This window comes from Gavia stellata, chromosome 20 (genome assembly GCF_030936135.1).
Source record: "Gavia stellata isolate bGavSte3 chromosome 20, bGavSte3.hap2, whole genome shotgun sequence".
NCBI lineage: Eukaryota > Metazoa > Chordata > Aves > Gaviiformes > Gaviidae > Gavia > Gavia stellata.
The window spans coordinates 3,289,295-3,577,652 of NC_082613.1; the positions used below are offsets into that span (position 1 = coordinate 3,289,295).

Genomic DNA, 288,358 nt, shown 5'->3' on the forward strand with positions numbered 1-288,358 from the left:
TCTTCTCCTTTCTTTCACTACACCCTCCTCTTTGGCAAATAGGACTCCCAAGTCCCTTCTGATCACTAATAACATGGGCTTTCATACCTTCTTGGAACAAGTGAAATTTCCTTGACATCTTAACTTTGCACAAATAGATTTTAATGAGGGAATATCACCTTGCCTTGAGCTAACTCTCTTCCTTTGCTCTTCCAAGGCTTTTGTACTCATTTCCCTACAACTTACAGAACATTAAAGTTCAGCAAAGTGTTTGAACACTGCATACTATTTCCCCAGGAACTTTGTTTATTCGCTTCAGACTGTCACAGGAGGGACACGCTTTCAAAGTTATGATGTAAATCAGGCAAAGGAAGAACATCTTCTGCAACCCTCCATCGTCCTGACACGGTCTTTCATGTCTGCTGGGGGGATTGCATACAAAAGCACTTCCCATTGGGTGACAACCAGGGTGATGCTACTAATATAAATAAGGCTCTGAAGTGGTGGTGCACTCACAAGGGCTGTGGAAAGCTTTAAGTATAACTTGAGTAACATGCACTTGCCAAAGGGATCGGGAGAGCACAATAGATGTGGAAGAGAATATCTAGCTACTTGCCAGAGGATGTATCAGTTCGTGTTCAAACTCGCCGTAGACTTAATGAAGACAACAGCCAGAGAGGACATCAGCTTCTAAGTCCTGAAATTATAAGAGGATATGAATCTGGGGTTAGGAAATATTGATCCTGTTGTCAAATTCCTCTCCACGCTCCACCCGGAGCACAAAGTTGAGACAACAGAGTGCGAAGCCAGACATTTCCCATGCTGTCATTTCGAGAAAGGTTCCCAGCACAGAGAGCCACCAAAGGATGGACTTTTCTCAGAACAGTTGTCCTCTGGGGTGGAGCAAAGTGTCACTGGAAACATGGCAGAGCACTGAGATCCTGGGCAGACTTCCACTGAACCCGTGAGTGGGATTCAGCTGTCCCCCTGCAAACTCTTCCCTTTGCTGATAAGTTGCTGTAATTAAACCATATGTAAAATTCTTTCACTCTGTCAGAAGCAGAGACCTTCTGCTGCCCATATGCCAGAAAGACAAATGAAGGGCAAAGCTCACATGAAGAAGGCAAACTTTTGCTTCTTGATTAAGGAACAATAAAGACACCTTCCATAAATGCGTCTGCTGGTGCTCCGGTGATGTTTTGATATACGTGTGAGAACCACAGTGAGACAGAAGGAATCCCCAAGAACAGTCAAGAATCAGTGGGTGACCACAGACTCTATGTTTGCAGTTCCCATGCTGCTGTAGGAATGGGGCGTTATCAGCATCAGGCCTTATCCCTGGCACAGGTTACTGCTGCTCAGGGCCCGTACTGCGCCAGGGCTTGCCCGCTCCCCAGGCTTACACCTGCGTGTAAGGGCACAGCAGCTGTGGGGAGCTGGAAACAGCCAGACTCTTCTCAGTGGTGCCCACGGAAAGGACAAGGGGCAATGGGCACCAACTGGAGCACGGGAAAGTCTGTTTAAATGTACGGAAAAAAATTTTACTGTGAGGGTGAAGTACGGGAACCAGTTGTTCAGGGGGTTTGTGGAGTCTCCATCCTTGGAGACATTCAAAACATGAGTGGATGTGGTCCTGAGGAGTAGGTGGCCCTGCTTGAGCAGAGGGGTTGGACTAGATGATCTCCAGAGGTCTCTGCCTCCTCAACCATTCTGTGAGTCTGTGAGATGAACTCGTGGTGCTATAGAGCATGAGGGAAGGAGCCTGAATTTTGAACACTTCGAACTGTCAAAACTGAAATTATTCCAATTTCTTAAAATACAACAGAAAGGCAGGTTCTCAGCTTATAGACAATTCATTTCTGCAAACTTGCCAGACAGGAGAGGCAAATGTTTTGCCGTTGTTGATCTAACTGCACTTCAACAAGTGCAACAACAAAAAACTAAATAAGCTCAAACATTTCATGGAAGCTACAGCAAATCATTAGTTGATGTGTTTTTTAAAATTGTAAATATATAAATAAGGGCAAGAATCTGGAGTTTAGTGCACTCGAAACAGAAAGCTGATTCAGCAGAACAAGGCGTAGTCATAAAAGATTTATTACGCTTTATCAGCAATATCCACAGTCTTTCTGTGATTAGAGTTGCATTGTGTGTAATTATCTTATAGAAATTCTGCTCTTTGATGTGCTTTATCCACCACACTGAAATACAGTTCAATTCTAGTGGGTTTTCATGGTTGACTGGAATTTACATTAATTCCTTTGGGCCTGCAGGGCCAGCCTGGTCTGTCACTAGCAAGCTCTTCATAAATATTCATATATTCTCATATATATATATATATATATAAAAATTCTGTAAAGTCCTAGACACTCTGGCCCCAAAAACCAGGGGAAAACAAAGAGTATGACTTCCTAGGAATGATCTCTGATTAGTAGTCCATAGTCCAGCCTTTCCTCCCTTTTAACATGAATTAGAGAGTGATTGAAATGTTTACAGTAATTTGCAAGCAGAGGTTACACTCTGCTTTTAATTTAAATGTCCAAGCAAATTGAGGAAATTATTTCATCTCAGTTCATTAAGCTTGATTTTTCTCAATCAGAAAAATGTTCTTTTTTTATTTTGCTTTTTAAAGTTCACTGATTTTTTCCTTACCCCCTGTGCCCATAAATGGTTGCTATCAGCCAGAAAAACTACAGGTGTTTGCAGGCCAACCTGTATAAGATGCAAATGCTTAAAACTACCTTGGTTGTGTACCTGATTGTGCTTTTGTGGATTTCAGCATGGGGGAAGTAATCACCTTCAATGGGAGCAGAATCAATTTTCTGTATAATCGCTTAATCCTTGGGAGATGCTCAGCACCATGCAGGAAGGAGAGAAGAATGGAGAGCAATGGGGGACAGAGGTTTACAGAGTTTGGGGGTTTTTATAAGCAAAGCTCATTTTGCTCGCATGTTTGATAACTAAATGGAGGCTACTCTGATTAAATATGTCCAAATAACTCTCAGAATTGTAGCTCTGTGCCATTCCAGGCAGCAGATACAGTTAATGTGAATGCAGAAGACATAATTATGCCTGCTTTGCACGAATCTCACCTGTCACCCATCTACAGGTGTTGTTCTGTGGATACAATTTGGTTTTCAATTCAGTATCTGATAATAGACGAGATGGAACTTAAACACTTTTTTTAATTCAGAGGTGGAAAAAAGCACGGAACTAATGAGCAGAACCCATCATTGCAAATTGAAAGGCCAGGCCAGCGGTGGGTCTGATCACTCCCCAGACCAAGAGAAGTCATGAGAAACCAGTGAGCGTGGTCCACAGAAACCAACCTGTGTCATCAAAGGCCAGACCTTGTTTCTGCAGGAGCCTCACACATTCCCTTCAGCAGGACGAGAGGTGGATCCCCACATACACCACGTGGCCAGGCTTCTCAACCTAGAGCGTGATTCTCCTCGTCCCGTGTAACTCAGCACCTTCAAGTGTTGCAGCTTGGGAGCTTATTCCACAGTCAAATCTCACCATCAGGAACATATGCCCAACCTTTTCCTCTGTAACTGCAGGGAACGCTTCAGTATCTACCCATTGATTTCCAAGGTGTACATCGAATTGGATTAGATGCCAGGTCAGTTCAAGGAGGGAGTAACATCCTCCACTACCAACCTGACCTGATCCGCACCTCTTTCCAGCCAGCCCTTCTGGGTTCGTTACGTTCTTCTTTTCAACTCTTCCTATGACGGGTTTCCTGAACAACACAAAATCATCAACACCCAGATAAGGAATTTGTGGTGGCGGTGGTGTCAAGTGGTGTCAAGATCTTGACTTGCTTGTGGGAGGGGGAATTATGAATCCCATTTCCTAACTCTGCATCCGCACTGCTTCTCCAGAAATGAGGGGTGATGGAAGGAAAAACCGGCCCAGGCTCTCCACTCCTCTGTGGTTTTTTTATCTGAATGCAAGTGGGTCTGAGGAGGCTTGACATAACTGTGCAGGCAGGTTTGGGAAGGACAGAGGCCAGCAAAAACCCGCGGTGTTGTGAGAAGAGAGGAAGAGACGAAATCAATACATTTGAGCAATAATTGAGACAAGTTAAGAGCTGTATGCTTATTAGCGCCTCACAGCAAAATAATCTGCCATTGAAAGCAGACAGGGAAGAATATCAGAATGACTGTAATGGAACACAGATTGGTTTAATAGTATCAGAAACTCTTTTGAAGGCAGCTGCGTAGCTTAGAGCAGGTGGGTGCAACTCAACAGGGAGGCCTATCTCTAGGTAGAGACTTTGTTAAAGAGAAAAAAGGGGGGGAGGGAGAAATTGAAATTCTGTTGTCAAGTAACATCACGCTTTAATTTCATGCCACATTATGACAATCTGGTCTGTAAGGCACTCCCAGTGTGTGGCTGCAGAGCTGCTCTATTACAGCTTCTGCTTGCAAAGCTGATAGGCCCGGGAGACCTGCAGCCCTCAGCTAATTGTAAACCCGATTAAATAGCAGTGTGAAGAAGTTTGATTAATTCAATCTATCTCCATGCATCAAGACCAGAACCAGACGTGGCATGAGCCCCAAATCTTTGGAGTATCAAGTTCTTTGTTCTTCGCATTTAAAATAAAAAAATTAAAATGAAGCATAGGAAAATAATGAAATTATAACATCATGACATGATGAAACATAAGTGACAATTCTGCTTTTCTTCCTAGAAAATCCCCAACCTTTCTGCCTTTAAAAAATAATGCATAAAAACCCATTTCAATTAGCATCTTTATGCGCTTACCCAGATAAATTACCATACTAATAAACTTCTGATAGACTTTCTGGGGCTGCTTAACCAAGGGCTTCTGATCCAGCTGAATTCATGGTCTCTTGGACAGGAGGGATTTGGACTTGATTAATTTTAGTTGTTTCAATCGCAATGAAGCTGTTGATTGCTCTCTCTCTTCTAAGTGCATATGAGACAGAGAAAGGGGATGTAAAGAGGGACTGTTGCTGTTAACTTGGCTGGCCTGACTGACCTTTTGGAAACCAGAGCACGCCATGCACTCTGCACTGAGCAGTGCGATTTTGTGCCATTCCCCAGCAATACATTCAATTCAGTTATTTTACACAACTGATAAATGCTTAAGATACTGCCTTCCACTTCCTGAAATGCTGTGAGACTGGCAAACAGTATATCCAGCTTACGAAGTCATGTGTTCGAAGAGCAATTTTGACCAAGAAAAGTGTGAATATTCTTAGGGGACATTTTTACTTTGCATGTTCCTATTTGGAGACAACTGCAGCTGCACATGCTTGAAGTCTTTGGGTCTTTTTCCCCACTAGGCAGGGTCTCTGTACTTCATACATTTCCAACACCAAAGGAACTGAGGGATCTTCCCATGCTCAATTTGCAGAGAAAGAGAGAGAACTAGTCAAGCCGCTCTTCGCAGTTTCTTTTAGTCTCTCACTACCTACAGAAACTAATACAGGAAATTATTCAAGACAGAGTGAGATACTCCTTTCTATGTCTCATGAAGTGATCTGCGTACATGTGTCTAACTCTCCCTTTCATCTGCACGTGAAGTGGCTTAGTTCCTACTGCATCACGCATTAATAGCATGACTTGTATTAACACCGGTAACACAGCTATACAAAGAGTAATATTAGATTATTTCTGTTATTCGTCAGTATCACGGTTGGACAGAATCCTCTTAAATCTACCTAAAGTGGCTTCCCATGGATGCTAGTGCTACCACCAAAAAATAATATATTATGCATACATGTATGGCTTCTCAGCTACCCACTGGCTGCTTTTTGTGTACGATTATAAAACACCTGCATGACCTTCCTAAATTGAATATGATTTGATGGCAGAAGCTGAGCAACTGCAGTACTCAGAAGTCTTAAATATTTCAGAAGCCTTCTCCCTCCTCTTCCTTTTCTCCCCCACTAACAACGTAGAGGACTTCGCAGGCCCCACCACACTCCTGGAATGCATTCTCTCAAAAAACCCACTGAACCTCAAATTATTATTCCATGGTGAGAAAAGCAGTGAACAGTAGAAAATGACAGTTTACCCAAATGGAGGTGAAAATGTACTTTCTCCTGTACTTAAGAGAAATAACAGCTTTCAGCAAGGATCTAAATCCTAGCAACAAGCACTACATAAATGCAAAAAGGTCATCTCTTTGTTAGAGAAAGGTTACTTTGGTGAACACATACTTTAAAAAAATAATCTACCTAAGGAAATTAAGCTTGGCAACATTTCTGTTGCACTTGCACATGCAGAGAACAGATCTGTGCACTCACTTTCAGTGCAAGAATGCGAAGGAAGGTTGATTATAATGAACAGTTTTCTTCTTTGAGAGGTACAAGGAAGAGGCTCAAAGATGTGTTTCAAACAAATGGCTATTTAAAAAGAGAATTTGGGCTCTGCTGAGCAAAGCACTAGTTGTCAGCTGTGAATTCACCTGGATGGCAATAGGGAGGGACTTTACCCACCTTGCTAGGAATGGCCAGAATGAGGAGTGCTCCTGCACTCCTGATGCAGTCAAGCAACCTGTTCCTTGTCCTTCTCCTCTAGCCAGACTAGTGTTTGCCTTGCCTTAAAAACACTTGGGGTAAAATTCTGGTTCCAGGAAAAACCACAGAAAAACCCCCTCTGCCTTCAACAGAGAGAGAGGACTCCAAAGTCTGGGAGACAGCAGGCTCCAAAGCTAAAAAATTCCTGTTTGAACAGACAAGCAGGCAAGGGGTATGGAGAGAAACAAAGGCACAGAGGGCTGATCTGCGTAAATCCTTATTAAGCAGGGAAGTACATAAGAATATGTTTAATTTTACTCCTAGTCAATAAAGTAAGAGGCTCTGCGAGCCAGGTTAGGTAAGCTGCTGTTCAGAAAGAATCATCCCAAGGAACAGGGAGGAGTAAGATGATGAAGCCAAATGTTGAGGGGAGAAAGGAGGGAATACATAGCAGGAAGTCTCTCAGAAGTACCCAGAAAGTCTTGGTCCTGCAAAGGAGATGAAGGAGAATACAATAAATTATGGGCTGCATGAAACAATGATTCCAAAACTTTTGAGCCCAATTCAGAAGGACGCTGGTAGGGAAACTGAAACACGGAAATATCCACAGGGTTTATTATCCTGGTCTACATCCATTTAATTCTTAAGTGATTCAGAACAACATCATCTTCCCTTGACCAAGCTCCACCTCCAAGATAACAACTGTTTAGAAATGATCACGTTTAAACAGACATATGCAACAATGGCCTAGGCTTCTTCTCTAGGTCTCTTCTCGCCTTTGGGTGAAACTCTGCCCCATCGAAATCAGTTGGAAACTCCTGTTGACTTTATTGGGAGCAAGGATTGTCTTCTGGGGAAATTGTAACAGTTACCTTCAGAGCCATTAAAAAATGGAGGATAGAAATCTCTGGTCAATAAGAAGCTAAGCCTAGAAAAATAAAAATGCAATTCTATGTCACCCTGGAAAGATCAACATCGTTTGTCATGTGATGTTTATTCAGCAGAACAACAACTGCATTTGTGCTTTTAAAGGGAAATGAAAGGAGAAAGTAGCAGGAGGGGGGAATGGGGGAGATCTGAGCACAGGAATGTACTGCCACTCCAGCCTGCTATCATTAAACCACATCAGAACTTCATAATCATGGTGTTTAATTAAACAACAGAGGCATGGGTTTATGCATTAATAATGAGGCCTAGCACTTTAGCATGTCAGGCTAAATACAGTTTTAAATTAATAATGTAGCACCACAGCATTAGTGAGAAAATGAAATCTTATTAACAACTTAATAAAGTCCCTTATTTGCTAAAGTTCCAGCTCTCGGGGAACAGTGTTACAGCAAAGCATTTGCGTCCCTTAAGGGGGCAGATGGGAGGAGGTGCTGCTTTCTCACACCCTCCGTAATTCCATTATATATAGCTTGCGTAGTCACTAAATATTGCCTAGCGTCTGCCAAATAATGCCGTATGTTGCTTGTAAACCTAGGTGTGACGTGCTGGATAATCTGCACACATGCTTTTTATACACCCAGAAAGAGCATTTACTCACTTTTTTCTGTTGGTGTACCATCTTACTAGGCAGCACTGGAGAACAAGTAGGGGACTCTAGCACTATCTACAATATCAGTGCTTTACAATCATTTGTGTATGATCCTCTCAGGCCCCAGGACTGCAAACACTGTTATTTTGAAGACAAGGTACTGAAGCACAGAAAGCAGCTGAGAGCATGAGGAATAACAGAAAGCAATTGATTACTGTGGCTTACAGGGTTACCACCCATCAGCTGATCCCTAATAACTGTCTATATAAGCATTCTTGGACCACTCTCCAATTTAGGGTGTTTTATTTTCAGAGCAGACTGAGAGTGCACATGATTAGGCACTCCAGCTCTCCTGATAGGCAGTCATTTGTTAAGCCACAGAAGCTCTAGCACTTTATAACCAGGGTTTCACAAGCCTTTAGCTTCCTGACTCCCATTGATTTCAAGGACCTAGGCCACCTCAGGCACACAGTGAATCAGTAAAAGACTAAAGACTGGAGCCCCATCCGCTCAGCCCTACAGCAGATTCTGAAGCCCAGGGCCGGGTTTCTATTTGTCCATGTGTCTGGCACAAATTTACCTACCATCTTCCCTTAAATCCAGAGGAACAATTCTTTTTCCCCTCCTCTACCAGCAGTCAGCACTTCTGCCATCCAAGTGAGGGGTCTCTCCCACAGGCTTGTCCATCTATCTTGAAAGTCCCACCTGGGTTTGCTTTGCTGAGGAAACAAAGAACAGGCTACAGGACCATAATGAAATGAGTAACGTGGGGACAAGATCCAAAGCCAACGAGCTGACTTCAAACAGCTGAGCATTAAAGCCATGAAGAACTGACAACAGCAAAGCCACAACCAGCCATGGCCACTAAATTCAAGAGAAGTCATAAAAAAGAAGATGAATAGAGACAGGAACAGACGAGATATGTCCAGCTATGAGTCTGTCAAAGAAGGGCCTCTTTGGGATGTAAACCACTGATCATACATCTTGTGCAGCTTGAAAGCTATTGGATTAGAATGGAAATCAGCCAGCAACACCGCTGACTCTTGTAGATGGGAGTGCAGAAAAGAAGTGGGCCAAATCCTGCCTTTGGTTATGTTCATGGGACCTAGACCTAGTCCCTCTTCCTTCCTCTGTTGTCTCCACTCAGTAACGTTGCTCCGAATTTCTTGGACAATGTACAGTGGCAACATAAGCAACCTTTTAGAGCGCTGGGAGAGAATGTGAATGATGGGTGGCGGACCCACATACGCTTCCGCAGCCTTTGGGTGAGACCCTAGCAAGTCCCATTCTCATGGTAACAACTCCCTTAAAGAAGAATGGTCCTCCATATTAAATGCCTCCAAACTTTCATTTGCGTTTTCCATGTGTATCCTGCTACAGAGAAAATACTGATTTGCAGAAGTTGGATGGGAGATTCTCATTGTATCCTTTTTTCTTCAATTACTGCCCAGCTCTCTGGAATGAGGCAGGAAGATGGGGTAGAATGATAACTGCAGTTCTCATAGGAGAGCTCAAAGCGGGGAGCAGATTTCCTTGCAAAGCCTGTGCACATTAGGAGCCCTGATCTACATGGAAAGGTGGCCTGTCCGCTCTCCTCCTGCTTCAGAGACCCAAGGATGTGGGTTTCACTTGGGAGCCAAAGAGTTCATGGGAAGTAGCAGCTTGTGCAATGTTTGTGCAAGTGAAAAGTCTAGGGCATAAAAATCATCTTGGTATGCCTTGTCTTCCTTCCCCTCGTGTTAAATAATAAATGGTAACCTAATGGAACTGAGTATGACTGCAGGGTGCCATGTGAGTGAAGCCAGAGCAGACCTGCGTCTTCCCCCTTACTTCATCATCAGTGAGTAAATGGGTCACTGGTGAATGGGATCTAAGTAAAACTCCATCCTTTTTATTCTATCTTTATACTGAACCTACTGCAATGGGATGTGGCTCAAACTCACATACCTCGGCTACAAAACACTAAATAGAAATATTACAAATTATCTCATCAAAACCCCTTATGTTTCTACTCTGAGCTCAAGAAAACTTGAGGAAACGAAGTTTTTCATTCTCGAAATCCTTCATTTGCTTTTTAATTGTGCAGTGGGATGTCTTGGGATCTGGTCTTTTTCTCCTCCTTTTTTTTAATTTTCTATTTATTAATATTTAATCTCTGCACGGTGCAGAAGAAAATCATTTCTGCAATAACATCAGAATGGGAGGGTTAGAAATCAATAGCCAAGCTCTCACAAGACACATTCAATCCCTTCTTAATCCATTTTCGACTGCTCCCCTGTCTTATTAGAACAGCCAAGTTTTCCCACACTCGTTAGGTTGGGATATTCACGTTGCAGGAGGGAACTGAAAGCACCCAGAGAAGCAGAAACCTCCCGAAAGGCAGGAAAGAGAACAGAGCATTTGTCTTTGGAGAGAACTCTAGACCTTATTCTGAACCCAAATCCCAACTCTAAAAACCTTCTGATAGAAAGCCTGGCCCCATTTCTGTGAACCGTGACACGTCCTGCATCCATTGTCAGCCCTGACCCACACTGGAACATCTTTCCATTTCAGTTTTTCTTCAAGGCCATCTGTCACATCCAGATCTCTCAAGCATCACCTTCTCTAATGCATGGGTCAGTTCTGCAGAGGGGGGAGAGCTGAACAGGCGTGCTCAATGGGAGAAGCCAGTGTCTTAGAAAGTCAGTTAGCAGAAGAATCCCCTGCACCTTCCTTAATGCCTCTAAGACTTGAGGATATGACAACAGGGACTCATTATTACACTTGAGCACAGAAACCAAAGCCCATGATCACCAGCATGCACCAAGCTGACCATGTACATACATTCCCACTGCACACCCCACTAGCCACACCATGACTACATGGTCATTCAGCTCTGAAGAGTCAGCCCATCCCTTCCTTCTGCATCCTACTGCTTCCATCAACACCTTCTTCTTGGCAAACGAAGCACCTACATGTTGGCGGCATGCAGCCCCCCGTGTCAGGAGAGGACCCTAGAAGGGCTATCTCCTTTGCTTTGGCTAGGAAAGGGATCCAGCTGGCCTGGCACCCAGCTGTGGAGAGTTACCAAGATGCACAGTGACTTTTTAAGAGTTGTGAAGAACAGAGGGAGGCAGGCCTTGAGCCTTTCTTCTAGGTTAGAAAGGGGCTGTGTTTAGCGTTTGTTTTTATTTCAGTGAAGGAAGGCAATATTTTTGCTTGTACTTTGAAGGGGCAGCTGGGGTCCTTGTCACTCTCTCTTCTCTTTAGTAGGTTTCATGTTCTGGGATATACCTCCACAGAACCACAGAACCACAGAATTGTTAAGGTTGGAAAAAAGAGTATTCGATCTCTCCCTGAAAATATATGATTTCTCCTCTCTGTGCAGGGCCCAACGGATATCTAAGCACATCCCTTCCCTTAGCAGAAGCAGCGATGACAACTGTTCAGCAAGTATGTAGACACCGTAGCCAGAGCTAAGGGCCCTCCGTGCATTGCTGGCTGCCTAGTGCAACTTTGTCCTAGTGCTAAAGGGCTGGTGGTCTCAGGGGACTGGGGAGGAAGACCAGGAGAAGGAGACTGGGACTTGGGAGAAGCAAGAACTGCATATCCAGTTTCAATGTCCAGTATCCCAGCTGCAAACTTAAACTGGAGCTAGATGGGAAAGAGAGGATGATGGTCCCTTGCGCTTGTAAGGGGTGGGGGCTGCTGTGGCCCTGCGCCCTGGCAGCCCATCCGAGGCTCCTTCGGTGTGGCCCTGTCCCTCCTCCCCACGCCGCCCCGCTCAGCCCCGCGGCACCCCGAGCCCCGCCGGAGGCACCGGGCTGCCCGAGCCCGGCCCATGCAAGAGGAGACTTTGCCAGCAGAGGGAACTGCAGCCCGGGTAATCTCTCCTCCCGCGCTGGAACAGGCACCGAGGCCCGTAGCTTGGCTGAGTCTCTCCTCTCCTGCCTGGCAGAGAGATGCTTCAGGCACCTCTGCCAGTGCTTTTGACCAACTTGCTGCTGGTTGGTTTGGTTGTTGAGGGCTGTCTGTCTACGGGAGCTGCTAAAGAAATCCATTCAAACAGGAAACCAGTTGAAAACGCTCTGCTTACTGTATTAAAAAAAATAATCCTGCAAATCCTTATACCTATCTTCTTGCTGCCACCTAGTGAAGGGGAAAAAGTATGACTACCTGAGTGACAAGCAGACTTGTCAAACAAACTCTGACTTTGAATAAACTGCTTCACAATAACCTTCAAAGTTGCACGAAGCTCTGCTCCTTCCCTGTTGGAAGTCTCTTTCAGAAAGTGCTCTGCTAGGTCCTTGAAGGGACAGCTACTGACAGCTACTGACTGACTTCATCATCACTCATGTCAGAACAGCAACACAATATTGACCATTTCGTTGTACTGAAACTCTTCGGTATGCTCTTATAAGCTGTAGGAACTGTGGTGGTCTTTGCAGGATCAGACAGTAAAGGAAGCTTTCACTGCCTTTTATATTATCGTGACTACATAATTAGTATAGCCACTATGGCAGGGAGGATCATAAGCATAGACTCTTTACACATCCACCTCATTTCTCAGGCAGGTTTTTGTAATCAGAATCAAACTCCTTGTTAGTACCTGAGTGAGCTTCAGGTAGGACTGAGAACAGAAGTTTTGTATCCAAAGTCCCGTACCTTAGCCATAAGACCTCCCTTCCCTGAAATAAAAATGGCATGTTCCTGCATCACTCAGGGATTTTTTGAGAGGAAAGCCTCAGCTGTGTGGTAGACAAGTGATAGACAAGAATTCAGCAGAAACACTAACACTTCAGCAGCTCCAGCTCTTCTTAAACTCCTGTCGTGCTTCCAGGTGACAGCCATGACCTCTAGCTAATCCAGACCTATGTATGTTTGGCCAGACGCCTGCCAGACTGAGCTCTGCCTGCTTTTCCCGGCCTCGAGTTTCTGTCCTCTACCTACCTACCATTTCCAAATAGCCAGAACCAGCACAGCATGGCCATAGCTTCTGCCTTTCCTACCTGGTGGGTCTTGCTGATTTCTGTTACACCCGAGGGAAGAAGTATTCACCCACTATTCCCAGCAGTTCCAGTTGAGCTTTCAGTAGAGTAAGTCCACCCGTCCTACCATCACTTCACTCAGCAGAAGATGATCCATTCACGCATTGTGGTGCTCGAACACCTCTTCGCTCTCCACTCTCCTTGTGTTTGTCTGAATAAAAGGACCAAAGACGGCCAGGCTCGCTGCAGCGGCAGCGGGGTCACAGCCCAGGAGCAGGGTGGTATTTACAGGGCGGGTATCCAAAACACAGGGTGTGGGATTACAACCCGGCGCCCACAGGCGCTCGCGGGTCTTGCTGTGCCTGTTAGCCGTTTGGCTTGCTTCTGAATTTTTAGCGCTTTGCCTACCCCTGCCTCCGTGCCGAGGCGCGGAGGAGGTGCCCGCGGAGGCCCGGGGCTCGGAGGGCGGCGGTCGCTAGGTGTCAGCACGGGACCGCCACACCGGCCACCGCTCCCGGCCCGCGGCGGGCGGGGCAGCGGGCGCTCGGGGCAGGCTGCCCGACCCCCCGTCCTGACAAAACCCACGAGACCAGAGCGTATTGGCCTCTCTTAAACCCCCTTCCTTCCGATCTTGTCAAGAGATCTTGTTTTCTTCTCCTTTCACTCTCCGCATCTGGCTGATAGAGACGGAGATGCGTTTCTCCTCTTTTCTGATGGAAAAAAATCCATCAGTGAATTGGCCCCTCGGTAAAAAAAGCTGTTATCCAGCAAAACAATTAAAGTTTTTAAATAAACGTGGCAATCTCTGCAACCCATTTTCTTACACATTTCGACAATAGGTCCACCCCAAACCCTGAGGTCTTTTACCTACATGTGATAGGTAACATGATTCTGAGTAAAGATTTGCGCTTCATAGCTTAGTCCCATCTCATTCCAGTCCTCTAGACGTTCAGACGGTAGGCACTGACATCGTAAGATGCATTGTTTGATTCAGGTGCACGGCTTTAAAACTAAAACTGAAATTGAAGAAAATACGTAATTACTTTGATCCTTTTCTCCTTCTCTTTGCCTCAAAACTGAAACAAATTGTGTTAAAGCTCTTCCTGTAGTAAAAAGCGCTACAACCTCCAAATTCACTTTTTTTTTTTTTTTCCTCCCCGGAAGGATGAGAGCAGTCTCCAAGCTGCAGCTGGGAGCTGTAGTCCTGAAACAGCCCCAGCAGCAAACGATGGTCGGTGCAGCCCTGGCAGCCTGTGCTGCTCGTGGTTTGGTCCCTGTAGGCACCTAAGCAGCCAGTGTTTCTTTTTGTAGGCAGTCCTGCCTTGACAAGCTAACAGAAACCCCTTGAATTTATGGAGGCAGACGTGGGGAATGCAGTAATCAAATCATTGACACTGCCTGTTATTTATAAAATGTTGAATTGAAAAAGTCCTAATAAAGGTATGGGTCCTGCCTTGAGGAACTTACAGTTACAATAACTATTATAATTGCAGTGATACTAGGCTGCTATTAATTATTAAATATTCATACCAAGTTTTGAATATGTAAAACACTAGAAGAAAAAAACCCACTTTAAAGCTGGCAAATACTCTACAGCATCAGATAAATTTATTTCCTAATGCATAGGTCCATTCTTCCCCAAAGCACTTGGAAGAGATTTTATTTTCTGCAATGTTCTTCCATATGAGTCACTCCCTTCTGCTATTTTTTTTTTCTTCCTTTTTTGTTGGTCTTGTGTGTGATGTTAAAACCCAAGTCAGATGTTTCTGTTTCTCAGTTTTCAGTGAGAAACCAGGTTGAATAATTTCAAAGATGCATAATCACAGCTGAAATTTGAGGGAGAAGTCCAAACCAAATTCTTCCATGTGCATTGGAATAGAATACCACCATTCACAATGGAATAAACTGCCCAGGGAGGTAGTGGAGTCACCCTCCCTGGGGGTATTCAAGGAGCGTGTGGACATGGCATTGTGGGACATGGCTTGATGGGCATGGTGTTGTGTGGTGTGGGTTTTTTTGGGTTAGTTTTTGTTGTTGTTGTTGTAATGGTTGGACTTGATGATCTTACAGGTCTTTTCCAACCTTAGTGATTCTGTGATTTTTTGGTAGCACATTAAATCGGATTTGATTGCACATTCATACAGGCTCCAAATGATTTCTCTCAGCTGTGCATTTTGGAGTCACATATAAAGCAAGCAAATCCTTCTGCTCTGCTCTCTTGTAGTTGATATACCTCCCAAGCTGCCCTTCAGTATTGAAATAACCCTTGAAGAACTCATCTATATTAAAGCACTAGACAGCCTGTGTAAAAAGTGTTTATTTCTAACTTTCAGCCCACAGCTTCCCTTGGCATTAGCCTTGTTAGATGCATATGACATACTTAGAAAGCCAGCAATACTTGAAACGTGTCTTTACAACCGGAATTCCTGAAATGTTATAACACTGCCAGTCCTTCCCTTTGCAAGATCTCAACACATTACAAAAAAAGTAAATAATTTCTAGCAGGGGATAATCCTGCTTTTAACAACCCCTGCACAGGTTTGCAGTTGGACTTGATGATCTCAAAGGTCCTTTCCAACCTAAATGATTCTATCATTCTATCTTTCTCATGGGAATGATTTATGCCAGTGATAATATCCTAGTACCTCCCTCCCTTTGTCTATTACCATTTGGAGCGTGGGACCGATTCCAGAGACGAGCAGAAGTTACGCTGTGCTCACGTGTATTTGAAAGTCACCATGAATATATACAGTGATCTGTCCCAGGGGTAGTTAAGTGGTCCAATTCTCATAAAACAATTAAGTGACTAAAAGCAGTAATCGGTCTTCATGGTCTGATAAGCCCGATAAGGGCAGCAAAAAAGGGACGTGACAATATTGCAACATGTTCAGACGCTTCAGGTGAGATAAGAGAAGATCAGTGAAAAGCATGATGGTCAAACCTTGAGCACACTCTGACAGCCAGGCTTGGACAGCAGCTAGTTTTATGTCCTCTGCTACTCCGAAACGTGGAAACACAACCTTCCAGACTTAAATTCACAGAGGAGGGGAACAGCCTCACTCCAGGCAGCAGCTCTCCAACCACGGGTGAAGGTGCATGTGTCACTGCAGATCTCGGCACTCTCGGCTCTGATGTGGAGAAGGAAGAGAGACAAGCTCGTCAGTTCACGTTAGCGCGCTGCATAAAGGGAGTTGATGGGCAGAGGACAAGCTAACTACGCTTTGTAGAGGGCCTGATAAAAACAGAACACATTCTGGAAAAAGCCTCATGTCACCTTAACACCCAAGCTGTTTTCTACAGCAAATAAGCTACCAGGTGCATCTGCATCAACCGGGTGCATCTGCCTGTAGGCAATATCCACCTGCTCGCATCTGTATGTCACTACACAGGATTCATCCCATCCTTTCTAAGCAGACACTTGAGGGGCCTGGACCAGGCACATGTCATGCTTGGAGAAAGACTGGTACGCCCTTATACTATCTTTATGCCAAAATTCAGTCCCATGAAGCAGTCTCAGAAGCCTAGAAAAAAAAAGACGAGACTGGGACCTCTTTCTGTTGCAATTAAAGATTAAGCCCTCTCTATCATCCCAATGCAGGAATATGGGACAAAGCATCCTGATTATCCTTCTCTGTGCGGCTCTCACCTTTGCCAGTGGCTGCCTTGGATTTTCCTCGAGCTTTCTCCATGGGCCAGACACTCCACCAGTCACGGCAAGGATTCCCCACAGTGATGATTTCTCACACCTTGCAGGCCATTATGTGGAATGGTTTGTTTCCTTTCTGAGCTTAGCACTCAGTTACTGGTCCCCACAGCTGGGAAGGACAGAGTCCCTTCAGAGCTGGACTGAGTCACCGAGGACCAGATTCCTTTTTCTGGCACACAGAAGGGCGGACCAAAGTGAGCCTCCGAAGAAAATTGAAGTAGACAGGGCCTCTGCCTTGGCAATCTCTCTGCACAACAGGTGCCTCCTCTGTCATCCCCACCTAAACCCAAACGAGCTGATCAGCAAGCCGTGCCCGCAGCTGTCAAGACCTTGCATGCCTTTGCCTCCCGTGGCAACACGTATCGTCTAGCGCTTCGTGGTCCCACGTCTGGCGCGGGGGTGAGCGTTCACTTCCCAGGTTTTCCCTGGGAACGACACTAGAAAACTCTCCAGGAAATATTTTGGTTCCCTAATCAATTCTTTGTTTGCTCTGGGGCTACCGAGGGCTAAGGTGAGAGGCAGCCTGGAGCATCAGCTCAACCATCGCCTTTTCACGTTAATCTTGGAAAGGGAAACTCTCAGCTTTCGCAAGCTCCTCCAGGCGAGTTGGCAGGCCTGGAGCTCGCTGCAGTCACCTTGCAAGAGCTGAACCCGCTCTCACGTTTCCGAAGAGTCCAGACACTGCAAGCCGGAGACTGACTGGGAACTCGGGACGCCCTCCCCGCCCTCCCCGTGTCCAGGGGCAGCTTCAACCAAGCAGCTTCGCTGCTGTGCTGCTCGTGCGGGCAGTCTCTCCTCGGCTGCCTCGTCCCAGCCGGCAGGTACAAGTTCTAGGAGCGCAGAAGGGATTCGTTCCCGTTCCCGCTCACTTTTCACAGCTGTTGTGTCCTGCGACTCCTGAGGCAGCGTCTCCTTTCGTCCCCCGGTGCCCATTGAGGGGTGTCCGTTGCCTCCGTCGGACCCCAGGACCCCTCCGCCGGGCGCATCTTGCCTCCCCGCAAAGGCGGGGGGCCGCGGGAGGCCGGTCCGGTCCGGTCCGGTCCGGTCCGGGAGGGGAGGGAAAGGCTCTCCCCGCGCCCCGCGCCGCTTCCCGCCCGCCGCCTCAGGCGCTGCCCGCCGCCCCGCGCCCCCCGCCCGCCGCGGCCCCTCTGATTGGGCGGCGGGGGAATCCCAGCGGGCCCCTCTCCGCGATATAAGGGGCGGCGGGGCCGCCGCCCGCCTCACTGCCCGCCCCCAGCCTGGGCGCAGCGCGGAGCGGAGCGGCGGGGCCGCCTCCTCCTCCTTCTCCTCCTCCTCCTCCTCCGCGCCGAGGCAGCGGCTCCCTCCCCGCCAAGGCGATGGCCGAGCTCAAGTCGCTGGGCGGCGAGGCGTACCTGGCGCTGGCCCCGGGTTACGGCCCGTCGGCTTTCGCCTACGGGGCCGTGCGCGGCGGCGCCGAGGGCCCGCGGGGGACCTACTCGGGGGGCGGCGGGGCGGACTTCCACCCCGGGGCGCTGGGCAAGTCGGCGGAGAGCAGCGGCGAGCAGAGCGGCGACGAGGAGGACGGCTTCGAGGCCGGGGTGAAGGGCGGCGCGGCCTTCGAGCGGGAGGGCAAGCTGAAGGGGGGAGCCCTGGGCAAGAAGCCCAAGGAGCAGCGCTCGCTGCGCCTCAGCATCAACGCGCGGGAGCGGCGGAGGATGCACGACCTGAACGACGCCCTGGACGGGCTGCGCTCCGTCATCCCCTACGCCCACAGCCCCTCGGTGCGGAAACTCTCCAAAATCGCCACCCTGCTCCTGGCCAAGAACTACATCCTCATGCAGGCGCAGGCCCTGGAGGAGATGCGGCGGCTGGTGGCCTACCTGAACCAGGGCCAGACGCTCAGCACCCCGCTGCCCGCCACCCTCAACCCCTTCGGACAGTCGCCCGTCTACCCCTTCGGCGGCGCGGCCTTGCCCGCCTGCCCCGAGAAATGCACTGCCTTCACAGGAGCCGCCTCCGCCCTCTGCAAACACTGTAACGACAAGCCTTGACTTCTGGCTTCCTCGGGATCCTTGTTTTTCTTTTCTTTTCTTTTTTTCTGTGCACTTTTCTTTCCGCTACCATCAGCCCTGGCTTCTTACCATCAGTTAAGTCTGGGTTTTCTTTTTGTTTGCTTCTCTTAAATACCCCCCTCCCCGCACCCCAGTTTGGAAATACTTGGCAGGTTACCTGGACCCCAAAACTACCCACTTCCAACTTCGCTTAGTCACCCCCCACATGCAACTTCATCTGTAGAGTCATTTCCTTCCCGGCCTGTTAGGGGACTGTGAGCATAATGTTGCTTTTCTGCTTGCTCTGATCTACAAAGTTTTTGAGCAGTTTTTAAACTAAGCTGTAGAAAAACAGAGAGGGAGAGAGATCTGGAAATGGAAACCTCAGTGAGTTTTCAACCTCTGTTAAAAATAGCTTAAAGGATGGGGGGGAGGAAAATCCAGCTGCAAAACTATGCAATGCTTCAGAATCACGGGGCAGGGGGGTGTCCTATGTAGCCAGCTGGGGTTGGACTGCACCCACAAATCCCAATGAAAATGTCATTCTGTCAGCTCATGGGAGGGGGGGGAGTTTGGTGCTTGTGATAAAACAATAGATGCTTCAAAATAAGATGCTTTTTTTTGCTTTTAAAAAAGGAAGAAATTAACCCGTTCTTGAAGTGAGAGGAACCTGTGATTGTATGCTAATGCTTGCTTTTTGCCTGTTTCTCAGCTTGGTTACATTTTCCAGATGATTTTCCAAAGTCGTTGCTCATCATGATAAACAAAGCAAAAGGTCACTTAACATATTTATATGTATTTATAATAAATAAAAGACATGAATAACCACTTTCTCTGTCCTACATGTCTCTAAAACCAGCTGGCAGTCAAAGCAAAACCCTCGCTGAAGTAAGGTAAAGTGGAGACGGACGCAGCAGTCCTTTGCGGAGGAGCAGCGTTGTGAAGTTAGGTGAATGATCGGAATACTTGGAAAAAGCTTGTGGACGTTCAGCTCCTTATCAGCAGGGATTTGTTTTCTCTCCAGTTGCTCATGAATCGTGAGCACACAAAAAAACATTGGTTATGCCTGACATTTAGAGTTAAGTAGGTAGAGACTTAGCTTGAGTATTTTGACACTCACTGGAGAACGCTGTGCCCCGAAAGTGGTGTTTAAAAGCAGGTATTCTAGCATCGAACTTAGCTCCGAGGACACTCATGTAAAACATGGCAGGGAAGGAAATCACTTAAAGACCCTGCTTATCCCTTTGGCTTGGTTTTCTGTTGTATCTACAGCTTGACCCTAGACCTGGGGGGGAGGTTTGGGCCATTTAGTATCATGACTAAACTAATAATCTGTTGCCAAGTATTGACTGTGTTAGTACAAGTTACAGAGCGAGTCCCTCGCTGGCTAAGTTTTTGATGTTGCTTGTGTTGGTTTACTTTGGTTTTCTGGTTTATGATGTTTAACGCTTTGGTGCCTTGTATGCTTCGCTAGTCATTATATAATAATAATAATAATAATTGAGGTGCATTCAGTGATTTCTGTTCAGATTGGAATACCCACCCAATGTCAGAGCAACCACATAAACTGGTACAGTCGCAGCCTGAGGGGCTAGAGCTGTCCATGGCCATTTGCGTTAGGAGTGGGCTGTAACTATTTAGGGTTATTAAACCAATTTCCATGCCTGTCGCTAGTGTTATGCTAATTTGAAAAGGACTGCCATCCCTCTAAAGCTGCTTCTCTGTGGCACTTAATTTTAATTAATACATTTCCAAAAGGCTTTTTGTGTTTGGAAAACAAAGTGTGTGATTAAGCCTCGTTCATAAAGACATACATTTAAAACTGGTTCCTGCTCATTTCCATTTTTATATCTCCATTTCTTCTTTTTTTACAGAATAGTTTTACAGAACAGTTTATCTGTTGTACCTTTTTCCATAAAAGAAAAATCTTGAAAATGCTCTTAAAAGGCATCTGATGAAGCAAAACCCAACCGAAACCACTACTGAAGCAAAAATGACTGGAAACTGCGAATCAGCAAAGGTCATTTAAAATTTTGCAGACTGAGTTGTTGCTAGATAATATTTTGAAAAAAAGGTCAGTTGGATGGAGAATCATGATTTTTAGGTAAATGTTTATTACTTCTGGTTAAAATTATAGAAGGTTGAGCAGTTGGGAATATTTAAATGGAGATTAGTTTAACTGTTCATTTTTCACCAAAACTAAAATAGTTGGAGAAAAAAGTGTTTAACACCTTAATACTAAATATGAGTTTTGTTTGGTTAAAGACTTACACTGATAAATAAGCAATTATAAATTTCAATTTTCTCAAGGAATTATGGCAAAAAGTGGCTCACTAATTTCAGAGCCTAAAAAAGTCTTTATAGTCTTACAGGCAAGCTATTTTTGGAACAATGGTTTGTAGTACCGTGATTGTTTAATTCTTTTCCTATAATTTACATGAGTAAAAAGCTTGCTCATATTACTGTATCTACCTAGAATCCTAAAAATCCACCTTCTGAGAGTCCTTGAAATGTTCAGAAGGCTCTGTGAGAGCCCTCTTTGAATTAAACAATCTCAGGAGGCTGAGTGTGGAATTTCAAATACAGAAGGTAAAACCTGCATTAAAGAAAATTTTGATAGACAAAATAGCAAGCTTGAGTATCTAAGTACTGTTAAAAGGCTAGGTATTAAAAACAGAAATGTTGAACTTATCAAAGCAATACTAGAGAAACTTGTAAATCATTATTTAAATCAACCTTAAAGTACAGGTTTTTTAATTCAAAAGTAAAAAGAAGTCCAATCATAACTTTTCCTGCAACAACCTAATATTAAACTAAAACAAAGTTGACTAACTTCTCAGTTAATCTGAAAGTTCAGTCCTGTGAGTTGCTTCTAGCCACCACGGGCTTGTAGGATTTTCTCTCCTCTCATATAGAGTTGAAACCCATACAGAGCCCTTTGCATTCCCCGTTGACAGGAGGGCGTCTATTTCCATGTGATTTTATGCTTTGTGCTGAGCTGCTGCTAAAACCGCTGCCAAGTGAATGCCTAATACTGCTGGAGAGATGATTTTGTTGGGAGGGGATAAACTAGCATCTGGTTATTGCATTTGTGTGTGTGAAGCATTGGTGCTAACCTTGCAAATGTGCATGGTTATCCTGGGGATGAGATCCTGTAGCTTGTAATTTGTTTTTCCCCCTTCTCTGGCATATGAAAAAAAAAAAAAAAACAACAACTTATTTTGTGTACCATGTAAGGTTTTAAGTGTCTGCTTCCAGTTGGTGTTTCAGAGAGTATGAAGGGAGGACTTCAAAATGCTGAAGATCTTTTTTCTGCTTGAATGTTCTTGTTATGATGCCCGCTTTTTTTCCGAGAAGTATTTATGGTGTATGCTCAGATGGAACTGAAATACAGATCATATGTTCTAATGTACTCGTTATCCTGGTATGTTCATACTTTGAAGAAACCATAATGCCAACTTCTAATTAAAGATAATATATTGTTTTCTAACCTCATTTAGTTTTTCTTTAAACTTCAAGAATGATCAGCATGAGGCGTCATTAGGAAGAGACACAAAGAGGAGATGCAGCTCCACTGTCTGTTGCTTTTTTAAGCTATGTCATTCTAGTCACTAACCAAAACTAATGTTTTGCTAACCAGTATAACCTTACTCATAGGGAGTTGGAAACTGCTGTCAATTTGCACTGCATCAATCAAGATATAACATTAGCAGTCTTGAGTTTGCAAGGTAAAATCTTGTTTAACCAAATACAGAGAAGCAACAGGTTTGAAGATGGAGGGCCTGGAAGGTGGCTATCTACTTCAGATAGCAGCAAAAAGTTAAATCAGGTGGAGTTCCTAGAAAGAAGCCATGAGAATCATGCAGTTTTCCTTGTTCCTTAATCTGTATAGCTGATTTTCTGACATATCTGAATATTGCTGCATTGCCGAGCTTGTTTCTGAGGCTTTAGAAAGTGATTGGTCATTGTTCTCAGCTTGCTTTTCGGGATTGTTCTTTACATATACATTTCTAAAATTTCCATTCTAAAATAGTAGTTGACATTTTAACAAGGGTGAAATGAACGTAGGGTCCAATCCTGCTGCTGTTTTACTGATTGGGGGCATTTCTGGTGATATTAGTGACAGCAAGATGGGGCCTGATGCTCCAGAGCACAGCGATAGTTTCCGAAACCAACATAATGCCGCCTTCTTTAAGAGGCTCCAGAGGACTAGAAAAATCTGTACGAGCTTTATCCCTTTACTGTATTAGCCTTGTAGCATAACTGTAAAGCATTGGGTACAGTGGATAAAGACCTTGCTTAAAAGCTTTCACAGTCCTTCAGACCCAACCTGCTTATTGCCAGCTCAGCAGCGAGAGAGTGGCCGTGTGTGTCCTGCAAGGCTGAGTTCTCCCGTACGGCAGGTTTCTAGTTGAGTTTTCCACAACTCTGATTATTTAGCTTATAATTTAGGAGAACAAAACCAAGCATTCCACATCATGCTTTTCCCTCCTGCTCCTATAGCATATGTTCAAACAAGCGTGTTTCCTGGACGCACTCCTGAAAATAAGAGGTCAGACATTGCGGCATTACTGAAATTTATTTTTACCTATGCGTGTTGCCTGCCATGTGAATTACCAGCGGAGAAATCATTGCTTTGATCTCAAATAGGTGAAAATACTTTTAAAGAATACTAGAATACACCAACCAATATTTTTAAGTTTCAAAACTGCTTTTACTCTGTTATCTGTCATTTGATAGAATTTTGATTAGTGTTGCGCAGTAGAAAAGTTGGGGGTTTTTGTTTTCACTAATCCTGATTAAGGCTAGAAAAGACTCTTGATTACAGTAATTTTAATAATGTAAATTTGTTTGTGATATGTCTTTAGTCTTTAATCCCCTTTGGCATTCCGTTCAAAGGGAGATGAAAAATTCAGGGATTTATAACATTTAAATCAGTCATTCCATGAATGCTTCTCAGGCAGTTGTTCTCCTACCTGAAATAAAAAATACCTGATGGGTATAAAACAAAATATTTTGCAATCAAATTAGAAACATGTTTGCATGGGTTTTGTAGAAAAAGAGCTTAATATCAAGCATTTTCTCTTTACAATAAAGCATATGTGCACAAGAGAAAATGGAAACAAATATCAAAACAAAGAAATATTTGAGAGATCTTTGCCATTCATTTAGATGTTTTGAAGTATGATTTTCACCATGAACTTTATATAATCTCTTCATAGTCAAAATTCGCATTGTCTTTTACCTGTTACCTCAAATTCTTATTTCTATTTGTATTTATAAATACACACAGTTTTAAAACAATCCAGTTAAATTTTTAAAATATTCTTAGCCGCATTTAACAGTAGTAATTCTGAGTTAATGTTTATTCCTGAAATGCTAAACAGTTTTGAACATAACTCTCAAAATTTCTTTAAGGCCAAATAGATTTATCATAAGTATTAGTGTTAAAATAGATTAATTTGTAAAAATATTTAGCCGCGCTGTTTCAGACAAAAAAAATGGGGTTTAATTTTTTTGCTACACTTAAGGTACTGAGATTTGGAGAACAAAGACTTGCAGAAGACAAGCCACAAGTACGTAATGTCTTACACAGCAGAGGAGGAGAGCATGCTGGTTTGCCAACTCCCTGCTCTAGTGAAACAGTTAAAATAATACATGTTTTATTATTTAACAGCTATTTTTCATTTAAGTCTTTAATTTCCTCAGTGATTCACGTTCATTAAAATCTGTTTCGTTAATGCCATTTTTATTTGCCTGATTTCTATGTCCCCACGCTAACACTGATGTTTTGTGTGTTTATGTGTATTGATAGGGAATTGTACTATGAATATAACTCAACCTCCCGCAGCTACCAATGGGAAAAAACTATCTGCTCTCTTGCCTTAAGTATTTCAAAGGGAAAAACATGGCTGAGCAAAAAAACATCACCCCAGTTTTTCCTCCAAGCCCACTTTTGTCTAAAGTAATGAGGCCATAGTCAGTTGGCTCCAAAAAGCGTTGTGATTTAGTGTGACGTACAGTGAATCGTTGCAGATCCATTTGGACTGCATTCGTTATTTTAATGAGACAGTGGCAAATCTGTTTTTTGGCCGCAAACCTTAAGATGCAAGCATAATGCGAAATGTTTGTTGATTGCCACAAGGCAACTGACATTACAGATTTTTATCGCCATCATTATGTGGCTTAAAACTCGCCACATCCCAGGATATTTAGCTCCTTCCTTTTTCTCCTGCAAATGACAGGGAAGTTGCAACGCTGACATTTAAAAGCAAAAAGCTCATCTACTTAATTTCGGCACTTATTAAAACCTTACGTTGCATCCTAGGGTCTGCATTTTTTTTTATTCACGCTTTCCCAGAGGAGTAGGAAAACCCCCACCGCAGCGCGGTCACCCAAAAAAGGTCACATTCAGTTGGGCGACAGCAGTACTAGGTCCCCACCAGCCTTTGCTTGATGTAGTATAAGAAATGACAATGAGGCAGGCATATCTTTGCACAAACAGTAATCACAGTAATGGTGTTCATCAGAATTTACTAGTGCTGAACTTTTCTATAGTCTGTAGTAGTGTTTCCTCTTCCATGATACCAGTAAGGAATTTATTGTGCTTGTATTTGCCTTCAAGTAAATGGCAGTCAATTGATTACTGAAGAAAAAACCTTTCAAAATTCAGTTACGCTGATAGAGCTGGTTGTATGCACGGCATGTTTATCTGTGTAAAATGCACATCCAAATGCATGATACATTGATGCATATTTATAATGTCTTCATGTATGTTGCACCCGTGCATGGATGAACGAATATTTCTATAATTTATTTACCCAATGAGTCTTTTTTCCATCAGTTGGTGGTGGCTTTACTGGAATGCTTTTATTGTGTTTTCATGAAAGGTTGTACAACATCATTTGACTGTAGCACAGAAAGCGTCATTGCATAAAAACCACTGGTCTCCTGAAAAATTGCGTTGACCTGTTCAACCTGACAAAGCCATGAATAAGATTTTTCATCATTTTATTTTACCCTTAGAAAAGAAAGTGATGTCTTGGGACAGGACAGGGTGTTAGTTTCCCATTCTGCCATCGGCAGCTTTGCAGGAAGAATGACGGAGAACCTGCGTATCTTTGCTTTTACGGGTTTCCAAAAGCATGCATCCTATTTTTATTGATTTGCTAAAAGTAAATGTCATGCATTGCGTTCTTCACAGAGATGTCATGAAGAAATCCGTATGCCACCGATTTGTGAATTATATTACCTTAAGTATTTTTTATCTCCTGGCAGCTTCAGTGTAAAGCAAACTACGCAGCTGACAGCCGCAGTGGGTGCGCTCAGTGTTTACAGCAGAACTGAGGCTGTAGGGGAAAAAGATGAAAATCTCTCGCAAAATGTTAAAATGGCTGCTGACTTGGAGGCCTCTGGCTTAGTTTTACCTCCTTTCCAATGTCCAAGAAAATACAATTTTACTTCTAACAAGTTTTCTCCCCTTGGCTTTTTCCCTCTCTTGCCTCAATCAGTTTCCTGGAAGATTTAAGGACAGAAAACGCTTTGGTTGCAGGAGCTCTATTACTCCTAACAGTCCTTTTTGCAATTGAATGTGGCACCGTATAGAATAATCTTGGTACTGGGAGATTGCACAACATAGGCAAACTTATTCCTGTATGACTTGACTCCTCTTTCAGGCACTTGCTTGTAGCGTTTCACAAATAACCTTTTTTTGGGGGGTAGGCAATGCAGCAAAGAGCACCTTTTCTGAAACATTTCTCTCCTTTGCAGATGTTTGGGGTCTATCTCACATTTCATTTCATCAAAAGCAAAGCCAAAATCCCTTGTCAGGCAAGAGATTTTTCCTTTCCTTTTTGAGCTCTTGTGTGCACTTGTTAGGACCAGATTGTTTGTTGAAGTTCTCATTCTTGCAGATTATCTCCCCTGTAAATGCTTCTGCCTTTGGTGGGATTCTGATCCAGCCTGCAAACAGAATAGTTTCTATATAAATGTGTGAAAAATTAATTCTCGACCACATTGAGTGTGCATGTCTGTAGATATTTACTTGTTTTGGGTTTTTTAGAGTTAAATCCAATTTGGAAGTAGCATCTGATCATTTTAGTGAAATTCTGTTGCTTTTGACTTCCTTCTCCAGTTGCCTTGCCCTGAGGCACAGAAAAGATCAAGGCCTTTGCCCATGGACGCACACTGACTTGAGTGAGTACCTCACCGTACTTGAATTCAGATGATCTTAGCTTGCTGCTTTCCTAAACAAGCCGCACGTGACGCTGCCTCCTCGGCAGCATCCGCGCTGACATTTGCGCTCTCTCTCCGCACGCTCGGGGTCCCTGGGAAGACTGAGCCTCTATTGTGGCAGTGGTGTCACCCAGGTCACCTCCTGGCTCCTTCTGGAGAAGGGACAGCCAATGGAAAAGGAGGTGTAGCTACATCTTGGCTATTTTTCAGCAATCTCCTGCTGCTACAATAGCCCGAGGCGACTTGAACCTACCCCAGGGACCAGCCAGTCCCCAGCTCCTTCCAGAGTGGAGAAGCATAAAGGTGGCTTCAAGCCACCTTTGTTCTCCAGTCCTCGTCTTGCGCTGAGCGCGGTCGAGTCACAGGGGAGAATCTGGGCCAGAGTTTATGAAACGCTTTGCTGTAGAAACATGCCCTCGCTGAAAAATGCAGCTTTCTGGTTCTCTGAGCTCCTGTCTCAACGCCCTTCGCTTCTTGCCTTGAAACGTTGGAGATGGCAAAGGCTCCAGCCAAGATCTGGCTCTGTCTGTGAAAGCACCCGTCTGTAACATGAAGTGTCATCGCAGGGCTGTCCTTTGCTGCTGTCCCTGCATCTCTGTTGCTGTTCGAGCTGGAGGCTCCTGCCTCAGAGAGGGTCCTGCACAAAGCTGGTAACACCAGGAAACAAGTAAGACTGATTCGCAGTGGGAGGAGGAGGTGCTATCACTGGCTCAACAACGCTTTGTTTTGCTTTCTACCAGGAGAACAGGCACTCTGGCAGGGATGTGTTCATTCATATAGTCACATCCCTGCTTCAGCCTAGCCTTTGGGTTTGAACCAGCCCCGGTTTGCTATCGCTCGTCCTGATGTGATTATACTTACACACCTGTAATTCCCCTCCCGGTTTGACACTCAACCTTTGGTTTTCATTCCATGGAGTTAATTGGTTTCTTACACTAATTTTTCACCAGTGTCACTTTCCTAACCTCAGGGAGCCTTCTCATTCTCAAATGATACAAGTGCCAGCCTCATAAAATTCACTTTTTTTGATCAGCATTATTTGGGCAGTCGACTTCTGGCACTTCATTTCTATTCTCTGGCCCTTCCCAAGGTTTCCTGTGTAACATCCAACATTGCTGATGACACACATACACGTTTCTGCTGGCTGAAACACATTTAATGGCTGGTTTTAGTTGTCTGAAATGAAAGAACTATTTTCACCTACCCAATGGCATTAAGACCCTGCTAGGAAACGACACGAGGAGTTCTCTGCTCAAAAGGAGACAACCCAGGTCACCAGATAAGGCACAGAAGATACTTTATTCAACCCAGATGAAAAGGTGTGTCTCTGCTCATTTGCTGAATGTGGCAGCTATGCTCCACGGGAGTGTAACTCCCATCAGGTCCTGCAGTAGTAGTAACGCTCATTTTTTGCACTTTAATATAATCTAAAAACTTCTAAGAGCTCCTCCAAAAGGCTGCAGATTAGGGTTTTGTTGGGATTTGGCCAGCAGAAAGTGGCTCAGCCTGGTAGTGATGTGAGGGGTATCTGCTCAGACAAAGATGCCCCGTAACCAGCCCACTCGTGGAAAAGGCTGATATTTTTTCGTCACAAATCTGATGCCTCTCTAATGACTTTCAGCCCGTTTGCTACACTGGCCTGTGATTCATTCACCACATTATCCTAGCTGCTGGCCTGAAATGCTTTATTTGAGTTAGACCAAAAGTTTGTTCTTGTCTCGATTTCCATTCCGATGTGGTTTTACCCCGAGTTCGGGGTTTCGCTTGGTCCAGCTGTTAAAATTTAAGATCAGCATACCCCAGATTTGAAGGCACAGGAGGGTGGAGTTTAACCCAAATATGAAAAAACCCACAGTGGTCATTAATTTTGAGATAAAAACATGAATAGCTTGGAATAGACTGGAGACCCTCTGTTCACATAAACTTGGGCATCACAATTCGGTGATCTTGATTTCTAGTAGCTGTCCAGATAGTCATGGATGGAGCAGACAGAGCATCTTCATTCATTCAGGAGTTAAGAAGTGGAAATTACATGTCTTTCCTCTTCATTTTCTCTGGGAAAATCTTTTAACTAATTTATGGAGTAGTTAATCTGGTTTCGCATATGTGCGAGTAAATGAGCATGTCATGTGTCTTTGCGTGCTGGAGAAAAAATTATTTCCTGATGGCAAGATAATGGAAACATATTGGGGGTGAGAGAAGGGTTTCATTAGAAAAGCACAGCTTCACTAATACGATTCTTGCATACGAATCATGACTCATCTGCTCCAGACCGAAAAAAAATCACTGGGAGTCAGATTATTGTACCTAACTCAGCATCTAAAAGTCAGACAACTAATTAAGCCTGGGCTGTCTCCATACTGAGGAATAATAGATAACAGTTTCCCAAGGGTAATTCATGTCACCGTAGAATAGGTGGACAAGGCGCCTTCTGGGGATGCTTATCTCTTGACATTGACTGCAGAAGCTACACAGGTAGCTTAGAACAGATGCCTGGTTTTCAGACGCATAAACACAGTGAGAGAAACCCCTGCCTTACAGCCTAGTGCTAGAATTAGGACCTAAAATGAGAGCTCAAGAGGTCGCGGGTTCCTAGCAGTTAGAATAATCTGGCTCCAATAAGCAGCAGCCCGTCAGCAGTCAGAATAACCCAAGGCAATGTGAAATTAAAAGCAGCTTTCATTAAAGCTGCCAAGGGAAAGCGTTTGTATCTGTGGGAAGCAAGAGTGGTCACTAAATAATATGGGATAATAACAATGAAAGAGATAAATGAATGGGGTAAATGGAGTAAATTATGTTAGCAAACCGCAGAATTAAGCCCTTAAAGTTGAAGGTTGCGGATAGTGTCTGCGATCAGGACATACAATGTTAATCCAGGTCAGAGCCTCTTCAGAGGCCCGTTGAAAAGACCTACTGAATAACGCAAACTGAATTTATCACATGGGATATCTGAGTGGATGAGGTCAAATTTGTACTTCTCTGTTGCCCAGGAGCTGTGAGCTGAACGCGGTGATGTTATTTGCTGCAAGAAGATGATGCACAGGTGCGCTGCAAAAATCAGCCAGCATGAACCTCGTGAAAAGTCCCAGTTCTGTAGTTATAAACTGGAAAAAAGCACTGCACACACGAGACAGCATTTTGCACCTGAGAACACAGCAAATAATAATGCATTCCTGAAATGCATGGTATGGCACTGCATTATATGCTTACATCTGATTAATGTAATGTGAGTGGCCTAATGCAGTATGTTCTTTGTCTTGATATGTTCTGGAGCTCCTGCGAACAAGTATTAAGGAAGCTGTGAAGCTGTCACGCTTCGTAAAGGCTACTCAAAGGTTGTAGATTTAGTAGCTACAATTCTAAAATGCAATTGTGTTTCTAAAGCATTTCTTTTCCCTGGGTGGAGCCTTCACAGACGCACAGAAGATTATTTAATTGACATCCATAACTCTTCCCTGGTTTAAGTAGGGTAGCAGAGAGGGCACCGATCCATAGTTGCACTGTGGTTTACTATCAAGGCTTGACAACAGTATTCCATATGTATCTGCTGGAAAATACTCTTAATTTCCCCTCAAACCCAGCAAGTCTGCCATCCAAGATATCTACAAATCCTGAAATTCGGTGATGGAGTGAGGGCGGAGAGAGTCATCGCGTTTAACCCCTGACTACCGCATTTTTCATCCTTACAAGGACGTTAGACGCAATAAAATGAATTCTGGTGGAAGCATGTGTCTCCCTGAAGTGGGCAAATGATAGGTTAAGAGAAAGCAAATGAAAGGTAAGATTAATAGTATTTATCATGGCAGATAGACTAGCAGTTTGCTAATTAAAGATGTTAGAACATAGAAGCAGCCAAGGATCAGTGGCTTTTAATGAGGATGTTGTAGGGTGATTTAGGTCTAATTTTCTGCTTAATAAGGCTGGTTTAAAAAGTAATTTTGTTGGGATGTGACTCTCCTAAACCTGTTCATTATCAGTGATGGGACTTCACTTCAACACTCCAGGAAATGTTGTGTTTAATTAATATTGTGTCGGCAAGTGGATATGCTGACAGATGAGAAAAAAATTGATGAAGAACTTTCAAGGACATTGACTTCATTACACAGCTTCATTATAGCCTGAATAACTGGCTAAATATGTCATTGGAAAGATAATGTGCCACTTCTAACTCTTCTCTGTGTGTTGTTCATGTAAGTAAGCAGAGTATATTTTCAAAATAGCCACTATTGGGAAAAAAACAACATCAAGGCATCAGTTCTACAACTTCTCGTTGCTTCATTCTCTTAATGAGATTTCTAAACTGATGGTGGACTATTTAAGGGAAAATACTGTAGATTATTTACATTAATTTATCAACCATTTTACTTGGACAGAATAAGACTTTAGTAAGTGCCGTTCTTCACCAGTGAGTGATTTTCCACAGCGCCCCTGAGACAAGGGTAGAAATTAATTGAAAAGATTTTTATTTCTCTGCACAAAATAACATCCTGAGGTATAGTGATGGATTGATCGGTGTCTCGATATATCTATCGATGGAGATATATTTACACCTGTTTGGCCAGTTTGTCAGCAGGACAATGAACGTTCGTCCGTTTAAAGCCCATGATCTTGTATACACACATACACTTAACTTTATGCATCTGGGCTTATTGAAGGAAAATTAAGCGTCCCAAAAGGTCCTAAATACTTTGCCTCTGCACGGAGGGGGATCAATTTTAGCAGTTCGAGTGAATCCCAAGAGGGTTGCGTATAGGCAGGGAAGACTGCCTTGCCCTGCCATGAGAGCTGAGGGAGACAGGTCCTTACTGGCGCTGGTTCTTGAGCCAGGAATGCTTTTAGTATCTGCCATGCAAAAAATTGGGTACCTGGGAGGGATCTCAACTAAATCTTTTCATCACAGCTCAGAAGAGCAGTCCTTATTACCCACCGAGGAACACTAGTTTGAGCCCTGAGTTAGTGGGTACTGTATTTGCATCCTGAACTGGCAGCCTCTGCTTCTGCAGCATCCTTTAACTCTTTGACGATTGTCCTTGCAAACTCGTCTCTCCCCTGGCTAAGGTTAAGCTAGGAGAAAATCACCCTATGGAACAGTTTGAAAAAGGGAGTCTACTAAGTTCAGTTAATTTCTGGACGAGGGGCCACTGTAGTAGCTCGCAGTTGTTTGCAGACCACCCACCACCACCTCACCAAACTTTCAACCAGAAAATACAGCAAAGATAATCTGTTTCAGACTAGGTGATGTGACGCAAGTGTGACCTTAGAGACTTTGGGTTGGGATCCTCTGATCTGTATTCTAAGACTTTTCGCAGCAAGAAAAAAAAGCTTCAAATCTGATCTTTTAAACAGGGGTTGAGAGAGAAAAAGAAAAGTACTGAGCACAGGGTCTGGAGCAGTGTTTACCCGGAGGATACAGAAAAGCATCCAAAAGGTGTCTTACAAGCTTTCTAGAGAAAAACAGGTCAAGCAGCAAACCGCTGACTTTTCTGGGTTTCAGTTGCCTCTTCTTTGAGAAATAAGACTGTTTAAAGAAGGAAAGGAAGAAAAACAAAGATCAACCTTGGAGGCTGAAAGTAAAAGAAGAAAAAAATGTTTTCAGTCTTAATCATTCGGGATATCAGCCAAGAGAAGAGGGCCAGACAGGGGAAGGAGAAGAGGCGCTGACTGGAGGCGACAGCTGGAGTTTATCTGATGCGTCAGTTCTCTTTAACACTTCCATTCTGTGGCTGCTGTCACCTTCACATGAGGACTTCTACGGAATGGGATTCACTAAAGCATTCTGCCTTATCAGCCCTGTTACACACCGGAGAGCTTTGTCCCCATAGCACTATTTGCATTTATGTTCGTATTTCCCATAGCTACAGGGAGAGCCAACACGAGAGCACGTCTGTGTCCGTGCAGCCACGGGCACGTGCGTAATTTGGCCCTCACCCAACACCTTTGAACTTTGCCCACACGCCAGCAATCATTAATAATGACTCATTATTTTGTTACCCTTGGTAATAAGGAAGGCAACGCTCAGCCCAACTGTTCAATGAAAGAGTAGCAGATAGCATCCTGTCATCACCGCAAAGCTGAATCCACTCCAGCACCTTATGTCTAGAGAAACTCAGTAAGATATCCTGGCTTTGGAAATGAGGAAGGGACTAATGAAAGCCGTCAATCTCCACCCAGGTTTGCTGTGTCGGTACATGTATAATGACCTCCCTAATGGGTAATTGCAGGATTAGAACCTCAGAGGTTAAATATCGCACAGGGACATCTGTCAGTGGAGCAAACCATCGCCTGGCAGAGGCACGATGCTCTTAGATGCTTACATGGATCAGCCCACAGGAGAGAAGGTACCTGGGAGATGTACCCCTGGCTAAGCCTAGCTCACATCCCGAGAAAGTGACTGTAACTGTCCACTTGCAGGCACAGCCGCCCGATTCTTGCACGTGAGCATGGGAAGATGGTGTGCAGAGCCCACGCGTGTTGGGTACATATCACCCTCGTCATGTGCGCCTTGGGAAAGCAGGGAACTTGTTCCATAGTGGCAGCAGGGAATAGCTGGGAGGTGGCATTTCAGGGTGCCATTAAACGTGCCACTAGATATGCCATCGTCTGTCAGTGATCTCTGATGGAATCATACGTACTGTGGAGGACAGCAAGGGCCAAACAGCTCCTAGGTGATAGCTCAGGTTGTATCCAACTTGCCTCCTACAGATACCTATCTTGAACACCACAGCTGCTTCTCTCTCCCGAGTCAGGACAGAGTCAGGGTTGTGCACCTTCAGTAGCAGAAATTTTCTCAATTGCTCATATTTCAGCACAAACCCTTAGGCATAGAGGAGCTCAGCCAGTCCCTTCCTTCATACTAATCCCCATAAAAATGCTATTGGCCAGTAAGGGATTAAACAGCCTGTAAATGAGGCTCAGGGAATATTTTGTGGCTTTAGTGGAAAATATGTTTCTTTTTAAGGGCTGCGGTAATCCTCCCAAGGAACCTTTCCACGGTGCTCTGGCGATTTTGGAGACCACCTCGTCTTATGACAGTAGCTTTGGGCCATCCCCTTCAAGAAGCATATGTTGAAGTGAAGTTATCAGAGCAGTGTCATCGCCTATGGGGTTCCCCATCCGCGTGCTCTGCCAGCAGCCACAGATGGAAATCTCTGTGTGCTCCAAGTGCTGGGGCATTATCATTTATGTCTACTTAACAAAAGGAGTCCACCCCATTATTAGCCACTTAATGCGCCTTGTCTCCTGTGATTTAGTTGGGTATGTGGCATCCTGGGTAAAATTCCACCCAGGTGGGAGTTGGTCCTTGGTTTTCCAATGGTTGCACAGCCAGAAATGTCACAAGGACTTCTTCTAAAATAACATCCTCTCTTACCTTGCTCCATGGAGGGATATGCCTTACCTATTTATCTGCATTTAATTGCATTGGTTACGTGTTAGTGCTGGTGCATGCCCTGATGTAAATTTTGTGCAGCCTATGGCTCCCTGTTCTCTGTGGATATCTTGTTTTTAATAGCTTTATCCATGCTACTTGTGTAAATAATGAAAGCCGGGGTCCGGTCATTGATCCGGGCTAGCCAGCCGGAAAGGGCTCCATCTGTGCTCCCTCTCTCCTGAGCCAATTGTCGGGGCAGAGTTACCACCTCGTCCCCGTTCCAGGACCTGGCACCCTGGCACTAATCTCAGAGCGAGAAGTTCAGCCTGTGTTTTCTGACCAGCCCTGTAGTTACAACATTTTGTCTGCGCTTTTATCACGCTGCCGGTACCTTCTGACCTAAGCCAAACCGATGTATAAACCATGCCCACGGGCAGTGGCACTCAGGGGCCGCTGTGGGTCTGCCACGCTGCTCCGCTGCTTTCTCCAGTTGCATGTGTATATACAGCAGATCCGTGATTTGCATGCACAGCAACATTTTTTCTGTGAATCCTCAGCCATAGACACTGGTAAACATATCAGACCTCAGGGTTACACAGCCCATGTTGAGTGCCAGCCTTTTCCCAGGTGTAACCTTCACCTGCAAAGTGTGCAGCTTTTTTCTACCTCCTCCTTAATTGCTGGTGAAAAATCTGGCTCCTTCCACTTGTGGTTGCCTGATGCCTGCTGCAGTCAAAGAGGAGCGCAGATTTGCTTGGAAACAAATGATTTACAGATGGGAACGCCATTCCTAGGCTAGAACAGCTAAGAAGTAGATGCAAAAGTTTTTCAGAGCCTGTTAAGCTCAACGTGGGCTGAGATCCCCTGGAAAATGTAGCTCTCTCCATGTGGGCACATATGTGGCTAAAGCTGTTTAAAATTTGGATAAATAAGTGTGATGGGGGGGTTGATCCAAACCTTGGCTCGGGGCTGCAGCGACACAAAGCGCCGACTGTCCGGGTGCCCCACTGCAGGCACCGCTCTCCAGCTCGGATGCGAGACGCTCATCTCAGGGACTGCTGGCTTCTGTCTGACAGGCAGGAGACTCAGGTTTTTATTCTGCCTTGGCTCTTCTTGTTCCTGAGCTTGCTGCTTAATTGTTCTCTGACAAAGGGGCTAATTAATTCATATGCGGGGCAATTAAAACACATCGGATGTGATCAGTTTTGCAGCACTGACAATGAGGTGGTACAGAAAGCAGCCCGGAACAGGGGAAAAGACACATTCCCATTTGTCTTCTGATCTTGCCCCAAACAGAGCTGAATCCCCAGGGTGTGTGACATGTTCAGACTGAGCTCAGGCAACTCAGAGGAGGCCACATTTTTGGAGATGAGCTGCTCAGTTCATCCTCACTCCTGCCCTGCGCTTAGCAGGGGGAGGCTTGGTTTAGTTCCTCAAATTGAGATCTTATCTGCGGGGCCAGAAAATGAGGAACCCCATCCTCTCTGCAGGGCACTTACTGGTTCTGCTAACAGCGTCTTGGCTCACCTCCTGCGCCCGGGTACGTTGGCTTCGTGGTGCCATCTCACAGGGAGGAGGTGACATGCCCAGGGCCAGCGGGGAGGTCAGTGGCAGAGCAGGACATCACCTCCTGACGGGCTGGATCACGTAGATATGATCTAAATAATAAAGCAGGTTTAAACTTGGAAGGAAAGAGTGGTAGCAACCCATGTATGTCAGCAGCACATGTATGTCAGCAGCACGCACACTTGCTCACAAGAAGAGCGTGTTGCTCGTTTGTGTGGTTTCTGGAGTATCTCAACTGAGCATTCACCTTCAGGGCTGGAACAGAGAGTCCCTCAGCACACGCTCTATAAAGACTTAGCTGGACTTTTCAAACCAAATGCTATTAGAAATTTGGCTATTTGTAGGCTGTTGTATAATCCAGTACAATGCACAATTATATAATTGTCAGCTATCCAAGAGTTTAGTATTTTGTAACATGTCAAAATCAGAAGTGTGCTCTTATTACCATCCCAAATGTACGAAGAGTTTAATAAATACTGGAAGATACATTTCTTGCCCCAGAGAACATACAGTCTGAAAAATTAATATTGATTCTAGACAAATCAATGTTTGCTTACCAAAATCATGTGCTGAATACTTTAGAGCACCCACACAGCTGCAGGGATATTGCAAGCTATATCTCCCTGCGATGCCATGAAACGCAGCGTGAGTCTGGATGCAAGGCTTCGCCTTACCGTGCAGCTTCAAAATTGTGGCAATAACGTTACTTAACAAGATCTCCCATCAGTAATAGTGAAGGTAAAAAAATCAGACTTTTTCTGCAGATCCCCAGTGGGTTTCTTTTAGGCAAGGACTGTGTACATTAATACAAATCATATTTTATGTTACTCACAGGACATAGAGATAATCAGAAAGCTATCTTCATAAACAGAGGGTTATTCATAATCCCTCACATGGCATTTCAATTATCGGTCTGATGACGATGTGACATTATGGATGAGGTTGTGATTAAATTTTCTTGTGTAATGACCCTAAGTAAATCTTTGCAATTTTCATTTTGCAGAGATTTAATATAGATTGGTGGCCTGTTGTTTGGCCCCTGTTTAATCCAAAATCGCTCATTAAATTGGGACCAGTAAACATCTGATGATTGCATTTCATGGGCTGAGCTATGAATTTAACATATTAAATCTACATTCCAGATGGATATAAGCATCTGTTCTCATTATGGTTATTGGTGTTAATCTGAAACCCTGACCTGTTTCTCCTAACATTACTCATATTAAATTCCATCCCAAATTCTAACAAATGTTGGCATGAGGGCAGAAGATAGCTAAAATACCTTCACGTGCATATAATCCGGTGAAAGATTAACAGCAGAAATTAGGGGGCAAATAATAGGAACTTCTTTCCTGTTCTCAGAAGGTGGCTTTCGTTGCTGCAGCACGTGAAACAACTGCTTTTGTTTTCTACCATTGGAAAAAAAACCCTGAAAACCCCCAGTAGCCAATTCTATTTGACCGTGTACTTGCTAATCACCAGCCTTGAGCCGTATCCTTTACAGAGTGGCACATCCCTAATTTGTAAATCTGATTTGTCACTAAATCTCTGCAGAGTTTGACCCAGCATCTTGCAGGCACTTGTCTGGCAGTAGCCAGGCTCCTCTGCTTCAGAGCCAGTCAGCTGAAAGTCAAATTAATCGGTGACTTCCAAAGACCATTAGGAAGAAGATATTCGTTACAGGACTGCTGAGAGCTTCTCCGCACTGAATGATTCATGTTTATTGCAGCCGGGGCATTTATTTATTAGATTGCTCAGTGTAATGGGAAATTTAAAATGACACACATTGTATTACAGGGAGGCTTAGCAAAATATTATCTCCCTGTTATTGTAAATCAAACAATTCTCAATGTCAGCTCGGATCACCTTTGCTCAGCAGAAGTTTTTCCAGAGGGTTTGTTTAGTTCCTTAGGTATTTTTCACTTTACTTTAAGCAAACACGCCCTCTTCCCAACCCGATGTGTGAGACCGGCTGCACGGCTCGGTGCCGCAGACTGTGTTGGGATGCTGACTGTAATCTTGGACTTACTTGGATCTTCACACCCAGGTCCTGCGTATAAAGGATCAGACAATTCAGCCCAGTGGGTAAAAAAGATGAGCCAAAAGGGTGAATATAGTTTTTGCGTTGAAAAAGGAGGAAGCCATTCAACATTTTAAAGGAGCAGAAGTAGATCTGTTCTACCCACCTTGCACCAAAAGGCACAAACCCCCTCCCGATGCTTCGTTAGCTGATGCCCCCGGGTTTTCCTGGCTTGTTGGTGGGGGAGCAGGAAGGATCCCGCCTCTGGGGTGGTGGGAAAGGAAAAAACAGCCAGGAAAATTGTAAATAGCAGAAAAGCCTGGCTGAATACTAGTAACGCTGGGCTGGAGCCAAAAATCTGAACTAAGCCCATCACTGGAGTTTGCCCTCCCGTAGCACCTTCCCCGGTCAAGGCTCTCTGCCTGCGGGCCCTAAGTGACTGATAGCAGGAGTAAGGGTTAGGGGAAAGGCTTTGCTGGCTTTTAAGCACCAAATATTCATCTACAACATATAAACACTGTCCCTGCAGGACAAAGTGTTGGAAAATGTGTAAAAGCTCTGGTTATTGGTTAAGCAGGGAGATGCAGCGTTTCCCGATGGCTGCTCCCTGCGCTGGGCGGTCGCTCATCTGTGAAATTTCCCTGTGATTTTAAGAGGTTGAAAAGTGCAGAAACACAAATACGTTATTTCTAATATGAACTGAAGTTTGTACGTGAAACAAGGGAAAAGGAGATTTAAATATGTGCTAGGTATTAGAGAGTGCATCACCTACACACAGAAAACTCTGGTGCAGCCTCCCGTACCCATTTTGTAATGGGAAAAAAACCCCATCTGATCTCTCAAATACCTTCTCAAGGACCGCAAAAAGAACGGGGGAAAAAGGACTGCAGCATTCAGCGGGTGAAAATGCCCACTAAGGTGTGTATTTACTGTCACTCGCGGTTGTAACAGAAGGAAAAAAAAAAACCCAGCCCTGTCATTAGTAATTAAGCCTGCATCATTCATGGCAAAGCCGTTGTGTATATGCAATGAGGCTAATTATCTCCAAAGTACTGTCTGATGTAAAAGAGTTTGGTTCACGCGAACATGCAGAGGGGCTCACACAGCTCGGCTGGCCGCACTTCAGTCGGAGCAGTTTGACTTCGGCTCCTCTCCATGACGGTGGGGTTCGGAGGCGGCGGGAGGGGTTGTTACAGCTCATCAGCATCTGCAGCTCCTGACAGCCGCGGCCGCGGGAAGGATGGAGCACGGCGCTGGGATGACAGCAGCGGGTGCACAAGTGCAGCTTGAGGGGGTGCTACCTGAACCCATCGACCCAAATTCATTTTTGCTCCAGAATATTTCTTTTTCATCCCCAGGTGTGGTTGCACCAGGTTTTTGCCTGGTTGCTGCCAGGATGGGTGCGGCAGCAGCGGTTTGGGTGTGTGGACATCACCAAGAGGGTCGCCAGCTCGCCGGCTTGGGGGAGTGGAAAGCAGCCGGGGAGAGGGGTCCTGGGGGAGCTTCCCTGGCAGAGGGATCACAGCAATCCTGCGTGCGCAGGCTGCCCGGGCTTAGCCGCGAAACGAGGTGATGTTTGTTTGGGCCATTATATCTAATAGTGCTTCCCGCTGGCTGCAGACCACGGCCACAGCACTGCGTGCGTGCGGGAGCAGACACAGAAGTGGTAGATATCCCACATCACCCAGAAACTTCCACAGCATAACTGTGGAACAAGTCTGGAGCTGGAGACAATCAGAATTAAAAATACCCTTCCCGAGAACAGATTCACGCCATTTTAAGTAGAGGAAGAAACTAGCCACGCCAGGCAGGGCAGTCCCTGAAATTCCCCCCAGCCTCCAAAATGAGGATTTTTAAGAGAGCGTAATGCTGAACGACGGCTCCGGGGAACTATCCTGTAGCTTCCAGCCCAATGGACCAAAGATTTTAATTGCTTGTTAACTACTATTGTCGCACACAAGTTAGCAAAGCTGAAACTGTCTGACATAAATCACACGTATCAGCCCAATAAATCTTCTCCCGAAATGACAGCTTTGCAGACAGCACTAAATTAGAGCGGCCGTTGCACAGACCTGTACTCACAACTGCCGCCTGCAAACCGGTGACAGATCTGTTGAGACCAAAACACTTGGCATTCTGCTAATGTCTGTCATTACCGTGATTGATACAGCCCCTCTATCACATTCTGCAGTTGTCTACATTTGCAAAGCTTTATTAAATTACCACGTCTCCCAACTGTTATCCGGCATCAGTACAAGGAAATGACCAGGAGCAGTCAGGGACAACTTGGGGTTTTTCAGCTCCAAAGACCTGGGGAGGAGGAGGGGGCTGAAAGCTGGGGGTTTGCTGACTTTTCTCTAACTAAAAAACTGAGTGCAGAACTATCTTTATGCTTACGGACAGGAGCTGACACCGTCCCCGCGTTCGGTAGTGGAGGGGTTGCTCCCGAGAAAAGAAGCAGGTTACACTAACAACTCCCTCTCTACCGCTCACGGCTTGGCGGGACCAAGGGACTGTCTGCTTCCTTCAATGGATTATAATTACACAGGCTGAAGGATTCATTTTGCGAGCCCTGGTGCTCTCGGGGCCGGGGTTATCTTAATGACTCTCCTGCAAGTGTTCCCCTTGACCTACCTTTAGTGCGAGCCCCGGTAACAGGTGCCATTACAATATATTCCGCCCCACTGAAGGTCCTGTCTTGGTGGAGACTTTAGGAGGAAGAATATACAGATATATTGTTTCTATAAATCCCCTGATATTATCTTTTATCGGTAGTAATAAATGTCCATATTAATTAACTTAATGGTTTTAACTGCAGTAATGACTTTGTATTAAACTAGTGCGCTTTCATGTCCCGTATAAAAGCTGCAATAATAAAATTCGGCTGCAGTATTTTTTTCAACTTCCATTGTGCTGAAACAAAGCAAACCCGTTGCTGGAATATTCCAGCTGCTGAGGCCAGCAGATGAATCGAGCTTGGTGTAAATCACTTCCATTTAAAAATGAAAATATATTCAAACTTGGAAAGTTTTGAGCAAGCCACAGGTAGAATAGAAGTAAAACGGGGCAACCACTGTCCTTTTTTTTCTCTATTTTGCTAATAAACGAGTGACTGTGGTACTCAGTCTTCTTTCGTCTGTTGCTGTGAATATTCTGGGTATTCCCATAAATATTTGAGGAAAATTCATGGGCTTTTGCAATCATTTTGGATACGTGTCAGTGCCAGAGGAGGAGTTGGCTGCCAGTAAGGGAGCAGGAAAGTCTGTGTGTGATGAGGGTAGCAAGCGAATATCAAACATCCATCTTCAAAATTTCATTTGCGTTCTCCAGGCTGAAATTCCTTTACATTCAATGTGAACTTCTGCAACTGGAAAGGTGGAAAATGGTGATTATCAGCAGCGAGGGCAGCGGTGGAGGAAAAAACCGCTTATCTCCATACATTGACATCTGTGAATAGTTGTTACTGGTTCTACCAAAGCTACGTCTGAGCCAATTTTAGTCATTGGTTTTGCTGTGGATTTAAAACAGCATGACTGTCTTCACCATCTGTGTGAACTGGCCCCATTTTATAACTGACCATTACAAACGTTCTTCCCAGCTTTAAGACACTGGGGCAGATGTGTTTGTTCAGGGCTCCTAAACCCTCCTGAGAAAGCCTGAGCCCCCCCCAGCATCCCAACGCCAGCTACACCATTCCTTTCAAGCAATCCTTACGTGCTTCTGAAATTGGAGATAAAGCCTCTAAATCAGAGTATCCTGACACATAGAAAGTGCTACTTTCCAGAGAGACTTTATCTCTTGCATTTGATTTGGGAGATAAAAAAGGGGGTGCACCAGAGGGAGAGTTCAACAAACGGAACCCACCATCCGTTCACAAGGATTTCCTTCACATCTGAATTGCACTGGAGAATGACTAAGGCTGTGTATAACCAGATTTAAATTTTGCACCGTAACAGCAATGGATCTTTGCAAATTAAAACTTTTCCCCGAAGCTTCTTCATGCTTTCTGACAAAAGCCCATTGCTGGCACAAGCTGGTTAAAACAAAAGCGGGAGCCGTGCTCACAGCCAGGTCACAGCGAAAGCTTTCTAGTCTGGTCAATAACCCCAAGTTTTTAAAAGTGCAAACTGATCTCTGAAGGCTTTTCCAAGAAGAAATCGCTAGATTGAATCAGCCCTTACAAGCAACAAAGTGAATTGAGAGGCAGCTGCCAGCCCTTTGCATGGCCACCAAAAATCAGATCCTGTTCCTCCTGCTCTACCCCCTGAGCTAAGCTGCTCCCCGTGTCATGTTCTTCTTCCTGTATTTTAAGCTCAGAAAGTCCTAATCGTTGTGTGCAGGGAGGGTACTTGCCAATAAGCTTGTGGTGCAGCAAGCAACAAGGCTTTCCCGGTCTCTTAAGATGGTTTTGAGCTTTTCCGAGCAGCTTCAAACAAACTCGCACTGGTTCCAGAGCATCTTCTCCCACCTCCTCTGAGAAAAAGGTCAGAAAACATTCAGGCTCTTGCTAACTCCTTTAGGTCTTGATACTTTTTGATCCCAAGAGCTGCAGCTGTGGTTGCAGTGGTTGGCAAACCCAAGCCGTGGTTGCACTCTGCAGGCTGGGGCAGCTGAGCTGGTGGACGTCACCCCAAAGCAGCTCCGAGTCGCGTTGGCCCGCGGCCGGCTGCGCTGGCGTGCCGGGAGGCTGGCTTGACAGCTCCCTGTGGGAGTGCTGGTTATCCGGCAAGCTTTATGTAAATATTTTTAAGTGGCACATCTGTCTGAATTACAGCCATGCCCTCCTGGATTGCTAATTGTAGGTTTTAATTCAGCTCCGACGACCAGTTTACATAAATTAGGGAGCTGGCAGTAAGCAAGCTTTGAGGAGATGGGATACGGATTTAGTGAGGGCTGATTTTTTCTCTCTGAAATGTTTCTTCTCCCAAACTAGTGCCTCATCCCGTAGCTTGAATCATTGTGGGGAAAAAACAGAGTAATTCAGCTCTGATTGTTGAAGACATGCAGCACCGTTTTGTCTTCACCCCAGTGCTGGTGTGCCCGGCTCACACCAGTAGTCTAATAGACTTTAACTGGCTATATAAAAAGAAAAGGATTTGGCGTTTAATTTCTGTGGCATATCCATTTGGCAAGAGTCAGAGCCAGCGTAACTTGGCATGGCTCTGCTGGCTTGCCGAGGTGAGGCTCTGGCTGACGTGAGCACGGTGCACGTGTTCCCCAGGCAATCAGTGCTGGATCAAGGATGCACCAACCAACAGGTTGTTAAATAATCGATAAAAAGTCTTCCAGCCCTTCTTCAGCTGCAGAGGCTACAGGAGTGGTGCACCCAAGCCAGCACTGGCAATCAAATAAAGCCCAGCCAAACTGGTCCAATATACAGCTGCATCCCCTCTGCAAAAGGGACCGGGACTATCCACAAAGGCTTTAAAATCACCATTTGTTTTCCTGGCTCTTGCTTGTGCTGGGAGCATCAACACTGCCTCATGCACATTTTTGATGTGGCAAACATTAAATTCAAAAATTTTTGCACCAATTTCCAGCAGTCATCAAGGCAGACCTTCTGAAATCCATTGGCTTACTCTGGGGAGGGACGGCTCTCTGCTGGGAAGCAGAAGTTTGCTCAACACAGGGGTTTGAGAGGGATGTGGAAACATCCCTCCCTGCAGCCCAGGTCTCAGATTCTTGGGAACCAGATTTCACCGGGGAAGCTCTACGACACTTGATTTGTATGTCGCCAGCCCCTGAGAGGTACCACACCGCTGGGATGGATGCAAGCTGTGGGTCGTAATAGTCCTTATTCTCCAGGGAAATATCTAAGCCCTTATAGTAAATCACAGCTGAGGTCTTATACCTGAGTGGGGAAATGGCCCTTTAATATAAATTAGTGCCCAAAATACAAGCAAAGCCTGGAACACTAGACTTTTTTTTCAGAACTGAGCCGTCTGATTGCGTGTCTTACTGCTGGCAACTGAGCGTGCAGAAAGCTTGTGAGCTGCAATTGCACGCTGAGTTCCCGTTTTGCATATTAGGTAGTTTAAACTTCGAGCAGAGATGAATCAAGCAGGTGAGCATTCGCTTTCTCCGAACTCTGGCCTTAGGACTGAAATGTCTTTGGCTGATATCCTTATCCACGTCATCCCCTGTCTTCTGCCTGAAATTAATATGGTCGTGAGCCGTTTCTCCTCTGTCACATCCTCCTGTTCTCCCAAGCAATCACGCACTTAGCACCGCAACCACCGACACAACTGATGCAGCTGGTTAACCATCAAGACACACAGGGTTTGTCCCAAAGCCTGTCAAGTGTCCCTTGCTTGGATAGAAGCTCTACTACAACTGGAGACAGGGAAGTCAGAGTTTCCTTTAGCAGCACATGCTTGCAAATAAAGTATTGCTGCCTCAAGCAGCAGTAAAAACGTATTGCCTGCTGGGAGGAAAAATCAATGCCTTTCCAATAAAGATGTGCATTCTGCAAATGAAACAGAGATGTTTTTTATTATTGTCTGCCTCTTGCTTTCTTGAGACTCCTTTCCTCAGATGTTTAACAACTTAAACATGAGACTTACAGAAATACGCCCAAATACATGCTAGTAGAGATTCCTCTTTCTCAGTCAGGATGGACATGCACTCACCTACCCATATACTGTGTAAGCCCATCATGCTGCACCTACGAAAAAATCCATCTGCCACCTGGCATCTCCCACCGTAAACACCGTAACATTGACTGCACCGTTAGAAACAGCTTTGCAAGGGAAATGGATAAACCCATGATTAATAATCATCTATTTTATGGGTGGCTCTTTAGAAAGGTCAGTGGTCAGGCAGGAACAGTTCAGGACTGGATTCAGATTAAAGGAAGGAAAGAATATGAGAAGGACAGGCTGGAAATCTACTGAGATAATCAACCTGTTCAGATGCACACATGCTTAAACTGTGATTGTCTAATTAACTAAAATAGTTGCTGCAAGCGTATTTTGTGCTGTGACTTTTTCTCGTCTCAATTAGACACTTCACTTCTTCTAGATGGTTGGAGAATAAGAGGAATATGGCACCTCCTCGGAAAATGTCAACCTGGAAAAGCAAAACTAAATAAAAATGTGGACTTTGGAGAGGTGGTTATTCACTTTGTCCTGTCTGAGACGAGACTGCCAGCTCCTCAAGGCACCAAGCGATGCCTGCTTGCTTGCTTTTTCCTTCTGTAAAATGCCTCCCTGACTGTTGGGCCTTCTATTACAGTGAGAACGTCCAGATCCCCATCCTTGCTGCCACTGTAGGTTTTCTCGCATCCCAGACTGAGCCTTAAAACAGGATATTGTCTTAAATCCAAGGAGCCAAACCCACTGCTGATGCAATGGATCTGAACAGGACTGCAGTGGGTTGAATTTTTGACCCTTTCTTCCCAACACATACGCTAAGAACGATGAATTTCATCCCCTTTAGTGACAATTCAGCTGCATCCAGGCTGGTCCAGAGCTCATTACAGCTGGCAGGAGTCTTTCCATTGCTTCAACAGACGCTGGAGCAGGCTTGCTGCCATGTGCCTTGCAAGCGGGTGCCACCGTCGCTGAAGCGCGATCGTGGTACATCGCTACATCCAGCAACCCAACTTTCCAGAACAAAAGCTTTAGCGTTGGGTTTTTTTTTCGCTCTGGCTGGCTGATACTTTTTATGGAATCACTCAAGGGCCAGGTTGTAGTTCTGTAATTGTACAGGGCTGTCATCCTCATAAATATTAAACACTGCTTCCAAGAGAAACTGCAGCTCCTTTTATTGCACAAAGCGATAGATATCCCAGCTGAAACCATTCTGCTTCCTTGCTGGTGCCTGCTGAAAAGTGACTGTGGTTCAAAATATTTATCGATGCTTTGTTGTATTGGGAGAATGCTCAGTGACAGATGGACACTCTCTTTAAAACCTCAACGTATGCAAATCTCCATACAAAAGAGCCCAGGATGTTTTTAATATCACACACTTGCCTCAGGACATGTTTTTAAATCCCCACTTACCAAGGGCCCTGGCTTTTTATCAGTCAAACGCCTTAAGCACTATGTCAATGTGGACATCTGGCCGCGTGTTTAAAAAATTTTTTATTTGCTAAAATATTTAGTGATGTGACAGGGGTTTTAACTGGGGACATCAGGTCTAATGGCATATGTTTCAACCCAACTGCTCAGAGAGGAAAAACTAACGAGGTAGCTGTTCCGGGCAGTTTACCATTTGGTGTGCAGTAAGCCAAAAAAAAGGGAAGGGAGAAGACCAAAACCAGGCATTATTCCTGGCTAGTGCAGGGCTGTAAAGTGTCGGGGTTAAATATGCTGAAATAGCTCATTGGGATTATTTTGAGTCCTCCCTGTCTCTTTGACATGCAAGAAAACGTCTCGTAAGGATGTGTGTGGGTTTTAAGAGCCTCCCCTTCATTTTCAGGCTCTTGAGGTTGGCCAAGGAGGCTGACTTGAGCTGTTCCCACGTGGGAGCCTGAGCAGCAGTGATAAGGGGTTTGGGACTGGTGGGGATGGGTGGGAGAAGATTACCAAGGAGTAAATGAATGAAAAATAACAGACAGAAAAGTGTCATGAGTCTTTCAGGTTTCTTTCAAACCTGTTACACTTAACACTGAGCTACTCAGCAGTGACAGTTCCCACCCAACACCACCCCGAGAGTGCGTCTCAGAACTTCCCGCAGGCTTTGGTGCTCCATCAACACTCAGACCATGAAAAAGAGTTATGATCCCAGTGATATCAAGCATCAACTTTTCTTTGGTCCAGTTATTCCTGGCAAGTACTCTTCAAGGACACTGTCAAGTTGGGAATTGAACAGCAGGTATTGAACAAAAACCAGCACCCAATGCTGCCAGGGTTGTTCTCTGGGACTCTTCAGGGGCAATGGGTGCTAACGCAATGCCCCAGCCTGGTGCCAGAAGCCCTTTTGCTTCCAGAACAGCCATCTTTCACCTTTAAAAATTGGATATGCAAAAGTGATTTCCAGCCTACTATGCAGGGATGTGCCATGGAACTGTTTTGTAAAAGCAGGAGCGTCAGCTAATTGTTGCTCACCTTCTAGAGCTGTTCTATTCTCAATTAACACCCCTATTATTAGAAAGTCACCGCATGTGAATTGAAACATTAGGCATGTTTGCCTTCTGCATGGGCAGCCAGGCAGCCTGAATTGCTTAGAGAAATCCAGGCTTCCTCACCTCAGTGCTAATGCTAAATCCAAGGATAGTCATGTAACACTGCTGTTAACCATTTCGTTGCTGTCATTTCAACAGGAGTTGATGTGACACTGCTGCTGCTACAAAATGAGCTCGTGAAGGAAGAAAGTAATGTTGGACACATCACTGTTGTCATGTTTGATGGTGGGGATTGAAGAATCGCTTCATTTGAGGGCAAAAGTTTCCTTTTCCTTCTTCATTCAAGGAGAAAAATCAGCCAGAAGAACCAACCCACTGTCTGACCCTTTGTCTTGTATATATGTGATACCTGCATTTTATGTCACTGCATTATTCATGTTTACATTTGATTAACTGAGACCCCTTGGGGTTTAACGGTATTCAGGGCAGCTGCAGATATGTCAGTGTGCCGCAGAGTTTCAGGTCAATATGTTGGAATAAATGAGGCCACTTTCTCTTAAAAATAAATGCTGGCTTTTGTACTGGCTGGCGAACGTTGCATCACTCCATTTCTCTTGCAAAATGTATGAGAAAATAAATTTGGCAGAAGAGCTACATATTACAATGCAATGTGATGATGTAAGGCTAATGAACAGTGAAATCAATGAATTTCGGCTCATTTATGCAACAAAGGCCACACAGTGTCAGAGCCAAGCTCCATCCATATTGGTATCCTGTCTCCAGCGGTGTCCAGAACTCTGCTGAAGGTCCAACAACCCCCAAAATGCTGATGCGATAAAGTCAGGTGATGCAAAGCTGGTGTGAAATCTGAACACACCATCGCCAGAAATAGGTTTGAATGCTGGAGCACAAGGTTCTTCTCTCTTCCAAAGTGCTGTTTATTGTGATCATTGGGGAGGGAAACAGTGATTTAAATGGAGTTTATTAAAACTGGTTTTACCTGGGAGGCGCATAGACATTGCAGTGAAGCCTAAAAGGTCTGACAGGAGATACCTGGTCCCTCATCTGACACTTCTTGGGACTGCAGAAATGGAGGGTTTCTGTGGGGATGACCCAGCAGAAGACAACTGCCAGGAGAGCCGGTCCCCGCTCCACGTGGTCCCCGAGGTCCTCCAGGCACCTTCTGGGTTTCGTGCCTACCACTGCGGACTTCCCAGTTCTGCATCTGCTCTCCCCTCGGAGGGAGAGATTTCAGCTTTACCCCCTTCCTCTTCTGGAAAGAGACAACATGTCAGAACTAGATCCAAGGCATCTCGAAAGAATGAGACACCATGGTAGGCATTAAGTGCTATGCTAGATTTGCTGCTTATTTTCCAAACAAGACAGTAATATAGCTCTCCTGAAGTTAAAGCTCTTTAGCAAACCCCTAAATTACTTTCTTTTTTAAATAAAAACTTATTTTTCTCCAGCATACATTACTTTCTTTGTGGCATGTGCTTGTCTGTGCTGCGTTTCTCCTGAGAACAGTTGGTCACTCTATTTCTATGAAGTATTAATACCCCACCAGTGATATTTATGTACCCAGATTTTATTTTTTTTTTACCTTTAGATGTTCAACAGCATGAATATTCTTATTTTTTATTTAAAACTAATTTGGAGTTCTCGCTCTCTAAGGGGTTTCTAATCACCAAAAAGTGCCCGAGGCTAAAACTGATTGACAGGAAAACGTTGTGGCTTCTGAAAAGTAAATTGGCTATTGACAGAGCAGTATACAAAGGAAAATGCTAAATGCTTATTATTTATGAGCTATTAGGGAAAATGTTATTAGCATCTGTTTCCCACATGGGCAAAAACACCTGTCAGACATCAGGAAACTATAAAACGATGCACAGTTAATAGTTACTTTGTTTAAAAAGTCATTAAAATTGAATGTCAGCTAAAACTTAGGAAAACATTATTCTTCAAACAACTTTTAATCTTGCTGTTCAAAAACAAAAAAAAAAAATCGAAAAAGAAAAGACCTTGCCACATTTTAATTTCTGGGAGTAGAAAGGAAGAAGACGTTTGATTTGAAAGTGATGAGGTGACTTCTGGTACACAACAAACAAGGTATTAAAAAAAAAAAAGCAGAGGAAAAAAGGGACAAGTTGGCTCCCCTCCTGGAGTTGTACAACAGAGGGAAAGCAGAGCAAGGTCAGGCATTTACATGGGTTTTCAGCGCACGTCGCAGGGATGTTTGGATTTCACTTAAACCTGCAAATAGGATACGTCTGTCTGTCTTCTGCCACGACGCCCTTCCCAGGTGGAGCTAAAGCGTAGAGCGGCGTTGGCTTGACTCCAGAGCCGGCTTCGGCATCGACCATAGACCGGGCTGTTGCCATCCCGCGGCTGGGGGCAGGAGCCGTCGGGTGGCCTTCCTGCAGCGATAGCAACTACCTTAACGAGTTGCACCTAATAGACAGACTAATGGTAGACTCTTCTCCCGGGTGGGAGAAACCTCACGAGCATCATCAGACTTGAGTCGCAGTCGCCGTGAGTCAGGGCCAAACTCTGCTCTGCGCAGGGTGGGTCATGTCCAGGTTGGACTTTCTTGCTGTGTCTGCAAATAGAAAGGAAAATTGTGGCCAAGATGTCCCACGGAGACCAGCCAGACTCCTTTCTCCCGGTCTGTGTTGCACCTGAACAGGGATTTGGCTGTATTTGATGAATTTTCCAGCTGCAGAGTTGCAAAGAGCTGTGTCTAAAAACACCCTGAGCATCACTCTGCCCTACAGCAAGAAAGGGGATAAGGCTGCGACAATCCAGGCATTTCATGCGCAGTATATTTAAGTTTAGTCTGTCAAGACTGACCCTAAGTCAGGATTTATTGTTAGAATTGTTGAAGAAAATGAAGACTCATTTAGGGTTTTTTCTGCTAAGGTGAATCCAGCCGGCATTACAGATCAGATAACTGGAAAACAAGAGGATTTGTTTCTTATTTTTACAAAAGCCATGGCATCTTGTGCTGTTCTATGTGCCACCAAAATTCGTTTACCAAGGGAGCCGTTTTCCTTTTAAAAATGTGTATATGATTTTTCAAGCAGCCTTATTCAGGAGGCAAACCTGATCTCCGTGTTTTATACACAGCTGAGCACACCCGCAGCATTTTAACAACCGTATAAACAATCGTGGTAAAACCAAAGGCTTTTTTTTGACACACGTTGTGATGGCACTTTCCCCTCCAGCTTGGTCGCAACTTTAGCACAGGTTGTGAAACCAAACCCAGGGGGTCTTGAATGGATGTAGAGCCTAAAGGTGAAAATATGCTGAAAATATGCTGTTCTTAGTGTCTGAGTGAGTGTAACAGCAAAATGTACACACATAAACCTTAGTGGTGAACAGAAACATGGTCCATCTTCCTACAATTGCACAAAAGACCTGCTGTTGCAAAGTAAATAAATAATTTGTGTCTGTACAACTTATGTTCCCACCTGGGTAGGAATTTCATACCTGGACTTTTACTTTGGGAAATAGAAAAAAAAAAAAAAAAGATGATCTTTAAAAAAACCCCTCACCCCAAAGTCACCCTTGGTTTTACTCACGGTGAATGGGATCTTACTGATCCTTGACACAAGGACAAACCCAGTGTGACACCAGTAAAAATGCCAAAGAAATATAATATAAAAGATTGCTTGTCTGTTTAAATTATTTAATGTTATTAACATTAATTACCATACTTGGATACTCTGAGTGATTCACACGTTTTCCCTCCCCCCAACTTCTCCTCCAAAGTTTAACTCTGAATTTCAACATCTGCTTGTTTTCTCCATTTATTTCCTTAGAGCAGCAGAAGGGATTTGGCAGATGGTATCTCACCATCCCAGTCCGCTTTGCTCCAAACCTTCTTTCCTCTGCATCTCCTTCTTTCGCACCACAGCCACCAAGTTTTGGTTTGGTGCGTACGTGTGTGTCCCAGTTTCCAGCTATCACATCCATGGGGGTATTGGGGGGGTCTGGAAGGGTTTGGCCAACGCAGGGTGGGCTCAGTTAGTGCTGCTGGGCATCAGGGACTGGCAGATCTGCACCCTCTCCGATGAGGCTAAAGAGATACTGGAGGAGTTCAGCGCTCTAGTGCAATAAGAGGGTCATATTTTAGTACAAATAGTAGTATAAATTATCTTCACCTGGTGAAACTATTGGCTTTTATGACCAAGTTCTAGCACAATTTCTTCTGTAGCCCATAAATTGAGACAACGTCTGGTCTGCTCAAGGGAAACAGCATCCTCACCGTGTGATGGACTGCAGGATCAGCCCGTGCTCCCGGTGGGGTCGGCCATCCCCAAGACATGCTGTCAACGTAACAGCAAGGTAAAGGATGCCTCAGCCACGACCTTCTGGAAACAGCCAGGTGGGGAGGCAGAAGATGCTCTTAGTTTGTTATTAAATTAATTTCTGGGGTTGGTTAAAGACACGATTACACTGTTGATGTTTCAGCAGCACAGGGCAGAGCAGTGACTTTCCAACCAGCACCATTAGCCGGGAGAGGCAGATGTGCTTCCCAAAACCCACAACGGCCTGATCCAGACCCCAGCTGCCTTCAGAAAGACGTGGGGCTGCCTCTTGCCCTTCCCACCTTCTCTCCAAGGGCTCCCAGCAGCAGCGACGGCCTCTGCCTTGTCCAATCCTCCAGGCAGGAGCCCTCCTGGGTGGGTACTTCAATATCGGGCTGGAGCCGCCTTTGATGTGCCATTTTCTCTTTGAAATGCAATGTCTCACTCATCTAATCCTCATCACATTTGGGAAGCTTCTCTTCGTCTTTCAGAGCGGGATGTCAGGGGAGTAGAGTTTATTTTTGAAAGGGGCAGGTTTGAAGTTTTTTGTTTTTAAAACGTAAATGCTTTTTTCATCAAAATGTAAAGTAACCCTTTTGGTGGTTGTTTCTGGTTGGGTTGAGGTTTTATTGTTTTGTGGGGTCTGAGGTTTTTTTGCTTGAGACTCTAAGTAGCTCTCGGGCACCTTGGATCTGTTTTCCTAAACTTTCCCTTGATGCTCATTGTATAGTCCATATATTTCAAACCTCCCAATTGTTTTTCTGAGTGTATGTGTGGGATCACTCCAGAAAGAGCTGTGCTTACAGACAACAGAAACCAACGCTGTGCCCACTCCAGTCCCAGAGAGTAAATCCTAACCAGCAGAATATGCAAAGACTGAAATCTGCTGTAATTTATCCCATTTGGCTCATTGAAATGGTCCTTTCCAGCCCCTGTGCCCGTCTCGGGAGTGACGGGTACTTTCTTCCCGAGGAACCACCGTGAAGGATGGGAGCTGTGCTCGAGCGGCTCCAAAATACCCCAAACCTGCATTTTCTCTCGGTCAGACATGAATGCAGCCGCTGTGTCAAGCACGGGGCGGCTTCCAGCGACACACTGGGTGCAAAGACGTGGCTTGCTCGGACCCGGCTTTACCCACAGATCCTGCAAACACAGCGGCTGCTCCTCACCCTGCCAGGAGCCGGGAACCGTGCTCCGGGCACGGCAGCGGCAGGGATTTAACTTTGAAACGACTTGCACTCAGCCTGTTTTTCCCCATGCTAACCTTTCCTCCTCCCAGTCTTGAAAGTTAGAAACATCTTTTGTATTCCAGAGGCCAAAGGGCCAAACTTGCCTTTAATTAAAATGCATATTCTTTAATTAAAAGCCCCATAACACATGAAGGGCATTCATTGAAATACGATGTGTGACATAGTCATTACCCTGCTGTTAATTACTAATTAATGAAGCTATTTCAATTAATAGCTTCCCCACTGTCACTCTGGCTTTGACAGGGCTCCGTGCTGAGAAGCCGTAGTGGAATCACAGGCGATCGTAACTCCTGGAACAGCACCAAAAGGCATCAGCTGAATATTCATGTCGGACGATGTTAACACTTTTCAATTAAACATAATAAAGTAAAAGCTCTGTCAAAAGTGGATATCAAACATGCGTCAGCCTTTCCATCTCCCCCTGTTCTCTTCCAGCTTCTCAAAAATAACTAGAAAGGAGTAGAAAAAAAAAAACATTTTTTTTTCTTTCCTTTTGACACTTCAGGATGGAGCATTATTTATCAAGCAAACGGTGCTGCTGCACGGGGTGAAGATTTACGCTGAGCCCAGGCTGCAGTTCGAGCACACGCACTCCCAGGCAGCTCTTTTCTCTCCGAGGGCCGAGCATTGCATGGCTCTCCTGTTCTACCGTGAAACCGCAGTGGGGACAGGTCCCATGTGCCTTCCCGGCCCCGTGCAAATGTCTGGGAGCTCAGGCGCAATATCCTTAATTTCCACGGTTAAAGGAATCGCTTCCCAAGCGCAGGTTTTAGTTACTGAGCTGTGTCGCCAAAGAGCCTGCTGTTAAGGGCTGGTATAAGGAACAGCGTGAAAGAAGCTATTTTGCAGTTCGCGATAAGTTATATCAGTCCTAAAAACCGCAAAGCTGCGATGCGCTCTCTCGGGCGCCATCTGGTTGAAGTTTTCCATTTGAAACTCTTGGAAAACAAAACCAAGAGAAATTCCTGTGGAGTAAATCCATTCTGAACCCCAAATGTTTTAGTTTAAGAGCTGTTTTGTTCAGGCAGACCTTGGGGAGGGGGGAAGAATTTTTTAGCGAGAAAACATTATTTACAGAAAACAAGAAATTGGGAGAAAAGGAAGATATTGTCCAACTATCCCTATTGTTTAGGTACGCAGAGGTACAGAGAAGTCTCATATGATTTGTTGCAGAAAGCAAAAAAGACAGTGACCTGATGTGGGATACTTCTGCTACGGGGACAGGGAAGGGAGATGGAGATTCCTGTGACTCCCATGGAAAAAAGGAGGGAAGGAAGAGGGACCACAAGGAGATGTTTCAAACCATGTCTCAACTTGAAGTTTCTATCTGAAGCCAAGCAAGACAATACTCCTCGTTACGTTGCCTGTTGGTAATACATTGCTGAGGCATTAGCTAACAGCACGTCATGTGATGGGATTAATAAATAAATTATGTGTTTTCTGTTTGTTCTTTGTGTCAGGACGTGTTTCTGCATTTCAGCATCCCAAACAGCGCTGTGGCACACGGGGGAATGTCTTTATTGCCCAGCGCTGAGCATCAGCTGGAAAAATTGTTCCTCCAAATTCCTGGTGCCTCTAAGAAAATGCAGATCCTATGTTTGTAGTTTGGCAACAACAATGAAACAAAAGAGTTGTGAGATAGTGTGGTTTATCAGCCCTGGTTAGAGGGACCCATGCTTTTGCCAAGGAAATTCCGCCTGTGCTGTGCAAAGGGCTGTCCCTCGGTGGAGCTGCGGGGATGTGGATGCAGCCGCTGGCATGATGCTGCTCAGGAGATGGGCAAAACGTCAACCGATTATTTTGCCCTTGCACTTCAAATTCTTGCTTTGCTCTCTCTGGAGTATCTAACAGGGATGGTGTCACCTGTACAAATGTGCCTGAAGGCCCTGAGTAGAAACCTCTGCCTGATAAACACCATTCCTGCGAGCCAGACAAAAGCAGGGAGATAAAGGTGTTGCTAGGAGGGGTAAGATGTACTCTCTGCTGTGACCTTCCTACCCCGACCACCTTCCCACCCACGCCGCAATCCCAGCCTCTGGACCAGCTCTTTGCTTCCTCAGAGCAGGTCAGGAGTTAAAAACCCTGTTCCCATCTCCTGCTCCGAATGCTGGTATCCATCTCGGGCGACTGGAGCTTCATCCTTCCTTCTAGTATGGAGCTTCATCCTTCCTTCTAGCATGACCCTTCAGCTGCTGCCAGGTTTCCCCCTCCTTACAGAGCCAGGCGATGGCCCTGTTTCCTTCCCCATCCTTACAGACACGTAGATTATTTTCTTTGACACTTTGGGATTTCCTGCTCTGGTCCTATACTGCCTCTAGAAGCAAAAAATGAAACCAGCTCTCGAAACCAAGCGTTTCAGACTCTCAGAAGAGTGTGGCTATGACACCCGGAGCCTTCCTCGGTTTGGAGGGCAGTGTGAAGGCGGAGGAGACCCTTCCCTTCTCTGAAGCAGCTGCCAGATGTGCTGACGATAGGGCAGGATGGTTTCACCTGCTAGACCCCAGCTTGCTTTCCAACGCTCACTCTGCCTTACAGCAGTGCTGCTTGCAAACCTTGGACCACGCGAGAGTACAAGCAGATGAAGCAGTCAATACCTAGAAGAAAATTTCCAGGGATGGTTAGGCAGTCCTTCTGAATGCTTTCTTTTGCCCCCCTGCTAAAATCTGATTTTTTTATTCCTTTCTTCTTTTTCCTTAGGGCCATCAGCAGACCCAGCCCAGCTAAAGCTGAGTGCAAGGGGAGCCCAGCTGATCTGACCAAGCATGACTGAGGAGCAATCATTTTTTGTCCAGCTGTTGACATCTAAGGGCTGGTCTCCGAGGTCTCAATTAGGGTTTGGGGCTGACTCGCCTCCACCTCTCCTGGGAAGAGGTTTTGCCTCTTCTACTCAATTATACACAGTGTCTCCTCCACATGCAAGACAGACCAGGAGGGAGGGAGCTTTAGCTCTACTTTAGTTGTTAAGCATAATTCAGAGCCACGCACTGCTATAAAGGCTTCACAGATTGCTCTTATAATGTAATAGACCCTTGATCTGCTACGTTTGTGCACGGTACGGAGGCCAAATTAATTAATTGGATAGGCCCCTATTTCATTTGAATGCTGTGCCCCTCTCTCAGAGGGTGCCGTTGGTGGCAAGTGATGCTACACAGGGATTTGTTGTACCTGACTTCCCTGGGGCTGGTAGTGACTTCTGTGTCTGTCTGACATGTGTCTGGTTTTATTCTTTATTATTAGCAGAGTAAAGAAAAGGCAGAATTCAGACAAATCACTCCTCATATATTTACATGGGAAATGCTGGTGTTACAAACGATACTGAAGCTAAAACGCAGTGCTGTGAACTTCTGCTGTCTGTCTCTTGCCTTTACAGATGCTCCTCCTTGCCTGCAAAAGCAAAAAATGTTTCGGGATATGTTGAGAGAAGTATCGGCTGAGATCGGAGATGCCCTTCCCTGCAAATATTAATCCACCAAACACGGATGAATCTCCTGGAATAATCCTCTCTAATGCACGTTCAGGAAATCAATTCTGTGCTTTATTCTTTAATCCAGAAATCTCCAAGGAGGAGGAGGAGGAGGGAGAGGATGAACAGACACCATCAGAAGAGGATAAAAATTGGCAGTGCACTGAAGGAAAAGAGAGAAAACGGTGTCTGTACTGAGAGCGGTGACACTTTCTTACCAACCCAGTGGTAAGGATTCACCTACAAACTCCAAAGCCCTGAGCAATGCCAAAATATGCCATTTCTTACTCACGCTATAGTTTTTGGCTCTGCAGAAAAGGGTAGGTGCTACAGCGGAACCCCTCATGGTTTCCAGTGATCTGGGACACTCCTGGAGGCAGATGCCTTACTTGAGCTGTCAGCCTTAGCCCTGTCTCGATCCGAACAGCAAGACCTACTAGTGATACCCCAAATTGCATTACCTTGGTGTTACATTTACAAGCCAGAGTTTCACGTGGCTACGCCGTGTGTGTTTTAACTGCGACAGTGCACGCAGACACAACCCACGCAGGCAGGTCTCAGCCAGGCTAGCTACCACGGCAAATTCGGCATCTCACTGCGTGTGTATTAGCACATCTGGTTTTGAAACAACAGTGAATCTGGTTCCGTTTCCATCCTGAACAGCTTTATCCATATCCTTTAAACCTGTGGGGACATCTTAATGGTGCTCTTTCAGGCATGGTTTCTATCCTAAACCCTTTAAAATACAATGGGTTCCAGGCATGTTTATCTTCTAACTGTCCCAAACAGTTCCCATTTTTCAACCCCAAGCTGTTATGAAAGATTTCCAAAACCTGCCAGGAAGAGTTTGTCCATCTCAAGGCTCTGTTTCTGGATTTCAGCAACTTTATCCTAACTCGAATCAAAATTATGCAATGCATTTCTGAAAATATTGAAATGATCCGAGGGTGCTGAGAGAGATCACTTGGTATTTGACAGAGCTCAACGGACAAGGGCTGCATCCAGAGTTTGGTGACATAAAGGCTAAAGCTTTTCGCTTAGCTCGTCACAGAGCCATGAGCCAGGAAAAAAATCTGATTTGGAGGTGAATCAAAATTTCCGCATAGTTTTCAATCCCAAAAAATGCATCATTTAAGTAAGAAATGAGTTAAAATTGAATTTTCTACTCCCAGCTGACTCCAGGCACAAAATCCCCAGAAAGCAGGTACCCCTCTGAAAAGGTTTGTCATGGTCCCTGGATCCGAACCTTTTTGTCCAGGTGCAGAACAGCCCGTCTCCCACCGGCATTGGCTCTCCTGGAAGGACAGCCCAGGGCTGTGCAAACATTTCTCAGGTCACCCACTCTCTTGCAACGCTTGTCCTACTTAGAGGTTTCTGTAAAATGAAATCGCGAGGACGGAGGTTTTACGCTGAGCTCTGGCCGGGCCAGGTGGCTCTTGCAGTGGGAACTGCAGCCTCCAGCCCTTTTCAAAGCACAGTTGTGCCCCAGATGGGCTGAAATAAAAGGAAATAAAACAGATCATGACAAATTACTCATCTGAAGACCTCCTATCTGATATCTGATTATGCTCTTGCTGATAATACTATTTGTTTAGGGGGTTATTTTGCTGAATAACCAGTAAATAACCAGGGTCTGGGGTGCAGAAGAGGGCACATCCTCCCTCCCATGAGCCTGGGGACGTGTGGGGGCCTTGTCTGCTCCCCCAAAACTGCTAAATGGGCTTGTGGAGAGGGGCTGGGAGAGGGGTGGCCCACGGGATGGAGGAGCTGGAGTGAAGATGCTGGAGGAGGCAGAGCGGAGCTGCGTGCACTGAGGAGCAGCAGCAAAACCTCATGAAGGTGACTGCAGCTGAGAGGTTTGTGACACCAGATTTACCGGCACGAGCTGTTGCTTGTCTCGTTTGGGGCAAAATAAGAGCAAAAGCATAGAAAGGCACCTGTGACCAGCCAAGGTTTGCACAGGCTCCGGGCATCTGAAGGGCTGAGGATGAGTCTCACCTCACTTGTAACTCAAGCAGCTACACAGCAGAGATTGTAAATGAGTGTGTTTGTGTGAGACTTGGTAGGAAGGGGGGGGAAAAAAACCCGATATGAAAGGAATTCAACAGCTGCAATGAGCCTAAATGGTTGCACAGGAAAATCCCCTGTCAACCACAAATGGTTTGCCTTTAATGAGAACGCAGGACATGCGCGAGTAGGTTGCTAATTCTTTGTGTAAAATCCTACCGGTAATTGCTACACGTGTACCTTTCCATTGTCTCCCATGGAAGTGGGATTTTTTAATTTTTTTTTCCTTTGGAGCTGAAATTAAAAACAATTTATTAGAGAATAATTAATGCCAAAGTGCCAGGAAGAACAAGAGCGAGTCACCAGTAAATTGGTAGTTGTGCAGAGCAGGGGAAAGCAATTTGGGAAGGGATTGAAGGGATCAGCTGAAGCGCTTCTGGCAGCTACTTCCTCAGTCAAATCATTAACTTTTGTCAATCCTTTGCAAAAATCTGGTGATTTGGGAACAAAATTTTGCAAGTATTTCAGTACTTCTTTAGGAGGCCAAATCCTATTACTGGATAATGGACTTTGGCCTCCCATGAGCAGAGACTCTTTGGAAGATGTGGGTTTATATGGGGGTTTCTTCTCTTTTCATTATTGGATTAAAACCTACCCCACCCTTAATCCTCCACCGGGAACTGTGTAAGCAGGGAGCCATACCGGTCTGGAAACCAACGGGAGCATAAAACCCCAGTTCCCGTTCCTGTGGCTGACGGTCATGCTGTGCTTTTGGGTTATTCCCGTGACTCTTCGCTGATGGAGCTCGCCCGTCCTGGTTCACATCGTGTCCCCAGCGCTGCTGCGGGGCCGTCGGATGGGGCAGCCTGGCTCAAGGCGATGCCCCCAGCATCTCCCTGCTCAGAAACACCCCCAAAAAACTGCAGCCCGGGAGCACCGGTATTTCAGAGGTGTTCTGGTAGAGGGGAAAAGCTCTTTTTTAAAATCAAGTTGTACTTGTGGGAACTAAGGTTGCTTTTTCATGTGTTTTTCAGGCCACCTGCCCTGGGGACAGTTACAAACAAACCCAGGGAAATTATTTTGAAGAAAGAAACGAAATAGAAAAGAAAAATCGAAGGAGAGCATTTCAAGCTGCCAGCAGGAGCTTGATGCCCTGGACTGCAACTCCCTGCCATTGCCCCCCCGTCCCTCCCATTTTTAATTACAAGCAGTCAAACTGTAAAGACCTTAATGGACATCTTAATTATTGCATTAAAGTTTGAAATGGAAAATTCCTCATTACGTGCCATGCAGTAGGTCACGGCTGCAATAAACGGTGATATTTTGCTTGTTACGGCGCTGGGTGCCCTTTGCAGAACGGTGGTGTCTTTGGGGCATGTCCCAGCCCCGGGGAGCTGGCAGGCGGATGTTAGATCAGGTCTCTGCTGCGAGAGCATCTGCTTGTGTTTTCAAGATGAAAGTATCAGCGAGAAAGGCTCTTTGCTAGTTCTTTTCTCCTCCAAATAGTGCTATTTTTCTCCTGTGTTTTGCTTTCCATCTGCTTGAATGTGTTTATTGATTTAGTGTTATGCAAACTGCAATAAAACAGTATCCTTCCAATGCTCTAGAGCCAGCTATTGAATATGCCCCAAACAATTCAAATACAAACCGACCCATCAATTCCAACCCACAGCAGCAACACAGTGTACCTGTGATGAAGCAGCCTTTAAGCCCAGTCCCACTTTCCCAGTCCCTTTTGCACTGTACGTATCCCTGCTCGCTCAGGGCAGACTGGAAAGCTGGGATCCAGCCTGGCAGGCGGGGTAGCCCTGGGACCCGCACAATTTAAGGAACGTGGCGGAGCTCGTTCTTTTCTCACCGGCTTTAGACAGTTGAAGGATACCATGCAGAAGAACAGGGCAGGGTTTAAGGTGGGTCTGTGGCTTCTTAGAGCTTTTCAGGTCAGAATAGCTCAAGTGTGTATGTCAGAGGTTGTCTGTACCTTTATAAGAGGAGCAAAAGGACAGGAAAAGTTGAGGATAACTTGCATTCTGCTAAATTATCTTAAGTAACATTTTCATAGCACAAAGTTTCATGTTTTATTTCTGAGCGCATTGAGGAGAAAATTAGTGGACTCTGCAGTCCTTAAAGATATTTTCTTGATTACGTGACCCTACAGCTGAGGTTTTAAAATTCCTTTAGTGGCTATTTCTCCTTTCAAAAGGTACTCCCAAACCTTTGCTTCCCCCCCGCCCCCATGGCAACAGTACAATTGCCAAAGGGGCACATGAGGAGGGAAAGCCAACACTGGGACACCCCGACACAGGCTCCGGCGGTGGGAGCCACCAGCCAGGGCGGCTCCTCGGTGGGACCAGGCTCTGCTCGCTGCCCAGCTGTGCCAGCTGTGCCGGCTCTGCCAGCCAAACCATCCACACCAGCCATTACCAGCCACACCATCCGGGCCAGCTGTGCCTGCTGTGCCATCCATGCCATCCGCGCAGGCTCTGCCAGCCAAACCATCCATGCCAGCCATAGCCATCCATGCCATCCACACCAGCTGTGCCTGCCGCGCCATCCATGCCATCCATGCCAGCTGTGCCGGCTTTGCCAGCCGAACCATCCGTGCCAACCATAGCCAGCCATGCCACCCATGCCAGCTGTGCCTGCCGTGCCATCTGTGCCATTCATGCCATCCATGGCAGCTGTGACAGCTCTGCCAGCCAAACCATCCATGCCAGCCATAGCCAGCCATGCCATCCGTGCCAGCTGTGCCTGCCGTGCCATCCATGCCATCCGTGCCATCCGTGTCAGCTGTGCCATCCGTGCCATCCATGCCAGCTGTGCCAGCTGTGCCAGGGCCAGGCCCAGCAGTTCTCTCCGGCCAGGAGCTGCCACATCCCAAATCTAACAGCTCCCTCTGTTGGCATCTATTCGAAGCTCTCAGCGAGGACACAAAAAAGTTGGCAATGTAATTTTTTTCTTTAACATAATCTCCAGGCGGAAGGCGATCTGTCTGCAGGGGTAATACCCCCCCTAACCAAAGACTTGTTTCATTTGTGTTATTACTCTGACAGCTGATACTGGCCCATGTCTCCTGATGCTGTAGTAACCACAGCTCTGCTGAAGATAGCTTTCCAGTCTTTTTTCCAAAATAAGTGGGAAGATGTAGCTGGATGTACTCCGAGGTCCGACGTATGAGTCTATGCAAGGTTGCTGTGAAAATCCGCTAGCCCAGCTATTCTCCCCGCACAGCCTCCCTGTCCTCTCTCACCAGCCCTAAGGCACTAATCACACTAAATATACTTGAGCTCTGTCTGTCCCTTACTGATCATGCAAATTAGCACCTCTGCATTCAAAGGAAGATCAGACAGTGTGCAAATGATTGCTGCCTTTATTTTTTCAGACAAAAACTCTCAGACAGCAAGCTTTGGCAAGGTTGCTTAAACAAATAATAGTACAGCTATATAAAATGGTTTCAATACTTCGCCAAAGAGGTATGAACGTAATGAAACCTAAGCCTCAAATGTACTTCAAATATTTAACTTATTAGCCAGTTTACAGAGACAGATAATCCAGACAACCCACCAAAGCGTTAGCTGGATTTACAGAGAAGGCACAGCCAGCAACGTTGGCTTTCCTTTGAAGATCTCGGTTCCAGATTTCCCAGCTGGCAGAGCCAAGGGGTGGCCAAGCTGCCTGGTTCAAATGCGAGTGATTTAAACTCATCAACTCTCCTACAAGAAATGGTGCAACCAGCAAAGAGAACCAGCATTCACTCCTTGTGCTCCTGACCTGCAATGCCGAACAGCCAGGGAAGATGTTAAAAAAATACAAAAAACCCACTTTTTTTTTTTCCTATGTCTCTATAGAAAAAGCCGTGCAAACAATCTGCTCAGACTGGATGAGGGACAAGGCTGGCAGAGATGTCTGCATGGCCTCAGGTCTCTTTGGCAAGCCTGGTTTGCCTTCGCTGTGTGTGCCCTCCCCATTTTACCCGCTGATTTTAAGAGGCTTCCCAGCAGCTCTCGTGTGTCCTGGCTCTGCAGCACCCCAGATACAGGGCTGTACCTATGGCAGCAACCAGCCTTTTAGGGAAAAAAGCACAGAAGGTGAAAAAAATACTCTCTTATCTCTCTGGCCCCTGGTCAGGCCACACTGATCCTCTATTCTCTTGCAAAGACATCAGGCAGTTGCATCTTTATCTCTTAATACCCCCAATAAGTAGCTCAGCTTAGTTTAGTGGCATCCATTAGTGTCTCTGCAATTAAAAGGCTGTCAGTATTTCCACTATAAACCCAGCTATTCAGAAACTTAACATGGCTCCAACGTATCTTCCAAGAAGAAATTTGGCCACAACAAAAGGAGAAGCAGAGGATAATTTAGTTTTTTTAAGGACAATGAATCTGAACCTATAGCTTTCCTGCACCGCGAGGTCCCTTGGGAAATCTGGTCCCAAGTCTCAGCTGAAGTCTTTTGGTAAGCACTAGAGAAATCAAAGAGATCCTTCCAGGCTGCAAGCAAGGGGTGGGAGGAAAAGCAATGAATTGCTTTAGTATGAAATGTCACATTTAAAATAGATCCTACAAAACCAGAAACTGGAGGCTGGTAAATCCTTCCCTTCTAGAAATACTGTGGGTTTTGGAGAGAGTACCACCCAAAATAAGCATGCAGAATCAGGCCTCACGTACATAAAATATAGAATTTGGTACTTAAATTTAAAAATATTTATAAATAACTTAAGACATTCAGGCTCAGAGGCGTAAAGCATTTGGGAGTATAGATCCGTAGGACAGAACATGACCTGTTCTTCCTATACATTCACAGCACATGGCAAACCAGCTCCTGGGGGGTTCCTCGGCTCCACCTACACCGCGAGGTCAGCCCAGCTAAGCCTGAGCACGGGTGACTGCAGCTTTCCTCTGCTCTCACGTTGGAGGTGGTCTACCTTGGCTCAGGGCTGGAGTAAAGCGACCCGGGAGAGGAGGGAGCCCTTGAGCAATGATGGGCTCAGCTGGTTTGAGCGATCCGCTCTGCAACCTCCTGGCTCAGCTCAAGCGCGGTGAAGGCAGTATTGATGCAACCTCACGCCCCTGGGTCCAGAGCAGACATCCAGCCAGAAGACATCCCCTGAAGGGAAGTCTTGAATTCATCTCGCAACCCGTTCTCTTGTACACCTGGCTTGTACCTGTCGAACAGACTGCAAAACGAAGGCACGCGAGGGAGGGTTAAGGTCAGAGGTACATTCGTTTGGATGATTCCTTTCGTGTAGTTCAGACCACACGTGTCGTGTGGCAGCCCGAGAGCTGGCCACCCTCTCTGCGGTCACCGGGCAGCAGAGCGTGGAGGGACCTGCTCCCGGCACAGCGAAGCAGCTCCCCTCAGCGAGCGACCGCTCCAGGGCAGAGCATGCAAACCGCGGCTCCCTTCGGAGACAAGCCAGGTAAGCTGCTCTGCCCACGCAGATACTTGTCCACTAGACACGGACTGGGGCAAACCAGTCACACAGGACGTGTCCTCACTGGAGATGTTGAGCTGGATGGCTCTATAGGCCATCAGCCATGCCCTGAGCAAAAAATAAACTCTGGATTTCTTTTCTCCCATGGGTTTCACTCAGACCCGTTATGTACTTGGTCTCAGTATTTTTTTTCCTGTTAAACACCTAAAAAATAAAAAACGTTCTTTGGCACTTGTGCGGCAACAGCACATAGACACTCTCCTGTCCTTCGGCTGCTTGTTGGACTCATCTCTAGAGGTCCATATATGCAGAGTCTGTGTCCACCCTCTGGGCCTCTCCAAACATGAGGAATGCACAGAGGCCGATGCTGTTAACAGCAGCCACCAGGTTGAAAACAGAAATCCAGGAGCCAGTCGTTTCAATCAGGTAGCCAGCCAAGTACACGCAAATGACACCTGGGGCAGGAGGGAAGAGAAAGAAATGCAAAGGCTCTGGGGCCAGATCCTGCCCGCCTGCGAGGAGAGGACTCCCAGGAAAGGATGAGCCGCAGGAGGGTACCTTACCTAGGAGGGCTCCACCTGTATTCCCAACACCTGTAGAGAAAAGAAAGATATTGCATATTCAAAACCCGCAGCCGTGCGTGGCTTCACCCGGGCTCCCACCGGACCCCTGTCTGCGTGCACAGCTAAACGCCTTGCTGATGGCTGGGACAAACGACGCTCAGCCTCATCCCCACCCCTCGGCGCAGGTCAGCATTTGGCAGATTGAAAGGCGTGCTCCGGCAGTCACCTGCGCCCAGCAACGGCAGGTATATCACGGAAGGACGCTGAGGCTACGAATACGGAGATGTTGCACAGAGCTACTCCTGCTGAAACCTTAATGCTGACGACTGTGTCCCCCCTCCCGCACGCACCGCCTCTCCAGCGCAACCGAAACCCCGCAGGAATCCTTACCGAAGAGTAAGCCGGCGCACGAGGGGGCCAGATCCTGCACGTTTACTGAAATGCCACTAGTGAGAAACAGAGGGGAAAACGGCTGTTTTAACAGAGCGCGCCTGCTTTTTCGTCATTTACACGGAGTTTAGTTTGTCGAACAAAAGGAAGGGATCCTAGACAATAAATGGCACTGTCAGAACAGAGGAAAGATGCTGAGAGTGAAGGAGCACAGGAGAGTACTAGGAGGAAAAGGATTCAACTCAAAGCATTCAGAGCGGCCAAAATGCAATTCCCCTCCTGCTTCATCTCCCTAATACCTGCCTGGTCCCACATGCCCCCCAGTATGCCAAGCCCTTCCCCACACTAGAGGTTTGCTGGATCAATTCCAACCCAGCGGGCACTGAACTCCACCGGCCTCGCAGGGACCAGCACACGACGCTCAGACAAGTGCCAGTTCTTGCTCTGACAGTCACGACGGAGGCAGCCTCCTCTGAGACCCCCAAATGCCACGGGTGGGATAGGAGCTAAGGGCCACAGCTACTGTCGTTATCACAGTCGTTACCTGTGGTTAAAGGTCTGAAGTCCAACAGAGGCGGAGGCGAACACTATCGCTTTGCAAAAACTGGAGGTCTGGCCCAGGCACAAAGCAAAAATGCTTGAGACACCGGAGCCAATGACCTGGAAGAAAGGGGAAATTAAATACCACAGCACATTTTCTGTAAGGAAGAAAGCAACTCGTTTCACGGACAAACTGTTCCCTTTACAATGGCAAGAGCTCGTATGCACCAGGTGCTTCTCAAGCCTTTTTTTTCCCCTGTGCCCTGCCTTTCTGTGTCAGAGGTCTGTCCAGAGGGATGCGATGCTGCAGAGCAGAGAGGATACGGCATTTCTATTTCTGCTCATCCTTGTATTCCTGTTTCCTAGTATCTAAGGGGTCACTTGGAGTGACAGCGTGTAGCTGGCCTTTCCCTGTGGAAGAAAACCTCTTTGGAGCACTCGCAAATCTCTGTGCTCAACGTTACCCTTGGCCCACGCTCCGTTCCTCAGTCAGGGTTTTCCTCTGCGTTTCATTTCCCATGTGCACTGACCACCAGGCTATCTACAAAGCCTCAAATCCTTTCCTCTTTCCACCTATAACCACCGGCCCAGCTCCATAAGAGGTCTCATCTGCCATGCAAGCAGAGGTCAGCCAGTAGCTTAAGTGTCACTCCCATGGCTTCAGCTCTCTTACCTGCATGAACTTACGAATGGTGATGGTTTTGTACCCTGGAAGAGAAAGGAGAGTTGCAGTTAAGCACAGCTCACCGGGTCTCCTCGTTCTCCAGCCAGGAGACCACAGGATAAGTGGATTTCAGATGGCCAGATTTCATCTCCAGGTGGATATTGCGACTGAGATCAAAGGCAGCCCCAAACACATGGATGGGATTTGGACCCTGCAGTATTTATCCTGCTTTTATATCAGAACCTCACGTTGTCTATTTGCTGGGTCTTCTCCTATCAACAAGCCCACCTCCTCCCACCCAGATCCTCTTTCCACATCACATAAAATAAGAGCTGAGGAAAAGCCAAAAGAGCTCTTACCCTGGTTGATTAAATGATCAGACAGAAATCCGCTGAACAAACTTGTTGGAATTGCAACCAGCCAGGGGACTACATTAAACACCCAACCCTGAAAGGGAGCAAAGAAGTCAGGTGAGGTTTGTTGTCAGAGCCGAGTTTGTTTGCAAATATTTTATTTCATAGTCTGTGATGTCTGTAGAAAGGAAAAAAAATGAAGTGATCAAGACCTCTTGCAGGATCGCTACCCGCTTCGCACAGCAAGCTCTCAGCTACACCCTGCACCACTCCAAAGTCTGGCAGGCGCATCACGGGGCTGCAGCATTTGTAGGTTTGTTGTCTTTCCTTCTGTCCCAGTGACCCTGCATCCAGTGGGGAGGCAGAAAGCTCCGTCTGCTCTGGGAAAGAGGGATTAAACGTGGCAAAGTTTACTGTTCAGCAAGGTGATGTGGCAGAGAGCCACAGAGCCCTGGAAAGCAAGCTGTAGATTTTACTCTGCCCCGTGGGTCATCAGTAAAGCTGTCGGCAAAATTTCCGACATCGGCTTCAACCTCATTAGCAGCGTTACTGTGAGGCTGAGGGAACACAGCTGGATTTTTTAATGCCAGGATTAGGTAACATTACGGGTAGCAACATACTTTGGTCTATTTTCAATTAAGCGAGCTTGCTACAGTTGTAATCACAGATGATTACTGGTCATCTGGATTACAGCTGCTCAGAGGCATTTTGGTGCCTAGATCCCACGAGGAGTTGAAATCAGTGCGGGCTGGGCTGGGCTTCATCTCAGCTGGTTGGACCTGCCCATCCATCCATCGTCCCCCGCATCTCCCCCTTCGCTCAGAGCCCGTCACCCCATGGAGGCATCCCTCCCTTCCTCGCCTGGCTTCAGGATGCGCGGGAGGGCTGAATAATCTTGGGTTTGAATAATCCTGTTTCAGCTGCTCCCGGAAATCGTACCAGGGCCCGTCTGCATGTTTCAGTGCCTTTCAAACTTTGGACCTTGGTCACTTTTGAAAACGTTACCCCATAGGGCTTGTGGGGTAATATCTCTGGTGTCTGTTAACATTAGTTGGGGTTGCTCAGCAAGTCAATCCCAACACACCCAACCACCCATGTCTCATCCCTACAGCCCATCGCTCTGAGCAGCGTGAGCCAAAACCCTCCGTCACCCCCACGCGGGTGGGCTGCGGGCAGCTCCTCAGGCAGCTCACCTGCAGAAAGGGACTTTGACCAGTAGGTGACACAGGTTTCCCACATTAAGGATTATCGTCCATCCTTTAACATCAAGCGTCCTCAAGCCCCATTTTATTAAAATGTACGAAGCAATTATCAGATTCAGGAATGCTATATAGAGCGTCTTACATAAGGGCACCATGATATAATGCGTAACAGATGGTAAATTACTGCCGCACAAGCATATTACTCGAGGTGCGCAGATCTTGTCACAACAATATGTTCGCTGGTTTAATACATGATTTTAATATAAATATCAAGTATGCCATAAAGCACCTTACACGTGTAATATGAAAAGGCATTTGTAACCAGCTCTGGAAATTATAAAAACCGAACAGAGCCATTGTGGAAAAGATTGTCTGAGTCTCTGAGAACGAGAAGATCAAAATACCAGCTCTCAGCCCAGATGAGTATTGCCTAGGTTTCTGAAAAATGGGAACATCATTTGTGCTAAGGAGAGGCAAGCTTTTATAGTGTTTTTGCAATACACATTATTAATGGTAATTATCATTTTCGCAGGCAGGTCTGAGCTGTACAATGTCAGTACAGTTAAAAACCCCAGGAAAACCCAGGAGTGAATGGGTTGATGGTCATTTGCAACAGCATAACGTCATGAGCTCTGTGCCGTTTGAAAACCACCCTTCCCTCAGAAGAAAAGCGGTCTAAAAACCAAATATAACCCTCTCTCCCCTGCCTGGAAGGTGCCCCAGCTCTGCCTCACTTCAGCATCTAGGCTCTGCCTACCTGGAGGGAGGATGCTTTTGTGCATCTCCAATGTATGCGCAGGGGGGTAACGGCTCCTAATCCTGCAGGGAAGCCTCCCACCTCCTCCTGCCTCCCAGCCTGCTCTCACCAAGTCCCTCTGCCATCATCTTCCTCCCTAACCAAGCCTTTTTGGCCGGCACCCAGCACGACCTCATTTGCACGGAGTCTGGCAATGCCTGTGTCTCAGAGACAACTTACCTTTGACTCGGGGAAAGTTTCCTTAAAGAAAGTTGGCAGCCAGGAGAGGAGAGTGAAAAACGTGCTGGCCGTGGAAAGCTGAGCGATGATGACAGCCCTGAAAATACACAGCGGGGAGGAAATAATCAGGAGTGACAGGTCACACTGGGTGGGAAACAGGCACTCGAGCAACCCAATATTCCAGTTCCTGGCCTATAAATAAATCCCTCACAGCGCTGCAATTGCTTCCTGAGATTTTTTGATAGATAACTACTCCTTTTGGCTTGCCACTCGCAGCACCTCTCGTTCCTCCGCTGCCCTCGCCGCACAGCGCCCGGGCGGGCGCCCGACGTCAGCCCCTGGGTTCAGGCGAGGTTAATTGCAGCGGCAATTGTGCGAGTGCATTTCCCACCAGTCCCTTTGCGAGAGCTCCAAGTCCTGCTCCAAGAGGTGTTGTTTGGAGTTTTCTAGGGATTTGTTATCAGCAGATGCTCCATGGTTATTCAAGGCAGGAATGGGCTTGCTGCCCTGCAGCCCCATCGCCCTCCTCCCCGTCTTTAAAGGGCACTTGGGAACATGCTTGGATGAGATTCAGTACCAAATGCAGCATCTCCAAGAAAAAATGGCTATTAAAAAGATGTTTTGCCAGCAATGAGAACGCAGCCTGTGCCACCCAGTGCCCCTGAGCAGCACTTCTTAGGAGCCCATTACATGCAGCATTTCTAACAAGACCGGTGGAGAATATCCCTCCGGAGGAGCACACAACCCACACAGGGAACGAAGTGTGAAGGAGGAAGCTTTGCCAGTAATATTCAAACCTGAAATTCCTCCAGACAGAACATAAACCACCTTTACCCTTTTAGTTTATACCAAAGGGATTAGAAAACCTGGTAATATTTCTCAAATACATAAATAAGTGGACAAAATACACGTAGGCAGAAGAAATAAGCACAGAGAGGAGCAAAAGCCCTTGGAAGGAGGGTGCTCCCCAGCCCCGCCAGCGCTCGAGGCCACCGCAGCTGCCTACCATATCGGTGCCTTCTTAAACAGCTGCTTCCAGGGAACTTTGGTCTGCTTGGATATCGAGAGGCCTCTCATTAAATAATCTATGGGGAAGATGAGTTCTGCAGGGAAGAAAACATACAAAGGAAAGCTCTGATCAGTAATTTTCTGTGCAGCTGGAGGGAGCCTTGGGAGACAGCTATACAACTACCTTTAATCTCTTTCTAGCTCTTTTTTTTGACAATATCAGCATTGGATGCTCATGAAAACACCTTTTTCTGTTGACCAAAATTTTTCCACTGCATCCACACACTTCCCCATCCAGCCACCTTCACCCATTTGTTATGTCTCTTGCTATAATTAAACAGAAATATCCTTGGGCAAGGACCAGGTTTGGATTTTGTGCAGCACCAGGCACACACCAGGCTCCTGATGGGCTGAGCTCCTACACGCCACACTCACACTAATAATGCTGTAGCCAGGTGTAAGGGTTTGCCCATGTGTGGAATTACTCCCAGACAGTTATTTGGGAAGAGATATTCCGGATTAACTGGTTTTTAAAAGCTTTATGTGTAGAAGCTCTTAGTTTGGAATAAGTATCTTGCCCTGCTTTAGCTTAATCCACTTTGAAGATCATGCCCTGTTTGGTGTTTTCACTGATGCTTAAGAGTACCAAGGAGCCAGATCAGGCTCTCGACAGCAATATAATCCAGCGTGGGACTTGAAATAGAAAACCAGCAGTGCAAGAGCTCAAAACTTCATTTCTGGGTTTAGCATCTTGGGTGAGACACAGCGTGTCTTATAGAAGACATTCGAACAAAAGGTCTTTGTGTAGAACCAGGCGTGATGTTGGAAACACAGGGGATTTGCAGAAGATAACGGGGAGGTACCACTCGGGTCCCGCAGCCTCGGCAGCGCCGGCAGCCCGAGGGATGCAGGCGGCTGGGCTTACCTTTCTCACTCAGGAGGTACTTGCAGGTGCAGTAAACCCACAGCAAAGTGAGCAAACCGGAGAAGTAGAAAACGCTCTCCCAGCCATACCAGTCCAGGAGGAGAGATCCCGCACCGCCGATCACCAGCGTCCTGCAAGGGAAACCACACCGAATTACAGGTCGGCGAAAGAGCTGGCTGACAGCGTTCGGACTGCGCGCATCAAGGGGAGATGCTTCCTGGGGCGGATGCTGCGGGTCACTAAATGCATTCAAAGAGCCGTCAGCCGCTGTGTGTGCAGGCACTGCCCGCCTGCCCGGTCACCCCGGGACGCTGCGACCTGCCCTGTCCCCTGCGTGGCACCTCGGGGTCCTCAGCTGGGGAGGAGAAACTGCTAAGGGACCTGACGCTCGCCTGCCCCGCACCGAAACGTGCTCGTCGGGGAAAGAAAATGAGATCGCTGGCGTGCAGAAAGTATCTCAGAATGTATAAATCAGCAAAAGAAATGAGTACACTGGAGAACTAAGTGATTAAACGCAGTAATATTTCTATTTGGCTTTCAAGCAACCCTTCCATTTAGAAAGGAAATTCTCATGGAGATTAGCAGAGGTGGGGAAGTTATATTATCCCCATCTATCAGAGAGGACAGGTGACCCGTCTCAGGCTGTCCCGTGCTTTTCCTACTGAGTCAGGCTGTTTCCCCTAGTAATTAGATGTCGCAAACACTCTTCAAAGCTGGCTTGAAAAGAAGGGAAAAAAATACATAAATCCTTGACGTGCACGACAGCAACTGCCTGAGGCTTCCTCAGCTGCAGCCGGTATCCTCAAGGACCCAGGAATCCACATGTACTTTGGGCTGCGAGCTTTGCCTCCAACTATTTAATGGCATTTCATCACGTACGATGTCCAGAGACTGTCACTGGCGGCTCAAAGCCCTTTGAACTTACCCAAACTGCGAGCCGGTCCCCACTGTGCTGTAGGTGAAGGCTCGCTCGCTCTCCCGGACCTTCTGGGACAGCAGGCTGGCCAGGGACGGGAAATACACCCCTGGAGCAACGGGAGCAGGGCAGGGAGCCGTCAGGCTCCTGTGCCCTCGGGAGCAAATCAAAAGCAAATTTAAGAGATCCAGCAGGAGCTAAACACCGAGACAAAGCAACAAAACCTTTGGAGAATTCAAAACAGGGATATAAAACAAAATAAGTGAATCCATCACCACGAAAGGTTTGTTTGTGCCTTCTCCGTAATCCCGTTTTGTCATCACTGCTGCTGCCGTAAATCCATCAGTGCCCACGCACTTATCCCAGTGATTCCCCAGTGCTGCAGCTCGGCAAGAAGGAAGGAAAATCATCTCAAATTATCGAAAAGTTTTGGCAAGGATCAATTTTCCCCAAGGGCTTTGAAGAGTTTTAAAACGTGGCAAATCAAAGAGGAACAGTGATGATTTCAGAAACCAGCAGCCCTTGTCCGGCAGAGAGATTCCTGCGGGGGATGATGTGCCAGTGACTTTCTCTAGAAATGTCACTTTTTATTCCTGTGGAAGTTCTGGGCGTGGAGGCAGTTTTGAGGCAGAGGATTGCTCGAACGCGCAGGAGAAGGGTTCATGCACTGCAAACCACACGACTTGCATCTGAATTTGCGGCCCCCCTGCAAGGAAGCCCCTGGGCAGACAGACACACCGACACACTCAGGACAGGGGTCTCACCTTGCAGCAGCCCCATGAGGAACCTGGAGGAGGTCATAAAAACGAGATGGGCAGAAGTGACGTGGGTGAGCAGCGGGGTGAGGACCGTGAGGAACCCCCAGGCTGATGCTGAGAGGAGGAGGACTTTCTCACCTCCTATTCTGGAAGACGGAAAACATGTTATCACAAACGAGGGGAGGGCGAAAGGGCAAAGCCCCCCAGTCAAGACTCAGGTGTTCTTCCCAGTTTAGCCTGTTTTTAAGAGCAACCTTTCAGTCAAACCTGTTCTTCTCTTACAAACGCCTTTAGCCCTCTGGGGAGGAGCTCTGACCTCCTCCCTTCCCACCTCCCGCTCCCCCGGAGCAGGCAGCGAGCAGCTGGCCACCGGCATTGCTCTCACCAGGACACCGGCCGCCGGCGCTGCCCGTCCAACCCCAGCACCCGCCAACCCCAGAGGCACCACCGCACTGATGCACGCCAGTCTCTGGCGGACGGGAAGCCCAAGCTGCTGTCACCGTTCTGCTTTTCTTAACCAGTGACGGGGTTTTCTCTTCCATCTGCTCTTCTGCATCAGCTCTGCCTGTTAACATTCGTTTTTTTGCAGGCATTTGCTTGCAAACTATTAAGGAACATAATTAAATGGCATAGTGCACTGCATGGATAATGTGCTCCTTCCAGGCATGTGTTCCTCACAACAGATTTCACAGGAAAGCCCTCCTCACTAAGAATAGGGTGGCTGGGGAAAGGAACTCGAGCAGGTAATTACTTAGATCTTTCCTTATGGCTAACTGGGGAAGCTGTTTTTTAATTTATATGATAAAATGGAGACACTTGGTTTTCCCAAACATGATGTAAACTGTGATGGGGGCTTGCTTGTGAAAAGATTGCATGAGAATATAGGGTGGAAAAACTGGAGGTGCTGAACTGAAAACGAAGATAGACTATGCAGATCGAATAGAAAAAAAGCCGTATTCCTTGCAAAAAGGAAATATTTTCTTCTTGTGGTTAGTGATTGCAGCTCTAAACCCTTCCAAATGGCTGTCCGGCACTGCTGGGATTAAACTGTTTGTTAATGGATAAATAACACTCCCAGTGAGCAGCAGCTATGAACTATGCGAAGAGCATCAGCATTTATCACTTTTCTAAAATTAAGTCTGCTTTACACCCCCTATTTCTTTCATCAGCTCAACATGTAAGCTTGTGGGTTTGCTTTTTTTATTCCAATTACGGAACCAGTGCTAAAAACAACCTCCATCAGAAAAATTATGCCAGTATAAAAGTGCTCTTCACTGTTTCCAGGTGAAACAAGCCCCATGTTGGTCTAAGTGCCCATTAACATGGCTGTAGATGTCTCCTGGCAGGAGGCAGTAATGATCGTGTAGACACTCCCCGTCTTTGCTGGGGATTTTGCCGGTGCAAAGTCCGGCCGTGCCGGCTGCCCTGTAAGTGTAGCGCCTGTTTTAAGACCCAGAGATCTAATCGGACGGCCAAAACCACACGTGTCCTTTCCGAATCAGAGCTACAGACCCTGGGTGAGGCTGATGGAGAGACCTCAACTGCTTTCAGAGCAACCTGCAGTGCCCCATAAAGCTTCTCCCCAGGGAGACGCTTCACCCTCCCACCCCATCACTGTCCCAGGGTGAAACTTGGCACAGCCACTGTCGAGACTGGAACTGAGAGGTCAAAACCAAGCTGAGTGTCATTAAAAAAGCACCGAGCAGAGGAAAACATGAGAATAATTTCCAGTACTGATCACTGATATGTCCTCCGATAATCTGTGTCAAGCAGTAGCCCCAGAAGAAGCTGCTGAGCACTATGCCGGACTGCTTCTTGTCCCAGTCGAAGTGGGTGCTCAGGGCGACGGCGCAGATGGGCACGGTGACGCGGGCGCAGTACAGCAGGCACGTCCCCAGCAGCAACATCACCGTCCAGATGCGGGACTCGGGCCTGCGAGGATGGAGAGGAAGATGGGGAAAGGGCAGAGGGAATGGTCTGCCTGATAGATCCATGCCCAGCGAGGACTTACTGGTCAGACTGGTTTGCTTACAAGCCGTTAACGAATCTGTCTTGATAAAATAAAGGTCAGCGCAAACCCCTGTGGCACAGCATTTCTGACACAGAGCGTACCGCGTCTGGTGACATTCATGTGCGATGCTAACTTTCTTCCCAAACATTATTTGACCCCAGCAGCAAAACAATAGTGTCTGTCCGTAGGCTGCAAGGTGGAACAGGCTGCTCGGACACCGCTGACCGCAGATCAAGGGAAAGGCAGGGGGGAAACCAGGTTGGTTTGCTTTTTTCCCCAAACAAAAGCTTTAGAAACTGTTCCTTAAAAGATAAGGATAACAAAGGAAAGGTCAGTGCATGAGGTTGGAAGCATTTGCATGAGACACACCGTCTTGGTAGCAAACATTTGTCATTTGGCATTCCTAGCCATTCCCCAAGGGAGGTGGCCGTGTGTTACCCTTCCTAACCAGGAATGGCATGGAGGAATGCTTTAGTGCCAGACAAGACAGGATGGGGCTGAATAGCCCAGAGAGAGGAGCAAGATAATCCAGCCTGGCCTGATAAGATGTTTAAGATGATATTATTAGCGATATGTTAACAGAACGTATTCAGTTTTGGTACACAAACACTCAGCCCCAAGAAAAGTGCTCCTGCAGAAGATGCAGGCTGGAAATAAGTGGGAAGGCAATTTTCTCCTGCTCCAAGTCAGCAATGTGCTTCTGGAGCCGAGACCCACATTTTGCTGCGAACTTCAGGCCCCAGGTGTAGGTGAACTCCTCTGCCGTCCCGCAGCCCCGCTAACGGCAGTCCGGGTCCCCCTTTGCCCGTGAATTACGGAGTTAAAAGCTTAGTGAGAACAGCCGCTATTCCTATTATTTGTGTTTGGTTATTTTTCTGCCCAGAGGCTGGAGCACAAAGCACTGAGCAAACAGACTCTCTCTGCCCCAGAGATGACTGTGGAATTCACTGTACCGGGGCATTAACCTCTGTGCTTTCCACCCTACTGAACATACCTGCCTTCTGCATGGGAAACAACCTGGGTCACTTTTTCTATTGAACTGAGCACTTCTTTCTCCGTACTGGAATTATGATAAATGTAGGTTAATCCCACACAGCACAAAACCATTTATAAAGGTGTCAAACGGCCCGTCACGGGGGGAGGCAAAGGAACAATGAAAAGTAAAACCCGCCGGGCAGCTGTGCCCGCTGGAGGGGAATTTATTGCTGTTTCCCAACGAGGCAGATAAGCAGCTCAGTGCCAACCTCTGGCAGGAGGAACTGGAAGTGTTTCAGCTGGTGCTTTGAAGGTTGGAACTGTCTTTACTGTGCACACGTACAAATGTCCAAAATAACACAGGAACTAGAAAACCTCACGTATCTTTGCTGGAGGAATAAGTAACCAAGGGTTGACCTGCCTCAGCCACTTGAACTGGCTGATAAATGCTCTCCCAGTCCCTCCTGGTCTTACGCCAAGAGGAAGACAGGCAGCAATCACATCTTAATTTGCTGCAAAACTAAAGGTGATTTTTTTTTTCAATCGCCTGCCCCAGCCGGCTCTGGCAGCAGCGGCTCCGCCGACTTCAGCTTGCTACAGCAAAGCACAGCGAACCAAAGGCTCCCGAACACCGAGTGTCCGGGTCAGACCAACCCCAGCGGGATGATACAGGCAGGCGGTTTTGGGTACAGATCCCTCACTGGAGGCAGAGGGCAAGTGGGGAGTAACCGGTGATGGAAAGTGATATGGAGAGCCCTCAGAAGGGTGCCTCAAGACGATCCGGGATTGGATGTATGCAGGTATAAGCGACCGACCCGTGCCTGCCTAACGAGTGCTTCTGCACCCGCAGAAATGGGCTGTTGCCAGGCCGGGGCCATAATCTCTCCCGTTATCTACAGCGGCACAGCGCCGATTAATTTGAGCTATTGAACCTGCAACAATTGAGGTGACCAAGTAAAACGCAGCAGCCTGCGATGCGCGTAGGTATTTCTTATTATTTAGCTGCTGAAACAGTTTTCTAAATTGTGCTTTTCCCCCCGAAGCAAAGGGAGACCTTTATGAGCTTCCTCACTGTCTGGAGGGGGGCTGAGCTCCGCCTCTTCTCCCAGCAGTTCTTCTGATGAGCGCAGCAGCCTTTTAATGGGATATTAGATCGACGGTTCTTCCTTTCGACGGTTCTTCCTTGGCCGTAAACCCTATATGGCTGTGCAAGGTGTAAGATGGAGAGAAAAAGTCCTGCACAGCTCAACTAGTCTTTACTCCGCTTCTCTTTATAATATTGCCAAGGTCTGCTCCCTCCAGCGGGTGTTTGCAACTAGGAAAAGCAAAACCCACGTGCAGCAATGCTGGTGTCCGAGATGCAGGCGGAGGGAGCGCAGTTTGGTACTAATGGACGGAACCCAAAAAAGCAACGAGCAGGCTGCAGAGCGGCTCTGGCGTCGGGGCGGAGGGGATGCTGTGAGCTCCCAGCCTTCTTCCTCGCCCCGATGAGGCGGGCAGAGTCACCCACGTCCCCAGCCCCTGCGGTGGGGGCACGCAGGCGGGTTTGGGGGTGGCGAGGGGGGGGCAGCCGGGCCAGCAGTGCTGGGCTATCCAGGCAGTAAGTCCGACCTGCCTGAGAGCAGGGCACAAAGTGCCACGTGGGTCCCCGCAAGGGCAAGACACCATTCAAAGCGCAGCTCAGAGACAGCGGCGGGAAGGGATTGCCAAGCAGAGACGTTCTCCAGACAAGCCTCCTCCCCAGCTGATGTTCTGACAAGACTCCAGCGAATTATCTTCTCTTGACTTCTATTCTTTTTCAAAAGCACTAAATATGTCTCTGGGTATATGACACAGTCTCAATGCTCTCTTTGATTACTACTCCAATCAATACATCTATATTCTTTTCCTATGTGTTTAAATGCCTCGGTAGAGACTTATGCTCAAAACAAGTGGGGAGTATAAAGACAGCTTCAGACTACCACTTGCTCCATAGGTAGCATATCCAGCTAGGAAAATCCACTCAAATAATATGAATGTCAAATGTAATCACTAGCTGCCCACACCCACCTGAAAGCATGGCAAGAATTATTTCTCTGCAAGGACAATGATGTGCTTGCATCAGAGGAAAGAGCTTTGTAAATGCATTTTCTCCTAATTATAGTTATCACAGAGGCTGCCGATGAGTCAATGTTCCGCTCAGTGCAAAACAACAACAGTAAAGGTTACAGGAGAAACCACGACTGGCACAAAGGGGAAAAATCAAAACTCTCCTTCAAAAACTAAGGAATAATATCAAATCAAACAACAGGCTTTGGGGGTAACACTGGCCATCCGAGAAGCGGAGCTCTACCAGTGTTAACAAATTAAATCTAATGGCCTCCCTGATGAGGGAGATAGCCAAACTGAGTCAGAGTAAAGCACATCTAAAACTAAGGAAGTCACAGCCCTTGGCGTCATCGGTGTCACCGTGGCAGGCGGACAGACCGAGCATCTCCCCACAACCCTGTGCCGGTCCTGGCCGACCCCCGGCTACACGGGGCAGAAGCCTCTGCGAGAGGGAGCAGCCACCTCCAAACCATCGGCAGGTGAATCACCGGAGCTTGTCCGGAGCCACCTAATTGCCTTAATTGGGTGCCGCGTGACGGCGGCGGCAGCTCCTCGCTGCCCAGCCCGTGCTCTCCTGACCCGTCACGCCTTTCTGCTTACAAGAAGCAGGCGCTGCAGGTGCATCCCCTTCTGCATGGCCCCAAGACCCTCTTTACCGAGCGAAGCAGCCATGCAGCTAGAAAACGCTTCCTATTTCATAAACCTCCAACCACCACACAGACAGACTATAATTAGCTCGAGCCGTAATGACTCGTCCTGGGCGGCTTTTTGTACGGCAGCAGCCCTACGTTTGAGCAGCCCTGTCTCACAGCCCTCGGCTCTCCGCCTCCAAACGCAGCCCTGGGTGCTGGGCGGTCAGTTTTGCTTTGAAGCACCTAGTGATTCCCTTGGGACCCAGCTCCCACCAACCAAACGGGTCCCCTGCTTAGGGCACGGTGGTTTAGACTGTTTTTTAAGGATGCCTGAGAGCCCCAAAGGAGCAAAACCAAGCCAAGCTGTCCTGCAGTGGAAGCCGTCCTGCAGCATAGGCTATCTTTATTTGCAGTGTGTTTTCTTGCTGGAGGAATTTCTCCGGTAGATGCCACAGAGCAAATATTTATTCAACTTTACTTCTTGTGACTTGCCTCCCTCCTTTCCCCCAGTTTGCAGGTCTGTCTGTTCGCAGACACTGCAGGTCACTGTTAAAATGGGCTTGCTGGAGTTTAGGCTATCAATTAGATTACAGTTTAGTACTCCCTTCAAGGCACGAGTCTGGACCGTCAGGTATTTTCAGGTGGTAAGAGAGCTGCGTTAGACAGCAAGACTTCGAACAGTCTGTCCCAGCAACAGCTCTTGGCCAGAAGCCATCTCCAAGGTTTGTGGGTGTTTTCCATAACTGGAATGGGAAGTGGGAGAAGAACCGGGAGCTGCAGCTCCCGATCTGCATCGGAGCTGTGCCACGGCCAGGCTGGGAGCAGGTATCGGCGGCGGGGCATACCGCCCACCCCCAGGGCATCTCTACCGCAGTTCTTGTCTGTAAAAAGAGACTAAAAATAGCTCAGTGGGAGATGCATGGAGGGTACATCAGCTGGAGCCACCGCCAGTGCCCCAGCCCACTTGCTCGTCCCAGCCACCCGCAGCAGACACTCACCCGTCCCTGCAAGAACCCCAGGACGAGCAGGATGGGGATGAGCCCTGTGGTGGTACCGAGCTCCCAGCCACGCCGCAGGGCCACCAGCTCCAAACCAAGGGCACACAGCAGCCCAAGCACAGGGCCACCTCCCAGGGGAACATCCCCAGCGTGGGCAGCCGGTGCCTGCGGTCCCCCCCGCGCCTGCTCGCCTGCCGCACCACAGCCTGGGGACGTTCTCCTCCCCGTGACCCGTTCCCAGCCCCGTGGGAGCATCCCCCTTCGAAAACCTCTTTTCCAGCTTACCTGCCTATGGTTTTAATTTACGGTAATCTCCAACACAACCATGGCTTGACTGGCATGGTGTGAACACAGCAGTCATGCAAACACTCCTGTGCGAGGAGATAATACCCAGGTAGTTATTTTTAACCCGGTTTGACAGTCCTCTCACTTCTCTCTTTGTTTTTCTCAACAACAATTTCTCCTTCCCTTGGAAATCTAACATGCTTGTCAAGAGAGAGACTTTTTTTTTTTCCCCTCCTTGAGTTGATTTTGTCGTGCTGCAGACCGGCTCCAAGCTAATGATTTGTCACTGTCAAAAGTGGCTTTGGGGTTTAGAGGAGGGGTTTTTCTTCCAATCCACCAGCTAACAGCCAACAAGAGCAGCACAGAGGACACAGGGCTTTTTTTCCTGGGAAAGCTGCTGGTTTCCTGTCAGCCTCCCGTGCACAAACTCCCTCCGCAGAGCCGCAGATGGCAACAAAGCGGTGTTCAGCAAGCGCGGCTCTGGGTTTATTCCCTCTTTTCATTTCTTGCTTTCGGCAAAAACGAAGATGAAATTAGATTTCAGCAGCTCATATGAGCTGGAAAGAGTTGTTAAGTCCAGGTGGAGGCGGTGGGAAGATGTAATAATGAAGCGCATGCGTGGTTTGCATGCCGATCTAAGGGCATACATGGATCAGCCCCAAACGAAACGCATGTCTTGCTTACATTTCCCACATGAAAAAAGTTATCAGCAAGGGCACGATTAAAAGCAGGGTGAGGAACTTGTACAATAAAAAAAAACCCCAACCACCAAAAAAAAAAAAATGCAACTAAAGCTGCAACATTGTGTTGACAAAAGATCAGGGCACAGAACTCAGAAATACAGCGTGACCGTTTGCTCCGGGCGAAGAGCGTGGTCAGGCGACTGGAGACCAGCTTGTGGCCGGTGGTGCAACTCCTTTTATCTCTGGAGCTTGAAGAAACTGCTATAATAATCCCTTGTCTTCAGGTGTAGCCAGAGGCTGGGAGATGCAGAGTTGGTTTCGGGAGTCATTCGCTTCCCAGGACACACTGACGTTTCCGTGTTGCGTTTCTCTCCTGGAGGCACCATCCAAAATGTGATCTCCTTGTCTACTGCTGGATCCGCCCGTGGCGTTGTGTGCAACCTTCAGCAACAGATTTCTCTTCTCAGCGCTTCAGTCTTCCCCCCGTTAAACCAGAGATGCTAAAACACAGCTACTGCCTGAGGAGTCCCGCGTTGGCATGCTAAGGTCTCCATAAAAAAGTGCTATCTAACTGTCCAGACACGCTACATAAACGCGAGGGCTTTTTCAAGCCCCAAACGAAATCCCCGAGTGTTGTTCATGGAAAAGGAAGAGGAGATGTGTGATAACGGAGCCATTGGAAACCTGCAGAAAAGTTTGGGAAAGGCAGCTGGAGAGGCGGGATAAAACGTAGGGCAAGAAGAGTGGAAGAGGAAGGAAAAGCCAGCTGAAAAAAGGGAGGACAAAAAAAGAGGCAGCATCAACAAAGATGGAAGAATCCACCTGCCAAGATAACTGTTTATCTCTCCTCGCACTGACGGTGCAGACAGATCTTGGAAGGCTGCCTGGCACAGCTTTTGTTGGAGCATGAAAGGAGAACCCATGTCACTTCCCCCACTTGACGAAACCTTGCCTCCGTGGCAGTAACTCATTACTTGGAAATGGTGAGAGCTATTTATTTGCATACGCTGTTCGAAAACTGTCCACCAAATTGACTTTAGACCATCCAATGAGGTATTTTGCACAACTCGACCAACCTGCTCGCGTGATCTGGCGGATCGCTCCCCACTTCCCCTTCCCACCCTCCGCCGCCCTGTTTACTTTGGACCATAAAGCCTCCGTAAAGCCTCCCCAAACACGGGCTGCGACCACGCGTGCGCCTCTACGCCAGACAAGAGGGAGGGGATCTCTGCTTCTGTGACTTACTGCAATATAGATAACGATCTGAGTGGCGTTACAGTTATCCTGCTGCTCCTTCACATTAATGGGGTTCTTTCGATTACTAGCAGCCCTTCAGATGGTCAGAATCCCTTCCAAATAGGTCTGTCTTGATAAATAAATCATCTCATTTGTTTTGGAAAATGTTTTTCAAAGAGATTTGGGAAACAGTTCATTCGGGCCAAATGTATTTCATTTTTTCTAGAGGAAAAACATCTAAACGGAAACTTTGTTTCATGAAAATTGGGCACGGGGTTCTTCCCCTCCCACCACTCCCACTTCACAAAGACTTGGGGAAAAGTTAGAAAGGGGGAGACAGAGAGAAGGCATTTCCCTAAGTGCTTTGAGGGGGGGAAGAATCTTCAAATTTTAAGCAACCCTAGTGCCAAAGGTCTGCTTTTGAGACCTACTGCCTCACTCTTGAGATGGGCGTGGGTTTGAGTAGACTTCCAGGTCTGTGACTGCAGGAAAAGTCTCCCTCGGGACGGCAGTTTAAAGCCGGCTATCGGCCTGCTGCCACTGCGGGAAGCGACCGATAAACCTCAACTCATCCAGCGGCTCACTGCTGCTGGAAGGGACAAAACCTCAACTCATCCAGCGGCTCACTGCTGCTGGAAGGGACAATTCCTCCCCTTGGCCACACGTTTCTGTGCCCTGGCACCGATGTCACCCGGCCCCGCGGCTGCCCCTCCGCTCTCCTGCCGGGGCGAGCTCGCCACGGGGTCACGCCAGCCCCGAAGGCGAAGGGGAGCGGGGAGCCCGTGGGGCAGGCCACCGCGGCGGCAGCCGGGCATTAGCTTATCTGCGTGGCAGCGTTAAACCGAACCAAATTTCAAAAACACGGGGGCAGCACGGGGGAATCCAGGGGCTCCCAGTCTGGAAAAGCCTCCGAGCATCACTTCCAGCTGCCGCACGCCACTTCTGAATCATCACCGCACCCTGCCTTGGCTGGGAGAAGCGGCCGATCCTGAGGTCGAGGTGCGGGGTGACCTTCCCAGGGTGGCGGAGAGGAGCAGCGCTGCCCCAGGGATCCCAGCTGGCTCCCTGCTTCCCAGCCTCTGCTCCCAGCACCCGAGCACCCTGCGCCTGCCTATGCCCCTACTGTTAGAAGTGGGCAGTTTGGGCTTAATGGTGGTTTTAAGTATTTTAATTACTTAACTTGAAGCACGACTAGCTGCTGCCCAGCTACTGTTCCAGACTTTATCTTAATTGATTACTACCACCAGAACAAACATCCCTGCCGGAACGCTTCGATAAGAACCTCATAGTGGTTTCACCGGCGTGTTTAAATAACGGACCACAGGCCAGAAATAAGCTCAATTGCCTTTTTTTTCCCCTGCGTTTCGCAGTAATTCCCTATCTTCCCCCTTTCCTCCACCGTCTCTGTCGGAGCCCGGCGGAGTGAGACAGCGGGGACTGCCCAGGGCGGGGGGACCGCACCCCCGCTCCCGTCCTCCCGCACCCCCGCTCCCGTCCTCCCGCACCCCCGCTCCCGTCCTCCCGCACCCCCGGGGGGCAGCATCGGGGCCGGGGAGAGGCGGGGCTGGGAGCGGCCCCATCCCGGCCGCTGTCCCGGCGGGGAGCACCGAGCACCTCCCGCAACCGCCTCCCGCAACGGCTCAGGCTGCCGGGCCCCCTCCATCCCGAAGCTGCATCTCCCCCGGGAGCTGCAGCAGGAGGTGGCGCGGGGGGCCCCCGGCCGAGCTCGCCCGAGGCTGCGGGGGGTCCCGGGGCCGGGAGGGGACCGGCCGGGGGATGCGGGGGGGGGGGGGTCCCGGGCGGGCGCTGCAAGCAGGGGAGCGGCTTTCCCAGGAGCGGGTCCCGCCTTACCTGGACCAGTACGGGTCCCCGCCGCCATCCCGCCTCATGCCGTCCTGCTGCGCGCCCCGGGGGCCGTGCTCGGCGCTGCACACCGGCACATTCCTGCCGCCGCCACCCGCGGCCATGCGGGCAGCGCCTTCCGCCTCGGCCGGCTCACATCGCGGCGGCCGCCGGCTCCCTCCCCCCGCCGAGCCGGGCCACGTGTCAGCGCCTCCCCGCCGCCTCCCGCCGCGCCGTTCCGGGAAGTCCCGCCGCCCGCAAAGCGGCCGGGGGCGGGCGGGTGCCGCTGCCGGTCCCGGGGCAGCCTCGAACCCGCGGCGAGCGGAGGGCGCCCGGCCCGGGGGTCCTGGCTCGTTTTCTCCATCCATCACCCACGGACATGGGCTTTTTTTTTTTTTTTCCTCTTTTTTCTATTTTTTCTCCGCCTCCGGTAAATACTTACACCCCCACCCGCAAAATCGAGAGGGGTTACGGGGGGGGGGGGATAAACAGGGTCTCTGCTCTCCCTCTGATGAGGGGAAGCGCAACGCTACATGCACTGTTGGCGAGACGGCCCCCCGCTCCTCCAGCTTTCTTAGGTCTGCCCGCAGAAAAGCCTCCGTCTCTGCTTTTTAAGGATTAGAACTGAATGTGATATTGTCATCCAAAGAATTCAAGGAAAAAATAAAGAATCAGTATTGTTACAGCTTGATTTAACTCTGTTGGATAGAGCTGTTGCCTTGCTGTAAGTATCTGAGAGGGATAATCAGACTGCTTTATGGAAATAGATGATTAAAATGATGGTTATCTCAGTCCAAAACAAGAGGACCCGTGACTCACTCCAGGAACACAAACGAGCAGGCGGAGGAGCTTTGTTAAGACATTGTTCAGGTGATTCTGTGGCCTATAGCAGCTTGGATGCGGGCATGGCAAAACTCAGGTCAGCAAAGGATGGAGGAGCTCCCGCACAGCCTGACCAAGGTCGTAGGTGGCCCTTGGGAAAGGTACCGGGGCTTCTGGGCTGCACCAAGAAGGACGGGGCGCAGGTGCAGGGCAGGCATCTCCCCTCTGCTACTCCGGCAGCCTGTAAGTGCTTATGAAAATCAAGCCTGTAGCAGACTGATGTTGAGCTAACTCACCCATTCTTCTCCTAAGAGGAATACTTTGCAGGTCCCTGAAGAGCAGTTAGCTACTTAAATCAAGAGGGATAACAGTATTATTGAGCTAAACCTTAGAGTGAAATAGCAAAAGGTTCCTCACACACTATAGAGACAAGTCCAGAAGAAGGAGGTGGCCAGGGCTGACAAAAGAAAAAAAAAAAAAAAAAATCATAAAATCATACTTTGTCCTTTGCTTCAGCATTTCTTCCTCAGAGGAAAGAGATCTCCCCAAAAGGCCTGCGGCATAGTCAGACAGCATCGCACAGGCCTGCTACCAACAGAGAAAACAAATACAACAAGCTTTGGTACAGGTGGAAACTGAGGGGAACCGTGTGTAGTAATCACCGGGCTTAGCCTTCAGCCAGTGGTAGGCTTTCCTCCCTTTATTTGGACAGGAAACTGGAAACTATAAAGAAAGTATTTTTATTCATTCTGCTACTGTGCCCATTTCCAGAAGAGGGAGCCAAGTCATGGTAAAATGCAGCCAAAAATCAAAACCATTGTTCAAAACGCATTTTTTTAAATAGTGTACATGTTTGGAGTTAATTCGAGGCAGAAGGGGAGATGAGTGCTGATGTAACCGCAGAAGTGAAATGCCTGTAATAAGCTCAGAAAAGAACTGAAGAGGTCTTGGGCATCACAGATACAGAATACTTATTAACTCATACCCGTGCGTGAGTTAGTACCAGTCTCACCGCTGTGGGATGCAAGCGCCTCCAACACAGACACTGCAACATTGGCTACTAACTCACTAAGATTATGATTCAATTTGGAAATGGAGCACGTCGCACAAAGTTTTCTTTATTTGTTCTACTCTTCAGTTCCTCTCCTTGCACTGCTCAGCATCACCTTTTCAATGAATAGCTGCTTTGACTAATTTGCTTCTCCTGTAAGAAGCTAGTTTCACTGTCAAAACCAGTTGCAGTTAAAAAGTGTTTGAATGTAACATCCATCACGTCCACATAGTTTAAAAAGTAAAAGCACAAGACATCGTTCCCTTTTACTGCTGCATAATTTTCTAGAAGCAAATCTCCCACCGAGCTGATGAAATGGCAAATGGAATCAGTTCAGAAGACAGGTGCTGACTAAAGAAAAATCTTACGCAAGAATGCAATCTCCTCTAGTTTTTCCTGTGTTCAGCTTAATCTGTCAAAATATTAAACCAAAGATTATTGGGTTAATATTTAAGCTGACATTTACTATCACTGAAGTTTACCCAGAAAATGGTTGTATTATTTGAAGATTTTATGAAGTTAAGCACAGATCAAGACCAAATCCTGAAGGGGTGTGAAAGGAGAAATAGGGGCACACGTTCCATAAAGGACAATTATTGTCTCCTGAAAAGACAGTCCAACTGTAGCTTGAAAGCTCCCTGCTAACCAAAACCAGTTTCAATGCAACTTGTCTACAGCCTGAAGAAAATGCACGTGGTTTCCAGCACTAAATAATGCAACTGCTGCAGACAGCAATATGCTGAAAAATAAGCAAATTATCAGAGAAGTCGACAAATTGAGACTCCAAGTGAACAGCAACTCCCATGCAGAAATTGAACCAGGTGGGTATAAGGTAGCAGCGTATTGTTGGAATCTGCATTTAACACGAGGAGCGTGACAGAGAATGCACACAGCTTTCTGGCCCTGGGGTGCCTGATGGTATCAACACGCAGCCCACCGGTACTTCCGCCAATCTTGCCCTTACTATGAAGGCAGGAGGGGAGAGGAAAATAAAAATAGTTTCTAGCACCTAGACGTGTGCACACAAATCCTTTTGAGGGTGCTATTCATAAGCTTTGTTTTGTCTCTGCACAGCTGAGCACATAAAAGCGAACCAGCCAACGAGCAGGGCTGGGGACACCGCTGCTCATGCAACAGCTGTAAACCCTACTCATCCCGTGTCGTTAAGAACGTTGTAGCAGAAACAAATACTAACCAGTGACGTTGCTTCTGGATGGACAGTGCAGGTCAGAACCCATCTCAAGTCGCTGCAGCCTAAAGGCACATTTAGGGCAAAACATGACTCCACATCCTTTTATATTCTCCGAGGTAAGTATCTCAACGATGCTTTCAGCTGCTGTTGGCAGCAGGAGGCCCCGTTACCCGTGACGATAAGACACACAGGGATCACGCTCCAACGCAATTTAATAAGCTTCGTAACAAACTTGGACAGAAAGTGGTTTGAAATAAGTTGAGCAACACTCATCTACTAGTCAAGGGGGTTTTTTTTAAGTAATGCTTTTAAGCTTATACTCAAGCATACAAAGCACAAATTTTACAAATTAAAAAACAATAAAATAATCCTAGAATGTCATGGCTTCCCCTACACGTACAAGGAGTGGGAAGGAGACAGAATTCTTTCCAGGTAATTTCACACATCTTAAATGCTACGTAAGTGCTCTCCACATTCATTTCAATTTTTCTTTTAATGTGGGTGGAAGGAGCTGAAAGCGTTTCAATGAAATCATTTTAAAGAGAGAGAGGTACTTCACCTGCTTTCAAGCTATATATGTTTGCCTCTTCAAAAGTCTTGAGAGGAAATGCTTTACTTAGAATTCTGCTGTTAGTTTCTGGTTTTCCAGCTATATAAAATTAAACAGTTCAGTAAGTATTTCTCAGAAAGTACCACCAGTACTTCGTCTTCATGGAAACCCATTATCCCCCACTCTTCACCGACGACTCCATTGTACAACAGAAGCAACCACAGTTTTGCTTAGATTTGACAGGCAGAAAAGAAACATGGTAACATGGAAGACGACAGTTATTAGGGAGGTGATAGGTTTTGGAAAAGGAGAGAGGTTTGTAGCCTAATCAAAACACACTCGATATAGAGCCTTTCTGCAGAGGCATGTAAGACAGGATATTTTACAACCCAATTTCTTCATGTCCATAGCATTAACGAAAAAAATCTTACTTGCTTCCAACAAAGGAAAGGATGGGGGAGGAATGAATGTAGTGTACTGTGTTTAATTACCAGATTTGTTTGCCACCGTTGAGTTTGGAACAAATCTTCTTACAGAAGTTATTTTCATATTGTTCTAAATTAAGTGGAACAAAATATGTATTTTTACACTAAAACAAACTGATCAAAGTGGCATTTAATAATATTTGTTAAAGTGGTTATCTAACAAAAATGGGTTAACAAAATCCCATTCATTAGTAGTCACCAAATAAGACATTTCTCATGCATATGACAAAAGTTCATTCGTGTACTGAGAGGTCTGTTTACTGTGTACAATATTTCCATAAATTATAATATGTTTCACAGCCCCTACCATTCAAGAATATTTCAAACAGATTATATATTATATTTGTATATGCAAACTATTTTATATACACTAATATAAAGATCCTTAGAAGTACCATTATCACTACCTTTATGCTTTCTCTAAAATGCATAGCTTTCGAATATTTTCTTGCAGTTACCAAAAACTTTACAGATTAAAGCTGCTTATCAATGTGGCATGTTCATAAAAACAAACTGAAATAGTTCTATACTAATTTTATATTAACCCCCTTAAAAAATTTTTATTTTTTAATGGAAAAAAAACCAAGCTAGTGAAAATTCAAGTAATCTATGCTCAATCTTTGCCCAAATACTATATGAAATTAATGTAGCATTCTAGAAGTACAGGGAACTTCTCAACCAGGACTGTAACACTGCATTTCTCATGGAGAAAAATGCTAGTCATGCCACAAAAACGCACCACTTTCCACTTCATCCGGGAGAAGCTTTACATGAGATTTAACAACACAAGTGTCAGAACAGAGGAAAAGCTGATCAGTTACGTATGAAGAAATTAGAGCTATTCCAGTTTTGTTTCTGCAGTTTGTTATTAAACAAAGTTACATTAACCATACAGTTTCTCACAAACTAAAAGTTATACATGGTTTTCAGACATCAACCGACTGGAAAAAGCCAAAAAAAACCCAAAAAACAAAAAACAAAAAAACCAAAACCCCAAAAAAATAACCCACAACTGTTAAAAGTTTGGTGTTAGAATAACCAGCCTGGGTGAAGGAAAGCCAGACCGCTGTTGTAGTTGGGGGGCTTCTGATAGCTTGTTCGTTATGTATAAAGTTTAAGACCTCCATACCACAAATGCCTCAAAGCGGAGAACACAACGATCAGTAATAAATGGGAACAAATCATTTTGTTACATCCATCATCTAGCTTAACCTTAGTGCTCCGCATCTCTAATAGCTGCTCAACAAACAACGGTTTCCCCCCACAAAAAATAGCTACACAAGTAAACAGTGTTCACAGTAATGCAATCAGTAACAGGTTTTGTTAGTTTCCGTAAGTCAGGTGTATCTGCAAAGCTTTATACAGTTTAATGCGTAAGTATTCCAGTAAAATTAAGTGAAAACTAAGTTTCATTCTACAGGGTAATATCTACCATACAAGACTAGATTATGTACAGTATGGGACTGGTGTGACAACTGCCAGCGTCTCATGATGTTAAGCTATTTCACCCATCAGCTCGGTCTTTGTTCAGCAAATCTGTAATAACTTGATATACGGACCTAAAAATCTAGAGATCGATTTGGCAAGATTAGTGCTTACTAGCACTGGATATATACCAGTGTACAGTGCTGAAAAATTTGAGTCGACCAGAACATCCCATACCCAGAAGGTTACAATTTGTTGACTTGAAAGTCTGGACTTCACATGTAAAACATTAAAACTATAATCCTAACTGGAGTGAGGACAGTCAGTAAACAAATACAGGTGAAGATGAACTGCATCTCTTCAGAAAGGTATGGAAGAATTGAGAAAAATGGAAATTTCTGGTTTTAGACAGCCCTGCTCTGCTCAGCTCAAGGCATAAAAACAGCCCAAGTAGCTCTAAAACTACAAGTCTTATTCAGCAAGCATAAAGGCAGATCCTGCACAAGATGATGCATCAGAGGCTTCAATGAGCATCTCTCCCCCCCCCTTAATTTCCTAACACAAGCATGTCTTTCAGCCTACAAAGATCCAGTGGCCTTCAAAGCTTTAGTAGAATCACTGCAGTGCCTACAGCTGTAAATTTAATATAGGGGGGAAAGGCCCCTGTTAACAAAAACGCTCAAACGCCTCTGGGGGCCATTTTGGTCATCCGTGAAAATTAAGAAAAAAACCTTATTTCCAACAATACTCCTCCTGAAAAGATGGGTCACTGATCCATTATGAACATAGCTCTCACCATATAAAGCACCAAAAAGTCAGAAACAAGGAAAAAAAAAGTCCTTAAATTATGATTTACAAGTTTGTACACTATTTCCTAAGCAAAAGGTTGACCTTACTGCGAAGTTTATAGATGAAAACTTGACCAGTTACTTTTAAGGGGAATGTATATCTGGCTATAACTTAAAGGTAGAAAATATTCACTGTTCTATATACACATTTCAAACAGGAGACAGTTAAACTTAACTGAATAGTTGCCAATATAACTCCGTATTAACTCACTGGCCACTAAACTAGGCATCAGTAGCCAATTAGAAAGCTTTTAAGTTCTGTACTTTTAAAAATGCTATTTTTCCTGTCCTGTTCAATTGTTTTTTAAAAATGTATTATAGTGCATAGCCTAAGTCAGACTTTCAAAGAGATACAGCGCCTTTCAATGCAGTTTTTGCAGCATTTAAAAGGGACTTTTCTCCCTTCAAATTAGATGTTCATTGAAAAATCTGAATTGAGTGCTGTACTGTAGTAAAAATATTTCAGTCACAGACTGATATAAATGTATACTGTGCAGTACTAAGATTGATTGATGTCCATCTGCACACATTTTACTTGGGTTCTTCAATCGTCCCCTTGCTGAGGTCTGTCATTTTGGGATATTTCACTTTCTTCTGGTCCAGCTCATTCTGAGCCCACAGTAGTAGTTTCAGTAATTTTGCCAACTTGGGTGTTGATTCACGATTTTCATAGTCTAGAACAGCTTGATTAACCTCACTCCATACCTGGAAAAGAAATACTGGAGTTCAGTAATAGTTTTCCTATGATTAACACTGCTAATGTCACACGGACATTGAAAAGATCACACCTAGCACGCTAATTCCTCAGAACATGGTCAGCGCAAAGCTCCATAGACTATGAGCCTGGAGAAAACAAGGAAGAGAGCCAAGTAGTTGAATACATTAACACCGTTTTTTTGAATCTTGCTTAAGTAATACTTCTGTTCTTTTGCATACCACTATATACATTTTTTCTAAACATTTCAAAAATATTTGGACATCATTTTCACCACATACGAATAAAAGACATAAATTTCCTTTTGAGAAAGGACTACCTTCTGTCGCTGCATCATGTTAAGCAAGTCTCCAAATGGTGATTCTTCGGGATTATCAAAGGCAAGCAAAGCCAGCGTACGCTCCATTTCTGTCAGGCATTCCCTGCTCTCCTCGCCTTGTTCTGCTAATTGGGTCTGAGCAAATTCCAGAGCTGCTTCCGTCTCACGCTGCCGAATCAGTTCAATCAAATGCTGCTGCTACATATGAAAGACACAGCAATATTAGCTAAACAAATTAACGAATCTTCAGTATTTCAACACTGTAATCTTCAGACATTAATGTATAATTTGAGACAAACACTAATCTATAACTTGACAGTTTGAGGTCAATTCTTCTCAATGTGTGAAACAAGGAGCAGCAGAAGTGTCTACAAAACCTACTCAAAAAGGTAACCTGACACTTCTGAGTAACAGGTTTTGAAAAGGTGTTACTAAAGGAACTACTAGAAAGTCAGACTAACAGTAACTGGAAGTTGGCAAGTCACAGGCCACTGCTGCTGTTCTAAGTTTCCACATTACTAATTGTATATGATGGTTCCTGCAGCATGCCACAAAGTTTCCAGTTGCTACAAAATGATGCCAAGAACAAACACTTAAAATTGCATCCATGTTCAGTCACAAACCTCCCAACATACTTGTAAAATCTGCACTACTCTTTCCAGTCTCTCAGGAACCACTAAAACAAAGATAAAGTTTGCCACCTGTCCTTACCTGCAAATGAAAGTAAAGATATCTGTTTGTATCTAACAATTCTGGATGGAGGCTGTTTATTAACGCGATGGCTTCTTGAATCTGTCCTTTCAATATCATTTCTCGAATTTTTATTCTTTCATCGAGAGTCTCTAAATCAACACTGGGTTCAATTCCAGACTCCATTCGAAACTTCTCTGCTGCTTCTTTAAAGCCCTCTGAAATAGAAACATTTTACCTATAAAATATATTTTATGAAACACTTAAAAAAAAAATCAGCTTAAAAAGATTTTAGTATTGCTTGTGCATTTTGGGGTTTTAAAGATTAAGCCTGAACTTTTGAAAAATTCTTAACGTAAAATTCTTAAATAGGCATTTATCTAACAGTATATGCTTAATTAATTCTTAACTCAAGTGCCCTCAGTCTCTAAGGATGCACGCAACCTGTAGTCCAATATCTCTTAACTTGAAAGCTTGTTTTATACTTAAATAGAGCACTGTACTTATTCCAAAATGGGACTTTCAAAATCACATTTTCAAAATTCGGGTGGTTTTGCTTCTCCCCACATCTGTTTACACAGACCTAGCTGTTTTACTGAGAGGAAACAGAAAATTAATTTTGCTTTCTCATAGTAACACTATTTTTTAAAAAAGTTGCAACAGCTATTTTAAATCCTAAGTCATACTTTCATACACACAAAAATGATTTACGCCACTAAGATGCTCTTCCTTCATCCCAGAGGCTTCACCTACACACCAATGTAAACAGGGGTGTAGATCGGATACAGATGCCTCCGCCCTAGTATAGCTTACTGTGATGGTATGCATCATAATTGCTAGGGACAATTTCCGAGGGTTTTTGATTGTTCTAAGTATAAAGTTAGGCTATATGCTGAAAGGGTTAATATTTTTGGTCTCAAACCATTTTGATAACAGTGCCCTTTTAGAGTTTATCTTTCTAGCCAGTTAAAACTTGCTTCTGATAGTTGTTCTGTACAGCTTTCAGAGTGCTATTTAACGACTGCAACATACCTTGAACTCTGTTTTAATGGCACAAAAAAGGACATCATAGAGAAGTGGGTCATGTTTGTTAACAGCATTCCAGAAAACACTTTCTCTTCTATATCTTTTAGCAGAAAAGCTAAGGTTAATAAATGTCACTTCTATTGCATGGTAACTGCTTGGTCTCTGAATCTTAGTCAGTTTCCACTTAAGAGAACCCAAGAGCAGTTGTACATTGCTAAGGGAAGCCAACTGCAACCACTGAATCCTTAAAGCCCTTAATTTCACTCCATCTAGTAGCACATTCTAGCCAAAACTGTCTGTCTTGATAAAATCAGCAACATGCATTTAAGAGCCTCCTAGCATTACTACTCATTTTTACCTGTAACAAGGTAGTTCATGATAAGGCGGTTCATGTCTGCTCTCTGGATATGTAAGTTATTAAGTTTTTCCATCCATTCATCTTTCGTGATTTCATCAGGTTTTTCTGCATAACTCATCCTGGACTCTTACTAGAAGAAAAGAGAAGCATCTCATTTAACATGATTCAAGAAGAAGCAAGTTTAATGTGTGCAAGCACGGTGTTACTACCATCTTTATATCTTTTTTATGAGATCTTTTAAGTTAACAGTCCAAAAGAGACCCTTTTATCTCAAGACACAATTTTACATTCTTCTCCTCTTTGCTCCTGCACTCTTTCACATCCACTAGCCGATCTCTAAAGCTGCTTTCATCAATCACCAGAACAAAAAATTCAAATACCATCTTCTTGTACTTACTCTTAAATCCATTCCAAATAAATCTCGTTTACAAGTTATACAGGACACACAGCATCACAGTGTGAAACAAGTGAATTAAAGAGTTTGACAGCTAGCCAGAAAAATTGTAACAAACCTTTAAAGCAAAGGCTATGTAAACAGTATTTTCACCAAAGTTTTCACCAAAACTTAGACAGGACAGCTACATATATTGTGTAGCTATAAAACTGTACATGATATGTTATCCAATGTACAACTACAAGAATTACACTAGCTTAGCTTCGCTGTCCCCAAAAGTACTCTTGCCAACGCTACTAAAATGTTATCTCTTAGCATTTTTCTCCACTAAATTTTTTGCAGATTTGCAAGCAAAGCGCTTTGCTAAAATTTAAGTCGGCATTTAATAATTTCTACCTTTAAGTCACGACCACAGGGGCAGCGAAAGGGGGAGGGGAGGCGGCAACAACAACAGCAACAGGCACCGCCACCCCTCTCAGACAAACAGGAGCGGCAGCGCGCCTTCTCGTCACCGGCCCATTTCCAACAGGTTCTTCTTCCTCTAAACTATTCCCAAAGCCACACCGACCCCAGGAAAGTTGGGCAGCGGGAGGCAGGCTCAGCCCGGGGCCGGCTGAGGGGCCGATCGGTCCCCAGCCCCGCATTCACGCTGCTGCCAACCACGCCGCGGGGCAACAAGGCTCCCGCCGCAACGGGCTGCGGCGACCCGAGCCCCACTCGGCCCCCACCCGCCGGGGCACCCCGACCGCGGCCCACCGGCCCGCTGAGGCGCTGCCCCCGACCTGGCCCTCCCTAGGGCCCGGGCCACTGAAGCGCTCGGCCCCGCTCGCCACAGGCCCAGCGCCTCCCCACCGCCCGCAGCGGTCGACAGCAGGCCGACCCACGGGACCACGGGAAGGGCCCCGCCAGCCCCCGTCCCCCGAGGGAAGGAGTGGGTCCGCCGGCGCCATCTTACCGAGCGCGCCGCGGTGCCGGCTCCGACGCACGAACGCGGGCCCCTCCGCCGCCTCCGCCAGGCCGCTGGCGCGCGGATCTCGCGAGAACCGTCCTCTCGGCCAATCAGCGCCCGGAGAGGGGCGAGAAAATGCAACCATAGAGTCGGCCCTCGGGACAGAGTGTACTTCTGTCCGTCTAGGTACACCCCTCCAGTGGGGAGTGGGTACCACGGAGACGGCCCGGGGTGGGGGCGCCTCGGTACCACAGAGATTGGGCCCGATCCCGCCAGGGCTACCATAGAGCGGCTGCGGGCGAGGTGCGGGGCGAGCCGGGCTGCAAGATGGCCGCTCTGCCGCCTCAGGCAGCTGGGGCGTCAGTGCCAGCCCGTGGGGACAGGAGGGCACTGGAGTCAGCGGGGCCGCTGCGCCGAGCAGGGTTGAGGGCCAGGTCTCGTCCCTTCCCTGCCTCCCCTCAGCCCCCGCTTGGGCTCACGGCCACAAGGCAGGCGTCAGGGCAGGGCCTGTGCTGGCTCCACCATGCTGCCTCCCTCAGCGGTTGCAATGACCTCTGTCAGGAGCTACCGCAGCTGCTCTGTGTCTCATATCCCTCCCTGATGCTTTGATAACGTCTCAGGTGACAGCGTGGACCTCCTTGAGAGAGGGACACCAACCCTGGCAGTAACAACCGAAGCAGAAATTGACTGATCGGCTGCTGCAGTCCCTGCTCCAGCGCGCTGTGCGCAGGCGCCGTCGTGCAAGGGTGTAACTGCGCCGACACGGACATAGCGGGGTCCACAGTAGCTGTGCTTGGTAAGGGTTGGCCATTCAAGCTCGGTCTGCTGCCCACAGCGTTGGCCCTGCCAACCAGCCAGGATAATGAAAAGGGAGAAGCGTCTGCTATAGGTCACAGCCTGGTATATTAATGTACAGTCCTGCCAATTCCCACTGCTATTGATGGGCTGGACTGTGAACCGTCCTGGCTGAGCGCTCCGATTTATGATCTCTGTCAAAATTTGTATCGGCTGCTGAGCAGAGTTAATACACTCACTGCGGCTAGATCCAGTGGGGTCTGTGAGCCAAAGCAATCCACAGAAAAGCCAAGACACCACATTGATTTGTATATTTAAATGGAGAGCAGGCTTAAGAGGCACAACTTTATGCGTGAAATGCTGCAAATGATGCCTCTCAGAAAAATGTAATTTCACTTACACAGAGTGGGAATATGGACACAATTACTCATTCTTCACTCTTGTTTTTGTAACAGTGCCATAAAGCACAGCCTCCAAAACTCACTTTCATTACAATTGTCCCTACATTGAAATGGAGAAAATCTACGATGTAATCAATAATTTATTATTTTAACTTATTTCCCCAAACAAACCTCCAAGTTTATAAACAATGCAGAGTTTTGAACAAAGAACTTCCAATATTTAGTAGTACATGCCATTAGTTGTTAGCCATATGACAAAGAAAGTTACAGCATGGCAAGTATTCCTATTGATTGGAGAGGGCCCTTCCTCAGGCTTCCATCTAAAAATGGATCCCAGTGAATTGCACTCACTGGGAAACATGAAGGTTCGGGCTCTGTTTTTGAAGCAGTAGGCTTGTCAGTCTCTCTGTGGCTTAGCTCTCCTGTCTGGTTCTCGTCAGCTCCTCCCTAAAAGGTGGAGTTTCTCAGGAGACTTCCATAAAGAGGGAGAGAGGAGGAGGATACCCCTCTCTAGGAGGGTTTCCTGACTTTTCTATAGAGGGAAATGCACCCCAAGCAGAGAGGAGACCACAGAGTCTAGTTCATACAACAATTGCTGTTTACAGGTAAAGAATAGGTGTAATTGCTTTCTAATAAGTAGAATAATATATTGAATAAGTAAGCTAAAAATGTGTGAGCTGCTGTTTGGCAGCATACTGATTGTGTAGTGCTGACACCTGCTTTGTCACAGGTTGGGACGTTCAACCAACAGCAACAGAAATTTCCTTTTACCCCTTTATTGTCCCTGAGCTAAAGAAAAGTGAAAATGGGCTAAAAGCAGCTCCTGAGTTGTGGTTTTGCTTGTCATGAAAAATAGTTTGGGGTTTGGTTTTTTAAAAATACTTTTAGGAGTTGGCAGTTTTCTAACCATAATGTTAACAAAAAAGAGGTTTGTAATGTTTCTGTGCAGAATATCACGGCCAGCTAGCTGCATTCTCACTTTTCTTTCCCTTCCATATGCTTTCCCTAGCTTTTTGATGTTTCTGGTAATGTCAAACCTTCTTAGAAACTGAGCTTTTATTTGAGAGAAGAGGCTTTACAACCACTTCAGTTGCAACAAACACACTTTGTTACTATCGAAGCATTTTCTTACTGAATCTGAAAACAAAGTGACTTTCTAATGCACAAACTGTTTTTATTTGGTTAAATAATACTAAATAGTGTTACTTTTTGTGTAGTGACGCATTTGTTGATGGCAGAATTAACCCAATGTGATAAAATCCTAAGTATTTGAAAAAACTTACAAAATTATTCCTTTACCTTGATACAGGCCTTTTTTTCCCTACTAATGTTCTGGGTGCAATGAAAACTCTGCTTGTTTGGGGGATTGAGCAGTTATCTTGAGCAATAAATGACACATATTTTATACCAACTCTTTCCTGACAGAAAGCTGCCTAGTCACTTTTTGTATTCCCCTCTTTTTAACTTGCATCTCACTGAATAAACATTTAATCATCCCATGTATAACACCTGCTGCTGTCTTTAGTGAAGAGGAACACTTACATTCCCTGTGCTTCATAGCCTGGAATACTCAAGGATTTGGAAACAGCAAACTTGCATGGCTTTTCTTTGTTAAACCTCACAGAATTAAGAAGGGAGTAGGAAAATACAAAGCTGTGCAGCAATTCAGGGCAAAAGCTTCCTACATCATTCCCTCTTTTCCTAGCACTAAAGCCTAACTTCTGTTAAAAACCCTCCATTCTCCCCAAAGTTGGAACCAAACCGTTCTTTTATTACTCAGGGAAAACCTTGCAGGATACTTCGGTGACTCCAAAGTTGGATTAAAATGGATGGAAACAAACTACTTTGCTCTCAGGAAACTATCCCATGGCTTCAATATGCCACAGTCCTACAAGAATCTTACAGTAATGAGGGCAGCAATAGCATCAAAAGTTGTTTTTTTGGGCAAGACTACAAAATTGAGATAAAAAAACATATAATAACTGTAATTCAGTGCAGTCTATAGAATTTTTACATGAATTAGGATTTGAGAAATCCTAACCTCAAAGAGGTATTTTGATGACTGGTATTTGGAGTTGAGTGGAGTGAATCCCAAACCAAAACCACTAATTCCTGGAGAAGTCACAAAAATCCCTGCCAAAAGGGCATATATTGGTGTGTGTGTGTTTTACCTAGAATTGGAGGGGGGGGGAATCTGTAAGTTTCTGTCAGCTGGTATGGAAGGGGATTGTTTTATTTATGTGAATATGATTAACCCTCAGTAAAGTATTTCTCTGCATTCATCTAGTCTTTATGACTTTAGGATAGTCTTTAGTCTTTATGGCTTTAGGAGCCTTGGAGAATCAAGGACCCAGAAGATACACTACTTTGGCACCTGATTTACCTATTTTGAGTGATCTGCTGAACTCTGAGGACAGAGGCCTTTTTCCACAAAAAAAGGTAAAGCTGGAGCACAGCCATCAGAAATTAGTCTTTTCTGACTTAAAATGATTAATCATCTGTTAAGAAACACTAAAAACCCACAATGCTAGAGATGGAGGAGGGAAGAGAACTCATCCCTACTCTTTCCATGGGCTGTCTCTAGTTTTTGCCTGGCTGCTGAAATTGGCTCACCAGAACATTCAGTGAGGAAGAACTGAGAGAAGGGGTGAACACAAAGTAAGTATTATATTTACGGGCTTTGCATCTTCAAGATAGCAACCTTTTCTAGTGTTTGGTGAGGGGAAGGGTGGGTGAGAGAGCAGCAGTGACACCCCAGATCTGGGGAGACTGTCTCTGTGCAGCACAAAGATGAGGCCTTAGAGCCTATCACAAATAGTAGTTTTATGGGTCGTGCCTGAAGACCCTTGTGTGGGACACTACAAATCTAATTAAGGCCAATTTGTAGACAACCAAAGTTTAAAAAAGAATAATTAGGGAAACCCAAAGGATAAACAAATAAACACTTATTGGCTGCAGAGGAAAGTCTCAGTGTACCAACTGCGTAATAGCGGAAAAGGTTTTGGAAAGCAGTGGAAAAAGGTTTTAAGGAGAGCAGTGTTGAGGGATTTGTAGATATCTCAGCATAAGCTTCTCTGGTGTTTAAGATGGAGAGATAGATAAGGTGCTTATTAGACTGTTTTAGAAGCTGATTGATAGTCATTAATCTCTGCTAGGATTTCTCAGCAGTGTTTTCAGTTCAAACCAGGTAGAAACTATCATCATGTTATACGAGAGGAGGCTTAAACTGAAATAAAACTTGCATTCTATAGATCACCAAAAAAACTCCTTCTGTTTGTGGCCAGGACGATGCAGATTCAGACCAGTAACCCAGGAGTAAATGTCCCAAATTAAGGGAAATTAGGCTGTAACAGGAAAAGAATTAGGAAGGGAAGGGAACGAGGCAAGGAAAGAACTGAGGTGCTGATGGTACCATTTAAGTGAGGGTGACACAGGTGTCAGCAAAGGTAGATACTCTAACTTGGGCTTAAACACAAAGATGTAAGGTTTTTTTGTAGGTTGGAAGTGTAATGTGCTTTAGATGGTATTCACTGGGTGTGCAAAGTGAATCGGTATTACGTTAAGATGGTGTAAGCCTCTTACCAAATGTGTGTAAGAGGAATTTAATACCCATTTCACTGCTGAGTCCCCTGTTGCTGGTGTGCAATTCCTTGTTTTGCATGTTCCCTTTCCCTTGGTGTGTAATTCCTGGGTTTGAGCACTCCCTAAATGCTAAATTTGCCATTAACAACATGTTATTAGCTTTTCCCAGGGCATAAATCACAGTGCAGCTTGATCTACCAAATCATAAGGTATTTCCCCTCCCCTTGCTTTTTGTTTATTGTAGCTCTGTAGCTGCAGAACAAAAATTAAACTTCTGCTTGCCTTTAACCATGGTGTCTTGTACTTTTGCACAGGGATCTGTTGGTTCTTTTACCTCTTGGTGTTCCTGTGTGAAGTAAGTATTAATACTGCCCAGTTTTACAGGTGGAAAAAGAGGCTCACTATTCTATCAGGCAAAAAGCTAATAGTAGCTTTCCCAACATTATCCTGAGTTTTTACCACCAGTAGTCTCATATATGGAATGTAGACTTCTGAAAGATGTAATCAGATTACTTGACAGAATCCTGTAATTCCACAGAATTAATGCTGAGTATGTTTTTACGTTTCCTCATGTTTTCATTACTTAATCTCTTAGTAAACACTGCACCTGTCTAGAATCCAACTGGAATTAATGTTATCAACCCATGAGGAAAAATGTGCAGAATCAGGGTCAATCAAAGAGCCAAACCTCACAGCTCCAGCTGCCTGAAAGGCTCCTCAGATGTCCAGGTCAGGGGTGTTTGCACAGCCTCACGGGTCCTCCTGTAAACCTTGGGGCCCCTCAGTGATTGTGAGATGTAGGGGTTTCTGGGTGCTAATATCACAAATCCTGACAGTAGGAACAAAACATGTAAATGGGTGTTAACTCTCTGTAATTGTTTATAGCAGCTTGGATCCTGGAGAGTTTTTTGAGTAGCCTAACCATTTTAAAGGGTGTTTACTGGGAAGCCTCCATGCGGTGGATGAGGTGATCCAGTGAACAGTTCCCTTCCACAGCACTCCATAGCCTGCACCCAGGGGAAAGCATTATTGCAGCAATTGCTATTTGGTTTTCCTAAACCAGATGGAATAGAATAGGAAAAACAAAACAACCCCAATGGAATGAGCACAGGTGCAGAGCATAGCTGGTGTGAGCAGTTGGGACTGCAAGCAGCAGATGAGCTCCTCTGCCATGTTAATCCTATGACAAAGCCATACTTGTCCTGTGAGACAAGTCACTAAGCAAAAAGGTATTTAGCACTGCTACTGTGCAGTTTTGCTTTGGCACTTGCAACCTCACGAATAACGAATAAAACCGCAGTTCCTGTGAGGTAAGATCGCCCCGTATCGGGAGCAGGGGTTGTTGATCCCGCAGAACTCGCCTGCAGAGGCAGCCCTGAGGTGACCAGGGCGCCCGCCTCCGGTTTTCCTCAGTGGCCGCAGGACGGCAGCGTGCGGCGGCCTAGAGCCGACGGGACGGGGACTCCGCGGGCAGCCGCGCCGCTACGGCTGCGTGGGGAACGGCTCAGCCTCCCCTCCAGCTGGAAGGAGACGGGGAAGCGCGGCCCCGGCTGCGGGCAGAGGGGACGGCCCTGCGCCGCGGCTTTCCCGCCCAGCGCCCGGCTGTGAGGGAGCACGCGCCGCCTGGCCGGGAGGCGGAGGCAACGCCAGCCGAAGTCCTCCGGGGCCGTGCGCAAAAGGGCGCGCGGTGGGCGCTCTAGGCTGCGGTTGGCCGCCATGTCCGTCTCTATGGTAGCGGGGGAGGAGCGCCCCCGCCCAGCGCTCTGGAGCCGTTGCGAGGAGGAAATGGCGGCTCGGCTCGGCTGAGACCCGCGGCGGCGGCGGCGAGATCTCCCCACCCCCTCCCCGCGGTGAGTGCGGGAGGCAGCCGGGGGAGCACGGCGACGGGAGGAGAAAGGGAGCGGGGCCGCCGCTGCGGCGGAGGGGTCGCGGAAAAGGGGCGGCCGCCTCCTCCGGCCTGGACGCCTTTGGGCTCGACTAGAAAATGGAGGCGGGCGGGTGGTGCGGGTCAGGGCGGCCGGAGGGAGCCCGGGCGGGGGGCGGCGCGGCCTGTTTTCAGGGGACCGTCGGTGCGGCTGCAGGGCGCGGGCACGCCGGAGGCCTGGCCCGGTTCCAGAGGAGGTCGGCGACTCAATGCGGGGGCCCCGGAGGAAGCTAAAAGCCGCCGCCCTATAAGCTCATAACGTGGTTGGGCCGGAGCGGAGAGGACGCCCTCCCCGGGCGGAGCGGGCTAGAAGGCGGGCTCCTCCATGTTGGGGGGAGAGGAGAGGACGGTTGTGCTCTGAGGCGATCGACGTCATAATCAAGCTGACGCCGGCAAGGTTCTCCGTGACGTCACGACCGACTTTAACCGCCTTTCTCGTTCAGTTTCACCGTTGCCATAGTACCGGACGAGGGGTTCTCCGCCGCGGCCCTGACGGGCGGCTGGGCGCGGGGGTAGCGCCTCCGCCGGGGCGGCGCTCCCCGCCGGTGGGGACTGCAGAAACCCCACCGAAAACCCATTCCGGGGCTGGGGCTCTTCGGAGGGTGGGACTAACACTTACCTGCCTGGAGGTGACATTTATTTTCTCTGGGCGGTGGAGGTGATCGCCTTATTGGTGAGTTACACAAGAAAAGTTGAACACTTTCTTGTAGGGGAAAAGAGGAGGGCTGGAATTTTGAGAGAGTACTAATCGTTGGCTGGCTTTAAATGTTCAGTAAATTCCCTGTCAATAACTCTTCCCCACCCCTTGCACTAATGTACTTAAACGCTGTCTCTTGGAGGTGATGGTAGTTTGGAGCTGCTTATTTGGCTTGCAAAAGTAATTCTTTGATGGTGACCAAATTTTGTTTCATACAGTTAAGTAGTTTTCAGTTTATACCTCCAAGTGATAGATATATTTTAGTAGCGGGTTAAGAAAATCTTACCATTTTAGCTTGTAATTTTTAACTTGGCAATAACGTTACAATCTTTTTAACCTGTTAACAAAATGTACGTGTGTTACACTCTCCCTGCTGTTTGTATGTTCAGTAATACAAAACAGTGTAACATGCTTTTTTTCTTGCATGGGCTTCCATGTTTTCCTTCCAGGAACTTCAGGGAGACAAAAAATGCTGATTCCTTTTATTTAACTCAAAAGGATGTATATAGCATTCCTAATTTCCCTGGTTAAATTTTTTTTCTGCATAATCTGTTTGAGATTTTTTGCAGAAGTAGCTCTTTTGAATACTTAATAATCACAGCCTTGTTTAAGTAAATTCTTTGGCAGCTGATATTCAGCTATATTTTGCTTTATTTTATGAGAACTTTTTCACTGTTTGCTTTTTTGTCTTTCTGGTTTACACAGTTTTCTTGTAAGTGGTAATTTGAATTCGTTTAGCTTCAATTGTATTGTTGCTACTTCTACAAAGAAAATTTACTAGCTGTTTGAGCAATTTAATTGCTGCTCAATGAAAAATGATAATGTGTAGTTACTGTACAAGTGTAACATATACTGTGTTAATTGTAATAGATATTTTGGGTTCTGCTCCACTTCTACGTATAACAGCTGCTTGTTACCATTCTTTGACATTTGGAACTTTCTATAGGAATAAATATAGAAGTACACTCGAAATAGCTGTTCAGTTAGGCCTTAAATTTTTTTCCCTTGATGGTTCCAGAAACATATTGCACATAAAGGTTTTTTAATGCACTTTGGTGGAAGAATAAGGGCTCATGTTAGCCTTCAGCCTACTTTGAGACCGCATGACTCCAGTGATTTGCAAATCGAATAATTGTTGATTTCAAGACTAGCTTTTAAATAACGTTTTTTTCCAAAGTTTCTGTGTTTTGGGTTTTTTTAAAGGATATTTTAGTTGATTTCTATTGGTATGCAATTTTGCTCTCCTGCAAATGTGTGTACACTGTGAAACATTTATAGACATAAAAACTGTTCAAATATAAAATAATATATATTAATTCACACAGTGCTTCAGAGAGTGCTTTTCATATAACTAAGAGATGTCTTTCGATTAAAAAAAAAAAAAACAACCCTGAAACTCCCCAAAGCAATGCTAATAGAATTGTATGAGTCCAGAATAGTAAATAAAATTGGATAAATATTTTTCAGTGTCTAGTGGACTCATCAAAAGGCAGTGTTTGTTCTGCTTAATCCTGCATCTCTACTAAGATTTTCTGGCAGTAGATTATGTTATTTGTTTCTGGCTTAAGGTAGTAATTGTCTTTATACTTGTAACTTAGAACAGTGGGATTTTAGTTCTGTACAGCCTCAAACTTCAGCTAGAAATATTAAGTGGCAAGAGGAAAGGCAAGGATTATAGGGGTTAGGCTGAGAGTTTTTAAAATTTAACTGATAAAATAGAAAAAGAAGGGACTGTACTCAGCAAGAGTAAGATTAGATGTTTTTTAGTTGACAGAAGTCATGGTGTCTGTCTGCACTAGTTTTATTCTCTGGTGCACTTTTTCTGCCTAGTGTCTCTTGTAGTGCTGCAACTAGTAGAACAGCAGCAGAAGATTTAAGGAGAGGATTTAGTATAAGTAAGATTTATCTAATTAATGCAAGAACTGGTTGCTTTTTTTGTGTGCTGTCAAGACTCTCCCCTCACTAGGGGAATCTTTAGTCCACTGTCTTTAACACTTTAAGGGTTGTATTACTACTAACTTTTTACCTAATACGGCTTCTGAAATAAGTGAATACTTCGCAGTTATTAATGGTGGTAGTCTTAAGAGCATTGATAGACTTTAAGGTTAAGAAAAATCTTGAATTTCCAGTTAGGGAGCTAAGACACAAAGATTAAATGTGCATTATGTGTGTTCCCACGGTAAACCCTAATCAAAATTGGGGACTGAACTGTGTTTACTGCTTTTTAATAAATAACATAATCAGTATGCTGTAATTACTGTGTTTCACTAAATTCTGAAGGAGAAATTAATTTGTTTTACTTCATTTAATGAAGCCTTTTTGATGGAATAAGAATGAAAATTATAACTTGTTTCAGATGTTACATTTTAGCTCACTTTTTACAAATGAAATGATGGGGGGAAAAGTGTAAAAACACAGGATTTTTTTTTTTTTTCTTCAACAGCTGTGCTGATAGGGTCAGGATTTATAATCCTGCAGTTGTTTTGAGTCCATTTCTGTATACACAGTTCTACTGAAAACAATAACTACACATGCCAGAGGATACAGATAGTTTAATTATAATGTAAAACTAACATTTTATCTATGTAGTATTTTGGGATGTGTATCTAGTAACTGTAATAATGCCAACTTGACAAAAAGCCCGTACAGCTTTACTAGTTTGTGTAAAACTGTCTGAGAAGAGGCAATTTTAAGTAGTGTAAATATTCAAGCTGAAATTTGACAGTTGTAGAATTGTAATTTTGTGTATTTAAAAATAAACAAGCTGTGGGATGTTGAAGAGGTAAACTGTAAGGTTCTCAGACTTAGCCCGAATAACTGTTGCTGTTCAGTTAACAGCCCAGTGTTCCTCCCAGCCATGACAGAGAACTGATTTCTTTGGTACTTAAGCCAAGGAATGCCAGATTGTGTGAATCACCTTTCCAAAGCACATTTTCAGCAACTGCACAGAAAACAATGCATCTTCAGTGCTGCTGAAGAGGTCAAGTTCAGTAGCAGAAATTGAACAGTAGGCAAATAAGTAGTATGTATTTGTAAAATATTTTCATTCAAGGTAATGGAAAAGGAATGGTAAAGATACTGTATATTGAGTAATACCAAATAACAAAGTTTGTACTTGGTATTTCTGTTGCCTAAACTTAGGACCATGGCTTGTAAAATTGGCATGTACTGGGACCTTTAGAAGGTTTCTTGTACAGAGATGGTTATGTTTGGTTTTTTAATCTAAGCTTTTGACCACAGAAAGCTGCCTTTTTTTTTCTTACTCTGTATAAAAGGGAAAAAGAAAAAAGCAGAGCTATCTACACTGCTTGTGATTCTGCCTACAACTTTTCTTAATGAGCAAGATATATTTGCTATCTCATTTTTGCTCATACTGTTCAGACCATGAGAGCAGAAGTAAACCTGACCAAAAAATTAATTTGTATTTTGTTGTCTTTGGGTAGATTTTCATTGTTAGGGTAGATACAGGATAAGCTTACTCAGAATAATGTGAATAAAGGCTTCAGAAAGTATTACAAGAGTAGTAAAAAAGCCAAATGTCAGTCTGTTAGTAAGCCAGTAGAGTGTATCTGCCTGATCTTTTAAGCACCAATGAAGCTCTGGACTAGAAAATACCAATGCCACGTACATAATACTTTTTTTTCCTCTTAAAGTTACTTAATGTTTCCTCAAATGCAGAAAACATTAAACTGAATATGAATTTTGTTTATCAGACAAAATTACGGGCCTACAGTTTGGAGGATGTGCATAGTGTAAGTGCCTTATGTTAAGGTTTGACCTTTACTAAAGTTCCGTCAGTACAGTGGTCAGTTACAGTTCTTTCCCCAGCTACTAACAGACAGAGCTGTGCTGGCAGAAGCTCTGACATCTACACCAGTATCTTAGAATTTTTTGCTAACGTAGCTTTTTTCATTCAAGGAATTTGAGTGAACTTTCAAAGTCTTGCTTCCTCCTGAGATAAACTGCCTCCCTACTTGCAAGGGCCTGTACTAGTGTGTTGACAGAGCGTTCTTACTATGTGTGCAGCCACACTGATAAAACTGCTGCACCAGGATGGTTCACATGTGCTACCCCACCCTGCAAACAGAACGACTCATACAGGTAAAAGTACAGTTTTGCAGGTGTAATTGCACCAGTATGAGGCACTTATGCTGGCACGGCTCTGTTGATTAGGGATTGTACCCCTTAATGTACCTGACCTGTGCAATTGTGACAGTGAGTATCTGTAGTGTAGATACGATCATAGTCTTGTTTGTTATTAAATAAAATTTTCGTGTTTGCCAGATTTCTGGTAGGCCTGCTGCTAAAGTGCCTTGAATGTTTCTATGAGAAATTGATATTTAGCTGTGGGAACTTCACTCTGGTTCAAAGAAGCACTTTTTGCTACTTACCCAGAATAAAACATGCTTGTAATACTTGGTGCTATTCTCATTCTGCTGCACTACCTACTGAGTGGTCTATCCCTTCTTTCCTTTTTCTCTGACTGTTCTGATCCTGTATGATGCAATCTGAAATAAGATTTTTTCCTAAATGTTTTGCTTGGGGAGATGATTTTCTAGTCTGAAAGACATCAAAATAAACTTCAGTGTGTGTGTATATTTTGTTTTGCATAAACCAGGGAGCTACTTTATGTGGTTTTGCTTGGAGTAGTTATGTCATACTGTGAAGTTGCTCAGTGTCTTTTCTGTCTAACTGCTACTGTGCACTAGTCTGCTCTGTGTGTGTGGTGGTGTGATCTATGCACACACATTAAATTCAACACTTCCAGGAGGTCCCACATTCACTGCAAACGTGCAGGATCGCTGTCCTGTGTGTGCGCAGTTTTCCATCATGTGAGGCAGTAGCCTTCTTATGAGGCTTCCATAAGGTAAGTGAGTAGCCTGACAGAAATCATGGAAAGGGTGATGGTGCATATATTAGTTTCAGACATACAGTTGAGAGGGTTTATAATAATGGGTGACTAAATAGACATTTTAATTTGGAAAGGTTCGTTTCTTTATTATTACAAGCACAGAGACCAAGTGAATGTATTTATTGTTTTTAAGGGAGGCTATTTCTTTTACTTTTTGGAATGAATACATTTGCTTAGTTATTTTAAAAAGTAAGCTGTCAAATTGGTCAGCTATAAAGTTTATTGTCAATGTAGAATATTTCTTCAATACCTTTCTCAAGTGGAAAGAAGTGATCTTGTGAAATTTATAAATGTCTTGAGTCTCATTTTTCATGAGGGAAAAATCTCGAAGAAAATGGAACTCTTGTTTCTGCATCTTTGGAAATTAAAAAAAAGTAGTTAATATTTGCATTTTAAATCTCATTAGGTGATTGGCATGAGCACTGCATATTGGTAGTACTTGGTATTATGTAAATGTGCACTTAATGGGCTCTCCTGTACCAAGAAAGGACAAGTGTTTTGCACCATACCATGGACATTTTAAATAATTTTTCAACACGAAACAAAAAAAAAAGCTGCATTCAAAATTAGAAAGTCTGCATACCACAAAACTTCATTGAAATGGTCTATCTGAGTTTCCAGGGGTGTCTGATGGTAGAAAGGTGGTAGTGACAGACACTGCTGGATTATTCGTGATACTACATCATGACACCACAAGGTCTTACAGTACCTTCAAAGATTTCTTGATAAAATGTCAGTGAGATTGAGGAAGGCATTCTCAACAGAGGTGCAGAAGCCTCTGAATTAATTTTTTTTTTTTTTCTTTTCCCCTGGGAGATCTGATGACATTGGTGTGCTAAAGTGTCCCTGGGGAGCTTTTCCCTCACATTGGAGACTGCTGTGGTGTGGGTACCAACAAAACGCTTTCTTTCCACTATCTTCAAAGGGTGCAGATTCTCTGTCCTCTGGTGCAACCGTTTCTATCCTTGGGCAGCCTGATCTCCCATGCTAGTCAAGTCAGTTCTTTTCCATTACTTTTGGTAGGAACTTAGATGGGGTACTACCCAATACTGAAAAATGAGGCTTTAGAAGTACTAGAACCTGTCTTTGTAAAGGGAGATGGGGAAGTGAGGGAAGCAGCAGCAGGTCTGAGTGAAGGGCGTGATGCGAGACTGTACTGTAAATGTCAGTGGTGCCATCCCTGATGAGTTAGTATCCTGTTGTGTTATGTGCATCTGGGGTTGAAATACTGTTCTAATACTAAAAGCTACCTTAAAACTAGATAATGGTGATACTTTGTCCTAATTTGGCTATATAGCACTGTTCATACTTGCCTAAAATTATTACTGCTTCATGCAGTATTTAGAAGAGTATGCATTTCTTAAATTGGGATGGGGTATTTCTGAGGAACATGGCTGTATTACTGAATAATGTATTACTGAATAATGTATTACTGAATCTACGTTGCGCAAATTTAAAAGCTTGTTAATGTGTTAATTTTTTAAATGGAATAATGTATTGATTCTAGAATAGGAGGGAATTAACTGCCACTTTGAAGTTGTTAGTATTGTGGGTACATGAGGTGGGAGGTTTGTTTATAATCTTGAAATTAATTTAGTGTGTTTAATGATAGCCAGCAAAGCATTTACAGATAAGTGTTACAGTTTTAGTAGCATTATTTCTCTTTGTTTTTATTCTTCTAGGTCTAACTATAAGCATTGACATACTGCAGTTTTTATGCAAATTTTATTTTTAACATGATCTTTCAAATGTAAACTTCTTCTGGCATAAAATCTTTGTATTCACCAGGGATGTCTGGACTTTTGACCTTGAACTGCATCTTGTCTATAGCAGTCAAGTAGTGAGATAGTAAATTACTTGAGGTGCAGGGGAGGAGTTCAGGGTCACAACAATTTTCTTACATCTCCCCATATCTAGACTTGAACCTTACGACTGCTGCATCTCTCACTCTTCAACTCTCATTGCTTCCCTTTTGTCACAACATTCCCATTTCACATATTTTTGAAAGGCGTTTTCCTCCTTTCTGAAGGAAGATACCTAAATCAGTAAGCAGTGGATACGTTTTACATGAAAATAAAGGATCATATACTAGTTGTGGGAAAAACTGGAGCACTGTACCATCAGAGCATTTTTTGCATGGATATGACTATTCTATCAGGTCTGTGCATGGTGATGTGCACCTACAAATGTCAGGAATTCTCTCTGCCAGCCTTAAGATAGGCTTGGACCAAGCGGATTCTCCTCACAGGACTGGTGGAACATTTAAGTTTCATCATCTGATTTTCTGTTGCTTGTCATGTAAGTAGTCTGCTCTTGCATCTTTGGACGAGCAGATGGAGGGAGCCGCACTACAGCCCTGTGTGTACATGGGTTTTTCCAGTGCTAGTGCAGAACCTGTTTTGAGCTGTTCTTAGGGGTCAGTGGATTGTACCTTTTGTCCCTGGTCTGAATGGAACTGCTCATTTATGTACGAAGTAGGTTTTGCCCTACTGACTTCCTTTGGGCTGCTTTTGTAATGCTTGTTGATGCAAGGGCTTAATTTTGCTGCTGCTTAGTAGAAAGAGTGCAGGTTGACAAACAGGGATTCAAAGTAATTTTCAATGGGATCAGTCTTCTGAGTGGGAGCAGCATCAACTAAGCCATACCAACATTTCTTTTATTTGCATCAGAAATTATGTCCTTATATGAGTTCTCAGACAATATTTTTTTTCTCACGTGATACTAATATATTTGCTGATTAGGATTTTTTTAACACTTAAAGGAAGCATAGGCCAAGCCCACTGCCTCCTTTATAGGAAATAAAATGAGCAAAGAGTGTCAGTTGTGATTGGAATCACTGCTACATCATTCTGGAAAGGATGCTTTCTGTCCTGTTCATAACATCCTGCAGTTTTTTTGATATTTAAGAAACCTATACTGGATATTTTGGTTCTGACCAAATACCTTGCATGTCAAGCCTTTTTGATTTTGAAGAAACTCATAGAAATACGTAACTAAAGGCCAGTTACAAGTCATTCTAACTGAAGCTAGTATCTTAAATACTGGCATAGACTGGATTTGTGTCAGGATGTGGAGGTGAAACTGGTCACTGATGAATGACACCTGCTTTTAAAAGCTAGAAGGTATAAGACTCTTTGCTTTGAATTTCTTTGCAGGTGCAAACAGTCTTTTGTCTTCTCACTAACCCTAGTTTTCAGAAAGTTGCTGAACCTCATATTGGCCGTTGTGGTGGTTTGAGATTTCTGACCTGTCCTTGGCCCTGGCCATTGAATTTCCATAATGTATCAAAAACATTAACTGGAACTTCAATATGAAGACTTTAAAAAAAAAAAAAAAAGTACCTTTGTTTCTGTGTCACAGTCAAAGTAAATCTATGTTGGGTAACAGGTCACACTGAAACAATTGCAGATACTAGGGTCTATCACAAGTCTTAAATATGAGGTGAACCTTGCTTTCTTGAATGCTTGTGTCGGGGTGAGTATGTGTGAGATCTTTCAAAATCAGACCATCCTTCTGTAGACTTCTTAGGGTGAGTAGGGAATTGGAGAACTAATGGGTGCCAGATATTAATGACTTGGACTAAAGTATTCATGCAGGGTGCTTGTATAACCTCTAAATAATGAGATAACAGAATTTGTGCAGATTACAGCAAATTGGCTGAGTATTGAAGAGTGCTGACATCCAGAAACATGAAATAAGGTGCAGCATATTTTGTCATCCAGCTGTTGACAATGAGGATTAACATTAATGAGAGGATAAAGATCACTAGTCTTTCATACAGATTCCTCAAAAAACTAAATAAAATAGCTAGAAATCTGAAACTGAGGAATTTACCCTGATCTCTGACATAGATTTTTTTTTTTTTCCTACACAAGTCCTCAGATAAAGGAGCAATTAAGTTATTTCTTTTGGTTGTATTTAGTTCATGTTAAAGGTTTTATTACTAAGATGTCTTTCAAGATCCTTTTTTAGAGTGAAGTCTTTTCTTGAGGTTTTGTCTGAATGTGAGAGGGATAATACAATTACAGAAAAGTGGAGTGAGATTACAAGCTTTCCCTTTTTTTTTATTGATTAATAAAGGCATGTTGGAGGATGGATTTTTAATGTGTATTGCGTGTTTGTGAACAAGTGGTATTGCAGTAACAGGGTTTGGAATTTGGGAATGTATCTTCTCTCTCTTGTCAGATTGGCTGCTCTGGAATTTCTTCAAGCCGTTTGTACTGAAAAACACATGGGTTTGCAGTAGTCAGAGAATCCCCAGGGATGCTGAATGTGAGTGATGGCTTCTGTAGTCTTAGAGAGTGGGCAGCCCTATATTTCTGGGTTTGTCGCTGCTTGATAATAATTGACCAAATTGAAATTAAAAGCTTGTGACAGTTTTGTGATATTTCTAGGGTAGGATACTTTTGTGCTTTGATTGCTTCTGGAATTTAGGTCCAGGATGAATTCAAGTGCCTAACTCGTTTTGGGGAAACTGGAATGTTTTACCTGCCAACTAATGGGTGAGGAAAAGCCTGAATAAATGTTTTCTTGGCTGAATATCCTTTCTCAAGATATTATGCATCAGCTTTATGCTCCACTTCTAGATAAGTGACTGTTCTGTTTCACTGGAATGCTCACGTTATTACAGTTTGCAAGCTTAAAACAGTCTTGACTTAGGGACAGTTAATGAAGTCCTGCTGGCTGAGATCTGATGAGCGCTTGCAGCATGGATGATGTTGTGGCACATGTTGAATGAGATAGCAGCAAGGTGCTACACCAGCTTAGCCTGCTTAAGGGGATCTTGTTCTCCATCCCTGTTCTTGCACATCTTTACACTGGTTCTGGTGTTCGTTTTTCTTAATCCTTTTGGATCACTCTTTGGCGGGTTCATTTTCTGCTGGATTCATAAGCTCAGTGTTTACTAAGGAGTTGGGTGACTATTTCTTTGGCACAGGTATGTGGGTGGATGTGGCATAGACCATGTAACTGAGCATGGGAGAAGGGAGCAGGACAGTAGCAGCCCACGTAGTGTTAGAATTGTACTTTGTTCTTCCTAGTCCATAAACATGGATTTAATAAGCACTGTGAATCCTTTGTTTAATGAGGACCTGCTGTGTGTGTTGTGTAACCATTTAAATCAGCCCAGGGTTTATATTGGCAAAGCTTACTTCATCTGTGAAGGGGAAGATTTTTCCTTTAAGAAACTCTTGATTTGTTTTTCTAACTTTATTTATACTCACTCTTAAAATTTACACACTTTCACAGTGGAGATTGCTTATCACAGAAGTTGTTAACCTAAGCAAAACTAGAGGACTTTTTGAATAAGCAACAGTATATATGTTTATTATTAGCATTATTTTGCCTTTCTGTCCCATCATTTATAGATACTCTTGCCTTAAACTTTTCAAAGGTACATAATATCCTTTCTAAAGGAATATCCTTTCTAAAGGAGATGTGGCAGAAAGGCAGGATGGTGCTGATGGGAATTGTCTATTAGGGGAAGTACAGTAATTTTCAGTTTCCAGCTAGAACTTCCACTTTCAGAAATGTCATTAATGTACTGTATTAGGAGGAATGAGATTAAGTTGATCACAGATGTTCAGTTCCTTTAAAAAAAGATAACCAGTTTGCTGCTTCAGCTTAGATTTCTGTCAGTGTCTCCACTGCAATTGAATAGTTAACTTGAGAACAAACAGAACAAAATGAACAAAAAATCATACTGAATGGGGAAGAGAAACAGATAATTTGAAGACTTCCAAAGTTGCCTTATGTTGTAGTAAATATTTTTGCAGGCAGTTAGTAGAACATTTGCTTAGAAGTGCCAGCAGGCTTGTTTAAAAGTGTAATTGTGAATTAAGGCTTTGTGCTTTTATGTTTTGATAATCTTTGATTTTTCAGCTTCTTTTAGGCATTTGATTTTAACCTGTATTAAGATGCAGTTCTGCAAGAGCAGATTCATGTAAAATAAGTTTGAAACGTACTCTCTTTTTCATGAAAAATAATTTGAACCAAACGGGGAGAGGAAAAAATGGAGATACTTAATAATAATAATAAACCAAGCATTTTATAGCAAATGTAAGGGGTCTGCAATTTTAGTGTTTTAAGTGTACTGAATTTTTACACCTCTCAAATTTGAAATAATTTTAAAATTGCAGTTCTGTTAAAGTTTTTTCCTGTAGGTAAAAGAGGTAATAATACAGGTAATAATAATAATGAGGTGGCATCTGCTAATGCAAAAAGAAGCATGATTCTTGCATAGAATCTCATAGTTTTCAATTATTATTTGTGTTAAAAATGCTATTTCATGTTAAATCAGAGTTGTAGACTGTGCACTGTGCAGCCTTGCCACTGGGTGGGGTATGGCTAACATTGTAAAATGCGTTACATTCAACGAGCCGGAATGTCTCTTAAGAAGAGAGGATGCTGATTCCGTTTTTGGAATGCTTTAGCGATACCGGCTCTGTGGCTCAAACGTAATTGTAAAGAGCATGTTGCACACAGGGCCTTGAATGCACTGATACATAATTGTGCACTGTGAAGACAATCCTTTAGACAATTCTTTCTTTAGTATGTTACTGCATAAATTATTCAAATAGGATGCACTTTTTGCATGGTCTAGAGGCATAGTTTGTTTCATAGTTTAATATTAGAGTTGAACAAGAAGTGATTAGCTGACTTTCCCTCTTCCTTTAGGCATATCACTTAAAATTGCGTGATGTGTGATCAGTTGGAGATTCTGAACAGGGAGATTGAAAGGTTATTACAGAACAACAGCGTGGAAGAAGGCACTTTAAACTCAGACTGTCTTCAGCCATCAGTGACTGACTCCCTGGATGTAATCACTGATTCAGACAATGGAGCAAAATACATATTAGAGCAGGTATTCAATGCCATGAGATACAGCCCTAGGGTCTTTAAAATTAGTTTGTTCTATGGTCTTTTTTTTTGTTTATTTTTTTCCTCCTTTTTGGAGTGGGAATAGTTGGCCGAGGGAAAGAATGTAGATAATGTACGTAATCCCCTATAGAGAAAGTACAGGGGAAGGAAACACTGATGTGGATCTAGCTGTACACTTATATTTTTTCCCTAATTCTGCCTTGCCACAGTCATGCAAATCTTGAGATTTATTGTTCCTGAAATAATAAAGTGATCTACTGATGAAAATCAGATTTGGGGAGGGGTTTGTCTTTTCCCCTCTCCTTGTTTTTGGGACAGTGACACAGCATTGGAGAACACCTAGCGGTGATCATTGCTTAGGAAGTAAAATGTTTCTAAACGGCAAAGATGCTTTGAGAGTTGGGGGCTTGAGAGATTTGAAAACAACATTTTTTAAAAAGAAAAGTCAGACTGTGTATTGGCATGTCTATGAACAATTATCTAATCCGTTCTTAATTTTGTATCTCTCCCCACCTGGAGTGTTAACAATCAGTTTTACTCCTTTGAAAGAATTATTAATGTTTTAGTTATTTCCTACACCTACTGTGGCAGTTCCCCTGCATCTTTAATTGCAGAATGCTGACATGCAGAGTCTGTGTCCAGTATTGTTCTTTTGTCTTCACTAACTTATTTTTAAGGCCAGTTCAAAAGTGACTTTTTCTATCTTGTCCATGTGGTCCTCCTTTTCCTCCCAAATTCTTTTCCAGTGTTCTTGTAGTTTGGTAGACTATTTTGGGTTAAATGCAGGCATTTCCTACTGATTTTCAAGCTCACTTGCTCAGAAGCAAGCAGTCAGTGTTGATGTTCGATTGCCATTCTGCATGTGAATTGGGACCCCTGGACTAAACAGTTGTTCAGATGCCTTAGCTGAATGCCTTGTGATTTTTTTGAAACGTTTTCCAAGGGTTAATTTTTGGGCACATGCATTGTTATTGATATAATTTGTCCTTGAAATAAAGCTTCTGAAATTTTACATATTGCAAACCTTATTCATGAAAGGGACAGTGGTAGGGAGTATTTCTTAATTCTGAAGCTCAACAATAAATTTTTATTATCCCACCTTGCAAAAACAGTGAGTAGCCACTTGGATTTAAATCCTCAAAGCTGCAGACGTCTTTTGTGATGAAATTTAGTACAAACTGGTAAATCTTCCCTACTGTTACCTTGGGCATGCTGATGGCGTTTAAAAGCATTTCTGCATTTTCATTGCACAATGTACACTTTTTAAATTTCACTCTACGAATGCTTTTAAATACTATAAATGGAATAGACTTGTTGATTACAGTTTGTTACTCTTCTGGAAGTCTTAATGGGATCTAAATGAATTGATGAGACTACAATCATACTTTGCATTTATTTCAAAGGTCTCAACTGTTGGTAAGTGGTGGAGGTGGTATTGCTTTACTTTGACTTTTCCTTCCAATGTCAGTGTCTTTCTGAAAGTAGAAAACTGTCAAGAAGGCAACATAATGGAATTTGCTTTATAATGTAATAGAGGCAAAACAATCCCAAATTTATGTGAACAATAGTAAGATAAGTTCATAACTTATGCCTTATTTTGTCTCTCTGTTTTTTTCCAGGAGCCAGCAGGAGAAGGAGGATTGATAGTATTTGGTCCTGCTGACAACTTGGAGACTCAGTCCAGCACTTCCGAATCAGGAAATTCAGCATGTGCTGGAAGGATAATGCTCAATGACTCTGATCCTTTGCTGCCCTCCTCTGGCTCTCCTTTTCATTCAGCTCCGCAGGGAGAAACCGTTCAAACCTCTAATGCTGTGTCAGGTAAAGCATCTAGAGGACATTGAAGAGACTTCTTATTTATTTACATTTTATCTGGAATTTAAATCTCAGAATTTGGATTACCTCTGCTTGTAGCTTTTAACATTTCTTCATCTTCCAAGGTAAACAAAGATGTAAACTTAAACTGTTTTGACTTGTGCCCTTACTTCCATTGCAGCCTTTTTCTGGTGTGAATATAATTTTAGTGGGGTTTTTGTTTTGGTTTTTTTTTTTTAAATATAGTTAGTGATATATTTTACAGGGGAACTTAATGGAATTTCGTATTGGACTGAAGCAGTTTCAGCTTTTTACCTGCGTACTACAGGGTTAAAATTCATTTTCTATTCTGGCTGTAATGTTAAAAGTAATCAGTTACTATTTAAATTGATGTGCTGGAGTCTGCTGCTTTTACAGTGACATTTAGAGTATCTCACTAGAGTGACTTTTAAGTTACAACTTCAGTGTTAATTTTTTTAACATATGTACATGGATGTTTATGTTTCCATAGCATTGACAGTTACGTTTCTGTTGTAACATTGTTAAATATAATACTAGAAAGCAGAGGAATTGCACTATAGAGAGATCATGTTTGAGAAGGCAGAACAGTAATGCAACTGATGCAGTATATGAAATAAGGAGGCATTTATCGCCAGTGTACACTGCAAGATTGGAAACAGCTTACTAAAGGATGCCTCTGAAAACTTGTAGTTATAGTAGAAATAGTTAGAATAGTTAGAAATATCTTTTATTCTTTCAGCAAGTACTGTTATTTAGGAATTCTGTTCATGTTCCCTTTTGGCTTACCTGTGCAATTCTTGAGCCAGAAATACGCATCTAACTACTCCAAAAACATTCTTGGGGGAGAGTTGGGGGGTGTCGTGGTTTAGTCCTAGACGGCAGCTAAGCACCACACAGCCGCTTGTTCACTCCCCCCAGGTGGGATGGGGGAGAGAATTGGAAGAGTAGAATTAAGAAAACTCGTGGGTTGAGATAAAGGCAGTTTAATACGTAGACCAAAAGCCACGCAAAGAAGCAAAGTAAAACAAGGAATTTATTCACCACTTCCTGTCGGCAGGCAGATGTTCAGCTACCTGCAGGAAAGCAGGGCTCCATCACGCGTAAAGGTTGCTTGGGAAGGCAAACGCCATTACTCCGAATGTCCCCCCTTTCCTTCTTCTTCCCCCAGCTTTATATGCTGAGCATGACATCATATGGTATGGACTATCCCTTTGGTCAGTTGGGGTCAACTGTCCCGGCTGTGTCCCCTCCCAACTTCCCGTGCACCCCCAGCCCACTCGCTGGTGGGGTGGTGTGAGGAGCAGAATAGGCCTTGACTCTGTGTGAGCCCTGCTCAGCAGTAACTAAAACATCCCTGCTTTATCAACACTGTTTCCAGCACAAATCCAAAACAAAGCCCCATACTAGCTGCTATGAAGAAAGTTAACTCTATCCCAGCCAAAACCAGCACAGGGGGGTATTTCTTGTTGTTGTTTTTGAAGTACTATTTCTGTTTACCCAGTTCATTGAGGTATACTCACTACTGCATATTATAGTTTCACATGAGCAATGTAATTGCAGTGACCGCAAAACATAGTTTCTGCATTCATTTAGGAGAGCATTTACATGGCATACAACTCATTTAAAACATTGCACCATGATGTAATACTAACTTTAATACTTGTTCCAACCAGTTTATTCCTGAATTACTCAAAATGCAGGTGCAGATCGTCTATTTATTTCTCTCATATGCTTCTGTCTTCCCAAATAAGAGAGTCTACTAGTTTGCTGGAAAAGACTTTTGAGAAAAAAGGGATCCTGGTTGTCAGCACAGATAGTTCCCCCCCTTTCCCCTCCATGGCTCCATCTGTGATAGTTGGGGGTTCTTTGCTGAATCTTTTTTTTTTTTGTCATACAGGCTGAAAACCTTTTTGTAAGTAACCATGTCAAGGAGCAGCCTTTCTCAAGTTTCATTCAATGCAGATTTTTTTTTTTTCCATTCAATGCAGATTTTTTTTTTTTCCAGAGAGATGTTTGAGAAGGTTTTTATTTTGTTCTTTTCTGTATAACAAATTCTATCCAATAAGCCTTGTTAGAGAAATAATGAAGGGAAAGTGTGTTGCTTTATCCTGAATACTCACCAGTGTTTCTGAAACAACTTAAAAATAGCAGCTAAACTATTTAACAGACAAGATATAGACCTAGTTTATTTTAACAAAGATGACTAGAGTGTTTCTCTGATTTTACATTTTGTTTAAAATCCAAAACCTTATTATTCCTTGACTAAACCTGTATTATCTAAACAGCTGTAGCTTTGAATTTCTTTGAACTGGCTGTTGTTTCTACCTTGTTTCTTATCCTGCTGCAGGTAATCAGCAGTCATTTCTACCAGAAAACGTTATTGGTGTCAAATACCATCCTCACCTTTAAACCAGTAACTGTGTCTGTACTGTCTGTTTGGATGACTCCTTGCTCTGCTTCATGGTCTTTCACACTGGTGCATGCATGGTTCCTGTGTCCACGTAAGGAGTGGAACTGCAATAGGTTTTTCCACAGCAAACCCCAGGGAATAGGTTCATACCATGAAAGGATTTTTTTTGAGAAATACCAGAAAATATCAGAAATATCAGAGATCCTAAGGCTGTTTAATAAAATAGTCAGTATAGTGTCCAACCCCATTTATTTAACTTAGTACTTTGTCTTTGAAGGAATTGAGTCAACTTCTTGTTGATATTCATTGACTATTAGTGGCTTGAAATTCAAGTTAAGTATTTGTACAACAACATGAGATTACATCAGAGTATTTAATAGTTACTTAGGCTATGAATGTTTTTGAATCTGGGTTTTGAACCTTATGTTTCTCTTCAGCGTTTCAGGGTGGGGAGAGTGGTGTCCATACTATGGAACAAGCTGTAAGTTCACAGCCAGTGCCATTAGAATCTGTATCTAATACTGACAACATGGAAAATAGTTCTCCTGGTAAGATTTCTTCCTTTTAAATTGAGCAGAAAGTATGCTTCTTTGTCCATTGTGTATATGTGTATGTGTGTGTATGTATGTATATATACATATATTTTTAAATAACAGAAGAGTTTGTAACAGCTGGATTATGTTGGTACAGTGTTCAGTGATGCACTTAATTGCTACTGCTGTTGTATTACATTCACAAGAAAGCATTTTACCTGTTTTCAGGGTCATAAAATGAGGTGGAGATCTATATATTATCATAAAGAAATTAGTGCTATGTTGTAAAAAAACTTGTGAGAAAAACCATATTCCTTCACCACCAGTTTAATGACTATTCCCTTGTTTTTAGCATCAGTTTTGGATGAGAAAGGTGAGCAAAGCAATGAGGAGGAACAAAAAACTATCAAGCCTACAAGTAAAGAGTTCAGGAAAACCTGGGGGTTTCGAAGGACTACGATTGCTAAGCGAGAAGGTGTAGGAGATGCTGATCTGGACTCTAATGAACAACAGCCGCAACAGCAGCAGCAAAGCTTAAACCTCAGGCGTAGTGGACGGCAACCAAAGCGAACGGAAAGAGTGGAAGAATTTCTTACAACAGTAAGGCGCAGAGGAAGGAGGAGTGTTCCTGCTGCTCTGGAAGATTCAAGTGAACCAGCATCCTGTCCAGCTACAGATGCTGAAACTGCTTCAGAAGATAGTGTTGAGAGCACTCCAGATATAAAACCTGTAACTCGGAGGATTGGCACTAGGAGTAGTAAGGATCAGAAAGGCTCTAAAAGCAGATGCGCAAAAGAGGAAGAAGAAGAGGAGGAGGAGGAGGAGGAAGAGGAAGATGATACTTCTGATAGTGATAGTGATGGGTTAACACTAAAGGAACTGCAGAATCGACTAAGGAAGAAACGCGTTGAACAGAAACCTGTGCAGCTGACATTGAAGGATATACAGAACCGCCTGAGGAAAAGAAATGCAGAACAAGATCCTACAGAAACAGGTGATCTTCAGTCTGAAAAACAAGTTGAGTCTGAGTTGCCTGTCAAACAAGAGCCTGAGACTGCAGACAGCACTGAGATTGCAAGTCAAGTGGTTGTGTCTGAGGAAGACACTGACGATCCTCAGGTTCAGAAGGAGGTAAAGCCTGCCCTTGGTGCAAAAGGGATCACAGATGAAGAACCCGAAGAACTGCCCAAAAGCAAACCTGAGTCTGAGATTTATGACCCAAACGCACTGTATTGTATTTGTCGTCAGCCTCATAACAACAGGTAGGCAAAGGTTTCAACTAAAAATGCAGTGCCAGTAGTTGGAATTTTTCTGTGATGAAAAATTAAACCAAATGTTAATGCCTACTCTTTGAGTATATGTAAAAGAACTGTTGGGTTTGTTTGAAGTTTGGGGGGAAGTTTATAACAAATATTTAAAAGAGGGGATAAACGAATACAGAAATGAACAGTGAGGCAGAACAGCATACTGGTACTTTAGTGGGGTATTTAAGATCTGATGCTTGAAATACCTGTTGAGCGTTAATTGTCTTTTCACAATATTTTACTGTTCCTTGGGGTTTTTTTCTTTCAGGTTTATGATTTGTTGTGATAGATGTGAGGAATGGTTTCACGGTGACTGCGTGGGTATTTCTGAGGCTCGAGGGCGATTGTTGGAAAGGAATGGTGAGGACTATATCTGTCCAAACTGCACCATTCTACAGGGACAGGATGAGCCTGTTTCGGAAATAGACCAGCAGGAAGCTAAAGCAGGGCAAGTAAATGTGGATGGCACAGAATTCACAAGCATAGGAACAATTGAACAAAAATCTGTTGAGGACCAAGGAATCAAGGGTAGGATTGAAAAAGCTGCAAATCCAAGTGGGAAGAAAAAGCTAAAGATATTTCAACCTGTAAGTATTTTAATTGTTTCTTATTTTCCGTGTTTCACGGAGTACATTGAGACAATGGCTTACTTGTACGGCTGTAAATCTGACTTGTTCTTTTGAAGTTAAATATGAAACTGAACAACCCGCTAAATATTACTGTTTAGCAGAAATTTATCCATAGTTCTATCAGTACAAGATCTAAAATTAAGAAAGTGTCATTCTGAAGTGGGGAATTTAAAAATTTTATGTAGGTGTAAGGAAATGCCACACTATATGCTTTGTGCTATTCTGCCCTTTATAAATACTGTTTTGGAAGTAAAATAATAAGGTGTTCTTTTATTAAAAATACTAGAATTCTGGACTGGTTTATACTAGCTTTGAAATAATATCAAATTATTTTGGACATTTTCAATGATAGTGAAACTTCATACTTAACATTGGCAAATGTCTCTTGGAGTTAATTCCAGCTGTACTTCCTCTGTACTTCCAGTTAGTCTTTGAAGTTCTGATTTTTGTCCTGATGCTTCTTCAAGTTATTAGTACATAGAGGATTGTTATACTGCCTTTTTTAACATAAAAATGTGTATTTTGAAGTATTGCAAATTCTGGCATAAAATATAAAAGAGAAGCTTAAATTTCGTAATAGCAAGTTTCATGCCCAATTCAAAATACAGGCAAAGAAGCTTCTTCAGCTCAGTGTACAGAAATTTAAAAACCTGATGCTACAGTAGTTTTACTGCCTAAGCTACTGTAGTAATGCCAACATCTTGAACATTTTGCTTTTCTCTCTTACTATGCCTTGAAGAGCATGTTTAGTGTATTTGCTGTTAGAATGCTACAGCTATTCATATTTTTTTTTCTGTATAATTTATTCTTTGATGCCTAATCTTTAAACATCCCTAGAATAAGTATTACAAGTTTGAGTGTAAGTGCCTCTCTGGAGGAATCTTTCTGTTGTACTACGTTTTCCACAAAATGTTTATGGAACGCCCCCCCCGCCTTCTAGTCAATTTAAATGGCAGAGCTATCCATATCAGCATAGTGAGCTTAATGTATTGATCAGAACAGTTTGAGCTTAATATATAAATATTTACTATCTTAAGATAAATGAGTAGAAAACAGTGTTTTTCTCAAAAATGTTTTCAAATACAGTTTCAAATATATTTGCGCTTTTTTGTACACAAGAACGTTTGAGAGTCTTGTTCTGTTGGTATTAGTCTGCATTTCACTGACAGCGTTAGTATTAACTTAAAGTTCTGCTTCTGAGTATCACCAATTACTCTTTGATATTAGCATGCTAACGAATTACTTAAATGTGTTAGGCATCTCTCCTCTAGCGAAAGAAAAACATAAGTATCATTAAGTCATTGTCTCTTATGGAAGAACTGCTAATATATTAGGTATTATTTTGGCATTTGGAAATGGAATGGAACTGCTCTATTTGTGTTTGGCAGGTGGTACCACGTTTTGAGAACTGAATGGTCAAATCTCTGTTTCAGCCCATGCTGTCCCTCATACCTCAGTGAAGATCCCTCCGTGGCTTGTATAAACAAGCACTGCTCTCTCGCTGCAGAATTCCCTGCCCATTCTAGGCAAAATGATCACTGCTATTTCGTATGTTGATGTGCTGAAATCACTGTGGCACAGTGACTGAACAGTCTCATTATTCAGTTTATCTGTTCTCTTACACCAGTATTTTAAGCACTTTGGACAGCAGCAAAAAGGAGCCTTTCTCAGAAGCACCTATAGCTGTAGAGTTTTGGTTTGTAATTAAAACTCGTAGACATTGTGTAAGTACAGATGTCAACACTGAAAGTTTTGTCATCATCTAGTAAATTCCCTTAGTTAGAAATGACAGCTCAGTGAATCTGAAGTTTGAGGTGCTTCTTAGGGAACATGAATTGATACTTCTTTCTGGTACTTCATAGTTAAGTACATATGTGATGGAAAAATATTCTGAAGCATAAGCTTAATTTTTATGGGAAAATTCCCAAACCCAGATTTTATCAGACTGCAGCAGATAATGCTGTCTTACTGACTTTTGATTGGGGAAAAATAAGCCACAGTATGCAAATAATAATTTTTTTACTAGAAATATTCCTGAAAAACTTACTTTTGATAATTACAAATTACAGTTTATTGATGGGGGGAGGCTGTCTAGAGCTACAGTAGTTCCAAGTGGTAGGTCAGTTGTATCGTATTTTTAGGAGTAATCTAGAAGAGTGAGACTAAAGGCATAATAGCTAGAGGTGATACGTTGGAGCTTAAAGAGCTTTCAGGTATTTCTAAACTTTGACCTAATGTACTCTGTTTTCAAGGAATATGCTATTTTCTAAATCTTAACATTTGAAGAGGAAGTGTTTAGAATATAACACTTTGATATAAATGGAGAGTAATTGTGAAGTAGAGGAAAATACAGATTGCATATGCAGACTTCTCAGTGTGTAAGAGGTATTAGGCTATGGCAGAATTGTATAGGAGGATGGTTGTGTTTATGCAAGTTGGAGACGTGTAAAATGAAAATTGGTGAACCTCTAGAGCAAGAATTACCTGTACAGCTGAATAGCTGAGTGCTTCCTTTTGCATGTGTGCGTGGTTGAGGACAGCTGCTGATGGTGATATACACATAAAATGTGCTTTAGAAACCTTGCTCTTGAGAAACAGTTCTGCATTGTTAAGGAGGTTTCTTGCATGATGTAGAGGATCAGAAAAAAGCATTTGTGTGCTTATGGGATCTGAAAATTGAGGAAACCAGCCTTCCTTAGTTCACTGCTAGCAGACCAACCACTTGAAAATACAACATGTTTGGAAAATAGTGTGTTACAAGAGTAAAATTCTTATATTTGTATGGGTTGTTTCTGTCCTATCATGAATGAAAGTAAGTTGGTTTCATGCTGGCTATTGTGCAAGTCACAAACAATCATAGCTGCGGTCTACACATAATGATATGTAAGCATTTCTTCGTGTTGTACACGTATGTTTCTGTTGTTTCCTCTTTGAAATTTGAACTCACTCCATTTCAATCTATAGGTAGTTGAAGCTCCTGGTGCATCAAAGTGCATTGGTCCCGGCTGTTTTAACTTGGCTCAGCCTGATTCTGTGTATTGCAGCAATGACTGCATTCTCAAACATGCTGCAGCCACTATGAAGTTTTTAAGTGCTGGCAAAGATGCAAAACCAAAACCTAAAGAGAAGATCAAACCAAAATCTGAAAAACCTGGCATGCCAAAATCTCAACTGCAGGTAAGCTAATGTTCATGATCTAAAACAGTTGTCCTGAAGCACAGTGTCTTACTTCTGTGCTCTAGTTTTTTAGACAAATAAAATTGCCAAGCTCTGCGTTGAAGAGGAGCTTTCTATTTTTTTTTTTTTGTTCTGTTGCCTTTTTCTGTGGTAAAAACATTGTTTAATTCTTCTGACAATAAAAACCTGTAGCTAGAGAGAGTTTCTTAAAAGGGCCTTCTAGATGGCAGTGCACTTTGGGGCGGCGGGGGGGGGAATTCATTCCAAGTCAATTTACCGATTTACCTTTAAAAAAAAAAAGTATAGGCAATACACCTTTTTTTATTTTAATTTCATTCCAAATAAATTTTACCTTTTTTAACTCCAAATTACTGGGGTTTGGGCAGTAATTTGGAATTACTGTGAATTTTGAACTAATGTGACTGCACTGTATGTGTGCTTTGGGAAGCAAAAAGATGCAATCAAAGCCTTCTCCTTTCCCCATTGAAACCACTATAAAATGGGCAACCCACAACTTAATGATAAATACTGTTGTTTTGAGGTGGGGTTTTTGCCATTCTCTTTTCCTGAAGTTACAGTGTATATTGCCTTTGCTTTATGGACTTGAATGTGAAATTACTTCATTTCAAGTGTATTTACAGGCACTTACTATAAAATAAATTTGTGTACATGTATGTAACTATATTTCTGCTTGTTTTTAAAATATAATATATTTGATGATTATTAGTAATTAAGCTTCTTTTAATTGTACAGGCAGGTATTAAGCCTCTTTCAAACCAAAAGAGACCATTTCCTGAGAAAAGAGAGCTGAATATGAAGAAGACTGTTTTGACAACTGCCAAGACTGAGGCAAACACTCAACCTATTACTAAAGAGCCAGCAGCAGAAAACAGCACACCGTCCTGGGCAAGCGATCATAATTACAATGCTGTAAAGCCTGAAAGGACTGCTGCCATTTCATCTTCACTGTTGTTCAAATGTATGTATCGCATAGGGATATTCCTGAATAATCATTTACATTTTCTTTGAATACCCATCCATTCTTGGCTCTGCAAGACTAGGGAGTTTAGGATTTGGGGTTTTTTTTCTTAATATGGCACCAAACTACTTTTCTCCACCTTCAAAGATTCGCACACAGAGATACACAAAAATGGGAGACATTTTTGGAAGTTTCACTTGTATCATATGACAGTTGTATGATTAAGAGCCTTTCAATCTACCCAGCTGATTTCTGGATGAAAACTACATGATTAAGCTTTAAATTTTTCCCATAAAGACAGTAAGTGTTTCTAATCTAGAAGAGGTAAGTATTGATACATTTGTGTTAAGCTTTACAAAAAGGTTGCACAGTGTGCACCATGAATCAGCAATTGACTGTACTAATTTGAATTGTATTTTTGTAATTTAGATTTGGCACCTGTCTCTCAGGTCTTGCATTTTCAGTGCTAGTGCCGAGAATGAAAGCTTCAGCGTGGTATCCAACGATACTTTACACTTCTGCAAACAGCTTTTAACTGTCAAGTATATCCAAGTTCTTCCTGCTGCTTTTCTTCTTTACATGAAATAATTTAAGGACCATTCTTTCCTTTTAAGTTTGGGGGGAGGCAGTACGCTCTTTTTTTTTTTTTTCCCCCCTCCTTTCTATTTATATGTTCATACCTCACACATTATTCACACACACAAGAACACATCTTAAGTGGATATTAGGCAGAGATATTGCCTTGCGTATTTTTGCAGGTTTTGAATAGCATCCTTGTAACTCATATAAAGGTAAGTAAATACTGCTTTGTAGCCTGAACAAGTCTTTCTGCTAATGACATTTTTTGATTGACTCCAGCTAAGTAGTTTTATAATGCAGTGGTGGAACTTCAGATGAAATCTTACATTTCACATTTACAAAACACATAACCTGGCGCCTAATGTTTACTCACTTGAAGATTAATGAATTCAGAAATTCAGTTGTCACAGCTTTCTTAACCACGCTTGAGCCAATTTTACATTTTATGTTCAGAAATAAACCTAGTCATTAAACACTTCCATTATATGTAAAGTAACCGATAAGTTTATAAATTATCTTTAGGATGAGATTTTTTAGATGTAACTTTTAAATACTGAGGGAACACCAGCTACCCTAAATTGCTGTTTATTATTATAGCACATAGTAGGCTTACTAGGTATATTTTAATTGTATTTACCCACATCAAATGTTTAAATGGTTATAATTTTTCCCTGCGTATTTCTGTTGCATATTTTGTTACTTGGGCTCTGTGCCTTTTTTATAGTGAACTCTTAAGATACATATTTTGATAAATTTGCGTTTTTTAAAGCTTCTTGTAAAGAAACTATAGCACTTTTTTGTCAAACAGTAGTGTTTTAAACATAGCTAAAATTAGGAGAGAAAGATGTAAATGAAACTATAAGGGCTTATTTTACATGTCAAATTTTTATGACACTTTCTATCTCATAGCTATATCACTTAAAACATCCATATTGCTATAGTTTTTTTTTTCTCTAGGAGACAGGAATACAGGTTTTGAGGCAGCGAGTTTGGGGTTTTTTTTTCAGGGGGGTTGCTCTTAAGTTTTACCATACTGGCAGTTATACAGATTTAACCAATTCCAGTAGAAAATTGGATTCTTGTAGCTAAATTGTTAAATTGGTTCAAAAATATGTGTATATACCAGACTTTAATAATGAATAGAAAACAACCTAGTTCATGTGACGAAGAACTTTCATATCAAATGCAAGGAAGAACTTCAGATTGCTATTATTAAGGTAAGTTGTACTAATATGTGGGGAGACTGTGCCATTACTAAATTCACCGGTAAATTGTTTGTGTATTTGTGAAAAAATTTGTCCTGCTTTTTGGTTGGATGGGTTTGATCTGTAATCTTCCTGAGAAGCTGCTATTGCATCATCTTTAAGAATATTCTACAAGATTTTATTTATTTAGCAAATCTTTATATACTGTTCAAAACAGAAGTTACAGCATTATGGAAAATCGTGAGAGTCATCTCACTTCACTTCGGGTATCTAAAAGTTAGAACTCTACGTCTGAGCTAGTCTGTCAAGAAAAACACCATCAGTGGACAAAACATGTAATCTGTTGTAGACACTAATCTTAAAACAAAGTGACTCACTGTTTAGAAATGCTTATTTCTGAACGTTGATTATGAAGGACATTTAAGATTACTAGTTCAGACATCTAAGTGTCTAATATTTGGACTTAAGGTCGGCTAGAAGAGATTCTTCCATATACAGTATTTCAAAATACAGCCTGCGTTCTCCCAGAGCTTCAAGCCATGTTCTGCAAATCCTTATTTGTGACTTCAGTGCATGAGGCCCTTTAGGAATTAAGGAAACTTAATGTGATTAGCAGAATTACTCTCTCTAATACTCTCTCCATCATTCAGTTTATCATATTTCAGACATGGATTTACTTTATACGTTTACTCTCTACTTGTCAGATACAAGACTTTGTTGTTGTTACATATGACAGTAGTTCTATTAAGTAGTAGCAAAAAGAAAATCAAGCCACTCTTACAGATGTATTGGGTGATAGGGGCATATAGTGTATTTGCATCTAAACCCTGCCACCAAGCCCCCTTTTTCTCCTCCCAACCTGTTTTGCTTTTTTTAAAAAAAAAACGGATATTTGGTGCTAGTAGCATGCAGTTACATAGAGCAGCGATTTCTTTTTTTCTGTTACCCCATTAGTTCGTGTTTCTTCACTTCCTTAATTTTTTTTCTGTAGCTTTTTCGGGGATGAGTTAGGGCTGTACTTGGAAGTGACTTTGTACACCAAAATCTGGAGCCTGATTAATGACACTGTTTAACATCTTGATGTTTCCAGTGAAAATAATCCTATTTATTCATTTAATAACTAGAGTGGGAAATACCTTGAACTTGCTTTGATAAGTGACTATAAAGTACAAGTACTTTTAAAGTTGCAGGCAGTATTTGAACTACACCTATAAGAGGAAATTAGGTGTGCGTCACATTCCCTTTCAGAAGTGTTGCTTTTAATTTGGTTAGGAAAATTGTTATCAATTTAATATACAGTGCTCAACTTCTATACTGAATTTCAAAAGTCGTCCTATCTTCCAAATTGATACAAGTATATGGATTGTTGAGATTTAGGAATACTGATGTTCAGAGATTCAAGTTGTGATAGAAATCCTGAATTTGTCATGTGAGCTAATGTAATTATCAATATTTAGGTAATATCAAAGGTGATGTAAAATTCATAACAAAAGCAAAACAGGTTCTCGTTTCTCTAATGAGATCATCTAGGTGTTTGTGGGGAAGCACCACCCAAAATGATTTCTGAAATGTTTCAGTTTTGTTAGCAGACTAACATACATCTTACAATAATAGGAAGCATTATTTTTAATTATACTGGAGGAGGACAAACTTCAAACAGCTTATTTGACTCTGCTGAGAGCTTTTATACTTGAAGTTTTACACTAATTAATATTGTGTATTGCATTTGTAACAATATTTGTCCATTTTATTCACTGCAGCCCTGTAAAAAGGGGGTAAGGGAACGCTTCACACATGAAGTTTGCTGGTACAAAGGTTTATCAGCTAATATCAGTATGTATGTCTGAAGCACCTGAACTCAGGTGTTCTGTTTGATAGAGCAACACTTGGAAGAAACCTTTTCTTATATTTTTGTTGTTAATTGTCAAATAGAAGTCAGCAGCAAATGCATCAGCAGTTTTAAAATAGAAAATTAATCCAAAAGGAGGGGAAGAAGATTTGCAGTATCCCAATTTTTAAACTACCCAGACATAAGTATACTAAGTACTCATCAGTGCTTCAGATCTTTGTTGAAGTTCAGCCGACTTATCTTCCTGGACTTAAATACGTGAACCGATAATTTACTCCACTCATGTGCTAAAGCTACTTAAACATCTTAACTGTATTTATTGATAAAAGTAACTAAGCACACAGGAGAGTGAAGAGAGTTTATTAGATAAAAAGTAAACATTAAATGTGTTTCTTATTGTTCTTGTGGTAGAACTTCCTGATTAAAAAGCACTTCTTTGTCACACCAAGGCACTAAACTTCTGTTTACTTAACTGTAGACAGAGAGTAGTATAAGTTTATAGCTATTTATTATAATATCTTATTTGATACTAGTATTTCATAGAAATGGTTAATGAGTGGGGCTTCGAAGGGGAAGTGTTTCATAAAGAGAAGAGCACAATGTCGGTGGTACCTCTCCTGCTTTACGGCAGTGAATTAACGAGAGACAACGCTGCCACCTCCTGGAAGTGGGAGGAGGCCAGGTTTGCAGAGCCCTGGCTCTGGTGCTACAAATTTCCTTTTATTATCCCCTTTCAGTTTTCTTCATTTCTTCTGCAACTAAACTTTTCTACACCCAAGACCTATTCACAAAGTGAATAGTGTTTGCTTGTATAGTTAAAGATCCCAGATACAAAGGGCACTTGGACTGCTTTGTTCCTATACACCTTTAACAAAGCATGGAGACTTTGTAAAGGGAATACAGTGATACTGGGAGCCCATCATCAGAAAATGTGATGTGCATACCAAATTACTAGGATTATAGCATACATTATGTATTTTTTCTTGTGTAATTTTTCTTTTCGTTCTGTAATAACAGTATGAAGGCAGGAAAAAAAGAAAATATACCACTACAAAGAGAGCAGGGGGAAAATGTACACTCAAGACAGAGGAGTTACGGCTCAGGAAGTAAAAGTGATGTAGGAAGCTCTAAGTACTGTTGTGAAAAGAAAAAAGTAAGGCCTTATCTGCACACAGACTGGTGCCAATGTGTAATGCTTCTCTTCAGGGAAGATTGTACCAGCTTAAGTTGTCACTCTTCAATTGAGTGCAATGTATGTGGATATACTGCTGTTGATTTAGCTTAACTATTAAAAAATATTTTACTTACACTGAGGAGCTGTTCTTAAGTCATAAGTATGTTTGTCTGCAAGGACTGATTGTAGTTAAACTTGATGCCTTTGTTTTGGTGTGAGTGCTTCCCCATAGGAAAAACGAGCCTGTGCCAAATTCCATACTGTTATAACTAAACTACTTCTGGCATCTGAATTAACACCTTAAAAGCTGAGGTATCTTTGCTTAATGCTACATTCTGCAACGTAGACCCATACTAAGAGGCAATATGTATTGAGTAGTACCAGGGGAATAAAAAGAATTATTTTATTTTCTGGCAATTTTCTGGGACACATGGCTGCTCTATATGTAGGTCTAGCCTTAACCCTTTGTAAATAGAGTAGTTTTCAGAAGGACTGCTGACAGACCAAATAGTGATCAGAATACCTACGATGAGTCTGCCAGAACTTCTGAGAAATTCATCTTGGAAATCTGGCTTTGGAAAGATTATAGTAGGGGAGTGGCTAGTGTAACGCAGCTCCGGTGCTGAACTTGCGTCATGAGAACGGCAGGGGCTGTGCTGGCCCAGGGGCTGGCAGGTGGTCTGAACCTTGGCTGAGGAGTGAGGCAGACCCGTAGTGGCCGCTGAAGCCAACATCCCCTGGGACCCAGCCAATTAAAAGGAGCAGTGGGATCCTTGGGGAGCAATTATCATCTGCCTGTGAACTGCTGGAGCTCCCCTTCTCTGCTCTACAAGGTATGTTACATCTGTCCTGTGGCTGTCAGCCACGTGAAGATTTTTGCCGTGTCTCTTGAGTTAGGAAGGCTGGTCCTTGGCGTGTTTGCTATTTTTCCTTTCAAGCACCTAGCACCCCCAAGGCGCTTGGACGACAGAAAGCCAGCACTCTTGCCATAATGGGTGCTTGGCTTCAGTGTAAGGAACCATTGCTTGAGGGGAAGGGTTGGGGGGGCAGAAACCTGGTTCAACTTATGGATGCACTATGAATATTAGGGTGGTTTATCTCTTGTCATCAACACTGAAAGTGATGAAAGTTTGATTAAAAAAAACCTCACCACCCTCTACTGCTGTTTTGCTTTCTTTTACTAATACTGCTATAGTTCTTTGAACTTAGTCACTTGACTGCATAGTCAGTGAAAAAGGTCTTCCTCTGCTAGTCCCCAAATAAAAGGGTTTTTTTGAGGTGATCTCTTGCACTTCGGAGTCAAGTTTTGGTGCTGATCTTGGTGCTGATGGTTCGCTCTGTCTGATCTGTACTGAACTTGGAACCTGAAGATGGCCTGGCCCTGCAAGGAGTGATGATACCAATCCATTAACGGTCTGGAAAAAAAGGACCCCTTTTTTTGCAGCAGATAGTGCCTCTTTTTCACTCAGGAGTGGTGTAGTTGTGAAGATGTGGTCATCTAATGTAGATCAGATAAATCACTGTAATTTCATGTAGATTAAAACAAAGCTTTTCATGTCTTAAGCTGCAGATTTGCATAAGCATAGCTACAGAGTTGGCTTGAATGCAAACAAATCGCCACCACAGAAAAGGCCCTTGTCTCAGAGATTCCTAAATTAATTAAAGTCAGGATTACTTTCTTTGTGTGCCTGAATGTAAAGGCTTGGCACACGCAGCTTCATTACGAGCTGCTCATTGTGGTGCAGATTAGAATTGATCGAGGCTTTTGAAGAAAAACGGGGCAGGAGGCACACCTCTGGAAACAAGAGTGTTTGATAATAAAGTTTGATTTGGTTTTGAAAGTGGAAGCAGACACGTTGTTCCGCAGGCATTTAACAGTGAAAACTAACACTGAAACCTATTTAAGAATAGTTCAACACTTTCGAATTATTTAGAACTAACGCTAAGCTATCTTTGAGGGAAATGACAAAAAGTCTAGCAGCAAACAGGTCTCGGGAAAGCAGCAGTTGAACGGCCGTGGAGCTGAAGCGGTTACAAACTGCACCTCGCCTTCCCAGCCTTGGGCGCTGAGTGCTCGGTGCCACAAGAGGGTGCTTCAGCGGCACCTGCCGGGACTGACTCCTCGACAAGTCTCTGAGGCTCTGAGATGTCAGGCATGCATCCCCGCAGTGTGACTATGCAAAGGCTGCTCTTGGGGAACGGCTCGTTAACTGGTAAGTAACATCCCGTTGTAGGGTGCTTTGTAAGGGACATCTAAAGCACCAGCTCGCCCATGTGCTTTGTTCCATTTTTTAAAGTTAGATAATGCATCGAAAGGTTTCACTTTGGAAGAACTCGTGGATTAAAGTTCGGTATCAGCCACTGCATTGTGGTGGAGGGGTTCGTTTAAATTCTGCTCTGTTAAGATGATTTCTATCCCGAGTCATGCAGAAAGGCGTCCTACCACAGCTGCATCGGACAAGTCCATTTAGGACAGACTGAGGCTGAGTGGCAAAGGGAAGCTGTTGGAACACCACCAGTTTTAAATTTGAGAAATCCTGCCCGTCTGTTTCAACAGTTTTACAAAGGGAAAGATGCAGTTCCTAAATTCTCAGGTGTTGGCAAACAGGGCTGAGGTATTTCATCTCTGAGCCAAGAGACTGTCCTTTTCTACTGTGATACGTGCCAAAGCAGGCTGCCCTCACCTTTTGTAACATTCAGACTGGACGACTGCAGCATGCTGGAACAACTGCACAGAGAAATAGTGCAGCTACCTGCATCTGCACAAGAAGGAGCTGCAGGACCATAGAGAACTTCACAGTACAATTTCACAGGCCAGTTTTTGAGTGACACTCAAAACGCTGGCTGGGTTTTTTGTGAATTCCTAAATAGATTGCTGCTTCTGGCTGGTCTTTTCACACCTGCATTCCTCTCCGATGTTTAAGCTATTGTAAGGGCCAGTGCTGTTGCCTATCTTTAGAGATCAGCTCTTCTCAAAATACAGAATTACTCAGATCTGTCCAGCCTTTACGCAGGCCATAGGAGAATACCTTCTAACAGGTATTTTTGCTTTTTTAACAACTGCAAAGCTGCACTAGTGTGAATTTTCCTCCCTCTAATTTAACATTAGGGTGGGGTTTTTTTAAAGGAAACAAAAATCCTTTTAAGTGTAGTAAATGATCTACTTAAAAGGTGGATCACAAGTAGCTGTACTCTGCTGCTTAGGTTTTTTTTTATTGTGGAATTTTACAGATTTTTTTTTTTTTACAGAAAATTTCTGAATGTTAGCTACCAACTTCCTTACTGTTGGTGCCATACAAACTTGTATGCTGTGCATACGTTTGAAAGTTAGTTGTGTTGTTTTTTTTTTTTTTTTTCTAAATGTCTCTGTTTTAGTGACAGGAGTATGAAAAGTAGCTGTAGAACCCACACGCGCTTCAGCAGCCTCCGCGCTGTGGGCTTGTGAAGGCTTGCCGATGTGCAAGGCAGCGTCTTCTGAGGTGTTGGGTTCCCGATGTCCTGCTCCCATGGGCCAGTGCTCCCACTGTAGAAAGTTCTGTGCAAGCTGGACAAGACAACACAGCCGTCAGCCTGTGCTCCCCGAACGCTGCCTTGAGGAATTTTATCATGGGGGAAAAAAGTACATTAGTGTAGAAGAAGGAGAACACAGGGAGACATTAAGGCAATATTAGACACCAGAGGCAATAGTTATGGTGTATGAACAGCCTTGTGCCAAATTTTTAATTCTGTAGGGAAACTTCTCGTAATTAGTACTATGTAACAAACAATCAGCTTGCATGGCTGCAAGACATTTTTCACAAAAGTCCTTTTAGTGTTCTGCAGTAGTAGCTGTGATGCTTTTTTCTTTTTGCAAAGATTTTTTAAAAGAAAAAAATGTGAGCCTTACAGACTCATTATGAAACAGGCTCTTCAAGTGTAACTGCCTATGGTTTATCTACAGCATTGTTTAAAACTTTTAGCATCAACTAGAGCAAGAAATTGATCTTTAGAGTGTGATTTGAAGAATTTTAAATTATACAAACAAAAGTAATAGCACATTTCCTCAGGTGTTTAAAAGCTGGAAAAACTAGATGATGTCTCCAGCAAAACAACCCATAACAAATGAGATAATTTAAATAAAAACTAGAGGGGGGGTGTGGTGATTTATTTTTGAAGTGGCTTTCTAAAGCTACTATTTCAAAGAAAGATTGGGTGGAGAGGGAAAGGGGGAAGAACCAGCATAGACTTGAATGCCAAACAAATATTTTGAAGAGATTAGAGGGAGAGCAAAGTTTCCTTTGGGTCATTTCCGTGCTGGTGGTGTAAAACACAGCCTCCCAGTGTAGGTGAGGACTTATGAGTGCATCCCGCAAATCCTTCACGCAAAATTAAGCAGTGCTACACCATGGAAATCATTCTTAAACTGGGCCTGAACAACAACATTACAGTGCTGAAACATCAATGTTGAGATGTACAGAAGTGAAGGATACGTAACCGTGAGGCTTTGAACAGGCTTGTCTGTAACACAATAGATAATGTGGCAGTTAGGTCCTCCACCGCTTACAGAAGTTTTGTTCTTAGCTGCATGTTGTAATATTTGGCTTAGCTTCACAGGGAATTTCCTTAGGGGAGGGCTTCTGTTATCTGTTGACATCTAGTGGGAGAGATTATAGTTATGTCTGTAGTCAACATACCACAGTAATGCTATTTCTTAAGCCTTGCAAGGAATGCACTTTTTTTTGCCAGAGGATTCATTGGGTTTCACGCTGGAAATGAGCTGACTCACTAGCTCCATCTGAACCTCTCAGTCTTTTTAGCCCGTGCCTCAATAAGAATCCTGTTGCTGTCCTAATAAGTGGCTCACAGGACAAAATGGGGAAAATACGAATTAATATTTTGTCTTCAATACCGTTTCTAACATCAAGCCAAGGGAGGTACACCTGTGTTCAAAAGTGCCAGATAGAAAAGCCACTAAATGCCTTATTCTGGCACTAATCTTCTGCCTGCGGTGAAACTCCCTATTATTCTATTAGGCTGGATAGACTGATGTTCAGTAGTTGTCTCTCTCTTTTTATTTTAAATTTAAGAGCATTTATTGTAGGTACGCTGGAGCTACTGATGAAAAGGACCGGAAACATCACAGTACAAAATACAGTGGCCAGTATGTATAATAGGCATTGACTGCGTCTTCTCTTCAAGTTGTTCGTGGACTGCAAGGCCAAGCAATTTGAAGCTCATGGTCTGAGAGAATACCTGTTCCATTAGATGTCCCGTCCATTTGCTGAGCGACTGTGGCATCGTTCAGAAGTTAAATTCCACATCTGTTGGCATACTGCTCTCTGAAAAGAGTACCTGTTTCCTTTAACTCTTCCAAACGTACACTTGCCATAGTTTCATACCTATCAGAAGATAGCATAAGCTTTGGGGTGTGCTCATGTTGCGGCTAGGTCAATAGAAGAGCGAGCTGCCACCAGAAGAGGCAGTCCTGCTCCTTCCTCACGCTCAGCTGGGTGCTCCTGTGCATTGGATCCAAGACCCATGTAACGCACAGTGAGTTGGTTCAGCTGGATTATGTGGCAACATATTAATCTTGTCACTAAAAACCAAAACTTGAGAGGACAAAAAGTCTGGTTTCTCATAGTCAAAATAGGATAAGAGGTTTTTTTAGATTAGGCTCATCTACAGCCATCACAGGTTATTTGCATATGTAGGATTTAAGTAGTCTTGATTCTTTGCCAAATGTGCACACGATTTGAGTGCCGTTCAAATACAGTGGTGTGTCCTGTAAATTTGAAAAAGTAGTGGGTAGGCGTTCTGAAGCACTGAATGACGTACGTGTGGCTGAAGTAGTACGTACAAAATCTGTGCCATCAATTTCTCTAATCAACAAGTACTGCTAGATAGACAGTTTTAATTGGTATAAAGTAGTGTATAGTTTGAAACTGTTAAACTTCCATGAAGCTTATGAAATATTTGCACATTTTCTCTTGGCTAAAGAAGCCCAGAATTACATGCCTTACTTTGGAAACCTTTCTAAACAATCATGATGTCAGCCTGCAGAGTAAAGGATGCTTCTGCATCTTTCTTCTTGGACAATTGATTCTTCTGCCCTTCAACCCTGGGAACGTCAATCTACCTTTGTACTAGTACCTTTTATTTATTTATTTTGCAAGTACATATTCTTACTGTGATATAGCTGTTTGTAACATAGAAGGGTTTGTGGCGTGGATATAGTTCTCGTATATACAACATCTGATTGACACAAAACATCTTGGCTGTGCTATTTTTAGTTTTATCAATGTTGTTCTTGTTAACTAATTTGAACTAATCATTAAAAAGATAGCATATAGAGGATTAAATACAAATTTAGAATTTCACATTTTGTACTTCTGCTGTAAACCAAAAGAACTAAATGTCTTGGCACTGAGGAGTGAATTTTACTGTCATCATTTTGAAACCTGAGCTGTGCTGTCCTGCCTTTCCATGATGAGTCACAGAAACGTGCTTCTGTCCTACCTGCCTGAAAAGGTATAAATCTGTGCAGAAGATGCAATAAACCAGGAAAAAGAGAATGGAAGTAGAGTAATTCCTGCAGTGTTACCAGTGTGCACGTTTTCGATACTCGCCTTTGCTCTATTCCAGACTATTAACTCAAAATAGTTTGGCTTTCTAATTCGGTTAAGTTCCAGGTGTCCAATTTGACCAAACCAAACCCATGAGCAATAGTTCCCGATCCCCCTCCTCCCTCCCAGGATTGCCAAAGCCCTCCTCACAGGTGGGACAGCGTTAACGGGGTAAGCTCTGGGGCAGGGTGGGGACATAAGAGAAGACATTGTGGGTCACATGGAAGGTCTCCCTAGCTCAGTTTCTGACAGTAACCAAGACCAGTCTCTAGGGAAAGTTATGGGAATAGCGTGAGACTTAATTATTTTAATCTACTTTATAGCAAAATCTTCACATTCTTTGACATTGTGGCAGCTGTTTTGTTTTACACTTCAAATAGTTAAATCTCACTCAGAAAAATTCCTCAAGGTCTCTACTTGTAAAGTGCTTCTAGGAAAAAAAATAAGGATAAATACATAGTGCTTTTGGATCTTCTAGCTTCTTGTGTTCCAGCAGAAGTTCAGCACACACCCTTATACTTAGCCTGTACTTACAAAAGTTCAAGTACAGCATCACTTCTTAGTTCATCTTAATCATCCCTTTCTGTATTTGTGGTGGAACTGCCAACAGTAAGAGTCCATTTAAAGAAACCGGGGTTAGAAGCATCTTTCTGCTGGAAGCGTATGCTAAAGTTCAGGGGGTGCCTGAACTTTAAGTATGGAGAAGGGAGGAAATGGCCTGAAATGAGGGAGTATCACATTGTGTCTCTTAAGCATTCCAAATCTTCCCCGTTTTGAGGGCTGTTTCCATTGGAAGCTTGGGCTGATTTGTGGGGTTTATTGAACCAGACTTCACAGGAGTGCTTTGTCCCCTTCACGTCCATCTCAGAACAGATAGAAAGACTGGAAAATTTAGACCCCCGTAGTAATGTCTGCTCTCATTAATGCAGATCTGGAAGCTGAAGAGGTACTGTTTGGTCCTTCGTAAAGTTACCAAAAGTTAAATTCCTGGATCTTTCCCAGGAAGGGTCCTGCATTTTGCAACTAGGGCTTCTGGATTAATTACTCTACAAACCTGCACTAGCTAAAAACATCAGATTAAAAATTAACTTGTTAACTAGTCAGTGGTTATCTACAGATTTGTGAGCAAAAAAGCTTTTTTGGGAGAAAACTTGGCTTTTCTAATGGCAACAGTTGTATTTCAGGAGTTGTTTTTCGGTGGTTTCCATCAGAACCCTTCTTTCTTTGAGCTGTCAGGATAAGTGTGCTAGTGTTAGCCCACTGTAACTTTAATGTCTTGTAAATGATGGGGTTTTTGCTGGGGATGTGTGTGTGGTTTTGGTTTTGGCTTTTTTTGCTGTGTTGAATTGTTCCTGTCAGTGCCAGAAGGCGGACAGATGAAATGCAGTTTAAAGAAATGACTGCTTTTAAAGCCCTGTGCAAGTATAATTCAACATGGGCGAAAACTGGAGCCTTTACTTATACTTTGTAAATTTTCTTGTATATGACATGTATCAATTATTCTATTAACGTTAGAAAAAAAATGTTTAAGCAGAAAACTTGAATAGTGTGAATGGAATAGTTTGCAAATGGTAGGGATTAGATGGCCACAGGCTGAGCAGCAATATTAATGTTTAATTATTTTATAAATCTAGAATTTAGCTAGGAACTGAATAGGAAGATCTAATAATAGTTTATGGCAACATCATCAGTATGATATTAATGCTAGCAACCAAGTACATTGAGTATGTGTTTAAATTTTTTAAGCCATTTCTGTGCTACATAACTTGTCTGTCTTTGCTTGCTCTTTAAAATAAAAAGTGTGGGGGAAAGGGTTTATTAAACTTCTGTAATACTAAACTTAAGGTAATAATGCAGTTTCAAATTCAAGGACTCTGTCATCAGGTCAGTCTCTGTAATAAACAGGTTTTGTAAGGTGCTATGAGAATTTTTCTGTTTAAATGTAAGATGGGGGTTGTATTGCTGCCCTTTTTCTTTTTTTTTTTTTTTTTAATATGTGAAAGTTTGGGGTGTTTTTGAAGCTTATCCCACTCAGGAATCTTTGAAGGTGGTGCCTTTTTTTTTTTTTTTCCCCAGTCTTCTTGCGTAGATTGTAAATAAAATTTTCAACCTTTAGAGCCAAAGTGGAATTCTCTTAAACTCAGCTCTTCAGTCGGCCTCTGAGGTGAAGTACTCTAAAGGATCAAAGACAAATTTCTTCAAAAAAATTATATCAACCTCTACATGGTTTTTAAAATTACTTTTAAAAAGGCTAGTGAAAGTAAATAGCTTAAATTGCCTACTTGATAGTTACTCTCTGGCAATGTCATTTCACAGACTTTTCTTTATAGATTGGTAACTGATCTTCATGAACAGAAAATTATGAAGTTAAGCCTTTAATGTTGTATTTCCTTCTTTGTCTTAACAGCTCAAAGGGAAGAGAAAAAGCATGAAGATAGAGCAGAACCTACATCAGCATCGAAGAAAGCAGTTGCATCTATAATGGAGAAACAGACGTCTTCTCTCACTAAAAATCTTCCTTCAAAGAAGGTCCCATCCTTCTCTAACACATCACTAACTAAGCAGCCGCTTAAACCTGCTGGAAGTTTCAAAGGTGTAATTCCCAAGAAACCTTGGCCTTCATCAGGCAGTGTTCCTTCATCAGGCAGCGTTCCTTCAAAACATTCATCTCTTTCTCATGGCTCGTCGGTTTCCAAAAAACCAGCTACATCTTCCAGTTTGGGTGGAGGACTCAAAAAGCCTTCACTGTCTTCCATTTCTACCGCATCTGGAAGTAGTCAAGCAAAAGCATCAGCTAGCCCTATGCAGTCACAACCCAACTCTCAGATTCGACAAAATATTCGACGGTCCCTAAAAGAAATTTTATGGAAGAGGTGGGAATTCATAGCACTTACTTTATGTAGGAAGCTACAACTAGATGTAAATGTTTAGCCTGCAGAGTTTTGTTTAATTCTTGATATTGAGGCATTGAATTTATACTACAAATTACTACAAGTATAATTGGCATTTCAGGTTTATATTAAAAAAAAAAAAAAATCCTGATATAAAATAAATGTGCATGTGAAAATGCCTTTAAAAAAAAAGGAACCTCACTGTTCCATTTATATTGAGGCAATAACAGTTGAAGAATTAAATTACAGCATAAGAGCTTTTATAATGCAGGTGCTCTGAAGTTTCAAAATCTGGTGATGGCAGTGTTTGGAGGTGTGGAGGCTGTAGAGAACATAGAATGGGAAATACTGTAGTGAAAGGTTAAAGGCTTACTGAAGTAGAGATTCTCTCCCCTCCCAACATAAAAATCAAGAACAAACACTGGCCAGCGGACAACTGTATCACTTAGGAAAGAAAAAAAACACCCAAACAAACAAAAGCAAATTGTCCCACAACAATTATTAAAGCTACTGCCAGCCATCCATACTTATTATAGACCACTGCGCTCTGGTATTGTCTCTGAAATGGAAATGCTGTTCACAGTGGAAAATCTGGGACTAAAACTCAAGTGCTTGGGCTCCCTGTGTCGTTCACGGCAGAGAAACTCCTAACTTCAGTGCCATGGGCAGGAGTGGCGGTAAAGGCTGACGACAGTTCACAAAGGCTGTCTTCTCTGGCAGCCGGTGGACAGTAGTGAAAGGTTGCCGTAGTTCACAGTTCAAGGTCCTGAGATAAATTTTGGCTTTGAGATGTCTTTTAAAGGAGTCTTGAGCCCTCACTGAGTGAGGAGGGGAGCCTAGGTTAGCTCCTTCCTCTGAAAAGTGAGTTTTTATGAATGCTACCTGAAGATTCATGCCTAACATAAATGTATGTACCCTTTTTTGTTTTTAACAGAGTCAATGATAGCGATGATCTGGTCATGACAGAGAGTGAAGTAGGGAAAGTAGCACTCAATATTGAGAAGGAGATGTTTAATTTGTTTCAAGTTACGGACAACAGATACAAGAGTAAATACCGTAGCATCATGTTCAATCTCAAGGACCCCAAAAACCAGGTTTGGAATTTCCTTAAACAGTAAACATATACTGAAATATACTTTTGGTTTTTAATGATATGTCGAATTCTACCCTCAACATTAAGAGTTTCAAGATAGAGACTTATGAATTATGCTATAAAAGATTATTATAAAGCCATTCAAATCTTTAAAAGAAAATTTTTATCCAGTAGGAATTCATAGTCTACTTTAGTTGATCATGTGTATTTATTACGTTTGGGCATTTGGTGTGAAATATTTATTTACAGAATGGCTTTCTTAAAATAAATACAGACTTTATTATTTGTTCTCTTGTGACGTTCTGTAGTACATGTTGGATACTGCCCATGTACATGATCGTATTTATGCTTTAAAAGAAAAAAATGGATGCTGGTGCAGATGAAAATATCCACTAGAGAACACCTGAAACAACTTTTTTTTTTTTTTTTTTTTTTTTTTAATTTCTGCAATAGATATGAAACAGGAGAGTGGCTGCTCAACTTCTGACATTCCTATTCAGTTATATTGATAGATATTGATGATAATGAGGAAAATTTGTAGTTTGCGTTTGTTTCATCCTTATTTTTTGGTTGCTGCACCCTTCCAAATTTGCTTATAAGCAGCCGATATTTTTAATAGAGAATTAAGAAACTGGAACAGGTTTTGCTTGTTCAGCACTGCAAATCTTGTTAGTTACCCAAGCAGGTTCTCTTCAGCATAGCAGCAAAGTCTGTTTTGTTTTCAGGGACTTTTTCATCGTGTCCTTCGTGAGGAAATCTCACTGTCAAAACTAGTGAGAATGAAACCAGAAGAGCTTTTATCTAAAGAACTGTCTGTATGGAAAGAGAAACCAGCTAAAGCAGTAAGTAACATAATTTTCCTCTGTGTCCTTAGAGATGAATTAAGAGCGAGTTCGCCAACCCTTACCACCCATATTATGTTAATGCACCATTTTCTTCCTAATGAAATACTAATAATGTTCAGTTTCAATATCCTTTTTTGTCTACCGCCAGCCAAATGATAACAAAGTATGGAATAAAATTATAAAACAAATACGTGGACTTTTTACCAAAATGGTTTTGTTTCTTTCAGATGATAGAGTCAAGAAGCAAATCTCATGAAATCAAGAAAACATCTGCAAAACGGGAACATATGCAAGTTGTAAATATGGAAGATTCTCCGCCAGTGTCTGATTCAGATGTAAGTATTGGCTATTGCTTTAGCACAAAGACATAGAGGGAGATAAATGGTAACTAGGGCCTCAAGTTTTTCATCAGAAGTGCAGATTGTTTCAACGAACTGTAGGGATATTATCACCTAGTAGGTGTGCTATGAGCATTTTTCCTTTTAGTTTGAAGGAGTGTGACAACCAAATGATAGGCACATTTTGCATGTGCTTCTAAAATGCTGTGTGTTTTTCAGCCCTTGCTGTCAATTTCCAGAGAAATCTTTTATTTCTGAACAGTAGCTATCTACTTCAGAACACCGCGGAATGAAATGAGAACAAATATTATTTGAGAACTCTCTCTGAAATGATATGCTTTAACCAAGGCCTTCAATCTTTTTTTTAAACTACTAAAGTTAATTAACAGTTTCAAAAGTATTTTTTGTGCTTGAAATTAATGATTAACTGGAATATTTCTTGTGTTTATTCACTTTTAGGAGCAGCAAGAGTCAGCCCGAACTGCACCAAATTTAAACAGTGCTCCTTCTCTAGATGTCTTTAGCAGTATGTTGAAGGATACAACAAGTCAACATCGAGCCCATCTTTTTGACCTGAACTGCAAAATCTGTACAGGTATCTACAGTACTGACCTTGTGCAAAGTAAAAGAATTGTTATCTTAAGAGTGTTGCTTGTTTATTTGTTTTTCTCCAAACTGTTTCACTGTTAAATAGTAATTAAAGGTTTTTAAAATAAATTTATAGGTCAGATTTCAGCATCCGAAGATGAAGGGCCACCTAAGAAGATAAAGTTAGTGGCCCCTGTTAAAAAGGCAGAGTCGAAATCAAAACCAGAAGTTCAGCCTAAGTATGAGAGTTCTGCACCAACGCCAACAGCAGAGCCTGTCAAGGAGGCCGTCTCTGAAGACGCAATGGAGACTGAAGTTGGACCGGTAGCAGAAACAGTTTCTCAGCCAAGCGTAGAAAGAACTTATGTTCCTACAACTCAGGGCTATAACAATACAGAGTCTTCTGTACCTGAAGAAGCTTCTGCTTTTCCTGCCTCTTGTGCTGGCGGAGTTGTCACAACCGTAACAGTTTCTGGTAGAGACCCTAGGACAGCAATGAGCAGCTCCTCTGGTATTGTGACACCAGCCCTGCGTTCTGGTCCTGCATCTGACAAAGTTTCAACAGGAGAAACAAAACAAGAAACTTCAAAACCCATTATGACTGTCCCCAAATCAATATTAACAAAACCGTCATCCTCACCAGATCCAAGATACTTAGCAGTTCATCATTCACCCAATATCAAGTGCGTATACGTAAGAGTAAGCCAAGCTACCGAATCTTTAATGTGGTTATCTTCAAAGTCCCATGTGTCCCACATCCCGTTCCCCTCCCCCCAATCAAAAGGCATGTTCAACTTTAAAGTTCAGGTAGCCTGATTCAGATTTTTAATCTGTCATCTCCTCATTTACCTTCTCTAGTTGGTAAAATTTCCTGAGCATCAGTGCATGTTGACAGCAAAGATTCTACAGTGTGTTTCAGCACATAAATAAAACTTGAAGGTGTTATGCAGACTTAGAAGTCTGCACGTATGTTAATATATAGGAAGCAAGTGTATGTGAGAGATAGTTTAAAGGCATTTCCAGATTTTCATCCTATATTGAAATACTGTTACATCTGAATTTATGAATATGAATTAAAATTAGGCAATAGACCAGCTTGAAAGGAAGTGGATTTCTTTCATATTTTGGGTATATACAGTAATAAAATTAAATACTCCAATGTATATCCTTATGAAACTGCAGTTAAAAGCTTTTTGTTCATAGCAAGTTCTTTTACTTGAGAATCTCTTTCAGATACATATTGTTGACTCAGTTAGTGGGAAATACATGATTCAGATTAGTTTGTTACAGAGTCAGGATCACAACAGTTACAGTGCTAACCTAGTTTTATAGAAGTCCTATCTTTTGGCATCTTTTTGCCTGTCTGCAGCTACAAGTTTCTTTTCTGTTGCTCCTTGCTTTTTTCACTAATACCAAGTTAGTAGAAAACATTAACAAAGCATTTAGTAAAAACTCTGTTATATGTTTAAAATAAAATATTTGATCAATAGGAGGAGGGAAGAAAAGAAAAAAACGCAGGGACTGTTCTCATTTGTATTCTGTAACCTTTCTGTTTTGGATTTGTTTTGCAGCGTTGCAGAGCCACGCTCACCTCAAGACAGCGATACTTCCCTCTTTCTCTCTCGTCTCAACACCATTTGGAAAGGATTTATTAACATGCAAAGTGTGGCCAAATTTGTCACTAAAGCATATCCTGTCTCCGGGTGTTTTGATTATCTTAGCGAGGTTAGCACTGCCATGTTTATGTGTGTAGAATAAATCTGTACTGCAGTTCCCGGTGCTAGAAAGGCTGGGCTCACTATATATATAGTTATTTTAGAACTGTAGCAGTGGTAAATGGCATCCCTTTAGTAATAGGAAAAGTAGCTCAAGAAAAAAAAAAGCGCCTTTTAAAAATTCCTCACAAATATGTGAAGAATTCTCACGTCTTTAAACATATTTATACATATGTTAGGATCTAATGTGGAATAATACCTTTATTTCAGCTTCCTTTTTTGAAAAGTTTTAGAGCCACTATTTTAAAGTAGATTTCTTATCTAGTTCAAGAACAGAATGGGTTACGGATGTGATCTGTTACAAAATTTTGTTTGGCCATTTATGAAAAATATCATCCTTTTTACTAATTCTCAAGTATAAATAGTTGGATGATACTTTTCTGGGAGGGTGTACATTCAAATAATGAGACTGTATAAAGGTTTGTGCTAAAACAAATAAGTTTTCTTTCCCTCATTTTTTCTCTGAAGTGCGTTTTATGTGACTGTTAGGAAGTTTCAAACACAAATGTGTGTTTAGGACTTTTATTAGTAGGGTTGGTGGTTCTTATTGGTATTGCTTTTGCTAAAATGAGTTTCAGTGTCCTCATGAGAGGAAGCTCACTAGAATTCATGCACCTTGTAGTCACGAGTGCAGCATTTCCTGAGAAACTGAAAGTGTGGAGAAAATCTATATTTTAAATAGCAGCTTCCCTATAAAAACAAAGCCAATAATGGGCATACAGAACTATTAGACATTTTGCTGCTATCCTTGTTTGGGAATGCTTTTTCTGTTTCATGTATACTGTTAGCCTTTTGGTAACGTGCCATAATTAAACACCTTGAAATTTAGAAATAGCCTGTCTGAAATTAGAAAAGGATGTATGAAAGTTTACCAAAATATAATAGTGCATTAGCCACTAGGCTAGTGGGATGGGGCAACCTTCACTGCTTTTAAACATTAGTCTCTTTTGGTTTTTCTCATACTACCATGTAATACTTCTTGTTTAGGATTTACCAGATACAATTCACATTGGTGGGAGGATCTCACCGAAGACAGTCTGGGATTATGTTGGCAAACTCAAATCTTCGCTTTCTAAGGTATTCACTTAAAATCCTTTGCAAAACCCGGAAGAAAAATACAGCAATAGAAAATGACAACTTTGTATAATATAAATTAGTAAACAGCAAATACTGACATATGTCACACCTGGAAAACTACAGACACCACTTACTGCTTTGAAATTTTTCATTTATTGAAGAAACATGTTTATTGACCTGCAGATCCTTTTGATCTCTCTCTCCTGTGTAGGAGTTAAATCTTCATACCATTTATTCCTAAGCATAAATAATCTATTTATTCAGTATTGAAGATTGAAATTCAAATTTTAAAGAAAAGGAGCTTATCATTGAATGTATTTAATAGATTTTACTATTAAAAACACTTCAGAAGTGAAAAAATGATGCACAGTACACAGATGTCATCATGAAACTAAGAATTTTCTATTTCTTTCATATGAATTTGAGCCTCAAGATGTTTAGTTTGATGTAAGATACACAAGTAATCTGTATTTCTGAAAATGACAAACCTAATTCTGTTTTAATATTACAAATTGAACAACAGTAGTCTCTTAAAGCTAGAGTATTGCCTTAAAAACATAGTTGGAGTGATAAATGTACAATTTATTTTTACCCCTGGAATTTGCCCTTTACCATTTTATTTGCTGGTATGCTGCAGGTTGAATTTTTCCACTTTGCTTTTGTATTACAGGAATTGTGTTTGATTCGTTTCCATCCTGCAACAGAAGAAGAAGAAGTTGCCTATATCTCTCTCTACTCCTATTTTAGCAGTCGTGGTCGTTTTGGTGTTGTAGCTAATAACAACAGACATGTCAAGGATCTCTACCTGATCCCCCTGAGTACTAAGGACCCAATACCTTCCAAACTCTTGCCCTTTGAGGGACCAGGTAAGCACAAAACAGGGGAGGTTAAATGCTAGGTAAAATCACAAAACAAAGGTCAATCTGAGACAAGTTGTTATTGAATGTTTAATGTAAGCATTATTAAATTTTTTTTACATAAAACCAATTTTAAAGTATGTAAATAGGGAAAAATTGGATATCCAACTCTGTTCAAGATAAAATTGTCTGAAATTTACATAGCCTTTCCAACAAGATGCTTATATGCTATTAGGAGGATGAGTTTACCTGTAAAATCAAGTATGTGGAACAGCCACTATACTGAAAAACAAACAAAAAAAGCCAAAAAACCCCCACCCTATCTTCAGCAACCCATAAATCCACAAAACCTAGGCCCTTACAAGCCATTCACTGTCGCTTAAATCAAGCAGGAAACTTAGCCCACAGAGGAGTCAAGAAACCTATGAAGATCAAGTTTATAGTGTTTTATTTTATTTATTTATAGTGGTTTCACTACATTGTTACTGTCTCATGCTAAGTATTGTGCTGTACGTGCAATATGGTGCACAAGGTGTTTGAAATGTTTTGTTCTATTTGGAGCAAACTAGCCAAATCACTGACTTCTGAAAATTGGTTTGTTGGGGGGTAAAAGGCATCCACATTCCTTAGGGTTAGTAGGTGGTAGACAGTAGTTAGTATAGGCAGGTTATATTATAATCTTCTATTTTTAGATAAAATTACCAGTAGTAATGTCTGGCTTGAGTTTGCCCCATGTTTGTGCGTTGAACATGGTGACAGAAGAACTGAGAATAAATTCAGCCATGAAACATCCTTCTATTACAAAATTTGAAGTCATCTTCATCTGAGGATGGAGGAAGTGCATATGCTTAGTTTCCAAATAAGTATCTGGGGTTTTATATAAAATAACAGATTGAGAAGCTGAAGAACTGCAGGTTACATTGAAGGTAATACTTCATTGTCGTAGCAATGGTTTGCAAAATATTAAACGGTAGGTATGAAACAGCAAACATGCCAGGAGCTGACCTTTCTGAGAAGCTGACTGTCTACTCCTCAAATACAAGTTTAGGACTAAACTCAAGAAACCATTCTCAGAGCTTATATGCAGGAGCAACAGTGTCTGGGACAGGTTTTCATGTGTTAATGGTATATGACTTCAACAACAACAAATGATACATCGTTAGTTAAATGCTTTACCTTCCTCCATGAGATTGCAAAGGGCACTTGCTCTGCATCCTCAGACAAGATTTTTCTCATACACTCCAAGTCTGTCTTACCCATCCTTGAACAGTGCAGAGTCTATGTCATTGTTTTTAGGGTATAGCTAAAAAGGCAGGATTATTGCTATCTAAATTATCGCAACATAGCTATAATTGTTGAATCTCAGCACCTCATAGTCTTTAACTTACTGAGTTCTTGAAAGGTAGGCAAAACCTGCTATCACCATTTCATAGCCAAGAAGTGAAAACACTAAGTGCAGAACACTTTTGGCCCAGGGACGTAGACAAAGAGTCTTGACTCATGGACTGGTTTTTCCAGCCAGAACAAAAGAAATGCCCTCCTTTCTGGACAGTAACACAGGAATGGGATTGGCCATTGAATCAGCTGTCAACGTCTGCAGTCTTTTGCTGGGCTAGTAAATAACCTATGTTAGGGAGGCGTTTACCTAGTTGTTGCCTATTTGTGTTCCTGTGGAAATACCAGCTTTCCTTTTTACACTTCCTTTTACTTTTCCATGATAGGTTTATTTTCAAATGAAACTTTCATCTTAGATTGGAGGTTGGCAAATGTAGACAAGCTCTAGTAAGTATTAGTACAGAAATTTTGTAACGTCAGCCTGGTTTTGTTGAGTTTCAAGTGCAAAAGTTTTTCAAAACTGGAGGGAATCCCTCAGAAGAAATACAGGTATCATTTGCAGGTGGTGTTCATCGAGGCGGATTTTATGAGTCAGGTTTTCAAATTGCAATACATATTTGTAGGCAAAGTGGATTAAAGCATAGCAATAGAAACAAGGTTCCAAAGGCAGAGAGGCCATATGATGTAACAGTTTCCTAGAAGACCCACTTAGACTTCTGCCATCAACTCACACTGCTCGGAAACTTCCGTAGCAGCCTTTACCTCATAGCTGTGCTAAGTTGTGTTCATATTTTAAAACCGGATCCAGTATGGGGGGGGGCAAAAAAATCAGGTAAGCTGTTTTTCTGGTTTTGTGTATGTATTAAAACCACAGCATAAACCACATGTAATCCATATTTTTTAATGACATCTGATGGAATTTAACGCTTTTTCTTTCTTTCACAATCAATAAAAATATTTTATGGAAAGTGGTCATTGTCTCCTTAAATTTAATCGTGTACCTTCAAATAGCCTTTAGCAAGGACTCGAAAAGCATTATGATCTAGATAGCTTAAGATGATTTGATAAGTATGACTGGAGGGGGGAGGAGGGAGAGGACAATAAAACCCTGCCACTCCAGAAATCCTAGTTAGAAGATACTCCAGCTGTATCAACCAGTTCCATCATGCACGTATGGATTATGAATTTCTCCTGTTTTCTGATGGACTGGATTTGGAACACAACTGAGGACTTCTGAACTGCGCTAGTACCTAGAAGATCTACAAAAAACTTTGACATGGGTGATTTAAAAACAGAGGAAAATGGAAGGTTATCCATATTTATGCTTAATTCATCTCAGACATTTATTACCACTTTTCATGGATCGGTTGGCTCTTCTGCATTGTCTTTTTGCAACGGTTTAGTGTATGTGAATTTACTTGTCTGTTTCACATACACACTTAACATTATTTAGTGCTTTCATCTGTAGATCTCAAAGCACTTCGTAAAAAATGGTATAATCAGACTTAATTACCAATAGAAAGTGATTTGTTGAGGGATTTAGTGGCAACGTTGGGAACGTAACAAGTATCTTACATAGTTAAAATAAATGAATTTTAATAAGACAGCCATATCTCAGCAAAGGATTCCACAAATGTTGATATATCTCTCTTGGTAGTTAACAATAGGAAGTGTTTTTTCTTGAAGTATGAAGGCATGAAATCTCCTCATGCTGTTTAGAATGCTCGTAAAAATTGCAGCAAATGGAACAAAATTTTAACTGTCCTCTGAATGGAGTTAGGTGTCTTCATCTCGGCAGATATCACTATGACAAGTAGCAGTAGTAGAAGAACATGGCATTACGAACCTTATTTTCTATGCCAGCCAATTCCATCCAGCAAGTGTACCTTAATGTGCAGCAGTGTTACAATGCTGGAAGTGATCTATATCCCTGAATTAAGGGTGCACAAATTTGACGATAGTTGTCAGTTGCTCGCATGATTAATTGGGACAAATATTTAAATGGTGGTGATAAAATTTAAAGAATATCTTGTATTGGTCTCTGCAGTTTAAAAATGTACACCATGGGCATGCTTAATCCATTCCCGTGGTTTTGTCATTAAGGTATAGAAATTTGGCATGTATCTTTAACAGTGCAGGTAACTTCTTACCAGCTGATGATGTCAGGGAAAGATGTGGCCATTATATGCATAAATATGGTAAAACTGATTTAATGAAAAAATGTATTTAAGGGTAAGAAAACCAAATATTCATCCAATACTAATATTTAGTATATCCTGATTTAATGGCTTTAGTTACAGGATGTAACTCAATAAAACCAGCATGTGGACTTCAAATACATAATAGAATAATAACTATTTTATAAATAATTTAGCACTGAAAACTACTAATTCTGCCGACACAGCTTGCAGCACTTTTAAAATGCTTGCTTGTGAAAGAGAGTCGTTGAGCAATAGTTGGAGACTGCAGCCAACATTTTCCTTATTACCTAAAATTAAGCACTTAAGCTGTTTACGGAGATTGAAATAGAATGGGACTGACCTGTGAAATGCTGGCCTAGCTGGATGTTTCCATTCAAAAGAAGCAGTTAGTATTTGATCACCTTGAACTGAGTGAATGTAGAAGCCAGCTTAGGCATAACTTCTAATATTTGTGTAAAATTACAGTATCAAAATGTAAAATTTTAATGGGTTTATTCTATGATGAATAAATGCTAAACAGATTAAATTATAACTGATGTTATTAACTTACTACTGGAATTTATTGTCTTGAAAGTGTATTAAAATTTTACCCTGTTTTAATTAGTGACTTGATCTCTGTTTCTTACAGGGATTCAAAACTGATTTTTCAGTAATTGCTGTTTATTAGATATCCTGTCTGATGGATTTTTGAAACCTCTTTCAGTTATTCAGTGTTGGAGATTCATTGTGACTAATTGCATAAATCACAGGTCTCTGCATAAATGTAGATAACCAAAACATTAACAACAGAGGAACAGCAAATGCCTACTAGGAGTTTTTGGATGAACACCAATTTGTGAGATACTCTGCACTGGTCAACACCGACCAAATGTGGAGTCGTTAGTCATATACCGATAAAGAAAAAATACAAAGCGAATTCACACACAGTGAACCATTTCTAACTAATGAGTCTATTCTGACTGCAAATTGTGAATGATTTTTTTCCCAGTTAAGTTGTCTTACTTTTGAAATATGCCTTGATCTTATCTATTAATATAATTTCATTTAAAGTAGTAAATGATTGTGAAGGGAACTGCTAGAATTGCTTTTAGGCTGTGGGTGCAAATGAGTATTTGGATTAGTCAAGTATTTATGTGGACCTTTTTGAATAATCTTAGATTCACTGAAAATAATTATTTATTTAGTTCCTGTCCTGCCAACTTTTATTGTACATCTCAGCATCCCTACCCCTCTTAAGGGGCAAATTTGTACATGTACTGAATTATTAGCAAATCTTAGTTCCGGTAATATAGCTAGTTCATTTTCTTAATGTATTTATAATTTTTATATTTTTTTTTCCTAAATATGAAAGAAGAAGGTGAAAATTGGCCACACTTACTAACCCAAAAATCTTGTACCTGGAGGGAAAAAAAAAATTTTGGCACCGAATTTTAGATGTGCATATAAGAAATAATATGTACTGCAAAATGAAAAATAAAAGATTATCTAAAACAGTATGTCCAATACCCTCTTAACCACAGAACTATGTAAAACTTGACCACTGAACTGTGAAATAATATAAATTCTATTTTGGATCTAGAATGCATTGTACAGAATAACTGTTTTCCAAAAACTGAGGCAAATGTAATTATTCTTGTCTCCCAACATAATTATGATGAGAACCATTCCTGATAGGAAATCTCAAGCAAATATTTTAGATTGGCCTCAGATTTTCATTATAATTTTGTCTGGTCTTTTAAAAAGACTATTTCTAGGGAATAACCAGACTTTGCTGGTTTCTTCATTAAGTGATTAAAACAGTTTCACTGTACTATTACTAGTTACACTCAGAAGAACATGGAATTTGAGAGGAGGTTTTTTCCCTGAATTGTCAAGAGATCTCATAAAACTTTGAAGTTAACTTATTTTATTTGAAAAATTGCTGTCTTTGTCTTATTATCTGTAGTTCACTATTTGGAAAATAAGGTTTATATGGGATAAGATTTGAGTGTAAGAAGTGGAAGCGTTGGTGATTTAGGGGGACATTCTGTGAACAAAAGTTATTCCTTAATGAAATGTATAGCAAGTATTGAAGAGAAATAGTAAGTTTAAAACATAAAGCAGCTATGGTTTCGGTGTGTTATTTAGCAAACTACAAATAATTCTTGCAGTATAGGCTGTCATTGAAGAAGAAATCTTGAGTTAATTGGTTCTAATGCTTGGGCTTTCCCTTGGCATCAATTCAGCCAAGTTTTCATCTTGTACTTAAGTAGGTTCTAACTGAATTTAGCTTAAGCTGTAAGAGTGATGGTATCTTCTCACTGCCAAAACTTCACATTTAACCCAGAAATATACTACACTCTTTTACTGATTTCTCAGTGTGCAGTTAGCAACGAAAGAACTTGGAAAAGGTGAAGTTTATTAAACATGAACAAAAATTTAGGAAAACAGCTGATGTAATTTTCTCATTAGATGGTAAATGTAAGAGTCCCCTTAAAACTTTTAATTCAGTTGTTTCAGCAAAGTAATGCATCTGTGAATGTGGTTTGCTAATGGAACGTATCTGCAGCTGTGGGGTTTGGGGTTTTTTGTTGGTATCAAAAAGTTTTCAGTGCTCATAATTAGATATTTAAAAATTGTTCCTTAATGAACAATTGGTTTGGTTTAATAAGAACAAGGAACATACATATATAAAACTCTTACTTACAGGATCACAAGCAGAAGGAACAACGTAGGTCAGAGTCTTCACCTTACCATTTAAGCACAGTGACTATTATCTGTTACTTTCCAGATTGTTTTTTCTGTTACTGCTTCCTGGATGCAAATTTGCTGGATGCAAATAATATCTAATGGCACATATGGGGGAAAGACAGTGGTCCTCATTTGAGGACCTTTTAAAAGTCATTAAATCCAGAAGTTAAAAAAGCCTCTGTGTACAGATTTTCCACACTTGCCACCAACTCTGTTAAAGAATTTATTCCCTGTTCTTCATTCTGGACATGTTGATCTTCCACAAGTGCCAGTGGGAACTGTGCATGTAAAGGGAAGAAATACAGTAGCATGAAACAGACCTGCAGACCTTTGCATTTTTCCTCTTTATCAGAAACCTTCCCATCATTTTTGGATATATTTCTCTAAGGATCCAAGTCTGAAGCTTCCACAAAGGAGTAATTCTGCTCACAAAGTTTTTTTACGTGTAGAAAGGCGTACAGCATCAAACTGAACTCTGCAACAGAGGGTTTAAAGTCACCTTGCCCTCTGCATACCAGGTTCATACCCGACCAACCATTTTCTCACAGAGAAAGCAAACGTGCAGCGTCCCTTCCTCCCACACGCTAAACTCGTGTCTACTTAAGCTCTCCTTCGCTTGTTTGGTATGCTAGTTATCAGTTTCCCTGCTTCTATCACATTTCAAAATAATGTCTAGCTGGAAAAAACCCAAACAAACAGGCAGTGGGTTACAACTTCAATGCTGTTTTCAAACACAGTTTGTTTGAGGTTATCTTTTTAGCAATTACTGGTATTTGTTTAACTTAGACAAAATACTTATAGGTTGTTGTGAATGTCAATGTAGTCTTTTAGCACGGATTATAACAGAAATGTAGTTCTGAAGTTTAGCCCAGGTTTTCTTACTTTTCGGTATCTCTATGTATACAACATATTTGCAAGCTATTTAAAAGTAAATATATGATTTTTCAGGGGGAGAGGTAGGGGTGGTTGCACAACAACAAAAATGATGTAACAATACAAAAAATATAAAAGCTTGCTTTGGTTTTGAACATTTGCAGAGATGCTTTTTAATAATCATACCTGTTGCTGCAATCTTTTATTAAAAATATCAAGGAAGGAATTAAAACATTTCTTTACTTATATACAAGTATATATAAAAAGTAAAGAAATACAGATGCATACGCTTATGGACTAATGAAAATTGCCAATAGGTCATCTAATGGAATTTAGAAAAACTGTTACCTTTATGACTTTTGTAGCTGCCACTATATAAAATAGTAAGTTTCTACTGAAAGCATAATTAAAAATTAGGTTTTTACATATACAATCTTTGTGTTCCCTTTCAGGTCTTGAGTCATCTCGGCCAAATTTAATTCTTGGATTGGTTATCTGTCAGAAAGGGAAACGTATTGCCAGTGGCATTGAAACAGAAAAGATGGAGGAAAAGCGAAGCAGAATTCAAGCGCATGAGGAAACCGAAACGTCACTGTTCTCTAAAGGGCCACTAGCTGCTTCGCAAGAGAAGAAAACACCGAAATATACACTTTATTCAGGAGATTCAAGCGTAAGTACAACACCACCTGGATCTCCTCCACCTCCGCCCCCGCTTCCCATTCCAGACACCTCAGCAGTTACACCCTCAGTATTAAAAATACTGTCCTCGATTAAAAGTGGAACCACAACTACTGTAACACCACCAATTTCAACCGCTGCTTCTGCAAGCGTTACTGCTACGCAGTCTTCATCCTCAAAAACTGCCACACCTCTCGAGCACATCCTGCAGACACTTTTTGGAAAAAAGAAAACTTTTGAGCCTCTTGCTAAGGATTCTGAAACTGTCCAGTCTTCAAATCAGGAAGGTCAAGCTGCTGCTGATGGAGGAATGTCAGCTGTTCCTTTGTTAGATCCCATTGTGCAGCAGTTTGGACAGATGTCAAAAGACAGAGCTATAGAAGAGGAGGAGGATGACAGACCGTATGATCCTGAAGAAGAATACGGCCCGGAGAAAGCTTTTGAAATGCAGACTGGTGAAAGTGAAAAACGATACAATGTGGAAAAGCCATCTAATACAGCAGAACTAGAGGATGAGGCCTACGATCCAGAAGATGAAACTATCTTGGAAGAAGCAAAAGTTACTGTTGATGATTTACCTAACAAAATGTATACAGACACTAAAAGCAATTCTTCGGAAACATCTGCTTCATATGTGCCTGATTTATCTGCATCCTCATCCTTGGTAGAACAGCAAAAAATGTTGGAAGAATTAAACAAACAAATAGAAGAACAGAAAAGACAACTAGAGGAACAAGAAGAAGCCCTTAGACAACAAAGAGCAGCTGTTGGTGTTTCAATGGCTCATTTTTCAGTGTCTGATGCTTTAATGTCACCACCACCAAAATCTTCCCTATTGAAGACTGAATTATTCCATCAGGACCAGCAAGCTGCACAAAAAGTAGATTTACCTTCATCTTTAAATCAGCAAGCACAAGTTTTAAACCAGGGCTGTGACCCAAGGCAGAATAGAGATCCTCGACAAGCTAGAAGAATGGTGACAGAGACTAATGACAATGTTGATTCTCGAATAAAGCCACAGGTGGTACAGAATGAGATATCCACAAGAGAAATTGCTCCCGCAAGTTTTCCAAGTGCTTTGCAGACTTCACTTGGTAAGGAAGACAAAACTTTAATTTCTGCTACTCAGCCTGGTTTTAGCGGTGATAATTGGGTTTCAAGTGACAAGGCTTCTACGGTGTCCCAGAAAGAGGCATCCAATAGCAAATTTGAAAACACCGTTCAAGTTAATTTGGAAAACATGAGTCAAACAGCTTCTGGAGATCCTTCTACATCCAAACCTTTACGTAAAGTGCTGCTTCCAACACCTCCAAGTACATCTTTTCAGCCTAATTTCTCCACATCAAACGACAGTCAGTCTTTGCAAGATATGCATAAAGTAGCGTGGTCAAATGAGTCGAAGGAAGTAATGGGAAGGGATTCTTTTTCAAATACAATGTTTACTTCTCAGGAAAAGGCAGCTGGTCACTTTGAACCAGAGAGGGGTCTTTCATCAGTGCAATATGACGAACAAAGAAATCCTCAGTCTCATCAATTTGTAGAACAAACTGAATCTCCATCAGTTCAGAGTGAGGGTGGACCGTCCCCACAGCACTTTGAAGAAAACCGAGCTGGACCTCCATTTTCTTTGCCTGGGCAGAAGGGAGGGCCTCCACAGCCACTGATGCTCAATGCACCTGGAGGACCTCATGGACCTAATTTTAGAGGACCAGCACCACAGTTCTCTGAAGAGCACGGTTCTCCAAATAATGATGGGCAAAGAGGACCTCCCTCTGGAAGATTTGGAGGTCAAAAGGGTCCCATTCCTTCCTTATTTTCCACACAGCATGGACCACCATCTCTTTTTGGTGATAATAGGGGCCCTGCCCCTTCTTATCATGGTGTTCCAAGAGGAATGTCACCATCTCAGTTTGAAGATCGTAGGGAACCTCACATGGAACAAAGGGAATTCTCAGATTCCCAATATAATGAAATGATTAGGCCTCCAGGACAGTTTGAAGGACCAGATCCACCTCAGTTTATGGGAAACAGAGGGCCTTCGCCTTTTCCTTTTGGAGGTCAAAGACGACCCCCACCAGCTCAGTTTAAAGGACAGAGAGGAGGCCCTCAGTTTGGAGGGCCAAGAGGTCCAGCCCCGAGTCATTTTGGGGGACCAAGAGGGCCTCACCCAAATCAATTTGAAGGGCAGAGAGGTCCAGCTCCAAATCATATACCTGGTCCAAGAGGACTTTTGCCACAGCCATTTGAAGAACGGAGAGGGAGTCCACCACCCAGATTTGCCAACCAGAGAGGTCCAGCACCGCTTCAATTTGGAGGACCAAGAGGAGCCACACCTGCACTGTTTCCAGAAGAAAATGAACCTCCCCCTTCTAGATTTCATTTCCAGGGTCAGTCACCACAAGGTATGAAGCCCACCCCAAGACCACTCCTGGACCTTCCAAGCCATCCACCACCCCACAGAAAAGAGATGTGGGAGGAAGCTGGACCATCTGCATCTCTTTCCAATGTTTCTGGACAAGGATCTGAGTCGGAAGGACAGTGGTCAGCATCTGACTTCCGAGAAGGCAAGAATCCTGAATTTAGAGGCCAGACATTTGAAGGGAGACAGAGAGAGAGATATGAGGGAGGAAATAAAGACAAGGTTTTAGATCAGCCAGAGCCTCAGCAAGCAGATAATCGACAAGGTAGACCCTTTGAGGAAAGACGAAGGGATCGAGAACATGGCAGACCTTGGGAAAGAGACCGTGGCAGAAACTGGAATAGAGACAGGGACTGGGAGAGACACAGAGACAAGGAATGGGATAAAAGTAGAGACAGGAACCAAAACAAAGATAGAGAGAAGGATTCAGAGCGGGCTAAAGAATGGGAAAGAAACAGAGACCGAGAGAGAGCAAGAACCAGAGAGAGAGAATCCTACAGAAGACGTGATAGAGACCGATCAAGAAGCAGAGACAGAGATCGCGACAGAGAGAAAGACAGGGACCGGGATCGAAGCAGGGAAAAAGAAAGAGATCGAGAGAGAGATCGCGATCGTGAAAGAGAAAGAGGAAAAGATCGCAAAGATCGGAGTAAGAGTAGGGAAATCGGTAAAGAGATGAAGCCAGAAGCACCGAAGGAAACCCAGAAACCAACAGAAACAGAAGCTTCATCTTCCACTAATCAGTCATAGAAATATGATTGCTATTATATTTCCCATAAATAATATACTTTTACAACACAGCGAGGACTGAATCAGCATCTTCTGTATATACTGTATATTCTCACCTTTACAAAAATGCTGTTGTCAAACTAGCCTTACAAAATGTACTGACAAATTAGCAATTTTTGAACAACTGTGAATGAAAATACTCAAATAGATAAAAGGCAAGAACATACTGGACTTTCACTTGCCGCATTTTGTGCATAATGTTTTTCTTATAAAAATTCACAGCGTTACCTGTACTGAAATTTTGTTTTTCTACTTGCATCTTTATCTTAAAGTTTCCATTTACAGTACAGAAATGGAAAAAGTCTAAGAAGAGCATATTGCTTTTTAAGATTATAAAGTTATGTTTTCCAGTAACTTGAATTGTAATTTTATAAGAGAATTTAATCCAGACCTTAGGAGCCATACCTTTACATCTCATTTACGTGATATTTTGGTGTCAAAGTTGTTCCTACAGCACACGCTTTAAAAAAAGGAGTCCAGTGTTGCTGTCTTGTTTATTTTACAACGGAAGGGTCGTGTGTATTTAGGAAAAGGCTGCAGAAGAACAGTGTTAATAATGACTTGTGACTGACGGAGGATTTGAAAACGGAATGTTATAAGCTTAAAGTGCACTATCTTCCTTTTTATATACAGGTATTTTGTGTTTTGGAATCCATCTGTTAAGCGTACAGCAAAGAAACTAGTCGTACTTAGTTTTTTTCATGAGGCTGAGGGGTTTTAAATGTCGCATTTTTACAAATCAGTAATTAAAGAACATACAAGAGTAGCACCTTTATAACCAGCAAAACTTACAAAAACATCAGACGTTTATTTGAAAAGGCTAAGACTACAAACAAATTGGTATACCAAAGGAAAGAGGAATGAGTTGGTTCAATAGGCCACTAAATCTGTTACTTCGATTGAACTGATTTAGTGGAGCGGTTTTTTTGGTTTTGTTGTTTTTGCAGAATTTTGCCATAGACTTAAGAAATGTCCCCATTTTATTGTACTTTTCATTCTAAAAGTGTTTCGCTCCTGAAAACAAAGTGTTGCTGTTTTTTTGTTAGACCCTACTTAGGCTGGTAGTGTATATAAAACTCTCCACTGAAAAAGGTGTAACTGCATTAAGCTTGGAAAGAAGAGTGGTGGTACTTCATGTTGTGAGTCAAGAGGGAAGTTTTTCACTGTGAAATACGTTACATTGCTACTTTTCATGTATTCTTCAAGTACGTAATTCTAAAGTATGAAATAAAACCCCGCTAATTTATTTGACAGTGTAAATTAACAGTTGGGTAAATATTTTGATATTTTTATAAAATAGTTTTGGAAATGTAAAATTAGATTCCTATAAACATTTGCAACTTGAAGACTACAAGTAGCATGTATGCCATGTATCTCACTACAGATTTTACAGTTCATATTGGTGCATCTTTGAAGTCCTTATACATCAAGGATTTGCTGGTTGAAATGGTCATCTGTGTTCTGAACCTGTAGACAAAATGGTAAAATGCAGAGAGGTGGTATTAAATGCAAACATCTACTATGGTGTAAGATTTTTTTCTTAATGAGATGTTTCTAATTTAAAGACATACATAAAAGTATGCAAAAAGTTAAGTGTGTTTGTTTAGGTTTACTTGATAGAAATTTCTGTAAATTGTATTTTATATGGCAAAATATATCACTGTACATTAAAATATGGGACTTCACAGGTTTTTGTTACTGTAAGTAGAATAAACATCTACAGAGAACTGTTGTCCATTTCTTAAATCTGTATGTGTATATTATTTTCTAAATATTGCTACTTCTCAACAAACCACAGGAGACTGATGGCACAGAGGTTTCATTTCCACATTGTTTAATGAAAGAAGATGTTTTGCAGGACATCACTACCAACTGATGTTTCATTGTAGGCATTCCAAAAAGCATGTGAAAATCTGTGCTTATGTTTTTTCTCTCAGTTCTAAAACATCTAGTTTATTCTGAAGGGTTTTTAAAATTTTAATTAGGAAGTTTGTAATTTGTAGATTTTACACCAAAAAAGTCTAAAGAAAAGAAAAAATATTTATTAATTCAGGTCAGCTTTGAACTTAAGAAAAACTCAGTTCACACCATTTATTAATTTCTTGACTTCACGTTGTTATGAAACAGATGTGTGGCTTTTCATCTTCTAGGAAACACTCCTTTATCACAGATCCATTTGGGGAATCTGTTCACGATTTAGGAACAGTAAATGCATCCTCCCACAGATGTAGTGGCAAAAAAATCAACAGCATGCAGACAGACACTAATGACTTATTTTTTTAAACCACAGCTTTATGTAGTTTAGAATGATGTAGACTTGGATTTTGCAGCAAGGTTCCTGTGTTCTACACTGCAGCCAACAGTAAAAGCTAGGCTGAAAAGAACAATTTAACTCAATTTACAGAGACTAAAAATGGTGCTGGACTGTTATCATGCATTGCAAGAAAGAGAAAAATAAACAATTCTTTGGCTTTGTTCAAACTTTGATTAACATGAAACAACTTACTATTTTGAGCTTTTATCTATGTTTCTACTTAGCTAAATTAACTTTCCATCTTGCTTAATTTTTTTATGTAAAAGCCTCTGAAAGGTCTAGAACAATATAAGCAGAAAGATTATTACATCTATAAAAGACTGGAATATTCTAACTTTAGCATGCTAAAGGAGAGCATGCAGGAGGATTAGAGGAGGAGGAAAGTGAGTATTGAGTCCAATGTGCACAAAACTGCTTTTAAAACTTCTGCTTTTGTTTCTAGAGGAAAGTCACCAGTGTAACTTTCAGACTTTGTCTACGCCTCATATAATATGGTACGCTTTGACATGGAAAATGTCTGTGCGTCCTACCTTGATTGAATGTGCACATCGTTAAAGAATGCAGTAAACAGAATTTATTTTTTTAACCTCCTGAGGGGAATAAAGATTTCATAGAGTATTGAAACTTTTTTATATTTTATTCTGTTTATGAGCTAGAGTAGCATTTTTGTGCCTTTCACGCTCTGGCTTGTTTCTAGAATGTGTCTTCTGTAATAGGCATCTGGTTTTAATACATAACCAGTAGCAGATATGTAACGGAGACCGAATGTACGAGCGAACAGCTCACGATCGTGAGGTGCCTGCTGTGGAGAGAGCGATTCTGGGTGGATGCGTTCAGATGGTCTCTCGGTGGGAGACCTAGCATCCAAGCTCATTTTCATGAAATCCCGTGATAATACCACTTTACAAGTCCAGAAAAACTGAACATTTTTAAGGGGCTTTGGATTAACTTTCTATCAAAGAACAGTTTTTAAACACTGGCAAACTACTGAAGTGCTTATAATTTAGTAACTTAATCTATGGACTCCACTGGAGCTGCGAATTGGATGTAGGGAAGAGCCTCCACTGCCTCACAGGAGTATTCTTGCTGGGGAAAAAAAACCCAAACAAACCCAAAAAGGGAAAAGCCTTTATCCTGCAACAACAAAACAGAACATAAGTGTTAATTTCAAATCATTGTGACTTTTTTTTCTCTCTCGCCATTTTCCTTCATTCTGCCTGTGCTGTCAGTGGCTGGTAACAGCGGGCAGGAATGGGAGTAGGGGACGGCACCCGAGTCACAGAAAAAGGTGACGGACGCGACGCGTGATCGACCGTCCGTCCGGACCTCGGAGCCCCGGCCAACTGTTTTGGGGGGGCTCTTTAAAACACCAGGGGAGCCCTCACCCGCTGCCCTTCAACAGGCCTCGTGCTGCTGACCGGCCGAGCTCTGCCGCCCCGCTCTGACAATACCGTGAAGTAAACCCAACCTCCTCCCGCAGGCCGCGGCCTGACCGCTTCCTAAGCCTTGTGTTGGCGAAACAAATTCCCCTCACAGAATCACAGAATCACTAAGGTTGGAAAAGACCTGGAAGATCATCAAGTCCCCCTCGCGTGCATGTTTAACGGGGAGGCCCTAGGTGGAAAAGCATCGGTTCCGATTAACGGCTTGGCGCGAAGAAAGCTTTGCTGCCTTCCCATCTAGCGGGGAGGCTTCGCCCGAGGGTGGGAGATGGCGAGTTTCGGGGAGGCCCCTCTCCCCTCCCGGCGTTTCCCCGCTCTTGGCAGTTTCCCCTGGCCGCTTCCTCACGGAGCGGGCTCCAGCGCCCCGCCTCGCCGGTCTTCCACAGCCCGAACGGGAGAAAACGCAAGCCCCCCAACGCCAGGCGGGGAAGGTGGGCTGGTACCTATCGCTACCCCGCGGCGGGCCCTTCCCCGCGGGCTGCCGGCCCGACGGGCTCCCCACGGCGGCGGCTCGGCCGTGGGCCGCCGCCTGCGGCGCGGGGCGGGGCGGGGCGGGGCGGGGCTGGCACCGCCTCAGGGGCGGGGCGGCGAAGAGCGCAGGCGCGCGGCGGTCAGGCGGGCGGCGGTTGCGCGCGGCGGTTGGCGGCGGCGGCGGCGGCGGCTCGTGCCCGGCGGTGGGTGTGGAGGGGGTTTGGCCGCTGCCCGGAGCGTTAGGGTGGGCTGAGGGGGGCAGCGGGCTCCCCTCCTCCGCCGCCCCTGCGGAGCCCAGGGCATCCTCCGCCCGCGGGGCGTTGCGGGGGGGCTGGCCGGCTCCTTCGGCGAGGGGCGGGCGGGCTGCTTCGCCGCCCAGCTCCCGTCCGCCGGGGCCTGTCCCTCCGCCATCCCCGGGGGCCGCGCTGGGGCTCGCAGGCAGATGGGGGCTCCTCTGAGGGAGGCTTAGGCAGCCGCCTGCCTAGAGCCTCCCTCCCGAGCCGCGTGTTGGCGGGTGGAGGCCGTTTGTCCCGAGCAGCGGTGCTGGTGTGGGAGGGAGGGTCTCACCTGGGCTCGGGGGCCGCTGGAGGGGGGAGCCGTGGTTAGACGGGCAGGTACCCCGCTGCCAGGAGCTTGTTCCTTGCTGTGTGACTTCGCGGTGGTACCGAATCAGTATTGAGCGCGATTTTTTTGCCTTTTTTAATGGGTAGTACTGACAATTCTTGAAGGTTTTACGGTTTAGTGTTGAAAGAGACATTAGTAACTGATTAGGTTTACTGTAGTCATGTCAGGATCAGCCCCAGAGGAGCCTCAGACCTCCATTCCTCAGAGCACAGCTAGTGTTCCCGATCCTGCTCCGGTTGCTGTCGGACCTGGAGGCTCAAGTGACGTTTCCTTTGGTGAGCAAAATCTTAGCTTCACCACCACAGACGTCAGCCTGGTGGAGATGATGGAAATTGAGTATACCCAGCTGCAGCACATGCTTTACTCACACACGGAGGCACAAGCTAGCGAAGGTGAAGTGGAAGCTAGGCTCAATTCTTTCTCCTCACCTGGTAATTCTGCAGCCCCCCCTCCGCACCAGACCTCACTGAACACCACTCAGGAGGGGTGTTCAGCAAACAGCTCTGGGAACCAGGCGGTTTACCCAGCTGTGTGTCAGTCAGGATTACCTTCTGACAGCAATTTGTTAAGTTCAAACCCACATTTGGGCTGTGCTGACTTTCAGGATCTCAGAATGATGTTACTTAGCGAGTCCAACCTCCCTGTGAACCAAACAGATAAAACGCCTAACAGTAGCTCTGTAGACATCCCAGGACGCAGTTCAGTAAAAGTTAAACACAGTGAAAATTTTGGCGGGGCGAATAAAGGAAACATACTTGTTGAAAATTCGGCACTGGCGCCAGAGCCTAGATCTAAATCTGCAGTCAGAGTTCGGTTGGAAGACAGATTCAACAGCATCCAGACAGAAAACCCCAGATGTCAAGAACCCCAAGAATCTGGAGTAACTCTTAACAAGTGTGTTGCAATTCATTTCAGTTTGTGTTGTTAAACTATGTATCATAATATTGTTCAAAACTAATTTTCTACACGAAACCTAAGAACAGTACTTTTTTTTAATACGTGAGAGTGACGGGTCGGGCTTTTTTAAACTGTGCCAGTCAAACGTGGCTGCAACTCCACCGACCTCAGATTAGGTCCCTCTGTATTTTGCATAAATGGTACAGAATGTAGTTCCAAAATTAATTACTTTACAACTTTATTCTTGATAACAGCATGTAATGTAAATAAAGGTGAGAAAAGAACATTACCTAGTTTTAACATGCAACTTTCTAAAAGCAAAGTAGATTTTTGATCATAATAAAACATTAAGAGCAATTGATTAGTGTTGTAATGTAGAGGCCTGACTATGGGGAAAACTTTGAGCAAAAATACTGTTTTGCAATCTGGCCTTGTAACTGTATTAGCATGCTGATAAAACATTTGATTGAGGCATAAAGCTGAATTGTTACTGCACAGAACAAAATACCTTTTCAGCTGATCTTTTTTGGGTTTTTTTTGTCCCTGAAGTAGGCAACATGGCAATAACAGTGATTTCTGTTTACAGTAAATGAAAGTGGTTTCTTGGTGATAGTTACTAGAAAGATGGGTAGCTGTAAATTTTTCCGCACTCATTTTCAAGTAGTCAGTCTGGTATGTTTTCTGTGTTGGGTTTTTTTTTTTTTTTTTAAGTTTAGTAACATTGATTCGACAGCCGTCAGAACCGAGAGGTGCTCCTTTTCATCAGCAAGAAAACAAGTGTGCTGCATTAGGGAAAAAGAAGACAGTCTCGGCCACGCCTTCTTTACAGTTCACATACCCGTTATTTACTATGAACACTGCTGGAAGTGCTAATCCTTCACAAGCACAGGTAGATAATGTATTCACCACTGGTTGTACTCTGCTAATTTCAGACATTAATGATGTTAACCTCTTAGGTGTAATGATGTAATTCTAAAGGTTTGTGTTAATGTGTGACTTTGTTTGAATAGGGATGATCAGCATGATCTGTACTGCGATTTATTTATTCTTATGTTAATCTTTAAGACCGTCAAAGGTAATTTGCCAGACAAACCAACTGTGTGGCAGTTATGTCATTTGTAATAATGGGCATCCAGGTAATGATCAGTAGGCCGTTAGATTTCTTACTGGAAGGACTTTTTTTCTTGAGTTTATCGGTGTAGCTGCTTCATCAACACAAGACAAGAAGGAGACACTTTGTACCATTTTCTATGGTTCCTTTTTTTTCTAGTTAATTTTGATAAAAAGGATTTTTTCCCCCCAAGTCGCGGTAACTTCTGAAGCAAGAGTGATAGCACGGGACTCAGAAATGTCAGAGGTATCCCAAAAAAATTCAGCAGTCTGTTAAAATCCTATGGTGTGGTGTGCAGAAGTAATTGGGATTTATTCTGATACAACACATTGAATCACGGGGCTAAACCTTAAGAAGCTAATATGAAGATATCAAAGTAGTCTCTTTTTAATGTATATAGTCCTCTAAGTATTTCCTTTTTGGTTTTCACAGACCTCTGGAACGACTTGCACTGTTTCAGAAGCTGCCAAACATCAAGACCTTGGGATACCAAAGACACTCTCCTTCTGCTATCAGGAAACTGAATCCACAAAACAGACAGTAGGTGCTATGAATAAAGCTTTGCCTGAGGAAGTTTGGATTAAAGTTGGAGGTAAACCAGTTATCTTCTTTTCACTTAGCTTTCTCTTGGCCTTCAAATCTACATTTTTTCCTGAATTTGTGTGTTTTTTAGAATGAATATGATTTTAGTGAATCATATGAGATGTGGTTTTTATGTCTGAGATGTGCTGTAGGCATTGTGGGACTAGATTTCTCCAAAAACTTCAACACCTATGATTTTAGCTGTACTTTCAAAATTGTTTAGCACTTCTAGCTTGAAATGAGAAAACCCAAGGTTGCAAAGTACCTTTGAAAATCTGGGCCTAGAGTAAGCGACTGGTTTCTTTCTTCACTTCTTGACCCCGAAGTTGATACAGCAAATTCAGTCAGCATCAAACTGCATTTAAAGGACTGCCTCAAATGCTAATCAAAGGCAGGCATGATCTCAGTGGGTTCGCTGAGAAAATAGAAGCTAGATGGGTTTTGAAACAGCAAGCAGTGCCTTAGGGCTTCCCAAGGACACGAGTTGCTCTAAGAGTCAATCTAGGTTAGTAATAAAGCTTCAAAGTTTATTCCACATAAATAAAGCAACAAAAAAAAATTTTTCCATGATCTTAATTTTCAGTGATTAGTGGGAGGGTTATAAATAGCTGCTTCTTTTCCTCTTTTCTTTTTTTTTCCGAGAAGACACCTTGTGCAAGCAAGCGATAAATAGAAGAAGTTGCAGTCGAATAAGCCCATCAGATGATACAAACATAGATCGCAAACCTCTTAGTGAAATTCAAAATATGCGTGATGGCAGCCAGAGTGCTGCATCTTGGCAGTCAGCACAGTCAAATTCAAGTATGCAGTTCCAAAGTGGTGTGCAGGATGGAATTGCTCAGCGAAGAGAAAGACATAACCGCATGGAGAGAGACAGAAGGTAATTTCTATGAGGAGTGGCAAGACAAAGTTTTTGAAGCCTGAAATACTGATACTGTAATACTCCTGTCATTATCCAGAGTAAAATGTAAATTTGACATCTTTTGTTTTACCTACAAGAAAAAGCAATGCAGGTGGTGAGGGTTTGGTGTTTGTTAGAGGAACAAAAAATGTATGTTTCATTGTGTTCGTCTTTGTGGTTTTTTTTTTACTCTATAAACAAACTAAAAGAGAGAGTTGAAAACATTTAACCAATGCTATAAAGAGAAGGTAACTTGCGTATAACGTGAGTAATTAATACGCAAATACAAAGCTTGTGGCAAACAAAAAGAAGTCCCCAAAGTCCGTGGTTTGTAGCCTGTCTGAGTAGTCGTCCTTTTTAAATTTTTTTCCCTTCCTTGTTGCCCATTGATGGATAACCTTTTGTATTTGCCTGTAGGCGCAGAATCCGGCTTTGCTGTGATGAGCTGAACCTTCTGGTTCCATTCTGTACTGTGGATACTGATAAGGCAACAACTTTACAATGGACAACTGCGTTTCTGAAGTACATTCAGGAACAGCACGGTGATTCTCTGAAACAGGTTTTAAATCTAATTTCATTTTTGTTCTAGATAAATATGTGAAATGTATTAAAGCTATCATCACATAGCTAAAAGTATATGGACTGCTTCTGCTGGATGCTGTTTGTGAAGGACCACTCTATCATTGAAACTTCCTTTTAAAATTGTTATTTTTAATAGCTGTCCTCACAACAGTTTCGGTTTAGCAGTGTGAAATCATAGGCTGTCCTCAGTCAGGGTTTTCAAACCAGATTTTTAAGGTGGTGGTTTTTTTTTTTAGTTCCTAAGTGTGATACTATCTGGACAGGACTGTAGAATTGGGGTCCTCTTCAATCATTCCTCCCCCCCCCTTTAATTTTCTCTATTTCCCAGCTGTTTGACAGAGTTGCCTTCGAGCTAGATTGCATCAGCTGGTAATTCAGTGCTGGGACTCACAGCTATGTGCCCGCACTATCTCAAAGTGGGTGACAGTAGTAAAGGCTTATATGCCCTATAAGCAGCTCCCATGCAACCACACCAGTAGTTGCAGCCCTAGAGTAATTCTGGCTTTGCTAAGCGTCTTAAGAGAGTAGCTGGAGTGTGTACAGGAAAACCTGCTTGTCAGGATACTGGTATGGCTCCTCAGCCCTTCCTATTAAAGGTATTTTTTTTTTTTCCAAGACACTAATGAAACAAAACCAAACATCTCAAGTAGATATCTACATTAAACATAATTGTTATTTTTTTTTTGTATTTTGATTTTTTTTTTTAGGAATTTGAGACTGTGTTCTGTGGTAAAACAGGCAGGAGACTAAAAATAGCAAGATCAGACTCATTTCTAACGTGTCCAGTGCAGGAAAACACGCATGGCTATGGAGACCAAGTAGTCTGAACTGACCGCCTTGAATTGTATGACAAGTGTGGCTACCTAACAATGGCCCAAACTGTATTTTATTTTCTCCATTTACATGCTGAATATGAATTGCAAAATATAAGTTGTAAAAATATATAAATAGAGCTTTAAAGAAAGTATTCTTTCTTCAAAATGGAAATGAAAGTTAACTATCAGCAGTAGAAATCAGTGCTCTGTTAAAGGGGCTTTGGGACCAAAAGCTACAAGGAAATGTCATGACAGCTAAGTATTTTTCCCCTTTAGTTATAAAGAATATGTTCTTTTTCTGTTTGTGGTTCTGCTTTGGGGTTTTTTTGTTGTGGTTTTTGGTTTTTTATTTTTTCTAAATGATCCAGTACAGTTAGGAGTCGTTGTAGAACATCAATCGGTCCTGTTATTTTAATGACTAGATGCAAATGTACTCTTCAAGTGTAGAAAGAAATTAAACTTGCCATATTATAATGCCCATTTTTTTCCATTAAAAATTTAAAGGTTATATTGGTTAACTGAGTAAGTGCACAGTTTCTAAACTGTGCTGATACTATGAAATTTGCATTTGCCATACATATTTTAACATACTTGGCCCCAAAGAGTAATACAATGGTGTTAGCACTTTTTTTTAAAATACAGTATTATTTTTAACATCTATCACCCAACTGTCCAACAGTTTCTTGTATTGTTGCTTTTGTCCAAGAGTGGCATATTGTAAACAGATTATTTAAATGCACAAACTATTTTCATACTTAAAGATTAGTATGACTCCTTTGTTCATAAGCTTTAGCATAGAGGGCAGAAATAGAATAGCGTGTGAGCTGAGAGTGGTTTTATTAATTTTTTAAAATAGATGATGCTAGCAGGTTTTAAAGAACAAAAAGGTCTCTCAAAAGAAATACTGGTTTAAATCACGGATAAGGACAATTTTGCAGCAATTTATTTCTAAACAATCCTAGTAAAACCAGTTCTGGAAAATGGAGTTCAGCTGAGTTAATTTGATGTGTATAATGACACTTACAACATCACAAAGAAAAGGTTAAAAAAAAATCTCTTGTTTATTTTTACAACAGTTCATACAGGTGGTTTTGGCTGGACTTTAGAAGAGCATCCTTCCTTATTTGGGCTTTCATTCACAATTACTGTGCAAATAGCTTAAGTAGGGGTTATGAAAATGCTGTTACTTAATTTCCTGTATTATCATATGGAAACATACGAAAATTCTCCCCTGTAAATTAAAATATATACATTACACCTTTTGCAGAATTTGATTGCAAGAGGATTACTATTTACTAGTCTTGGCAAATATTTGAGGTGCAATCTGAAAATTGATAATTGACAGCATATACATAAGCTATGGTCTTTACTTAGGCCAGACTCTTAAGATATTAACATGGAAGATTATTTAAATGCCCAATTTCTGCTGCTGTAAGTAGCAGTTAGGTACCTGAATACCTTAACAACGTGTATCATCTCATGCAGGTTTGTGCACTAACTGAAGTCAGTGGGAGCAGCACCCAGGAATTCAATTGACAAGGCTGAAACGTTTGTACAGAAAAGTTGTGATCTTTAGTACACAGTTAGGGGGGTAAAAAGGAACAACGCTTCCTCTTGCAGGTCTCTTGAACAAAGGGAGACAGGGAAGGTGAGGTTGTTTAGCAGTAAAAATTCTGGGAAATAATTGGGGGGAGGAGAAAAATACTCATAAAGCATCTTTAGTTACAGTTTTCATCTGATGCTTTCTTTTTCATAGAACTGTGTCAAAGTCTCCACTTAATATAATAGAAGGAACATCTGTCCATTTATCACTAGGAGGATTCTGTCTGTTTTCTTACAATGCACTGTTTATTTAAATATTCAGTCACTTCTCCACTTCTTGCACTGTTGTTTTATGATTTTTTGGAAGTTGATGCTCCAACAGCTCCCATGCAAGCTGACGTGTCACAAATTCCTGGAGTTCCCTGAGCCCCGATAGCACCAGGAGTACCAGGATCCCCTGGAAGACCGGGTTCACCCTGAGCACCGTCACGACCATTTTTAGTAATTCCAGGTACACCAGGTGGTCCTAAACAAGAAGGGGAAAAAGATTACATGAATTATTTCCTTCCCTTTTTTTTTTTAATATATCTGTGTATATAATATATATGTGTTACTTTTAGAGTTCTGAAAATACTTTGAGTGTCTGTACATCAGACTTGTTATGGGCTGTTGAGTACAAGGTGTTGAATAAATTTAGCCTGAATCTGGAGTATGTGCATTGGATTTTTTAGAGTACCTTTGGCTTTACCGGCATTACCTTGGTATAGTTGAAGGCGGATGGTTAGTGTTACGCTTCTGTTACTGCATGCGTCTGTTTTGACTTCTGCTGACCACTGCAGAACTGCATTCCCTCTCAGTACTGCCTCAGTTAGCGTACGGCTCCATGAATAGTAACAAGTAATTTATAACCAGAATTATTTTACATCATCCCTGAATGGTTTGCTCAAGGGATGTCCTGGATGTGTGCCCTCACAGCTTACTTATTGTGACAAGATAGCTCTGTCCCTCCTTCCCAGCCCTGAGCTTGCTCCTTAGTGGGAGGCAGTGGCCTTCAGCTGCTTCAGTTCATTGCACCTCCTTAATCTAGCTGTAATTAAGATTCTGGGTAAGGGAAGAAGAGTAGAGAGAATGATGATACAGAACATCTCCCTGACATCACAGAGAAGGAGTTTCCTTTATACCTGTGTCTAATTTCAAGAATTTGCTCATGACGAAATATATATTTTGTTTAGTGGCAAAAATAATTCCTGCTTTGGGTGGACTCGAGCTATTTTTATTTCTTTTTTTCCTTCAGATGCCAAACATAATTCACAAAACACTAATTTCTGTAACAGCAAGCTACTGAAGCTTTCTTAAATACTGTAAAATATGATTCTGTCTCCCTGAGGGACAGCCATATCAGGAGGTCTATAAACCTGCATTCCTGTCTTGGTTATGGTAGAGAGATGGTGCCTGATTCTTTTTATTCATGTAAGGGATGAACTGCATCTACTGTTGATCTCCTTCCATTTCATGAGTAGGACAAATGCTCTCAATACCTAATATGTTAAACACAGCCTCTTTTTACATGCCTTGGAAAAGAAAATATTTATGGATTAATGCAATTATTTTATGGAAGTATCTAAGACAACTGGGTATAAATACTCTGGTTTTATGAAGTTAGCCTGCTTTTGGTGCCTGTAACTTAATCATTGTGCAGATGTAATCACAATTAGAAAAGCTGCTTTAATAGGTGAGCAAAATAAAGAATGTTCTTCTGAGTTTCTAATAGATATTCATTAATTTGCATAAATTAATGTTTGACTCCTCTGATAAAGGATTCATGACTTCAGGTATGGGATTATAACCAGGTCCAGAACTATAACACCACTGTCTCTCAAAATCATTACACTAAGAAGTTGTATTTGTTTCTGGTTAAATTAAATATTGTTCCCAATTTCTCGTTTGATCCAGAAACATGAAGGGAATTTTGGAGAACTACAGCTGGTAGTCCAGGCTGTAGCTTTCCCTGTGGGCATTCTTTAAGCATAGCATTGAAAAGACACATGTCTGTCAGGAAACAGGCCCCCAGCATGATCCTTTTGCCTTAATCTGGAGCCAGAGCCTCACAGGTGTTGCACACCTTTAAATGAACTGATACATGCAGTAACTCACCAGTTAATTAACAAGTAGTACAAAGTACCACTGAAAATAATGACCTTCTGACACTGGCAGCTACATGGGAGTAGTTAAGAAGGGTTCTGACTGCCCGATCAATACAAGCTCCTGACCTTTCACAGCCATTAGTGCCAGAAACCAAGAACAAATGAAGAGTCTGGCTGTCCCAGCAGCCTTTACTCAAAAACATTGTCCAAAACATTTAGGAGTAGGCAGCAGTGGTGTGAAGAGGGGATACGCTAATTAAGTTCTACTGTTCAAACTGCAGCTGCTGTACCCACAGGAAAACAACCCTGCTGTAACGATTACAGGGACAAAGTGATGGTGACAATATGCAGAGCTGTCCCTCTTAAGCCTTTACTTTAGTCATCGTTCATTAAAATATTTGCACAGCCTTACCTTGAAGTCCTTGATCGCCGTCAGGCCCATCAATACCTTGACCAACAGGTCCTTTATCTCCCTTTTCGCCAGTGTCACCTTTAATCGTAAACAGAGAATTTCAACAGTGAGTTGTGTACTGCAGCTGGATCCAAGGACAGGAAGGGAACCCAAAATCCTCCGGACACTGCTAGGATCTCTGCTTACACTGCAACTCGATAACGATGCGAAACCGCACTCTAGAACTCCCTCGGCTGCCCGAGGCTTGATCTTTTCTCCTCCGCTGCTGAAATCAGCACAAGCTTGCAATTTATTTCAGTGGGCATTAAAGAGAAGCTGGCTGGTTTAGTCTTACCTCTGGGACCAGGATCACCAAGTTCTCCCGTTGGCCCTCTGTATCCAGGGGGACCGCGAGGACCAGGATGCCCAACACTTCCCATGGCTCCAGGAGGACCTGGGGGACCAGCTGGGCCAGGGCGACCCGTCATTCCAGGAGACAAGGGCTTTCTCAGATTAGCAGCTAACTGTGCAATTTGATCTGAAAAGAACAATTAAAAACCGCATGTCCAACACTTCCACTCTTTGCTTGGCTCTTTGTCATCTGCCACCCAGGCTGCTTAATGGAGCGAGCAGCTGAAAAACGAGCAACCGCAAAGCAGAACTGCACGCTTGGGCAGATCCTGCTCCCTGCCACTCCTACACACCTACTGCTTCTGGCAGAAGGAAACTAAACATTGCATCTGTCCTCGCAGCTCATCTGGGGCTTTTTCTGTTTTTTTTTAAATCTCCACAGAGTGAGATTTTGGTCAGAAATCAGCAAGTGTTTTAAGCCATTGAAATTTCCCATTTCCTAAACCACTCTAAAAGATGTCAAGTATTCTAGAAAATGATACTTAAATAATTACAACAAGTTTTCTGAAACAAGCTGTCAGAGTTTAACTTCATCCCAAGTGGCGAATGTAACCACTAAAAGCAGAACAGTAATTCCAAAGGAAGACCGAGGCTCCCGGGGAGCTGGCCCCTGGCCGGAGCCCTGCTCCAGGGGATGGGGTGGGAGCTGCGGTTCAGGCTGACACAGGGGCGGGCTGACACGCCGGCCAGCGTGCCTGTATGATACTTGCGTCAAAGCTGCTTTCAGCACACTTTGTATGTTGCCACAATGAATCATTTAAAAATTCTAATTTTAGAAAAATGAAAGACATCCCAGACAACCAGGTGACCTGAATGATTTCCTTATATTAAAGTTCAACATATTTTTTCTTACTAAGACAGAAAATTAACAAATCTCAGGAGCCATCTTATGTTCAGGACCTACTCATCTTCAGCTAAATATGGTAATTAAAGTCAGTTTTCTCTCAGTAATACTCACCATTTATCATTTCCCCACAGAGTTCTCTTATATGTTGTTCACTGGCCTCTTTGCCCTGCAATTAACAGAAGAATCTGGCCTTAGACAAACCGCGTTACTGATAATCATCCCTGACAGAAGCTTCAGGACACGAAACTCATTTCCAGCAGCTCAGTAAGAAGCGTAGGATCCCGCACAAAGAGGAGTGAGTTTTTTCCCCCTTTTCAAAAGATGACGGCTTCAATTCAGAAGGTCTGTCATATTAATGGCAGAGATTAATTTTAATGTAAGGCCAGATATTTAATCTGGGGTTTATTTGGCCTTTCCTGAATGATGAAACATGAGCTCTGGACCAAGACAGAGGTCTAACATCTGAAGCAGTGAATAGGAGTTGTATTTTTAAATGACCAACTTCTAACTCAATTCTGTAATGAGAACAGTGACTTACAGCCCGTTCCAATGGATGCAGATAATCTGCTCATGTATCACTGTGAGAGAAGATGAATTCTCCAAGACATGCAGTCCGGGGGACTTTAAATCTGAAGCTTGCAAACTGTTAATCTTTTTGCACTGGTAAAGTCTTGATGCAAGACTGTTGGCTTGCACGCACAGTTACCTACTTTTGCCTGTTCAGATGCAGAACCTTATTTTTTTAATATGCTTCCAAAACCCAGGATCCATTTACTTACTTCAGTGAGTCCTTGACTGCGCCCCAGAAGCAGATAATACTTACAGGAGGCCCAGGTTTTCCCGTGATGCCGGGAATGCCTTGCTCCCCTTGATGGCCCATGGGCCCTGGATGTCCTGGGATCCCTGGTACTCCAGCTGTCCCGTTAGGTCCTTGGACACCTTTTGGACCAAGTTCTCCTCTTTTTCCTGGCTGTAATGAAGAAGGAGGGAAAAAGAAAAAAAAAACACCACTTAAAACGGAAGAGATGGTCCATTCTTTTCTCATAGGGATTAGTTACGCCTTTCTTCAAGTTTCCCTAACTGATCTGGCTGATCGTGTACATTTCTTACATTGTATGGGTGGTTTTACATATATAGGTCATGATAATAGGAGTCCTTGCTGCAGCAAAATTACCAAACACGTTTGAATGTTTTGAATGCCACAAAAAATTGTCATTGTCATAGATTTTATAGTATGACCATGAAAAAAACATGCTTCTAGGAAACGACGCCAGAACATAGTTTATGGAGATACATCATCAAAAGATGCGATGACCATGTTTACTCCCAAACCTTTCGGGGCGTAAGCCCACAGCTTCTGACACATACCTCTCCTTTTTGGCCAGGGGGACCAAAGGGACCCTGTTAGAAAAAAAAGGGAAATAAGAACGAACGATCTATTCAGAAAACGCACATCTGAAGTCAAATCTCCCAAGCTCCGGGAAGCCACGATGACATGTCCATGGCACCTAATGGGCTTTTCTAGCAAAGGGGCCAGGAATGGTAATGGGATGCCGGAGACCGGATTCAGCTCTGGCACAACAGGGAGGGGACTCTGACACCAAGACTTGCCCCGGGTACCAGTGCTGAACGCAGGTCCAGGCAACCTGGCTACTTCTTGAGGTGGACCAAACCCCCCATGGACAGAGCATCGTTAACCGCTCTAAGGAGCAAAGTGACAAACGAGTGCTGATACGCCACAGTTCTGCAAAGGCCACGCTGGCTATCCTGTGCTTCCTGAAGACAAGAGGAGAGCTGATGCACACCGTGAATATGGTGGCGGAAAGGCTCGGGTTGCCTTCTCCTTTTCGCAGCCAGCAGGGCTGGAGCTCTTGGACGGTTAATTCTTACTGACCATATTAGCTCTTGATACACGGTTTTCTAGACCCATCTGTTATTTGAGAAGTCAATTCTACTAAATTTAAGGACACCTACCAGTTCTCCTTTGTCACCTGGGAGGCCATCTGCTCCAGCAATGCCCTGAAAGTGAGATACCAGAATTAACACTGCACCTATCGCTGCACAAGGATTACTGACAATAAGGCTCACTCTGAGGCTTGGATAACCTCAGCTCCTAAGGGGGACGGGGGCACTCAGCAGCTTCTACAGCTTCTCCACCAAGAGGACGTTCTCTTTTCCCAAAGCTGAAGCCTACAGTAGCTGTTCCCCTGCTGACAATGGCACTCGTGGTGCAAGGCAGCTTGCGCGAGCACTAGGTGCCCTTTTTGCAACAAGGTGGTACTTGGATGAAAGGCTGAATTGATACAGATGAGAGCCCTGATGGGGTGACCATGAAAAACATCCACAGGCTGGCACTGGCATTCCTCGTACAGGGAATCTACCTTTCGGGTTCCCCAGCTCTGGGTCTCACGGACAATGTGGGTTTGCAGTGACTGCTAAATGTTCAGTGTCGAGTGCAACTGTGTCCTCTAGGCTTCCTCGGTGGAAAGAGTCATCTGCAGAACAGCTTCATTCCACCCTTAAACAGAAGTGATCCATCGCTTGGTGAGGACCGTCCCTCTCCACTCTGTCTGGGGACCCTAACATAAGGGTGGCCAAAGCTCTGGTGACATTAATTTTACTAGCCGTGACAAGGAGCATCGATTTGCTGATCGCCTCCATCAAGCCAACAGCAGCGTGTGCAATTGGAGCATCGTTGGGGGCGACACGAATCGCTGCAATCTACCACCACCGGCTGCACGGCAGTGCTTCCCATGCCAAACCCGCTGCAGCAGAGCTGGCTTATGACACGGCAATTTGAGCAGGTAACGAACATTGTTATGGTGACTGTATGGCTTTAGAGAAGAAGTTATTTCAAGACAAATGGAGGTTAGGTTGGTCTTTCCCTTAGCAATGAAACAGAGACCACACAGACACAGGTAAACAAAACAAGCAACACTTGCTGGAAAAGCACTCGTCTTCTGCAAAAACACAGTCGTGCATTAACCTAAGTCATATACTTGATGAAAACTGGCTCAAAAGCTCATCACTGAGATTAAGCCAACTATGGAAGTTAAGCAGCAAAAGGTAAAAGATTAAATTAGTCTATTAGTCTGCCAAGCTTTGAGGCTAGGACGAAGCCTCTTCATCAGGCACATGTTCAGCGAAAAGCTGCGCTTCTAAACTTAATTCGGGAGGAACGTGATGTGAGGAGCTCGTATACGGCATGCCTCGTGGTTACAAAATCAACAGCAAGAGTCCAGCGGTTCTATCACAGCATTGTCACGTGTCCCCATTAGAACAGACTCCATCTCTTTCGCCAATGTAGGAAAAACAGGACCGAAGAGGGTTGTGTTGGTGCCTGCTCTGGAGTATTTTCATTTGAAAGAAGGAAAAGCAGGCTGTGCTGTCAAAGGCTGTGCCTAAGGTACGGTTTAAATGCCTCTGCTGACTACAGCGTGAAAGTTATCACTTACCTGGTTACCTTTGGGACCAGGAACACCAGTAGGACCCTGAGAATAAGTAAAAGAAAGAAGGCAAATGAGCTCAAACTGTTATTTTCCTGTGAATTCCTACTGCGGTCAGACATTCACTCACTCAGCAAGGGGCTGGGAATTAGTCTCCCAACTGCCAAGTAGGAGGATCCAAAACTCATTCATACTTCTTAGAAACAAGAAGATATTTCAAGCATCCTTGCTAGCTTTGTAGCACACTCTACAGTCACCGGTTTGTGCTGCAGGGCAGTTTCTCAGGCCTCCTGCCTACAGCACAGAGCAGTTGCCAGACCAGGCAGGACCTCCCAGCTCAGGCCTTGGTGGTCTTCTGCCCACCAAGTCCTCATCCAACCAGACCAGAGAGACTTTCTTGACATGGCTCGGCGATGCACTGCTCCCCACCTGCCTGGCACAGGTTATCTACGCTGGCCTTTTTCATACCATCCCCCTCAATCTCCTAAATAAAACTAAAATGAATTCTGTGCCTTTAATCCTCGTCTTTAAAACCCATTTCACAAAAGTCATCGTTCTCATCCATCCCAGGGGTGGGAACTCTGTTTTGCTTCTGTCCCTCCGCTTTTCATTATTGTCATCTCACTATCATGACCAAAACAGCAATTTTACAAATTCAGAAATTAAAGGATGAGGTCCAGGATGAGACTAGTGGGTGATTGATCTCTGCCTTTCACACCTGAAGATGTGAGAAGGAGACTGAATTTAATCATGGTATAAAATGGACAAGAACATTTTTGTACCACAACAGCAAAGAGTCAGGATGGTTTTTCAGGGCTTTATTAGACTCTCGGTTTTCCTGGGGATTTAGAGTTAGGTGCTCCCGACTTTTGAGTTTCACAGAACAACACGGCCACAGAAATAAAATGCATTTAGATGAGGAACTGATTATCACCCTAGGAATAATTCGGGCAACTTGAAAAATCCTTCCAACTTTATCTACCTGGCATTCACAGAGAGGACATGAGACATTTTCAGCCCTACCCGTGACTTCGGGTCCATACAGCAGAGCCAACAAGGAGCGCAGGAGAGACCCAGATTTTTTTCTCTACTGCAAAATCTACATGGGAAATTCAATCCTTTAACCCTTCAAACAGGATTTCTACAGCACATTCATCAGTCTGGCACCTGCAAACTATTCTTTTTTAATAACTAGATCTGGAGATGGCTCAGCAGAACAGAATCTTGAGGAGGACAAACACATATAACAAGGGCATGTCATTTTGCCCAAGTCAAGCACTGAGTAAGTTTAAAAAAAGGGGGGGATTTCTAGTAAAGAAAAAATAATTCCCAGTAAAACAGACAACGGAATGTGGAAATGCAAGAATGGCTACAGCTATTTATAACTCCCATTTTATGTTTGCCGATGGCAAAGGCGATATATTTGTTTCTGAACATTATCATCTAGATTTATACCTTCGACTTCAGAGTCCCAAGCTCCATGACAGTTTATGGCAATAAAACACAGCTTAGTCACCAAAGACTGTGTCCTGCGAGGAACACTCCCGTAAAGAAAAGCTTAGGCAAAAAGATTTTGATTCAAAACTGTAATTCACAGCTGTAGTAATTCCTAGCAGCAGGAACAAGCGAGAGGACTCGAGTACCACCAGCTCCACGTCCACCGGCCGTCCTCACGTTTGTGTCACCCTATCACTTAAACACAACTAATATTTTTTGCCAAGCATCTAGTGATGCCAGCATAGAGCTGAGAGAGACATCGCCCCAGATGGCTGCCAGCATCTAGAATCCCCATGAATTTGATCTTAATAAAAATCCTTAGGAAAAATATTTATCTATTACTACCACAGTCAGTAATAATAGTCAAATCCTTCCCCTCCCCAATATCCCACTCCAACAAGATGGTTTATATATCGTCTCAATACTATTTTATATCTTACGGTCAAACGCATTAAACCTCTTCTATTTTTCATGCAAGAAAACACACTTACTGATATGCTGGTTTATATTCCTGGCCACAGTCAGTCTAAGGACTGTGAAAAAGCACATCAGTACCTGTTAACTCAGGCTTGCAGGCATTTTTTTTTTCCCCCAAAGAAAAAAAAGGCACAATTGATTTCAGGAGAGTGCGATGGGTTAACTGCAGCTGGGACGGGGTAATTGCATTGATCCTGTATTTGCAGTTCTCTTTATACATGTCAGGACCAGCAGGCTGGCTGGCAGTAAGGCAAACGCAGGGCGGTATCTGCTGCGTTCTTTGTCCACCCGCAGCAGATGCCATCGCCCCCAGCAGCAAAGGCTGTTTGTTTAAGCTATAAAGACACGGCCTGAGGTTTTAGAGTCTTGTGCCCAGTAACAAGCGTGGAAACGCGCAGTGCTGATCGCTGGCGCAGCCCTTGTCGCTGCCCGCGCAGAGGACTGTGGGCACGCGTGGCTGTCACCGACACCAGTGGGACTGGGTGGGCAGATGGAAGTTACTCCGAGTACCAGTTGTGTACGTGGAGGTGGAAAGTCTCCAGCGTTATCCAAACCTGCTAGAGCATGTTCTCCTGGGGAAAGGTGCTAACGAGCTGGGGTGTTAAGAAACAATCAACAATTGCATCTTAGAGTAACTACACTTAGCCTCAGAGCCAGAAATAAAACCTAGATTTTTTTTTTTTTTTGGCTTTAAGCATAACATTTTCCCTCCCTCTGCTCCGAGCAGCTCTCTGGATACCAGCCTGCTCTGGGCAGGGGCCTCTTCCCCTCTGAACATACATTTTTTTCACCGCAGCGAAGCCCTGAATGCAATCAGGACCCCGCGGCTCCACAATAACCTTCCTGTTTTACACTTCCAGGCTCACAGTCCCTCCAAGAGGCTTTTTTAAACCTGCCTGGAGCCGGCACAGAAGGGCCATTGTGAAACCCCCGTGGTGCCACTGCGATTGCTTACACAGAAACTTCACCTTAAAGCTGGAGTAGAGGGAGCCGGCGAACACACAGCTACTGTTCTCCTGCAAGCCCCGAACAAATGTTGTTCACTTTACACTGCTGGGCTTCTTTTAAATGAGAATGAGTTCATTTAAATAAAAGTTGCATTTATTCTGTGGTGTGGGGCCCAGGTGTGTTGCTGTTCAGAAAGAAAAATCACTGAGCAAACTGTAATTTAAAAAAAATATATCCAGAAACCCTGATCAAGCATCTGAATAACAAAAATGCGTGAATCAGCTCTCCAGTGCTCATGGGGAGCAAGGCTTTGGTGAAATCAGCATACAGAGCAGGAAAAAACCTCAACACAATCATCTCTTCCAGCTGGGATAGGAACCCAAAGTCTCTTTTAAAGAATCCATCCTGCCTAAAAATAGTGGGAGCTCCTGAACTGAAACAGAAACAGGGACAGGAACAGAAGAGAGAGGATGTATGAATCCTGCTACCTGCGTAGGGTCCGTCCTGGGCACGCAGCAGCCGCAGAGGATGGGCTGGGATGCCCAATGTACCCACCTTCTACCAAGCCTGCTTGTGTTTGCTGGGGTGTCATCAGCTACGCCGTGTTTGGGGGCCCCGTTAGGCTCTCCCAAACAGGAATTAGTTACAGACTAATACTTGTCTCCTTACCCTGTCACCTAACTCTCCACGAATTCCGGTTGGACCAGGAAGGCCAGGCTCCCCACTGGCACCTTTGGGACCCTGGTAGGAAAACACAAAAGAAAGAGCTACATCTTAAAGTGCCAAGAAACCCTGCATATCTCAACATCCCCAAAGTTCACCAGTCTCCATAACATGTTCAAAAAGGTCATTTATTTTGGATCTCCTCCCTCCTTTTCCCCCCAGGACCTAGGGACCGCTTGCTGCCTGCTGGTACCACTTGTGTTGGTCAGTGCAGCTCATTCCAACTTCTGCCCCACCACGTTTCAGCCACCCTGCCAAAGCGCTCCAGCCTTTGGCTGGCCCAGGTCTTTCACTAATAAAATCACATCTGGGACTCCCAACCGAGTGACGCGCCCAGAAAGTAGCACCCTACACTGGTTTTCAGCCAGTTTCACTGGGGAATGGAGAAGTGGTTGCAAACACTCCCTTGGAGAGGGGAGCAAGAAATAGGGGAGTCCCCAGTGCAGCAGAAGGGAAAAGGTGTTCACTGAAGACATACGGGCTGGGGGCATCTAGATCAAGGAGAAATTAAGGTGTCTTTACATAGCTCAAACACAAACCCTTCTTTTGCAAACAAACAGTAAATATAAATTGTTCCAGCAGACAGCTTATCTGGCCTTGTGCTCCTTCTACTGTCATGTGTTAATAAAGGCATCAACCTGGTTCTGGCAAGTGGAAAGACATTTCTTCCTATCACTTGTTGCCATCACGCACTTGTCTTGGCAAAGGTTCGCAGAAAAGTGGCCTGCCAAAACACAATGCACATTAAATTACCCTTGTCAGCATACTGACCTGGAAACCTCTGACACCAGGAGCTCCCATCGGGCCTTGAAGACCAAGTGGGCCCTGAAAAGAGAAAGATAAGCTTTGGTGAAGAGAAAATTCAGGGGCAGGTAAGTCACTTGTGTAATTAAATTGGCTCACTTCTAACAGAGAGCGAGCATGCAGTTCTGTACTGCAGCACACTTTGCCCAGTGCCCTTGCTGACGAACCTGATGAGCCTCTGTGAAGTGGTGCTTGGTGTTTACTGAGCTTTATTAATATTATTATTAACAGAAATGCTTATTTTTATATATTAATGCTTAATGACATATCATAGTCATAAGCAGTAAAGATCAGTGACAGCAAAAGGTGGACGCATGATAGAGCGTAGACAATATACATTAAAGGGGATCTGCTATCCCAATATTACACTTTTAATTGATCCAGTTCTACAAGAAACTACTGTAAAACGTGTGCTGCAGGCACTTGGACATGACAAATGGCAATTGCATCCACTTGCTTGGACATACCTTGTACCAGCAATATAGAAAAATGCAGCCTCTTACGCTGTTAGTCCAGATGCTTTTAAGAGCCCAGCTCACTAGACAGAACATGAGCATTGCAATTAGGAGTCTCTATTACTTTCCAGCGAGAAAAAAATCACATATGCGATATAGATCTTAGGAAAAAAATCCCCAACCTAAGTAATTTAGGCACCTAAATCTCATTTTGCAAAGGGTCTTCTTGAAATAGACGCCTTAGGCAAACTTCTGTCACAAGGTGGGACATCGGCTTTCTCTCCTTTCACAGCTGTCTCTGCTGGGTGCAGCATTAAGGGACAGAAATAAACTTCAAACTGGCCGCCGCAGGCAGACGATCAGTCAGCACGGACTGTCCAACTTACCCAAGAAACCAGTTGCCTACTGGATTGCAAGTGCAGCTGTGCCCCATGTTAAAATGGCATCTGTATTTTTTCCTTAAGTATTTTTTCCCTAATTGTTAGCACTACAAATTCCCCCTGGTATCTGAACATCCACTGTCTCATCATTCTTTACGGTCATCACGAAGAGGAAATCCTCACGTGACTCAACGTGCGATCCAAACCCGCCGCCCTCGTCTCTGCCTGGCTCTCAGGATCAGCGCGGCCGTTACCTCGGGCAGAAACCAGGGTCTGCCCAGAAGGAGCCAATCCACTGAAATAAAGCAGCATCAGCTTCAAAAAGCTAGAGAACTGCTCAGGTGTTTTTGTGATTACTGTTTCCACTTCTGTTTTCTGCTTGTAATTCAGTGAGGAACTTAGAGTTATAAATACAGAGCTCTAGGAAAGTTACATTAAATTGCACCAAAAATGACTCTCCTGTGCTGGTGCCTTTACAAGCGGTGAGACCTGATAGAACCTGACAGCCTCTGGACGGGAAGGAACCCTCGGTATGCTATGCTAAATAAAGTCAAATTGTTTTGAGCCAAACAGGCTTAACACTAGACAAATCCTGCATCTCTCAGAGTAGCCCAGGCTTAACTATATTTCGTATAAATTAGGACTCTAATAACACAAATCAGAAATTAGAAACCCAGGTTAGAAACAAACATGGGTTCATCTGTTATTGCACCCGTGTCAGAAGCCTGCACCAATGCAATTAGCTCGACTGCATTTGATTTTTGGCTGTAATAATATGATACCTTTTTGCGGGGCCAGCTATCCTGATGAAAAATTGCAGACATAAAAGCGAACATTATTAATTTAGTTTCTTTCTAAGGCTGATTTCCCTTTCCTTGGAAGTTTAAAGAGCAGCTGCTCACAAACAATAAATCATCATACAGTTCAATTTCTTCCAAGTGGCACATACCAGAAATCATGTTAGACTTGCTGTAGGCTTCTGGATTTCAAAATCAGATTAAGAGGGGGAGAGAAAAAAAAAAAAAGGGGGAAGAAAAAAAGCCCAACAAACCACTGGCAGGTCAGGTCCAACCACAACGGCAGTGCTAGTTGGGGAGTGACAAAATTAAAGGTAATCTAGCATTTTTAGTAGTGTGAACAAAATCAGGTTTTTATCATCCTGATACCATTTATTATAATCTTGGCTGTTCAGCAGGGACACAACATGTAGCCATGCAGTTATTTTCAGGTTTGCATGGCAACTTCTGCAGCTTCTTATTTCTCAGGCTGTGAGATGATGCAGGGAATGCAGTGGAAGCAGAACAAGATGAGGACCTCAGTGTTTTCTAAGCCAGATGTTTCAAAAAGTTGTCAGTTCACAGAGTAAAAGTGAAAACCGCTAAAGCCACATACGGGGTTTTGTTTCCTGGGGGCTCATACCTACGAGCTCCCAGCAAGGTAACGCTGCTGCAGTACTGGGTGGGAGAAGGGAGAAGGGAATGTGCGAACAGATTCCCCACCTGAAAACTGTTCTGGCATTGCACCCACTGTACGGTTGTGAACTCTGGGGCATTTTCAAGCAGCTGGGAAAAGCACACAACCACGTGCAAGAAAGGCGAGAGAGTCCCAACAGGTCTACCCACTTTTTAACACCTTTCAAGCCCCTGTCGTTCACCGTGGCAATGTGCAGCCTTTCCAGTTTTGTTGCTTGTACGGCTTCAGGTTTTGCAGTGAACCTCTACCGCTCCAGGGAAAGCGATACAGGAGTGGGAAGGATTTCATGTTTCATGTGCTGGTGGCAATGTACGCAATAGCTTAACAGCAGTTTTGCTTCTTAATGACTCACATTCAGCACAAGCTGAACCTTATTATTACTGTCTAATCGGGGACTTGCTGACTGTCCAGTCTCTCCTGTCTGACTGTCGCAGCTCCACAAACCTCTCGGACAACTGCAGCTTTCTTGGCCAAACAAAACAGGAGGAATCACTTTGCATTTGCACGGAGCTGTCAGTGAGAGCAGGATCTGACCCACTTACGGGGGAGTAATTCCTCTGCTGCCAGAACTCCCCAGAGACAATAGCAAGAGAGAACGTGGCCTTTTATTTTAGCCAGAGAGTAATCCCCATGTACTGAACTCTATTTTGGTATCTATGTGATTTACAAGCAGCGTTGTACTTACAGTTGCTCCTCTGGGTCCCGGCAGACCTCTCTCACCAGGAATACCAACGTCGCCCTGGCAATAACACCAAAGTCAGCTGTGCCATTTAGGAACCGCAAATCCTTCCCAACCCACTGCAGAGCCAGAATGTGTTCCTGCATCCCAGCCTACTCCAGTCCCAAACTCCCTGTCCCGCTGCACCATCCACTAGGTCACACTGCCTGCCTCGGTGGGCTTTGACCTCTGCTGCAGCACAGTATGTGTGCACGGAGGTGACCACCCGGCCGGCTCGCATCAGACTCGCTGGGCAGCTCCACGCAACCACGGGGCTGCCTGGGAGCACGCATCCCCGGGGGCTCGCACGTGCCACAGGCAGCACAGCGCCTGGCGCATTACTAAAAGCTTTATTTGTGCAAGGAAGCAGCAGCACATGAGCTCCAGCTTCGCAGCTTGGTTTAAAACACACTCACAGCAGTGCTCGTAAGTGTAAATGATGAGGATACGTACAGGGATGCCTGGCTCTCCAGAGGGACCTGCCTCTCCCATCTCTCCAGGACTGCCCTGCAGAGGAGAATGCGAACGCTCGGTTAGGGCATAACTTCAGACAGTCATTTCTGTCCTACCCAAAGCAACAAACCGAGGAGGGAGTTAAAACCTTTACAGCTTTAAGCTTTTGCAGTTTTAAGACCAAGACGACAAAACTCTCAACAACAGTCATTTAAAGAAGAGGCGAGCTGTACGTCCTGTGCTGGGACCAGTGACTAGGGAGGGCTGCCAGCGCCAGGGCAGTGCCACCAGAGTCCATCTCCGACTGCAGTGGACCAGTGAGACAGGGATGCTCTTCCGGAGGCATGCTCAGGACACCCCGCTTCACTCATTCCTGCACCCCCTCTAGGGAAGGAGAAAGGCCTTCCTGCAGCGTGCTCTCATGCGTGAGGACTAGCAGGAATAATGATGCAGGTGCACAGGGGCAAATTCAGAAAGGAAGGGGAGGGACAGAAAAACAGATGCTTTCCAGAACAGCTTTGCACGGGGCTGCTTTGGTCTGTCTGAGATTTTCTTTTCTCTCACAGGTAGGTGCCAATCTAAAGCTCGGTGGAAGCTTTCCTCCTGGGGTGGGGAAAGTCTCCAAAGGGCAAGATGAGATAATCCTGCTCCTTCTTGCAGATGCTCAGCCTTTTGATTCTCAAAGATGAAGCCTGCTCTCGGGACTTTGAGAAAAGGGGGAATGCTTCCTTCTGAGGTTTACTACACCACTGACGACTCTCCTGTGTATCTGCTGTGTCTTCACTGAACCAGGTGCAAGAGCTGTCTCAGCAAGAGCAGGGCCATCTCGGTCATTACACCCAACCTCTGCTCCTCACTGCCGGGGGAGCCCAGCCCTGGCAGGAACGCTGACACCATCACTTTGGGGTAAGTCCTTCCAGGGTCTACTTGTGGGCACCAATCCCCAAAAGCTGAGAAGCTGTGCTGTGACAAGTTTAGTAGCTTCCGCACCAGAACCCATCATTAGAGAGATTCACTTACTGGTTCACCCTTTGAGCCTTTAATACCTGCTCTTCCAGGCAGCCCCTAAAAAAAAAAATATTAAAGCAATGTCAGAAGAATCACAGAATCCCTAAGGTTGGAAAAGACCTGTAAGATCATCAAGTCCAACCATCAACCCAACCCCACCATGCCCACTAAACCATGTCCCACAGTGCCACGTCCACATGTTCCTTGAACACCTCCAGGGATGGTGACTCCACCACCTCCCTGGGCAGCCTCTTCCAGTGCTTCACCACTCTCTCAGGAAAGAAATTTTTCCTAATATCCAGCCTGAACCTCCCCTGGCGCAACCTGAGGCCGTTTCCTCTTGTCCTGTCGCTTGTCACTTGGGAGAAGAGACCAACACCCCCCTCACCACAACCCCCTTTCAGGCAGTTGTAGAGAGCGATGAGGTCTCCCCTCAGCCTCCTCTTCTCCAGACTGAACAACCCCAGCTCCCTCAGCCGCTCCTCATCAGACTTGTGCTCCAGACCCCTCCCCTCACAAAGCGGAGTTAATTTGTTATTCTGGTCTGATTTGACATACAAGGAGCAATGTTTGCTTGAAGCAATGGAGGATTTACATTTTTGCAGCTTTCACCATGAAAATCACGGCTTCAATTTCCCTCTTGTTCACTGCACTGCTTCAATTTCCCTGTTATTCACTGCACTAGCCGCTCTACCTACACTAATCCTCGACAATTAGAGCAAAGAGGAGGAATATACAAATAGAGCAGCAGCAGCAACATTTTGCACAGCAGAAACCTCTCCCTCCAGGAGTGTTCAAAATATTCTGTAAGACAGGAAGAAAGGAATACTTTACCTCTATTTAAATAGTCGGAAGACTGGAGAGACGAAACATTTTGCCAACGAGCACTAGTAAGCCAGGACACAGCTCAGGCTATTGTTGAATTATGGTCATTTGTATACCAGATCTTACCTCCCTGCATAAGGGATGCATGTCACTGGGATGTGAAAGAGAAAATCCCTCTCAAATTTAAATTTTAAACAGAGCCAAAGTGGCCAAAAGCCAGGATATTACTGTATTAGTATTTGGTGCTACTCCAGATGTTTTCCGTTCTGCCTCGTACACTGCTCCCCAGTTTGTATGGTGGGAAAAGTGCATTTACTCTTGGCTTAAATGGGGCTGCTTGTGAGACAGTGCACAAAATGAACCTCCCCTCTCCCCAGGAACGATGTCTGTATGCAGGCCACGCTGCTGTACCCCCCCGAAGGTGACGGGTCCCACTGCCATACTCACAGGAAGTCCGTTTGGTCCCTTCTCTCCAGGAGCACCCATGCGAGCTGCATCACCCTGTGGATATCAGGAGGTTAGGAGAGACCCTCTGCTACTGGAAAATGGTCTGACACAGGTAGGGGACACATTCCCACACAGGCATTTGTAATCTTCTCCCTCCCTACGTGTGCAGGACCCAGAGCCTGTTGTGTCTACAGGAGGTGGGCACCCACTGGAAACGGGGTGCCCAGAGCTCCAGGTGTTTCCCTAGTCCCCTTGCAGCTCCCAGCCTTCCTCGGCAGCACATGGTCCATGTTCCTGCGGGATCACCGTTCAAAAACCAGGCAACTAGCACCTGACAGCACTTTGTCTACAGGCAGTTAAAATAAACCGCTGTCTCTGTCAACAGCTCTGAAAAGCCATCTCTGAAGGCCCAGAGTCAGCCAATAAGAACCACTAAGTATAGCGACACAGTTGAGTTTAGATCACATGTGCATGGCCCATATGTGCATCTTCTTTCTTTAGGGATTTTCCTTGGGATTAATTAATAGAAGCAACTTCACTCTCCTTCACTAGTTACGCTACTGGAAAACTTTTTAGAAGCAAAAGCTTTCCAGCCATGCTCTTCCTTGACAAGCATCAGTAGCTTTGCAACACACAGGGACAGTCACAGAAGTCTTTCCTGCAGTGTTTAAGTAGGACTTTACAAACCTTCTCACCATCGAGTCCAGGAGCTCCATCCCGTCCATCCTTGCCAGGCATGCCCTGCAAGCATGCACAACGCAGGTTAAGGTCATGAGGATACTCTGTGGTTTGCAAAATACATTCACAAAGAACCTTTTGGCTATGAGTCCAACTCTAGTTGTACTGGGAGACCAAGAGATTTTTTTGTGAACAGCAGTACAGCTAGGGCTTGGTCCAACCAGAATTACACTGAAGGTTACACAGACCCGCAGAGCGGAAGTTTGATAGCGAAGGCTGTAAGATGCAAGATTTCTCCTGTCGTGTTTTATCTCATCATCTACAAGCAAAACAACAGTGAGACTTGCATCTTACTTAATTGACTTACAGGTTCTCCTATGAGTCCACGTGCCCCCGGGTTTCCTTTTGGTCCAGGTCTACCCTAGAAATCAGCAATAAATCCTGCGTTATCCAGGACACAACCCTTAAGAACAACCAAGATAACAACAAAGATAATACTCAAACTCTGTAGGGACGTTTCATTCAGTTTGTGCTGGCTCCTGTCCTGTTCATGTAGGTATGGCATTTTTTTTAGGACACACCAGAAAACTGGCCCAATGCTAGCTGCAGCATCTGGGAAAATCTTTTGATCGTTTCAATGGATGGAGATGCAAGATCTGAACCCTGTGCTCTGGACTGTAAGAAGCACTAAGGCATCTTATAACTTAGGCATCTTTAATAAGACCTGAACATCTCATTTTTGAGAGGAATACTTTCATCCATTTCACCTCCCTTTCAAATAAACCAAGGGGGGACAAGCCATAATAAACCTGTCAAACAGACTCCTTTGGACATCACGTCCAAAATTTGAGCAGATGCGTGTTCTACTGCACTTACAGTATCGCCTTTGGGCCCCCTGAATCCTTGAGGTCCTTTGTTTCCTTGGTCTCCCTACAGCAGAGGAGGAAAAGCCATTAAGCATCTTCATCACACGGTGACAAAGACTGATGTTTCAAGGGTGTAAATGATGAAGGTTTTTCTGTGCTGTTTGCTGGCATTAGCGGAGGCGTGAGCGTACACATTCCCCTAGGAGCTCGGCTGTGCTTTCTCAGTTACACTCCATAATTCCTGACACACAGATGAATTGCAGCAGGGACCTTGCCAACAATCCCTCAGGGCAGAGACCATCTTCCCCTTCGTTTAATGAAGTATTTTCTTTAACCAGAAACACAGTAGGAGAAAATCTTTAATATTTACTGTCTAGACCCTGCTTGGCACAATTAAACGTTCGGTGGACAGTAAGCACCTAATTTTATTTTAGTTCAGATGAATTTCTTCTGTAATTGCAAAGACTAGGGAGGGGTTCCCAGAGGGTGGTACGGCCTCGGGGACAATGCAGATTGTGGTGTGTTGTCTGGGGTAGATAGGCACAGGTGCCTGCTATAAAACGGATAGCACATTATCCATGCTAAGGAGAGACTGGGTGGCAGGCCAGCGGAAAACGCTCTTAGAGAAGCCCTAATGCTGCAGATACAGCTCTGGTCTCATATTTGGGCATACCGAGGAGGGTACGGGGGTCTGCCCGCAGATAAATGTGCAGTTCCAGTGTTCTACACTTCACCCCAAAGCTCTGCAAAAGGATGAGGACTGCATCTTTAATATACAACTATTTCTGCTTGTAGCAGAAGTCCTCGCATGCTGTGGGCACTTGGGAATAGACCAGGCTCAAAGGATGTAAGCTCAAAATAGCGCTTACTGATTCTTCCTCAAAACTCTCCTTCTCAACAACACAGATGCCCCACTCAAGTGCTTTCCCACAGCTGCTGATGCTCACGGGAGAGCAGTGAAGAACAGAGAGCAATGGAAATGTGGTGAACTTATTCTGGCACAGGGCACGACTGAGGGAACAACATCATGAGATCTGGGTCAGGTGAAATAACCTTGCTCTAACGGGAGGGAAAAAGGCAAACGCAATAATCTGATGGAGATGGTCAGCACCCCCCTCCTGTTCACTGGCAGCAAAGGGGTTTGTGCAGGAGGGATAAACTGTAGGCTTTGGTTGTGGCAAGGCAGGGCCATAGAGATCCTGAGAAGTAGATACATACAGCTTTCCCTGGAGGTCCTGGGATTCCAGGTGGCCCTCTGAAACCGATGTCACCCTGCAAAGAATAAGAAATACATCGTTGTAATGCTGTGGTTGGCAGAGGGTGAAGTAACGGTACCCCCATCTTATACTGCAATCTAAGAAAACACACAAAGCCCTGGAAAGACACCCCATAGCTCTTGCTAGCTTGCAATACAGTCTTGCAAAAGATCCCCCTCTGAACAAGCAGGTTTTTACTCTGGATCTCCCCACCATTATCTCTGTGATACCCTGATACCATTCATGGCCTCGGTATCTTGATAATGCACTTGTTCCTAAATAAATGCATGACTTTGTCCAATTCAAAACCATTCAGCCTCTAGGGCAATGGTCAAGGGACCTTGGTAAAAGTCCAAAGCCATGATGAGCTAGAGACTGACCCTGTTCTTACTGAGGAGACTTTTCATGTCCTGAAAATCTTTGTTCACCAGTGATTCTTTGGCTTTTTCTTGTAGAGAGACAGAACAGAAAGTGAAATGTAATATTTCTCAGTTTTTTTGCAAGATTCTTTAGCATTGTCAGTCCTGCAAGGACAGTGCTTTGTCCTTCTGGTCTGAATGCTTAAATCAACGCTGGGCCTGATCCTGCTCATCCCTCAGGTGTGCAGACTCCTCCTGCCTTTGGAAGGTTGTTCTGCTCAGGGAAGGGTGCAGGAAAGACCATGCACTTTGCATCTTTACAAGTTCCCCACTGGTCTTCAGTAAGGACAAATGCCACCTGGACCTTGCATGAGAAAAATTGATGGTGGAGGGGGAAAATAAAACCCAGAAAAACCAAAACTCATAAGAAGGTTTTTCTTACTCTGTCACCAGCTGGACCCATTGGACCAGGGAGGCCTCTTAGTCCTCTTGGGCCCTAATTAAGAAAACAAATCAGTCAAAACCTAATCACTGTTAAACATAAAGTGGCAGAACAGCATGATGTCACAACTCATCAACACAGAAAACATTAAGAAACAGCGAAGAGCAGCAGAAAGCTCAGCCTTCTGATGCACAGACAAGACATTTTCCCCTTTGGTGACGACCTCTGAGCAAGTGATGCTGGAGATACCCCACGCAGCCATGCATTCGGTGCTGCTCTCCCCAGCCCACCTGCCAGGCTGTCAAGCCAGCCCAGAGCTCAGCCTCAGATCTGCCCAAAAGGTGTCCAGGGCTCTACTGAAATACCAGCAAGACAGTGGCTATCACTTGGATGTCTCATCCAAGGCGAGGTGCCAAAAGCAGGAGCTGAATTAAAAAGCTCAGTGAAACCAGCACGATTTGTTTTTTCACCAGCGTCAACTTTCACATCTGTTATTTTGCAGAGGCAAGAGCTGTTTGTGTAACACAAGACGACTGATGGCACTGCTGAGTTTCACAGTGAGAAGGTCACGGGGACTGGTCTGGAGAGTAGGTGTTACCTGCAGGCCAACGCTGCCGGGAACACCGGGAGGACCAGGAGGGCCAGGGTTGCCCTGGGAGAGAAAAGATAATTAGACAAAGGGTGAGACAGCACAAGCCTGCCATCCCAAAGCCAGGGACCTTCCCATCTTACTTCTCCTTGAGCTCCCTCCCACTCAGATTTCTGCTTCAGAATTTGCTTCTACTTTATAGGCAACTTCTACGTGCAAGAACACTTGATCAGTCAGGAATCTACCTGAGTGATTAATGCAGGACTTTTTTCCTGAGCTGACATCCCTGTGTGTAAAACAACAGGTGTTAACTTATCGAACTGATCTGAACATTATGATTATTGGGAAGATGACTTTTTCCTGAAGTATTAGCACACGGGCACACGTGCAGAGCAATGGAAGCCAACGCACATCAGTCATAGTAACTTCTCCTTGCTGTTCAGCCAATCGCCTCATTCCTCCCTGCCTTCTTGAAGAAACTATTTGTTATGGTGCTTTTAAAGAGAAAAATCCTCCCCCAGCCCCCTCCAGTTGAAGTTTACCTTTTCTCCTTCTTTTCCTATTTCACCAGGTTCTCCTTTGTGGCCAGTGTGTCCCTAGAAATAAGAGCTCCAATTATTCACATTCCAGTACAGTCTTGTTTCAAAATTTAAGTTTTGTTAGCTGCAAGGCCTAAACCCATGCAACAAACAACTTACTGGGAAAATAATCTATACATGTGCTGTAAAGGTGTGAATGGAGGTCACTTCTGAGGTTAATTAGCCATGCACCATTCCTGTGTTAGGTACCGTTGTGTCAGAATTGATGTAGTTTCAGGAAATGCCCAGATTTGGTTTTCAAGAGTGACTTGCGGTCGGTCAGACTAAGCTACAGGTCTCTGGATGCAATTCTCAGTTACAGGTCAGGGACCAGAACTCAGTTCCCATCATTTTTAAAAATGGGAGAACCTTCTGAAAACCCCATTCTGTATCTTTAACCTCCCTTTTTGTTTAAGTCATCTTTAATGTCTACACCATCCAGCTTGCAAAAAAAAGTCCCACTGAAATCTTTCATGTAAACTCAGATTCAATTTGCTTTTTGGCTCCCTTCCTTCTATTGTGGGAGAGACCCGAACTAATTTCTGCCATGGCAGATGTTATTCCGCACCACACAAAAGGTCCTGTGCATCATTTGCATCATAATTGGATACCTTCACAGGTTTTTCCATTTCATAAGCTATGAATTTTGAATAGTTATACCCTAAACATTGTGTATTTCTAGCGATATTTATGACTCAGCTCAGAGACCAAACAGACCTGCAAAAGGTCAGTTCTTGAGGAATTAAGTGCATTTCCCAGGAGATGTTCCACCCATTGCCAACTTCTGCTAAATCCTGTTAAGAAAAACTCGAGTAACTTAGTACTTCAGCTCACTGCTAGAGCGTAACCTACTGCACAGAATTCATGTGAATCACAGAGGGGACAGAGGAGATGTTTAACTGCTGAGTGAGGTTTCCTGAGGGTTGCAACCTAAAATTTATGTACCAGAATCAAACAACAAACAGAAAGCTGCCTGGTGCTACACTGGCTATAAAATGACAATTAAATTTTATTTAATCATGTAAGTTATGTCTTGCTACAGTAAAATGTGTATCTCTGTGTGTACAGGGTCTGTGAGCTCAATTTAAGAATTGGTGAGATTTTTACAGCTCTCTGAAGTCTCGAAAGGCAGCACGTTGCTCTCGAGGCAGCCCTGAACCGCTTGCTCCTGTTCATCCCTTGCGCGTCACAAGGCTTGCATGGTATTTTAATCTTTGTGCTCAGCCTACACTAAGGGTTAAACGTCATTTGTAGGAATAAATGGCCATAGTCAAAATCAGGAGTTAAATCTTCCATCTGACAAAGGCTGCAATCCTGCAAGGGATGAAGCCACAAAGCAACGCGGCCGTAAGTGCAGGCAAGTACTTGAAGGATGCAAAGCCTCTCGCTGAAGGTGGAGGGACAGCTCACACACTTGCTGGCATTTTGCAGGGCTGAGTTCAGAGGCAGAGCAGCTATTGCTGTGAGTGTGGGAAGAGCATGTAGAGGGCAGGATCAGGTCCTTCATCCTCCTCGTCTCATATTTGGCTGCATTAGGGGTTTTCTGTTTTGACAGCATAAACCCAGGCCAATGCATGGCTGGTTTGGAGAGGTATGGAGCCTACAGGAGACGTGTACTGTATATAAAACAGTTTAATCCCAGGAGTTCATAATGGGATTTACTCTGGGAGACAGACCCTTGCATCTGCGGGTGGTATTTTTCTTACCTTGAACCCTGGCATTCCTGGGGGACCTGGAGGACCTGGTGGGCACAGAGCTGGGCACTGAAAGGAACAGAAACACTCTTTGGTTTATCAAGTACGCACGGCGCATCCAGGGAAGCTGGTTTCATTACTAGGGAGAGGTGAAAAGGTCATGTGGGTTTTGGCTCTAAACCCACTAAATCTAATTCATTCATAGCATCATGTATTCACTGGCATTTCCCTATGGCAGAGGGTCCTAAACAGGTCCCCAGGCTCCCAGTAACCCGTAAAATAATGATTTATGAATGGTCTGCTTCACTTTGAGCATGGACTGTGAGAAATTCTGAAGGCTGACAGTGGTCCACAAACCAAAATGATGGAGAGCCATAGTTTCCCAGTGAAGCTGGATGGGTATCTCGTAAATCATTAGGAATACATTTAATTCTATGCATTCATTGACCCCTATTGATTTCCATTTGACAACTCACGTAACTGAAACAAGGACCAGCATGAGAGTTTATCAGAAGGGGACCTATAAAAAAAAATTAACTCCAATACCAATAAAGTTGGTATCTGCAGATGTCTAGGAGTGTGCGAGGCCCTGGTGGGAACTCTAGTTTGACTGGGAACAAATCAGAACATGCATGGGGGCTCAAAAGGCCGTACTCTAAAAACTTTATAAATAGGGAATGAGATTGTCTTCTGCAGCTTTTCCTTCATTTGTTTGTTTTCTCTTTTAATAAAACCTCAGGCTACACCACTGTAGCAGGAATTTAATTTTCTAGTATATTCCACAGGGTAACTTAAATTAAACTCGCAGAAATAGTATCATTTTCTATTAACTTCCACGTGACTTGCCATAAGGCAGTCTGAACTGACTGAGCTTTTTTGGGGCACGCCAATTAGAAAACCAAAGATGCTGTCACAACAACAGCTGCGAAATCTGGAAAGGTCACTTCCATCGTTCACGGACTTAAAACTCCTTTCATTCCCTTGAAAGAAAGGTATCAAGACTTTCTCATAAGGAAGGAAGTCTAAACAAAGCATATGCCCATAGGAACCTGGTCCCACCATCCATGGAAATAAACAGTGCAACACGCACAACCTTTTCTCTTGCAAAGCAGGATTGGAAACAGATGCATGAAAAACTGTTGTCATTTACCAAATGCTAACATTGCTTTGTAAATGAAGAATGTATGCAAAACCTGCATTTTGGAAAGCAAAGATCAAAGAAAAAAATCAGCACTAGCATATCTACCTCCTTGAAAGAACATTTCAGTCTTGTAAATACACACACAATGCTTCTGTATTCTGTGATAAGACAGTTTAGACCCACCTCTGCAGGTCTGAACAGTGCATGTTAAATGGTCTGACAGTCACCCAAGTGTGCCAATGAAAAGCCACATCAGGGATTAAACCAATATATATTTTCATGCTACATAAAGAAAAACCTACCTGGAGGTCCCCACCGCCATCAGGAAGGGTGCCTGGAAGACCCTGCAATTCATGAAATGTGGTCTTTTAAATATATCAAGACAAACACCAGGAGAAAATACAATTTCTAGAAAACGCACTTTACAGACCCAGCTCAGTTGGAGGAGCAGGAGGCAGATACCCAGCCCCACAGTGTAAAATGCAGCCCCTGAACCCAGGGCGTTATGAGCAGCACCAGTCCTCAAACCAGACGTGTCAGGGTGTGATCATCTTCTGGAGATGCACAGATGAGCTCGGGGAAGAGCCTTGAGCCTTAGGCGATGAAGGCAGCAATTTGAGAAGAGCAGCTGTGCCTGGCCCTCCTTCGGGCCAGGGAATTTCCTTGGGAAAGACCTCCCTATCCCTCCAACCCTCCAGAGGTACTGCGGCAAACCCAAACCAGAGACTTGCTGGCTTCAAGCCCCCCTTGCTTGTTACAAGAACACATCATGATCCAAGCAACCATATAAACCTTGAGAGAACAGAAAGCCCACCCTACAATCTGTCTATGCCATAAAGTCTGGATGTCGCTGGGTTCCTCCACCCGCACAGCACAATTAACAGGAGATAATCAACACACCAAAGTGCAGCCAGTGAAAAGTCACTGCTCTCCTTGGGGCACAGTGTTTACGGTTTGCTGAAACTTAGCCCGGAAAAGGAGTGCTCAAGGCAATGGCAGCAAATAAAATGCGCGCGTTCTGGCAGCAAGAAGAAAATTCTGGACTCCCCATGGGAATTTTCTCATGGTTATTTGCAAGTCTCGACTTACGGGAGGTCCGGGTGGTCCAGGAGGCCCTGGGAATCCTGGCAGACCAAAAGGTCCCTAAAAAGAGTGAAAAATAGTAAGAATTCCCCTTCTTAATCATTTAAATGAAAATGAAAAGGGAGAGGAAGGGTGACTACCAAGTACCATTGCATATTTGTGAATGTGGGGCAAGATATATCTAATGGGACTAAACTGCACCTTTCTTTCTGCAAAGGCTTCTATGACCGCGAAGAGAAGAGCAGAGGGATATGGAAGTACAGGGATTAGGACAGAAGAAAATACCCCTGCACCTGCATCCCTGCTTCCACTGGCTCTGTACCTCTCCAGTGGAGCTGTGGGCACCCAGAAATGATGGTGTGCTTCTGCAGAATGGGCTCCCTCAGATCAGACCCATTCTGTACAGTAGCTTCTTTTGAGGATGCTGGAAGTACACGCCAGCTGGTAACTAATCTCTGTTCTCGTGACATCGGCTGCTCTTTTGTCCTTACTCATAGCTGGTAAAGGAAGATATGGCTACAAGCAGTGGCACATCTTCGGCATTGCACTGGTTGACTGGGGTGACCCTGCACAAGCTGATACAAGGAATAGCATTGCCCGCAGGCATTTGTAGAGCTTGTAGTGTCTCGTCCATCACGCTTCCAGAATGGGGTAAGAGACTAGAAATGAACCTCATTCTTCGGAGGTTATGTAAATGAGAATCAAATGGTAGGAGAAACTCACAGGAGGACCCCGAAATCCATTTCCACCTGGAAGCCCACTGGGTCCTGGAGGCCCCTGTGGAACAGAGAGAAGAGCCTTACACCCATGGCGACCCCACGCAGCTGCCAAAGCCCGGGGCAAACAAACAGCCTGGCTGTACTCCTTTGCCTAGCTCCTCTGAGGAGCCCAATCCTGCACACCCAGACAATCCCTTTACCAATGCACATCTTTCTTTTTCCTCCACCCATGGAGCACGCTCTTGCCATCATCGCACGTTGCCAACATCTGTATCCCCTCTGACACAGAGTCGCTCTGAGATGCTCCAGGAAACCACTGAACAAAAGCCATCCCAGAACTGGTCGCTTCCAGCGATTAGGAGGCTGCTGTGCCTTGAATTTATACCACTGCCAGCTTCCCTGGGGGTAAGGCGAGCATAAAAAAACCCCAAGGCTGACAGCCTGCAGGACTCTACACCCCTCTGCCCAGCACAGGAGAGGGACCCAAGGCCTGGAGTGGGTTTGTAACATTCAAGTTATCCGATAAAGCTAGTATAATAATTTAAACCTCTCTTTTCAAGAAGAGCCTCATTACTTACTGGAGGTCCTGGCAGTCCTTTGCCCTGGAAACAACATTTAAAACAGTAAAAGATCACTTAGAAACTGAACGTTTAGGGAAAAAAAGCAAACCTCAAAAATGTTGCTTAATTTTTTTTTTTCTTTTAAGTTTCCTTAGCACCCCTCTGTCCCCAATTACAGTAATTTGCAAACAGAGCAGAGCTGGAGTCTTAATCCTTTTCTTGCCTCTAATAATTTATATTCCCTTTACATTGCTGTTGGCTACGAGACATCTCTAAGTAAAGCCACATACAATGACGTGATAGTGGGACACAGTCATTTATGAAGACAACATTCTAGTTTATCTACTTTCCTTTTTTTCTTTTCATTTTTACTAGACATTATCTAATGTCTAATAATTTTGATAGCATTTGATATACTAGTCTTTATCCCAAGCTGGCTTGTTTTTAACATCTTAAAGACTAAGAACAGGCCCTGTGTTACCAGAACAGGTCATACATACATATTTAAACACTTCGAACAATATTTTCAATCCGTCAGGCTTTGTTCCCTTTGTTTGGGATACAAGGCTTCCCGTCTTGTCTTTGTGATGGTTTTGGCATAATATTACACACCGTCTTTCCATATGCAAGTCTAGGAGGTACTTACAGCTGGTCCAGGTGGCCCGGCAGGTCCTAATGCACCCTACAGGAATAAAACAGTGCAAATTAGCAGGGATAAAACAGAAAACTCCTCATGAGTAGACACCGATGCCCGCTCTCCTTGACACCAATCTTTGCTTGAAAACTCCAGCAGTGTCTTACAGAAACAGCACGCAACTGGAGATGCTCAGCTGAATTCACAAATGTAAGGGCAGAAACTTATGGATAATGACCCTGTCATTCCTGACTTATTACTTGATCAAAGAACATTTTAAGATAGTAGGGATGGATGTTCAGAACTGGCCCCAGCAACTTTCTTCACCATTTGCTGGTCAAGAGAGAGTAGAGACTAAGACATGAGCTGCTCCTAAAAGACTAAATAGACACTTCTGCAAGTCACAACTGGCCTCAGATTAGTCTCCACAAATATCTAAACATTCATAAATTGAATGCCATCCATTTTAAATATTCTCATTCATAATACATTCATATTGTAGATCCAATGACTAAATTATCTGAAACTATTTACAAGATTTGGACTCATTCTAGTGAATTTTATTAATTCATACATTTTACCTTCAAGCAAAGACAAATATTTGGCAGCTTCTGCCTCTTCACTAGCTTTCCTTCGCAAATCCCCAATCTCCTCTTCCCAATTTGCATTCTTACTCTTCAGCTTAACTAGAGTTTGGTGATCTTATGCCTTAGACTAGAATTAAGTCATTCTTGAAGTTGTCACGTTCCTGCTTAACTAAAGATAGTAAGACAGACCGACCGACCGACCTTCTTAATCCCTTTGTTGCATTACAAAGCTGCCAACGTTGGGCAGTAGACTGTAAAATTAATGATAGGTAGTAATTCTGAAACAGAAAGTAAATGGAAATATAAAAATGAACAAAAACACCTGTGCGGTGTGTTGACCTTGGGCAGTAGCTGTTAAGATATCTCCAAGAGATAGGCAGCTGATGAGAGCAGAGCTATTTTGTCACTCCTTTTAAAAAGGGAAAAAAAAAAGGAAAAGAAAAAACCTGAAGTAGTGGTGGAGGTGCAGAAATGCCAGTGTAATTTGGGGTGAATGATAAATAAAATAAGTTTGCTCAACAGCACTGACGCAGCCCTCGCAGTGAGTTTCTCTAAGCTGTGCTGACCCTCCGGACCTGCAGAAGAGCCACATTGTTCTCAAGGCCCTGCCGCAGACGGCTCTTTGCTTGTGTTTGTATTGTTCTCGGCTGACGTTGCTCTCTGACAAAGGCAGAGCTTAAAAACGCTTATCTCCCTGCGCAGGAGAAAAAAAGTGATTACAGCACGAGGCTTCCTCAGCCTCTCGCCAGCCTGATTGCCCAAACCTGTTTTCCAAAAATTCTCAAAATGCTGCACAGAAACATCTCGAGAATGATGTCCTGAGCCGGAATTAAATGGTATCTACCCCTACGGACCAGGAGAAGGCGGCAGATGGGTAGACCTGGAAAATATCCCAACACACTGCTGCTTATTGTGATCCCAGGGACGACTCCAGCCCTTTCCTAATGTTCTGTGTACCAAATGAGATTAGAAATATTTTCCCTTGTTAAGCTTGAGGAGAAAGATACAGAGGACCCAAGGCCTCATTAAGAGGAGTCTTGTGAGGAAAGGACTGTAATCCAATAAAAATCAACTCTGCTGCAAATGTCAGCTCATTCACTTCTCTTGCTGCACGTTACTCTGCTTTTCTTCCAGTCACTTTTACGTTTAGGCTGAAGTCCTTACAACCACCAACGGTTGCAAGGGACAAGCTGGGATCTCCTCCTGTAAAGAAACCATTGAATTCCTGGCACCTACTGACCTGCACCCTAATCCTGCCCCCACTGAAACCAGCTGCATAGCCCCTTTCTGCTTTGGCCGACACGCCAGAAGGTTGGCAGAGTACCCAGAGTGCCGTACTTTGGCACTTTACCCTCCTTAGTTGTGGTATCTTTGAGGGTGTAAGGTGCAGCACGCAGCAGTGAACATTCCTGATACGGCAAAAGTTCATCGTGTCCCTGAGCAAGCTGATGTGACTCCATTAAGTTCTAATTTACACCTCGATTTTAATAACAAGGTCTGACTCAACTCGTTCTCCTGGTAACAATGTTCTTTCTCTTTTGATTAGAAAACAGTCTCACCATAATTTTCCACTTTAAAGTGATATACTTTATTAATATACAACTATGGAGCATAGGAAATACTTGATTAATAATTACTCATATTTATTTATGAATGTCATATGTTTTCCTCGTTGCTTATAGCGTAAAGCATCAAACTTCAAAATGGCCTTTGAAAACTTTCTAATGAAGGATACTAGTATCTAGCACTGAGGTCAGAAACCAGCTCGTTCCTGGCTAAAAATAAAGGATCTTTTTAACTGAAAAAACAAATAGGCTTGATCTAATCAGTCTGTAAGCAGAACCACGAGAAAAGCTCATGGATGCTGATAGTGATGGGAGTATTTAAGATAAAAAGCCGTTTTGGTATGCTGCCTTCACAAGACTCTGCCCCTGCTCAGACATGAATCACTGCTGGACTGTTGAAGCGTGGCATATAGAGGAAAAGAAATGTTTAGCAATAACGTATTACTAAAAATTGTCTTCCGCGAGCCCACTTCCATACGCTAAACACCTTCGCTCTCACACACCCCAGATCAGAAAAACATGCTTGTTCAGTAGAAGTCAGTGTTAAGCATTAATTCAATCCCGCAACAGTAAGTAGACACCTGCTTATTTCAGTGATTCCTGGGAGACTGAAATATGTTCTTAAAGTCGGGCAGAAGAAAGAAAGTCAGGATAACAATGCTGTCCTTTTAGAGTGCTAGAGATTTACAGGTTTTTTTCTTCTTCCAGGCTTTTATTAGACCAATTAAAACAATTTTCCAGATGGACCACTGACCTTGAAAAGCTCCCATAAATGACAGCAGGTCCCAAGTTTGCCCCATGCTGACAGCTTGAGTTACGAGACCCGGGAAAGCACGTCAAATCAGAGCATGTAGTTACGGTAACTGTGCTAGAACAGCGTTTGTGTGCTTCCACTAAATAACTGAAGAAGAGGAAGTTCTTGTGCCCAGAAATTATCTGCTCAATTACCCTGCAAACTAGGAGCTTGTGCGCTAAAGTGGGCATGGGCAAATACTACCACCGAACACGAAACAGGGGCACAAAACCGCTCACAGTCTTCTGTGTGTGGTCCTGAACTTTTCTATTTTAAAAACCAGGGATCAGTTCCCAGAAGGTGCTGGACTCTTGCCACAGACTGTCTGCAAGTGCTCAGGATTTTGCAGCCCTGGATCTCTGGGGAGAAAGATGGGCACGAGGAAAAGTAAAGGAGATGGGTTTTAGTGCAGTGCCAATGGACGGAGGCTTGGAACTGTGACCAAGATCCTTGGGTCCTGCCACTCAACTTTCCCAGTGGCCAAGCAAAGTTTGCCTTGCACATGGGAAAGGAAGAAGAGCGTATCAGGGATACATGGCTCTATCACTCATCCCTTTAACTAAATGAGACAGTTCAGAGTTTTGAGCTTTGGGTGACTGCTTGGGGCAACAAATGGATTACTGAGATATATTGAACCTTTTTTAACCTCTGCATGCTATGATGTGTGTTCAGCCCATCACTGTAGCCCCGAGTTCAGGAGACCAGTAAACCAGCTGTGGATACAAGTCTTATCTTCCCACGCTGGGAGACAGGAAAATAGCTGCACTGGATCAAAATCTGTGCTAAACGGCTCATTCGTGTTTAGTTCTTAATGTCATAAGGAGGCTTAAGTGCCTTTCCGGCCCCATTGTAGATGATCTGCAGGACATCTGCAGCATCTCAGGTAGTCATTTCTCTATCCCTGTGGTGCCCCTTAGCAGAGCTGTAACGTGTGGGAAGCAAGAACAAACTCATATTTCTTGCTACACTGGCTGGGGAAGTCTATGCCAAAGCAAATAATAATGTCAGCCATATGGACAGCCCCAGAATTAACAAAAGGCAAAAGTTTAAACAGTTAATACACAGTAGCAGTAATTATAAACATAACAGAGCCACGTGCTCAGACTGCAAATAAAGGCCAAAATAGCTTCACTTTGATAAACCTTGTAATTAAGTCTATCGACAGCTTCAAGGAACTTTTTAGATACTTGAAAAAAAATCACCAGAGCTGTTCTGCACTGGTACTCCCACCACCGAGGCTACCCACACCCATGCAAAGCCACGTGAAAAAGCCCTGCCTAATAAAAAGCCATCTGGGGCTTAATTTCAAGGGTCCAAGTATTCTGCAAGGGTTGACAGGTAAACAAGCCATCATAATCAACACTCGAATGTCACCAATTTACAAAGGAATGAGTAATCATCATTGTTCATTTGTGCAGTGACAATGTTCATTTAAAGGGACTTAGGATCTAATGTGGTACTCACACGGTCTCCTGGAGGCCCATTTGGGCCAGGTGGGCCATCGGTTCCTGTTAAACCCTGTAAAAAAAAGAAGATAAGTGTGAAAACAGAGAAATACAGTAGTAAGAACTATAGGAAGTCCCTGTCACTGCACCAACACAAATCGTCTGGACACCCAGCTCTCAGGAAACCTTAACCATTTTATTTCTCTCTGTAATTAATCACAAAGGACCAGAAGCAAATAAAGGACCAGAAGCAAATAAAGGACCAGAAGCAAATAAAGGACCAGAAGCAAATAAAGGACCAGAAGCAAATAAAGGACCAGAAGCAAATAAAGGACCAGAAGCAAATAAAGGACCAGAAGCAAATAAAGGACCAGAAGCAAATAAAGGACCAGAAGCAAATAAAGGACCAGAAGCAAATAAAGGACCAGAAGCAAGATATCAGTACTGTTCCCTGTGCATTGTAAGTGTGGATGAACACCACCAAGTAGTCTTGTTACTGGTATTTATTGAGTTGCAGCTTAGCTGTAGAAGCTGACTGAACGCTTCCTTTTGCCTGATGCAGAAGAAAACGTGCTGGCTAAACCCTCACCCGCAGTCAGCAACCACGACAGTGAGCCGAGAAGGTGGGAAAACCTGACTGTGGGCAGTCACCTGTCCATAGCTGTAGGGCAAACCCCAGCCAGTGACCAGCAAGCCTCAGCTAATAAGCGCGACTGGATTTCTGAATTGAGGCTCAATGGGTTTGCTCCAGAAATGTCAACTGATGCCTGTATTGCTGCAGACCTGCCCAGTGCACCTCTGAAGAACTGCAATGTTTCATTGTAAGAGTGCTGTCCTGTCAGTTATGCATCTCAGAATTGTTCTCATACTCCTTAATTCAATCGAGAGATGCTTTCAACGCTCAAAATTTCTCCCAATATGCAAGACATATGTAGATCCAGGACCCGCTGTGCTTCTCCAGTAGACACAGAGAAGGTTGATGAGACTCTTCGGGAAAACACCCACGCCTATGTGAAATATTTAAAAGATCTAAGAGAAGATAACAAAGTACTCACATCCACTCCAGGAAGGCCAGGCAATCCAGCTTCACCAGCTGCTCCAGGCTTCCCTGGTGCACCTTTTGGCCCCTAAATCAGATAAAGAGACAATTATTTTTAACTTAATAACAAGAAAAACGTGGCGTGTGTTGATATGGCTATAAGATGGAAGTTCATTTGTTGATGTGTTAATCTTACACCATGCAACACGGAAGAATTCCTGCAGAGAGATGAAACTTGCCATGAATCCATATCCAAATCTAAATACATTTCAGTGCTTCGGCTCAGTTCTGCATACAGTTACTGATAAGCTGTTCCTAGCGGAGGGGTAGAAAGGGGTAGAAAGGGATGGGGTACGTGGCCCAAAGCAAAGAGCTGTGCCACCTAGTACAATTTTGAGCACCCCTTGGCAGACAGGAGCTGAAGCAGACTCAGACCAATGCCAAAAATAACCACGCATATGTGGCTTGGTGCCAGTTTTGTTATACTGGTGAAGGGCGAGCTTTATTTCATGCATATCCTCTGCCAGCAATGAAGCAGAAGAATGTGTTTGTCCCCAAGACCAGTGCTGAGCACCTCCAGTCCTGTGTATCCCTTACGGAAATTCTGCCGTGGATCAAGAGGAAAGCCAGTAAGTCTTAGCTCTTGTATACTGTGTCCCTCTCAAAAGGATGAGAAGTCAATGTCAACCATAAAATACTTACTGGTGGGCCTGGCAAACCAGGAGGGCCCGGCTCTCCCTAAATGAAAGAGAAAAGACATCAGTGTTAGTGCTGAACTTCTTTCTGTTGACTTTTTGCAACAATGGTGTTCCCAGCTGTCATAGTGCTCAAGTCTCCCTTCGTGCCCACTCCAAGATTTACCACGCTCAGTCTTACGAAGCTGATGCTCTAGATCCTGCTGCCCCCCAAGGCAGGCTGAACTTGGATAGCCTTTTCCACATCTACAACAGCAGATTGGGTGAAACCCACATCCTCAGCCTCCCAGAGACAACCAGTGCTTCTGAACAGTGCCCAGCACCTCCAACTTTTTTCAGATACACTTGGAAATTATTTGCACTTGGGCTTGCCTGCAATCGGGCAGAGAGGAAGCTGGATGGCTATCAAGGCTTTCAAATGTCTTCCTGATGAAACAGAGGGATACAGTGGTAAGCTCCAGGTATCCAGGACACAGTATGAAACTGTGGTACTAGCAGGAGTTGGGGACTATCAGAAAGTAAAGAATGAACCAACTGCCTACAATGATTTTCTTCGTATGACTAAACTTTGACAGGAAAAGCAAACGAACAAAGCCCCCAACTGATTTCCACCTAATCCAATTGCACCATCTGGATTAAACCCAATTTTTATAAAATATTTCAAAAGCGCTCATTTTTTCCTATCCTAATGGAAAGCAACTTTTAAGAACTGCATTAAAGGTGTTTGGGAGACAATATTTAAAAAGTCTTTGAATCACTCCTTCTAGCTCAGCCAGCTGTAATGTCTTTCAGGAGCTTGCGTGGACCCCAGACAACAAGATATTTGTGTTTTATCGTTAGCCCCCAAAAGAGACAATCATTTGTGAATTTTGGTTTCCCCATCTCATCCCACAGAAAATCACTTTGTGTCCCGATTCCAGATGTCTGGATGATACCCTCCCCTCCTGGCTTTAGGATAAGCGCACTAAATATTGTGAGAGGCTCAGATATTGTGGGCGAGGAGAGAGGAAGGAGTGTGTTGATGCCCCGAAAGAAGTAAATCTACATGGAAAAAAGGTGGTTATTAACAGAGCAAGGCTAGAAATAACACCATCCCCACTGTGGGCCTGATAATTATAAGTTAGAAGGCAGTAAGCAAAGTTGCGGAATTTATAGCGCGTTTATGTATTTACTGTGTCGGCAACTGTGAAGTCTGTGGGCAAATCTCTCAAGACTGGCTGCCTTGATTCACTCAGGCGAGGATTTACGTACTGCACTGGTGACCGATCAACGCGTAGACCAGAGGGTCATTGAACAGAGGGATCTTTATGCTCTGTCTTGCTGAAGCAACTCCTTTGCTGTCCTTTCCCCACAGATTTTCCATAAATAGTTATCATTATCATTGGTGGGGAAGGTCGCCTGCCACGGAAATGAAAGGAGCAGTTCTTTTGCAATGAATGGTTTGAAAAGGCAGCTAGAAATGGCAGTAGAGGTGGTTTACTCCCTCCTCCATCACTTGAGATTGCCAGCCCCTTGCATTTTTTCTTGCCTGTGTGATGGCAATCCATACAGCAAGGTCACAGCATCAGCAAAGGCTGTTTGGGACCATCTTAAACCTTGATCCCGCCATCGTGGACCCCTGCGGGACTCTGCAGGAGCACCAGGACGTCAGTCAGCTGAATCAAAAGCCTAATCAGTGTTTATACCCCTAATGCCAGATCACTGGGAATTAGAGGCAAAGGCTGTCAGCAGAAGGAAATGCTCTCCTGGTGCTACACGAGAGGGAAGGAAGTTTACTCTTTCTTAGCAAGTCAAGCCAGGAGATGAAAAGTGGAGGAAAAAAAAAAAAAAGCTTGATTTTTGAAAAGTGACAATTGCTTATTAGCAATTTGGGGAATTACATCCCCAGAAATAATTCACAGAAACTCGTCACTAATTCTTTTGATCATAACATGCTGTTTCTATTCTTGGGAGGGAGAGATTTTGCTTGTTACTGAGTATAAAACGTGAAGCATGTTAAAGGCTATAATTATAAAATATTTCAGAGGGACTTAATGTTGCAGATCCCACTGAAAGGCAGGAACAAAAGCAGGAGCTTCTAGATATTGTGCTTATGGGGTTCATCCAAGGTTTGTTCAGAGATATCCTGAATAATTCAGCTGTATTTTATGCATTGCTCACTGCTCATGGCCGATGGTAAGGGACTGCTGAGCGCCTCGGCAGCACTCATCCAGCTCAAAGACCGTTCAGCCACTCTCCCCACACAGCATTCATCCAAAGCCATCTGTCCAGATGATCCAGCTGGAGTGGCTTACAGAGTTCAGGAAACCTGCACAGATACGATGCAGAAAACTTCTGATTGTGCTTTTAAAAAAAGTCTCATCGCTAAAGAAAAGAAATAAAACAATGGTTTCATTCTTTGCAGCGGTAGAATTAAGACGACCACTCAGGCTCCACACGATCCTCTCCATGCAGCACTATGAAAATGCAGAGCAGTGCTGGATTTTATATGCCATAGTTTTCTGGAGGGTACTCCCAGAAAAATGGTAACCCTTAAACTGGGAGGCTTCATGATTGTGTTCAACACTAGCCACAGCTCTGCATCTCTTTTCCTATGCAACTCCTTAAAGCACTACAGGTCCTGTTGAATTGCAGAAACCATCTCGGAGCCTGTCCCTGCACAGCTGGACCATCTCACATGAATACGGCACCGGACAGCCTATATCCATAGGAGGGATGCAGATGAAGTCTGTTCAAATGAGAGACTATTCCTGCATAGCCAAAACTCCAGACTCAAGCTGGAACTGCAAGACTTAGCACCTTCGATACTTTACTCAGCCATTTGATTTATTAGGACTAAGATCTTCATGTTAATTAGAGGTTATTTGGTCCTCTCCCACAGGGAGCCTTCCAAAGCTTTTAGCAGTGGATAACAGGGCGTAGGTTCATGTGACCAGCATCTCCCTGGGCCCCTGTTTCCAAGAGCGATCAGAAGCGATGCTGGTGCTGTTCCAGAATTAAGGTGTAAAATACCCTGTAGAAAGCAGGAACCGAACGACGCAATTACAGGGATCTGTTTCTTGCCGATTGCCTATATGCGGAAGTTGGTTACGACTTGAAGTCTGAAGGGCTTCATCTCTCCCAAGTTCTTCTTGTTCACTCTGTACAGAAACACAGCCACCCTTTCCTGAAGCCCGCTGGCCACAGGGATGTCCTGCTGCAGTGACTCCGCAGGCTCACTGCTGCGAACGTGACTGTACGTCCTTTGCCCTCTTCCAGGGCGTCCCCTTAAACCTGCTATTGTATCATGAAAAACAGATGAGAGAAACCATCGAGGTACCAGCTCTGAACTTTTCACGCTACAAACCCAGAGGGAGATTTTCAGTGAAATGGTCTCCGTTAGTCGAAAGGACACTTTAGAGGGACTAGCTTCAAATCAATGAGGTTCTCTCTTCAGACCAGCCTTGCTCACAGAGCCGCTATGAAAGCTCACCACTGCAGACAAAAAAGCTCCTTGTTCACCATATACCAGCGAACTCATATATCTTTTTTTACCTTCTTATCCAAAAGAAAATGACCTGCATGGAATGAATAGATTTTTTCAAGGTTGCTTAAAGGCCCCATTCCAATAAACTTACTTCAGACGAGCTTTAAAAAACCCTGCCCTATTCCACAAGCAGCTTAGAGACACAAGCCCTACTCAAACTGAATATCGAAGCAGGAATCCGGCCTTTTGCATTTGATGTGGTCTTGTTGAAGGTCCATCTGATGCTCTTTTTATCCACTGCCAACTACAGGACACAATTCAGTCCTTAGCCAACAGATGCACGGAAGCAAAGTTTTTAATTTCTGCGGAACCATCAATTAAAAGTAATAGGACAAGTTTTTCTCCTTCAGTAAGTCCTGCGGTACATAGTCTCCTACCTCTGCAGGAGGTGTATGCATAAGGAACTGCCTGCTGAAATAAAGGGTGCTCATTTCATTTGCCTTTTTTGCCACTAAATGCAACTCGTGTGGAAACACAGGAGCCAGGTTCTGACCTCTCACATGCCAAAGTAAGTTAGGGATAACCATACTAACAATGTTGAAATAAAAACAATTTAAGTAAGAGCAATATCCAGTGCTGCAGATTTGAGTTTCTTGGGGCCTCTCTAGAAAAGTGGATGCTCTGAAGTGTCACAGAAACCTCTCTCTGAACGACAGAACACGCAAGGACTCCGACGCACGTCGTACCCGTGCACTCAACCGTATTACATTCCCCTCCCCTCCCTAGACACCCGAAGAGAAATACTCTGCTTTGCAAGTAGGGTCACAAATCCCTAGCTCTGTCCCGAACTCTCTCTTGAGACAGGGGATTGATCCTGCAAAGAACCTGAGGCCACTCAGCACCTCCACTCGCTCTTCTGACTCTTGCAGAAGGAGGTCTCTTGCGAGTAGGCTGGTTCCCCAGGTCCATCCACCTCTGAAGGATGGCCCAAAGGCTCTGGAGAACAAGAGCAGCTTCTCTGCTCAATTGGCTCTGCCTCTGCTCCACCCCTCGCCCGCCCTCGGCCGCGCCTGCCCTCTGCCGTGCGGCACTCACGTCTATGCCATCCTTGCCAGACGGTCCAGGGGGTCCTCGTGGTCCAGGAGGGCCTTGTGGTCCTACTCTCTGAAGGGATTGGGGGAAAGAGAGAGAGAGAGAAGAGTTTATTTTTGCGTCAGAAGAAACATATGGGCTAAATCAGAAAGCAATGGCCAAGTCCTACAGCTTAACCCTAAATCTGCACTAACCCTCCATCCCTCAGGGCCCCCCGCCATCCTGGGCGGACTCAGAGGAGCTCAGGACTGGTGCAAGGCTCTTTGGAAAACCCTTTTGACTGAGCACATCCTCAGGGCTCCCAGTGCATTTAACTGGTGGCTTACGCTGGGAATCAAAGCTGGTCGCTGGGCAGCAAACTGGTTCGGTTGTATAGGAAACGGTTCTCACTGCCCTAAGGCACGTCTCGTTTTGGGCAGAGGAGGAAACGCAAAGCCCACGAAAATAGCTGCCAAGTGCTTGGCATTAAAGATTAATTTATAGTCCCAGTCTGATGGGTGATGGAAGAGCCAGGCAGACACCGTTGGAAGACAGAAAGTCTCCTCTCCGAGCAGGACACCATTTGAAAATCTGGGATTTTGGAGGAGGTCTGAGGTGGGGGGGAAGGAAAGAAGGGTCCAATAAATGACTTCTGTATGGAGAGGGCTCCAGAGAGCAACTTGCTGTAGCTTCAGCGAACAAAGGTTTCATTGTAGAAGCAGCTCTGCTCGCAGCAGATGAGGGCAGCTCTGAATTCCCAAGCCAGACTGCAAAAATTCCTTGCTAACACAATGAAAACCTCACTGAGGAATTACTTCCCCAGGCAATAATATTAACACCATACAGGGAAGTTTAATACAGCTTCACATCTGAAGCGAGCAAGGGTTAAATATGCTCTAAGTATAAAATTTGAAAACTGCTTGAGGGAAGGAATGAGAAATTCTGATTCAGATGAAGACCCAGATCAGGAGATCAGTCTCATTGGCAACCTATTACTTCACTGCAAAAGAAAACTGTTTCTCTTACATCAACAGGTCTCCCCTTTCCCAAGGCTTTCTCTCTCGTAACTGCAGTCCTGAATGGGAAGACAATACTTCTATGGAAAGTATAAAGCAGCAGTTTCTACGCATGCGGATATGATCTAAAAGCCTACCTACACAGGTACAAAGCCAGATGTGCTTGCTAGGCACTGTTGTAACAGCATAAGCAACACACAGATTTTTAATTAACTTCAGACTCTAATAACCTGCCTATTGCCACATTTCGTCCTGCAGGTATAACACACACAGACTGCTATCTTTTTCCCTTACAGACTTTCTTCTTGAGCATAAGACATAAATGAGGCTTCTTACCTGAGCTGATGTTGTGGCCAATAGCTGACATAGGAAGAGAAGCCCTAGAGCGGAGAATCCAGCCATGGTGCCCGGGCTCTGCCTCTCTTCGTTCCTCCTGGGCAGCTAAACCGCTTCTCCTCCAGGGTCCAGCAGATCCCTCCTCCTCCTCCTGGGTCTCAGCTTACAAACCAGAGACTCCTCGCCTCCAGATAAACCTGCGGCTCCAGCTGGAGGGGCAGAGCTCAGGAGCACTGGCAAGAGGGGCTGAGCTGGGAGGAGAGGGGAGGTTTTGGAAGGAGGTGGGAGAAGGAGGGGGAGCAGCAGTCAGGCAGGGAGAGAAGCTCTCATTCATGCCCCGCTGGGCAGCCCCAGCTTGAGCAAACAGGGAGGGAGCCGGAGGAAGGGCCGGACCTGCAGACATGCAGCAGGAGCAAAATTCGGCTGCTCCAGCTGGAGATACAAAGATGCTCCTTAGGTCTCACCCAGGCCATTTCTCAAAGCCCATCATCACCTCCGTGCTGGACAGATAAAGAGCGACCTAAAATGAGTTATTCAGTGCCTGAGGCTACTTAACTTCACTAGAGAAATTAATATACCTGTAACAAGTGCAAGATGCACTACAGAGAAATGCACTTACTGCTTTATGAGATAGTTTATTAGCTCTGGAGGTGTATTCACATCTGGTTTGTTGGTTTTTTCCAAGGAGATCTAAAGAATGCCAGATGATTTCTTGAGAAAGTGATGAATCCTGACCAGAGAACAGATGATCACAGACAGATAGAAGGAGGAAGAAAAAAGGAGAAATGTTCTCAGAGCCACAAAAAAACCAGGAAGAATTGCCTTTGAAATATTTGAAAGGAAGGAACAGGACGACAGTTCCCAGCTAGGTGATCCCAAACGGCAATATATTCACGAAGATGCATCTCCTGCAAATAGCTTCATGCTTCCCTTTATCGGTTAAAGACAATTTCATCCAAAGCAGGGCTTGGAAGCGGAGAGAAACAGTGGCAAGATTCATCAGGACTGAAACGACACAGCTCATTTGGTTAGCAAGAAGAGAGTGGAAGTGGAAAAGCAAAGCTTAAAATATGAAATACCAGGCTTCAGTTTGGCATCCTTACGCCTGGAGGTTTACACGAGCAGAGTGTGTGCCTGCCCAGCTCACCAGCAGCCAATATTCCACCAACCTTGACAGAGGGATAAAGGGCTCAAAGATTTACTAAGTTCCTACAAGATTTTGTGGAACAGGCAGCTGGGGACAGAAAGGCAGTGTGTGTCTGGATGTCTTTGGATGGCTTCAAAGTAAATTGAATGCCTTATTAGACACCACAAACCTCGCAGAGGGAGAGCAGCGCAGTCGCAGGAACTGCTTTGTGCAGAGCTTGTTACCTCCTCCTTCGCGCTGAGGCCAACTGATGGCAAGGAGAGAAGGCAAAGCAGATCCAAATTCCTCAGCCATACATTGCTCATAGCAAACCAGGGATTGGAAGGCTGCGGCACATGCAGCCTGCTTATGACCAGCCAGGGAAGAGCCCTGGGAGTATTCACCTTCAAGCCCACTCCACAGAACAAGAGGAGGACTGGTCCTCCTCTCCTTCCACGTCCCCAGGCAGAGGGAGCACAGATGAAGGGACACAGCGACTTACAGAAATCACTACCCCAAAGACACCCCTGTGCTTGTGTCCTGAAAGAAAAGGCCCACTAGACTAAAGCCCCCATAAGCAGGCCGGGCAGCCGCCCTCCTGCCTGCTAGCCCCAAGAGCTGCGCAAAACCAAAGTCCTTCTTTGCTCTACAGAGCATCGCAACACACGCTTGGGAGGACGGCAGCCCAAAGCCAAGACAGGGCATACCAAAACATTTCAAAGCACATCGTTAATCAAGAAGTGTGCAGGTGGGTGTCTTTTCCCCACAAACATTCACTGGCCACGTTTTACAGCAGTGGAGGAAGACTGAGCATCATCTTCACATGGAACAAGTTTATCTCACGGTGAGCCCAGCAGACCTCTGCTTGGGAACGCTGGACAGCCCCAGGCACCCACTCCTTGGAGGTGCTCAAGCCACAGCACATGGCCACAGGGTGTGGTGGGGCAGATATAAAGTCATGCCCTGCCCTCAAAGATGAAAAAAACATAAGTGGAAACTGGAACGCATTCAAGTCATGCTTTAATAGGTGACATTAATGTTACACTCTGTGATACAGCTCTGAGTGCTGGAAAACAACATCCTGTGAACTCACTGCAAACACCTACAGCCAAAACTCTAAACCTGCTCATGACAGGGAATAGTTTGGTTCGAGCACTCCAGACTAGGGCTCACAGTGAAATCCCATTAAACACAAAAACAAACCACACATCACCGTAACAAGATATGATCCATGCCCCAACTGAGCACATACTCACAATGAAAACTTCATTAAATAAGAAAATTACTAGAAATCCGTACAAAAGCCACAATTAACAATTTTTTACGAATCTTTTATGAAAGAATTTTCACTCAACATCTTCAAGTATCTATATCTGTAGTTAAGTGTATTCTTATTGGCTATTTAACTCCATTTGCTCATAAGAAAGAAAAAAAGTAGTATTTCAAAAACATTAAAGCCTTCTTCCAGCATGTGCGCGACCATGAACATCAGATGTTAAGCCTGCAGACTTTTATTCCCACACACATGTATGTGGCATCTGGATCAGGACCTATAGTCTGAGAAGGCAAGTCACCGATCAAATTCCTTGAAAGATGAAGCTTCTTAAGAGCTGTAGCAGAGAGAGGAAAAACATTAACATTGCACAGGCTACTGCATCTGCTCTCTGGCAAGGTGAGCAAGCCTCTAGCCATCTCCTACACAAAACAAACAGCACCTAAAAACTCCAAAACTAAAACAAACAATCTGAGCAAACAGCAAGTCCAGACCTTCTGGCTGTTGGAAACGGTTTCCTCCGCTTCATGAAACAGGTCCTCTGTTGTAAATCTCTAGGAACGAAAGTGCTAAATTGTTTAATGCTCCTTCAGACTTGGTTGAATACTGTGTAAGTCAGACAGAATAGCTAACAGGGAGATCAGGAACGTTAAGGCAGGCAAATAACTGGCAAGGTCTGAAAGTAAATTCTTGCGGGCTGTAAGTAAATGAAGCAGACAAGCGTACCCTCTCCAATTAAAGTTTCAATTAACCACCCCACAAAGCCCAGCGGTTTCCAGACACGTTGCACTCTAGCGTGCCCTCACTGTCTGACATGCTGATCATTACTGGTAAAACAATCCTGCCCTAACTAGGAAGCGGGTTAAATTTGACACATCTAACTTCACGCAATGTGCCTGCGGAAAAGGCAGCCCCACAGGCAACTGCAAATTAACGGGAGACTCTGAAAAGATGCAATGACAAATATTTGTTCTATTTTGGCAACTGAGGAAGGCAGGCCTTTGAACCAGTAGCGGACATAAGTATCTGTGAAAGACTATCAAGGATCTGAAAGTGGTGGAAAAACCTGGGGAAGAAGAGCTCTAGACAGCTTTACGCAAAGTCTGAAAGTTTTTCTCTTAGAATCCAGTAGACAATTCATATTCTCAACTCTAACAAGCACTACAAAGCTACTTCTGTGGGGGATAAACAGAATAAATTAATCAGCACTTTGCACCCTAGAGAACAGTATCTGTACACAAAGAGACACGTTTTGACTATGCATTTTATCCAATCTAAAGTCAAACCTACTTTCTTTATAAGAGGAAAGGCAACTACACTCTTACATGATGTGAAATGCATATACTCATTTCTTTCAGGCAAATGCCACAAAAATAATGATTTATGCCCTAGAAAGCAGACACACAGCATCTTTGCCAAGAATAAATCTGGGAAGGTACAGCCTTTCAAAATAACAAATAGACATTACATGGTAATAGAAAGGCCTGGCAAATTAGGTCATGCTGTCTTACATTAAAAATCTTGTATTTATTAAATATTTGACTAGTTCAATCAAGGAAAAAGATTAGTTTTCCTCTTCTCTTTAAGAAGGGACATACCAGAACCAAAGCAAAGTGCAAAAATCCCTGTAACTCCAAGATAGTCCTGAAAATCAGATAAAAAACAGGAACAGGACACAGCCTGTCCATGAAGATGACTAAGTTAGAATTTTCCTCTTTAGGGTAACCAAGGGCTGGATCTCAGTGAAGTTACTACAGATGATTAAAAAAGCATGGAAGGGTGAAAGTCAGACAGGGGCTAGCCTGGATCAGCCCAAAGGAAGTTTGTTCTTCCGTGTACTTCTGCTATACGGATCACTAAAGCTGGTTCCTAGCAGTTAGGGCAGTGTCATCTCCACTTGCTTGAGCGCCGGTCTCACTCTGCTGCTACCTGCTCTTCATCAGGTTTTGCTGCATGCCCAGAGCTTTCAGGTTTTTGTGTTGCAACCTCAGCACCGTCTTCTTCAGGACAGGTGGATGTCATGCTCTGCTCAAGACTCTCCGGGACTCGATTCTTGCCTGTGACTTCTGCTTGCCCTTTTTCACTTGCATTTTCTGCCTTTTTAGGCTGTTCTACCCCATCTACCTCACTTTTGCCTCCCAGGAACGTGCTGTTGCAGTGGTGCTGATCACTTCTCGCTGTGACTTGATCTCCACTCGACCCCAAGCCATCACTTACTGGAGAAGTCCAGCCAGTCTTGGGGAGCCTGGAACCAACCGGGGGTCTCTCAGCCCCACTGTTTGCATCACCACCACCCTTCTCACTTGTCGCTTCCACAGTTGCGTTTTCCTCACCGACATTTTCTTTTTCAGCCTCAGTGTCTGCAACAGATGCATTTAACTTGGCACTAGAGGCAGAGGGTCTGACATTCAGGTTTATGGCCAAGTTGAATGTTTTGCTTCTTGATGTTCTTTTATCAACTTTCCTCCGTTTTACAGCTGCATCAGTGGTCCCTGGCACTGTTGGGTCTTTGGTGCTTGCATCGTCTTCTTTCAGTGTTTCCTGGTCCTCTTCTGCGTGTAAGACTGGAACTGAGGAGGGGATTTCTGCATCAATTGCACATTCTCCCAGATTACGGGAAATGTTTTCAATATCAGTAGGGCTTTTCAACGGTCCACTCTTTTTAGCATCTGCCATATTTGCATCCAGTTTTCTCTTCTTGCTCTCTTTAGTGCAATCATTCTCTGCTGTACCCTGCACTTCTTCAGTCTCACTGTTTACATCCTTCTCCTCCTGCCGGGTAAATGAAGCCTCTTTCTCCTCTTCACCATCCCCTCCCTTCGAAATGCATTCACTTAACTTCTCTTTTACATCTTCATCATTCACTTTAGGCTGCAAGTCTGCAGCATCTGCAGTTTTCTGTTCTCCCTCTAAAGACTGGTTCTGATCCTTTTCCACAGAATCATCACATTTTTTACCAGGAGTTTCCTGTTTATCCTCAGCCTTTTGGTGCAGCTGTGACTTGGTAGAACGCGCTCTGTACTTCAAGAGTTTGTCGTGTGGTCCCCATACGAAGTTGCTTCGAGGTTTGAAGTGTTGCCACGCGTAGTGGACTAGTTCTCTTCTCTTCCGTTTGCTTCTGATGGTGAACAGGAAGTAATCCAAGGCACTTCTCTTAACATTTGGTAATGTCTCCTTAACAAGAGTTTCTGTTAGGAAGAACTTTACCAAGTGCACTTGATAGTGTTCATATCCCATCTCCCCCAGGCACTTCAGGATGCGAGTAATCCGCAGATTGTTGTGGCTGAACCTGAAGAAACAGATAAGCAAAGTTGTTAAGTGAAAGTCTCACAAGTCACTACAAACCTTCGGGGTATCTGCAAAACGTTTTGTGTATTATTGACTGTGATCTTTTAAAGACTATTGGACAATGCAGATGGGACTATAGGCGGGCTTACTTTCAAGACACCTACTGCTGCTGTCTGCCTTTAGCAGTACCCTCCTAGCCCTTCTTGGGCTGCTAGGGTTAATCATCTCAGCTACCTGGAAAGGTTCTGGCTTTCTGCATTACCCACCAGTAGATAACAGCCACCATACTGGGTCAGCACACAAGTCCCTGCAGCCCAATATCCTGCCCCTGACAGTGACCCTGCAGAGAAGTGTAAGAATACAGGCATGTAAGGATGCTGCCAGAAATTCATGACTTACAGACTTAAGCTAGACACAGCTTTTGTTTTCTTCTTCTTTTTTTTTTTTTTTTAGTACTTGACAGTCTTCAAGTTTGTTTTTCTTTTGCTCAGTCCTTCTAGAGCCCTTGTTATCATCATTAGGGGTACTAGAATACAAAGTGTCATTACTATCTCTATTGTAAGACCTGCAATAATATAAAACCAGTACCATCAATTTGCAGAGCAATTTTCAACCAAGGATTCAAAGCATTTTACACATTAAGGCAGCTTTATAAATAACCAGGGAAGCATATGGAAACACTCCTATTTTGTAGTTTAACAGAATACTACAAAAGGCAATTTGGCTACCTGTGAAAATGCTTCATATGGTTTTAACACAAGCTCTGCTAGAGCAAATATTAACATCTCCAAGTCTGTATTCCGTACTTTAGGAGACCAACATGAAGAATGCCTGCTGTTAACAGCTGCACTGAATACAAAAGAAAACCAGTCTCAGCTGGTTTACTTATTATACTTGTCACTTATTAAAGTGGACAGAGAGTGTGATGACCTACAGTCAGAGGCTGAGCCAAGTTAAAAATACTTTAGCTAGCTAACGTTTTTATCAACAAAAGCCTCCATTCCTCAAGGGCTGAGGATTTTCTTGACTTTTTTTTCTTCTCAAAGAAGTGCCTGGCTGTAGTAAGTGACCAGCAGTACAAACAAAGACTCACCAGTTCAAGTTTTGAAATCGCTCAGCCCAATTCTCTGCTCTCTTAAGTTCTCCAGTTTCCTCGTTGATCAGAATGATGCCATAAAATCTCAGCATGAGCTGATAAGCACGTACAAACCTTTGCATAACTTCCTTGGACTTCTTAAAAGCCTGAAAACAAGACAAACCAATGAGTACAAGGTGCAGCTCCCTAATTACCAGCAGCAGTTTAAGTGGCACCTGAATTACAAGCAAGGCTTGATTACCACTAAGCATTTCATTTGCTGGTGTAGCTACTGGCAGACACAAGACAGCCAAATGCTTAGCAGTGCTTAAGTGAGCTCTGTTGGCCTTAGGGCCCCAAAGAAGCAATGTAAAAAAACCTAAACTGCAAATATAAGGCATTTAGTGAAAATCCTAACATCCTTCAGACCTCAAAAAAAGCAAAAGCTTTAAATACCTGGATTTCTTGACACGTGAGTGGTTTGGCACGCCGGTTCATCCCATATTCACGTAAAGGGAATAGCCTGAAGGGAAAGAAATTTTCAGCCCAGAGGAGCAAAGATGACATCCAACCCAAGGTACCCATTGTCTTAAAACTAGAAAAAGATTCCAAAAATTGTGGTATCACAGGCATCTCTTGGAGACCTGTGTCCATAAGGATGTGAGAAGTAGTTTACTATATGACAAATAAATCCCTCCCATAAAAGCATTGTCTACACCAATGATAACAACGTACTTTGCTTATCCGGGTATCTCTCGTTGCCCTAATACTTTGTTCTGCAGCAGCCTGTAAGACCAAGCATGAGATCTATTGCCACAGCTGCACTTCTTTCCACAAGAATATAACTCAATAAAATAAAGTGGACACAGGTTTCACTCAAGAGTAATTCTGGGCCTTTTGGGAAGCTGAATTCAGGAACACAGACACAACTGACTCTTAAGAGACACAACTAAAGAGAGGCACTATATTCATGCAGGCAGTTTACCACTGTATGTAAGAATGGTTTTCTTCCAGAACTTCATAGTTGTCCCACCAAGATTCAAGCAGAGCTTCAACATGCAAACCTGAAAAGAAAAAAAGTCAGGCAAGAAGAAAAGACACCAAATAAAAATTAAAGGTAGACAGGCACCCAAGGTGGCTCGTTATTCAGAGCCAGGTGTTCGCATACAAGCATTAGCTTCTCTAACTAGACAACCATTCTGGTAAGCCAGAAAAATAATCTTAGTTTTCTACCACCAAGCAGAAAATTAAGGAACATACAGCAGGAACAAGGACATTTTAAAAAGGAAATTCTTGGTCAGTTTTGTTTTGGTCATGGGCTTTGTTTGTTTTAGTAATTGTCCCACATGGATCAAGCTACTCTTTCACCAATTCAACCAGTTGCAGCAGAGCTGCATCAAACAGTCATCAGGCAAGGTACTCACCCTGGGGCAAAAAACTAATCTCATTTTTATAAAAGCTTAAATTCCACATCTCTTCTTCCTCCTTATTTTCTGATTCTGTCAAACCCTAGAGATGAGAACAAGAAATCAACAAACAACAATCCTAAAAGGCAGTATTCACTCCAACACTTCTTCCTTTCCCCCTCATGTTTCCTAAACATTTTAAGCTAAATCCTTGAAATGTGTTTTGGGAAGTAACAGCTTGTTTCTGATGCACCCACATGCACATCATCCCTTCCCCCTGACAAATGAATCCTTTAAAGGTTCTGAGCCTGTCAATATAAAGAAAAAAGGGTGCCCTCAAGTCTAGAAAGCGTTCCTAAACTTAGCACACAATGAGGAAGAGCCACAAGAGTACGTGCATCATCATTTAGTCCATACCGGATAATGATGTCTGTATCTCTGCAAGTCTCTTGCTGCATTCCAGTTGCGCCTGCTTGAAAACTAGAGACAAGAGACAGATCAGAGATCCAGAATAAAGTTGTCTTCTGCAAAAAAAGAATCCACTGACTGAATTCAGCATCTCTCACACAGGTTCCCCTGCCTATTGCTCTCCTGGGCCCTGCACTCCCAGCACCCCCAAAACCAGCCAGTTTCTTGCTGCAGTTGTTTCTCCGCATTCCCGAAGACAACTTTGGACTTAGAGAAGTTCACACCATCTCCTTTAACCAAAACATTTCTTTTTTTCTTTCTAGTCTTATTAATCAAGGTCTTCGTGTTTTATGCTTATCTTTTATCCCAGTTGGCTTTTCCTACAGAAATGCTCAGAACTAGCTGGAAATCCCAAATAGTAAAATATAATTTTCTTTCTTAACTCAAAGGTTTTAAAACAAGACAAACTAAGCCCTGTCTGTCTGTCTCTCTGAGTCACTAAATACATTAGTCAAGACTTTAAAATTATACAATCCAAGATGCAGAAATACCCCTTAAATTCAGGATTCTGATTCCCTGTAGACACTACTGAAATGAAAGTTTTCTTCACTGTGCTTTATGCTCAAGAGCAGCCTTGCTGACTTAGCATCATGCTGATGTAGACAGTGGACAATAACAGAGCCACATGGTCACATTAGATATTTATTTTATTGGACTTCCATTCCAATCATCTTCATTATTGCTCATCTCTCCAAGTAATCAAACTTTACGCGAAGCCTACCTGAAAACGCCTCTGCGACAGCGGTGACAAATTTGATCTTTGCTCCTACAAATAAAAGGCATTTGGTTGGAAACTTTTTGAAACCAAACTTCCCCAATAAAATAAAAAAAATATATACGAAATGAGAATACCCACAGCAGTGACTCACATGATCCCTACTAGTTGCCAAGTGACAGATTTACCTAGTTGCAGCTGAATTCACTTGATTTTATTCATAATTCAAATTGCTATAGAGAAAAACCTGTGGTGCCACATCCACCTGACAATTAGGTGTCAGGTCCTGCTCGCTACACAGATGTGCTAGATTTATTCCAAATGTAGCATTTAGGCAGAAATCACATAGAACAGCTTTGTTTCTTACTCTGAATATCATGGAAATAAAAGTTGCAAGTATGACTTAATTTAAAATGCATTTTAACTGAATTCTATACATATGTATGTTTATCTATTCATTTATTTTACAGTGGATTACTTCAATGATAAGAGATTTTGTTACACTTCACAAGCAATGTAGACAGGTTTAATCCTGCTGAGTGCTGAACCATCTTGTCCCAAACCATGAAAGCGTTTAAAAGTGATCTGTTGAGGCAGAGCCACCAAAACGAACGACGCTGCTCATGAATAATGCTGCTCACCCAATGCGAAGCACAGTGCAGTTAGAGCGGTCAAGGCCAGCTCACAGCAGGAGCATGGTCTTTGTGAAACAGGGCTAAGGTGTGCAGACTCTTGCAAAATACGCATTTTAAGAAACTTAGAAGAAAGAAGCAGCAAATGCTCTCCCAAGTTATTTTTTAACTTCGTTTGATACTTCCTAACCTCATTTTCCCAGAGAAAAATAACAAACAAACCCACTTTCCAGTGGACAGTGAATGCGGATCACCGGTTCAGTAATTAATAAGGCAGAAACTGGATTAGATTTTTTAACACCTCCTTGTAATGAAGTCATCCATTCACCAGCCCTGTTGATTGTTAATACTTAAATTTTATGAAGCATGCACAGCATTTGGGAGATCAAAGCTTCATCCACAGAGGGAGGTCAACAATGCAGAAGTGTTTAAAATTACATTTTAAACATACATTTACACACTATGATTCCCCCATACTTTGGTGACAGGAATTAAATAAAGCTCAAGTTGTTTTTTAAGTGTAATAACTTGTGATTATCTAATATAATGCCTTTCTATATTGCAACACATTTCCATTTTATCCATGACAACATAGACCAAAATAGGTGGCAGAACTTCCCACAGCCACGCGGCCCATACGGGACTAGAAATCCAAGCGCTGGGGTCCATCCCCAGAATCCACCCAGACTGCAGAAACGCATACAACTATGAAAAGGTTTGGTACACAGAGAACATTTAGAAAAAAATATAAGTGGCTGCAAACACAAGACTAAGAACTATGTTCAGCTAGAACAAATCAGTATTATTCTTTTGTTCAAGATGTAAGCAGAGACGGGGATTTAGCACTTCGAAATTCATCAATGCTTTTGACCTCCAAGGATGAAATTCTGATACATGTGGAATTAACAAAAATTTTGTTCCCAATTACAAAAGAATCAATTTCGAGATATTCTTTACACTTAAGGTTCTAAATAACATCCTTTAACACAGTCAGGTGGGACAGCCTAACAGTAGCCTGGCTCTAATTTTGAAAAAGAACGGGTTTGCTGAAGAGTAAGCATAGCTACAGAGACAGACGCAATGCAATGGTGCAGGTGCTGTAAGGCTTCTCTAGAAAGTAGCTAGATCCAGGAGAAAGGGGAAGAGAAGATGGGGAAGCAAAGAGAGCAAAACTCAGCCCTCCCTCCAAGCAGATGTTCCTCCTGGGTCTGTATAAACTTCTATTCAAGCCACACAGAAATATAACCTTCCCTTTCCTTCCAGGTTAGAAAGACAAGTGCAAAAGTCAAACCTCCCTATTTTTCACAACACTGATAAGCCGTCTAACAGGGTTTCTCCCTCCAAACCTGCAACGCTTCAGTCAGAACGTGAATCTCGCTGTGCAAAGAGCATGAGGGAAGCAGAGAACAAAGCCAACAGAGGGTAACGCAAACAGTATTCAGCTGAAAACTGGAAACCAGCTGCAACCAAAAGGGATGAAAGAACATGTGGATTGTGAACAAGACCCCCGGAATGAGAAAGACCACGGAATCCTCAAAGAGTGATTGAAACCTTTTGTTGATGGAGAGTTAGGAGATGGCAGAACGATGGGGTTTGTTAATAAAACGCAAGATGAACCCCATGCACTGCAGCAGGCTAAGAGGTAACCTTTTTAAAATGAGCACAAACCACAAGATTTTCAATGCTTGCTCCTAGAAGCTAAAAGGACTGGAATGCAAAAGAGCCAAAAAGACACACCTGCAGGAGTTTCAGACCGTGACTATGGAGTATTTGCAGAGGCACGAGTGAAATGCAAAGATAAAAGTAGAATTTTAGGTTGGTTTTGAAAGTGCGTAGTGAAAATAATAATAAAAAACCCTCTAATTTCAATACTGAATAAAAAACATTAGCAGCTTCAGCCATAAAGTATACTATCTGGGCTGAGGGGAAGCAGAACTAAGAACTAGTTTTGGAAACTGATTCACGCCTTTGGCAGGTTGTAAAGGCATAAATGGATAGCAGAAGATTTACTGTTTCTTTTTGCATTCATGCTCGCTGCCCTTAAAAATCTTTTCAGGCACTGTCAGACAGGTGACTACACATTCATCACTGAAGGAAGAACTCCTCTTTAAAGATGCAGAACAATATTCCAGGGGCCGTAAGTCTCAGGGACAACATCCTCCCTTGTAAGGCAAAGTTCGAAAAATCCACTCACTGGAGTGAAAAAACGGTCCTGGCTTTTACAGTTGTCACAATCCAGAAGATGCTTTAAGGAAAAAAAAAAAAAAAAATCTGAAGAACAAACACATTCAAAAAGAATAATCTGAATATTCTCGAGGCATTAAAACTTGTGAACAAAACCGGAACTCCAGCCACGTACAAAAGAAAATTGACAGTGCGACCTCAAACAATGCAAATCACTTCGAAGAAAATCCCTGCCTCTTCCTTTAAGTATTACAACTATTCATTCCACGTAAAATACCTGTGACCTTTCACAGATCTACGTGCACAGCTAAGGCCTAACTACATTCCCTGCAGTAAACTCCACAAAGACGCAGAGACGCATGAGCATGTCCGTCTGCTGTATTTAAACCTTGATTTTGTTTGCAAAGTATAGAGTGCCTATTTTTGTAGGACGTCATGAGTGACTGGAGTACTATGTTACACGGAATATTTTTTTTTTAAAAGGGAGGTTATTTTAATAACTTAATGCTTATAAAAATTAAAGTTTAATATTAAAACTCCTTTAAAAGTATATTAATTAGAAAGCTTTATCTGCCTATTTATATTCTAAGAATATGGAAGAGTCGCTGAAACGAAACTCAAGTGAAGGAGTAGTTTCCCTTTCCCCAAAAGGGGAGGAGTTAAGCTAAAGGACTGCAGCGTGTTTTGACTGACCCAGGAAAGACTGAAAAAGAGACAGTTTTGCATTTGCCAAAGCAATGCTGTAGAAGAAACTACCAACGCTCAACGTCAAACTCGAAAACATTGATGCTAAAGACAGGAACCTCAGATAAGACTAACAACTTCCTTTTATTTCAAATCAACATTATTTTAAGGCACCAGAGACAAGCGCTCACATTTTGCAGCGCTACCTCATTCATTATAACTGCACACATACCTGCAGTTTTTAAAACATCAGTGGATCTTTTTTGTTTTCAGAGTCGCTTTATAATACGCTCCCTAGAAATAAAAAAGGTCTAAAAGAAATAAAAAGTTACAGCTCATTTTTGAAAGTGAGCAGATGTTATGCGATGGCTTTTTATTGATGGCATGAAAGAGTACAAAAGGCCACCATACAAAGATCAGGATGCCGACAAAAAATTTAAAAGCAAGGAGTTGCTAAAGAACATCAACGTCGTAACGTCAAATCCAGTGGCCATCAGAACGCGGAGAACAGGCAGGTGCCATACAGAAGACAGAACTTGTATTTATGGGATAAAGTATCCAGAGCACAGGGAATGGCAGGGAAAAAAAATTAAAACACAGCTCATAGCAGTGTAACGAAGCTTAAGGGGTCATAAAGTCACAGCACACCTCTGCCTTCGCCACTCCCAGAGCTCATTTCGGAAAGGGCCTCAGGCCATCTCTTCTCTTTGAAGACTGGCGTGTAGATGAGTACAAAATTATATGCTAGTGACCGCTGCCAGGACAACCCCCCCTTGACTTCCTGTAAGTATTTTAAGCTGCTCCAGTTCCAGATAGTAAATGAGGATACTAGAGAGAAGGTGCCCAAATACACGGACAGCACAGAGTAGGTGGCCTGGGAAGGTCCACGCGCGCACATCAGTCGCACACACGAAAGTATCCGATACTGTAGCCCTTGGGATTGTAACTCTCACGGTGCCCACCCAGCCAGCAAATACCTAAACGCCTGCCTTTGCAAACGGAGAAAAACTGCAGCGAGCGACACTCGGGGCGGAGAGGAGCCGGGGGCGGCTGTGGAGCCCGACGAGCTCGGGGCAGGCAGGGGAAGGGGCTTCCTCACCCCGTCCCGCCTCGGAGGGTCTGCTCCGTGCCCCGCTCCCGCCCCGGGGGACTCCCGCCCCGCCGGCACCCACCTGGGCCTGCCGGGAGCCCCGCGGACAGCTCAGCACCGGCTCCTCCCCGGCTGCCGCCTCCGCTCCCTCCGGCTCGCCGCCTTCTTCGTCGCCGCCGCCGCCGCCATCCTCCTCCTCCTCGTCCTCCTCCTCTTCCTCCCAGGTGGAGTCGTACCTCCACAAGCACGCCTCGTCCTCCGCCTCGTCCTCCTCCTCCCCCCTGAAGCCGGGCCAGGCCGCCATGGGAGCGCGCCGGGAGGGGACGGGAAAGGGAAAGCGAAAGGGGCGGCGGGGCCGCCCGCCCGCACAAAGCCCAGCACGTGGGGGGGAAGGAAGCGCGCGCACGCCACGCCCCCTTCCTGCGGCGCCGCGCCCCATTGGCTGTGACCCGGCTCGCCGCGCGGTCCCTGCGCCCGCCCGGCCCCGGCCCCCTCCCCTTCACTCACGCAGCCGGGCGCTCAGGGGATCTCCGCCGCGGGCGCCGTTTCCCCAGGGATCCTTCCCTTCGGCCTGTCCACCTGAGGAAGAAAAGGAGGAAACGTAATTCTGCTCTCTTCCAGCCATCCCGGCGCTGGGCAGTAGTGAGGGGCCGGGGCAGGCCATGCACACCCCCCGCAGGCCGCACAAATGGATTCCTGTGGGATAGAGGATGGGAGCCACGGCAGCTTTCCTCTGCCCTTCGTGAAGAGTTCGAAAGAGCTGCGCATTGAACTTCTTCACAGGGCAAAAACATACCCCTTCCACAGAAGGGGGCAATATTCCTCTCACAGGAAAATGAATAAAAGAACAATCTTCCCAAGAAGCTAGGGCTTGGTGAAAGGGAAGGGAGGAAAAGAGAGCTGCAGCACTCGGGGCATTTAAAGCATTTACATTTTCCAAATGTCCCACTTCGCAACCAACCAATTCCTAGAAAATACGCGTTGCTGGATTGGCCATGAAATCCCTAGTGGGCTCTCCCTGCTTCAAGGATGGCGTTGAGAGAGTGCACCAGTACATGTTAATGTTGACACATTCCTACTTTAAGCTATAAACCCTGTGTCATTGGTATAGCAAAAAAATTTTGACTAGAATCCCTTGGATGAAAAGGATTTACCCACAAGGCCATGAGACTTTAAATGTACAAAATCTGCACTTTGTGGCCAAGATCTGCATAGATCACAACAAAGTAACCAGCACTTTAATTCTTAAGGAAACAGCAAAACTTAACTGAGGCATTCATCTTCCAGCACTCGCTTTGATGACAGATGTGTAAGTGATGTACGATTACAACTTGTAGGGACTTGATCATACCAACATAATTTGAGCATTTTTCTGAAACGTCAAAATTAAAACCAGGAGCTTCCACACATAAGGTTATAAAAGTTCCATTTCTACCCACCCAGAAAACCCCCGAGACACCTGCAGCACCTCTCCCGTGAACTAGAGCTCTCCAGCTGGCAGGTTATCTTTCACAGGACTTATCAGTTGGAGCCCAGCACTAAATTCATGGCATTTCACACCACCTGGTTTGGAATTTGTTTACACCCAGCTATTTCAGACCCTAAAACAGTGAGCTTGCACCACGCTGTAAAAGCGGATAGAGTGGCCATCCCGGTAGGGTTCTGACCTGCGAGAGCTCACCAGCACGTGTGAGAGGGTGAACAGGAGAGCTTCCAAGAGACTGCAACAAACACTTCCTCTTCTCAACTGAATACCACAATGCGTTACGCTAGTTAGAACAGAGAAAATCCTCTAGTTTGGAAGCTTACAGAACCACCTATTGACTTCAGCAGGCCAGGATTTCTTACCAAATATCTTACAGAAATAACAGGATAGTTGTTCGTAAGATCCAGACAAAGTCAGTAAAAAAAAAAAAAAAACCCTAAAAAACCCCAGGTAGCACTTTTGACCAATTTCACTGAAGGCACAAGATGCCTTAACAACTTTCAAAATACATTGGGCCAAATTTTAATCAAGCTACGCAACAATTACCATTTAGTAAAATAAAGATGAGTCAAATTTATTCTTGGTATAAAACAAGTGAAGCAAATGAGGCAGACAAGAACTTGGCTACATACCTAGAATAAAAGCAAAAACTAGTAGATTCCTAGTTCCTCACCTTGAAGGCAATACTGATAGATGAAGAAGTAATTTTTCTTTTTATTAACTGATAGTTAATATGGTGAAACAAATTCAGTAACATTTCAGCCTACTTCATTCACCATTTAACCTGTGTTTGTTGATCGCAGTCCATCTTTTCACAACACAAAAATAGTAACTTCTATCAAATCTTAATATTCCAGCATATAAAAGATAAGCATTACAATGTCAGTAAGATTCTTAAGTTGTAGAACAAAAGTAACATTTTGGAATACCAATTCTATTAACACCTACTAAAACTGCTTTAAAAAAATAAATAATGAAGTACAAAACCCACTGTTATATACTACTATAGTACAAATGGATGAAGCAACATCTCCAGGTTCATGCACGGCTCAGCTGATCCCTTACACAACCATGTGACATCACTGGGTATTTTATTTAGGATACTTATTAATTATTATTCTAGGGGCATTATAATTTTCACTTCATTTATGGCATATAAATGTATAAAGATTGAAAAATGTTATGTCACTAAGGGTGAAAGAAGTCAAGGTTCCTCCAGCAAACAGAGCGAAAGAATACTTCAACTCAGTAGTTAGCTGTATTTAGAAGAACTTCAGTTTTACTGAACCAACGAATTCAGACATTTGATACAAACGCTACGTTTGCGGTAAGTAAAATGGCCAAACAACATTACCCGCCGAGGGTCTGTAAAACTCAAAGACAGCAACACAGCAAAGGCAGAAAAAACGACCCAAAATTTATAGAAACCACCTATGCTTTTCATGAACTGAGGCTCCGTGTTTCACTGAGCATTTGTTTCATGAACTATGCTGACACAGCGTGCGTTACTCTTTTGAAATGCAACCACCAGAATTGTTATATACGCATGAACTCTTAACGCCGCCAGCTTTCTCCCTCAGCGCCCTGAGAAGGCAGCCATCGCCCAGCTACGTGGTGCTGACTAGAGAACACATCAGGAAAGACAAAGTCTTGCATGTATAAAGCCAATGTGCAGATTCTTCAAATACCTGGCTCAGATACCTTTTCCTTTCTCAAAGAGTTTATGTAGCGACTATCCTGCTACTCGGCTTTACTGTTCCCTCCTCAAGTTCCAGAGTTTATTACTTCTCTCTTTCACAGCTCGCTTTATGTTCTGCGTCGTTTTGCAGCACTTGGACTGGAAGGGTTACTGTTTGCGTTTAAGACCTTTTCAGTGACTCTGTTGCGCTTCCTCTTATCAGATCCTTCTTTGGACCCAGAATCTGAAGAAGTTTTCTCTTTCTCTTTGCTGCTTGGCTTTTCAGTTGTTTTTCCTAAACTTCCAGAGGGTGCAAAAACTGAAATAGGATCAAAGTAATGATTCCAGATCAGAGTCATAACACATAGGCAAACAAGAAGTGATATAAAATTTCTTTATATTACATAAAACTTTTCAAACCAATCCATTCTCAGCATATTTAATGACCATTTAAGTATTACTTTCATTTTTAAAGGAAAAATCTTCTGTAAGAAAGGCACATCTTGCTTTTATTATTTGCTTTAAAGACAGGCATGTATTTTGACAGGCTAGAAGTGAAATTCATTAAACGGAATTAAACAGCACTTAAAATTAAAATACTTAATAGCAACACTTACAGAACATAGGACCAATCTATGAAATTTATAATCGGCAACGGTCATTACATTTGGTATTATAGATAAGATTTTAAAACTGAACACCCAAAATGTGAAATTTAATCTATTTTAAAAATACATTTTTAGATCTTTTATCACACTGAATCTTAAACCACCACTTCTTTTGTGATAGAAATATTATGAAATTATGTAAGTAACAGTTGGCTTGGTCTGTTAAGGTAACCAGCAGAATCCCTACTGTTCACATTTGATTTTGTTCTACAGCAAAGTGTTAGGAAAATAAACCTTATATTTAAAAGAAGCAAGATAATGCAAATAAAATAAAATACCACTCTGCCCGCCTTCCCATTTAAGGATACAATCTTACAATCTTTTTTGATTTATAGGCCCTATTTTTCCCCACAACTACAAAGATCCTAACACAGAGTATTTAGGTTCACTAAAACTGGACTCAATTTTCTTTCAGAGATCCTTAGATTACTTCAGATTCCCAGGGCTTTGTCAAGTACATATTAAAACCAAAAAACTCCAAAGCTATACAACTTTGTACATATGAATTAGGAGCAAAGGAGAAATGTTTTGAAGCATCACATACTGGCAACTGTTAACTCTGTGCATTCTTAAATTGTTCTAGTTCTTGGCATGAGCATATGCTAAGTCTGAATACAAGTCACAATGTACAGCATATTTGGGATTTACATTTTAACATTAATTTCTCAGAGTTACAGTTGTTTTTTTAATCTCTTATTACACAGTAGAGTGTTACAAATTTACCTTCTTCTGGACCTGCATGCGCTTCCATCTCTTCTTTTATTTCCTCTTTCACTTCTTCTTCTATCATTACTTTTCCTACAGAAAAGATCGTTAGGCAACGGTTAGATGGTTTTGAAGAACTGTATGCATTTTTTCTGGATTAGTAGCCTCAGCATATGTGCATAATGTTAACAAATATTCAGCGGTAAAGGTTCCTTAGCACTGTGATAGAGAAACATAGCTAACAGTCCAGGCATGCTATGAGCATAACGTAGGATAAATGCACTGAACAAGATGATGTCACATGTTGAAAAGTTCCACTGAAATTATTAACAGGAAGAAAGTGAAACTGTAAATAGGCAAAACATATTGCAATGTCTTAGCTATATTATGATTTTATACTGAATTTTTAGTGTAAAGTTTAGTGTACCTAGTAATTGAGCTAAACTTTGAAAATCCAGCTCTCACTGCTCAACCTCCGATTTCTGTCAAACTGCTGCATATTTCTATTAGATTAGACAATACAGATAGGCTTATCATGAGAGAGAGAGATTTGGAGGAACTAGGTAGTTGAATCCCAAGAAGATAAAAACACAAAGAGATGATTTCACAGTGCAATGAAACCACTGTGAATCTATACAAACACCTCTAAACATTTCATATTGGTTTTGTTTTCAATTTTAATGCAACTATGGAAAAAAAACCTCATGAAAAATCTTATCATCGGACATTAAAAACCAGTAATGCTTTTAAAAATAAGACATATGAGCCATACTAAAAATACCAATAGCCTAAAAATGAGATCGTTATACCAGCATAAGGTACAAGTCCACGTCCATAAGGCAAGTTTCTCCAGCTATTGAAACTGCAGCTATTCAGTAAGTATATTCCTGGTATACATTTTTAAACATTAGCTGAATTGCTATTAAACTGCCTTGTATCATCATTGGCATATAAAATTTTATCACAGAAATACTATTATATACAAATCATATGCAGCAAATGTTATTTTCATCAGCTCTATAGCTCCTACTCTTTAAAAAATGACCTTGCTACAAAATGAACCACATTGAAGTGTGCAGATCATCTCTTTTAGCAAAAATTATGGTCTGATGTAATATTACAGCCGTCTCAATAAAGTGCAAAAAACTCACAATAAACTACTGATCACCTTGCAAAGAATCACATTCTAACTTTCGCTCTGCAAACTAGTATCCGCGAAGCCCATGGATCTTTGGTGTATAACCAGAAGGAGAAGCTGAATCTAAATGGTATAAATACAACCTGTTTGTGCTATATCAGCATCCCATCTACATTATATTTAAGAATATGAGAAACACTGTATGGAATCTGACCAAAGGTCTATCTCTCCCGCTAGCCTGTCTCCCACCGTGGTCAATCACAGAGAGTGGGTAGTGAGAATATGAACAGCACAGGTAGTGTGATCCTTTCCCTAACAGTTTCCTTCAGTCAGCTGATTAAAAATTCCTGAGATAAACTTGTATCTGTTTAACACGTCTTTTTCCCCAATACATCTCACACACCAGTATGAAAGAACGGGCTTGGATTGACATGTTACGTTCTTTTTTGGGGGGAGTTTTGCTAAACTACCTGTTCTGAGATGCGATTAGAGCAACCAAGAATAAGAGACTGCTATCACATCTTACCTTCTCTCACTTCTTGAATCATTTCGTCAGGAAGAGCAAAGTTCTTCTCTATATTAGGGAATGGAAGAATCTCAGATTCATGCTTAGAAAGAAAAGAAAGGTCTCTATGAATAACTTCGGTAAAAACTTTAATTTGGATTTAGAAGTGCAGTCTCAAAATCTATTTTACATGCAATTAGTAGCTAAATAGTTCTTAACAAGACACTTCAGACATTTGAGAATCAGGAGGTTCCTGATTTCAAACTGATTACTAAGGTCAAGATATCTGAGATCATGACTCATGATCATTTGAGACCATTTCTGGAACCCAAACACCACCAATTCTTATGTAAACACACTATAAGCTCCTTATTTGACGGTTAAGTTAAGTACCTATGTAAATGTTTGCTGGATCAGCATTTAGGCAACTTTAATAAACAAAGTCAGAACACAGTATGGAAAAAACAACCCCAAAACAAACCACTGCAGGTTTTATTGTCTCCTACCTAATATACTTTTATACAGGAAAAAAACCATCAACTCACTGGAACAACACGTAATTCTTAGTAACACGAAAGGTAGACAGGCCCAGTGATTTTGGCCTAGCAAAACTCCTGAACTATAAGAAATAAGAATGTGGCTACATCAACCCTTCATACTCACAAGAGCTTGCATATCATACATGGTGCTCAGATGGTCCCAAATCACTTTGGAAGAAATCTGCCGACCAATATTCTGACTGAATTTATCTCGGATACAGATCATGTGGAAATGGCGATTCACACCTGGGGGAAGAACTCAATGCAATTAACACTACTAACAGTTTTACTCACGCCACACAATTAAAAAAACATTCTGTCGTTACAGGGAAATCATACATTATGGGATAAACACATGGCAATCTGGGCAGCCCTGCCTGGCTGATATTTCACCCTACATTACAGGTGCTGTGCTGGAGAGGGGCTGAGGGTGCCCCACTGGGTCATGCTGACATGTGGCCGCAGCCAGAGCTTTTAGAGAAGCTGCGTGAAAAACAACCGAAGGGAAGTATAGAGCAGCAAGTCAGGAAAGGCGATGGCAGAGGGGACCGAGAAAGGCTGACTCCATGCCCCCAGGAGGGGCGGCTGAGGAGGCCGGGAGGGCACGGCGCCTCCTTCCCCACAGGCCCCGCCACGCTCGGGAGAAGCCGCAGGGCCCTCGGGGGCTGCCGCGGCGGGAGCGGGCCCGGGAGGCCGCTAGGGGCAGCACCGCCACGCGGCCGGGCCGCCAGCCCCCCCGCCCGGACCTTGGCGCTCCAGGCCCAGCGCCTGGTTCTCCTCCCCGGCCAGCGCCGCTACTCGAGGCCGCGGCTCGGCCGCGGCCTGCTCTCACCTACGGGCTTGTGGCCCAGCATGGCGTGGAAGAGGCAAACCTCTACTTCAGGACTCCACACCACCACCGCCTCCTCCGCCGGCACGCCGGGCTCCGGGGCGGCGGCCGCTGCAGCCGCGGCGGCTGCAACGGCGGCAGCGACCGCCGCGGCGGCCCCCGGCCCGGCCGCGGGCAGCGGCGGCTTCTCCACAGCGCCCGCCGAGCCGCCCTCCGCCTCGCCCATGGCCGCGCCGCCGCCCGCCGCCGCCCGCAGCGGCTCCTGCCGGCCGGGAGGAGGGGGTGGCGGGCCGCCGGCCGCTCCTCGGGCGGGGCGAAGCGGGGCGGGGCGGGGGGGAAAGGCGCGGTGTGGTTCCTTTCCTGGAGCAGAGGGAGCTTTGGGGGGGGGTTTACCTCAGGGTTTGGCCGCCCCGCGCTCGTAGCGCCGGAGGCGTGAGCTGGGCACGGAGCCCGTCCCCTCAGGAACGGGACGAGGCCGTCGGGTGCCTCCGAGAAGTTTCTCATCGATCGTTGTCATGCTTTAGGGTTTCTTGGGCCGGTCATGGAGGCAGCGCAACGCCGCCGTCCCAAATGGCCGCCGTAGGCCTGTTCTTCTGCATTTGAGATCGCCAGAGGGTTGGGAAGGTGGCAGTAGGAAGGAAGGTCAGAGCGGGGCCTGAGGCTTGGCCCGGCTGCCAGGGAATCACAGAATCACAGAATCCCTAAGGTTGGAAAAGACCTGTAAGATCACCAAGTCCAACCTTAAAAAAAAAAAACCAAACAAAAAAAAAAACAAACACCACAAAAAACCAAACCACAACACACCAAAAACCAACCCACCCAACACCACACAGCACCATGCCCATCAAGCCACATCCCACAATGCCACATCCACACGTTCCTTGAACACCTCCAGGGATGGTGACTCCACCACCTCCCTGGGCAGCCTCTGCCAGTGCTTCACCACTCTCTCAGGAAAGAAATTTTTCCTACTATCCAGCCTGAATCTCCCCTGGCACAACTTGAGGCCATTTCCTCTTGTCCTGTCGCTTGTCACTTGGGAGAAGAGACCAACACCCCCCTCACCACAACCCCCTTTCAGGCAGTTGTAGAGAGCGATGAGGTCTCCCCTCAGCCCCCTCTTCTCCAGACTGAACACCCCCAGCTCCCTCAGCCGCTCCTCATCAGACTTGTGCTCCAGACCCCTCACCAGCTCCGTCGCCCTTCTCTGGACACGCTCCAGCACCTCAATGTCCTTCTTGGAGTGAGGGGCCCAAAACTGAACACAGTATTCGAGGTGCGGCCTCACCAGCGCCGAGTACTGGGGCACCATCACCTCCCTGCTCCTACTGCCCACACCATTTCTGATACAGGCCAGGACGCCATTGGCCTTCTTGGCCACCTGGGCACACTGCCGGCTCAGATTCAGCCGGGTGTCGATCAACACCCCCAGGTCCTTTTCTGCGGGGCACCTTTCCAGCCACTCATCCCCAAGCCTGTAGCGTTGCCTGGGGTTGTTGTGGCCAAAGTGTGGAACCCGGCACTTGGCCTTATTGAACTTCACCCGGTTGGCCTCAGCCCATCGATCCAGCCTGTCCAGATCCCTCTGCAGAGCCTTCTGACCCTCAAGCAGATCAACACTCCCTCCCAACTTGGTGTCGTCTCAGCCGCCCCAGCGCTCGCCCTCCCGGCCTGTCCTCCTCTGGCACGAGGAGCTGCCGAGGTGGAAGATGGCGCTGGGGAAAGGTGCGGAGCGCTGCAAAACCCCGCCAAACAGCTCGTCCTTCTCACAACAGGATCGTTTTATATCAACCTGACATTGATGCTTAACAACCATCTATGCCTGGCATGTTTAAAAAATGCAGAACCCACCAGCTTTGCCCATCATGTAAGGCGTAAAAAAAAAATTTGTTTGGGAAGAAAGAGAATGTATCATTCCCTCCGTGACAGGGTTTGTTAGGTATTATTAGACACACAGGCATGAAACAGGACTTCTGTTGCTTAGGTGATCAGGTTTTCCTCACTTGAAATCTTAATGCTTTTTGTGACATTAAAATTATTTAAATAGCAAATAACAATGACATCAGACGCGAAGAATGACTGTTCTGAGTGAATAATAAAGCAGTGGGGGCAAAAACTCGCAAGCAAAGAGACATTATTTTCATGAAAATGATCCAAATAATAAAAAGTAGGAAGGGAAAGATGCAATTTTCTGAAATGGAAAACCTTCTGTACTTTTGATACCCAAAGAATTAACTTGTATCATTCTTTGGGGCTTGATGTAATGCTTATACCCAAAACAGATTAATCTAACATTAAGTAAACATTTGAAATGAGCCAAACCCAAAACTTCTCGTGTGAAGCCTTGGGAAGTTTGGTGGTACGGATCCTGGATATGGATGCCTGGATACAAATCCTCGTTTCCGGGGGATTCAGTCTAGCCTCTCAAAATGGAATCTCTCACTCGGGTCTGGTTTAGATGCTGTTGAAATTCTCCAGGAATAACTGTTTCTGTGAGAGCTCCATTCAGAGTGACAGAGATCTTGCTGGATCAACTTTTCTGCCTCAAGACTACAGGAATCTCCAGAAATACTTCTTCTTCCTACCGTCACCTCTGTACCAACGTCCCAGTTGTGCTGAACCTGCCTTTACACAGCTCAGGCTTCACACTGCTTTCCTCATTTTAAGCCAAAATGTTATATCAACAAGATTTTGCTGATCTTGAATAAATACAAGTCTGCATGCTTTTCCAGCTAAATGCAACCCTAAATCCAGTACGGCTCTGAGACCTGTTTAATCTTCCGATGTTTATTTGATATATGCTGCTACCTAGTCTTAATCTGCTACCAAAAGAGAGGGTTATGATTTCCTGTGATGACTGCACAGCAGGAGTAAATGAGTTCCTGAACAACTAAATTCCTGTTTTCATACGCATGTTTCTAGGTGTAGAAAAATGAAGGAAGAAAGAAAAGCAAATAAATTACAGAGCAGAAAAATTGCTCCCCATAGAATAGTTTTCAAAGTTTTGCAGGAAGATTTTTTATCTTTTTTTTTAAGTCTGTGTGAAACACTGAGCTTCAGCACTCATCTGTCACATTGTGCTTCTACTTAAAGACTATCATCAAGAGGGAATAACCGTGTCAACTCAGATAGCAATTTTTATGTCATTAAGTTCTGATGACTAAAAAAAGTAGCATGTGAAACAGAATGTGAAAAAACATATGGCTACCTCTGAAAGTACAATAGCATATGAAAATAATTTAATTTGGTAGAATAATGTTAATTCAACAGGAAGACTATATGCATAAACTGTCTGCTATTTTGTTTCAATCACAAATAATTACATTTCCCTGTCTCTAAATTTCCTTGTCTCTTTCAATGACCCTAGGAAGCATATGGGAGCCTATAATAATGCCACATACAGCCTCTGCCTGGAATCAGACCAGAGTTAAATTTCTCTCTCTTTAAATTTCAGAAGGTTTTTTCCCCCTCATTGAACAGATTTTTCAAATTCTGAAAAATTTACCCTCCTCTTCTTCAAGCTTAAATCTTAGTTTTGATTTTAAGCAGATATTGTCAATGTAAGACATGCACAATTTAGTTCCTCTTCTTCTTTTTCTTCCCACTCTTTAGGCTGCTTTCGGCCTTAGAAACCTGGCTGCCGATTATATCGACTAAGGGTGCTCAGCACTTCGCTGGATCAGGTCATGCCCCCCGGAGAGACAATCCGATATTTCATAAGACCTTGCAGTCTGAACAACTGAGAAATATGCCCAGCATTTGGCATTCTCTCTAGAAGCGTTGGATTTCTGGGATAAGCAATATGGCTACAACTATTTCTGCCATTATTTTAGAACACCATGTGTTAGTGCCCTTAACAAAGTAAAAACTTCATTCTGAATCCTGGATAATTTTTGGTATGCCACATGAACGCTTGTAAAAGAATATCATCTGCATACTTTTGCATTACAACCAGTCACTTAACCTTTGCTTGGGGTTTTTACTATGTCTTTGATATAGAATCTAAAAGAATTTTTCTTACATAGGTGAATGAAACCCCGTGAGACCCCCGGAGAGCATTACCAGCTTTATTCTACAGAAATTGAGAGAGAAGTACTGCAGTTTGCTGGAGCCCATGGGCAGGGGTCCCTGCTAAAGCCGATGGATGTGCTCAGCAGTCACTGCCGTCTGATGCTGAGTGTGTGTCGCGAGCCGTAGCTGGGTTTAATTTTTGACAGACTGGGTAATAAGCTACTGTATTATGACATTTTCATTGCATACGTAGTTTTTACATGCGGAAGTATATATGTAGTCCTGCACCAAATTACTCTCAGGTCCGTAAATCCTCCTACAAGATAACTAATCTCAGTGCCTTGCCATACTTCGGTATTTCCAAATATAATATCCATTCTGACTCATGAGGACCTCCTGAAAAGAGGAGTTCTGATCTGATTTCTAAGCTGTACCTGTAGTTTCAAAATCTGTTCTTTCAGTGTGAAATCTGTAGGAAGTTTTGCTTAACAGGGCTGCATAGGGAATTGTCCAGAAGTTGGAGCTTGATCATTTTGCACATCTTTTAATAAATCAGTGAAGATAGTTTGATACAGACATGTTTTTCTCCTCATTAAACCTGTCAAGGATGAAGAAAAGATAAACCTATTTGTTGTTAGAGTCTTATCACATAGCCCTTTAGAGCAGCATTGCCTCTTCCAGTGGTTAGCAAGGAGATACCTCCCACCTTTCTTCCAGTTACCCAAGTTCTTAGCAAAAAGGTGTGTTTGATTATTTTAAACAAGAACATTGAACGGGGAGTTCACTCTCAGATCTGGCCTGCATGGCTTTTTACAGGGGCAAAAATATGGAATTTAATTCAAAATAAGGGGAGGGGGGGCGATGTGAAGCAGCAAAGAAGAGGGAAGCAGCTGTCAGACAGAGGATACCTTCTGTTTGCTGAGACATATGTTCTTGAACTGAACTTGTCCCCTGTGATCCATTGTGCTCATTCTCCCAGCAGAGAGAGGCTACATATTAGATGGGCATCAGATGGCAAGCCTTAGAAAAATAGATTGAAAACAGTGCAAATAATCATCTCTAAGTGCGCACAGAGGTGTTCATTACTGCTGCTGTTATGCTTCAGAATATCCCAGTGCAGAGAAGGGATTGGGGAAGGAAAAGCCATCTTACTGATTTTTCAATTTAATAAATCCATCATATCCCAGGCTTACAGAGAGGCGTAAAGAAGAACCAGTGAATTTAGAATGAACTGGTTCAGGGTGAGCACAAGAATCAGTTCATGAATATCTGGCTATCCCAAGACTACATCGGAAGACCATAGCATGATTTACTGAACGTGGTTTTTATTGATAGTGCCTGAAGTGCCTGCCAAACTAAACTTATGCTAGCCCAGCTGGTCAGCATAAATCTAGAAGGGATTCCCTTCCTCGACAGTTTGTGTTGTGGTCAGGATTGTTCAGATCATCATTTTCTTCTCTGGGGACTTTTTTTTTTAATTCATTTTTCAAATCAAAAATACTACTCTTTAAAATATAAAAGAGCCAGCATAAACACAAAGGATCTTCAGAAGGAAAGCAGACAAGCACTAAACCCGACTAGCTGACATTAAAACGACAACCACACTCAGCCTTTCAGCGTGGCGGATTTTCATAAAGCACGTGTACTCCTTTACGCACATATAAACCTTGACAGAACTCGGCAAGTCAGGGGATCAAGAGATTCTGTTAGGGCCCTTTTTTTCCATTTCAACTTTGACTACCTGAGAGTATTCACAGGTGCCCTTCAGCATCATCCATTAGGTTACATCTGGGTGATGTTTAAGATTGTTTCCTAGGAGGGACCCCATGCATTGGCAAACAATAATGTGTTAGGAACAAACTGCAGCTGCAGCCAGCCAGGCAATGCTGTTGTTACGGAAACCTGTGGAAACAACAGGTTGGTTTGAAATTTGGCTTGCAATGATGATAAGTCAGTAGCACCATCCAGGACTAAGCCAAGTAACTTGTCAAAGAACGGATGAACTTGTCTGATGTGTAGAAATACGTCTCTAGATTCAGCATGTGTCTGAAACAAGAGAGTCCACAGAGTGCTAGTAACAGGATCGTTTTTCCTCATTAGTCACGGAAAACAGGCCAGTCCTGTCTCCTCTTTTGTTTTACAAACACTTCTGTTTTGATTCCAAAATTTCAAGCCTGCGTTAGGTTTACAGAACCAAACCAGCACTGTGTAATTCTGGATTTATCCTCATGTGCAAAGAATGTAATTACTCACAGTAGGGAATGCTTGATAAATCAACATATCTGATGATGGAGTTTTATCTGTTGAGCCAAATTCCTCACTGGGTATGGACTGAAGTCAATCACATGAAAGAGAAATTGGATTCTCAGAAATCATCACTGTATTTGCAGTGGTTCTGTTGGTAGGAGATGCTCTTAACATGGCTTAGAGTTTGCCTTCAGCCAGCCAGATTCTACTGTCCTGGATCAGGAGCAACTTCAACTGGTGTTGCCTAAAGCCTCTGAGTTTTGTCCTTCATTTTCAAAGAATCCATAACTGTCTTTAATAATCCTAAAACAGACCGACTGAAAAAAAAATAGTCTTATGCTGAAGTGTAAATCAAAGGGGAAAAATATCCTTTGATTTCAGTGAAGGTGGAATTTCATATAGACTGTATTCTTGTTTCTATTTATTTGGCAGTTTAAGAGACACCTGTAAGAGGAGACAAGAGACAGTTGGTTACTATATTTCAGGCCTGCGACTCTTATTTTTTTGGTTGTATTTTACACTACATATTTCAAAGCCAGTTATTCCTTCTAAAACAGCACCAAAATGCCAGAGTAACTATATCAGTAATTTAAAGTATTTGGATTAGATCTGAAGCATGGAAGTGTTTCCATCTTCATAGCCAACGAAATGTCTGTTTTTACCATGTGCATGCCTAGGGCATCTCAGGAGGAAAAAAAACCCCTCAAATAAATAAACAGGTTTAAAGAAAGGCTGTAGACAACACTGTCGTGACTGACATGACTGTATAAAAATATAAATATATATATAAATCTGTTCCTGTAAAAAGAAGCAGATACAGCTAACAATATTACCAAGGTAATACGTGCAATTCTTTTTGTTATGGGCTGGTACACTTAGCCACTTTTTGTTTTCTGATTCAGCAGGCAGAACTTTATTTCAGTACATTGCTGCTTGTATACCATAGCTCAGTGATTGTATAAACTGTACAGAGGTGGTATAAGTTGATAAGTCAATGATGCCAATGAGCTATTGCTTAAGAAGTTTGGCAAATTGTGTGTTACCTTCACGAGAGACTTAATTGCATAACCTGCCCACTGGATCAGTAGTTCTCTACTGCACTCCGAAATTCTAATTATCACCTTCTGCACTGTTTCCTACTAGGAGCATGACATAATTCAACTCTACTCTTGGTGTTGGAGGAATTTATAGCGGATTGATACAGGCTGACTTGGCCAATGTGCTCTACTACTTTGCTAAGATCACTGTCCATCTTTAAATTACTGGTCCTGCTTTATCCCTTATTTATTTCGCTCAGTAGCCTCTACTCCAAAGTTGCTATTTCACTCCAAACTCCAACTCAGATTGCTATCAGAATGCATTCTTTGCTGGGTCAGGTCTGTAAGCAATTTTACATATATATCATAATTCCCATCTGAACACATATGTTAGAGTGTTCTGAGGCCAGCTGTGCTATACAGACCTCTTATTTAGAATAGCTTCAATTTTTTTCTGGAACGGAAGTAACTGAAAACTTGCACATTTAAATAGATTTTATCTCCCTGCATTTTTGGAATAATCTTCCTCCCTTTACATAATGGAAAGCAGCCTTAACACTTCCCATTTCTTCAACTGCATCAGTTGCTTAGAATAAGGATCTCATTTTCACATGAATCCTATGGCAGGGCAACCTGACGGACCTAAATTCCATGAAAATTACATAAAATTGAAAGAGAGCAGATGCCATTGTAAGTGATGGCAGGGCAGCGCTATTACTATCATCTACTTTGCATAATCACGTTAGCGACAAAGCCAGTTAGCACATTTCACAGCTTTTCCCAGCAAGCTGCCACTGTAAGCTTTTTGGAAAGAGGCAGAGTTTCTCCTCCTATTCAGGATTTCTCATTTGCCTCAGCCATTCATGCTGGTTTTATGCTCCTTGACACAATATCATTGGTAGAGTGTCAAATTTAAGCCATTTTCTAAATGGTAGGAAGGCCCCAATTTCTTTCATAAAAGATAACTTCATCATTTAACTATGTGAGAAACTTATAAAGAAAGTATCTATTTGATTTTATCATGCATGTTGGGGGGCATACTTTTAAAAGCTCGTTAAGTCTTTCTTTATAGATTGGAACAGGAAGGTGAGGCATGAGAGGCTGATCCTCGGGTGCACATAACGCTTTGGCTGGCTTTGGATCCCACCTACACATCCTGGTGCTACTGACTCGTCCTCCAGTCCATGCAAGAGTGATCAAGTATCTCTTGCTCTTATCCCATTTGTAAAACTGTCGCTACTGATGATCTGAATTACTCACACTTTTCTTACATTCCCATTAGAAAAGGACTTCCACTGTCCGAAGGAAGTGCTGATACAGAATGTACCGATGTCTGTGGGGGTCTTTCTCCTGGCTTCAGAAGACTTTAGATCAGCCCTTAGGAAGCCATTAGGAGTGGGAGGTAGAGAAGTAGCATTTGCTACAGATTGTCCTCTCGGACTTGGAGAAGTAATTTAAAAACACCCTATGGAATGTCAGAGCTCTCTGATTCCCCAACTGCTTTCTACCTATCTGTAAGTCTTAGGCCCTGGAGGTCCTTTAGCACACCAGAGATGCTACTGCATGGTCAAAAGAATTAGGGAGGATAAAAATCCTCCTTTTTTCTAATCTTCCTTCACTGGCTAGTTTTCTGATTTGCCAAAGTGTCTCGATCTGGCTGGATGGGATAGAGGCAAAGCTGACCCTTCATTCACACAAAATCAGTGCATTTATTAACTACTAATGTCATCTTGGTTGAGGGCTGATTTGTTAACTCACATGCCTCAAATCAGGTATCTGTGCACTTTATATTTTAGGGACTGTATACCTGTGAAGGAAAATTTGATGTCTTTAGTTTATATTTGCTAAATTTACTATACGTCGGAGCTAACTCCAGGTATTTCAGAAGACAGCTCTTTTCCCATCTCTCTTTGCTGCTAAGAGATTTTTTTTTTTAACCTAAAAAAATAGAAGGGTTTTTTTGCAGCAACTTCAGAGACACCAAGTTAGACCCTAGGTTCATTAGCAGTCCTGAGATAGAAATTACTCAATCACATTATATTTCTGACTTTCAAAAGTTTTTCTTTTTTTATTCACGGTTACAAGCAGGTGAAAGTTCATTTGGAATCCGTACACAGCTTACCATATAATAGAGTTCAACGTACTTGGAAAATAATAAGAATAAAAAAATCCATTTTGCTTTAACAGTAGGAAATTTGGGGCTCAGGTGAACTATAATGGGTCCTATTAACATTGCACACCAGAATTCTGAATTGCTCATGCGATGATAATAAATATTTACAGGATTAAAAGGATGGCTTTATTCCCAGTGTTTTATTTCCCCTTCCTGGAAGTTATTACCTGAAGTGCTCTCTACTTTTGGTGATGTTAAACATAATCACCACAGTTTTTCATTTGAATGAATAAGTCTGCACTAGAAAATATTTACAATTGTGGTAAGTTTAGAAGAGAACTTGCATCTACCAATGTTTTTTTTGATGCTTTTAAAGGAAGAGTCGTGTGACCTTAGAAGAACCACCTGACCTTGGTCAGAGGACAAAATCATTCAGCTCTGTTGAGTGCAAGAACCTTCCACCAAATCTGCTTATCAGCGGAGTTTCTCAGAAATTCCCTTTTATCCCGGCCTTTCTCATGCTGTCATTTTTTTCCCTACACCTGGTTCTGCTGTCCTCCCTTTTATTTCTTAGCCTGAAGACCAAATGCTCAATAGCCAAAGAAAAGAAAGACCTAAAATGAGAGGTGGAAAAAATAACGTTTGCAGCAAATTTAAAATGCTGGGTCATTCACTGCCTTTGTTAAATGATCCGCTTTAAACTAGTCTCATAATTGTTGTTTTTTTTTATGGGAAGGATTTTTCATTGGTGAAAGTGATAAAAACACGGATGTAGAGTTAGCGCTGGGTCTAACATGACTGCTGTCCTTAAACAACTGCCAAATTTTCATACTCAGAGGTGATTTTGATGGTATTCTCATTTCAGAAGCTCTGCTTTTGCACAGGACAACATTTAATCTGCTACTGCCTTTCTGACAGTGTCCAGCTGCAATGATCTGTGGTGGATTTCAAACATGGGCACAGCACGGAAAGTGGCAGTTTCTCCCCATTTTATGTATAGCAGTTTCTAAAGCTGTTTTAAAGAGTCTTGCTACTACATTCATTTAATTTCTTGAAGGGGAGTCTGATTGATTTTGTCTGAATATTCTCCATGATCAAAGGTGCGATGAAATGGCAATCTTTCCACCCTTAGAAAATAGCTTCACGTAAAAGGTGTGTAGCTATTTATGTACCCATGTGCAGAAGTGTAATTTATCTGCAACACAGGTGGGGAAGTTAAGGAGAGCTGATGAGTTTTCCTCTATATGTACAGTCTCTTCTGGAAGAGGAACACAAGAACATAATAAGCTGCATTCACCAGTTTGAATTTTTTTAAGTTATTCTTCTTGGATCAACTTTAAGAAAAATATTCTTATTTTCCACTTTATCTTTTATTGCTGCAATTCATATCTGTATATTACCTTATCTCTGATGGGATTGTATCTAATTTGTTCAAATTCAGAACAGTTTCTATCTGCTCTCGCCATGATCAAGGTGGGCTCATGCAAAACTGTGCTCTTCTAATCAGTTTTATTAGATAGGATGGCTGATCAGGTGTCTTTATACTTGCCTTCCAGACCAATTTATAAAATGAATCCTGGCAATGCTGTTTCAAGCTCCTGATGCTAATACAGGTAATATTCAGGTTCATAATAGGAATTTTGTTGACAAACGTATTTCCAGAAAATGAAAATCACAAACTTACTGGAACAATGAATACAGAATGTGCACTGCTCCCTTTACCCTTTAGTTACGAACAAACAGGGCTTTAAACAACAGACAATGAAACATGATGATGATTGCTTGTTTTATGACACTGGACTAAACCTACTAAGTTCAGTCACTGGAATTACTCCCGATTCACAGTGTTGCAAACAGAAAGAGATGCTGTGTCTATACGGCAGTACAATTCATACCACGTAGCTACTTGTTTTACACAATGCTTTTTTTGTTTATCCTCTTTTTATTCATTACAGCCAGATCTAGTTCAAACCCTCAGACTTAGATATTTGCTCTTTTGGGTAGTTTCACATCCAAGTCCAGCTCCCTTGCAAAACACCCTTCAATGTGTATGAGAGATGAAAACCTCCCAGGCGGACAGCACTGGGAGCAGTTTCATTTCAGTGGATTCACAATAAGGCAAGGGTTGTCCAAGAGGTTTAAATTGCTGTATTCCTCAAACGTCTAAGAAGACAAGACAATAAACATTTTTAAAACCCTGTTAAGAGGTAATATTAATATCTATGATATGTCCTAATATAAGAAACTTCTGTCACCAAACCCTACATTTTACTTTTCAGTTTGGAACAATTGCTATTTACTTTGCAAAAAATGACCCATCATTGAAGAGAATGTAATTTTAAAACTTTGTGACCTGTTATAATGAGAGGGCAGCTGAGGGAAAAAGCTTTTCATTATGACTATTAACTGCATTGTGAGCCTGAATTTTTGCCTCAATTTATTGTTCAATTGAGTCTTCTGCCAAGAGATACTATATTAAAATTGTTTTTCTCTTTAGATGGTTAATGAAAGGTTATAATTAAGATAAGTGGGATCAAGCATCAGATCTCAAATTGATGTTGTTTGATGGAAGCAGCTGTCTTTTTGCTGCTTTATAAGCTCTCTTGGTGTCAACAACTGGAAACTTGAATATTCTTCAGAATCATCATTAGTTTTTTGTGCATTTGCATTCAGCCTCAGAATTAAAACTCTGTAATCCTCGTGGCTTGACCCAGTGGTTACATAGACTTCAGAGCTCACATAACTTACAAATTCAGGTCATCTTATGGAATGGGGGCAACCAAAGATTAATGCAGGCTAATTACTTGGCTTCTTGGTACACGCTGACAGTTTCTTCCTTTCAAAATTCAGTGTGATTTTACAAGTAATTAAACATAGCTCTGACTTTGTAATGCAAAAGTGGTTTTCATTTAAGAACGGTCAAGCAGTTCATTGCAGCCCTGCTGATGATATTGGGTGGTTGGATACCTGCAGTACACCCCCTGAAATTCAGTGCATTTTAAAGTTCTCACAGCATTTCTTTCCTTGCCTTCTCTGACACCGTTTCTCTTGTGGCTGAGGAATTAGCACTACTAACACCAGTGACACATCTTTGAGTTTATTTGTACTTGTCCCTTCTGTGATATTATTGTACATGATAGAGCAGAGGAGCAATGCTTTCTAGCCTGAATGTTTTAGTTCTCTAATCTTTCCACAGGTTACCACTCCCCCAGTCTGAGGACCATGAGCTGTTAAATCAATCCAGAGTGAAGACTTTTTTTAGTATACCCTGTCACCTCTCTTCAGCCTCCATCCACGGTGACTGCCTGATATTCAGCAAATGTGATTGTTCACTGGTTTTAAGGGATGAGACTGAAGTGCAAAAGGTAATCTGGAGTACAAATCCAAATGTTTAGTTAACTGAATTATAATCTGGAATTATACTCCGGTTTATATTCTTGCTGGAATAGATTTTAGTCAGGCAGTCTGTGTTTGGACTCAAATTTCTCTAGGTCAGAAGAGATCTGATGTTAGGCCTCATGCTTAAATATACCTCTAGGAAGAAATACTGGCACAGAGATAACACTTATATAGCTGGAAGCGTTTGGAGTAAAACTGTTTTAAGCAACAAACAACATGTTTTAAATGTCTGATCTGTAAAAATAAACAGTTTCAAAAGTGAACTTGTATTGGGATTTTAGTCTCTGTACACAGTTTTCTGAAACTTCTCATAAAGCAAAAGAGCACCTTTGGCAGAAAAGAAGCAATTTTGTTGGAGGTTTAGCAGGAGCAGCAGTAATGGTGCTGGGTTAGTTTAAGATGGCAGGGGTGAATTTCTCCGACAGCCCTGCGATACGTGCAGGGTTACATCTTGAAACAGGAGCTGCAGGAGAGGTGCTAGTGTCAACCTTTCTGGCACTGATGAAGTGCAGTAAAAATGATGATTACATGCTATGCTTCCCCACTCTAATGAAAACATGTTTTCTGATTTTCTGTGATTTTCTCCTCACCATAATACCCCAGGCCTCCGACTCCTGATATATAACTTTTCCTATATAATTAATCCCATACATCCTTAAATGTAAGTCTGTGACTAAGTTTGTCAGAATTTTTTCCCTGAATACTCATGTTTCCCTGAGCTGCGTGTGGAGGGGAACAGTAAGATGAAGAGAAGTAGCCAAGTCACGCTGCAGGTGAGCTCCTGCCTCGTTTCTGCAGAAGAGCAGGCTATTCAGGGAACCATTTAGCATAAATAATTTCCAACAACCCATTGGACATCAGGCTTTACTGGGACTATCCTATTCACTTCTAGTCTGTGTCAGCAGCACAGTAAGATCCTTTAGGAAATGCCATTATGGGCTGTAATCACAAGTGGAAAATACTTGGTTTCACAGCATTTAAGTGGAAGTGCCTGTGATTGCTGTTTTACACGCAACCACTTATTTTTAGTCCCCTTTGTTGCATTAACAGTCTTTTGGAAACAGCCCCAAGAAGCGCCTTTGTTTCTGCAGCAGCAGGCTGTCCAGTTCAGTGCTCCCTGCCTCCGGACCCGCTCCTCACACCTTGCCCTGGCTGATGGGTACAGCTGGGACTCTGGTGAATCTGGAGGTGACTGTTGCCCCTTCCTTTTCCTGCGTGATGTGTGATGGACAGTGGATGCTGTGTTCCCACCGTTGCTAAGCGATTCCTTATTAAAAAGGGCATCAGATCTTCTTGTAACTGGTTTATCTGAGAGTTGCAAGGGTTTTCCAAATGAATGGCCACAAGAGGTGACAAACCTGCTTGGAGGAGACTTGTTTTAGGAGCCACTCTGCTGGGAAGAGCGGGGTCAGGATTCTGAGTTGTTATTACAAATTATCCCATGGCAATGGATTGTATTCCTGGTCCTGCTGGACTGTTACTGGTAGGAAGCCTGTTTTAAAACACCTTCTCCAGTTTTTACCACAAACAAATTGTAGAGAACAAAGCCAAGGAGGATTTTAAACAGGATTTTAAAATAATTTGTAATAATTAAAAATTCATAATAACAGACTAATAGGGGAGCTTCAAAGGCTTCAGAGATAAGAATGCCCCTGCCTTTCACATATGAACTAACAGAAGAAAACCCGTAACTACCTTTTTTAATACCACACTAAATATCCAATTGGGCAGGATTCAGGTATTCCCACAGCTCCATTTTCATTCTTATCTCTCATCCATTCCTCTGCCGAGAACATGTTTCTGTTTCAGTTATAAAGCCCTCCTAGATATTGATTTTGCATTCTCTGTTGCTATAACAAACTACACACCAGCATTGATGTGAATCAGGCAGACACAGCACTGAGGTAACAACAGTTTAGTCTACAGAAGGAAATGACAAAGTGCCCTGTGCGGACGTGTTGTGAAAATAACAGGCTTTAATGATAGCAGCTCTGCACTGGAATCAGCTCACTAGGAAAATCTGAAGCCCTGGCATGGCAACAGCAGTTCTGCCTTTGCTTTACCGTGGCCGGATGGATGGTACTGGGTGGCATCAGTGACAGCAGCTCCCTGATGTCTGCAGTGCCTGTGTGATCCTGGTGGGCACCAAGAAGGAGAACAGGGAAAATATTTCTAGTTCAGGTGCCTGGGGATAAAACCAAGGAGGAGGCTTTGCTCCAGCCTGGCACCTGAGCTCTGTAGCAACAACAGTTGCAATCATCAAATCCAAATCTACTTTATTATTCCCTTAATCGGGAAGATAAGCTCATTGGGTTTAATGGGTGGCTAACATCACTTGGTTTTATTGTGTGGTCGGAGACTGCTGATTGTTATCTGCGTTTAGACTGCCATCAGGGCTGGTACAGAAGTGCTGGTGATGCCTTGTGATATTACAGCTACCATGGGTATGAGCTCAACATGCCAAATTCCAGAAGAAGGAGCCACATCCAAGCTTGGGATTTAGTGAAATTGGTGAAGACTTCCCATAGATGTTTGTGGACTGTTGATTAGGCTGTTTACAAGGAAGGTGTCCGCAGATTAGGTGATTTCATTTACAGCCAGAGGGCATTAGGTATTTTTGCAGATCTTTCAGTAAGCAGGCACAGAATGATACCTGCTGAGCCATCAACCAGAGACGCCACGAATAACAGGGCATTACTTGTTAAGTGGCAAAGCAAAAGGAATTTGAGCTTTAGAGCCTCCCACCTGAGCAAAAAGGATGGACCTCTCCTCTGTCCCATGAATGACATGGGTGCTTCCCTTGTGAAAATCCTGCTAGTTCTGGTCGTAATAGTTCCTGTGCTGGGTGGGAGAGGTGGCACTGAGCAGGAGGAACCCAAACTGATCTAGACAGTGGGCAGGGGAATTTGTTTCTTGGTGATTTCCTTCTTTTTTTCAGGCCACGTAGGTAGAGGGAAAAACAACGTTTTGTAGATATTTTAAGTACACAGCTCTCTTGAGGCCACATGGTTTGAAAATAAACTGAAGGTTTCACCTGTTACCTGGCTGGTACTTCACTGAGCAAACCAGGGGCCTGCAGACAGAAAACATTAGATGGAAAGACTTCCTATTTTGCAAAAGAAAATCAAAGCCTGTAAACATGGCAGTAGCCTCCGTTATATCTTCTGGGGTTGTACTTAATAATTTAACCTTCAAGTCTGGATGTTTTGCAAAGCAAATGTTTATTAGGGTATTAGAGGCATAGATGTGTAATTTTTGGGGTAGTAAAACCTGGCAAGAACTTTAATTTTAAAAGAAAAAAACCAAGCAAACATTGTTCCCATTCTGCTTCTATAGTGCCTCTAATCTTATGTTTCATTACGTATTCACATGGGTGTTTGAATCATTGTATAGAGTACCAGAATAAGAATTTAATCAGATTGCCAATTAATTTGCAAAGAAACTTATTGAAAAAGCTGCTAAATGCAAGAAGTTTTGGCATTGTAATATAGAAGCTCACCAGGTGTCCATTTTTTAAATCTGAAGGACTCTAATGTAATCTGATGAATTGATTCCGTAATGAAGTTGCCGTGCTGAATTTCAAAGCCTTTGGCAGTGAAGGAAGCTATAATCTTTTGTTTCACCGGACCACTGAGGTAGGATATATTTGCAAAACTGAATTAAACAGACTAAAAAGCTCTAGTCAAATGTTCTGTCAGGAACTAGAAAATTGAGTAGTAGGATACATATACATGTATCTATAGCTCTGCTTCCCCAACAGCAGTACGATGACTCACCGCATCTGCCTGTGACACACAGGGGACGGCGCTTCCCGAGTGGATTTACCACTGTGTCTGTCAGCTCTCCTAAAGCTTTCCCTATTACTATTTGTCCTGGGTCCTTCTAACCGTGCTCGATTACCTTACAAGCTGTGGTTCTGGGATTCTGCTCTGGATTACCAGCATCTTTTTCCCATCTGTGTATCATAACCCTGGAAATATCCTCGTTTTGTCTGCTAGTGATGAGATTTATCGTGCCCTGAGTCCCAGCTTTAGGAAACAACATTTCTACTTGATAAATCCCTTTTAATCAAGCAATATTAAGTGAAGAGAAATGGTAACATCTGAAATAAAAAATAAAACCTCCATCAAAGCTAAAGCTTAACCCCAATGTGCAAGAAACACAAAGAATTAACTGAAGTTTTCATTCACTCTCAGTTTTCATGTGGGAAGTGTTCAGGTACTGTCCTGATGAGGGGTGGTATAAAATGGTTGCATAATACCAGAGAATTTAAAGAAAAGGGTGTACAAACCCAGTACAAAGATGCACAATTTCTGAGGAAATGTAGAGTTATAATTTATCTAGATAATGCTGCAGAAGGGTCTTGTATAAAGTCCAATCACCAGGAACTGAGACTCTCAGCAAAACTTTCCTTTGTCTTCAGAACACACCTTGGAGCAGAGCATGTTCTTAAATACCGTGGCCATCCACACAGTTAATTTTTGCAAGGATGATCACTTAGGAGGAAGAGAATTAGAAAAATGCTTCAATTTCATTTGCTATTCAGCTGCAGTAGTTTTTCAGGATAGATGGATGAAAAATTCTGTATTTCTAGGCAGGCAATAAGCCTTTGCCTTTGTCCTTTCTGTTGTTGAGATAGCTGCTAAATGTGTTTTTAAGTAGGAAGTTGTGTGAGACAAGAACTGAGATGTGTCCGAGTAAGGAGAAGCCTGATGCAACAGATCTGAAGCTTCCATTCAACCGAAAACTCAGGAACCCTGTTTTTTTGCTGAAGGAGTGAAATAACTCCTAGAAAAGCTGTCTCACAGTCATGGAAAACACAAATATTTCTATTAGGGCAGAAAACCAGCTGCAGGGGTAGGAAAATGCAGATAATAAGGCAGATGATTCCTTTCCAGGTCTGAGGGCATTGCCCAGCTTGCGGTACCCGAGGGATTTTTTTCACGTTCTTCCAAAGCATCTGGTGCTGCCACTGTCAGAGAAGGCGGGTGGAGTAAATGGACCTTGGAGGTGGTCCAACCTGGCAATTTCCACCTTTCTGAGAGATACAAAGTCAGTGCTCAGGTGTCGGGGAAAGGGCTGTGTTGCTGCATCTGTGTCTTTAAAATGTCCCCGCACTTGGCAGGGTTTCCCGCATCCAGAAGGCCAGACCAGAGTGGGTACCGCACACGACCAACAAAACAGCAGATGACGTGTGGTGTGAACTCCATGGAAACTTGTCATCCTTGGAAAAAGTGTACAGCTGCATCCTCTATGTCACTGTCATCTCCAGCTTTTGAGGCTTTAGAATATGTCCCTCTACTTCCCCCTCCTCTGCAGGAGACAGAAAAGATGCTTCTTCTGCATTTATTGCTCACTCTGCCAAGATCCTAAAGTGTCTGGTGTGCTAAAAACACTTAATAGCGCAGTGCGGAGCCGGCTGCTTTCCATTCTTTCAATGCGCTGACAGCTCACTTCTGAAAGTTTTAACTGTAGAGAGGAAGCAATTTGTCTGCAATTTTTGATTATTATTTTTATTATTCAGCTTTAAGGGGGGATTCACAGTAGAAAGTGGTTTAGAGTTAGCGGCTCAGGAGGAAACAGGTATTTTCTGTGGACTTACAAAAGCATGTATGTCTTTTGCTGAGTTGATATCATTGCTCGGCTGACCCCCCTTGGATGGCTGCTCCCAGGGGACAGGGTGGTGGTATGATAGCAATCTGCTGGTGCTGCTTGCCAGAGGGTCAGCAATGAATCCACAGTAGCAGAGATGACGCTGGGCAAATTGCAAACAGCATATGCCAGGGCAGAGAGAAATTGCAGGCAGAGGCTCCCAGATCCCCTCCGTTGAACCTGAGATACCCAAAATGCTGCTTAGCAGCTGGTTGGCAGCATCCTCTCTTGCTCGGAAACTGCGTCTCCCTGTTTTTACCTGAGATTCCAGCAACACGTTTAAATTTGAATTTGTGAAAAAGAACATGCTGGTGGATATACTGCCCTTGAAAGTGGCCAGTATACATGGTGCTGCATGGGGGAATGCACTTGGCAGTGGCCAGTCAGTGAAACAAGTGTGAGTTTAAATCTAAGGGGTTTTTTCGTATTGATAGCTGCCCGTTTTGCTATGGCGATGCAGGTTGGAACACCTGCCTCCCCTCCTTCCCAGAGTCCCTCCTGTAGAACGAGAAAGACACGTTATTTTACAGTACACTAGGAAAGACTCGGAGATCAGCATGGAAAGCTTAGGTATAGGGAGCATGGGTCTAGGGGCGATGGGGTTGCACTTGATGATGTTACAGGTCTTTTCCAACCTTAATGATTCTGTGATTCTGTTTAGACTGGATATTAGGAAAAATGTTTTTACTGAGAGAGTGGTGAAGCACTGGAAGAGGCTGCCCAGGGAGGTGGTGGAGTCACCATCACTGGAGGTGTTCAAGGAACGTGTGGATGTGGGCATGGTGGGGTTGGGTTGATGGTTGGACTTGATGATCTTACAGGTCTTTTCCAACCTTAATGGTTCTGTGATTCTGTGATTCTGTGATTTGAGATGTGCAGGGGGAGGCTGCTATTCCAGAGCACTTCCCACAGCAGCTGCTTCAGGCTGGAGTACAGAAAGATGGGTTTTTTCGGGTGGTTTGAGCCACCTTCCCCTCCTGCTCCCGCCCACCTTCCTACACAGTTGTCAAGTGGTTAGTTTGTACAGAGAGAAGTTTTTGTTCCTGCAGTTCAATTTGTCACAACAGTCACATCAGGAGGAGGTTGTTTGGTTTTTGGTTTGCTTTTTTTTTAACCAGGCACATTTCAAGTGTAATTTTCAGGGAGTCAGCGCAGGGAATGGCATCTGCAAAATGAATGGAGGAAGTTCAGATGACTGGGAGCCCTTCTGAGGTGGTGGTAGCCTCTTTGAGCGAGTGTTTTGCTCCTAATCAGAGTCTGTGAGCCACCTGAATACTAGATGCAAATTTGGGGGCTACCAAGTTTGTTGGTTTGTTGGCTTATGTCCCTGTCTGTCTGTAAAGGACGCATCTTTGGCTTTTATTTTGTTATTTAAAGTGATTTGCAGCCTAGCAATAATCTGCCCCTCTCTTTGCTATGTATCCTAGGAGACCCAAGGGGCAGTTCACATCCAGCAGTAACTCGGAGTAACGCTGAGGTGCATGGCTGACGCTCGCCCGGCTGGAGTGGCAATCACGAGAGGGGATGGAAGTACTTGGGAGGGCAGGTGTGGTTGCTGCCCCGTCCCTGGAGAGCTCAGGTTAAGATAAAATAACCCAGCACACCTCCCCACGATACAGTAGAGGCTGAACAGCTCTGTATGGGGGCTGACCCATGGCAACAACCCCTTCTCATAGTAAGAGCCTGAAAAATGGCAGGATTAGCAAAACCCAGGGCTAAACCCATGGTTTCGAACTCAAGTCGTGGATTTGTGCACGCGGTTGGGAACTGTGCTAGTGGCTGGAGTTGAATTACAACTTCAGCTAAACTCTCAGTGCAGTCCTGGTTTCCCAGCTCCTTTCTCAGGGTCTGGACCCTCTTTTCTAGGTGTCAAACCACTGTAAACTACAGATTCTGTGGTTTTCTTTTCCTGGGGAGACAAAAGATTCTCCTTTAGCTCAGTGTCTCATCCCTGGGCTTGTGAGAGACCTTTTAGATTGTGTGACAAATTTGATCAATCTGAGGTTCTTTCCACCTACTGCATTTCTGTTTCCCCTGCCTCTGCTCTAGTGCCATCATTTTGGGGGCAGATTTTGCGGAGAGCTGAAAATACCCTCTCCCCCATATATTTTTCATCCTTCTGCTTGCACCAACCCCACAAAATACCCTGATGATGTTGCTGCCTTCTTTTTTGCCATTAACAACTATGTTTTGTGACAAGAGCTATAGTTGCAGTCAGCATGGAAAATTTGCTGTTATTTTAAATAACCATCTGCTCTCCCCACAGTCTGCTACCTCATCCTTAATTTCTTTATTTTTTGGCTGTTTATTTTCATTAGCCTTGTCACATGGTGCTATAAGGAAATCTTGCTTCGCTTCACACGCTACTGCCATGTTGATACAGAAAACTGGCTTACAACCAAAAAAATGTTGGGTTTTTTCCATCTCTCTCCGCGCCCCCCCCCGCCTTTTTTTTTCCAGAAAAAGTTTTACGTAACAAAGTGTTGTGTAAGGAGGAGAACAGCAGGGAGTGCATCAGGACTCATGGATTTTCTTTTCAGCTCTGTCACAAATCCACTATGACACGTTGGGCAAGTCAGTACAGTCCAAATCTTCTTGTTGGGATCTATGCGATAGCTGCTGAAGTCGCTTAAGTAGATCCATAGTCACACCTGTGTAACAAAGATTGAACTCTAGCCTAGAGCAAAAAGAAAATCTTGGAAGAACCATCTATATCAGGGAAGAGCTGGTGTGCTAAAGTAGGTCACCTTTGTTTATTTGCATTAAAATTACCGGTAAAGACAGATCCTGAATTTCAGACTAACATTCATATTTGCGTGCCAGGTTGGCATGTTTAATATTTATCATATATATGCTGTTTCTCCATTAGATGAGTAACTGGCCTGTGTGCACAGGGTTGTGATAACTAAACGGCCGCAATTCTGCGTGGGGAATTTGTGCCTGTGATGGAGATGTGACATACCATAAGAAATCTCTCTTTGAGGAGCAAAACATCACAAAGGAATTGGTACTCATTTTGCAAATGCAAATTTAACTAGTCTGGGTTGAATAAAGAAACGTAATTTGGCTTCCTGTGAGAAACATTTTCAGAGGAAGCATGGTCCCACTGAGTGCTTTGCATACATTGTAATTCTCACGTATCCATGGGGAACAAACTGAAGTGTGATAGTATTAAAACTGCTGCTGTGCTGCATTTCAGTTATACTGTGCTTTTCCTTAGGACTTATCTTAATGTTGGCTTTGGGCATATAAAACAAACTCTGCTGACCCTGGCTATGCTGGTGTAGAGGCAGGGAGGTGAGACTGGAATCAGGCCCCTGTGACCAAGCCACACTTAGCTTAGTGAGTCTTTGGAGAGTGTTAGTGCACAACCTGGGTTTATTTATTCTCATCTCTTTTATCAGTATAAACTGTGAGTAATTCTACTGCTAAAAATGAAAGGAGAATAAGGTCTTTGGTTCTGTCAGGGATTTCCGAAGTTCACTTAAGGTCTAATTTTTGTGTTACAAAACACAAGGGATTCCTCCAGAAGCTTTGAAAAGATATCTTCAACTGTTTTAACACCACATGCGGCTTTCAGTGGTGCGTGTCAAGAGCAACTCTTCTGAAACCAAAACAGGTCTTAAGTTTCCTCCTGAATGAATGATATACCAATCTCATTATGTCGTAGTTTTTAGATAAATTTGAATACATTTGTCTAGCTTTTTCTGGGGCTAGGCTACCTCATATTATTATACAATTTCTGCAAACTCAATACCAGCACGGGTAGTTAGCAAGCCTATTCCATGTGTGTCTGAGCCCAAAATTCTTATATTACCAATGAAAACGGGAGCAGGAGTGTCCTCAGGATGGTTTTTCCTTTATCCTTCCCTTTACTTGTCCTAAACTCCATTCCGTATTGGCTTCTGCCAGTATTTATTCTGCATACCCACTGTTAGAGTGTTCTGGAAAAAAAACCCCAAACCAACAAACAAACCCAACCAACAACAAACCTCCAAAAACCCCCAAACAAAAAAAACCCCAACCCAAACCAGAGATGCTGTTGACAGCTGAATAAGCAATACTTACATTGTCTACACAGTGCAGCCATGGATTCAACACAAGAACTGTCCTTTTTCATACCATAGCCCTTTCTCTAGGCTGCTGTTGACTACCTTTGAGTCCTTACAGGAATTCATTGAGTTTATCTGGTGAATTAACACCCTGAAGGACTAGAAAGTACATTATTTCTTAGAGCACAAGGATACACGCTGCTGCTGCTGCTGCTGCTGTTACTCAGTGAAAAGCAGTGATGGATGATCAAAGGAGGTTCACCTGTCCAAGACAAGTGAAAGCCACATAAATCTTGTTAATGCAGAGCCACAGACAGGGAAGCTGAAAACACTGCGCTGCAGAGGATGGATTGAGAGATGTCCTGGGGAAAGTTTCCTGAGCTCGCTTGTGGAATGCTCTGTTCTGATTATTGTTAACCTGAGGTAATACCAGGTAATTCTCAAACAACCAGAAAAAGGGAAACTTTCCAAAATCTTTAAGTGATTTTATCTTTTAAAGGAGGAGGGGGGTAGCAACGTTTTTATTAATTTAAAAATGAAAAGGTCATAAGTACTAATTTTGTTCTGCCCCAGCTACACTCAGAATGATTTTTTGCCTTCTCCTGTGACTGAAAAGACATGGATTTTTGTTCAATGTTCAGGTGTTCTTCTTCATGTGATCGTACCCAGAAAATCCAGTGAGAATCCCTTTGCATCAGGCACTTGTAGGTGTGTCTTACAAAACCAGACTCTATTCCCAAGTGCTTATAGTCTATACCTACTGAAAGTTTTTCTTTGGGTGGATAAAGCCAGGTATTACAGTAAGCCACAGCTGCCCTACGAGCCTTGAAATCCCTAGGTGTCCTGAAGAGTAAGAAAGAAAGGCTGACTTTCAGTGGATCAGAGATATTTCACATCTTTCAGCTTTTAAGTCATTGTGTAAACAATGAATTCTTGTGTAAACAAACTCGGAGTTTGTGTCCCAAATGGTCAGGTTTGGTTTTATTTTATTTCATTAGGTAGGAAGAGTTCCTGAAGAAATTAATGTCTGACAAACCTCTTAGCAGATGGTAGCTTGGCAAGGGGGATGCATTTTGTTAGTGTTCTTATTGGGGAATGGTTGCACTATGAGCACAGCCCTAGGTAGACATCAGAGAAGACGCACAATAAGGAGTCATTATGAGTATTGCAATCTTGGGGGGAGACAAAAAAATATGCCTTAATAAGTACTAGAGAATCCAGCCATGAAACACCGGTTTGTAGACTACCAGGCTTCATTGCTCACAGAACAATGTGCTCATGAATGTCCTGGGAACACCCAGTTCTCTTCTCCCCAGCTCTTCGCACAGGCCTTTCCCGTCAGTGCTTTGATTTTAAGTGAGCTTCTCAGGGCAGAGACATTAGGTGGTGGAAGCAGAAAGCAGGCACAGTTAGACAATTTTTCTACAGTACAGGCTTCCCAGCTAATCTTAGAAGGCAAACCGTGCCCTTCTGCTTCTTTATAGACTGCTATAAAATCCACTGTGCCGTATTTTTTGCTGTGGAAGTCTTTAATTATGAAGCAGGTATCCTACTGAACACGGGAACCGGCACATCTTTGTCATCTGCATCTTGCTGGCTGTGATTATTCTGCCTGATGAACAGCAATAGAAACTTGCCATTTCTTCCTGCTCCTCCAGGATCTGCCACAGGGCTCTCTAACCTGGGAATGTCCCCCAGCTGTAAGCCATGGCCCTAATTTCAAACCTTTTCCCAGAACTGGCATCACTGAGGGTTGGGACGGCTGGGCAGAGCTGTATTACGAACCTCTCAGCATCACTCCTGAGCCAGCCAAGGGGAAGGCTGTTAAATGATGTGAATTAACCCCTTTAGCCCTTTTGGTTAGTGCTGGGCACATGTTCCTGAATCCCCTGCCCCAGAGAGCAGAGCGCAAGAGCCGTTAATCAAGGCAAAGCCGCTCGCAGAGCAGGGCAGGCAACTCTCCAAAGATAGTGCACTGCAGTTACAAGAAGGCTACAGCCACCTGCAAAGGTTGGGGCAATGCTATTCATTTCAGCGCTTCATCTCCTTTTCTATCCTGAGACAGCACCTACCAACCAGGATTCGTCTCCAGGACAGGAATATAGTAGGGACAGCCTCAAGAACCTGTGAATTTAATTAGCTATGGTAGAACTGGCAAGACTTGAAAGGTAAACGCTGGATGAACTGGAGTTTGACATTTCAGCACACTGCAGAGATGAATGCATAACAGAGAGCAAACAAGAAGTGTGAAGGTGAGATTAAAGAACTGACTGACATGACCTGCCCTCCTCTTATATAGAATGGGTTTAACTGATACCTGTGTTTAAATCATACCTGCCAGCTGGCATCTTTTCCTAATTATGCCTGATTATATTTACACTATGAAAATTGTCAGGCCAAACAGTTCTACTCAGATTACCTTTTAACTAGCTAACTCAGGAGTAATTGGAAGCATTGCCCCAATATATAATTTACTTGACAGCTGCAATGCCTACTTAATTTCCCCAGGGGATTTCCCAGCCCCCATTGATTTCCGTAGTGGTCATGGTACTGGAGTGGTTTAAAGGCAGCTCAAGCCTATTTACAGCCACAAATGGGACCTACTCTCAGTGGTAAGTGCAACAGCTCACATCCATCCACCCACCCACCCACCCACCCATCCATCCATCCATCTGCAGATGGACCTACCTTTTCTCTGTCTCCTGTGTTTGAAGACTGTCAGTCAGAGTATTGCTTGGGGAACAAGAAATTCTGATCCTGATTGGGAAATTCTGTAATTCTGATTAATTAGAATACCCACACGTAAGTAAGTGCTTCTTGGGGCTACAGCTGCAGGGAGATTTTTGGTGGCAGTGCTCAGCACTTCCACTTACAGTTTAATCAGACTCCTGCCAAGCTTACAACATCCTAATGCTTGTCAGAAAGTTGGTGGCACCAATTTTTGCCAGAACAATAGCATGAAATTCTTGTTAGTGTCTAATCAGTGATTGTATTTACTTATTTGTGAGATGGCAGTGTAGGCACCTGTGATACAAAAGAATTTGAGAAATCTTTTTAGAGGCAAAAATGGCAGCTGTCTTCATTGGAAATCCTCTACTCACTGATAAACTAGTAAAGGGTGGGTGGCCAAACCTCCTGCTCTGGTGGTCACACAGCAAAAGGTGCAAGGGGCTGAGAGTCACGGGACCAATATGACATGGCTCCGAGAACTGAGAGCACCAGTCCTGGTTTGCAGTCACAAGGTGACAACATCTCTGAAGGGCCCCGGTTCCTCTAAGCGCCAAGGTTGGGCGTGCTGACTGCGTTGCTGATGGACCTACCGCCCGCAGGTTTGGGCTGCCTGGCAGTCCCCAGTGCACAGCCCGAGCCTGGGACTGTGTGTCACCCAGCGTGGTCTATTAGTAGGTTACTCATGGACAGAAAGATGGGGAGGTGAGAGAGTTTCTTGCGACAATTGCAATCCCTATGGGCGATAAAACATACCAAAAGCTCTCTGGGAGATCTGCCGGTCTGGCTGAGCTGCCCTCAGCAGAGGATCCAGGGCTGGAGAGGGTAGGTAGCCTTAATGCTACCAGAATGTGTTTCCATAGGTTGCTTTGCCCATGCCCTTACAGATGTTCTGGCACTGGGTGTCCCTGGGTGTCACAGAGTCTGCCCTGGCTCTGGGTGAATATTCTCGCACACAGAAGATGAGTTACATTTGCTGGTGTTTTACTCTGTTCAGAGAAGCAGTTCACTAAGCCATACTTGCGGATTCAACCTATTATTTTTTTATTAGCAGCTTCAATTTTTGGTTGTTGCTCTCCTCTCCCGTTCAGAGATACTTTAGATCTGCTTGGAGAATATTTAAAATAAAGGCACATCTGATTTAGCTGGAACAGCCTTCTTTCCCTAACAGCCTGATAAATTACCTGCTGCTGTCATTTCTCATTACATAATTTTAGCATTTCATAACCTTAATCCTAAACTGGGGCTGGACTTGATCACAACATAAGAAGTTTATATGCACTCTGACTTGAGGTCTGCCTCAAATCTGCACTGGTTTCCAGCCACGCACTTCTCTGGGGTAACAGAAATTTTCACTCAGCACAGAATTTGTTCCCAGGTTTAGAAGACTTTTGATTTCTGCTGAAACAGATCCCAGTACTGATTTTGTTTTTGTACAAGTAAAGAATGAGGCTGTAAGCTCCAACTGAATAAAAATATTTCCAAATCCAACTTTTTTTTTAAAATGTATTTACATGGCTCAGTAGGTAAATGGATATGATGACTTCAATAGTTGTAATTTTCTTCTGCTTCCATTATATAGCAAATACTCAGGAAAGACTGTAGGAAAATAAAAGATAACCTATGGTCAGATATTTAAATCCAAGCATTTCCTTAAACACTGTAAGAGAGATTTCTGCAGGTCCTGCCAAACTCAGTTATCCACCTTACTGATGTAGTATTCAATCTGTATGTGGCCTGCGCTTCTCACTCTCTGAAAATAGTGGAGACCACGTACCTGGTTTCCACTTACTTATTTTTGGTGAAGGTATAGCAAAGCAGCTATGAAATGTTTCAACCTTTTTCCATTTCATCTATAATTTGGTCTTCTTTTGCATTGAGCAACAGACCCACACTTCTCTGTGCTTGCTTATCCCATATGGCTAGTGTTCTTCATGGTGAATAATGGAATACTATTTTCAAATAATTAAATGCAAGAGTGAAAATGTATAACCAAAGTCTGTGGGAACCAACGCCTGATACTTCTGAAAATTTTTCCTAATACTTTATCCTTATATATCACAGAATCACTATGGTTGGAAAAGACCTGTAAGATCATCAAGTCCAACCATCAACCCAACCCCACCATGCCCATATAAAGTATGAAGTATATATACATGGGTATGTATGTATAAAGTATACTTTATTATTTCTCCAAATAATAATTTCTCGGTAACATTCAGGAAAACAGCAGTGCATTAATAATGTAATAAGGCAGCGCCTCTCTGATGGCAACATTACGTCTCTTCATCTGCGTGTTAGTCCCCGGTGCTGCTGAAGGAGATCAGAAACTGTGGAGATGTGGCCTGAGCCGCGTGGAGTGTGGGCAGGAAGACTGCATTTTGCCTTTTACAGGCTGTGGAGACTTGGGGATACCTTCGCTTTGGGCATCTGCAAACAGGTCTTCAGGTAGAAGGCTAAACTTAAGTCCCCCTATACTCAGCTGAGAGAAATGGAGACGTTTTTCCGTAGGGTAACTTAGGTTAGACTTCTCTTCTGCCTTGTCCGCTGGAGAGGCTTGGCTCTTCTCTCGTGGGCAGCCATCCCTACCCCATCTACACCTCTGCTGGGTGGGTAGTACATTGCAGTGATGAAGTCTCTACAAAGTTACAGTGTATTGCACTCAAGGAACAGAAATTACAGTACTTCAGGGGATATTATTGAGAGCAAAATTCTGAGCTAATTTTCCTGATGGTCTTTAATGACCTAGTTAAAAAGTGCAACCCTAATCAGGCTTCCCACGCTAGGAATTTGAAGGTGCATGGCAAAATTAAAGATGACTCAGAGCTCTTGCCCTGCATTACCTACCGGTGAACTGGTTTGTTGTTACCTCATTTGTTTTGTGCTGTTTAGTGGGATGCTGACCAAGCTGCACAAGGAAACTGTCATTAATTATTAAGAAATTGTCTAATCCGTCAGGACATCAGTACTACTATAATGTTTCCCCTGAGGAGACAAAAAGAGCCTTGAGTAAGGAGTTGGAGGTGTTCCAGTGAGAACATGCAGCCCCAAAAAACAATCTTACTTCTTAAGTTTGTTAAATGACATTTCCAGATGTTTCCTTCCTTCTCAGCATTGCACACCAAAAAGGTACAGCAGTTAGTTTTTAGAAGATTAAATTTGTTTTCCAGAAAAGAAATATTGCTGAAGGGACTAAGAGACAGGATCCTGAAGGACTGAACTCCTCTGTCAAGACAAACTCCCTGTGTCCTTGGGCACCACCATGGTATTACATAAAAGCCCTGACCGAGGACTGCTTTATAGGCATAGTACTGCAGTACAACCCTATGCAGCTTAAAGCCAGAAGGGATATCAAATCCTATAGTTTTACTGCAGATATGTCACAGATGTGAACTTTCCCCGTTTACCTTGCCTTTGACCTACTTATGTTTGACCGATACATGGCGAGGAAGACACCCAGTATTGATCTGAAGATAACAAGATCTTATTTACTCTATTGCAGTGTCTGGCTTCAACTTTCAGGTGCTGGGTCTTGTTGTGCCTCTGGGACAGCAACCCAGAACCAAGTATGCATCAGGTATCGGAGATGGCAGAGGACAGCCCTCCACGCTCACCCTCAAAGAGGGTTTTGGGCAATTCCACTCTTCCTCTGCCAGTAATTCCCTATTGTGTGGCAAAAGACCAAAAAAGTGCAGCACAGGAGGTTCTGTAGCCAGGTATGAACAAGTATTAACTCTGTGTCTCCCAGTTCTCAGTCCTTACACTCTGTTAGAAAGCATCCATCTTCTGTCTGATACTACCCCCTGGCATTTTACTTGACAGGTGGAAGCGGGAAAAACCTCAATAAAATATTGTCTATTAATCACTTGAATTTAAGAAGGAATTTTCATTTTACCTCCCATTTCCAACCTTTCTTCTCCCCTCTTCTATTAAAGTCCCGAATTAGGAGTGAAAGGCTCATGAGCTTCTGTCTGGAGTAATAAACCTGTCTCCTGGCAGCTGATAAAAAGTCATCTTTTCTAACCACGAGAGCAAGGATGCAAGCCTGCGGCAGGGCTCTTCATGCTTAAATCTGGTAGTTTCACTCTCCCTCGTTGCCAGTTGCAGGTGGCCGTGATTCATCTTTAAACTCTCGGGTGGCCGGGGCGTTTCAGGGTGCTCTGCATCTGGCTGATAGATACGGCTGCAGATGTTTTTTTCTCTTGTGGCCAGTACTGTGCATCCCCTCCCTTCTTTACATGTGTTCGGGACATGATTGTGAGCAGAGGCTGATCAGAAATGTTTTTGGTGGAAAAAGCAGGTTCTTTGGCAAGGAATCCTTCACAAGAGCAGAAAAAACCAGTTTGTATAAAGCTTTTGTCAGAGATTGGTTCTAGTGTTCTGAAAAATTAAATCTCTGGTTGAAATTAAAGAGCATCTAAGTAAACCTCACTGTCCCTGCATGATCTTCAGAACAGCCTGGGATGACATTAGTCTCCCTCAGGGTTTAATTTCTATCCCAGACTTTCAGGAAAATACTGCTTCTATTCATTACAGCATCAGCATTTGTTGAATAAGTTTGCAAATAATACAGTAATCCTTGTCTACCTTAAAGACTCTACTAATCCAGGGTGAGAAGTTTGAACATGGCAAATATTATCCTGACACAAGAAACCAGCTTTCCAAGGAAGAATGATTTCTGAAGGGGTTTTGACTGCTCTGTGCTACAGTATCTGGTAAGTTTACCAATAATGAAATGCACTGCAATTTAACTAATTGTTTGATTAGGGGCAATTCTCTAGACATTATAATGTGTCAGATTTTCAATGACAGGGCTGACAGATTAGTCTCATATTTTTCTTTTGCTATAAATCACAGAGTATGACTTGCTAGCAAACCCAGACCGTGGAAATGAGATACAATGAAATGCACAACCGCCCAGGGGCTGTGGTGTTTACATTTTAGTCTGAGCAACAAAGCAAGGGAAAACAGCTAAGGCACAGAGAGTCCTTGTGTGCAAATGGATCCCTTACAAGCAAAATCAAGCCTTGCACAATTATGTTGAGGCACAATTATGTGGAATAAATGTAGAAATGTACGTTTTTTGTATGTGTTCAGTCAAAATGCAGTTTACTTCATCAAGAGTTCGTAATAAAGAAGTGATAGCAAAAGGAGTGAAGGTAAATGATGTTATATATGAGGGTAAAGGAAATGGATGTCAGCAGAACAGCTATAACATACCAGAGGGAATGGGCCTGAATTTCACATATGTCTAGCATGAGAATGTCCTCAAGGAACTCTCATGCAGAAAAGAGGTTCATACAGACAGAAATGGCTCCTACTGTTTTATTAAGTCATTTATTATCAAGCCATAAGCCATGTCAGTGGAAGCTGATGATCCTTGTGTTGTTTGATAAGGTACCATCCAACTTTTCATGAGTCTGAGACAGAGCCTGGGAATTGTTTTGGGTTTTTTTTTTTCCAAATATCAAAAAATATTTTCAAAAATTTTAATCTGAACTTTTCCATCAGGGCAATCAATAGCCGATGGAGACAACCCCAGCCTGCCTCTGTGAGGTCCTCAGAGAGGGAGCACAGGGAATGGATGATTTCTTGGCAGACTTTTAAGCAAATCCTGCCGTGGCACACGCATGAGCTGAAGCACAGCCCTCCTGCCAGATCTCGGCAGAGCCCTGATTAATGCCTGCCTGATGCACGAAGCTGGGCTTGTTTAACTAACCGTGTGATTTAAACATGGCTCGGTGAAAGGGGGGCATGCATGGACATCCCTGCAAACCTTTCTGTGGGTGTCGTTTGTGCCTTTAATTTTCTGGGGAGCGCAAAACCCACTACAAACTAGATTAAAGACAGTATATGAGCATCTGCATTCTGAACTCTTGTAGTGACGCTATTTTTGAAAGAGGCTGAGATCAATCCAGCGCTGCTACCGTGTGTGGACGAGCCCCATTGCGCATACGGTCCCCATCCTCTAGGCCATGCCATCTCAGCCTGTATTCAGATTTCTCTCTTGGCTTCCACCCTCAAATGTTGGCTGTGGAGCACAGATGGCTCTTTGGTAAAGAAAACAGTGCTTGTTCAGTCCTCCTGGCTCCCTCCTCAGCAAACCTTAAAGCAACACAGAGCCTACATCAAGGGGCAGGAGAAAGATAGTGGGGGGGAAATTCACTGCTCACTCATGTCAGGGTTAGGGTGATCTCTCCCTCGTTGGTGGATATAAAGGAGGTAATGGGGTTCCCTATTAGAAGACAGGAAAAAAGAGGTGCATCTTTCAGTCCCTTTGTCAGGAGATTGCTCCGTGGTGAGAGTTTGGGTCTCCTGTTTCAGGTAGGTCATTGTCTCTGCTTTTGTGAGCACTGCTACATAATCTGGCTTAAAAAAATGCAAAGGTCTTTGCTAGTAAAAAACCTCTTTCAAGTACTGCTCCCATTTTCTACAGGAAATCTGACACTGTCTTTGTCTAAGACCCCGGCCTTTCTTGTGTTTCCATCAGTCAGCCCTCTTTCTCCACGACAGCCTGCCCTGTGGCTCCAGATCCATTTCTTTTCATGAACGTCAATGCGTCTGCCAGTGCCCTGATGGCTTTCAGTTCTTGGAATTTCACTGTTTCCTGTGTCCTTGCATCTGAAGCAGTTTAGATGCAGATCTGCTCTTTAAAGAGAACTGGATTTTCAGTCAAGTGGATTACAGCGAAGCTGGCAGGTTCCAAAGGCTTTGTGAAAAATACACTCCTTTTTGGCAGGCAAATTGTCCCTTGAAAAGGGAGTTCATCAAAGCTGAACTTGTCTGGATCTGAGAGTTTCAGATCATTTGTGGAAAACATACATGCTTCATTTTGCCCACAGCATGGATACCTCTGATGAAAAGAAATTATTTCTCTTTACCATTCTTTTAATGTCCCATAAATTAGGAAAGAGCAGCAAATGAAATAAGAGTCCATTATCACTTGTTATTCCATAACCTTTCCATTCAGACACAGTCTTTGAAAAACTAATTAAGGAACGAGCAGTGGCTAATGCATGCACTCAAAATAATGCACATTCATACTCTGTTTTCAGCAAGAGCAGCCGAGGTTCATTAACATTATACACTAGCAAATGAATTCAGTTTGGGATAATGCCATCCGATTAAACTTTCCACAGCCCACTTAACTGGAGCTTTGGTGTGTGTTTGACAGACACTTTAAACTCCCTAGAGATCCTCTGCTTTCCGATTTTCATTCCATCCCCTTCTAAAGGCCAAATTCTGTCTGCTTTCAGGTTGATTAGTGACTTGCTCTTTCCATAGAGTTCCCGAGGTTTAAGCGAGATGAATTGCAGAGCTAAGTGTTGTCCCGTGTGGGGAAAGGTAACAGAGTGGGATCCAAAATGATGAAGTTAACAAAAGGGTAGTTTTTCAGTTACCCCTTCACAATCACAGCTCGGAAAATGGGTTTCAGGTAAGACCCTGGGCTGGGATTCAAGAAATGGGTTAGCATTAAGCTTAATTCTTAAAGTTGAGTGAGATTGTAGACCCTGTTCCTACCTCAGTTGTCCGCTCACAAAATTAAGATAATGACTCTTCCTACCTACCGTCTCCCTTTAGCTTGCAACACGTGGACTAGGGAAGGGATCGTGCCCCAGTACTCGGCGCTGGTGAGGCCGCACCTCGAATGCTGTGTTCAGTTTTGGGCCCCTCACTCCAAGAAGGACATTGAGGTGCTGGAGTGTGTCCAGAGAAGGGCGACGGAGCTGGTGAGGGGTCTGGAGCACAAGTCTGATGAGGAGCGGCTGAGGGAGCTGGGGTTGTTCAGCCTGGAGAAGAGGAGGCTGAGGGGAGACCTCATCGCTCTCTACAACTGCCTGAAAGGGGGTTGTGGTGAGGGGGGTGTTGGTCTCTTCTCCCAAGTGACAAGTGATAGGACAAGAGGAAATGGCCTCAAGTTGTGCCAGGGGAGGTTTAGGCTGGATCTTAGGAAAAATTTTTTCACTTGAAGGGGTTGTCAGACATTGGAAGAGGCTGCCCAGGGAGGTGGTGGAGTCACCATCCCTGGAGGTATTTAAAAGCCGTGTGGATGAGGCACTTAGGGACATGGTTTAGTGGTGGACCTAGCAGGGTTAGGTTTATGGTTCGACTTGATGATCTTACAGGTCTTTTCCAACCAAAATGATTCTATGATTCTATGATTCTATGTTTTCAGCAGGTCCTGCCTCTCAGCAAAAGTTTGTGCGGTGACTATTACTATGGGACTCACATGGGGAATGCAGGAAAGATGCAAATTGACTGAGTTGCACACATTTGTGCTGTGAGAAGCAGAATGGACAACCGAGTCTTGGAGCCTCAGACAGATGGTGATGGCAGGATGGGACCATCGTCATCTCACAGGGCTGACAAGTTACAAAAACCCAATCAAACAGCCAGCCAAGAATCCTGCAGATGAAGCTGTTGCAACCACTAGCAGGTGTTTAGAAGTGGAACCAGCTTCAGTGGCTGCCAGACACCCACATTCAGCAGGAAGGGTATCCCTCTGCACGCCATGTGGGTTTTGTTGAAATGAGATTCAAACAAGGACTTTATTTCTTACAGGTGGCAGCTTTATGCAAATTAAAAAGTGCATATCAATAAATACACACTTAGGGATTGCCTTTATCAGGCTTTTTGGTTTTTAGCTTAGTGTTTTTCTGCATTTCCTCAGAAAAGTGAAGAAATGAATACCGTGTTAATAATTATTGGGTTGGCTAATTGTGTTGCTGCCCTTCTCATTTGTGTGATTAGCCAATATTCACAGCTTTTTAGAGGTCTTTCCATTAGGATGAGAAGTGGTTGATGTCTGACTTGTATCTTCTTTGACACTAATTTATGAAGAATATACAGAAATTCCCGGTGAACATCGCAGAAACACAGCAGGCAGTTCCCTTGGTGAGAAAATCCTTGTCTGGACCTCCTGTGTGCGCTCTCTCCGGTGAGATCTACCTTTCTGCCTACTATTGAGAAATCGCAGAAATCCAAGGAGTCTGAGAGAGTCCTGCTTCATACAGTGACCCTGTACAACACGAAAACGAGGTGTGAAGTGGCAGCAGCAAGAGGTTTTTCGAGATACAGTTTGCTAAACTGGGCTTTATAACAAGCACAGGCTGCTACTTCTGGCAAACCATTATTGTGTTTAGAAGCAGGGAAACTCCTTAAGCCCCTCAGACTGTCTCTGAATTGCCATGTACCCTCGATAATCTGGTTGTAACCTGTAGCCATCTGAGCTATCTGAAAGGTCTTGATTGCACCATTCATGAAGCCCTGTGATACAGGAGCACAGAGTCCATCCGTAGCTTTCATGGTCATGCAGAAAACCACCAGAAATCATCAACAACTCCAAATGCGGTGTAAGAAAGTCTCTTGAGTAAAGGGAAAGGCATTTGGGGAGGTGGGATCCATGGGGTGAGTGCTTTCTATCACTCTTTTTTTTTTTCTTTCAAATGTACGTACTGTAAAGTATTTCCTTATAATCCAAGCGGCTTTAACGTAATGCTCTGTTTTCTGCTTAGGTTGTTTGGATGGAGGTACTCCAACACCCCCCCCCACACACACATCCCCCGCATATGCATGTTTGTGTGTAAATTTACATACATACATATGTGCATAAACAAAATTGAATAAAATTCTTAATTTGTCTGGTGCCTACAACTGGACAGGAGTGGAACCACACTTTCACTTTGGAGGTGAGTAGCAGGGTCACCTGCGTTCTGAGATGTCCTCTTTTGCCTGTTGGTTAGCATGTGCTTGCTGGCACCGAGGTAACGTGCCCGGTGTCCTGAGCTGGGCATGCCTGTATGTGGCAGTGAATTAGTTTGGCCTGGGACAGCTCAGATGGCAAAAATCCTTGACTTATCTGCCAAGAAAACTGAAAATGTTCTTCAGCTGAGATCTGTCAACATGAGACAAGCAGAGGATTGCCCAGTCAGCCAGAAGATGAATTTGTGCTTGTTCTGTCAACTGCTGGAGATTGGAATGTCAATACAGAGACTAATAAACTTCTAGTTTATAAAGAATTAGCTGCTCTGAGATCATGTTTAATAACAATCTGGTCTACCTGAGGTCACACAGCCATCTGCAGCATTGTCTCCAGGCTGGTAGTGTTGCCAATACACTGGCTTATCAGGTCCGTTGAGGTGCGTGATCCACCCAAATTAAATTTTGCCCCTGGTGGCTTCACTTCTCAAGGCTTCCATGTGCAAAGCGAAGGAGATAATTAAAAAGAAAAGCTAGGGACTAGGGACTGAGAGGTTAATATATTTCATGAAATTGCTTCAGAGAACCTGAAGCAGAGACTGCGTACTGAATGCGCAGAAGCAAATATGACACCCCAAATTTGATGGGGGTTAGCTCTTACCAAAGGGCTAGTAAAATCTTTGCGACTAATCAGGCTTTTCAAAGACTAGAACCTAGAAGTCTGAGATCTGTGAAAGGGCATGAATACACCACTGTTTCCCATCTCAGCATGGCTTGCAAGGCAGTTGGAAGTGCAGGGAGAGCAGATGGATGTCTGGGTACTGAAATGCCTTCTTACGCTGCCTTCCCCAAAGTTCATTTTTGTGGGACATACAAAGTGCAGAGAAAATATTGACTGTAGGGATTTCTTTCCTTTGTTTTTGTCTTGGCTAGGTTAATTAAAGATGTCATTGATCCTGACAGGACTGCCTTAGGGTAATATGGCTGATGCTGTGTTTGCTACAAATAGCTGGTGATGAGGGTAGACGCAGTGATCTTTTTGTGCTGTATTATTCCATTCGAGCCCACTTGAGTTCCTTTTTAACAACATTTTTCTCTAGAATTATTACATTCTCCCTCTATTTATTGATAATGTATGGTAACTTATTCCATGACACTGGAAATGAAATTGGTTGTTGGTGACTGCAGGGCTTTCGTTTGAATATTCTTTAAATGCAAAGCAATAATTTAGATAGAGTTAAAGAGAAGACAGGAGACACTTCCCACCCTGCTACACTGATATCTGAGCACTGTTGAATTAGAATAGCACTCATCTTGCAGCTATCACAAAGCAGTTCCCTAAATACTCCTCATCAAAGCTAACGTTCAGTTGTCAAATGCTGGCAGATTGGAGCTTGCAAAGATGGGGAAGGCTGGAATAAATGCACTTGTGGGCAGAGGGCAGGTGACGGGGTCAGAAGCACATAACAGATCCATTGCTTCCACAGCCCTGCAATTTGTCGTGTGACTGTCACTTCCATTTATAAGGTATGGATTGACTTGGTGACCCATAGGTGAGTGGTGGGCCGAAGCATGAAGCATCTGTCTTGGTTCTAATAAGGCTGTAGTCGTGGCATTACTTGGGTGCCTTAGAAGCATGAATGCATTTATCACTGTAGTACCCTTTGGAGGTTGGGCAACAACGTTAAGACTTTTCTTATTTTATTTATTTTGGAGACAGCAGGAGAATAAATAGGATGTTAAAGGTCACAGGGTGCATTTCTTGCAGAGCCAGGAGCTAAAGCATATTCTTTGAACTCACAGTCTAATATCTTGACAGCAAGACTCACTCGTCAGGTGGCATCCTAAAAACCTGTTCTATTTTCTCTATTCCTCCGGGGTCTTCTGAATATATACATGTTGAAAATATATCTGCAGAAGACATAGTTTAACAAGTTTTTCACTGCTTCTCCAAGAGTGAGATCACTTTAAAATCAGCTGTGTCTTGTTTTCAGTTTTATAAATTATTATCTCTGACAGAAAAATACCAATTGTACATTGGCTTTTACTCCATGTCCATTTATGCTTGATGTCTTTCTAAATTGGTGATGGCTAAATTACAGGTGACTCATAGATGGCGATCCAGTGCTAAATCAAGTTTTATTCCTTTGATGAGAAGCCTGGAAGACAGAAATAAGGTGGCTGAAACTTTAGATTTTTCCCAAGAAACACCTTCTTCTTCCTACAAACCCAATAAATGCTTGTCTGTTATCAGGGACAGAGCTTCTAAATGAGGCTATTTCCAAAGAGCATCTCTGTGAATAGTGATTTACTTGGTGCCATATAGTTTCAGGGAAAAAAAAAAAAGTAGTAGGATCCTTCCTAATTTAAAAAGAAGAAAAGTTGTCCATCCAGTCTCAACTTCTGTGGGAATACTTCTTTCCCTGCCCTGTTCTGAATTCCCTTAATTGCGCCTTTCTTGCCATGTTCAGGCTGCGCATGCCACTCCCTGAGCCCCAGCAGACCTCTAACAAGAACTAGGAAATGTAATTATTCCCACTCTCTCTGTTTTCATTATGTCTGTATTAATAGTCTTCCCTTCTCAAACAACCTTTGCTGACAGTGAACCATTATCATATGATGCACATACACTGAGTACAAATTCAAGTTAATACACCATGATGCTGTGTAATGCACTGTCCTGCTGCTGAGCTTGATCTAACGCAGCGTGATGCGGGAGGCACCACGACACAACTCAGTATTTCATACCAGGATGCATTATCTTGCAAAATTTTGCAGAGGGCTTACTTAAAAGCTCTCATCTTTTAACATGACCTTTAACATCTGATCTCATAGTCTCCCAAGCCAATGTACAGAGGCTGTTTATTGCCTGCAGGACTGATATAGGCACCTGCTGGTGTCGGCTGGGTGGTTGCTTGCTTCCGTGCCACCCTGTCCTCTCTTGACCATCTATGAGAAGAGCAGCAGGGGAAGAGGGCTGTCAGAGGGGAACCCCCCATGTGCCACCAAGCCAGCCCGCTGCCAGTGAGCTCAGCAAGCTTTACTCTTCACCCTTTTTATATGAAAACGGGCTGGCTGGGTCAGAGGGAGCAGAGGGCATGGAGGATGCCAGCAGAGGCTAGGGGGAAAGGGTGATCCTGGGGCCGTATGCAACCACCCAGAAAAGATTAAATTAGCGGTGTGAACACAGTGCCTTCATGGGTCCTGCCAAGAAGTTTAATTAAAGTCACTTGCTGTAGCGGAGTGACCCACTTTCACCCCCAGCTATCACATCAGATGTGATGTTTTATGAGATGGGCTACAACAACAGAACAGCATTTCTATCTTTCTGTCTTTTTTTTTCTTTTTTTTTTTTTTTCTTTCCTAAGCAAAGGAAACGACAAACTTGCATTGTGGGCAAGGAGAGGAAGATGAACTTTTTATGTTGCAGTCATGGTAAAAGACACTGACACAGCACGTGGCTTTTCTGGATCCCAAGCTCTGTCAATAGCTCTTCCAATCCTGTACTCCCTTTTTCTCTAGAGATAAAGTTTAGGTGGCGAGACAACTCTATCTGAAAAATTTGAGTGCTTTGGCCTTGCCTGTCTTCCATCCCCCCATGTCCCACTGAATTTAGAATTGCAGAGTCTGGATTGCTCATCAGTGCACTGTCCCACAGCATATCCCTGTCTGGGACGGACTCTGCACTACCCCTGGCTCCCCAGGGTGCTCACAGGAAAAGACCCCTAGGTTTTGGCAACTTTCTGCTCCCTGTCTTGCAGGTCACTGCAAGTCATTACTGCTATGGCACCATTACATCCCTCTGTGATGGGGGAATTTCCCCCATCTGCCTTGGATCTGCTGACAAAGAAGCCAATGCAAAGTGATGCACTATGGCTAGGAAATTGTTCCAAGCATTCCCCTAGAGTCATACAGACTGTCCTCTTTCATCCCGTTCTTTCTCCTAAGAATAAGGCCATACCACGAGCCATAAGAAATAGCCAGGTGGAAATAATTTGGCTGGTTATTTTTTGATTGTAATAGAGGATTTGTATCTTCTCGCCAATGCAGTTACAGCTCTTTAACTCATTGGACCTCAGTGTACCTCCATTTGGCATACTGTACACTGGTCCAAGACCCAGATCTACCATCTGCAAATCAGCAGCGAACTCTACTTTTCTTTCCGCAGAGACAGATTTATGACAGCTACTGCCATCTCTTCATTTTTATAGCAGACTGTTAATTTAGACTTTTCATTCAATTCAAATCCAGAGAAAATACCAGTCCACAGCAGCACTGACAATCATTCCTCTTCTAGAAACAATAACACTGACTAAACAATAGAATCTTTATTGTGAAGGCTCAATAAAAGTTATGCTGACACTTGAAGAAAAAAAAAAAAAAAAGACTTATCTTCAGACCACGGAAGGAGAAAACTCACCCGCCTGTCATAGCGATGAGCCCAAAATGAAACTTTTGATCTGGTGCTCCTGGACCTCCAGATCTTGGGGACAATGAAACGCAAATGTAGGCAAGGGACTGTCCAAGTTAACATCAAACCCGGAGGCACTCTGGCTTTGCTGTTGTCTCTAGGTGCTATGGTAAGCTAAATAATATTCGTGAGGAATAGCTGCTACCAGCAGGTAGATGTCCATAGCATCAACATTTTTCTAGCTTTTCTTATTAATTAGGTGCACCAGGATAGAGACATCATATTTCCATGGCTTTCCATTTCATGTCTCCACTTCCCAAAGGCACCAGTAGTGCTTCCACCTCTGAGGCAGACGCTAGTTTTACACTGAACAGAGCCAATACAAACGCCAGAAAACAGACCATTAGTAGAAAAAAACACCCTCTCCAGGAGTGGGGAAGGAGAAAGAGTGACAGCAGACCTGGTCATTTCGCCAAAAGATTCAAGAAAGAGAGGTGCTGAGAAAAGATACAACTCAGAGAGATTTCCTTTCTTCCAAAGAACGCTTTATCTTGACCTCTGTTCCCACTTGTATCACTTCACACATCTCTGTCCTTGCTGTATATCACACATCCTGTCATTGTTGAAAAGAGAGGCTGAAGAAACAAAAGACCCACAAAAACATCTCAATTGACCCCCATCCTCCAGCCCTCCTCCCAAAAGAGAGCAATAACGAGCCTCATTCAAGAAAACGCTCCTTCCAACCGCCTCCACCCAGCTGCTTGAGATTAAATGGTTTCATCCTTGTAGCGGGTCGATTGCTAATTGCTTCCCTGTCCTCCACCCTCCCCTGGGATTGCCCAATGCATCCAATTCACATCAGAAGCAGTAAGTGAATGGCAGAAAGCTCAAGGGTTCAGCAGCTCCTGCTGGGGATGTCACTACAAATCTGGGAGAGGCAAGAACACGGGGAGACAAGCCTGATAGATGATAGAAATTGCAAAGGGCAGCCCATTGCCCTAACACAGTCTGGGCACTATGGGCTGACCTGCGTCTTTATAATTACATCTAGGGATCTTCCTGAGATGAAGGAAGAGCCTTTCACTGTGCTCAGCAATCGATTAACTCCTTTTGCTTTGCGCCTGTGTTGTTTAATCAATATAATTAAAGCTGAAGCAGTTATGGGTGCCTTTGATGTAATAATAATTGGTAATCACATACCTAACATTAGTATATATAATTTGCAGTAAGTCCCCATGCGTATTAACATGAACTTGACATTTTGCGCTCATATTTGAAGCCTGGCCTATGGGACAGATGGAACAGGAGAATTGCTTTCAAAGGCTCTTGAAACAGGCTTTGGTAAGTCTGAGGGCTCTGCTCACATGGTTCTGCATGACAGATTAGTAACACTGAGAGAGGTTTTGTCAGTTAGATTATCAACAAGACACGACAGAAACTATTTGGGTCACTGAGAATGAAGAGTCTGTGAAAGCCAAAGACATACATGAAACAGAGTAAATATTAGGAACTGCCTTTTCTACATAGGATCCAGAGAATTTAACACATTAAATTCCTTGCACAATATTCTTGGCCAAAATCAGATCCTCTAGGTATTGAGTGCCAAGCATTTTATGCATGCATTTGTTTCTGTGCATGACCATCCCAGTGTGAAAAATGGTAAGTGCGGATTAGTGATACACAAACTAAGGTAAGAGCCTCTTGGCAATAGAGGGCTTGATCCCTCCTGTACCAAAGCTGTGCCATTTTGTTCCTAATAAAACAGCAACAGCTGAGGAACTGTTTGGATGTCCAGTGTGTAGAAGAACTGAAATAAGCAACCCCTGAAGCTGGTAGAACATGATGGAAGAGCAGCATCAGGAAGGTCTTGTCAAGATCCTCTCAACACATAGGAGTCTCTGATTATCAAGTCAGCCAAGACCACGTGTATTGTAGCGCAGCTGACAACCTTCTCTTGCATGGCCAAGATGAACATCTCATCTGTGCCCATCAGGTCATGCAAATGCTTGGTCAGTTTTCCAAGGGTTGAGCAGAAACCAGATTTCAACTGAATAAACAAATCTCTGACAGGACACTTCTGTAAATAAAACAAGGGTTTATTTCATGCGGGGGGGATCTGTTCCCACCTACCTGAGTTTGCTTTGGAACAGGTTTTGTCTCTTCCTTCACCAGATAATTACTCTAACATATGACAAGTTATGTAATTTTCTGTTATTTCCTCCTTCTTTTTCCCCTTTTTTTTTAAAAAAAAGAAGTGAACTTATCTTGTCCTTTTCCTTTAAACATACGGCTTTTGATACGTATAAATCAATACACTTAATGGAAGATATGCTTCCTGAAGGAGTTTAAAGACGTAGAAAGACCCACCATGAAACATGCACAGAGCATCTGTAATAGAATTATATCATGTGAGTCTATTTGAAAACAATTTGTCGTCTTGGGACAAAGCTAGAGCCAGGAAGGAATATTACATGCGAGCTTTCCCTTTGCGCAACATATTGCTGCTAGCCTGACTGGAAGCCCACAAGCTAAGAAACCTTTTTGTTTATTTAAGTGCCAGATGCCTGATTTAAGGCAAATTGGGCCTGATCCCAAAGCCTGTCAGAGATGATAGGAAATCATCCTTTGAATTCAGTTGGCTCTGACCCAAAATTACAAGCTGGTCTCACAGTAACATTCGTACCATGTTCAGTGTCGCTGACCAGGAGTATTTATCTATTACAAATGCTCTCCTTACATTCTGGATTTGAGGTTTAGGCTATGCTTACTAACACTTAGCGGAACTCATTAAGTAAAGACTCCTCGTGTATTTGGCCTCAGTTTTCAGTATGAACTTGTGGCAGTAGTGCTATTTTGAGGCTTCCACTTCTGAATTAATATGCTTGAAATGGCGTGGGAAAAGGAGCTCATTAGGAAATTTTGCGTTACAAAATCACGTTGTCAGTATCATTTGGTCCCAGCCTGTGATGGGAAGTTTAGAAAGTGAAAGGCACAGAGAGATAAAAGACCCAAAATAATGGGATAGTGTATAGGCAGCAAGACTAAGGAAATACATAATGGAGCTGAGTGATAAATAAGGAAAGAAAAAGCAGGTCCATAGGCAAAACTAGGAAAACAAAATAGGTGATCCTTTCCCCAGGCTGACTTTTCATTAACAGATCCTTTCCTCATGTTTTGAAATCCTCACTGTACTACACCCTGATGTTAGGACATGCTCTTCTTCCAGCCACATCAACGTTTATTTAATGTGGCTATAACGTGGCAGCTTTTTAACTGGCTAGACGTTTTTGTCCAGCTTCATTTAAGCTGCCCTCCGGCATTCCAGGAGCCACTGATGCTGCCCTGAACACTGGTGCTTCAATAGTTCAGGGACAGCTGAAATAGCAGGAGAAGACTAATGTATGTTTTTATGTGTGCATCTGGAGTCTGATGAAGAGAATGAACAGAGCTGATAAAGGATGCTCACAATTAAATCCAGGCCATGTAATAAAATCAGGTGAAGAATGGACTTTTGCCCTGAAGCTTTGATTCTTATTGGCAAAGAAAAGAGAGCATTAATGCAATTTCAGGTACTGCTACCTTTACTCACTTCTCTTCTTCACCAACAAATTCACTTGTGTATTTGTGCACATCAGAGTTAAGATTCTGGCAAAAGTAACTCAAAATACCTGTTCCCCTTCTGCATAAATTCTAACTTTGGAAGCCTGGCTTTACATCTGAGCTCACTGAGGGTCGCTTCAGCCAGTTGTTGTGGCAGTATCCATGTCTCAAAGAAATTCTAGCAAAACTGAGGGAAGGGAGAAATAGGCAAGATCGCATCAAAGTTAATTTTTCAGAGAGTGAGAGCTGGGAGAGGAGCAGACCTCTGTTTCACTGTGGGTGCAAAACAAAGCTGCACAGGTTTTCTTGCCATCAGTTCGTTAGACAGTCTATTGCTGACTATCTTCAATGTCACCAACGGTGATGGTTGCAGGTTGGGCTGCTTCTAGGGATATAACAACAGACACGGGGATATGCTTGCTAACCAGCATTTGCCCATGATGGTAGAAGTTAATGTATTATTTTCGACTGCATGGCACACAACATCTCATCAGCCCCCTTCCCGGAGCTTGCTCATTCAAACCCCTTGATTAGCGAATGCTCATTGGATTATTCCACCTCTGGTTCTTCTGCTGCCAATAGCTTCTGCGTCAGTTTGTGGATGTGGTATATTCACGTTAAGGCTACGACCTCTTCTGCTTCTGCCAAGGTACCTTTCTGTCTGGTGAAAGACCACAGTCCAGCTGGAAAATGAGAACAGTGATCACTCCCGCACAGGAATATGAGCTTCTACTAATCCAAACAAGGATACAGTGCCTAAACAGTTGGATTAACGCAGCTCCACTGCACATGGTGTTTAGCTGAAAATTAATCAGACATATTCTCTACCCAAAGGTGGATAGATGCACTACTTTTACTTTGATAAAAGGCCATTGACATTGGCTCCTTCCGGTTTTAAGATGGTGCCCAGGAGGTAGGATTTGCATAGATCGAAGCTAGGCTGCAGCCCTGCTTCATGTAGTGCTGTCAGGGGTAATTTTAGCTGTTTGGGGTCTAGGCAGAAAGTGTCTCTGTCTGGTGACTGCCACTAGAAATGCATATTGTAGCACAGGAGGGTTTTGTCCTGTACAAATTGCCGCAGTTCCACTTCCCTAAGTAAACAACCAGCTACACAATTAGCTACAGTGCTAAATGAAAAAAGGAGTTGAAACAGAGTAATGTAGAATAATTGAACAGGACGAAAGGAAATATGCATGTAGCAGACCTGAAAAAGAGACAGAGAGCTAATTAAATGTAGTACAATTAATTTCACGCAATGTCCTTCACATGCGGCATCATAAAATGTTTTGCTGAATGAGTGCACCTAGAATCAGCAGCGCTTTCAGGAACTTTTTACATCTCTTTTGCTCTGACTTAGCATTGCCAAGCTGATGCAGAGAGCTGTCATGAGGAGAAAACATCATAGCTCACCAGTCCTTTCTGAGATCAAGGTGAAATTCCACCATCTCAAGCGAAGAATGGTAAAGTGGGCAGCACAAAGCGACCGAAGCTCTGGAGTGGGCGACAAGTCAGAAAGCCAATTTACCGCGTGCATTTGCAAGAATCCGTGCATATTTTCTGAAGTATGCATGTAACCCTTACTATGATCTCACCAAATGGATGCCTGTATGCCTATACAACACGGGGCATGATCCAGCGTGTGCACGTATGGAAGCGTCTGATGGTCTTTTTGAAGCTTAGAGCCATAGGTTGTGGGAGTGATTTCTGTGTTCCCTTTTCCAAATGTAATTCTTCCGTTGTCACATTTTGGCTCTGCTAAGGCAAGGAGTAGATCTGAGGGCTGGCTGTAAGCCCCTTAACAATTTCTCGCTTTCAAATGCCAGCAGTGCACTCCCTGTATCAGTTTCCAGGAGTGCTATTCAGAATGTGCAGCCAATTGAAGGGTAGTGAAAATAGCATAAATTTCATTGTTGTTGGAGGAAAAATATTATGAGTGGAGCAAACTGAGAGTCACTGGAGAATGACGGGACTGAAAGGAAGAGATGAAATATGTGAGCATTCTTTTAGGATACTGATATCTCCACACCAGTGGTTTTGTGCAAAAAGCAGAACTCAGGAGTGATCTTGCTTCCTGCTCTGGCTCTAATCTTCAACAAACTGCCTGGTTTTCTTCTAACAAAATGTGCAACCATGCTTTTCTGTGCTTGTAGCATGCATTGCAGATGCTCCTAGGAGCCACTGAGCAGCCAAGTGCCTGGCCAATACATGCAACTGGACACACAACTCAAGCATGTGTGGAGCCGGTTCCTCTGCTCTCAAGCCTTCTATTTTCCAACCTGCTACATCTCCTGTCCTTTTGATACGTGGTCAGTGATGCCTATCTCAGAGAGGCAGATGTTGTAAGTAGAAGTCTTCCCTTTGGCTTTGGATAACTTTCCAGCAACTGATTCCTTTGAGTCTCACAAATGAAGGCAGACTTGTTATTGGCCATGGGAGAAGACTCCCTTGTTGGCATTATCCAATAGTTAACAGCCCATCTCCAGGATTAAATTAGAATAACAAAGTAGAGCAAGCCACTTTGTTCATTCCCCATCTTAGCAGGATGCCCTTCAGAAGGGAGATGCACTCCGGTGTGTTTCTATTTGTATCCTATTTCTCCTTTGTTGTCCATAAGGGGACTAACTGAATCATAAGATACTTTGAACATCAGTGCTAACTAACCTCCTGGGTCATCCTCTTTATGTGGGATATAATGAGGGTGAGTAGAGCTCTAGCTGCTTAAATTATAGCCTGTGACTTAGGAAGGCATCCCTTTGCTCATCAGCGAGCTTGAGGTTGCTGCGTTATATAGTTTTCATGCTGGAAAAAAAAGCAATTATTATAAGGCACTGTTACCTCCTGTCACATTCAATAAAATCAGTTTGGCTTTCTGAAAGTCCTATGAGGAAGGCAACAGGATGAAAATTCATTAGTACAGACTAAGAGACATTGGCGAATAAGACCTTCTGTCAGTCATTACTCCACAAATCCTTTTTTAGGGAGGGAATGAGTAAGTTGGGGTTAGGGGACCTTGCTGTGTGATTTGCCAAGCGTTTCAAAACGTCGACCCTACGTGTAATGACCAGTGATGAATGCAAGTTGTATTAATGAGATTTGCACTGCAGCAAGTTGGGTTACAGCAGCAATGCAGCTCTGTCTGATGATGGTTGTTGACTTTGATCACCAGGCCATGATGGCTCCTTGCAGAGAAGTGGCTCTCATTAAGAGGGGAACCTTTGGAGGGGCTTCATAGCGTAAGATCTCTCATGAATTCACATGTGAGCAAGCGTGAGTGGGCAGCATCCTCAGAGGTGAGCATCCCTGAACAAACACTGAGTGAAAAAGAGCTTCTGAGAAGGCCATTGGATGGATAGAAAGGGCCTCCTTTGCTTGAGCTGAGACTTCTTCACTGACGTGAGATCTCTTACTACGGGCCAATGAAAGACACTGGCTTCTTTCTGCTGTTGCTATTAGCAGGGTCTCCACAGCTAATATTAGTACTTTCCTAAGGAGGAACAACTCACAGTGTGGTTGCTGCTGTCACACCCGTAAGTGCTATTGTCCTTTGTGTCCTCAAGTTAAGAGAAATTAAAATGGTGACTTGATTTCTCCTGACATCAAAGGATTTGAGTCCATCATTCTAAGTACTGAGAAACCAAAGCCTTTGACACCACTGTGGCCAGCTGACCATGTCTGCTGATGTTACCCAGCCGGTCGTTATCAAGCTTTACCCTGTTTGTGAGAAGACTCCTGGGGAAAGGGGTGAATGGTTGTTGCATTTCAGTGTGCAGACTGTCATGGGAGCAGCTTAGAAATACAGCATAACCAGAGAGCCGGAGGTGATACGTTTCCCAAAGCTGCAGGGCTGAAGAGGAGCTGATACTTTTGGTGTCTGATCTGTATGTGGGACATTAAACCCAGACTGCTTCTCCCTGGGTCTGTAGGGTTTGGATCTCATGGGGTTTTTTTGAAGTGCAAGTGACAAAAAGCAAGTTATTTTTCTGGAAAAGCTTTCCTGTCTTAGAAAAAGCTTTAGCCTACAAAGCATTGGCGGTTCTCCACCCCTACTGACTTCAGGGTGCAGGGGGAAACTTGCTTAATGTCTTGCAGAGCCAAGCTCATCAGGGTATTTTAAAACATTAAGGTGCCTGTGATTCATAGATGCTGCAGCAGTAATTTAATGCACATTTATTTTGCATGGGGATTTTGTAAATGTAGCTGAATAATAACATTATTTGCCTGTCTTGCTCTTTCTGTTAGGAGCTGTTTAGGATCTTTGATGCAGATTCCCAGGAATGTGTGCGTTTAAATGCAAACTTGACCCTGGGAGGGGAAGAACCTATCTTCTGCTCTTGTGTCAAGCCTGTCTGATGATGAATTGGCAGGATCTGCCTTTCTGACATAGGTATTTTCACTTAGATCCTTTTTAGAATGTGATAGAAAATGAAATTTTCAAGCCAAATGACCCAACTTAATAGGCTAGTCCTTGCCCTTGCTTTGCTAAGCCTCAAACCGAAATAGCTTATGTCTTTCTGAGACACTTTGCTAGCATCTCATGGGAAAATGGGAGCAAAAGACCTTTCTGCAGCACTGTTCCAAACAGTGTGGGCAGCAGAGTGCTTCATGCACGGTCCCACAAAGTGTGCCACGAGAGGGACTGTGGCCACGTTGCCCCGTTAGCTGACAAAGACCTCAGCACAGCCCCTGTTTAAGCAAGAGGGCTGGGACACCAGGCAGGCAAGGCTGCTTTAGTTCACTTGCTCTGTGTCAGCACCCAAAAATTACTACAAAGGGGTGGGGAGAACTGAGGATCTTCTCCAGAGAAGCTGGGCACCTGTGAGCAGGATTTTTTTTTAATTGGTTTCCACCTGTCAGGCTTGTCAGTGGTGAAACTGGGTGTTTGCAAAGAGAAAAAAAACCCTCCCCCTCATCCACCCCCACACCTCCTCCCTCCCCACTGGCCTCTCTCCAGGCTCCAATGTGACATCTGAGCAAGTTTATTTCAGCAGCCGCTGTCAGCAGGAGTGGAGGAGTTTGTGAGAAGAGGCATCCCACGGCTCTGGTTTTTAGCGGATATTTTGTGTCTGATCTGTGGTTGGGAATCATTTCCTTTGGATGCTGTTGAGAATCGGTTGTGATCCGTGCCCTAGCCTTTAGGCTCAGGTAGCTCCTGAGATGTGCTGGTGCTTTAACAACAGCTTTGCAAGTCTACACAGTTAGGGTGAGGTGATTGGGATGATCTGTCCATCTTCAGAAAGTCCCAGGTACCACGATATTGGTCTGTGAGGGACAGCCATCAGCTAGAAAAGAGGACCAGCCAACATGTTTACTACAATAATGAATACCCACTGTGCATGTATATATTTTTTGCTTTTTATCCGTTTCATCCAATGATGTGATAATGACTTCAGCTAGGGGCAACAAGGGGAAATAGGAAATCTGATGTAATTACTGAAGCTGTTCCGAGCAGTGAAGATCATGAGGCAGCAGCTGTAGCACACAGAGCTTTTCTCCTCTCCTCGGTACTCCAGAAGCAAACGTACCCTCGTCTCTACTGGTGAGTAGGGTTACCAAGCAAAGGTTTCAAGACAGAGGTCTGAAAGTAAAGAGGATTCTCTCTTCCCTGTTTGTTTTCCTTCATTTAAAGGAATATGCATTTAAATAAAGGCTCCTAGTGCCAGAGCTATTCAGCCCAAGAAGAAAAAGAAGATGCTGAGATGGATGCATAGAGATGAATAAGGCAAAGGAGCTGTTTTGAAGATGCCCAGCAACTGATTATACCCAGCATGTGTTACCTCCAGCCTTCCCTCAGAGACCCATCTTGACAGCTCCAAGCATTTGAACGTGGCCCTTAGGGCAATGCTGCGTTTCTGGAGGAGGTTGAAGATGGCATCATGTGAATCTCGGCGAGTTCAACACTGCATCCCGCAGCAGCTGCATCAACAATCATGTCTTTTCACTGCAGGTCTCTCTCTGGTGGAAGAATATAGCAGACAAGTGGGAAACTTTTCATGACAGGGTAGAATCAAATCACAGGAGGACACAGGAAAGGAAGAGCTGAGCCTCCATCTCCCTGAGGGATCATATCTTCAAGGTCCCCCAGGCTTGGAGGCTTACTCAGGTTCCTGGAAAGTTCTTCTTGTACTTTCTGGACCACAAAAGCATGGAGCAGAGGTGGCTGTGGTTGGACTGCAGCTTGTGTACGAGGGGACCAGCTGGCAGGGACTGTGTGGGAGTGTTGGAAACTCAAAGGGGAGGGTCCCTGGCACAAGCCCTGCTTCTTCTCATTGGAAGGGGCAAATGGAAAACACATGTGAGTGAGGATTTTGCCAGTTGAGTGTCAGGCATAATTAGGAGAGAAAGGAAACAATTCTCTTCTGCTGACAGTAGAAGGCAGAGGGGACAACAGCCCAGCCACAGCCACGTTGTGGCTGTACTCCAGATTCCACCCGCAGATGACTTCCCTGCTCATATCTCTTCCTTTACTGGAGCTATAATATAGGAGAGACTTAGGTGGTGAAACCAAAGTCAAAGAGGACCACAACTTTAAGGAAAAAGGAAAGAAATTCCCCTTGTACACAGCTGACACCTGAGACATCTCTGCTTCCGCAAAATTGCCTGAACTAGTGAGACCGAATGTATCAGTCCAGCTTTGTGCCAACAGACAAGTGAGATGACAACATTATTAATGTTCTCAGGTCAAACCTGTCACGCTGAATTAACAGTTCATGAGGCACAAGAAGTACTGTTCCCCCCTGTGAATCAGAACTGAGACATCACCTGCACAAATAATTGTATTAGTTTTGAATCAACAATGAAAACGAAGGATAAACAATTATCTGCTGAAGTTCTTCATCCTTTTTGGTAACATCATTGTGCAGAGTAATTGAATTACCTTTGTCTTCCCATTTGTCGTGCGGTTTATAAGACACCCTTTCTTCCTTTCCCCCCTCCCCGTGCAGTTCTGCGCACGAACACTCTTCACAAATAGCCTAATGTGCCTCTGTCTCTGCATCTAAGGATGGGAGCATTGGTTCAACATGTCTTGGTCCCTAGCTACCTGCTTCCTGGGGATGTCAAACTGCAAACTTCTGGTGTGGTTTAAAAGGGATGATGAACTGCCAGCCACGGGGATGGGAGCAGAGAGGAGAAAATACAAGGTTCATGGACCAGGATCCTAGATCAGCTCTTGAAGTTTGATGGGACTGAGACACAGAGTTAGACTTGGCCTCTTCTAGTTATTTTTCCACCACTCTGGGCTCTACACAGACAGGGTTGGCACTCCTGCTTGGCACCGCGCTTCCCCACCATCAGACGGCGTTAAGCGAGCAAGAGGGATGGCCCCGGGATGCCGCGGGCGATGTGCGCTTGTGCTGCCCTCAGCCACGGGTGTTCACCACGGGCAGTACGACAGAGCCTTGGGCACGCTGGCCGAAAACCTGGCTGTTTGCAGCTTAGTCCCCTTTTCTGCAAAGAAGCTGGTGGCAAGTGTAATGTTTGCAATGTTGGCCCTTGTTTGTCGTCAGTGCTGAAACTCTTTTGGCACAGTACACCTGGACTGCTCACATACAGGTGCGGGGACATTAACTTTCAACTTCTCTTTCGCTCATCAGAAATCTCTGATGCATCTTCCCCTACTTTCTATGACCGTTACATTCTCTATTACTGCCACTTTTGAGGAGCAGGATGTGACACTTCTGGAACCAAGTAGGGTCTGCCACAGTCAGCTTTTGGATGGGAAACCAGCATTAGAGGCTGTTGGAGTTGTTAGAGAAGGCAACATTTTCACCTGAAAAGGGAGCTCCTCTTTCAAAATGATGCTTAAAAAGAAACTGATCTCTGCTTACAGGAGTGCTATCCTTCGGATGAGCTGCAAAATTGAGATCCACACGTGGCTGCTCATGATCCCCATGATGGGTCTAGAATATCTGTCTGTGATATCTCAGTGTCTTCACCTAACCCTGGTTGTGCAATCCCAGTTTTGCCTGTCTCGGATTTGCTTTCTACATATCTACGCACATTTCATGCATTAACTCCAGTATACAGCATTGCTCCCACCACAGTTCATAATTTATTTGAGATTAAATCCACTTTTCTGCATCACAGTTTTTCTGGGTACATCTGGTTATGATGAGGTCTCAGTGTTTGACTTTTGGAACTTTAGATTTTCTAGTAGCACAGAACAGTTTAAGGGAAAATAAGGACTTTTAGCGATGAATATTTATGGTTAGAGTTGAATTGTATTTTAGATTGCAATTCATTATTGCTGGTAGAATAGTAGATAGAAGCTAACATTCAACTTAATTGAAATATTTTCTCTTTTCTGCCTTGACCAGTGAACAAATTTTTCTGAAATCTGTATACTATAAGTCTCAGTATTTAAGTCTCATTAAAGTTACAGTCTTACTAAAGAAAACAAGGCTAGGAATAAATCTGTCCACAATGCCAATAAGCCAGAAATATTTCTGCTCACAAACAGTAAAAATGTAGAATTGACTTAAGCCATTTTACAGAGCAAATACTTTGATATGAACAGAAACACAAATTATCCTCAATTTAAACATTCATGGGGTGTAACCACAGCTGCTCAAGTGAAACTTCTACTTGTTAATCCTAAATAAAAGGAGCTGGTTGGAAAGATGTGACTATTTGCAGTGGAGATGACATAAATCAAATCAAACACCCACTCATTTTAAGGGTCTATGGCTGACCTTTTTTTCCAAATTTAGCATTTGGAGAGTAGGGATGACCGTGAAAATATCTGTGATTGAAAAGATGGGTATGGGAAGAGGGGTGCTGGTAAAGATGCAGCTTGAAATGCTCTGGAGCTGTATTTGGCAGGAGATAATCTTGCAGACCTCCCCAGATTTGAATGTCTAGCTCATTCCTGGCTTCCCACTTCTCTTTCTCCTGGGAGCCAGGTGAGTGTCCCATTCTTCAGCCTCTGCAGCATCAGCTCAGATCCTCTTTCTCCCCTTCTGCTCTCTTCTCCCACTGACTTTCCAAGTGTCTTAGCATCTCTCCCTGTAGTTGTGTGTTTACAGATTAGAAACCAAAGAAAGGAGATGCTTTTAGGCGGTCCAAGGAGCTACTACCAAACTGAATAGGAGAGAATTTCATCTGAGCAGAAGGGAAAATGTCCTCAGTTGCACTTCAGAATAATTGCTCTAAGAGACAGTTGAGAACAGTTAAAAAATACAGAACTCTGGCCAAAAAGAGACAGCAATTGTGGGAAGAGGCATTTGCTGGGAGACGTGAGCAAACTTAACTCTTTGCTTCTCTGCTTTACTCTGATGCTCGGCGAGGGGATGCTTTACTGAGCACGTTAATGGGGTTGTACCCGTGCCCTTCCTTCATCCCCCTGCACTGGGTGCATTGTCTGACCAGCCCTCTTTCCCCTCCAGTTAATTTTGATCATGATCCTGTTCTGCATTTCTCTGCCTGTGCACAATTAAAAGGCTTCCTGAGAAATTCCATTTTGTGCCTCACAAGGAGTAGGCACAATTTCAAATAAATATGCGCTATCCTCAGCTTTATCGGTTGTCACCCAGCCGAACATCTTTCCTATCCTATCATCTGATTCAGTATTTCATTTCAGTCCTATAGCTCCTAATTCTCCATTACTCTGGTGCCAACCACTAAGGAACTCTATTGAGCTCATCAAAGTCTTGCTGTGACTCACAGCCCCTTCTTACATAAAACAGCCTGTTCATGTTGATCAAGACAACCAATCTCCAAACCCTACGATGCCTCCTGGAGAGATGGATATAAAAAATAGACAGACCCTGAGCCCTGGAGGCAATCTGCAAGGAAAATGAATAGCACAGGGGGATGAATTGTCGTAAACAAGTGGAAGTGAGATTTTGATTGAAGAGAAAAGCTTTTGACTGATTTGTGAAGATGCGAAAATCAGACAGGAGCAGAATGTTTTCTTTTTTTCCTTTTCCTTTTTCCAGTGTTTTTTGTTACATGCTGATGTTGCTAACACAACTGTCTTCTCTCTGGAAAAAGTCTGCAAATCCTTTTGATGACATGATGTATATAGAAACACAGAAAGCAAATAGAATTATCATTGTGCACTTATTTCTCCCACGCTTTCTGAAGACATTTGGAGTCCTTTGTATCTTTTGTCCTGCATCTTAAGCTGATATGGCACAATCTTCCTCCAAGCTGAGCATTGAAAAGTCAGTAGCTTTTGGGTTGGCATGCATTTCAATGGGGGGCAAACAAAGCGAGTTCTTCTCCCTGCAGAAACCTTTTCTGCCTCTATCTCCCTGTACAGAGGTTCATTAATTTTGCATTTGCCTTCCAGACTGATGAGTGGAGCAGAGATAGCCCTCCACGATTTCTATTTTAGTGTTCATCTGTGGGTAGCTTTGGCTTTCCTGTTCACCACAGGTATAAAGCTGCCACTTGCACTTACTCCTATTCTCTCTCAAGTTTACTGAGGAAGTGTTTTCCCAGCAGAAGACAGCACCTCTTCCCCAGGAATCAGATTATAACAACATGGCTGATCTCACAGAGATCCTATCACCCTAGGGCAAGGGGGAGAAGGATTTCTACCAGTTAGCTCCACTAAGCCAAGGACATTGCTCTTTGATGAGGAGCTGGTTTTAATGGTGTATAAATGGAGTGAGAGTGGCGGCATGGGAACACGTATTTTTCTCTGTCTCCCAAAGTCCGTGAAAACTTATTAAGATACAAAGTGAAATCTGCAAGGGTGTTTTGTGAATGCCAGTGAGCTCCATATGCTAAACAATATATTAAAAAGCACTGAGGCATGCTGTGATAAACACTCTCCCTCCTTGCTGTTGTAATATATACAATAAGCAAGAGAAACCATCCTGTATTCAATCAAAATCAGGACCGGAGTCTTTGTTCCTTCCAGACACAGGCTACAAACTGTGATTTCTGTTTCAATCTGATCAGTGCCTCTGGCATTTAAGATTGGCTCTGGAGCTGTGAACATAATGAACTGCTTCATTTTTTCCTCTGCTAAATGATATATTAAAAAAAAGCCTCAGAAAAGAAAACAGAGAAAGCTAGACCGGGTCACTTAAAAACACAAACTGTGTTTCTTTGCAGATGCAAACTGATTTATACCAATTGTACACGTGGACCTTCATCTGGGCTTGCAAATGCTCCACAAATTTGTATTTTCTTTCATTTCAAAAGCCTATAGGCTTGTGTTGCCGTGTCTTGCAAGATCAGCCTCCCCCCCGGGAGGATGCTCACTTCTCTGGGCAAGAAAATTCACCAGTCTGGCTGCCTTGCTGTGGTGTCATTGGTGACCAGCCTTAAAATCCCCGTACCTTTTGCTTGTCCTATTCCAGATCAAGGCCAGAGGAAGGAGAGGGGTAAGTCTCAAGTTCTGAGTCAGGAAACACCATTGGCTACATAAGTCGTTTTTCTGGGATAGTTGCGAAAAATCTGATTTCATGCTTGTGATGATGGTAAAGGGAAATTAATCTTATCCCAACTGCCAGTCTGAAGGAAGACAAAAAATGATTTATTGCAGTAATGTGGAACTTCATAAGAACACGTACTCTGTGTGGGAGCTGTACTAAAAATGCTGTTGACAGTCGTAGCTGCTTTTCAAGTGGACAGAAGAACTAGAACATTGAAAATGTCAGGTGTCACAGATTTCATTATAGTTCTCCATGACTCCGCTAAGGTCATTCCCATTTAATGGAGTTTGTTTCTGTTTGGGTATTTTTTAAATTCAGAACACAATGCTTCATCTCCCGCAGCCTGTATGTTTTCTATATGGAAGCAGACACGGAGGATAACGGCACCGTCAAGGACACTTTGAAAGCTGCCACGTGCTATGCCAAGGGTGTTGCCGTTGCTGACAACGAGAGAGAAGTTGCTTTTATATTGTTGAATGTTGGCATGTTTTGCTGATATACATCTTGGAATGGAGGCTTAAAATAGCTTATGGACTACCTGCTTAAGCTGAATGAAGGGAAAGCTCAATCAGAGTTGCCTGTGCCGGAAACACTGGGGTTTGAATCTCTGGTCTACAAGAAGATCTCACTAGAGATCTTAAGTGGATCCCTTATATTCTCTGTGCCTGAAAACCATACCATAAAACAAGAGCACCCTTGCAGCGACAAAGGTATGGAGTGTGCTGGGTTGTTAGCAGTATGCTAACGCTATTAAATCTTGATAACGATGGCTATTACATCTCGATTATGTTCATGAAATGTTGGGGTGCTGGCGATTCCACAAGTGACTGTGTACAGCATGTAGGTACAGGATGGCAGAAGTGGCCGAGTGTTTGCTTCTCCAGCTGAGCCCGGGGGGGCTATTCCACAACAAATGTGATTTCAGAGGAGCAAGCATCCCATTGTGCGAGCCACACTCCAGTTATTCAGAGTACCTACTACATTAACACCAGCTTGGCTGTGCAGCAGCTTTCCCTTCATGAATTTCTAGAAAAACATGAGTTTTACAAACCTCCCTTGTAGCTCTGGCCCTGGGACTCTTCCCTTGCATGTTTGTCTTCGGCAGGGAGACGAGTCACAGACCTGTGTGACCTAGTGTAGATACCTGCGCAACCCTGAGATATTTATAAAGAAAAAATGGTATGTCAGTTTTTTCATCGGAGATTACATAGTTAAGGAGTAGTGATGAAGTACAGAGCAATCAGACATCCTGATTAATTATGATGTGTTTTAGTGGTGCCTGAGGCTGAAAGCTGCATTGCAGACATGTTGGACATACCCTTTCTACTGAGTAGCTTCCAAAGACAGGAGAAAGGAGAAGCAGAGGAAAGGAACAAAGAAATCCCAGGCTAACTGGTTCAGCCCTTAATGCAACTGAAGCTAATGCAATGGCAAAATATGGTCTGTCTGTCCTTTCATCTTCACGCTGCATTTCATCAAGATGAGGAAGGATGAAATGGTCCATCCAAGATACTAACGGTACTCACAACAGAGGAGTTCTTTATTCTTTCCGTACCTTTGCAGATCTTGAAGCAGATCTTCCAGGCTATGTGTTCATAATCGTTCCTTTATGTAACTTCACAACAAAGCTGAGACATCTCAGCAGTGCACAGGGGAGCAGCAGCAGTGTGAAAGCAGAGTGGACTGTTCCTGCTTTACAAGGTGGTTTTATATTTTTGCATTAAAAGGGTGAAGGATATTGCTTCCCATTTCTTCAGGATTTCAAAGAGAAACAGCCAAGGGTAATTAAATGTCATGCCACTGGTGATACAAACCAGCCAAGCCCACCAGTACTTTCAATCAAGAGGAAGAGCTCCCCACTGGAAAGACCAAGAATTTATAGCGAGTGTATGCACGGGTAAGCGTGTGGCTGTTGTACTCACACCTACGATGATATTCTGGCCATCTCCGAGATGTTTAAGTTTCATTTAAGTTTTCTTGATTCCTCCCCCTTATTTTGCTTGCAGTAAGTCTGTCTTCAGGAGTGAACCAATTGTGTTTTCTCTCTCTTTAGCAGCTACGGTCGCTGGTGGGCTCAGTTGACCTGTCCTAAACTTCCCATCAGCGACCTTTCCCCCTGGCATTCGGCTGAGCGAGCCCAGGGCTGGGCTGGCGGCTGGCGGAGGCTGGGCTGGCTGCTCTGCGCTCGCCCCAAGTGGTTTTTTATCCCCCAGGAAACAACCCCAGCACTTTGGTTCGGCCACCCCACAGCACTCGGGGCCGCGTCTGTGCTCGTGTACTTCTGGAGGGCTTTTGCACTCGAGTGCCCAAAGTCGCTTCACGCTCTGCTTCATACTTCACAGCCCACAAGAGACCTGTAATAATAACCAGGATGTGCTGCCTTATTGCTTAAATACCCTCATGATTATACTCCAACCTGATCTACAGTTCAAACAAATTCAATAAGGCAGAGGAGGATTTAAAGACATTTTAAATAAATTAACTTCTGGGTGGATGTTTATTAAGTTTTATGAAGCCATTTACTAAAATGTAACATTTGTTTCAAAAGGCGCCTGAAATTTTCCTCTTGTGAACTATGGAAATTACTTTTATAATTGAAATGAGAAATACGGGCCAAACTGAAAGCATTCCTCATTGCTTGAGGCACAGTCCTTGTGCCTTTATAAAAGAAAGAAGAAATTCATTGACTCTCCGCAGCCTTTTGTTTTCCTTCCATTGGTGGGGCATGATGTGATGCCCGATTGCGTGACTTTGGGTGGGAGGGTTGCATGGGTGGAGCGAGGAGCTCTGGTTCCCAGGAGTTTTGCTTTTTCAAGGAGTCAGCCCTGAGCTAGAGAAGTCACGAGCAGAGGGCAACATTTTTCACTCCAGCTTGAACATGGTTTGGATTTCTGCATAAGCCATGGAGGCTCCACTGGGAGCATTGTGCCCTGCACAAAAATCTCCCACAGCCAGAAAAGAAGGGCATTGCCGCGTGTTGTGGATTTTCACTGCTGAAGGCACTAACTGCAGCTCCTTAGGCAGTGGGCTGAAAATACACCTTTTAACAGAGCAGGGCTGAATGCCAAATAAAAGGATGCATAAAATAAATTATTTGATTCTTTAATAATTGATGGTGTAGGGACAATAGAGGATTCTGCTCTTCTCATCTGGAAGCAGCATCAAAACGCTTTCGGAGAGGCAGTGCATTTCAGCTAGGTGTTGAAAGATGAATTTTCCAGGTACGAATGATTCCAAATATTTAAATTTTATTTCGTTGCTGCTTTCCAAGCAACCTTTCCCTCTACCAGAAATCAAAACAATAGGGTTGAATGGCTAAAAACTATGAGGATTTTGTGGATTTTCCTGGTGTTCAGCTGAGCTATTTCACAACAGAACGTTAACCTGGAGCTGCAGGGAGGATGGAGGTGACTGATTTTTGCTCACTAGGTGTAAGGACACTTTAATATAGTGGGCGATACCCAAGTATTCTGTTCCCACAAAATTGCATCTGTGTTAGAAAAATGGATGCCAGGGAGGAAGTGGGTCATGCAGAAGAGGGGAAGGTAGGAAGGGAAATCTCACTGCTAAGGCACAGAAAACCTGCTTTGTTTTTCAGCAACAAATTCTCCTGGGTGAAGGCCGTCTCCTTCGCTGTGTACCTACAGCTCCTAGTGCAACAAAGCCCTGATCTGCTCAGTTTTCTGGGCAGAGCTGCTGCAGAAATAATGGCCGAGATATACGTCTTTAACGTTCACCCTACAACAGGGTAAAGCAAGCAGGCAAGACAAGCAAGACAGGAGTTCAGAAAACAGCCAGGCTCCTGCAGTGCCACCTGGATCTCAAGACAGCAGCTGCTCTCTGTGCAGCACGGGTCTTTCTTGAAGCCCAGAAGATCTCCACTCCCGTACTTCAGGCTTGTGTGTGCCACACGCTCCAAGCCCAGGGATTCAACCAAGGGGATCTGGATGCTCCCCATTGCTGCTCCTACCAGCACAGCGGGACTGTAAACCAGCACGGACCCTCTTTGTTTCTGCCAGGTCTCAGGAGGGATTTTTCAGGGCAAACCTCTCTGCTGGGAGTCTCCCTCAGACCTAGCCAGTCTTTCCTCCCATTTGTCTGCCGACTTGCAGGCACAAGCAGCAGCTAGCGTTTGGATGCTGTGTTGTGCTGAAGAGCCAGTGCTTGCAGGCTGTGGGAGAGGAGCACGGGGGGGGCCTTCTGCAGAGGAGGTGCGAAGGTCAGTTCAAGGTGTTGGTCTCTTCTCCCAAGTGACAAGTGATAGGACAAGAGGAAATGGCCTCAACTTGTGCCAGGGGAGGTTTAGACTGGATATTAGGAAAAATGTCTTTACTGAGAGAGTGGTGAAGCATTGGAAGAGGCTGCCCAGGGAGGTGGTGGAGTCACCATCACTGGAGGTGTTCAAGGAATGTGTGGATGTGGCACTGCGGGACATGGTTTAATGGGCATGGTGGGGTTGGGTTGATGGTTGGACTTGATGATCTTACAGGTCTCTTCCAACCTTAATGATTCTGTGATTCTGTTTAGACTGGATATTAGGAAAAATGTCTTCACTGAGAGAGTGGTGAAGGACTGGAAGAGGCTGCCCAGGGAGGTGGTGGAGTCACCATCCCTGGAGGTGCTCAAAAAATGTGTAGACGTGGCACTGCAGGACATGGTTTAATGGGCATGGTGGGGTTGGGTTGATGGTTGCACTTGATGACCTTACAGGTCTTTTCCAACCTTAACGATTCTGTGATTCCGTGATTCTGTGAAGGTTGATGGGTTTTCATCGGTTTAGACCACAGCCAGGTGGCCTGTGCTGGTAAGCAGGCTGTATAATTAAGGCACAGCTGCCATTTCAAGCATAACTAGCCCAAGCCTTAAATTTGGATATTTATTTCTTAGGATCAATAAATGACAAAATAAAATAAAATGAAATACCATACAGTACAAAGGCTATATCAGGAAGTAACCACTTCATTACAGTTTGGTCAGTAAATACAGTATCAATAATAGCATGTTACATTGAAAGAGTGTTTCCCATTGCTACACAAAAGGATTTTACACCCTCTTCTTTCCCTTTGTCACAGAAAATATTACAAAGGAGACGCTGACACACTTAACATTCACTTTTTTCCCCATTGTGCAACAGGCCACAGAAAATAAAGCACATCAACATTTTGTACTTCAGAAAAAAAAAAGGTGCACTTTAAAAAATATTGGCTATGAATACAATATGTGCAGGACTATCAGGTGGCACGGCTGGGGGAGGACTCTTGATCACAAAGCCAGGACACAGCATCATGAAATTTTGGATTAGCAATTGCTTTTTTCCTACTAAATGAATCCAGACTGAAAACAGAAGAACTTGTTGAGCTGTAATATTAAGAACCAGACAGAGCTCTAGCAGATACAGCTTTGTTTAAACGGCTACCAAACAACACAACCAGGAAGATACCGGACTAACACTCAAGGCATTGCACAAGAAAGCTCCAGCGCTCTCATGCCGTGCGGACGTCTGTCCCTCCCCGAGGGCAGGTAGCAATGGCAGCCGCACCGACGATGGGTTCAAAGCTGCAACACGAGCTGTCTGCAGCAACAGCACACCTTGGTCTGCCTTTCACTAAACGTCTGATGCTATAAATGCAAAGGTCCTGCTATCGTCAGGTTTACAGCACGTGCCCTGCTAACCCTCCTCACCGACTTTTCCATTCAGTTTTCTCCTTTGCGGGTGTAGTCTCATGCACTTCACAAAAAAGGCAAGCTCAGCAGAGCGTTCAAACACTGATGTGTACTGGGCCTTTGGTGAGAAAGTCCTGTCTGGGGGAAATTTCCAAATAGCGTAATGACTTTGGAAATCTGCTTTCACACGCTGCCAAATGGATGGCCCGGACAAGAGCACGGTGAATAGAAACAAAACCTCAAAATAATATTTGAAGAGGTCACTTGATAGACTCTCTTCAGATGGGAA

General features: G+C 43.5%; 8 protein-coding genes across 8 annotated transcripts; 3 read left to right on the forward strand and 5 right to left on the reverse strand.

The window, feature by feature from the left end:
- The first annotated feature begins 18,020 nt into the window (after nt 1–18,020).
- Nucleotides 18,021–18,695, forward strand: BHLHE23 (basic helix-loop-helix family member e23). The gene has a single exon (XM_059827363.1). The coding sequence runs from the start codon at nt 18,021–18,023 to the stop codon at nt 18,693–18,695; it is 675 nt and encodes a 224-aa protein (XP_059683346.1).
- A 45,012-nt stretch (nt 18,696–63,707) lies between these two features.
- SLC17A9 (solute carrier family 17 member 9) lies at nt 63,708–73,705 on the reverse strand. Its single transcript, XM_059827334.1, has 12 exons — nt 73,446–73,705; nt 71,718–71,857; nt 70,963–71,062; nt 70,038–70,168; nt 69,111–69,207; nt 68,105–68,201; nt 65,933–66,020; nt 65,583–65,617; nt 64,914–65,029; nt 64,370–64,425; nt 63,980–64,009; nt 63,708–63,871 (listed from the first exon to the last, which is right to left on the reverse strand). The coding sequence occupies exons 1-12, from the start codon at nt 73,703–73,705 to the stop codon at nt 63,708–63,710; spliced, it is 1,314 nt and encodes a 437-aa protein (XP_059683317.1).
- Nucleotides 73,706–85,720: 12,015 nt separating this feature from the next.
- Nucleotides 85,721–93,331, reverse strand: GID8 (GID complex subunit 8 homolog). The gene is made up of 5 exons (XM_059827177.1): nt 93,292–93,331; nt 91,943–92,072; nt 90,580–90,776; nt 89,869–90,066; nt 85,721–89,539 (listed from the first exon to the last, which is right to left on the reverse strand). Exons 2-5 carry the CDS (start codon nt 92,058–92,060, stop codon nt 89,366–89,368), a joined length of 687 nt encoding a protein of 228 aa, XP_059683160.1. The 5' UTR covers nt 92,061–92,072; nt 93,292–93,331; the 3' UTR covers nt 85,721–89,365.
- A 20,840-nt stretch (nt 93,332–114,171) lies between these two features.
- On the forward strand, nt 114,172–155,456 carry DIDO1 (death inducer-obliterator 1). The gene is made up of 16 exons (XM_009810277.2): nt 114,172–114,296; nt 117,159–117,269; nt 117,607–118,516; nt 118,827–119,149; nt 122,156–122,364; nt 123,118–123,343; nt 137,160–137,625; nt 138,578–138,737; nt 139,462–139,578; nt 139,809–139,916; nt 140,379–140,514; nt 140,644–141,190; nt 142,079–142,232; nt 143,270–143,359; nt 144,030–144,225; nt 151,808–155,456. The coding sequence occupies exons 1-16, from the start codon at nt 114,200–114,202 to the stop codon at nt 155,200–155,202; spliced, it is 7,245 nt and encodes a 2,414-aa protein (XP_009808579.2). The 5' UTR covers nt 114,172–114,199; the 3' UTR covers nt 155,203–155,456.
- Nucleotides 155,457–160,245: 4,789 nt separating this feature from the next.
- Nucleotides 160,246–165,100, forward strand: TCFL5 (transcription factor like 5). The gene is given in 7 exon segments (XM_009816094.2): nt 160,246–160,986; nt 161,701–161,878; nt 162,533–162,692; nt 163,328–163,562; nt 164,001–164,142; nt 164,873–164,962; nt 164,964–165,100. Coding segments are annotated over 7 exon segments (1,563 nt in total). The 5' UTR covers nt 160,246–160,252; the 3' UTR covers nt 164,988–165,100.
- Nucleotides 165,101–166,018: 918 nt separating this feature from the next.
- COL9A3 (collagen type IX alpha 3 chain) lies at nt 166,019–206,647 on the reverse strand. Its single transcript, XM_059827076.1, has 32 exons — nt 206,582–206,647; nt 205,254–205,322; nt 200,700–200,735; nt 200,014–200,085; nt 198,978–199,031; nt 194,581–194,616; nt 193,953–193,976; nt 193,379–193,432; nt 192,662–192,715; nt 191,875–191,916; nt 190,444–190,500; nt 188,702–188,755; nt 188,169–188,222; nt 187,571–187,624; nt 186,732–186,785; nt 185,524–185,577; nt 185,015–185,068; nt 184,657–184,710; nt 183,970–184,023; nt 182,710–182,754; nt 181,690–181,743; nt 181,204–181,257; nt 178,178–178,231; nt 177,353–177,424; nt 173,771–173,806; nt 172,290–172,334; nt 171,684–171,716; nt 171,139–171,285; nt 170,427–170,481; nt 169,413–169,595; nt 169,079–169,156; nt 166,019–167,048 (listed from the first exon to the last, which is right to left on the reverse strand). The coding sequence occupies exons 1-32, from the start codon at nt 206,645–206,647 to the stop codon at nt 166,873–166,875; spliced, it is 2,028 nt and encodes a 675-aa protein (XP_059683059.1). The 3' UTR covers nt 166,019–166,872.
- A 4,246-nt stretch (nt 206,648–210,893) lies between these two features.
- On the reverse strand, nt 210,894–220,859 carry OGFR (opioid growth factor receptor). The gene is made up of 8 exons (XM_059827180.1): nt 220,605–220,859; nt 215,939–215,983; nt 215,167–215,229; nt 214,768–214,852; nt 214,329–214,407; nt 213,800–213,866; nt 213,362–213,510; nt 210,894–212,269 (listed from the first exon to the last, which is right to left on the reverse strand). Exons 1-8 carry the CDS (start codon nt 220,824–220,826, stop codon nt 210,895–210,897), a joined length of 2,085 nt encoding a protein of 694 aa, XP_059683163.1. The 5' UTR covers nt 220,827–220,859; the 3' UTR covers nt 210,894.
- A 1,712-nt stretch (nt 220,860–222,571) lies between these two features.
- On the reverse strand, nt 222,572–228,296 carry MRGBP (MRG domain binding protein). Its single transcript, XM_059827221.1, has 5 exons — nt 228,074–228,296; nt 227,366–227,487; nt 226,724–226,805; nt 225,078–225,152; nt 222,572–224,005 (listed from the first exon to the last, which is right to left on the reverse strand). The coding sequence occupies exons 1-5, from the start codon at nt 228,294–228,296 to the stop codon at nt 223,815–223,817; spliced, it is 693 nt and encodes a 230-aa protein (XP_059683204.1). The 3' UTR covers nt 222,572–223,814.
- Nucleotides 228,297–288,358: the final 60,062 nt, after the last annotated feature.

Bases quoted from the DNA above. Each gene is read 5' to 3' on its own strand.
- OGFR (XM_059827180.1), bottom strand. From the start codon at position 220,826: ATGGCGGCCTGGCCCGGCTTCAGGGGGGAGGAGGAGGACGAGGCGGAG. The intron at 215,230-215,938 runs GTAGGCTTCGCG...TCTTGTCTCTAG, and splicing joins TGTCGCAGAGGCGTTTTCAG to TTTTCAAGCAGGCGCAACTG. The intron at 214,853-215,166 runs GTATGGACTAAA...TCTCATCTCTAG, and splicing joins GATACAGACATCATTATCCG to GGTTTGACAGAATCAGAAAA.
- DIDO1 (XM_009810277.2), top strand. From the start codon at position 114,200: ATGCTCAATGACTCTGATCCTTTGCTGCCCTCCTCTGGCTCTCCTTTT. The intron at 123,344-137,159 runs GTATGTATCGCA...TTGTCTTAACAG, and splicing joins ATCTTCACTGTTGTTCAAAT to CTCAAAGGGAAGAGAAAAAG. The intron at 137,626-138,577 runs GTGGGAATTCAT...TGTTTTTAACAG, and splicing joins AAAGAAATTTTATGGAAGAG to AGTCAATGATAGCGATGATC.
- COL9A3 (XM_059827076.1), bottom strand. From the start codon at position 206,647: ATGGCTGGATTCTCCGCTCTAGGGCTTCTCTTCCTATGTCAGCTATTG. The intron at 200,086-200,699 runs GTAAGTATTTTA...TATCTGATTTAG, and splicing joins CTGGTTTGCCAGGCCCACCA to GGGCCAAAAGGTGCACCAGG. The intron at 172,335-173,770 runs GTAAGTGATAAC...TCTCACTTTCAG, and splicing joins CTGGTCCCAAAGGTAACCAG to GGCATTGCTGGAGCAGATGG.
- MRGBP (XM_059827221.1), bottom strand. From the start codon at position 228,296: ATGGGCGAGGCGGAGGGCGGCTCGGCGGGCGCTGTGGAGAAGCCGCCG. The intron at 226,806-227,365 runs GTGAGTATGAAG...TTTCTTTCTAAG, and splicing joins TGTATGATATGCAAGCTCTT to CATGAATCTGAGATTCTTCC. The intron at 224,006-225,077 runs GTAAATTTGTAA...ATCCTATTTCAG, and splicing joins GCATGCAGGTCCAGAAGAAG to TTTTTGCACCCTCTGGAAGT.
- GID8 (XM_059827177.1), bottom strand. From the start codon at position 92,060: ATGAGTTATGCAGAAAAACCTGATGAAATCACGAAAGATGAATGGATG. The intron at 90,777-91,942 runs GTAAAAATGAGT...TTTCTATTTCAG, and splicing joins CATGAACTACCTTGTTACAG to AGGGCTTTAAAGAAGCAGCA. The intron at 89,540-89,868 runs GTAGTCCTTTCT...TTTCTTTTCCAG, and splicing joins ACATGATGCAGCGACAGAAG to GTATGGAGTGAGGTTAATCA.
- BHLHE23 (XM_059827363.1), top strand. From the start codon at position 18,021: ATGGCCGAGCTCAAGTCGCTGGGCGGCGAGGCGTACCTGGCGCTGGCC.
- SLC17A9 (XM_059827334.1), bottom strand. From the start codon at position 73,705: ATGGATCTATCAGGCAGACCATTCCCTCTGCCCTTTCCCCATCTTCCT. The intron at 65,030-65,582 runs GTAAGAGAGCTG...CCTTTCTTCCAG, and splicing joins CCATTCGTAAGTTCATGCAG to GTCATTGGCTCCGGTGTCTC. The intron at 64,010-64,369 runs GTAAGGATTCCT...TTTTCTCTACAG, and splicing joins GTGCGCCGGCTTACTCTTCG to GTGTTGGGAATACAGGTGGA.